Source organism: Ovis aries, chromosome 5 (assembly GCF_016772045.2).
Source record: "Ovis aries strain OAR_USU_Benz2616 breed Rambouillet chromosome 5, ARS-UI_Ramb_v3.0, whole genome shotgun sequence".
Classification (NCBI taxonomy): domain Eukaryota; kingdom Metazoa; phylum Chordata; class Mammalia; order Artiodactyla; family Bovidae; genus Ovis; species Ovis aries.
The window spans coordinates 11,982,705-12,261,440 of NC_056058.1; the positions used below are offsets into that span (position 1 = coordinate 11,982,705).

General features: G+C 40.5%; 7 protein-coding genes, 1 long non-coding RNA gene, 1 other non-coding gene and 6 pseudogenes across 48 annotated transcripts; 9 read left to right on the plus strand and 6 right to left on the minus strand.

Annotated features, from left to right (window-relative positions):
• The first annotated feature begins 20,069 nt into the window (after positions 1–20,069).
• LOC101112395 (olfactory receptor 7E178-like) lies at positions 20,070–20,972 on the plus strand. The gene has a single exon (XM_012177856.4). It carries the CDS (start codon positions 20,085–20,087, stop codon positions 20,970–20,972), a length of 888 nt encoding a protein of 295 aa, XP_012033246.2. The 5' UTR covers positions 20,070–20,084.
• A 9,015-nt stretch (positions 20,973–29,987) lies between these two features.
• Positions 29,988–30,961, plus strand: LOC101112647 (putative gustatory receptor clone PTE01; annotated as a pseudogene).
• An 11,770-nt stretch (positions 30,962–42,731) lies between these two features.
• On the plus strand, positions 42,732–46,764 carry LOC101112900 (putative gustatory receptor clone PTE01). The gene is made up of 2 exons (XM_060416103.1): positions 42,732–42,757; positions 45,690–46,764. Exons 1-2 carry the CDS (start codon positions 42,732–42,734, stop codon positions 46,762–46,764), a joined length of 1,101 nt encoding a protein of 366 aa, XP_060272086.1.
• A 4,247-nt stretch (positions 46,765–51,011) lies between these two features.
• Positions 51,012–53,010, minus strand: LOC114114822 (tropomyosin alpha-3 chain-like; annotated as a pseudogene).
• A 9,228-nt stretch (positions 53,011–62,238) lies between these two features.
• Positions 62,239–63,301, plus strand: LOC114114992 (olfactory receptor 7E178-like; annotated as a pseudogene).
• A 13,429-nt stretch (positions 63,302–76,730) lies between these two features.
• LOC101111632 (olfactory receptor 7E24-like) lies at positions 76,731–77,717 on the plus strand (annotated as a pseudogene).
• A 7,992-nt stretch (positions 77,718–85,709) lies between these two features.
• Positions 85,710–97,604, plus strand: LOC121819574 (putative gustatory receptor clone PTE01; annotated as a pseudogene).
• On the minus strand, positions 92,653–125,299 carry LOC101109964 (zinc finger protein 699). Its single transcript, XM_012177858.5, has 5 exons — positions 124,874–125,299; positions 119,635–119,687; positions 118,286–118,412; positions 110,168–110,348; positions 92,653–109,812 (listed from the first exon to the last, which is right to left on the minus strand). The coding sequence occupies exons 2-5, from the start codon at positions 119,680–119,682 to the stop codon at positions 108,354–108,356; spliced, it is 1,815 nt and encodes a 604-aa protein (XP_012033248.3). The 5' UTR covers positions 119,683–119,687; positions 124,874–125,299; the 3' UTR covers positions 92,653–108,353.
• A 33-nt stretch (positions 125,300–125,332) lies between these two features.
• On the plus strand, positions 125,333–161,220 carry LOC105615213 (zinc finger protein 561). Of its 27 annotated transcripts, none has more exons than XR_009600623.1 (10): positions 125,333–125,441; positions 129,223–130,036; positions 134,237–134,321; positions 135,935–136,017; positions 144,713–144,850; positions 148,161–148,271; positions 149,812–149,894; positions 150,376–151,216; positions 154,881–155,164; positions 157,424–161,220. XR_009600623.1 is itself a non-coding variant. In XM_060415453.1 (5 exons), exons 3-5 carry the CDS (start codon positions 134,300–134,302, stop codon positions 150,688–150,690), a joined length of 420 nt encoding a protein of 139 aa, XP_060271436.1. In that variant the 5' UTR covers positions 125,333–125,441; positions 129,693–130,036; positions 134,237–134,299; the 3' UTR covers positions 150,691–150,978. The 27 variants fall into 27 exon arrangements, 6 of the variants coding, with proteins under 6 accessions (XP_060271436.1, XP_060271437.1, XP_060271435.1 ...); XR_009600622.1 differs by lacking the exon at positions 129,223–130,036 and adding an exon at positions 140,765–143,454; XR_009600617.1 differs by lacking the exons at positions 144,713–144,850; positions 149,812–149,894 and adding an exon at positions 140,765–143,454.
• A 7,914-nt stretch (positions 161,221–169,134) lies between these two features.
• Positions 169,135–170,054, minus strand: LOC114114803 (olfactory receptor 7C2-like; annotated as a pseudogene).
• A 1,066-nt stretch (positions 170,055–171,120) lies between these two features.
• On the plus strand, positions 171,121–225,987 carry LOC114108666 (zinc finger protein 85). Of its 14 annotated transcripts, none has more exons than XM_060415447.1 (11): positions 171,121–171,210; positions 188,924–189,013; positions 189,573–189,657; positions 190,271–190,351; positions 191,159–191,241; positions 192,043–206,206; positions 214,928–215,016; positions 215,518–215,644; positions 216,268–216,348; positions 217,216–217,298; positions 221,647–225,987. In XM_060415447.1, exons 2-6 carry the CDS (start codon positions 188,981–188,983, stop codon positions 193,609–193,611), a joined length of 1,851 nt encoding a protein of 616 aa, XP_060271430.1. In that variant the 5' UTR covers positions 171,121–171,210; positions 188,924–188,980; the 3' UTR covers positions 193,612–206,206; positions 214,928–215,016; positions 215,518–215,644; positions 216,268–216,348; positions 217,216–217,298; positions 221,647–225,987. The 14 variants fall into 14 exon arrangements, with proteins under 14 accessions (XP_060271430.1, XP_060271431.1, XP_060271421.1 ...); XM_060415448.1 differs by having other exon boundaries at positions 171,121–171,175; XM_060415438.1 differs by having other exon boundaries at positions 189,531–189,657; positions 221,647–225,586.
• Positions 215,611–222,978, plus strand: LOC132657132 (zinc finger protein 266-like). The gene is made up of 4 exons (XM_060416104.1): positions 215,611–215,644; positions 216,268–216,348; positions 217,216–217,298; positions 221,647–222,978. The coding sequence occupies exons 1-4, from the start codon at positions 215,611–215,613 to the stop codon at positions 222,976–222,978; spliced, it is 1,530 nt and encodes a 509-aa protein (XP_060272087.1).
• A 17,187-nt stretch (positions 225,988–243,174) lies between the features above and the next one.
• LOC105609426 (zinc finger protein 669) lies at positions 243,175–273,332 on the minus strand. The gene is made up of 8 exons (XM_060416105.1): positions 273,183–273,332; positions 272,506–272,590; positions 266,499–266,808; positions 257,931–258,019; positions 257,239–257,442; positions 255,714–255,797; positions 254,481–254,563; positions 243,175–253,745 (listed from the first exon to the last, which is right to left on the minus strand). The coding sequence occupies exons 1-8, from the start codon at positions 273,330–273,332 to the stop codon at positions 253,455–253,457; spliced, it is 1,296 nt and encodes a 431-aa protein (XP_060272088.1). The 3' UTR covers positions 243,175–253,454.
• Positions 259,557–259,628, minus strand: TRNAE-UUC (transfer RNA glutamic acid (anticodon UUC)). Its single transcript has one exon. It is a non-coding gene; the product is annotated as a tRNA-Glu (tRNA).
• LOC132659798 (uncharacterized) lies at positions 265,249–266,164 on the minus strand. The gene is made up of 2 exons (XR_009600632.1): positions 265,930–266,164; positions 265,249–265,460 (listed from the first exon to the last, which is right to left on the minus strand). It is a non-coding gene; the product is annotated as an uncharacterized LOC132659798 (long non-coding RNA).
• Positions 273,333–278,736: the final 5,404 nt, after the last annotated feature.

The window sequence follows — 278,736 nt, forward strand, 5'->3', positions numbered from 1 at the left end:
GGCATCATTGACTCAACAGACATGAGTTTGAGCAAATTCCAGGAGATGATGAAGGACAGGGAAGCCTGGCATGCTGCAGTCCACAGGGTTGCAAAGAGTCAGATACAACTGAGTGACCAAACCACAAATGAACAAGAGGAAAGTTTACAGAGGCACATTTGCTTCTCTATTGGGAGGGATACCAGCCAGAGCCAGGCCAGTGAGGGTGAAATGAGAACTCTGAATGAAAGTCCTCACATCTCAACCAAAACTAAGAATATGAACTTTAAAGCACTCTATTCCAAACCCATGTAGATTGCTCCCAACACCTCTTTACCATCCCTGTCTCCATAGCACTTACTAGGTTGGCTGTATCTCTGCTGGAACATGACCAAGGAGCACAGACTCACTGCCTCTCTCCTGCCTGGTGTGTGATGAAGTCTCAGGGTCCCTCCTCAGGATGGACAGCTAAACAGACTTAGGCTGGACATTCTGATGTAGGTTCCTACAAAGGATGGAGACATAGGTGTGGATTCACAATGTTAGAGCAGGCAAAATAATGAGCTTGGAGGCACTGGCCAATTATTTACAATGGTATGACCTTAGAGGTCAAGGCCCAAAACTCATCATTAGCCACTTGGTCCATGTTGTCCTCAACTCTGGGGACTTGTTAATATTAAAAGAACAGGAAAAGGAGAAGAGTGAATGTCCTGGGAAGGGTCTGGGTCCCTTTTCATCTCAGGAGGAAATTACACGTACTCTTGCTTCTTACTTACAAGTTGCAGATCTTAACATAACATCAGACCTTTTTTTCTCAATTTACCACTCAATGTGTGATTTTGATATGTTGAAATCCATTGTATCAATGATGAAATCTTTGCATCATGAGGTCTAGACCAACGATGTGATACACTATACATTTTCAGAGTTTTCCATTTTTCACAGGACTGGAAAAGATCAGTTTTCATTCCAACTGCAAAGAAGGGCAATGCCAAAGATTGTCCAAACCACTGTCCAATTGTGCTCATTTCACACACTAGTAAAGTAATGCTCAAAATCCTTCAAGCTAAACGTCAACACTATGTGAACCAAGAATTTCCAGATGGATAAGCTGGACTTAGAAAAGGCAGAGGAACCAGAGATCAAGTAGTCATAGAAAAATCAAGGGAATTCCAGACACTATCTACTTCTTCTTCACTGAGTATGCTAGAGTCGTTGACTATGTGGATCACAACAAACTGAAAAATTCTGAAAGAGATGGGAATACCAGACCACCTTTCCTTCCTCCTGAGAAATCTGTATGCAGGTCAAGAAGTAACAGAACTGGACATAGGAAAAATGACTGGTTCCAAATTGGGAAAGGAGTACATCAAAGCTATATACTGTCACCCTGCTTATTTAATTTATATGAAATGCCAGGCTGGATTAAGCACAAGCTGGAATCAAGATTGCAGGGAGGAATATCAATAACCTCAGATATGCAGATGACAGTGCCTTATGGCAGAAAGCAAAGAGGAACTAAAGAGCCTCTTGATGAAAGTGAAAGAGGAGAGTGAAAAAGCTGGCTTAAACTCAACATTCAAAAAACAAAGATCATGGCTTCCAGTCCCATCACTTCATGGCAAATAGATGGGGAAAGAATGGAAATAGTGAGAGACTTTATTTTCTTGGGCTCCAAAATCACTGCAGATGGTGACTGCAGCCATGAAATTTAAAGATGCTTGCTCTTTGGAAGAAGAACTTTGACAAACCTAGACATCATATTAAAAAGTAGAGACCATCCGTATGTCTTCTTTGGAGAAATGTCTATTTAGTTCTTTGGCCCATTTTTTGATTGGGTCATTTATTTTTCTGGAGTTGAGCTGCATAAGTTGCTTGTATATTTTTGAGATTAGTTGTTTGTCAGTTGCTTCATTTGCTATTATTTTCTCCCATTCAGAAGGCTGTCTTTTCACCTTGCTTATATTTTCCTTTGTTGTGCAGAAGCTTTTAATTTTAATTAGGTCCCATTTGTTTATTTTTGCTTTTATTTCCAGAATTCTGGGAGGTGGATCATAGAGGATCCTGCTGTGATTTATTTCTGAGAGTGTTTTGCCTATATTCTCCTCTAGGAGTTTTATAGTTTCTGGTCTTACATTTAGATCTTTAATCCATTTTGAGTTTATTTTTGTGTACGGTGTTAGAAAGTGATCTAGTTGCATTCTTTTACAAGTGGTTGACCAGTTTTCCCAGCACCACTTGTTGAAGAGATTGTCTTTACTCCATTGTATATTCTTGCCTCCTTTGTCAAAGATAAGGTGTCCATATGTGTGTGGATTTATCTCTGGGCTTTCTATTTTGTTCCATTGATCTATATGTCTTTCCTTGTGCCAGTACCATACTGTCTTGATGACTGTGGCTTTGTAGTAGAGCCTGAAGTCAGGCAAGTTGATTCCTCCAGTTCCATTCTTCTTTCTCAAGATTGCTTTGGCTATTCAAGGTTTTTTGTATTTCCATACAAATCTTGAAATTATTTGTTCTAGTTCTGTGAAAAATGTGGCTGGTAGCTTGACAGGGATTGCATTGAATTTGTAAATTGCTTTGGGTGGTATACTCATTTTCACTATATTGATTCTTCTGATCCATGAACATGGTATATTTCTCCATCTATTAGTGTCCTCTTTGATTTCTTTCATCAGTGTTTTATAGTTTTCTACATATAGGTCTTTAGTTTCTTTAGGTAGATATATTCCTAAGTATTTTATTCTTTTCGTTGCAATGGTGAATGGAATTGTTTCCTTAATTTCTTTTTCTACTTTCTCATTATTCGTGTATAGGAATGCAAGGGATTTCTGTGTGTTGATTTTATATCCTGCAACTTTACTATATTCATTGATTAGCTCTAGTAATTTTCTGGTGGAGTCTTTAGGGTTTTCTATGGAGAGGATCATGTCATCTGCAAACAGTGAAAGTTTTACTTCTTCTTTTCCAATTTGGATTCCTTTTATTTCTTTTTCTGCTCTGATTGCTGTGGCCAAAACTTCCAGAACTATGTTGAATAGTAGTGGTGAAAGTGGACAGCCTTCTGAATGGGAGAAAATAATAGCAAATGAAGCAACTGACAAACAACTAATCTCAAAAATATACAAGCAACTTATGCAGCTCAATTCCAGAAAAATAAACGACCCAATCAAAAAATGGGCCAAAGAACTAAACAGACATTTTTCCAAAGAAGACATACGGATGGCTAACAAACACATGAAAAGATGCTCAACATCACTCATTATTAGAGAAATGCAAATCAAGACCACAATGAGGTACCACTTCACACCAGTCAGAATGGCTGCAATCCGAAAGTCTGCAAGCAATAAATACTGGAGAGGGTGTGAAGAAAAGGGAACCCTCTTATACTGTTGGTGGGAATGCAAACTAGTACAGCCACTATGGAGAACAGTGTGGAGATTCCTTTAAAAATTGCAAATAGAACTGCCTTATGACCCAGTAATCCCACCGCTGGGCATACACACCAAGGAAACCAGAACTGAAAGAGACACATGTACCCCAGTGTTCCTCGCAGCACTGTTTATAATAGCCAGGACATGGAAACAACCTAAATGTCCATCAGCAGATGAATGGATAAGAAAGCAGTGGTACATATACACAATGGAGTATTACTCAGCCATTAAAAAGAATACATTTGAATCAGTTCTAATGAGATGGATGAAACTGGAGCCTATTATACCGAGTGAAGTAAGCCAGAAAGAAGAACACCAATACCATATACTAACACATATATATGAAATTTAGAAAGATGGTAATGATGACCCTGTATGCGAACAGCAAAAGAGACACAGATGTGTAGAGCAGACTTTTGGACTCTGAGGGAGAGGGCAAGGGTGGGATGACTTGGGAGAATGGCGTTGAAACATGTGCAATATCATGTAAGAAACAAATCGCCAGTCTATGTTTGATGCAGGATACAGGATGCTTGGGGCTGGTGTACAGGGATGATCCAGAGAGATGATATGGGGTGGGAGGTGGGAGGGGGGGCTCATGTTTGGGAACTCATGTACACCCATGATGGATTCATGTCAATGTATGGCAAAACCAATACAGTATTGTAAACTAAAATAAAGTAAAAATAAAATTAAAAAAAAAGAGGCGGATGAAACTGGAGCTTATTATACAGAATGAAGTAAGTCAGAAAGAAAAACACCAATTCAGTATATTAATGCATATATATGGCATTTAGAGAGATGGTAACGATGAGCCTATATGTGAGACACCAGAAGAGACACAGATGTAAAGAACAGAGTTTTGGACTCTGTGGGAGAAGTCAAAGGTGGGATGATTTAGATCACCAGTCCAGGTTCAATGCATGAGACAGGGTGCTCAGGGCTGGTGCATGGGATAACCCTGAGGGATGGGATGGGGCTCAGGATGGGGAACACGTGTACACCCATGGCTGATTCATGTCAATGTATGGCTACAAATCACTACAATATTGTAAAGTAATTAGCCTCCAATTAAAATAAATTATTTTTTTTAAGATGATGTAATGGAATACTACTCAGCCATTAAAAGACTGAGATTTTGCAGTTTGCAACAACCTGGAAGGACTTGTAGGGTATTATGCTAAGTGAAATAGGTCAGACAGAGAAAGAGAAATTAAAAATAAAAAAAAGAATCTGACTACAATGCAGGAGACCTGGGATTCAATCCCTGGGTCAGGAAGATCGCCTGGAAAAAAGAATTGCAACTCACTCCAGTATTCTTGCCTGGAAAATTCCATGGACAGAGGAGCCTGGCAGGATACAGTCCATGGGGTTGCAAAGAGTAAGACATGATTGAGCAACTAATCCTTTCACTTTCAAGATGTACAATAGGATGTTTTGATACATTTATATATAGTGACATGCTTATCAAAATATTTTATTGTACGAACAACTACCACTGATTTTCACATTCCATGTCCTGGAAATTGAGTTTGTCGCTGACCCTAGTATATTATTCCTTCTATTCACTATGAAATAATTTCAGTTTAGTAACGCATTTTTGCCTGAACTAATTCGTTTATGTGCTTCAACACACAGTCTCTCCCTTTCGTATGTGCCTGTAAATATCTGCCATGTGTTCTCTCCTAAAAATACCCTCTGGTACTTATCCACACACAGGTAAATACCATTCTTCCCTCCACATCCAATTTGATTTTGGTATAAATTAAAGTTTTCTTCATATCAGTCAATGACAAACCAATCTCCATATTCCTCAGCAAAGAGGTCTCTAAGTCAGGAAGGCTGCATGGACAGGATTCAGAAGGTTACATCACACCAATCTCCACCTACATCCCACTTTATACAGTAGGAAAAAATAGGGTAAGCCCAACAACATTTTGTTTATTAAAGTCTTCAAGAGCTGAGGCCACAAAGGTATCTAAAGAAGATATATTCTGAAGTTAGCTGGTTGCTCTCTGATTAGAAAAAAAAAATCAGAACACTTGGACTATTTGTTACATTTTTCCATGGAATGGCTGTAGGTTGTGCTGATGCTGATGCAGGGGCTCTCCTAGCGTATCAGAAGCCAGGGATCTACTTGAGACTGCATGACCTGAAGCAGTAGAGTGAGGTCTACAGAAGTACCCAGTGGAAGAGGTTTGACTCAAATGGTAGTTTGTGTCCAGGGAAGCTTTGCTGAGGTTGTGGGATGAATCTGAGAATATGCTGGAAATTAGGACAGGATCTGAGTCTTGAATTGCTTGGAGCACCAAGTCTTTGTAAAGATGAGGACTGTAGTGGGTTGGGGTCGGAAGGGTGCAGGATCTGAGATATTTTCAATGATCCCAAAGGTTGGTGGTCATTATTTTGTGTATTTCCTTTCCATCGAGTCAAGACGTATAGTGACTCAATTACGATGATAAGAATGTGGAAGAAATGTTGGGAAGTCACTTCTGGGAACAGAGTAAAGTAATCTGGTTTTCCTTCTGGCTCCTCTTTCTTGCATTCTTGATGGCTCACATGGATAAAACCCAGCTGCCCCACCAGGAGGCCATGTGTCAAGAAACTGAAGGAATTCTCTGGACAATATTGTGTGAACAGGTGAGTCCCACTAACAGCATCATGAGTGTGCTTGAAAGTGGACACCTGCTGATTCAGCCTTGAGATGCCTGCAGCCCTGGCTGACACCTTGATTAAACCCTTCTTGTAGGTCTGTTGAAGTATTTAATTAAAGTATCAAATATTAAATAATAGGCAAAAAACAATATTTTTAATATGCCAATGCAATTCACTTAGAGAAAAAGCTTAGAACTGAAGATTTGTTCAAATGAAGAGAAAAGTTATCCTTTTGTTTTTTTAATTTATTTGTTTCAATTGGAGGTTAATTACTTTACAATATTGTATTGGTTTTGCCATACATCAACATGAATCCGCCACGGTGTACACGTGTTCCCCTACCACCTCCCTCCCCATACCATCCCTCTGGGTCATCCCAGTGCACCAGCCCTGAGCATCCTCTATCATGCATCAAACCTGGACTGGAGATTCGTTTCATATATGATATTATACATGTTTCAGTGTCATTCCCCCAAAACATCCCACCTTCTCCCTCTCCCACAGAGTCCAAAAACCTGTTCTATACATCTGGGTCTCTTTTGCTGTCTCACATATAGGGTTATTGTTACCATCTTTCTAAATTCATATACATGTGTTAGTATACTGTATTGGTGTTTTTCTTTCTGGCTTACTTCACTCGGTATAATAGGCTCCAGTTTCATCGACCTCATTAGAACTGATTCAAGTGTATTCTTTTTAATGGCTGAGTAATATTCCATTGTGTATATGTACCACAGCTTTCTTATCCATTCATCTGCTGATGGACATCTAGGTTGCTTCCATGTCCTGGCTATTGTAAACAGTGCTGCAATGAACATTGGGGTACAAGTGTCTCTTTCAATTCTGGTTTCCTTGGTGTGTATGCCCAGCAGTGGGATTGCTAGGTTGAATGGCAGTTCTATTTCCAGTTTTTTAAGGAATCTCCACACTGTTCTCTATACTGGCTGTACTAGTTTGCATTCCCACCAACAGTGTAAGAGGGTCCCCTTGAGAAAAGTTATCTTTACAAATATTAACTGTAAAAATGGAAAGTGTATCACATCCTTTGTACAGAACTGATCCTGCATAGATGTCATGATTGATAACAATGGATTTGCAGCTATCAAACCACATTGAATGGTCAAATTGAGGACAGAAGTCTAAATTTTATATTAAGATCCAGCTAGTTAGAGTTAATCGGAGAAAGCAATGGCAACCCACTCGAGTACTCTTGCCTGGCAAATCCCATGGACAGAGGAGCCTAGTAGGCTGCAGTCCATAGGGTCGCTAGGAGTCGGACACAACTGAGCGACTTCACTTTCACTTTTCACTTTCATGCATTGAAAAAGGAAATGGCAACCCACTCCAGTGTTCTTGCCTGAAGAATCCCAGGGACGAGGGAGCCTGGTGGGCTGCTGTCTCTGGGGTCACACAGAGTCGGACACGACTGAAGTGACTTAGCAGCAGCAGCAGTTAGAATTAATAAGTAAGAGTAGAGGAGAATTTCCTCCTGAGGATAAGAGGGACATAGACCCTTTCCAGGACATTCACTTTCTCCTTTCCCTGGTCTGTTAATATTAACAAGTCTCCAGAGACTGGGGCAACAGGGACAAACTGGATAATGATGAGGTTTCAGCACTGAATCCTAAGTTAATATCACTGTAAATACACAGTACCTCCAGCTCTTTAGTTTGCCTGTTCTAATATTGGAAATCCACACCGATGTCTCCAATCCATTGTAGGAACCTGCCTCAGAAGGTCCAGCCGGAGTCTGTCTTCCTGCCTGTCCTGAGAAAGGACTCTGAGACTTCATCACACCAGGAAGAAGAGGATCAGTGAGTCTGTGCTCCTTGGTCATGGACCAGGAGAGATGCCACCCAGCTCAGTAAGTGCTGAGGGAGACAGACATGGATGAAGGGAGTTTGGGAGCATGATGTTTTTTCCCTCAACAAGGCAAATGTGACAGTTGGTATAGTTAGGTGGGAGGGCATCAATGTACAAATTTTGGTTCAGAGCCTTATACTGTATATTTTTATTCCTGGTTGGGGTGTGAGAACTCTCATTCAGAGTTCTGCTTCCACCCTCATGGTTCTGGCTGTGACTGGCATCTCCCAGACCACAGCAGTGAATGGGTCTCTGTATACTTCCCCCTCAGCAATTTAAAGAATTCTGAAAAGAGTGATGATGAGGTGGATGACTTTCACTTCAGTTCAGTCACTCAGTCGTGTCCGACTCTTTGCAACCCCATGAATCACAGCAGGCCAGGCCTCCCTGTTCATCACCAACACCCAAAGTTCACTCAGACTCACATCCATCGAGTCAGTGATGCCATCCAGCCACCTCATGCTCTGTCGTCCCCTTCTCCTCCTGCCCCCAATCCCTCCCCAGCATCAGAGTCTTTTCCAATGAGTCAACTCTTCCCATGAGGTAGCCAAAGTACTGGAGTTTCAGCTTAAGCATCATTCCCTCCAAAGAAATCCCAGGACTGATCTCCTTCAGAATGGACTGGTTGGATCTCCTTGCACTCCAAGGGACTCTCAAGAGTCTTCTCCAACACCACACTTCAAAAGCATCAATTCTTCGGCGCTCAGCTTTCTTCACAGTCCAACTTTCAAATCCATACATGACCACTAGAAAAACCATAGCCTTGACTAGATGGACCTTTGTTGGCAAAGTAATGTCTCTCCTTTTCAATATGCTATCTAGGTTGGTCATAACTTTTCTTCCAAGGAGTAAGTGTCTTTTAATTTCACGGCTGCAGTCATCATCTGCAGTGACTTTGGAGCCCAAAAAAATAAAGTCTGACACTGTTTCCACTGTTTCCCCACCTATTTCCCATGAAGTGATGGGACCAGATGCCATGATCTTCATTTTCTGAATGTTGGGCTTTAAGCCAACATTTTCACTCTCCTCTTTCACTTTCATCAAGAGGCTTTTTAGTTCCTCTTCACTTTCAGCCATAAGCGTGGTGTCATCTGCATATCTGAGGTTATTGATATTTCTCCTGGCAGTCTTGATTCCAGCTTGTGCTTCTTCCAGCCCAGTATTTCTCATGATGTACTATGCATAGAAGTTAAATAAGCAGGGTGACAATATATAGTCTTGACATACTCTTTTCCTATTTGGATCCAGTCTGTTGTTCCATGTCTAGTTCTAACTGTTGCTTCCTGACCTGCATATAGGTTTCTCAAGAGGCTGGTCAAGTGATCTGGTATTCCCATCTCTTTCAGAATTTTCCACAGTTTATTGTGATCCACACAGTCAAAGGCTTTGGCAGAGTCAATAAAGCAGAAATAGATGTTTTTCTGGAACTCTCTTGCTTTTTACATGATCCAGTGATGTTGGCAATTTGATCTCTGGTTCCTCTGCCTTTTCTAAAACCAGCTTGATATCTGGAAGTTCATGGTTAATGTATTGCTGAAGCCTGGCTTGGAGAAATTTTAGCATTACTTTATTAGCATGTGAGATGAGTGCAATTGTGTGGTAGTTTGAGCATTCTTTGGCATTGCCTTTCTTTGGGATTGGAATGAAAACTGACCTTTTCCAGTCCTGTGGCCACTGCTGAGTTTTCCAAATTTGCTGGCGTATTGAGTGCAGCACTTTCACAGCATCATCTTTCAGGATTTGAAATAGCTCAACTGGAATGCCATCACCTCCACTAGCTTTGTTCATAGTGATGCTGTCTGAGCCCCACTTGACTTCACATTCCAGAATGTCTGTTTCTAGGTGAGTGACCACAACATTGTGATTATCTGGATTGTGAAGATATTTTTTGTACAGTTCTTCCGTGTATTCTTGCCACCTCTTCTTAATATCTTCTGCTTCTGTTAGGTCCAGACCATTTCTGTCCTTTATCGAGCCCATCTTTGCATGAAATGTTCCCTTGGTATCTCTAATTTTCTTGAAGAGATCTCTAGTCTTTCCCATTCTGTTGTTTTCCTCTATTTCTTTGCATTGATCGCTGAGGAAGGCTTTCTTATCTCTTCTTGCTATTCTTTGGAACTCTGCATTCAGATGCTTATATCTTTCCTTTTCTCCTTTGCTTTTCACTTCACTTCTTTTCACAGCTATTTGTAAGGCCTCCCCAGACAGCCATTTTGCTTTTTTGCATTTCTTTTCCATGGGGATGGTCTTGATCCCTGTCTCCTGTACAATGTCACAAACCTCCGTCCCTAGTTCATCAGGCACTCTATCTATCAGATCTAGTCCCTTAAATCTATTTCTCACTTCCACTGTATAATCATAACGGATTTGATTTAGGTCATACCTGAATGGTCTAGTGGTTTTCCCTACTATCTTCAATTTAAGCCTGAATTTGGCAATAAGGAGTTCATGATCTGAGCCACAGTCAGCTCCTGGTCTTGTTTTTGTTGACTGTATAGAGTCAACATTAGATGATATTAACCACCTGCTAAGTCACTTCAGTCATGTCTTACTCTGTGCAACCATATGGACTGTAGCCTGCCAGGCTACTCTGCCCTAGGGTTTCTCCAGGTGAGAATACTGGAGTGGGTTGTCATACCCTCCTCCAGCAGATCTTCCCTACCCAGGGATTGAACCCCCGTCTCTTATGCTTCCTGCTTTGGCAGGCAGATTCTTTACCACTAGCACTCCCTGGGAAGCCAGATATTAACCATAATGTATTGTAACTGTGGGTTTCCTAAGTGCCAGGCTTAAAAGTATGTGTTTTGTTTCTTGCTTGATTTCATCTGCATAATCTCCTGATAATAAGTGCACAGACATCATTATTTTAATAAGAGTAAATGCATACAGAATTTTATGTAATTTATATCTGATCATGAGTTAGAAAGCATTGAAGCCCATCACTCTGGGCAGACTGACTCCAGACACAAGACACATGGGCAGTCCTCCTCCTGCAAACTCAAAAAGTCCTGTCGCTTCCCTGTCAGTCCTGGCAGACTCACTGCTCACTGTGTCCTTCCCTTTAGAGTTTTCTGGAGGACATAGAGGAAGGCAGTAGGCAGCACTGGCTGCATCTACTATAAGAAGGGTGGCCGAGATCACAAGCAATGTCTTAAAGAAAAGGGACACAGGATAATTCAGGGAGATTCTCTGTTGATCCTGCTCCCAGATGTAATGTCCATTGTCCACTTTCTCCTTCATGCTTGTAATCAGCATACTCAATCACACAAAATGATATACATTCAGAGTCTTATTGTGTATTCTTGCTTAGGAAACTGAAAACAGTTTTATAAATGTATTTCATACATATTTGTGGTTAGATATCCATGGGTAGTCCAGCTAAGTTGCTTCAGTGGTGTCTGATTCTTTGAGACCCTATGGACTGTAGCCCACCAGGCTCCTCTGTCCATGGGATTCTTCAGGCAAGAATACTGGAGTGGGTTGCTATGCCCTTCTCCAGGGGATCTTCCTGACCCAGGAATCAAATCCACATTTCTTATATCTCCTGCATTGACAGGCAGGTTCTAGCACCACCTGGGAAGTCTGCTTAAACTTTCAGAATGCCTGGATACAGTGAAATTTTGTGTGAGGGACTCTGGCTGACACCTTCATTTTGAATTCTGTTTGTTCCACTTATTGTCAGTTTATTTGGGAACAAGTTCTTAATATAAATAAACTAAAGATTGTCCACTGAATTTATTACTTGTTGATGCAACTTCAGTGAATTATGATCAAATAAATAATGGATGCCCTCTATGTAATAACTGTGTGGTGGATGCATAATGAAAGGGCAAGAATGCAGAGTCCCAAAGAATAGCAAGGAGAGATAAGAAAGCCTTCCTCAGTGATCAGTGCAAAGAAATAGAGGAAAACAATAGAATGGAAAAGACTAGAAATCTCTTAAAGAATATTAGAGATACCAAGGGAACATTTCATGCAAAGATGGGCACAATAAAGGAAGGAAATGGTATGGACCTAACAGAAGCAGAAGATAGATATTTAGAAGAGGTGGCAAGAATACACAGAAGAACTACACAAAAAGGTTCTTCATGACCCAGATAATCACGATGTTGTGGTCACTCACCTAGAGCCAGACATCCTGGAATGTGAAGTCAAGTGGGCCTTAGGAAGTATCATTATGAACAAAGCTAGTGGAGGTGATGGAATTCCAGTTGAGCTATTTCAAATCCTCAAAGATGATGCTGTGACAAAAGATTTGCTGGCTCGATATGCCAGCAAATTTCAAAAACTCAAGGAAAAGGTCAGTTTTCATTCCAATCCCTAAGAAAGGCAATGCCAAAGAATGCTCAAATTACTGCACAATTGCACTCATCTCACACAATAGTAAAGAAATGCTCAAAATTCTCCAAACCAAGCTTCAACAGTATATGAACTGTGAACTTCCTGATGTTGAAGTTGGACTTAGAAAAGGCAGAGGGACCAGAGATCAAATTGGCAACATTCGTTGGATCATCAAAAAAGCAAGAGAGTTCCAGAAAACATCTATTTCTGCTTTATTGACTATGCCAAAACCTTTGACTGTGTGGATCACAACAAACTGTGGAAAATTCTTCAAGAGATGGCAACACTAGACCACCGGGCCTGCCTCCTGAGTAATCTGTATGCAGGTCAGGAAGCAACAGTTAGAACTGGACATGGAACAACAGACTGGTTCCAAATAGGAAAAGGAGTAGGTCAAGGTTGTATATTGTCACCCTGCTTATTTAACTTATATGCAGAGTACATCATGAGAAACCCTGGGCTGGAGGAAGCACAAGCTAGAATCAAGAATATCGGGAGAAATATCAGTAACCTCAGGTATGCAGATGACACCACCCTTATTGCAGAAAGCGAAAAAGAACTAAAGAGCCTCTTGATGAAAGTGAAAGAGGAGAGTGAAAATGTTGGCTTAAAGCTCAACATTCAGAAAACTAAGATCATTGTATCCGATTCCATCACTTCATGGGAAATCGATGGGAAAACAGTGGAAACAGTGGCTGACTTTATTTTCTTGGGCTCCAAAATCACTGCAGATGGTGATTGCAGCCATGAAATTAAAAGACGTTTGCTCCTTGGAAGGAAAGTTAAGACCAACCTAGACAGCATATTAAAAAGCAGAAACATTACTTGGCCAACAAAGTTCTGTCTAGTCAAGGCTATGGTTTTTCCAGTACTCATATATGGATGTGAGAGTTGGACTGTGAAGAAAGCTGAGCACCGAAGATTGATGCTTTTGAACTGTGGTGTTGGAGAAGACTCTTGAGAGTCCCTTGGGCTGCAAGGATATCCAACAGTCCATCCTAAAGGAAATCAGTCCTGAATATTCATTGGAAGCTAAAACTCCAATACTTTGGCCACCTGATGCAAAGAACTGACTCATTGAAAAAGACCCGGATACTGGGAAAGATTGAAGGCAGGAGGAGAAGTGGACTTCAGAAGGTGAGATGGTTGGATGGCATCACCAACTCAATGAACATGCTTTTGAGTAAACTCCGGAAGTTGGTGATGGACAGGGAGGCCTGGCATGCTGCAGTCCATGGGTCGCAAAGAGTCAGACATGACTGAGTGACTGAACTGAACTGAATGATAAGGCTTATCATGTGATTTAAATATCTGGTGACCTGATGGTATATTTTTCCTACATCCCTGACAGAATATTTGGTTTTGTTTATGTTTTTCATAGATGAAAGAAAACAACTGAGGCTCTTTTATTTCTGATTCCCCAGAGCCTACTGGATTTCCTTGGGTTTCCCAGGTGGTGCTAGTGATAAAGAACCTGCCTGCCAAAGCTTGAGACATAAGAGATGTGGGTTGGATCCCTGGGTCAAGAAGATCCCCTGGAGAAGGGTGTAGCAACCCATTTCAGTATTCTATCCTGGAGAATCCCATGGACAGAGGAGCCTGGCAGGCTATGGTCCATACAGTCGCACAGAGTCAGACACAACTGAAGCAACTTAGCATGCACACACCAGAGCCTACATCCTGATATCACAGGGGAGATATCAAGAATTTTTTTTGCCTGTAGTTTTCTTTTTTTGTGGCATCTTTGTCAGGTTTTGGTATTAGGGTGATGGTGGCCTCATAAAATGAGTTTGGAAGTTTACCCTCCTCTGCAAGGGGAATGGAAGAGTTTGAGTACGATAGGTGTTAGCTCTTCTCAAAATTTTTGGTAGAATTCAGCTGTGAAGCCATCTAGACCTGGGCTTTTGTTTGCCAGAAGATTTCTGATTACAGTTTCAATTTCTGTGCTTGTGATGGGTTTGTTAAGATTTTCTATTTCTTCCTGGTTCAGTTTTGGAAAGCTGTACTTTTCTAAGAATTTGTCCATTTCTTCCACGTTGTCCATTTTATTGGCATATAATTGCTAATAGTAGTCTCTTATGATCCTTTGTATTTATGTGTTGTCTGTTTCGATCTCTCCATTTTCATTTCTAATTTTATTGATTTGATTTTTCTCTCTTTGTTTCTTGATGAGTCTGGCTAATGGTTTGTCAGTTTTACTTATCCTTTCCAAGAACCAGCTTTTGGCTTTGTTGATTTTTGCTATGGTCTCTTTTGTTTCTTTTGCATTTATTTCTGCCCTAATTTTAAAGATTTCTTTCCTTTTACTAACCCTGGGGCTCTTCATTTCTTCCTTTTCTAGTTGCTTTAAGTGTAGAGTTAGGTTATTTATTTGACTTTTTTCTTGTTTCTTGAGGTATGCCTGTATTGCTATGAACTTTCCCCTTAACACTGCTTTTACAGTATCCCACAGGTTTTGGGTTGTTGGGTTTTAATTTTCATTCATTTCTATGCATATTTTGATTTCTTTTTTTATTTCTTCTGTGATTTGTTGGTTATTCAGCAGCGTGTTGTTCAGCCTCCATATGTTGGAATTTTTAATAGTTTTTTTCCTGTAATTGAGATCTAATCTTACTGCATTGTGATCAGAAAAGATGCTTGGAATGATTTCAATTTTTTGGAATTTACCAAGGCTAGATTTACACACCGAGAAAACCAGAATTGAAAGAGACATGTGTACCCCAATGTTCATCGCAGCACTGTTTACAATAGCCAGGACATGGAAGCAACCTAGATGTCCATCAGCAGATGAACGGATAAGAAAGCTGTGGTACATATACACAATGGAGTATTACTCAGCCATTCAAAAGAATACATTTGAATCAGTTCTAATGAGGTGGATGAAACTGGAGCCGATTATACAGAGTGAAGTAAGCCAGAAAGAAAAACACCAATACAGTATACTAACACATACATATGGAATTTAGAAAGATGGTAACGATAACCCTGTATGTGAGACAGCAAAAGAGACCCAGATGTATAGAACAGTCTTTTGGACTCTGTGGGAGAGGGAGAGGGTGGGACGATTTGGGGGAATGACACTAAAACATGTTTAATATCATATAAGCAACGAATCACCAGTCCAGGTTCAATAGAGGATGCTTGGGGCTAGTGCACTGAGATGACCCAGGGGGAGGGTACAGGGAGGGAGGTGGGAGGGGATTCAGGATGGGGAACATGTGTATGCCCGTGGTGGATTCATGTTGATGTGTGGCAGAACCAATACAATATTGTAAATAAATTAGCCTCCAATTAAAATAAATAAATTTAAATTAAAAAATAAATAGAGAGTTGCATTGCACTTCTTAAAAAAAATTTTTTTTTACAAAGCCCTGTTAAGATTTGAATAAAAACTTCCATTTTGCATGGAAACAGAGTGTTCAGTAAAGTCCCCACACAGTCAACCACACATACCACTGTTTTCATCCTTTTCAGAAATATCCCAAGGGACAGAGACAAGATAAAATTGTGTTTATTTCTGTGTATCTCATGAACTTTCTCCGGGGCCTATTATTTTCCTGATTGAGTAGCATCAGCAGCATTCAATGATTGGAAAGCTACTGCAGAAAGTTTCACAAATATTGGGGAGGAGGGGTGCAAGTCAGGAAAGAAGGGGACAGAACATCTTAATGCATGAGTTGAGACACATTTTAGGATTTGTTGTCATCCATGATTCAGATCACTGAAACAGGAAATGCCTGAATCTCTCTTCCATATAATCCATGAAATATCATTAAATTTGGGATCTGTGTTTCCTTGCTAAATGCAGTACCTCAAATTGAAATTCTTTTTTAAAAAATGACCAAATATCTGTTAAGCTCCAAACTTCTTTTAGGTACCATGTACATTCTATAAGTGCAGTTTAGACATTTTTCCAGAAGGAACAGAAGCACAGAGAGGTGGGGAGATTTACAGACATTTCATTAATAGAGGGTGAAAGACCCAGAACTCAATCATTGATCTACTTATTCCTGCACCAGTTCTCAACCAACTTCACTGCTAATACTGTGACTGTTTCTTTTCAAACCTACTTTGGCCTCAGGTTGGTGTTTTTTTTTTCCATTATTTTATTGGAATATAACTGCTTTACAATGTTGTGTTTGTTTCTGCTGTACAACATCGAGAATCAGCTATATGTGTGCATATATCCCCTCCCTCTTGGCCCTCCTTCCCACCCTCCCACCCCACCCTTCTAGATCATCACAGAACACTGAGCTGAGCTCCCCATGCTATACAGCAGCTTTCCACTGGCCATCTACTTTATGCGTGGTAATATATATATATTTATATATAAATTTATATATATATTTATATATATATAAATATATAAATATATATATATCAATGCTACTCTCTAATTTGGTCTCAGCTTTGAAATGAAGAGAAAATAATTGATTCACCCTCTTAGGGCTCAGAGTGTCAACCAGTGAATATGGGAATGAGGCAGTATTATAGAGGGTTCATAAAGGTACTAACATGATGGAATATAGAATTTTATATGAATAGTCATATTTTGCAGTCCAGGTGGCTCAGATGGTACAGTGACTGTCTACAATGTAAGAGACCTGGGTTCTAACCCTGGGTTGGGAAGATTCCCTGGAGAAGGAAATGGCAACCCACTCCAGTACTTCTTGCCTTGAAAATCCCATGGACAGAGGAGCTTGGTGCAGGCTACTATCCATGGGGTTGCAAAGAGTCAGGCACGACTGAGCGACTTCACTTTCACTTTAGAAATATAAGATTTATAAGATTTCCTGTAGAAGATGAAAAATCATGTGCTGCTGCTGCTGCTGCTAAGTCACTCCAGTTGTGACAAACTCTGTGCGACCCCATAGACAACAGCCCACCAGGCTCCCTGGCCCCTGGGATTCTCCAGGCAAGAATTCTGAAGTGGGTTGTCATTTCCTTCTCCAATGGATGAAGGTGAAAAGGGAAAGTGAAGTCACTCAGTCACACATATCATGAAATGATCAGAAGACAGATTTCAATAATATATTCATATGATACCTTAATAAGGGCAGATGTTAACAGTCCATGAGTTGCAGAATCAGATGTGACTGAGTGATTGAGCATGCACACATGCAGTTGATAGAAAATATTTTTTGCATTGAAATGAACATAGGCAATCAATAAGACTGGACATGCACTAATTCTTAGTTATTGAATAACTAACTGTTGAACACTCACATATCATACACAAATTCTCACTTGTATGACACAGAGAGGTACAAGAAATTTCATAGGATTGCTGTAACACAAAATTGATATAAATAATAATATAACAAAATAATATATGTGACATTAAATATTTAGTATATATATAAATGTTGTTATAGTTATTGCATTTTAATATGTTAAATATATTTTTGATAATGCTAATTTTAAAAAAATTTTTATTGAAGAATAGTTTATTTACTATGTTGTGTTCGTTTCAGGTGTACAGTGAAACAGTTATACATATACATACTTTTTTACATATACACTCTTCTTTAGATTGCTTCCCATAGAGGTTATTAGAAAATATTGAGTTGAATCCCTTGTTCTATACAGTAGGTCCTTTATTCGTTATTTATTTGATGTATGTGTTAGTCACTCAGTCATGTCTGACTCTTTGAGAGTCCATGGACTGTGGCCCGCCAGGCTCCTCTGTCCATGGCATTTTCCAAGCAAGTACACTGGAGTGAGTTGCCAAGCCCTCCTCCAGGGGATCTTCCTGACCCAGAGATCACATCTGGGTCATTTTATGTATAGTAGTGTGTATATGTCAATCCCAGGCTCCTAGGTTATTCCTCCCCCCATTTCCCCTTTGGTAACCATAAGTTTGTTTTCTTCATCTGTGACTCCATGTCTCTTGAAAATAAGATCATTCGTACCATTTTAACTGGTATCATAAGTTATCTTGTGTTTCTCTAACTTACTTCACTTAGTATGACTAATATCCCATTAGACAGCCATAAAAAAAATAATGAAATAATGCCATTTACAGCAACATGGATGAACTTAAACATTGTCATACAACACACTCCAGTATTCTTGCCTGGAGAATCCCCATAGACAGAGGAGCCTGGCTGGCTACAGTCCATGGGATCGCAAAGAGTCAGACATGACTTCGCAACTAAACCACCATCTACCTTTCTGTATATCTATCTATCTATTTGTCTATACCTAATTTTCCATCTATGTATCTGTATCTCTATCTATTCACGCATTTATCGGGACTTTCCTGGTGGCTCTGTTGGTAAAGAATCTTCCTGCCCATGAAAGAGATGTGGGTTCCATCCCTGGGTCAGGAAGTTCCCCTGGAGAAGGAAATGACTCCCCACTCCGGAATTCTTGCCTGGAAATTCCCGTGGAGAGAGGAGCCTGGCAGGCTAGCGTCCATGGGGGTCACAAAACAGTTGGGGGATCAAACCCAGGTCTCCCACATTGCAGGAAGATTCTTTACCAGCTGAGCCACCGGGGAAGCACCGAGATTATACATATTGGGTTGAAACAACTTCACGTTAAAAAAAAAAATCAAATGTTTCAAAATCTTATTATTGTTTAAACATTAACAGAGCCCTGAGGCTTCCCTGATAGCTCAGTTGGTAAAGAATCCACCTGCAATTCAGGAGCCGCCAGTTTGAATCCTCGGTCAGGAAGATCCCGCGGAGAAGGGATAGGGTACCGAGTCCAGTATTCTTGGGATTCCCTTGTAGCGCAGCTGGTAAAGAATTGGCCTGCAATATGGAAGAGCTGGGTTCGATCCCTGGGTTGGGAAGACCCCTTGAAGTAAGGGAAAGACTACCCACTCCAGTATCTGGCCTGGACAATTCCATGGACTGTGTAGTCCATGAGTTCGCAAACAGTCGGACACTACTGAGCAACTTTCATGTTCATGTGTACTAACATCATTTTTGCCGTCCTTAGCAATGTTTCATTAGGTACACTGACGAAACCATACTTCTTGTAGTTTGATTCCAGCAAAACCAATGGTATGAAGTATATACTTTATGACTTTTAAAAGCCAACTCTCAAATAAATTAATTAAAGAACAACTCTCATTTTTGAGTAAATACTTATTGTTTGAAATAGGAAATTCCAGAAATCAAAGAATGATACAAATTATGAAGATTACTATGACACAAAAACATTTTCTGACTGTTAATCTCAAATTTAGAATTCAGATGACACAATCTTATGTTTCATAGAGTGCTTACAAATTCCAAATAAAGGAAATTTCTAGACTGTATTTAAATAAAATAAGACATGTTACTATGCCTCACTTTCTTTCAATTTGATTTTTTTTAAATTTTTTTACTGGAATAAAATTGTTTTACAATGTTGTATTGGTTTCTGCCATACAACAATGGAAATCAGCCATAATTATACATATACTACTTTTTCTTAGAGGGGGCCATTATCATTCTAGTTTTTTTTTCTCAAGAGAAGACTATTTTTTTCTGAGATCATGGATTGAGTATCTCCATTATTCTTGCACTTCTTTTATCCTTCAGTCCAGGACCTACAAAATAATTGTGTATAGAGAGAGGTGGAGAAGGAGAAAGCAATGAAGAAACAGTTCTGAGCAGATAGAATTTTCACACTGAGATATATTGCTGAAGGCCCTGGGGTGAATGATCTTAGAAATGAATTCCTAGAACCCAAAATATGGACACAGTACTGCATGACCATATAATTATTTTCTTTTTTCCACTAATTCTTTTCTTTTTTAAAAGGTGTCCAATCTACATAGAACCACAAAACCTAAGAAATGTATCAGAATTCTTCCTCATGGGTCTTTCAGATGATCCAGAACTTCAGCCTTTCCTCTTTGGACTATTTCTATCCATGTACTTGGTCACCGTGCTGGGAAACCTGCTCATCATTTTGGCAGTCTCCTCTGACCCCCACCTTCACACCCCCATGTACTTCTTCCTCTCCAACCTATCCTTGGTGGACATAGGTTTCATCTCCACCACGGTCCCCAAGATGATTGTGAACATCCAGTCTCACAGCAGAGTCATCTCCTATGCAGGCTGCCTGACGCAGATGTCCATTTTTATCCTCTTTGGAGGGATGGATTGTATGCTTCTGTCTGTGATGGCCTATGACAGGTTTGTGGCCATCTGTCACCCACTGCGCTACCAGGTCATCATGAACCCATGCACCTGTTGCAAATTAATTTCAGGGTCTTTTTTTGTTAGCCTTTTGAACTCCCAAGTGCAGAATTTGATTGTGTTACAACTTACGTGCTTCAAGGATGTGAAAATATCTAATTTTTTCTGTGACCCTTCTCAACTGCTCAACTTTACCTGTTCTGACATGCTCACAAATAATATAGTCATGTATTTTGTTGGTGCCATTTTTGGTTTTATTCCTTTCTCTGGAATCTTTTTCTCTTACTGTAAAATTCTTTCCTCCATTCTGAGAGTTCACCCATCAGGTAGAAACTACAAAGCTTTCTCCACCTGTGGCTCTCACCTGGCAGTTGTTTGCTTATTTTATGGAACAGGTCTTGGTGTGTGCCTCAGTTCAGCCATCTCACAATCTCCCAGGAAGGATGCAGTGGCCTCTGTGGTGTACACTGTGGTCACCCCCATGCTGAATCCCTTCATCTACAGCCTGAGGAACCAAGACATCAAAAGGGCAATGTGGAGATTTCTCAGAAAAATAATCTAACTTCAGTCCCTGTGCCAATGCAGTAAAACTAAGCATGTTGACCTGAAATCCTACCTCTCTCATCTCATCATTTTTGTAGCTCTCATGGCCTTGATGTCTCTCCTTGCTTAACAACTGAGCGTTTCTTCTTTTGGTATTGTTTTAATGGGACTGGGGGAAACTTCTAGGATCCTTTGTCCATCTTAATCATGGCATGATTGAGTAGTTTTCACTATTGTGATTCTATTGTTTATTATCTGTGGTCCAAGGAGCCTGAAAAGATGAATAACTTTCTATATATTAAAATTTCACATCTTTTTTCACAGCTTTGACTATTTTCCATAAAATTTTCTCAAGTTTGAAGTGTATTTACACAGGCTAGATGTGACATCAACCTTGATTATTATTGAAATCATCAGGAAGTTTAAAAACACTGACACCAGCCCCAAGGGATGGGATGGGGAGGGTAATGGGATGGGGGTTCAGGATCGGGAACACATGTACACCCATGGTGGATTCATGTCAATGTATGGCAAAACCAATACAATATTGTAAAGTAAAATAAATAAATAAAACTGAGATTAAAAAATAAAATAAATTAAAAAAAAAAACACTGACAACTAGGTCTCACAACCAGAGACTTATACTTGAGTGTGTCCTGAGGATTTTTAAAAGCACTTAAAGAGATCCAGTGTGGACGAGGTTTAGAACTGATCTCAGTCATATCTTTGATTCCAAGATGACTTGTACACCTTGAATCCTAACAGCTCTTGGACAATGATCAGAACTCAAAGTGGGAAGATATGAAGAGCTTACCATGGCAACAGGCAATTTTCCCCTTTCTAATAATGATTCTTCACATGTAGTCTCTCTCACACCATACAGTCTGGTGTAAGTGCTGGTTATGAAGCTACTGTCTCTGCTCCAAACTCACACTTCTGCACTTCCTTTGGGCTGGGGCTCTTAAAATCACTGCTCTGTTTACCATTTTGTGTTCTTACGTTCATTCATGTATGCCCATTGCTCAGTTGTGTCTAACTGTTTGTTAGGCCATGGACTAGAGAAAGGATAGGCTACCCACTCCAGTATTCTTGGGCTTCCCTTGTGGTTCAGCTGGTAAAGAATCTGCCTGCAATGTGGGAGACCTGGATTTGATCTCTGGGTTGGAAAGATCCCCTGGAGAAGGGAAAGGCTACCCACTCCAGTATTCTGGCCTGGAGAATTCCTTGGAGTCACAAAGAGTTGGACATGACTGAGCAACTTCCACTTTTCACACAGGCTCCTCAGTCCTTGGGATTTTCTAGGCAAGAATACTGGAGTGAGTTGCCATTTCCTTCTCCATGGGATCTTCCCAACCCAGAGTTCAAATCCATATCTCCTGTGTCTCCTGCATTGCCAAGAGAACTCTTTACCACTGTGCCACCCAGGAAGGCATTTAATTAAGTACCAGTTACCAACAAATGTGTAAAAATTAATAGTTTTCTAATATGCCAATGTATACAATTAGAGCAAAAACTTAGAGCTGATGACACATTCTGATAAGCAAATAATAAAAACATGTAAATCTCCGTCCTATAAAATGCCAACCAAAGCAAAGACTAAGGAAAAGAAAATAAGTTATCCTTCATGGTGGCTTAGTTGCTAAGTCGTATCCAACTCTTTGCGACCCCATGGACTGTAGCCTGCCAGGCTCCTCTGTCCATGGGATTTCCCAGGCAAGCATACTGGAGTGGGTTGCCATTTCCTTCTCCATGGAATCTTTCTGACCCAGGAATCAAACCCTGGTCTCCTGCATTGTAGGCAGATTTTTTTAATGACTGAGCTACAAAGGAAGGCCCAAGTTATACTTGGAGTTAAATAATAACTGAGAAAATGGAAAAGGTATTACAACCTTGGTATAGACCTAATGCTGCATAGACTTCACATGAAATGGATTTACAGATATCAAATTTTCATGTTAAAGTGGTTAAAGAAACAAAAGCCTGAATTTTATGTTAAAATCCTGCAAATTGGAAGGAAGAAGTAAAAGTGGACGTCCACCTGAGGACAGAGGGTCCCAGACCCTCCTAAGGATATTCACTTTTCCTTTTTTTCCCTTTTCCATTAATATTAAAAGTCTCCAGAGATTGGGACAACATGGACCAATTGGCTAATTATACCCTTTGTGCATTAAGCCCTAGGTCATATCATTGTAAATAATTGGCTGCTGCCATCTACACATTAGTTTGCCAGTTCTAAGTGTGTGGATATATACCTATGTCTCCTCCATTTGGAAGTACCTGCATTGGATGTTCCCCACCTGAGTCTGTCTTCCTGCCCATCCTGAGAAGGGATCCTGAGACTTCACCACACACCAGGCAGGAGAGGGGTCATGAGTCTATGCTCCTTGGTCATGCGCCAGCAGAGATGCAGCCCAGCCCAGTAAGTGTTGAGGGGGAGACAGTGGGAGGGACCACTGGGAGCAATATTTTCTGTTCAGGAAGAACAAACATGACAATAGAGATGGAAAGATGAGAGGGCACCAATACACAAGATCTGGGATCAGAGCCCTATGAAGGTTAAGTTCTTGGTTCTGATTAGGTTGTGAGAACTCTCATTCAGAGGTCTACTTCTATCCTCATTGGTTCTGATTCTGGCTGGCATTTCTCCAACTATAGCAGCACATGGGTCTCTGTAAACTTCACATAAGCAGTTCTAATGATCCTGAAAGCAGTGATGAGGATGATAAGGAAGATAACATTAACCATAGTATCATGTACTGTTGCTGAGGTCATCCCCAGTGGCAGGCACTGAGGTCTGCGTTTTATGTACAGTTTTTTATTTCATCTGCATAACCCCTCTAAATTATAAGTACAGTCACATTATTAATACTTTTTTTAGCTGCGCTGGGTCTTCACTGCTTCACGCGGACTTTCTCTAGTTGCAGAAAGAGGGGGCTACTCTCTAGTTGCAGTGCTCAGGCTTCTCATTGCTGTGGCTTCTCTTGTGGAGCATGGGCTTGAGGAGCATGGACTCTGTAGTTGTGGTAGATGGGCTTACTTGCCCTGGGGCGTGTGGGATCCTGGAACAGGAATCAAACGCATGCCCCCTGCACTGACAGGTGGATTCTTAACCACTGAACCATCAGAGAAGCCCTCATTAGCAGTTTAAGAAAAGGAAAGGCTCGCAGCATTTTCTGTAACTTGTACCAGGTCATGAGTTAGAAAGGGTTGAAGCCAGATTTGAAGCCAGTGAATCTGGGCAGATTTCCTTCAGACAAAGGGCACCTAGACAGTGCCCCCTGCAAACCCCGAGTGACATAACTGAGCAGTCCTGGAAGAGACTTCCTACTTACCACACCCTTCCCTTTGGAGTTTTCCAGAGGACACAAAGGCTGCACTTGCTGCATTGCTCACAGGAAGGAGGAGTGGTTGAGATCACTGGCAAACTCATTGAGAGAAGGAACCCAGACACTTCAAGGCAGATTTATCTGCTTATCCTGCTCCTAGATTTTAACTGTTCACTTCCTCATCCACATTTATAATCCACCTACTCAATCACAAAAGGAAATATAAAGTCAGAGTCTTGTTGTTCATCTTCACTCAGGAAAATAAAAACATTAATAAATATACCTCAGATATATCTCTGATTAGACCTTGGTACCTTTGTCTTCCCTGGTGACTCAGACTGTAAAGAATCTGCCTTCAATGGAGGAACCTTGGGTTCAATCCCTGGGTTGGAAAGATCCCCTAGAGAAGGAAATGGCAACTCACTCCTGTTTTCTTGCCTGGAGAATTCCATGGACAGAGGCTACAGTTGGACATGACTGAGAGACTAACCTTTTCACTTTTTCATCTTTGCTTAAACCTTTCAGAAAATCTGGAAACAACAAAATTAGTATGTGGGACTCAGAGACTGACAACTTGTTTTTGAATCCTGTGTGCTCCCCTTATTCTTAGTATATTATGGGGCAATTTCATAACATCTCTGAGATGTAGAATTGTCAAATGTGTTGATTCCTTATTGATACAACACCACTGATGTAAGACTAAACAAATAATGGATGCCTTCTATGCAACAACTATGTGAAATGACTGAGGCTCATTTATTTCTGAATCCCCAGACCCTATACTTTGTTGTTACAGAGGAGGCACCAAGAATTTTTTAAAAAAATTAAATATTGAACAAATTCTTCCATTTTTGATAGGAAAAAAAAAAGTTAAGCAATTCTTCCACACTGTAGATTTGTTCCTGAAAGGTAGGGTCTGGCTGCTCACTGCTCAAAAGCTAATAAACAGGCCAGGTTTGTGGAAAGGAAAATTTGCTTTACTTCAGTTGTGGCCAACTGGTGGGTGGTGACATCTATCCAAAGGCTGACTCCCTCTCACTGAAAGTCAGTAGGGAAGAGTTTTATAGGCTGAGGGAGAGGGCTACATGTGGAAACAGTACAATCAGCTCTGACAGTCATCTTCAGATTGGTCATTGATGGTCTGAACAGCATCATCATAGTTGTTTTAGGTACAGTTAATTTTCAGTTTCAGAGTCAGTTTGTTTTCATTTCTTTGAGGCCAATTCTCGGAATTGTTGCAGCTATGTCACTGCTACAGTCTGATCCATGTAGTTAACTTCTCCACCTGGTGAGGGTTTCAGTAAGACAGTTCACAGAATAAGGCTCAGAATATCATCTATGGCCCTTGAGAGGAACTAAAGGTCCTTGACTATACTTAATGAACATTATTATTATTTGGTCTCCTTTGACTGTTTTCCTTGTTTTTGCATGTTCTCGTTTCTCTGATTACACTTATTCTTTGACTAAAGTTTTTCCACAAACAAAAGGCAGGCAGAAGATATGAAGAGAAGGACCACAGGGTCCTGCTGTGTTTCATCCTTTTCAGAATGTCCCATAGGACTAGAGACAAGATAAAATAGTGCTTGTTTGTGTCTAGGTCATGGACTTTCAATGAGACCTATTATCTTCCATTTAATAGCATCTGCAGGATCCAATGATTGAAAAACCATTGCAGAAATTTTCATAAATATGGAGAAAAAAAGAGTCAGAAAAGAAAGACAGGGTACATCTGATTGCATGAACTGAGACACATTTTATGTTTTATTTCATTCCATGCTGTGATGCTCTGATACAGGAAAGGCTTTGATCTCTTTGCCATATAAACCAGAAAACATCATTAAATCTGGTATTGCATTTCATTACTAAACACATTATCTTAATAATGCTTTAAATTCTTTATTAAATGACCAAATATGTATAAGTTCCAATGTGTCTTGGCTGTGACATATATTGCAGAGGTGGATGTTAGACTCTTTTTTTCCAGGAAGGAACAGAAGCACAGAGAGGTGGGAACACACTCCACATACTTTAATCCTGAAAGATCCAGGATTAAAACCTTGATCTAGGTTTTAGGGAAGATCCAGGACTAAAACCATGACAAATGCACCTATTGTCAGTCCCCTCCACTGTAGCTCATAAGTGTTTCTTTTCTAACCTGCTTTATTGGTCCAGGATGTGCGATGAAGGTAGAACTGATTGATTCTCTTTTGGTTTAGTGAGTCTACCTGTGAATTATGGGAATGAGGCAGTAATTTACATGAACTATATAGACACTAACATAGTAGATTATTGAGTTTTCTATGAATAGTCATGTTTTGCAGTCCAGCGTTGAAATCTAAGGTTGAAAATATTATGTATAAAAGATGAAAATGCTATGTGCACATATTAAGTAATTATCACCAGGTACTTAGTTCATAGAAAATGATTTTTATATTGCAACAAATACAGAAAGTTAACATTAATAAACCTGATTATACACCAATTGTTAGAAATTGAATAACTAATCTCCACTCACATAATATATACAAGTTCTCATCGTACAATACAAAGAAAGATACAAGAATTTTTGTAGGATTATCTGAGAATGTGTGTATGTGTTAAGTAATTCCAGGCATGTCTCTTTTCAACTCCATGGACTATAACATGCCAGGCTCCTCTGTACATGGGATTCTCCAGGCAAGAATACTGAAGTGGATTACCATACCCTCTCCATGTTATTTGAGAATAAACTAATATAAGTAATATGACAAATATGATATATATAATATAAATTAAAATTGCATTTAAATGAATGCAAAACATTATTTTAAATTTGTTAAATTTAAATCAATACATATAAACATAAATTTATGCAATAAAGGAAATATTATATATCCTTACATGATAATATGCATCAGGTAAATGTTTGAAGTAGAGTTTTATGTATTTCACAAGGAGACTTAACCTCAAAGTTGTGGTAAACAAGAGCATCTTAGAGGCCATAAGGGTAGTATTCTGTTTAAGGAAGATTTTAAGAAGCCGGTTATGGATACATAAATGAAATTGACATTATGGAAACACAGACAAGGAAATAATACTCATCAACTTCATAACACTGGTTCCTTTTGGGGATGTGTATGCAGAGGAATGAGATGGAGCTGAAATTCCAAGAAAAGTTAAACTGTATCATTAATATTTCAAATCTTTACCAAGTATGAGATTGAAGCATATATTAATTAATGTTTATATTTTAAAAATAAGTAGTGGGTATTGATGAGAATAATAATAATAGGTAATATTCATGGAGCTTTATCTAAGTTGGACAATATTTTAAGGCAGTGTTTATCAAGTCCAGCTTCACATTAGGGTGACCAAAAGCACACATGTAGAGATACTGAAATTTGTTCTAGATGAAGCTAGGGTAGTTGTGTATTTTAAAATAAGCACATTAAAATCATCAATCAAATAGACACAGAAGTATAAGATTGCAATTCCTTTATTAGGAAGCATTGATATGAAATTCTGTTAACTAGACTTAGAGGGGGCTTCCCAGGTGGCTCAGTGGTAAGAACCCACCTGCCAGTGCAGGAGACATGAGAGACTCGGGTTCAATCCCTGGGTCAGGAAGATCCCTGGAGGAGGGTATAGCAACCCACTCCAGTCTTCTCGCCTGGAGAATCACATGGACAGAGGAGCCTGGTGGGATACAGTCCATAGGGTTACAAAGAGTCAGACATGACTGAGGCAACTTAGCAGGCATGCACACACACAGAGGTCTGCATTCTCACCTGGCTGTAGGAATTTTTCTTATGCTAAGCTTTTCAATGTAAATAAGAGTTTATGATCAGGAAAACAAGACTACCAGGTATATGAAAATGTGTTCAACATTGCTAATATCGGGAAAAGTTGGTCAAAATCTACATTAAATATTGCCTCACATCTGTTAGGATAGCTACCATTAAAAAAAAAAAAAGACAACAAATGTTGGTAAGGATGTGGAGGTAAGAAAACCCTTGTAACTGGTTGGTGAGAATAAATATTTGTACAGCTCTTACAGAAAACAGAAAGGAGGTTCCTTTAAAAATTAAAAAAAAGGAGCAAACTGAAGTAGAACTACCTTAGGATCCAGCACCCCACATCATGGTAGATGCCAAAGAAATGAAGTCAGAACCTCGAAGAGATATCTACATTCCCCTGTCATTATCTTATTATTTGAAATAGTGAAAGTATGAAAACGTGTCTGTTGACAGATGAGCAGGTAGAAAAATATGGTGTGTATATAAAGACAATAGACTATTACTCAGCCATACAAAGAAGGAAATCCTGCCATTTGTGACAACATGGATGGATCTGGAGAATACTATGCTTATTGAAATATATACACCAGACACAGTCAAATCCACTATGATCTCACTTGGGTGTAGAAGTTAAGAAAATTAAACTCTTAGGACCATAGATTAGAACTGTAGCTGTGAGGACTGGTGGTGAGGAAAGTGGGAAATGTTAGTAAAAGGGTATAAGCTTTCAGTTATAAAATGAATAAATTCTGGGGATCTAATAAATAACTTGGTTACTATAGCTAATAATTCTGGTTGTGTTCATGAAATCTGCTAAGAGAGATTTGCCTAACTGTTACTACACACACACACAAATAGAAAATATGTGAGCTTCCAGATACATTATTTAACTTGACTGTGGTAATTATTCTCCATGTGTATGTGTATTAAATCATCATTTTGTACATCTTTTAAAGACTTTCAAGTGGCACAACCCAAATATATGCGGTTTTGTCAATCATTACAATAAACTGAAAAAAAAAGAAGCAGTATTTTTCTGCCAGTACAGAACAGAGTCCAAAAAATGTAAAGTGGTCTCACACATCAGACATTTAATTGAGATGGTATTGAAACAAATAACCTTGTATAAGATAAAATATTTCAAGGGGGTTTCTTAAATTTCATTATCATGTTATCATTGACAATGCTGTGCACAGGAATACCATCTTTGTAGTCACCAATGCATTAGATCATGTGCAATTAATTAAACAATATTGATTGAAATTTGACCTCCTCCAAAAGTATGATGTATATACTAAATGACTTCTGGAAGATAACCTCTAATATTTGAGTAATCCCTATTTCATGAAGGAGGGAAGACAGAAAACCAAAGATGATAAAACTCTGAATATCAAATAAACTGTGTTCTGATTATGAATATTCATTTTTAATTTAGAATCCAGATGACATAGTCCTGTATTTCATAGATATTTGTAAATATTCTAAATGAAGGAAATATCTAAAATTGTATTTGAAGGAAATGATTTATATAAATGACTTAATCTCTTTATATTTTAATTATTATATATTTTCTTAGAAGGGGAAGGGAATCTCTCATTATATGTTATTTCTAAAGAAGTAGGCTATATTTAACTAAGATCATAGATGTATTAACTCTAATGTTCTTGTTTCCTTTCCCTTTTCATGAAGTTTTATAATCTAAGAGTTTATAGACAGATGTGTATAATACAGAAATCAAGGATGAAAATTTCTAAGCAAATAGAATTTGTCACATTGAGAAATATTGCTGATGGAACAGCGGTGTATAATCTTAGAAATGAGTTGGTTGAATCCAAAATATAGACATAGTGCTACATGACAGTTTATGTATTTCCTATTTTTCCGCTCCTCTTTTTGTTTCCCAAAGATATCCAAGCTATATAGAACTGGAAATCTAACCACTGTCTCAAAATTCTTCCTCCTGGGCCTCTCAGATGATCCAGAACTTCAGCCTTTCCTCTTTGGACTCTTCCTGTCCATGTGCCTGTTCACCATGCTGGGGAACCTGCTCATCATCCTGGCCGTCACCTCTGACCCTCACCTCCACACCCCCATGTGCTTCTTCCTCTCCAACCTGTCCTTGGCTGATATTGGTTTCATCTCCAACACCATCCCTAAGATGACAGTGAACATCCAAACTAATAGCAGTGTCACCTTCTATGTGGGCTGCCTGATAACAGATCTCTACTTTTATGTTTTTGTACTCTTCTTACTGTGATGGCCTATGACAGGTTTGTGGCCACCTGTCACCCACTGCACTACATGGTTGTCATGAAGCCATGCCTCTGTTGCTCCGTAGTTTTGGTGTCTGTTTTGGTTAGCCTTTTGGATTCTCAGGTTCACAATCTGATTGTGTTACAACTTATCTGCTTCAATGATGTAGAAATTTCTAGTTTCTTCTGTGACCCTTCTCTGCTCCTCAACTTTGCCTGCTCTGACACACAAAGAGTATAGTCAGGTGTATTATTGGTGCCATCTCTGTTTTTCTCCCTACCTCAGGAATCTTTTTTTCTTACTATAACATTCTTGTCTCTTTTCTGAGAGTTCCCTCATCAGGTGGGATATATAAAGCCTTCTCCACCAGTGGTCCTCACCTGATAGTTGTTTGCTTATTTTAAGGAACAGGCCTTGGTGAGTACCTCAGCTCAGCTGTTTAACAGTCTCTCAGGAAAGATGCAGTGGCCTCAGTGGTATAAACTGTGGTCACCCGCGTGCTGAATCCCTTCATCTACAGTATAAGGAACGGAGACATCAAAAGGGCCACGTGCAGGTTCCTCAGCAAAACCTTCTCATCTTACGATCTGGCCACGCATAGAAAATGTAGCAAAACTAAACCTGGAGATCTGAAAATTTTACCTCTCTCATGATGTCATTTTGCAACTCTTATGACCTACATTCCTTTCTTTGTGTTACACCTGAATATTGCTTCTCTTTTATGGTTTAACATGACAGTAGGGAGTTTTAGGGTCCTTTGTGTATCATAATCACTCTATGCCTAAATCTCATTATATCTACAGAGATTCTATGATGTTTTTTTGGTGGTGAAGCAGCTTCAAAGAATGATTAATTCCCTTTAGCTGTGTTGAAAATTTACAAGTTTTCCACAAGTCTTATGTCTTTTCCATAGTAAATTCTATTTCTATTTTTCAAATCTCTGCATGCAGTTATATTTGAGGATGCTCATCACTGTTTCTCAACCTTGGCTTTTATCAAAAACATCTAGGAAATTTAAAACTACTGACCCTGGGTCTCACCACTAGACACTCTGGTTTAACTCGACTTGGGTGTAGCCTGAGTATGAGTATTCTTGAAAGCACTCAGATGGTTCCAGTGTTTGGCCAAGATCGAGAACTACTGATGTAAGTCTGGTTTTTCCTCCAAAAGTGACCTTTATTCTTTGAGTCTTAACTGCTCATGCACAAATGCTGAAGATATTGAAGAGTCACTGGTCAAAGGGAGAAGACAGAAGACCCTGCTGTAGTAACAATTCTCTTTCCCCATTTTTGTGATAATTTTCTTCTCACAGCTTCTCTACATCATATGCATGGGCTTTGCTCTAGGTTGGGCTTCTCGGAATCACTGCTCTACGTTGTATCTTGTGTTCATCTTACATATTCAACAGTGGTCTAAAAATGTCTCTATGCCTTAAAAGCTCAGCTGATTCCTTTACACACCCCCAAGCCCTTGGTGGAGTAGCTTCTTCCTTCACTTATGATTGCTATTTACTTCTTTGTTTTTTTTTTTTTAATTTTCAGCCCTTCAATAACTATTTAACTGACTCTCTGTGTTAAAGCTTTTCACTAAAATGATTAATTGCATTATTCCTGGCTGACTGCAACTCAGCCATAAAAAATAATGAAATAATGCCATTTGTAGCAATTTGGATAGACCTAGAGATTGTCATACTGGGTGAAGTATGTCAGAGAAGGACAAATATCATATGATATCACTTATATATGGGATCTGTAAAAGGGTACAAATGAACTTATCTACCAAACAGAAATAGACTTACAGATGTAGTAAAGAAATGTATGCTTACCAGAGGGTAAGCGGTAGGGAGAGATAAATTGGAAGGTTGGAAATGACATATAAACATAACTATATCCAAATAGATAGCTATTAAGAACTATGACAAATGAAACTCTACTCAATACCAATGTAGTATATAGAAATAATAGAAATAATGAAGTATATAGAAAACAATCTAAAAAAGAATGGATATAAGTATAACTGATTCACTGTGGTATATACCTGAAACTAACACATTGTAAATCAACTCTATTCCAATAAAAAAATTTTGCAAAACTGCTAATGGTTTTTCTTTTCTTACTGAATTTTAACTGATACTGTAGCACTGGATATAAGTTTGTTGTTATGTACCTGCAATTGGAAGATGCAAAATACGCCCAGGAAAGACACATGGTTGTCAAGGGTATATCAGCTTTGGGTATACAACTGGAGAATAGGTGGTATCATAGTCCAATTGCTATGTGGCTCATGATGCTTGTGGTACATTGAATCACCCAAATCTTCACAATAAATTTACCTTGCTTTGCATATCTTTAAGATTGCAAAGAACCTATTAGCAGCAAAGGGAGGACTTTTCCTTTTACTAGAAACAGCCTGGTTAGGACTTCACTTGATTACCCTGCTTTACTGTCCTCCATCATAATAATTATATCATAAGGCTTCTATTGAGTTGTGCAAGACAAGTATCCATCACTTTTTGAGGTGTCACATTTTTTGTATGGTAGTAATCTTGGCTGACTGAATGCTGTGCAGAACTACATTAGCTTACTTTTCATTTTACCACTTAGGAAAATCACCAACAAACTCTATTGATAAGAAACTTTGATATTAAAGAAAAGAATACACTTGACAAAAGAGATTTTCTTGTTAATTTAGGCAAAGAGATATTGCCCAATAAAAGTTATTAAAATCACTGAAATACTATACCTGCATATCCATTAATGCTAACCTAAGTGACAATGAAAGAATCTTGGAAGCGGCCAAAATAATGCTACTTTGTGCATGTGTGTGTGTGTGTGTGCATGCATGCGTGCATGTGGTTCTGTGGGTTTAATATACTGTTTATGTTCTGTTAAACTTATATCACATGGTTTCTTATTAGATCATATTAAATTCTCATAGAAAATGAATATAGGGCATTTTAACTCCATAAATATTATTATAGAAAGTATACGCTTGAATAGTAATCCTAGGTGTTCTACAATATTCATGAAATGATTTTCTGCCATGTTCACAACCGCCAAATTGTCAGAAAATACATCCTGCTTGTATGAGTTTAATATTTTACATTCCACAGAGAAGCAAAATCCTATGTTACACATCTTTCACTGCTTGACTTATTTCAGTTAGCATAATGAACTAACAGAAGCAGAAGAGATTAAGAAGAGGTGGCAATTAAGAAAACTGAAATCGTATCAAGCATTTTTTCTGACCACAATGCTATGAGACTACATATCAATTACAAGAAAATAACTAAAAAACACAAGCACATGAAGATTTAAAAATATGTTTCTAAATAACCAACAGGTTACTGATGAAACCAAAAGGAAAATTAAAAAGTTTCTAGAAACAAATGACAGTGAAAACATAACAAATCAAAACCAATAGATGCAACAAAAGCAATTCTAAGAGGGAAGTTTATAGCAATACAATCCTACCTCAAGAAATAAGAAAAACATCACCTATACAACCTAACTTTACACCTAAAACAACTGGAAAAAGAATAACCAAAAAAAAATTAGCAGAAGGAAAGAAATCATAAAGATCCAAGCAGAAATAAATGAAAGAAACAATAGTAAAGATTAATAAAACTAAAAGCTGGTTCTTTGAGAAGATAAAATTGACAAACCTTTTAGCCAGATTCATCAAGGGAAAAAGAGAGAAGAATCAAATCAACAAACTTAGAATGAAAAAGGGGAGGTTACAATAGACAATGCAGAAATATAAAGGATTGTAAGAGACTATTATGAACAACTGTATGGCAATAAAATGATAACCTGGAAGAAATGGAAAGATTCTTAGAAAAGTTCAATCTTCCAAGACTGCACCAGGAAGAAATAGAAATTATGAACAACCCAATTACAAGCATTGAAATTGAAAGCTGTGATCAAATATCTCCCAAAAAACAAAAGCCCAGGACCAGATGGCTTCATAGGAGAATTCTATTGAACATTCAAAGGAGAGCTAATGCCTATCCTTCTAAAACTGTTTCAAAAAATTGCAGAGGAAGGAACACTTCCAAACTCATTTTATGAGGCCACCACAGCCTGATACCAAAACCAGACAAAGACAACACAAAATAAAGAAAACTATAGGCTAATATCACTGACAAACATAGATGCAAAAATCCTCAACAAAATTTTAGCAAACAATTCAACAACACATTAAAAAGCTCATACACCATGATCAACTTGGGTTTATTCCAGGGGGGCAAGGATTCTTCAATATACACAAATCAATCAATGTGATATACCATATTAACAAATTGAAACATAAAAACCATATGATAATCTCAATAGATACAGAAAAAGGCTTTAACAAAGTTTAGCACCCATTTATGATTAAAACCCTTCAAAGAATCAGCATAGAAGGAACCTGCCTCAACATAGTAAGGCCATATATAATAAGCATGCAGCAAACATTATTCTCAATGGTGAAAAACTGAAAGCATTTCCCCGAAGATCAGGAGCAAGATAAGGGTGTCCAATTTCACCACTATTATTCAACATAGTTCTGGAAGTCCTAGCTACAGCAATCAGAGAAGAAAAGAAGAAAAGAAAACAAGGAATCCAGATCAGAAAAGAAGAAATAAAGCTCTCAGTGTTTGCAGATGACATGATACTGTACATAGAAAACCCTAAAGATACTATCAGAAAATTACTAGAGCTAATCAGTGAATTTAGCAAAGTTGCAAGATACAAAATCAATACACAGAAATCATTTGCATAGCTATATATTAACAATGAAAACTCAGAAAGAGAAATTAAGGAATCATTCCTCTTCACCGTTGCAACAAAAAGAATTAAATATCTAGGAATAAGCTTACCTAAGGAGACAAAAGAACTGTACACAGAAAATTATAAGACACTGATGAAAGAAATCAAAGACGACATAAATAGATGGAGAGATATCCCACGTTCCTGCATAAGAAGAATCAATGTTGTGAAAATGACTATACTACCAAATGGAATCTACAGATTCAATGCAATCCCTATCAAACTACCAATGGCATTTTCTGGTATTGTTCAGAACTAGAACATTGTATTGTTCTGGTATTTGTTCAGAACTAGAACAAAAAAAAATTCACAATTCATATGGAAACACAAATAGCCAAAGCAGAGAAAGAAGAATGGAGCTGGAGGAATCAACCTTCCTGAATTCAGATTACAGACTTCATTTTTACTTTGTATACTACAAAGCTACAGTCATCAAGACAGTATGGTACTGGCACAAAAACAGAAATATAGGCCAAAGGAATAGGACGGAAAGTCTAGAAATAAACCCATGCACCTATGGGTACCTTATTTTTGACAAAGGAGGCAAGAATATAAAATGGGGCAAAGACAGCCTCTTCAATAAATAGTGCTGGGAAAATTGGACAGCTACATGTAGAAATGAAATTAGAATACTTCCTAACACCATACACAAAGATAAACTCAAAATGGGTTAAAGACCTAAATGTAAGATCAGAAACTATAAAACTCTTAAAGGAAAACATAGGCAGAACACTCAACGACATAAATCAAAGCAAAGCAAGATCCTCTATGACCCACCTCCTGGAGTAATGGAAATAAAAATAAAAGTAAACAAGTGGGACCTGATCAAACTTAAAAGCTTTTGCACAGCAGAAGAAACTATAAGCAAGGTGAAAAGACACCCTCAGAATGGGAAAAAATAACAGCAAATGAAACAACTGACAAAGGATTAAATTTCAAAATTTACAAGTAGCTCATACAACTGAATACCAGAAAAACAAACAACCCAATCAAAAAGTGGGGGGGGGGGGGAAACCTAAACAGACATTTCTTGAAAGAAGACATACAGATGGCCAACAAATGCATGAAAAGATGCTCAACATTGCTCATTAGAGAAAGGAAAATCAAAACTACAATGAGCTATCACCTCACACCACTCAGAATGGCCATATCAAAAAGTCTACAAACAGAAAATGCTGGAGAGGGTGTGGAGAAAAGGGAATGCTCTTGCACTGTTGGTGGGAATGTAAATTGATACAGACATTATGGAAGATAATATTGAGATCCCTTTAAAACTATAGGAATAAAAGCACCACAAGTGAAGTGAAGTGAAGTCTGTCAGTCATGTCTGACTCTTTGCGACCCCATGGACTGTAGCCTACCAGGCTCCTCCCTCCATGGGATTCTCCAGGAAAGAGTACTGGAATGGGTTGCCATTTCCTTCTCCAGGGGATCTTCCTGACCCAGGGATTGAACCTGGGTCTCCCGCATTCCAAGCAGACACTTTAACCTCTGAGCCAATCCCACTCCTAGGCATATACCCTGAAGAAGCCAAAATTGAAAAGGACACGTGTATCCCATTGTTCATTGCAGCACTGTTTACAATAAGTAAAGCATGGAAACAACCTAGATGTCCATCGACAGATGAGTGGATAAAGAAGTTGTGGTACATATACAAAATGGAATATTACTCAGCCATAAAAGGAATGCATTTGAGTCAGTTCTAATGAGGTGGATGAACCTAGAACCTATTATACAGAGTGAAGTGAGTCAGAAAGAGAAAGATAAATATCGTATTCTAATGCACATATACAGAATATAGAAAAATGATACTGAAGAATTTATTTGGAGGGAAGAAATGAAGAAAATGACATAAAGAATAGAGTTATGGACCTGGGGATAGGAGAGGAGAGGGTGAGATGTATGGAGTGAGTAACATGGAAACTTACCTTACCATATGTAAAATAGATAGCCAACAGGAATTTGCTGTATGGCTCAGGAAACTCAAACAGGGGCTCTATATCAACTTAGTGGCATGGGATGGGGAAGGAGATGAAAGGGAAGATCAAAGGGGAGGGGCTGACTCATGTTAAGGCTTAAAAGAAAACAACAAAATTTGGTAAGGCAATTATCCTTCAATTAAAAATAAATAAATATTTTTTTAAAAAGAGTTTATTTTTGTGTGTGGTGTTAGAAAGTGATCTAGTTTCATTCTTTTACAAGTGGTTGACCAGTTTTCCCAGCACCACTTGTTAAAGAGATTGTCTTTACTCCATTGTATATTCTTGCCTCCTTTGTCAAAGATAAGGTGTCCATATGTGTGTGGATTTATCTCTGGGCTTTCTATTTTGTTCCATTGATCTATATTTCTGTCTTTGTGCCAGTACTATACTGACTTGATGACTGTGGCTTTGTAGTAGAGCCTGAAGTCAGGCAGGTTAATTCCTCCAGCTCCATTCTTCTTTCTCAAGATTGCTTTGGCTATTCGAGGTTTTTTGTATTTCCATACAAATCTTGAAATCATTTGTTCTAGTTCTGTGAAAAATACCGCTGGTAGCTTGATAGGGATTGCATTGAATCTGTAGATTGCTTTGGGTAATATACTCATTTTCACTATATTGATTCTTCCGATCCATGAACATGGTATATTTCTCCATCTATTAGTGTCCTCTTTGATTTCTTTCATCAGTGTTTTATAGTTTTCTATATATAGGTCTTTAGTTTCTTTAGGTAGATATATTCCTAAGTATTTTATTCTTTTCCTTGTAATGGTGAATGGAATTGTTTCCTTAATTTCTTTTTCTACTTTCTCATTATTAGTGTATAGAAACGCAAGGCATTTTTGTGTGTTGATTTTATATCCTGCAAGTTTACTATATTCATTGATGAGCTCTAGTAATTTTCTGGTGGAGTCTTTAGGCATAAGACCAGAAATTATAAAACTCCTAGAGGAGAACATAGGCAAAACATTCTCCGACATAAATCACAGCAAGATCCTCTATGATCCACCTCCCAGAATTCTGGAAATAAAAGCAAAAATAAACAAATGGGATCTAATTAAATTTAAAAGCTTCTGAACAACAAAGGAAACTATAAGCAAGGTGAAAAGACAGCCTTCTGAATGGGAGAAAATAATAGCAAATGAAGCAACTGAAAAACAACTAATCTCAAAAACTATACAAGCAACTTATGCAGCTCAATTCCAGAAAAATAAACAACCCAATCAAAAAATGGGCCAAAGAACTAAATAGACATTTCTCCAAAGAAGACATACAGATGGCTAACAAACACATGAAAAGATGCTCAACATCACTCATTATCAGAGAAATGCAAATCAAGACCACAATGAGGTACCACTTCACACCAGTCAGAATGGCTGCTATCCAAAAGTCTGCAAGAAATAAATGCTGGAGAGGGTGTGGAGAAGAGGGAACCCTCTTACACTATTGGTGGGAATGCAAACTAGTACAGCCACTATGGAGAACAGTGTGGAGATTCCTTTAAAAACTGGAAATAGAACTGCCTTATGACCCAGCAATCCCACTGCTGGGCATACACACCAAGGAAACCAGAATTGAAAGAGACACTTGTACCCCAATGTTCATCGCAGCACTGTTTATAATAGCCAGGACATGGAAGCAACCTAGATGTCCATCAGCAGATGAATGGATAAGAAAGCGGTGGTACATATACACAATGGAGTATTACTCAGCCATTAAAAAGAATACACTTGAATCAGTTCTAATGAGATGGATGAAACTGGAGCCGATTAAGCCAGAAAGAAAAACACCAATACAGTATACTAACACATATATATGGAATTTAGAAAGATGGTAAAGATGACCCTGTATGCGAGACAGCAAAGCAGACACAGATGTGTAGAGCAGACTTTTGGACTCTGAGGGAGAGGGAGAGGGTGGGATGATTTGGGAGAATGGCATTGAAACATGTATACTATCATGCAAGAAACGAATCGCCAGTCTGTGTTTGATGCAGGATACAGGATGCTTGGGGCTGGTGCATGGGGATGATCCAGAGGGATGGTGTGGGGTCGGAGGTGGGAGGGGGTGTTCATATTTGGGAACTCATGTACACCCATGGTGGATTCATGTTGATGTATGGCAAAACCAATACAGTATTGTAAAGTAAAATAAAGTAAAAATAAAAATTAAAAAAAAAGAAAAAAGAGGTGGCCCGAATACACAGAAGAATTGTATTTAAAAGGTCTTAATGACCTGGATAACCATGATGGTGTGGTCATCACCTAGAGCCAGACATCCTGGAATGTGAAGTCAAGTGAGCCTTAGGAAGCATTACAACAAAGTTAGTGGAACTGATGGAATTCCAGCTGAGCTATTTCAAATCCTAAAAGATGACACTGTTAAAGTGCTACCCTCACTCATTTGGAAAACTTAGCAATGGCCACAGGGTTGGAAAAGGTCAGTTTTCATTTCAATTGCAAAGAAGGGCAATGCCTAAGAATGTTCAAACTACTGCACAATTGTGCTCATTGCACCTGCTAGTAAGGTAATGCTCAAAATCCTTCAAGCTAGGCTTCAACAGTACATGAACAGGGAATTCCAGATGGACGAGTTGGATTTAGAAAAGACAAAGGAACCAGCTATCGAGTTGTTATAGAAAAAGCAAGGGAATTCCAGAACACTATCTACTTCTGCTTCATTGACTATGTTAGAGTCTTTACTTCATGAATCACAAGAAAACTGCTAAAAATTCTTAAAGAGATGGGAATACCAGGCCACCTTAGCTGCCTCCTGAGGAAACCTGTATGTAGGACAAGAAGAAACAGTTAGAACTGGACATGGAAGAATGGACTATTTCAAAACTGGGAAAGGAGTACGTCAAGGCTGTATATTGTCACTCTGCTTATTTAACTCATATACACCATGAACATCATGCAAAATGCCAGGCTGGATGACTCACAGGCTGGAAACAGGATTGCCAGGACAAATATCAACAACCTCAGATATGCACCTGACACCACCCTAAATGCAGAAAGCAAAGAGGAACTAAAGAGCCTCTTGATGAAGGTGAAAGAGGAACATGAAAAAGCTGGTTTAACACTCAATATGCAAAAAACTAAGATCATGGCATCTGGTCCCATCACTTCCTGGTAAATATATGGGGAAACAATGGAAACAATAACAGATTTTCTTTTCCTGGGCTCTAAAGTCATTCCTGACAGTGACTACAGTCATGAGATTAAAAGACATTTGCTCCTTGGAAGAAAAGCTATGACAGAGCAAGATAGCATATTGAAAAGCAGAGAAATCACTTTGCTAATATGGTAACCCACTCCAGTACTCTTGCCTGGAAAATCCCATGGACAGAGGAGCCTGGTAGGCTGCAGTCCATGGGGTCGCTAAGAGTCGGACACAACTGAGCAACTTCACTTTCACTTTTCACTTTCATGCATTGGAGAAGGAAATGGCAACCCACTCCAGTGTTCTTGCCTGGAGAATCCCAGGGACGGGGAGCCTGGTGGGCTGCCGTCTATGGGGTCACACAGAGTCGGACACGACTGAAGTGACTTAGCAGCAGCAGCAATAAAGGTCCATATAGTCAAAGCTATGGTTTTTCCAGTAGTCATATATGGATGTGAGAGTTGGACAGTAAAGAAGGCTGAGTGCTGAAGAATTGATGCTTTCAAACTGTGGTTTTTAGAGAAGAACTCTTGAGAGTCCTTTGAACTGCTAGCAGATCAAACCCATTAATCCTAAAGGAAATCAATCCTGAATATTGACTGAAAGGACTGATGCTGATGCTGAAGCTGAAGCGCCAATACTTGGGCCACCTGATATGAAGAGCTGACTCATTAGAAAATACCTTGATGCTGGAAAAGATTTAAGGCAGGAGAATGGGATGACAGAGGATGAGATGATTGGATGGCATCACCAACTCAACAGACATGAGTTTGAGCAAGCTTTGGGAGATGGTGAAGGACAGGGAAGCCTGGCCATGCTGCAGTCCATGGGGTCACAAACAGTCAGACACAACCAAGCGACTGAACAACAACATCAGGGCATCCCATAATCAACTCTACTGAGTTGCTATTGGGTCTTGGATACTTCCCTGGTGGCTCAGATGGTAAAAGCATCTGCCTATAGCGCGGGAGACTACAGTTTGATCCCTAGGTCAGGAAGATCCCCTGGAGAAGGAAATGGCAACCCACTCCAGTACTCTTGCCTGGAAAATCCCATGGACAGAGGATACAGTCCATGGGGTCACAAAGAGTCGGACACAACTGAGAGACATCACTTCACTACTCATCATGATAGAAGGTATTGAGAACTGGGGAAAGAACAAGACATACATCACATTTTATGGGACAAACATATCTACCTTGGTTTTCATGCCCCATGCCCTATATATTCATCTTTGTCTTTGACCCTCAAATCTTATTCCTTGCTCTCAGTATGAAAGCATTTCAGTTTAGTAATACATTTTTTTTTCCAAGAACTAAATATTTAAATGCCACAGCCCCTAGTTTCTTCCTCTCATATCTGCCTGTGCATATCCGCAATGTGATCTCCCTTAAAAATACCCTCTGTCACTTGTTCATACATGGTTGCATAACATTCTTTCCTCCATATCCAATCTGATAGAGTTTAAATTAAAGATTTCTTCATATCACTTAATGACAAACCAACCTCCACATTCCTCAAGAGAGCACACTCTGTCATGAAGATTGCTTAGACAGAACTGAGAAGGTTACATCCCACCACTCTCCACATACATACCACTTTATCCACTAGTAAAAATGGGTAAGCCAAATCCACATAGTATTAAAGTCTTCAAGAGCTGAGACCACAAAGAAACCAAGAGAAAATATATCCAGACTTGAATGGATTCTTTAGAATTAGCAGAAATTAGAAACATGAGAAACATAACATGTGGAAATTTGTTACATCTGTTCATGTGACAACTGCAGGTTGTCCTGATGCTTATGGAGGGGCTCTCATAGTGTATCAAACCAGGGGTCATTGTGAGACAGCATGACTGGAGGCTGCCGAGTCAGGTCTGCAGAAGTACCCAGTGGAGAGGAAGGCCTACCAATTTCTAGTTTGTTTCCAGGGATTTTTGTTTGTTTGTTTAGATCATGTTGGCACAGTGAATCTGGGGAATATGCAGCAAAGCAGATGGGCAAGACCTGACCCTTGAAGGGTTTGGAGCACAGATTCCTTATAGAGGATGAGGCCTGTGTGGTGGGCAGGATCTGAGATGCTCTCACTGATTCCAGCTCCTGGTTTTAATGCCGTTGTGTATTTCCTCCCATTGACTGTGAGCTGAAGTAAAGAGATGAAAGTACGTTTTCTTTAGAGACAATTATTAACTCTGAAAATGTAAAGTATATTGCATCATTGGTCTAGACCTCATGCTCCATAGATTTCATTATTGATACAATGGATTTCAACATATCAAAATTACACATTGAGTGGTAAATTGAGAAAAAAGGTCTGGTGTTATATTAAGATCCTGCATCTTGGAGGTCAGAAGCAAGAGTACGTGGAATTTCCTCCTGAGATGAAAAGGGACCCAGTCCCTTCCCAGGACATCCACTTTTCTCCTTTTCCTTTTCCATTAATATTAACAAGTCCCCAGAGTTTGGGACAACATGGACCAACTGGCTAATGATGATCTGTGAGCATTGAGCCCTAAGGTCATACCATTATAAATAACTAGCCAGTGCCTCCAGCTAATTAATTTGCCTGTTGTAGTGCTCTGGCTCCACACTTATGTCCCCATCCTTTGTAGGAACCTGCATCAGAAGGTCCAGCTTGAGTCTGTCTTCCTGCCCGTCCTGAGGAGGGACCCTGAGACTGCATCACACACCAGGCAGGAGAGTCTATGTTTCTTGGTCATGCTCCCACAGAGATGCAGTCCAGCCCAGTAAGTGCTGAGGGAGACAGTGAAAGCGAAGGGAGTCTGGGAGCATGATTTTTTCCACAAGACAAACATGACAGTTGGGATATACAGATGGCAATGAATTGATTCTTGTTATTCAGTATATCAGTTGTGTTGGATTCTTTTTGACTTCATGGACTGCAGCACACCAGGCTTCCCTGTCCTTCACCATCTCCCAGATCTTGCTCAAACTCATGTCCCCTGTGTAGGTGATGCCATCCAGCCATCTCTGCATAGATTGTCCAACCATCTCTCCATCCTCTGTTGCCCCCTTCTCCTCCTGTTTTCAATCTTTCCCAGCATCAGGGTGTTTCTAATAAGTCAGCTATTTGAATCAGGTGGCCAAAGTATTGACACTTCAGCTTTAGCATCAATGACTATTGACTAATGAATATTGAGGACTATTCAGGACTGATTTCCTTTAGGATTGACTGGTTTGGTCTCCTTATTGTCTGTCCAAGGGACTCTCAAGAATCTTCTCCAACACCACAGTTCAAAAGCATTAATTCTTTGGTGCTCGGCCTTATTGACGGTCCAGTTCCCACATCCATACATGACCACTGGAAAAACCACAGCTTTGACACTATATGGACCTATGTTGGCAAAGCAATGTCTCTTCTTTTTAACATGCTGTCTAGGTTTATCATATCTTTCCTTCCGAGGAGCAAGCATCTTTTAATTTCATGGCTGCAGTCACTGTCTGCAATGATTTTAGAGCCCAAGAAAATAAAGTCTGTCACTGTTTCTGTTGTTTTCCCATTCATTTCCCATGAAGCAACAGGACCAGATACAATGATCTTAGTTTTTTGCGTGTTGAGGTTTAAACCAGCTTTTTTATTCTCCTCTTTCACTTTCTTCAAGATGCTTTTCAGTTAGTCTTAGCTTTCTGCATTTAGGGTAGTGTCATCTGCATTCTGAGGTATTGATATTTCTGTTGGCAATCTTAATTCCAGCTTGTGCTTCATCCAGCCCTGCATTTTGCATGATGTTCATGGTGAATATAAGTTAAATAAGCAGGGTGACAATATACAGCTTTGACATACTCCTTTCCCAATTTGGAACCAGTCCATTGTTCCATGTCCGGTTCTAACTGTTGCTTCTTGACCTGCATACAGGTTTCCTAGGAGGCAGCTAAGGTGATTTGGTATTCCCATCTCTAAGAATTTTCCAGTTTGCTGTGAGCCACATAGTCAAAGGCTTTAGCATAGTCAATGAAGCAGAAGTAGATGTTTTTGGTATTCCCTTGCTTTTTCTATATTCCAACAGACATTGACAATTTGATCTCTGGTCCCTCTTTTCTAATCGCCAGTCCAGGTCCGATGCAGGATACAGTGTGCTTGGGGCTGGTGCACTGGGATGACCCAGAGGGATATGATGGGGAGGGAGTTGGGAGGGGGGTTCAGGACGGGGAACACATGTACACCCATGGTGGATTTATGCCAATGTATGGCAAAACTAATACAATATTGTAAAGTACTTAGCCTCCAATTAAAATAAATTTATATTAAAAAATAATAAATCCAGCTTGTACATCTACAAGTTCTTGGTTCACGTACTATTGAAGCCTAGCTTGAAGGATTTTGAGCACTGCCTTGCTAGCCTGTGAAATGAGTACACTTGTGTGGTAGTTTGAACATTCTTTGGCTTTTCCCTTCTTTGGGATTATGTTTCCCTGATGGCTCAGATGGTAAACAAACTGCCTACAATGCATGAGACTCAGGTTTGATCCCTGGGTTGGGAAGATCCCTGGAGAAGGGAATTGCAGCCCACTCCAGTATTCTTGCCTGGAGAATGCCAAGGACAGAGGAGCCTGGCAGGCTACAGTTCATGGGGTCACTAAGAGTTGGACACGACTGAGTAACTAACACTTTTAACATTTCTTTGGGATTGGAATGAAAACTGACCTTTTCAGTCCTGTGGCTGAGCTTTCCAAATTTGCTGGCATATTGATTGCAGCACTTTAACAGCGTCATCTTTTAGGATTTGAAACAGCTAAGTTAGAATTTAAACACCTTCACTAACTTTTTCATACTAATACTTCTTAAGCCCCACTTGACTTCACATTCCAGAATGTCTGGCTCTAGTTGAATGACTAGAGTGGTCATTTGGGTCATTAAGACCTTTTCTGTACAGTTCTTCTGTGTATTCTTGCCACCTCTTCTTAATATCTTCTGCTTCTGTTAGGCCCATACAGTTTCTGTCCTTTACTGTGCCCCCCTTTGCATAAAATGTTCCCTTGGCATCTATAATTCTTCTGAAGAGATCTCTAATCTTTCCCATTCTATTGTTTTCCCCTATTTCTTTGCATTGTTCACTTAGGAAGGCTTTCTTATCTCTCCTTGCTATTCTTTGGAACTCTGCATTCAGATGGCTATTTATTCCTTATTTCCTTTGCCTTTTGCATCTCTACTTGTCTCAGCTATTTGTAAGGCCTCCTCAGACAACCATTTGCCTTTTTGCATTTCTTTTTCTTGGGCATGCTTTTGATCACTGCCTCCTCTACAATGTTACAAACCCCCATCCAGGCACTCTATCAGATCTAATCCCTTGAATCTATTTGTCCCTTTCACTGTATAATCATAAGGGATTTGATTTAGGCCATACCTAAATGGCCTCGTGGTTTTCCATACTTTCTTCAATTTAAGTCTGAATTTTTCAATGGATACAGTGGTACATGCCATTTTCTCGTAATCTTTCTTCCAAACTCTTTTCTTTTTCAAAGGTGTCCAAGATACATACAACCACAGAATCTAACACAGAATCTAACCAGTGTCTCAGAATTCTTCCTCCTGGGCCTGTCAGATGATCCAGAACTGCAGCCTTTGCTCTGTATCCTGTTTCTGTCCATGTACCTGGTCACTGTGCTGGGAAACCTGTTCATTATCCAGGCCGTCACCTCTGACTCCCACCTCCACACCCCCATGTACTTCTTCCTCTCCAACCTGTCCTTGGTTGACATTGGTTTCATCTCCAGCACTGTCCCCAATATGATTGTGAACATCCAAACTCACAGCAGAGTCATCTCCTGTGAAGGCTGCCTGACTCAGATGTCTATTTTTATCCTTTTCAGAGGCATGGATTGCACGCTTCTGACTGCTATGGCCTATGACCGGTTTGTGGCCATCTGTCATCCACTGCACTACACGGCCATCATGAACCCCTGCCTGTGCTGCTCCTTAGTTTTGGTGTCTTTCTTGGTTAGCCTTTTGGAGTCCCAGGTGCACAATTTGATTGTGTTACAACTTACCTGCTTCAAGGATGTGGAAATTTCTAACTTCTTCTGTGACCCTTCTCTGCTCCTCGACCTGGCCTGTTCTGACACTGTCACCAATAACATAGTCATGTATTTTGTTGGTACCGTCTTCGGTTTTCTCCCTTTATCAGGAATCTTTTTCTCTTACTATAAAATTCTTTCTTCCATTCTGAGAATCCCCTCAACAGGTGGGAAATATAAAGCCTTCTCCACCTGTGGCTCCCACCTGGCAGTTGTTTGCTTATTTTATGGAACAGGCCTTGGGGTGTACCTCATCTCAGCCATCTCACAATCTCCCAGGAAGGATGTGACAGCATCAGTGGTGTACACTGTGGTCGCCCCCATGCTGAACCCCTTCATCTACAGTCTTAGGAACAGAGACATCAAAAGGGCCATGTGGAAGTTGTTCAGCAAAATAATCTCATCTTTGTACCTGTGCCACCCATTTGGAGTGTATAAGGCTGAAAAATGTAGCAAAACTAACATCTAGACCTAAAAATTCCGCCTCTCAGGACATCATTTCTGTAGCCCTTATGGCTTCACATCTCTTCCTTAACAGCATAATTGTTAATCCTTTTTTAGGTCCTTATCTGACCATTTGAGAGTTCTATCATCCTTTGTATGTCATATTCACTTTTTGACTGAATACTGTTATATCTACAGAGATCTTATAGTTTATAATTGGTAGCCCAAGCATCCTCAAAATATAAATAATTCCCTTTCATTTATATATTACCATACATAAAATAAATAGTGATAATTTGCTATGTGACACAGGAATCTCAACCCAGTGCTCTGTGACAACCAAGAGGGGTAGAATGGGATGGGAGATGGGATGGGGGCTCCAGAAGGAGGGAACATATGTATACCTATAGCTGATTCATGTTGATGAATGGCAGAAGCCGACACAATATTGTAAAGCAATTATCCTCTAAGGAAAAAAGGAAAAAGTATCTATGTCAAAGAGCCACAAGCAAAACTTAGCTTTCATATCTTTTTACATTGTTCTTCAGGTTTTAGTTCTCAACTTTGTAACTACCTTATGTATTATGGTATAGTAGCTAATAAAAATAAAGTCTTTAAAATTTTTTCTTTTAATACATTGAAAGTTTACAATTCTTCCACAGCCCTTATGTAATTTCTATGTGCATGTGCCTAGTTGCTTCATTTGCGTATGACTCTTTGGGACCCCAAAGAGTATACTGTAGCCACCAGGCTCCTCTGTCCATGGGGATTTTCCAGGCAAGAATACTGGAGTGGGTTTCCATGCCTTTCTCCAGGGAATTTTCCCAAGATAGCAATTGAACCCAGGTCTCCTGTACTGTAGGCAGATTCTTTATGATCTAAGCCACCAGGGAAGCCCATGTATTTTCCATAGTAAATTCTATTTTTCACATCTCTGCATGCAGTTATGTGTGAGTATACCTGTCACAGCTTCTCAACCTTGGCTGTTTTTGAAATCATCTGGAAAGTTTAAAAATTCTGACCCCTGGGTCTTATGACCAGATATTCTGATTTAACCGACTTGGGTGTGGTCTGAGTATGAGGATTTTAAAAAGTACTCAGGTGTTTCTAGTATATGGCCAAGGTAGAAAACTACTGATGTAAGTTAGATCTTTCACTCAAAGGTGACCTCTAAACATTGGGTCCTAACTGCTCATGCACAAATGTTCAAGATCTGAAAGAGATCAGAGGTCAGAGGGGGAAGATACAAAGTGTCTAGTGTCTACTTTAACACTAGACAATGTGTTTACACATTGTTTCTGATAATTTTCTTCATTTAGCTTCTCTACATCATACACCTGGGTTTGCTTTCAATTCAGTTCAGTCGCTCAGTCGTGTGCGACTCCCTGCGACCCCATGAACCACAGCAGGCCAGGCATCCCCATCCAACACCAACCCCCGGAGTCCACCCAAACTCATGTCGATTGAGTCAGTGATGTCATCCAATAATCTCATCCTTTGTCGTCCCCCTCTCCTCCCGCCCTCAATCTTTCCCAGCATCAAGGTCTTTTCAAATGAGTCAGCTCTTCACATCAGGTGGCCAAAGTGTTGGAGTTTCAGCTTCAACATCAGTCCCTCCAATGAACACCCAGGGCTGATCTCCTTTAGAATGGACTGGTTGGATCTCGTTGTAGTCCAGGGGACTCTCAAGAGTCTTCCACAGCACCACACTTCAAAAGCATCAATTCTTCGGTGCTCAGCTTTCTTTATAGTCCAACTCTCACATCCATACATGACTACTGGAAAAACCATAGCCTTGACTAGATGGACCTTTGTTGACAAAGTAGTGTCTCTGCTTTTTTCTTTTATTAAGCATTTTTTTTTTTTTTTACTTCACAATATTGTATTGGTTTTGCCATACATCATGCTGTCTAGGTTGGTCATAACTTTCCTTCCAAGGAGTAAGCATCTTTTAATTTTGTGGCTGCAGTCACCATCTGCAGTGATTTTGGAGCCCCAAAAAATAAAGTCTGACACTGTTTCCACTGTTTGCCCATCTACCTGCCATGAACTGATGGGACCAGATGCCATGATCTTAATTTTCTGAATGCTGAGTTTTAAGCCAACTTTTTCACTCTCCCCTTTCACTTTTATCAAGAGGCTCTTTGTTCTTCTTCACTTTCTGCCATAAGGGTGGTGTTATCTGCATATCTGAGCTTATTGATATTTCTCCCAGCAATCTTGATTCCAGCTTGTGCTTCATCTAGCCCAGCGTTTCTTTGGATTAGGGGGCTTGAAATCACTGCTCTATTCTCCATCTTGTTGTCATCTTACATACTTTCAATAGTGGTCAGTAAAACCTCTGTGTCCTTAAAGCTCAACTGGTCCAGTCATACTCTTCAAGCCCTTGGGGTAGTAACTTCATCCTTCACTTAGGATTGCTACAGTAGCTTTGTTCTTTTTGGCTTTCAGTCCTTCAGTAACTCTTTAACCAACTTGCTTTATTAAATTTTCTCACTCAAAGGACTAATTGCATTATTCCTGGCAGAGGACTACACAGCACATGAAATAACTAAATAATGCCATTTTCAGCAACGTGGGTGGACCTAGAGATTGTCACACTGGGTGAAGTATGTCAGAGAAAGACAAATGTCATATGATATTGCTTATACATGGAATTTTTTAAAGTAGTACAAATAAACCTATCTACAAAACAGAAATAGCAGAGTTCAGAAGGGAGGGAACACTTGAATGCCAGTGGCCGGTTCATGTTGATGTAGGTCAAAGGCCATCACAATATTGTAAACTAATTATCCTCCAATTAAATAAGCTTAGAAAAGAAAAGGTTAAGACTCACAGAATATAGACTGGGGTTTGAACAGTACTACAAATAACAAAGGGAGAAAAAGTGAGGATAGAAATTTCTCAGTTTCACGTGACATGATGAAAAGATTACCATTTCCTGAAAAGAAACACATCATGTGAAGAGAAATTGAGAAAATCTAATCATTAATTTTATTACATACCCACAAATATCTGTGTTTTTCATACACCATGTCCTATACCCACATCTCTGGCAGTCTCTCTGATAGTGTATCCCCTGTACACTATATGCCATGAGTCCAGGTTAATATTATTTTTGCTACTGTCTGAATATTTTAAACAATCCTAGCAATCACTTCCACGTTGTCTAATCCACCTCTGCTCACTTCAGTTTGGTTCATTCGCTCAGTCGTGTCCAGCTCTTTGCAACCCCATGGACTGCAGCACACCAGGCTTCCCTGTCCATCATCAACCCAAGTTTATTCAAACTCATGTCCATTGAGTCGGTGATGCCATCCAACCATCTCATCCTCTGTCACCCCCTTCTCTCCCACCTTCAATCTTTCCCAGCATCAGGGTCTCTTCCAATGAGTCAGTTCTTCGCATCAGGTGGCCAAAGTATTTGAGTTTCAGCTTCAACATCAGTCCTTGCAATGAATATTTAGAACTGATTTCCTTTAGGATGGACTGGCTGGATCTCCTTGGAGTCCAAGGGACTCTCAAGAGTCTTCTCCAACACCACAGTTCAAAAGCATCAATTCCTCGGCACTCAGCTTTCTTTATAGTCCAATTCTCACATCCATACATGACTACTGTCAAGAATTGAAATAAATAAAGTTATATTTTAAAAAAAACCATAGCTTTGACTAGACAGACCTTTGTTGGCAAAGTAATGTCTCTGCTTTTTAATATGCTGTCTAGGTTGGTCATAACTTTTATTCCAAGGAGCAATTATCTTTTAATCTCATGGCTGCAGTCACCATCTGCAGTGATTTTGGAGCTCTAGAAAATAAAGTATATCACTGTTTCCATTGTTTCCTCATCTATTTGCCATGAACTGATGGGACCGGATGCCATGATCATAGTTTTCTGAAAAGGGGCTTCCCTGATAGCTCCATTGGTACATGGACAGGAAGAGGATAAAGAGAAAAGACTGAAGTTCTGGATCATCTGAGAGATCCCGGAGGAAGAATTCTGAGACACTTGTTAGATTTACAGATCTGTGCTGCTTGGACACCACTGGAAAAAGAGAGAGAGAGCTGGAAACAAAGGAAATAAGTAAATGGGTGTTGAGCACTGTGTCCATATTTTGGATCTGAGCAATTCATTTCTAAGATTGTACACCCCACTTCCTTCACCAATATTTCTCACTGTAAAAAATTCTGTCTATTTAGAATTGTTCCCTTAGTGGTTTCTGTGTTATTCACCTGTGTCTATACACTCTTACTTTCTTTTTTGGGGGGGCGGGGGGGAGGGACTGGTTCTTTATTTCAAAAAGACATTTATCAATTTTCAGTATCAAAACAGTTACATTATTGGGTTTTTTTTCCTCCCAGTTGGTCCCCGAAGAGACCACACAGAAGGAGAGAACATTTTAAGCCAATTACGCTGCAGGATGCACACCTAACAGACCTCACTGAAACCTCATCAAAAAAGGGGGACTGGGTAGGGAAAGAAACTTGAAAAGCTCAGCACACTGCTAGCCCACAGACTGTACAGAACTCTCATAGGCAGAGGGGTGACCAGTGTGCCTCAACCCCAAAGAAGCAAAGTTCCAAAGTAATAGAAAAATTTTAAAGTTTTGTACATTCGCTTTTCAAGATTTCTCCAGCACTAACCGATACAAAGCACAATGAGATGGCACTTTTTAGAGACAGCAGCTTCAGACCCAGAAAAGGGTAATGAGATGAGTTTCATACGGCTAAATCAGTGGCAAAACATAATTTTCTTTCCTTTCTTTCAAGGAGGCAGAAGAGCAAATAAGTGGTCACTTCAACATAAGGGGCACATGGTCCATTCTGTGAGCAGTTGGGAACAGGGTAGAGCTGGGACAAGGATTTGGTCTCAGAGGTTTCACCATCTTAATTGTTTGGTCACTTCTGATGCAAAAAGAAAAAAATGGTTGTCCAAAGATGCCGTAAAGCTGAAAACCTGAACAGCACCTTTTTTTTTTTTTTTTTTTTTTGGCTAACTCCTCTTGGAATCATCTTTCTGGTTTGGCAGGTACTTTTTACAGAGCAATGAGGTTTCCCCAAATGGAGCCTTTCTCTGGGCTGCTAGGCTCTCAGTAAGGCAGGCCCAAACCTTTTCCCTTTCTCTCTGGAGAAGGCAATATGTACTAAGCTGAAATGTTACCTTCCAAAAGTGAGAAAGGGATTAGACTGCTGCTTCAGAACTACAGAATTATCTGGAATGTTTTTTACAAATGGTTGTTACATCAACAACAAAAAAGGTAATTACAAAGTGTGTACATCACAACATGCTTTTAAAGACACTTTGCATTGTGCTCACATTCCCTTAATCGTTGTTCCCGAAGGTGCTCAGCCTCTAGCCCAACTGGAATCTCTGGGGAGAGGCAGAGACAGTTTGGCAAAAAGGACACAGGAGTAGGCGGGTGGAAGAGGTGGCAAAAGGAGAAAGCAGCCTTCCAGTTAAAGATCAGCCCTCAGTTTAAAGGTCAGCTTCGGGCAGGCTGGCCTCAGCGGAGTCGGGGTGAGAGGGAGGAGCAGCGGCAGGGTGGGACTGGGGTGCTCTACATCTCATTCAGGTCAAGCAGAGTCTGGTCCAGCATCCTTTGTGTACAGAGGTGCTCCTCTTTGGTGCATTTGTTTATCTTCCAAATCATCAATTGTCTTTTCCAGCTTGGCTACTGATCTCTCAGCAAACTCAGCACGGGTCTCTGCCTCCTTGAGTTTATCGGTAAGAATCTTTATCTCTTCCTCATATTTGTCTTCTTTTTGAGAGTACTTTTCTTCAGCAGCACTCAGACATTTCAGGTTCTGGTCCATCAGTCTGATTTGCTCATCCATCTATCGGCAACGGGACTCTGCCAGCTCGGCTCGCTCCTCTGTGCCCTCCAAGTCTCCCTCAATAATCACCAACTTGCGAGCCACCTCTTCATACTTCCTGTCTGCCTCTTCTGCAATGTGCTTAGCTTCTTTGAGTTGGATTTCCTGGAGTTCCATTTTTCCTTCATCTTTTAAGGCTTGGTTTTCAATAACCTTCATACCTCTCTCGCTCTCATCAGCAGCTTTCTCAGCTTCCTCCAGCTTTTGCAGGGCAGTGGCCAGGCGCTCTTGAGCTCGGTCCAGCTCCTCTTCAACCAGCTGGATCCTACGGTTCAAGGAGGCCACCTCAGCCTCAGCCTGTTCTCGGCCCGTCTTTCTCCCTCCACTTCCCGCTGGAGGCGCTCGGCCCTCTCCTCTGCATCATCGGCCTGCTGCTGCAGAACCTGGATCTTGCGCTTCACCGCCTCTATGGTGGTGATCCCGGCTATGGTCCCCACCCAGCTTCGGCTTGCCTTCGGGTTCCTGCCACACTCTTACTTTCTAAAACTTCATAGAAAAGTGAAACGGAGCAAGAATGTTAGAGGTAATACATCCATGATCTCAGTAAAATACCACCTACCTCTTTAGAGATAATATAGAATGAGAAATTCCCTTACCCTCTAAGAAAATATATGATTCAAAGTTAAAGAATTTAAGATATATATATTTATTTTATTCAAATACAATTCTAGATATTTCCTTCATTTAGAATATTTACAGATCTCTATGAAATGCAGGACTGTAGGAGGGCAGGAGGGCCTAGAAGAGCCATCCCACATTGAAGGTCAGGAAGGGCGGCGGGAGGAGATACCCTTCATCCAAGGTAAGGAGCAGCGGCTGTGCTTTGCTGGAGCAGCCGTGAAGAGATACCCCACGCCCAAGGTAAGAGAAACCCAAGTAAGATGGTAGGTGTTGCAAGAGGGCATCAGAGGGCAGACACACTGAAACCATACTCACAGAAAACTAGTCATTCTAATCACACTAGGAACACAGCCTTGTCTAACTCAATGAAACTAAGCCATGCCCGCGGGGCAACCCAAGACGGGCAGGTCATGGTGGAGAGAGCTGACAGAATGTGGTCCACTGGAGAAAGGAATGGCAAACCACTTCAGTATTCTTGCCTTGAGAACCCCATGAACAGTATGAAAAGGCAAAATGGTAGGATACTGAAAGAGGTACTCCTCAGGTCAGTAGGTGCCCAATATGCGAATGGAGATCAGTGGAGAAATAACTCCAGAAAGAATGAAGAGATGAAGCCAAAGCAAAAACAATACCCAGCTGTGGATGTGACTGGTGATAGAAGCAAAGTCCACTGCGGTAATGAGCAATATCGCATAGGAACCTGGAATGTCAGGTCCATGAATCAAGGCAAATTGGAAGTGGTCAAACAGGAGATGGCAAGAGTGAACGTCGACATTCTAGGAATCAGCGAACTAAAATGCACTGGAATGGGTGGATTTAACTCAGATGACCATTATATCTACTACTGCAGGCAGGAATCCCTCAGAAGAAATGGAGTAGCCATCATGGTCAACAAAAGAGTATGAAATGCAGTACTTGGATGCAGTCTCAAAAACAATACAATGATTGATCTCTGTTCGTTTCCAAGGCAAACCATTCAATATCACAGTAATCCAAGTCTATGCCCCAACCAGTAATGCTGAAGAAGCTGAAGTTGAACGGTTCTATGAAGACCTACAAGACCTTTTAGAACTAACACCCAAAAAAGATGTCCTTTTCATTATAGGGGACTGGAATGCAAAAGTAGGAAGTCAAGAAACATCTGGAGTAACAGGCAAATTTGGCCTTGGAATGTGGAATGAAGCAGGGCAAAGACTAATAGAGTTTTGCCAAGAAAATGCACTGGTCATAGCAAACACCCTCTTCCAACAACACAAAAGAAGACTCTACACCAGATGGTCAACACTGAAATCAGATTGGTTATATTCTCTGCAGCAAAAAATGGAGAAGCTCTGTACAGTCAACAAAAACAAGACCGGGAGCAGACTGTGGCTCAGATCATGAACTCTTTATTACCAAATTCAGACTGAAATTGAAGAAAGTAGGGAAAACTGCTAGACCATTCAGGTATGACCTAAATCAAATCCCTTAGGATTATACAGTGGAAGTGAGAAATATATTTAAGGGCCTACATCTGATAAATAGAGTGCCTGATGAACTATGGAATGAGGTTCATGACATTGTACAGGAGACAGGGATCAAGACCATCCCCATGGAAAAGAAATGCAAAAGAGCAAAATGGCTGCCTGGGGACGCCTTACAAATAGCTGTGAAAAGAAGAGAGGTGAAAAGCAAAGGAGAAAAGGAAAGATATAAGCATCTGAATGCAGAGTTTCAAAGAATAGCAAGAAGAGATAAAAAAGCCTTCTTCAGCAATCAATGCAAAGAAATAGAGGAAAAGAACATAATGGGAAAGACTAGAGATCTCTTCAAGAAAATTAGAGATACCAAGGGAACATTTCAGGCAAAGATGGGCTCAATAAAGGACAGAAATGGTATGGACCTAACAGAAGAAGAAGATATTAAGAAGAGATGGCAAGAATACACAGAAGAACTGACAAAAAAGATCTTCACGACCTGGATAATCACGATGGTCTGATCACTCATCTAGAGCCAGACATCCTGGAATGTGAAGTCAAGTGGGCCTTAGAAAGCATCACTATGAACAAAGCTAGTGGAGGTGATGGTACTCCAGTTGAGCTATTTCAAATCCTGAAAGATGATGCTGTGAAAGTGCTGCACTCAATATGTCAGCAAATTTGAAAAACTCAGCAGTGGCCACAGGACTGGAAAAGTCAGTTTTCATTCCAATCCCAAAGAAAGGCAATGCAAAAGAATGCTCAAACTACCGCACAATAGCACTCATCTCACATGCTAGTAAAATAATGCTCAAAATTCTCCAAGCCAGGCTTCAGCAATATGTGAACCATCAACTTCCTGATGTTCAAGCTGGTGTTAAAAAAGGCAGAGGAACCAGAGATCAAATTGCCAACATCTGCTGGATCATGGAAAAAGCAAGAGAGTTCCAGAAAAACATCTATTTCTGCTTTATTGACTATGCTAAAGCCTTGACTGTGTGGATCACAATAAACTGTGGAAAATTCTGAAAGAGACGGGAATACCAGACCACCTGACCTGCCTCTTGAGAAATCTGTATGCAGGTCAGGAAGCAATAGTTAGAACTGGACATGGAACAACAGACTGGTTCCAAATAGGAAAAGGAGTACATCGAGGCTGTATATTGTCACCCTGCTTATTTAACTTCTATGCAGAGTACCTCATGAGAAACGCTGGGCTGGAAGAAACACAAGCTGGAATCAAGATTGCTGGGAGAAATATCAATAACCTCAGATATGCAGATGACACCACCCTTATGGCAGAAAGTGAAGAGGAACTAAAAAGCCTCTTGATGAAAGTAAAAGAGGAGAGCGAAAAAGTAGGCTTAAAGCTCAACATTCAGAAAGCAAAGATCATGGCATCCGGTCTCATCACTTCATGGGAAATAGATGGGGAAACAGTGGAAACAGTGTCAGACTTTATTTTCTTGGGCTCCAAAATCACTGCAGATGGTGATTGCAGCCATGAAATTAAAAGACGTTTGCTCCTTGGAAGAAAAGTTATGACCAACCTAGATAGTATATTCAAAAGCAGAGACATTACTTTGCCGACTAAGGTCCGTCTAGTCGAGGCCATGGTTTTCCCAGTGGTCATGTATGGATGTGAGAGTTGGACTGTGAAGAAGGCTGAGCGCTGAAGAATTGATGCTTTTGAACTGTGGTGTTGCAGAAGACTCTTGAGAGTCCCTTGGACTGCAAGGAGATCCAACCAGTCCATTCTGAAGAAGATCAGCCCTGGGATTTGTTTGGAAGGAATGATGCTAAAGCTGAAACTCCAGTCCTTTGGCCACCTCATGCGAAGAGTTGACTTATTGGAAAAGACTTTGATGCTGGGAGGGATTGAGGGCAGGAGAAGAAGGGGATGACAGAGGATGAGATGGCTGAATGGCATCACTGACTCGATGGACGTGAGTCAGTGAACTCCAGGAGTTGGTGATGGACAGGGAGGCCTGGCTTGCTGCGATTCATGGGGTTGCAAAGAGTCAGACATGACTGAGCGACTGAACTGAACTGATAATCTGAATTCTAAATTTAAAATGAATGTTCCTAACCAGGACACACTCTAATATGACATTCAGAGTTTTAGATAATCCTTTGTTTCTCTGTCTTCATTACTTCATGAAATAAGTGATTCCTCAAATATTAGGTTTATCTTTTTAAAATATTTTTTATTTATTTACTTATTTGTGACTGGTCTTAGTTGTGTGCACACAGGATCTTTGATCTCCCTTGCAGATAACGAATCTTTATTTGGGGGATGTGGGATCTAGTTCTTGGAGCAGGGATCGAACCAGTGTGCCCTGCATGAAGATTGCAGAGTCTTAGCTACTGGAACACTAGGGAAGTCCCCAGGGTTGTTTTCTTAAAAGTCATTTAGTATAGACTTCATATCTTTGACTTTGCTAAGTAGCTTCAGTTGAGTCCGACTCTTTGTGGCCCTATGGACTGTAGCCCACCAGGCTTCCCTGTCCATAGGTTTCTCCAGGCAAGAGTACTGGAGTGGGTTGCCATGCTGTCATCCAGGGGATCTTCCTGACCCAGGGATGGGACCCACATGTCTTATGCTTCCTGCGTTGGCAGGCAGGTTCTTTTACCACTAATGCCAGCTGGGAAACCACATCTTTGACTATGGTGGGCTTCAAATTTTGATCAGTATGGTTTAACTAAGCACTTATGATCGTACAGCATTGGTGACTACAAATATGGTGTTAGTGTACAGAGCACTCTCAATTTTTAAACAATAACAAAATTTAAGAATCCTTTCAAGTTTTTAAATTATATATAGGATTATTTGTTTCACTACTGTCTCAGTTAAATGTCTAATGTGAGAAACCAATGTACTATTTTTGGACTTTATTCTGTGCTGGCAGATGTAAATACAACTTCATTGTCTTTTGATCAGTTTGCTGAAGTGATTGACAAAATTGCATATATTTGAGTTGCGCCACATGAAGTTTTCTAAAGGTGTACGAAGTGATGATTTAATACAGAGACCTTGGGGATGGTTACAGTCAAGTTAATTAGCATACCTGTCACCTCACAGAGTTCCTATTTGTGTGTATAGAAACAGTTAAGTAGATCTCTCTTAGCAGATTTTAAGAAAACAACCAGAGTTATTAGCTGGGTTTTTTAAAACTTATTCATCTATCAATAGACACTTATCTGTATTTTCACGATTTCAAATGACAGCACAATGCAAGGAAATGCACATATCTCTTTGAGGTTCTGATTGATCTTGTTGGCATCTACCTTGAAGTGGGGTTGCTGCAGCCTATGGTAGATCTAGGTCAATTAGTTTCAGTTTTTAATTTTTAAGGAACCTCCATTCTGTTTTCTGTAATGACTGTACCAATATTCATTCTCACGGATCAGGTACAAGTTTTCCCTCAATTCCACAACCTCACCAACATTTGTTTTAAGTTTTTCTTTTAAAAGTCACCCAAAGAGATATGAGTTGAACTTTAATTTAGCTATGGACTTGCATTTGCAATATTAACTCCTGGCAGGCTGCCGTCTATGGGTCGCACAGAGTCAGACACGACTGAAGTGACTTAGCATTAGCAGTGTGCCTTTTGGTATACCTGATGGTCTGGTTCTCCTGATCATAAACCCACCTGTTTGCAGATGAGGAGTTCAGCACCAGAGAAGGTCCCACAACGAGGTCAGGACCCAGTCTTCTTAGATCGATTAACAGATTTTCATGTGAACCCTTCCTGGTAAAGGAATCACAAGTCTCTCATTCTGCTGCCTGAAAGTAACTCAGCTTCATTATTTTAACAGGTTACATTCTGATTTAACTGAGAAAAATTTCTAAATAATATAATGTAAACACCTCTGGGCTATTTCCTGATCTCTAAAATTGTGATAATAATTGAATCTTCCTAATAGGATTATTGAAAGAAAGTCTTAAAAATCATTTATACTTCTTAAACAAGTGGTTTTCAGTTCCAGTTGGTCAATAATTTATGTGTTGCTTTTGCTGTTGTTCAGTCGCTAAGTCAGCTCCCACTCTTTGCAACCCCATGGACTGTAGCCTGCAAGGCTCCTTAGTCTATAGGGTTTTCCAGGCAAGAATACTGGAGTGGGTTGCCTTTTCCTTCTCCAAATTTACATGTGCCTTTTAAAAAATATTCAGTTACCCCAGCCTCAGCCTAGAACCAATTTCAGGATCTACGTGTGAGTTAACTGGTCACCCTAATGTGAAGCTGGGCTAAACACTGCCAAAGAACATTGCCCAACACTTAGTAAAAGCTCCATTAGTATTATGAATTAATGCTATCATCAGTAACCCCTACCTATTTTTTAAATATAAACTTTTAATAACATTTGATTCAGATCTCATATTTCATAGAGATTTGAAATATTAACAATAAAATTTAACTTTTCTTTATCTCAACTCCATCTCTTTCCTCAGCATACAGGTCCCCAAAAGTAACCAGTGTCATGGAGTTGATGGGTATGTTTCCTTGTCAATGTTTTCATATCAGTATTCATTTATGTATCCATAATTAGCTTTTGTAAAATTTTCTCTAAACAGAATACTATCCATATTGCCCCTGAAATAGACTTGTTTACCACAATATTATGGTCAAGTCTATTTGCAAAGAACATTCAACTACTTCAAACATTTTCCTGACACACTTTATTACATAAGAAAAGACAACATTTTCACCAGTTCATAAATTTACCATTATAAAAATCATTATAAATTTGATAAATTTAAAATATGTATTTTAAATGCAATAATATATACTTTAATAGTTTATATATTAAATAAATATTTAACTTACATTATATATATTATATTTTTATTCATATCAGTTTATGCTTATAACAATCCTATGAAAATTCTTGGACCTCTCTCTATATTATAAAAATGGGAATTTGCATATAATATGTGAGTGGGAATTGTTCAAGTTCTAACAATCACTTTCACTAATTAATGTCAGTAATAGCTTATATTTGTATCAGGGCTTTCCTGGTGGCTCAGATGGTAAAAGAATCCACCTGCAATGTGAGAGACCTATGTTCAATCCCTGGGTGGGGAAGATTCCCTGGAGAAGAGCGTGGTAACCCACTCCAGTTTTCTTGCCTGGAGAATCCCATGAAATAGGAGCCTGGTGGGCAACAGTTCATGGAGTCACAAAGGGTCTGACACAACTGAGCAACTAAGTAAAGCAGCACAGCATATTTGTTTCAAGGCAAAAGTCATTTCTGTCAACTGCATCCTGTTTTATTAAGTACAATTTAAAAAAAATCCTTGATGTCTGATTTTAATTTCATAATAGCTTCACATGGCATTTTTCTCTTGCATAGGAAATATTGTCAAACATAGATTCAAAACTGGACTGCAAAATGCATGACTATGCAATCAGTTCAGTTCAGTCACAGTCTTTTCTGACACTTTGCAACCTCATGGACTGCAGCACGCCAGGCCTCCCTGTGCATTACCAACACCCGGATCTTGCTCAAACTCATGTCCATCGAGTCAGTGATGACATCCAACCATCTCATCCTCTGTCGTCCCCTTCTCCTACCTTCAATCTTTCCCAGCATCAGGGTCTTTCCCAATGAGTCAGTTCTTCTTTGCATCAGGTGGCCAAAGTATTGGAGTTTCAGCTTCAGCATCAGTCCTTCCAAGGAATATTCAGGACTGATTTCCTTTAGGATTGACTAGTTGAATATCTTTGCAGTCCAAGGGACTCTCAAGAGTCCTCCCCAACACAGCAGTTCAAAAGCATCAATTCTTCAGTACAAAGCTTTCCTTATGGCCCAAATCTCACATCCAACATGACTACTGGAAAAACCATAGCTTTGACCAGATGGACCTTTGTGACTACATGGACTGAGTGACTAAGCACAGCACAGTACCCATCCCAGCTCCTCAGCAATCACTGTGGGAGGTGGCATATCACAGTTTTGGGAGCCCTCATTCACATTTGTGAGGTTCCCTGGTGGTCTAGTGCTAGGACTTGGCACTTTCACCACCACAGCCTGGGTTCGATTCCTGGTCTGGGAAGTCTTTTGGGGCATCCCAGGTGGCTCAGTGGTAAAGAATTCACCTGCCAGTGCAGGAGCCACAGAAGACATAGGTTCAACCCTTCAGTCAGGAAGATCCCCTGGAGAAGGAAATGGCAGCCCACTCCAGTATTCTTGCCTGGGAAATCCCATGAACAGAGGAGCCTGGCAGGCTACATTCCATGAGGTTGCAAAGAGTCAGACACAATTTAGAGACTAAACAACAGCATTCACATTTTGGGGCCCGAAATCACTGATGGCTATGACATTTCTTATTTATTGATATGGCAGGAGATATTTTCATTACATGTGGGGAAGTCAATTTCTTATTCAATATATTTCATTAAATGTTTGTGCTTAGTCACTCAGTCGTGTCCAACTCTTTGCAAACCCATGGATTGCAGCCCACCAGGCTCCTTCGTCCTTGGGGATTCTCCAGGCAAGGATACTGGAGTAGGTTGCCATGCTCTTCTCCAGGGGATCTTCCTGACCCAAGGATCAAATCCATGTCTCCCACATTTCAGGTGGATTATTTACCATCTGAGCCACCAGAGAAGCCCATTTCTGTGATCATAGATTGTCATCACCAAAGTTCCTTGCTCTCCTAACATTCTTCAGACCAGTGTAATGAAAAAGGTAACACAGAAACCAGTGGGGGGGGGGGGGTGGAAAAACAGTATAAAAACAAAGATGAACAAACAAAAATACTGGATTTGAGACACTCAGAAATATTGCTGAAGGTACCAGGGCCTATGACCCCAATACTCAGCTATAAAATGGGACACATTGTTAGGGTCCACAAGGGGCTCATAGTGTATGGTTTAAAAAGGGCCCATTGTGGTGACCTGGCAAGCAAAGGATGAAGTCACAGTGGCTACATTGCCCTGGTGACACCCTGTTTTTTCCTTAAGACAGTATCCTGTTTTTCCCTCCTTGTGCCAGTTTCTCAAGACTACGTGACCACCCGACCATAAGGGCCCTCTGACTACATGAACACAAGACCCCAGCTGCATGCTAAAGATAAACTAAGCCCCTCCCCTTTCAGGGCACAATTTCCTGTCGATAGGGTATAAGAAGCGTTGGCTGTAAAGCGAGAGCACTGGTTTCTCTCTAAAGCCGGTCACTTTCTTTCTTCCTATAATAAATCTCTTTCTGCCTGAATGCCCAGCTAGCTCTCTTTAGATCTGACTCACCTTACACATTTAGGTCAGTTCTAATGACGTTGATGAACCCGAGCCTATCATACAGTTAAAGCAAGAGAAAGGCAAAACTGTATATTAATGCATATATATGAAATTTAGAAAGATGGTACTGACAATTCTACTTGAAGGTCAGCAAAGGAGACACAGACGTAAAGAACAGACTTTTGGATCAAATGTGAATATTTTATTTGTGAATTGCTAGAATCCAAAATATGGACACAGTGTTGCATGCCCATTTATTTGTTTCCTTTCTTTCAATCTTCTCTTCTTTTTCAAATGGTGTCAAAGCTATATGGAGCCACAGAATCTAACAAATGACTCAGAATTCTTCCTCATGGGACTCTCAGATGATCTAGAACTGCAGCCTTTGCTCTTTATCCTCTTCCTATCCATGTACCTTGTGACCATGCTTAGGAACCTGCTCATCTTCCTGGCTGTCACCTCTGACCCCCACCTCCACACTCCCATGACTTCTTCCTCTCCAACCTATCCTTGAATGACATCAGTTTCACCTCCACCACAATCCTGAAAATGATTCTGGACATTCAGACTCACAGCAGGGTCATCTCCTATGCAGGATGCCTGACACAGATGTCCTTTTTTATGTTTTTTGGGTGTTTGGATAGTCTCCCCCTGACTGTGAAGGCCTATGACCAGTTTGTAGCCATCTGTCACCCTCTGCATTACTTGGTCATTATGAACACACGTCTCCGTGGTTCATTGGTTTGGTGTCACTTTGTCTCTTGGTTTCCCAGATGCACAATTCGATTGTGTTAAAACTCACCTGATTCAAAGATGTGGAAATTTCTCATTTCTTCTGTGACCCTTCTCAACTCTTCAACTTTGCATGTTCTGACACTTTCACCAATAACACAGTCATGTATTTTGGTGCCATCTCTGGATTTCTCCCTATCTCAGGGATCTTTTTCTTATTATAAAATTGTTTCCTCTATCTTAAGGGTCCCTTCATCAGATAGGAGGAATAAATCTTTCTCCACCTGTGGCTCTCACCTGGCAGTTGTTTGCTTATTTTATGAAACAGGTCTTGGTGTGTACCTCAGCTCAGCCATCTCACAGTCTTGCAGGAAGGATACAGCAGCCTCAATGATGTACACTGTGGTTACCCCCATGCTGAACCCCTTCATCTACAACGTGAAGAACAGAGATGTCAAAAGGGTCATGTGGAGGTTTGTCAGCAAAACAATCTGTTTCTAAAAAATGTTTTGTCTTGGTTTTTTTTAGTGTATGGGATATGGAATACTGATCTTTATTTTTTAAATTAATTTATTTATTTTAATTGGAGGCTAATTACTTTACAATATTGTAGTGGTTTCTTCATACCTTGACATGAATCAGCCATGGGTGTACATGTGTCCCCCATTCTGAGCCCCCCTGCCACTTCTCTCCCCATCCCATCCCTCAGAGTCATCCCAGTGCACTGGCCCTGAGCACCCTGTCTCATGCATCGAACCTGGACTGGTGATCTATTTCACATATGATAATATATATGTTTCAATGCTATTCTCTCAAATCATCCCACCCTTGCCTTCTCCCACAGAGTTCAAAAGTCTATTTTTTACATCTGTGTCTCTTTCACTGTCTCACATATAGGGTCATTGTCACCATCTTTCTAAATTCCATATATATGCATTAGTATACTGTCTTGGTGTTTTTCTTTCTGAGTTACTTCACTCTGTTTAATAGTTACTTCACTCTGTTCAATTTCATCCACCTCATTAGAACTGATTCAAATGTATTCTTTTTAATAGCTGAGTAATATTCCATTGTGGATATGTACCACAGTTTTCTTACCATTGATCGGCTGATGAACATCTAGGTTGCTTCCATGTCCTGGCTATTATAAACAGTGCTGTGATGAACAATGGGGTACATGTGTCTCTTTCAATTCTGGTTTCTTCAGTGAGTATGCCCAGCAGTGGGATTGCTGGGTCGAATGGCAGTTCTATTTCCAGTATTTGAAGGAGTCTCCACACTGTTCTCCATAGTGGTTGTACTAGTTTGTATTCCCACCAACAGCGTAAGAGGGTTCCCTTTTCTCCACACCCTCTCCAGCATTTATTGTTTGTAGACTTTTGGATCTCAGCCATTCTGACTGGCGTGAAATGGTATCTCATTGTGGTTTTGATTTGCATTTCTCTGATAATGAGTGATGTTGAGCATCTTTTCATGTGTTTGTTAGCCATCTGTATGTCTTCTTTGAAGAAATGTCTATTTAGTTCTTTGGCCCATTTTTTGATTGGGTGGTTTATTTTTCTGGAAGTGAGCTGCAGGAGTTGCTTGTATATTTTTGAGATTAGTTGTTTGTCAGTTGCTTCATTTGCTATTATTTTCTCCCATTCTGAAGGCTGTCTTTTCACCTTGCTAATAGTTTTCTTCGTTGTACAAAAGCCTTTAAGTTTAACTAGGTCCCATTTGCTTATTTTTGCTTTTATTTCCGTTACTCTTGGAGGTGGGTCATAGAGGATCCTGCTGTGATTTATGTCAGAGAGTGTTTTGCCTATGTTCTCCTCGAGGAGTTTTATAGTTTCTGGTTTTACATTTAGATCTTTAATCCATTTTGAGTTTATTTTTGTGTGTGGTGTTAAAAAGTGATCTAGTTTCATTCTTTTACAAGTGGTTGACCAGTTTTCCCAGCACCACTTGTGAAAGAGATTGTCTTTTCTCTATTGTATATTCTTGCCTCCTTTGTCGAAGATAAGGTGTCCATAGGTGTATGGATTTATCTCTGGGCTTTCTATTTTGTTCCATTGATGTATATTTCTGTCTTTGTGCCAGTACCATACTGTCTTGATGACTGTTGCTTTGTAGTATAGACTGAAGATAGGCAGCTTGATTCCTCTAGTTTCATTCTTCTTTCTAGAGATTGCTTTGGCTATTCGAGGTTATTTGTGTTTCCATACTAATTGTGAAATTATTGGGTCTAGTTGTCTGAGAAATACCACTGATAGCTTGATAGGGATGGCATTGAATCTATAGATTGCTTTGGGTAGTATACTTGTTTGACCTCAAGAAACAAGAGAAAAATTAAATAAATAACCTAACTTTACACCTACAGCAACTAGAAAAAGAAGAAATGAAGAACACCAGGGTTAATGGAAGGAAAGAAATCATAAAAATTAAGGCAGAAATAAACAAAAAAGAAATAAGAAGACTATAGCAGAAATCAACAAAACTAAAAGCTGGTTCTTTGAGAAGACAAATAAAATAGACAAACCATTATCCAGACTCATCAAGAAAAAAAGGGAGAAGAATCAAATCAACAAAATTAGAAATGAAAATGGAGAAATGACAACAGATAACACAGAAATACAAAGGATCATAAGAGACTACTATCAGCAACTATATGCCAATAAAATGGATAACTTGGAAGAAATGGATGAATTCTTTAAAAAGTATAACTTTCCAAAAAGGAACCAGGATGAAATAGAAAATCTTAACAGACCCATCACAAGCACAGAAATTGAAACTGTAATCAGAAATCTTCCAACAAACAAAAGCCCAGGACCAGACAGCTTCACAGCTGAATTCTACCAAAAATTTCGAGAAGAGCTAACACCTGTCCTACTCAAACTCTTCCAGAAAATTGCAGAGGAAGGTAAACTGCCAAACTCATTCTATGAGGTCAACATCACCAAAACCAGACAAAGATGCCACAAAGAAAATCTACAGGCCAATATCACTGATGAACGTAGATGAAAAAAAAATCCTTTACAAAATTCTAGCAAACAGAACCCAACAACATATTAAAAGGATCACATATCATGACCAATTGGGCTTTATCCCGGGGATGCAAGGATTCTTCAATATTTGCAAATCAGTCAATGCGATATACCATATTAACAAACTGAAAGATAAAAAACATATGATTATCTCAATAGATGCAGAGAAAGTCTTCGACAAAATTAAACATCAATTTATGATAAAGAAATATCCTCCAGAAAGCAGGCATAGAAGGTACATACCTCAACATAATAAAAGCCGTATATGATAAACCCACAACAAATATTATCCTCTATGATGAAAAATTAAAAGCATTTCCCCTAAAGTCAGGAACAAGAAAAGGTGCCCCCTCTCACCACTACTATTCAAGATAGTTTTGGAAGTTTTGGCCACAGCAATCAGAGAAGAAAAAGAAATAAAAGTAATCCAAATTGTAAAAGAAGAAGTAAAACTCTCATTGTTTGCAGATGACATGATCTTTTACATAGAAAACCAGAAAGACTCCACCAGAAAATTACTAGAGCTAATCAATGAATAAAGTAAAGTTGCAAGATATAAAATCAACACACAGAAATCCCTTGCATTCCTATACACTAACAATGAGAAAACAGAAAGAGAAATTAAGGAAACAATTCCATTCACCATTGTGATGAAAAGAATAAAATACTTAGGAATAAATCTACCTAAAGAAACAAAAGACCTATATATAGAAAACTATAAAACACTGATGAAAGAAATCAAAGATGACACAAATAGATGGAGAAATATACCATGTTCATGGATCGGAAGAATCAATACAGTGAAAATGAGTATACTACCTTAAAAAAAAAGTTTTTAAATATTTCTCATGCATTCTAATTTTCCTTTGTTAACCACAGAGAGATTAAAGCACTCAAAGATTTTTATAAATTAATTTTTGTTGGAGTATATTTGCTTTACACTGTTATGTTAGTTTCTGCTGTACAGCAAAGTGAATCAGTTTTATATATGCATATATCCATTCTTTTTTGGATATCCTCCCCATTCAGGTCACCACAGAGCACTGAGTAGTGGTCCCTGTGCTGTGGAGTATTTTCCCTAGTTATGCATTTTATACATAGTATCCATAGTGAAAGAAAGAAAGAAGAAAGAAAGAAATCCACTCAGTTGTGTCCAACTCTTTGCGACCCCATGGACTGTAGCCTACCAGACTCTTCTGTCCATGGGATTTTCCAGGCAAGAATACTGGAGTGGGTTGCCATTTCCTCCTCCAGGAGATCTTCCCAACCCAGGGATTGAACCCAGGTCTCCCACATTGTGGGAAGATGCTTTAACCTCTGAGCCACCTGGGTTAGTTATCCATAGTGTATATATGTCACTCCCAATCTACAAATTCATCCCACTTCCCTTCCCCCTTTAGTATCAATACGTTTGTTCTCTACCTCTGAAAGCATTCTAAGATTTAAAAGATACTGTGTACATATGGTAAGAAAACACTAAATGTAGCTATCATTTTTGTCAGCTCTTCTGAGATTGATATGTTTCAAATAAATGAATTGAATACCATTAGTGTTTAATCTGGGATGCCTCATGACCATTTTTCTGCTGACACAGTGAAACCTTGACCAGGTTGAAGACAGAAACTGAAATCCATCTATTTGTACTCTGATGTGGCACAGAGAGGGCAGAGATTAGGCACAGCTCTACTTTGTACAACATTGAATAAATTACCCCACTACCTCACAAGAAAGAGTAAAGACAATTTAATATTTATACATCCAGTATTTTTCCTCTGTCCTGTAACTCTTCTATCGACGTCCCTAAGACCACTTGTGAAAGAGAGGGAAAAAATATGGTTTGCTTTAAAATCATAAAAATATGGTATCTTCATATGATAATCTTGATACAGAAAAAGCCTTTGACAAAATCCAGCACCCATTTATGATTAAAACTCTTCAAAAAAAGTGGTCATAGAAAGAACCTACCTCAATATAGAAAAGACCATACATAATACACCTACAGCAAACATTATTCTCAATGGTGAAAAGCTGAAAGCATTCCCTCTAAGATCAGGAACAAGACAAGGGTGTCCACTTTCACCACTATTATTCAACATAGTTCTGGAAGTCCTAGCTACAGCAAACAGAGAAGAAGAAAAAAAAATAAAAGAAATCCAGATTGGAAAAGAAGAAGTAAAAATCTCACTGTTTGCAGGTGACATGATACAGTACACAGAAAACCCTAAAGATAGTATTAGAAAATTACTAGGACTAACCAGTGAATTTAGCAAAGTTGCAAGATACAAAATCAATACACAGAAATCACTTGCATTTTTGTATACTAACAATGAAAAATCAGAGAAATTAAGGAATCAATCCCATTCACCACTGAAACAAAAAGAATTAAATATCTAGGAATAAGCTTACCTAAGGAGACAAAAGAACTGTACACAGAAAATTATAAGACACTGATGAAAGAAATCAAAGATGACATAAACAGATGGAGATATTCCATGTTTCTGGATAGGAAGAATCAATGTTGTGAAAATGACTATACTACCAAATGGAATCTACAGATTCAATGTGATCCCTATCAAACCACCAATGACGTTTTTCACAGAACTAGAACAAAAAAAGTCACAATTCGTATGAAAAAACAAAAGACCCTGAATAGCAAAACAGTCTTGAGAAAGAAGAATGGAGCTAGAGAAATCAACCTTCCTGACTTCAGATTATACTACAAAGCTACAGTCATCAAGACAGTATGGTACTGGCACAAAAACAGAAGTATAGACCAATGGAACAAGATAGAAATCCCAGAAATAAACCCATGCACCTATGGGTACCTTATTTTTGACAAAGGAGGCAAGAATATACAATGGGGCAAAGATAGCCTCTTCAATAAATGCTGCTGGGAAAACTGGACCACTACATGTAAAAGAGTGAAATTAGAACACTTTCTAACACCGTACACAAAGATAAACTCAAAATGGATTAAAGACCTAAATGTAAGATAAGGAGCTATAAAACTATAAAGCAAGATCTACAAAACTATAAAGCAAGATCCTCTGTGACCCACCTCCTAGAGTAATGGAAATAAAAACAAAAATAAAGTGAGACCTGATTAAACTTAAAATCTTTTGCACAGCAAAGGAAACTATAGCAAGGTGAAAAGACAACCCTCAGAATGGGAGAAAATAATAGCAAATGAAGCAACTGACAAAGGATTAATTTCCAAAATATACAAGCAGCTAATACAACTCAATGCCAGAAAAACAAAAAACCCAATCAATAGGTGGGGAAAAGACCTAAACAGGCATTTCTCCAAAGAAGACATAAAGATGGCTAACAAACACATGAAAAGATACTCAACATCACTCATTATTAGAGATGCAAATCAAAATTATAATGAGATATCACCTCACACCACTCAGAATGACCATCATCAAAAATGTCTACAAACAATAAATTCTGGAGAGGGTGTGGCGAAAAGGGAATGCTCTTGCCCTATTGGTGGGAATCTAAATTGATACAGCCACTATGGAAGATGGTATGGAGATTCCTTAAAAAACTAGGAATAAAGCTACCAATATGACCCAGAAATCCCACTCCTAGGCACATACCCTGAGGAAACCGAAATTGAAAAAGACACATGTATCCCATTGTTCATTGCAGCACTATTTACAATAGCTACAACATGGAAGCAATCTAGATGTTCATCAATGGACGAATGGATATAAAAGTTGTGGTACATATACACAATGGACGTAAAAGGAGCACATTTGAGTCATAAAAGGAGCCATAAAAGGAGCACATTTGAGTCAGTTTTAATGAGGTGGATGAACCTAGAATCTATTATACAGGGTGAAGTGAGTCAGAAAGAGGAAGATAAATATCATATTCTAATGGATATATATGGAATCTAGAAAAATGGTACTGAATAAGTTATTTTCAGGGCAGCAATGGAGAAGCAGACATAGAGAGTAGATTTATGGACATGGAGAGAGGGGAGGAGAGGGTGAGATGTATGGAGAGAGTAACATGAAAGCTTACATTACCATATGTAAAATAGATAGCCAATAGGAATTTTTTGTATGTCTCAGGAAACCCAAACAGGGGCTTTGTATCAACCTAGAGGTATGGGATGGGGAGGAAGATGGGAGGGAGGTTCAAAAGAGAGATGATATATATATACCTATGGCTGATTCATGTTGAGGTTTGACAGAAAACCACAAAGTTCTGTGAAGCAATTATTCTTCAATAAAAAATAAATTAATTTTTAAAAATATTGTTTGAGTTTATTATCAGGACATTCAATAGGATCTATTTTTTCTCTAAAGGTAACTGCAAGACTGAGACTCATAGAACAAAGTGTGGGATTTGAATATTTCTGCACAGAATAAAGGGATAAAAAGTGAGGACAGAAATTTCTCAGTGATGCATCAAATACTGAATGTGAGAAGATTCTTGTTATCTCTACAGATACTCATTATGTAAAGAAAACTGAGTCAAGCACAAAGCAAATCGCTAATTTACTACATAAAGACCAATATCTATCTTTTATATACACCGTGTCTTCTACACTCATCCTTAGCACTGACTCTAATGCCTGATGCCTTCTCCCCACAATGCTATGACTTCAGTTTAACAATTTTACCATTGCCCACATATTTTAAAGAGGCCCAATACTCTCCCCATCTCTCTATAATTAACCCTACTCAGTTGCCATTTGATCAAGAATACTCAGGGCTTCCTGGGTAGCTCAGCTGGTAAAGAATCTGCCTGCAATGCAGGAGACTCCAGTTCTATACCTGGGTTGGGAAGATCCCCTGGAGAAAGGATAAGCTACCCACTCCAGTATTCTTGGGCTTCCTGGTGGCTCAGCTGGTAAAGAATCTGCCTGCAATGCAGGAGACCTGGGTTCGACCCCTGGGTTGGGAAGATCGCCTGGAGGAGGGCATGGCAACCCACTCCAGTGTTCTTGCCTGGAGAACCCACATGTATAGGAGAGCCTGGTGGGCTACAATACACAGGGTCACAAAGAGTCTGACTTGACTGAGTGACTAAGCACAGTTTAGCACCAGGATACTCATCATAAAAGAGGGAATTGGGAAAAGAAGCAGTACATGTCACATTTATGGTATAAGCATAATGAACCTTGGTTTTCATGCGTCATGTTCTTTTTTTTTCTTTTTTTCTCCAATGGTTTCTTTTTTTTAATTTTTATTTTTGCTTTATTTTACTTTAAAATACTGTATTGGTTTTGCCATACATTGACATGAATCCACCACGGGTGTACATGAGTTCCCAATCCTGAACCCCCCTCCCACCTCCCACCTCATATCATCTCTCTTGGATCATCCCCATGCACCAGCCCCAAGCATCCTGAATCCTGCATCTAACATAGACTGGTGATTCATTTCTTACATGATAGTATGCATGTTTCAGTACCATTCTCCCAAATCATCCCACCCTCTCCCTCTCCCTCAGAGTCCAAAAGTCCGTTCTATACATCTGTGTCTCTTTTGCTGTCTCATATGCCTCGTGTTCTATAGATTCATCTTTGTCATTTATCCTAGAATCTTATCTCATCTACTCACTATGAAATAACTTCAGTTTAGTAATACATTTTTGGGCTTCCTGGGTGGTACTAGTGGTAAAGAACCTGGCTGCTAATGCAGGAGACATAAGGGACGCGGGTTCAATCCCTGAGTCTGGAAGATCCCCTGAAAGAGGGCATGGAAACCCACTCCGGTACTCTTGCCCAGGGAATCCCATGGACAGAGGAGCCTGGCGGGATACAGCCCAAAAGGTCAATAAGAGTCGAACACGACTGAAGTGACTTAGCACACATGCACAGTTATACATTTTGCTGTGGATGAATTATTTTTGATGCCCCAAAACCCAGTGTCTTCCTCTCATTGAGGATGAGGTTTCTGTGTGGTGGGCAGTATCTGAGATTCTCTCACTGATCCAAACTCCTGGTTTTCCTACCCCTGTGTATTTCCCTGCCATTGAGTGCAAGATGTACATAAAGACCCACTTCCAACAACAAGAATGTGAAAGAAATGTCGGGAAGTCACTTCTGGGAACAGAGCAAAATAATCTGGCTCTCTTCTTGGTGTTTCTCTCTGGCATTCTTGGTGGCTTGCATTAATAAAACCCAACTGCCTCACCAGGAGGTCACATGTCAAGGAACTGAAGGAATTCTCTGGACAATATTCCATGAAGAAGTGACTCCTACCAACAGCCTCATGAGTGAGCTTGAGAGTGGATATCTGCTGATCTAACTCTGTGATACCTGAAGCCTGACTGACATCTTGATTGCAACATTCTGGGAGATGCACTGAAATAATTAAAGTATCAGTGAGTAAATTATAAGTAAAGATCAATAGTTTTCTAATATGCCAATGTCAATAGAGAAAAAAACTTAAAACTGAAGACTCATTGGTTTGGCAGTGGTTTAGTTGCTAAATCATGTCTGATTCTTGTGACCCCAAGTGAAGATTCATTAAAATTAGCCAAAAAAAAAAGAGAGAAGCTATCCTTTGAGACAAATACTAACTGTGAAAATGGAAAGTATATCACATTCTTGGTAGAGACCTAATACTACATAGATTTCATGATTGATACTACTGATTTGTAGATATCAAAATAATACATTGAGTGGCTAAATTGGAGGAGGGAGGGTCTGAATTTTATGTTAAGTACCTGCAAGTTAGAAGCAATAAGTAAAAGTACAAGGTTAATTTCCTCCTGAGGAGAAGAGGGGCCCAGATCATTCCTAGGACATTCATTTTTCTCCTTTCCTGTTCTGTTAATATTATCAAGTCTCCAGAGATTGGGATAATGTGGACCAGCTTGCTAATGATGAGTTTTGGAAGTTGAGCCCTAAGGTCATACCATTGTAAATAACTGGGCAGTGCCTCTGGCTAATTAATTTGCCTGTTCTAATACTGTGAGTCCACACCTGTGTCTCCTCTTCATAGGAATCTGCATCAGAAGGTCCAGCCTGAGTCTGTCTTCCTGCTCAACCTGAGGAGAGACCCTGAGACTTTATCACACACCAGGCAGGAGAGGGTGAGTGAGTCTGTGCTCCTTGGTCATGCTCCAGCAGAGATGCAGCCCAGCCCCGTAAGTACTGAGGGAGACAGTGATCGAAGGACAAACTGTTGGGAGCATTATTCCCTCCACAAGAGGAACAAACATGATATTTTACTTGGTAGAGAAATCTGGAGGGCACCGATCTGCTCAGTTTTCAAATAGAGCACTTAAAATCTACATTCGAGGATCTGGCTGGGGTGTGAGAACTCTCATTCAGAGTTCTACTTCCACCACCACTGGTTCTGACTCTGGCTGGAATCCCTTCCACCAGAGGAGCTAATGGACTCTGTAACCTTCCCCCTGAACACTTCAGTTCATTATGAGAGAAGTGATGAGGATGAAGCTGAGGACAAGGATGAAGAATGTGACATCAACCATAACATCATGTACTGTTATGACCATAGAACATCACAGCATCATAGATATCTGGCTCTGAAGTGTTTACAGTCTGGAGGACAAGACTAACAGGTATATAAAAAGGCACTCAACATCAGTTAATATCAGAAACACAGGTCCAAACCAGATCAAAGATCACCTCATAACTGTTAGGATGGCTATTAAAAACAATCAAAAGAAAACAAATGCTGGTGAGGAAGTGGAGATAAGGGAACTGTTGTACATTGTTGGTGGGAATGAATATTGGTACCGTCGTTGGAGAAAACAGAATGGATGTTCTTTAAAACGGTATTTTTCACAGAGCTAGAACAAATAATTTCACAATTTGTATGGAAATACCGAAAAACTCAAATAGCCAAAGCAATCTTAAGAAAGAAGAATGGAACTGGAGGAATCAACCTGCCTGACTTCAGGCTCTACTACAAAGCCACAGTCATCAAGACAGTATGGTACTGGCACAAAGACAGAAATATACATCAATGGAACAAAATAGAAAGCCCAGAGATAAATCCATACACATATGGACACCTTATCTTCGACAAAGGAGGCAAGAATATACAATGGAGAAAAGACAATCTCCTTCACAAGTGGTGCTGGGAAAACTGGTCAACCACTTGTAAAAGAATGAAACTAGAATACTTTCTGACACCATACACAAAAATAAACTCAAAATGGATTAAAAATCTAAACGGAAGACCAGAAACTATAAAACTCCTAGAGGAGAACATAGGCAAAACACTCTCTGACATAAATCACAGCAGGATCCTCTATGACCCACCTCCAAGAATATTGGAAATAAAAGCAAAAATAAACAAATGGGACCTGATTAAACTTATAACCTTCTGCACAACAAAGGAAACTATAAGCAAGGTGAAAAGACAGCCTTCTGAATGGGAGAAAATAATACCAAATGAAGCAACTGACAAACAACTAATCTCAAAAATATACAAGCAACCCCTGCAGCTCAATTCCAGAAAAATAAATGACCCAATCAAAAAATGGGCCAAAGAACTAAATAGACATTTCTCCAAAGAAGACATACGGATGGCTAACAAATGCATGAAAAGATGCTCAACATCACTCATTATCAGAGAAATGCAAATCAAAACCACAATGAGGTACCATTTCACGCCAGTCAGAACGGCTGAAATCCAAGAGTCTACTGGCAATAAATGCTGGAGAGGGTGTGGAGAAAAGGGAACCCTCTTACACTGTTGGTGGGAATGCAAACTAGTACAACTATGGAGAACAGTGTGGAGATTCCTTTAAAAACTGGAAATAGAACTGCCTTATGACCCAGCAATCCCACCGCTGGGCATACACACTGAGGAAACCAGAACTGAAGGAGACACGTGTACCCCAATGTTCATCGCAGCACTGTTTATAATAGCCAGGACATGGAAGCAACCTAGATGTTCATCAGCAGATGAATAGATAAGAAAGCTGTGATACAGATACACAATGGAGTATTACTCAGCCATTAAAAAGAATACATTTGAATCAGTTCTAATGAGGTGGATGAAACTGGAGCCTATTATACCAAGTGAAGTAAGCCAGAAAGAACACCAATACAGTATACTAACACATATATATATGGAATTTAGAAAGATGGTAATGATAACCCTGTATGCGAGACAGCAAAAGAGACACAGATGTATAGAACAGTCTTTTGAATTCTGTGGGAGAAGGCGAGGATGGGATGATTTGGGAGAATGGTGTTGAAACATGTATAATATCTATTGGATGAATCGCCAGTCCAGCTTCGATGCATGATACTGGATGCTTTGGGCTGGTACACTGAGACGACCCAGAGGGATGGTATGGGGAGGGAGGAGGGCGGGGGGTTCAGGATGGGGAACACGTATATACCTGAGGCAGATTCATGTTGATGTATGGCAAAACCAATACAATATTGTAAAGTAATTAACCTCCAATTAAAATAAATAATTTTTTTAAAAAAATTTTTAACTGCAACAAATTGAAATAGAACTAGAAACCAGAAACCCCACTTCAGAGTATTGGCCAAAGAAATAAAATCAGACCCTCAAAAGTGAGTATTTGCATTCCCTGTCTTTGCAATATTATTTGAAATAGTGAAAATATGGATCTGTTGACAGATAAATAGGTAAAGAAAATGAGATGTGTATATATAAACAATGGGATATTATCTAGCCACAGAAAGAAGAAAATCCTGCCATTTTTGACAACATGGATGGACCTGGAAAATACTGTGCTTATTAAACTATATATACCAGTCATAGAAAGTCAAATCCACTATGATCTCAGTTCTGTGTGGAAGCTAAGAAAATCAAACTGTTGTTATGAGGATTGGTGGTAGAAAAGGTGAGGAAATGGTGGTCAAAATGCACAAACTTGTGTTACAAAATGAGTAAGTTTGGGGATCTAATAGGCAGCCTGATAACTATAGCTAATAATTCTGGTTGTGTTCTTGAAATCTGCTGAGAGAGATCTGCTTAACTGTTACTACACACACGCGCACACACACACACACATTCACAGAAGCTATGTGAGGTACCACATACATTATTTAACTTGACTGTGGTAATCATTCCCAATGTGTATTGTATTAAATCATCATTTTGTACATCTTTTAATGATCTCCATGCGGCACAATTCAAATATATGAAATTTTGTCAATCACTTCAGTAAACTTAAGGAAATAAAATCAGTGAAGTATTATTTTTCTGCCAGTACAGAATAGAGCCCCCAAAGGTAAAGGGTCTCATCCATCAAACATTTAAATGAGATGGTATTGAAACAAGTAACCCTGTTTAAGATTAAAAATTTCAAGAGGATTTCTTTTTTGTTTTTTTAAGAGGATTTCTTAAATTTCATTATTGTGTTATCTTTAGCAGTGCTGTGTACATGAACACCATCTTTGTAGTCAACAACACATTAGATCAGGTACACTTAAACAATATTGATCGAAATTTGAAGTCCACCAAAGTCAAAGATATGAAATATATATATACTAAATGACTTCTAAAAAAAGCTCTGATACTTGAATAATCCCTTATTTCATAAAGGAGAGAAGACAGAAAAACAAAGGATGATAAAACTCTGAGTATCATATAAAATGAGTTCTGATTATGAACATCACCTTTAATTTAGAACCCAGATGACATATCTCTGCATTTCATAGAGATTTATAAATATTCCAAGTGGAGGAAATATCTAGAATTGTATTTGAATAAAATAAGATTTATATAAATGACTTAATTTCTTTATATTTGCATTTTTACATGCTTTCTTAGAAGGGAAAGGGACTCTCATTCTGTATTATGTCTAAAGAAGTAGGCTGTCTTTAACTGAGGCCATGGATGTATTACCTCTAATATCCTTCCTCCCTTTCACTTTTCATGAAGCTTTATAACGAATGTAAGAGAGTATAGACAGAAGTGAAAAACACAGAAACCAACAGGAAACAATTCTAAGAAAATAGAATTTGTCACACTGAGAAATATTGCTGAAGGAACTGGGATGTATAATCTGAGAAATGAATTACCTGAGTCCAAAATATGGACACAGTACTGCATGACCATTTATGTATTTATATTTTTCCAGTCCTCTTTTCTTCTTCCAAAGGTGTCCAAGCTACACAGAACTGGAAATCTAACAAGTGTCTCAGAATTCTTCCTCCTGGGACTCTCAGATGATCCAGAACTGCAGCCTTTGCTCTTTATCCTCTTCCTGTCCGTGTACCTGGTCACCATGCTGGGGAACCTGCTCATCATCCTGGCCATCACCTCTGACCCCCACCCCCGACCCCCACCCCCACACTCCCTTGTACTTCTTCCTCTCCAACCTCTCCTTGGCTGACATTGGCTTCAGCTCCACCACGGTCCCCAAGATGACTGAGAACATTCAAACTCACAGCAGAGTCATCTCCTATGCAGGCTGCCTGACACACATGTCTATTTTTATACTTTTTGGATGTATGGATGGTATGCTGCTGTCTGTGATGTCCTATGACAGGTTTGTGACCATCTGTCACCCACTGCACTACCTGGTTATCATGAACCCACACCTCTGTTGCTCCTTAGTTTTGGTGTCTTTTTTTTGGTAGCCTTATGGACTCCCAGGTACACAATCTGATTGTGCTGCAACTTACCTGCTTCAAATTTCTAATTTCTTCTGTGACCCTTCTCTGCTCCTCAAGCTTGCCTGTTCTGACATTTTCACCAAAAATATAGTCATATATTTTATCGGTGCCATTTTTGCTTTTCTCCCTTTCTCAGGGATCTTTTACTCTTCCTATAAAATTATCTCCTCCATTTTGAGAGTCCCATCATCAGGTGGGAGGTACAAAGCCTTCTCTACCTGTGGCTCTCACCTGGCAGTTGTTTGCTTATTTTATGGAACAGGTCTTGGTGTGTACCTCAGTTCAGCCATCTCACAATCTCCCAGGAAGGATTCACTGGCCTCAGTTATGTACACTGTGGTCACCCCCATGCTGAACCCCTTCATCTACAGCCTGAGGAACAAAGACTTCAAAAGGGCCTTGTGCAGGTTCCTCAACAAAACAATCTAACTTCCATTTGGAGTGTAGATTGGAAAACATAGTAAAATTAACATCTAGATCTGAAAATTCTACCTCCCTCATGACATCAGTTGTAGCTCTTAGGGCCTTCTTGCCTTTCCTTGTTTTACACCTGAATATTGCTTCTTTGGATATGTTTTTGATGGGGCTAGGAGGGTCTTCTGGGATTCTGCAGATGTCAGAACTACTGTGACTGAATCTTATTATACCCAAGAAGGAGTCTCTAGTTTATTATTATTATTTATTATTGTGGTGACCCACATACTAGAAAGATGAACAACTCCATTTTTTACAGATTTAAATAGTATATTTTTTTCTAAAGCGGTTGTCTATTTTCCAGCTAATTACTATGTTTTAAGTCTGTGTATGCAGTCTACGTGTGAGGATACATGTTATGGCTTCTCAGCCTTGGCTTTTAACAAAATAATCTGGGTGGGGCGGGGGGCTTACAAATATTGACTATTTGGCAACATTGTAATTCAACTATCCTACAATAAAATAAATTTTAAAAAAGACTGTCAACTGAGACTCACTGCCAAAGAGTCTATTTATTCTATTCTTATTTATTTTTAAATGTATTACTTATTTTAAAGGAGGAAAAATACTTCACAATGTTAGGTTGTCTTGAACTGGGGATTTTTTTAAATTCCTTATATTTGTTAATTTTTGGTCATAACATGCAGCTTGTGGGGTCTTAATTCCAAGACCGGGGATTGAATTCATGCCTCCTGCATTCAAAGACAGAATCTAAGCCTCTGGGCCACCAGGGAAGTCCCAGCATGAGGATTTTTAAACACACTGAGGCTGGTTCTACCGTGTAGCCAAGGTTGAGAACTTCTGATCTAAGTCAGATCTTTCAGTCAAATGTGACCTTTATGTCATGTGTCCTAACTGCTCTTGGACAAATGTCCCAGATCCTAAAGAGATCTGAGCTCATGGGGGAAGATATAAAGAGCCTGCTATAGTAACAGGCAACATGCCTGTGTGCGTATTCAGTCAGTAAGTTGCACCTGACTCTCTACTGATCCCATGGACTGTAGCCTGCCAGGCTATTCAGTCCATGATATTTTTCAGGCAAGAATACTGGAGTTGCCCTTTCCTTCTCCAGGGGATCTTCCCGACCCAAGGATGGAACCCCACATCTCTTGAATTGGAAGGCATATTCTTTACCACTGCACAACTTGAGAAGCCAAACAGGCAACATGGTTTCCCCATTATTGTCAATAATGATTCTTCACATATAGCCTCTCTACACCATAGAGTTTGGTCTCTATGGCTTATGTGCTGTTTCTGAAGCTATTATCTCTGCTCCAAACTCATGCTTGTATACATTGCTTTGGAGTGTGACTCTGGCTTTGGAGTGTGACTCTGGAAATAACCGCTCTATTTTCTATCTTGTGTTCATTTTACATACATTCCATAGTGGTCAGTAAAATTCTCTTTGCCCTAAATTCTCAACTGTTCCTTTCATATTCCTCAAGCCCTTGGTGGAGTACAATCTTTCTTCACCCACAAATGCTATGCTATTGCTTTGTTCTTTTTTTTGCCTGTTAGTCTTTCAGTATCTTTTAAACCAACTCCATTTCAGTTCCATTTAGTTCAGTTACTCAGTCGTGTCTGACTCTTTGCAACCCCAAGGACTGCAGCACGCCAGGATTCCCTGTCCATCACCAACATCCAGAGCTTGCTCAAACTCATGTCCATTGAGTCAGTGATGCCATCCAACCATCTCATCCTCTGCCATCCCCTTCTCCTCCTGCCTTCACTGTTTCCCAGCATCAGGGTCTTTTTCAATGAGTCAGTTCTTCACATCAGGTGGCCAAAGTATTGGAGTTTCAGCTTCAGCATCAGTCCTTCCAATGAATAGTTAAGACTGATTTCCTTTAGGATTGACTGGTTTGATATCCTTGCTGTCCAAGGGACTCTCAAGAATCTTCTCCAACGCCACATTTCAAAGGTATCAATTCTTTGGTGCTCAGCTTTCTTTATGGTCCAACTCTCACATCCATACATGGCTACTGGAAAAACCATAGCTTTTGGACTATATGGACCCTTGTCAGCAAAGTATGTCTCTGCTTTTTAATATGCTGTCTAGGTTTGTCACAGCTCTTCTTCCAAAGAGCAAGCATCTTTTATCATGGCTGCAGTCACCATCTGCAGTGATTTTGGAGCCCAAGAAAATAGTTTATCACTGTTTCCATTGTTTCCCCATCTGCTTGCCATGAAGTGATGGGACTGGATGCCATAACCTTCATTTTTTGAATGTTGAGTTTTAAGCCAACCTCTTCACTCTCCTCTGTCATTTTCATCAAGAGGCTCTTTATCCTCTTCACTTTCTGCTCTAAGAGCAATGTCATCTGTATATCTGTGGTTATTGATACTCCTCCCAGCAATCTTGATTCCAGCTTGTGCTTCATCCAGCCCAGCATTTCACATAGTATACTTTGCATAGAAGTTAAAGAATCAGGGTGACAATATACAGCCTTAACATACTCCTTTACCAATTTGGAACCAGTCTGTTGTTCCATGTCCAGTTCTAACTGTTGCTTCTTGATCTGCATACAGATTTCTCAGGAGGCTGGTCAGGTGTTCTGGTATTCCCATCTCTCTATGAATTTTCCACAGTTTGTTGTCATCCACACAGTCAAAGGCTTTGGTGTAGCCAATAAAGCAGTAGTAGATGTTTTCTGGAACTCTCTTGCTTTTTCTATGATCCAACAGATGTTGGCAATTTGATCTCTGGTTCCTCTCTGCCTTTTCTAAATCCAGCTTGAACATCAGGAAGTTCATGATTCATGTACTTTTGAAGCCTGGCTAGGAGAATTTTGAGCATTATTTTGCTAGTGTGTGAGATAAGTGCAATTGTGCAGTAGTTTGAACATTCTTTGGCATTGCCTTTCTTTGGGATTGGAATGAAAACTGACCTTTTCCAGTCCTGTGGCCACTGCTCAGGTTTCCAAATTTGCTGCATATTGAGTGCAGCACTTTCATGGCATCATCTTTTAGGATTTGAAATAGCTCAACTGATATTCCATCACCTCCACTAGCTTTGTTCATAGTGAACTCCCAGTTTAAATTGCCTTAATTAAAATGACTAACTGGTTTTTCCTTTCTTGGCTGAATCTCAGCTAAGTAGCAAGAGACATAAAGGTATGCTGTGAGGTACCTCCAATTGGAAGATTGCAAAATGTGCCCAGGGAATAAAGCATATGTCAAGTGTATGTCTTAGTTTGGGGTATGCACCTGAAAAATAGGCAGTGATGTCCTAGTCCAGTTGCTGTGTGTCTCTAATGATGCCTGAGGTACATTGTCACCCAAGTTTTCACACTTAATTTATCTTTTTTCACATAATTTTAGGATTGCAAAGAACTGTATTGTCAAAGAGATTTTCCCCTTTACTAGAAATAGCCTGATTAGGACTTCATTACTATGCTTTCCTGTCTTCTGTCACAGGAACCCTACATCCTAGGGTTCCTATTGTGTTCTACAAGATTAGTATCCATCGCGTCTCAGATGTGTCACACCTGGGTTTTGTGGAAGTAATCTTGGCCATCCAAAAGCTGTGAAAAACTAGTTTAATTTACTTTGCATTTTGCCACTTAGGAAAATCACTGACTAACTTTCTTGTTGAGAAACTTTTATATTAAAGAAAACACTTGACACAGACTAAATTTTAATTAGTTTGGAGGAAGAGATATCACCCAGTAAAATTCATGAAAATTACTTGAATACTACATCTGCATATCCATTTAGGCAAGCCTAAGTGATAGTGAAAGAATATTGGAAAAAGGCAAAGGATTGCTGCTTTTGTGTGTGGGTGGGTGGGTGGGTGGTTTGGTTTCCAGTTCATGTTCTGTTAAATTTACACCTCCTATTTTCTTATAGCATGCATGCATGTTAAGTCTCCTCAGTTGTGTCTGGATCTTTGCAACCCGATGGACTGTAGCCCACCAGGTTCCTCTGTCCATGGGATTTTCCAGGCAAGAATACTGAAGTGGGTTGTCATGCCTTTCTCCAGGGGATCTTCCTCACCCAGAAATCGAACCCGCATCTCATGTCTCCTATTTTGGCAGGCAGGTTATTTACCACTAGAGCCTCAGAAGCCCCATTTTCTTATTAAATCATATTAAATTCTCACAGCAAAAGGAAATTTTAAACCCAAAGTTATAATAGAAAGCACACACCTGGATACTAATCCTAGATGTTCTGCAACATTCATGAAATATTTTTCACAATATACACAATTGGTCAAAGGCGAGAAAATACATTCTGTTTCTATGAGACCAATAATTTATATTCTATATATAACAAATAATACATTATACGTCTTTCACAGTATGACTTATTTGTTACCATGATGCCCTCAAATTTCACCCATATTGTACCAAATGACAGGACCTGCTTCTTTCTCATAACTGAATAATATTGTATGTACTGAATGTATATCACATTTTCTTTATCCCTTATGCATCCATGGACACTAGGTTGGTTTCATCTTTTGCTCTCGTGACTGATGCTGGAATGAACATGGCCATGCAGTCATTTCTTTGAGAGAGTTATGTCATGCCCTATGGACACACCCAGAAGTGGGATCATTGTAGCATATGGCAGTTCTATTTAACATTTTTGAGGAACCTCCGCACTACTGTCCATAGTGCTTATACAGTCCCATCAGCAGTGCATGAGGATTCCATTTTCTACACATTTTTGCCAGCATGTTACTTTTTGTCTTTGTAATAATAAGCAGTCTAACAGGTGTGAGGTGGAGATTTGTCTTCCTAGTGTTGGGCGTCAGGCTGAGGTGTCCAATATATGGTGCAAATCTCTCATCCCTACTTCTCATAGAGGTTAACCCAGCCCAGTCCCTCCTCTTCTGTGTCCCCTCCTGAGGGTATCAAGTCACTCTCCTTTCCTACCCAATTTCATGTGGATCGTTCTGTTTTCTTTTAATCTTTTTTTAAAAATTATTAAAGTATAGTTGATTTATAATGTTGTGCAAATCTCTACTGTACAGCAAAGTGACTGAGTTATACACACATACACATTTCTTTCTACATTTTTTACCATGTGGTTCACTCTTTACAGTCTTGGTAAAAGAGTGTCTCTGACAGTTTCCAGTTGTTTTCAGTGAGAATGACTCCCCATGTAGATGCATTTGTGTTGTTTTCCTGCAGGGAGCTGATCTCAGTGTCCTTTTATTCCCCCATCTTCACCTCCTCATAGCAATGTATTTAAATTTATGCATGTGTGCGTGTGCTCAGTCATATCCAACTCTTTGCGACCCCATGGACGGTAGCCCACCATGCTCCGTTATCCATGGGATTCTCCAGGCAAGAATACTGGAGTGGGTTGCCATTTCCTACTCCAAAATACATGTGAGCATCTTGCAACTCACGTGTTCCCTTATATTACCAACTGTGACTGTGCGTGTGATACAAAACATCTTTTCAACTTCCTCATCTATAGGAGAATTTCAACAAAATTTCTTAACTGAGACAGTGGTTGAGACGAGACAATCACAGGTACTTATCAGAACAGTGTTTGGACACAGTAGTGGATCAAGAAGTGTACACTATCATATTCACCTTGTTAATAAGCCAGTATTTTGTTTCAGCTAAAAGGTTTTTCAGGTAATATATTTCATCTGAAGCATCAACTCCTGGAAGTCATTAGCTTGTGAACCAGCAAAACACAAACAAACTCTTATGCTTTCCAACTATTTTTAACCACATGGAGGTTAAAGCACTCTAGTTTAAAAGATGGCCTTGGGGAGAGTAGCATGGAAGCAGATACACTACCATACGCAATATAGATCCCTAATGGAAATGTGCTCTATGACTCAGGGAACTCAAACTTGGGCTCTATAACAACCTAGAGGGTGGAAAAGGAAGGGAGGTGGGAGGAAGGTTCACAATGGAGGGGATATATGTACACCTATGGCTAATTCATGTAGATGTATGGCAGAAATCGAAACAATATTGTAAAGCAATCATCAAGCAATTAAAAATAAATAAATGTAATTAATCTTAAAAAGATGGGCTTCCCCAATGGTTCAGTGATAAGAAACCGCCTGCCAGTGCAGGAGACAAAGGTTTGATTTCTGGGTTGAGAAGATCCCCTGGATAAGGGAATGGCAACCCACTCTAGTATTCTTGCCTGGGGAATCCTATGGAAAGAGGAGCCTGATAGGCTACAGCCCTTGGTGTTGCAGAGTTGGACATGACTTAGTGAATAAACAACAATAACCACAAAGTATTTAAATGCCCCAACACCCAGTCTCTTCCTCTCATATCCACCTGTGCATATCGGCTATGTGATCTCTCTTAAAAATACCCTGTCACTTATTCACATACAGTTAAATAACATTCTTCTCTCCATATCCAATTTGACTTGGTTTAAAGTTTTTTCATGTCACTGGTGGCTCAGAGGGTAAAGCATCTGCCTGCAGTGTGGGAGACCTGGGTTCGATCCCTGGGTCAGGAAGATCCTCTGAAGAAGGAAATGGCAACCCACTCCAGTACTCTTGCCTGGAAAATCCCATGGACGGAGGAGCGTAGTAGGCTACAGTCCATGGGGTCGCAAAGAGTCGGACATGACTGAGAGACTTCAGTAATGACAAATCAACCTCTGCATTCATCAGGAGAGCACTCTCCGTCAGGAAGACTGCATGGCAGGACTGAGAAAGTTACATCCCACCACTCTCCACACACATCCCACTTTATCCACTAGCAAAAAATGGGTAAGCCAAATCCACATTTTATTAAAGTCTTCAAGAGCTGAGACCACAAGGAAACCAAGAGAAAACATACCCAGGTTTGAGTGGATATCATTCGAATCAGCAGAAATCAGAAACATGTGGAACATATCATGCGGAAACTTGTTACATCTGTTCACGGAGCAGCTACAGGTTGTCCTGATGCTAATGGAGGGGCTCTCCTAGTATACCATAAACCAGCAGTCTACTTGAGACTACATGGCCTGAAGCTATAGAGCAGGGTCTGCAGAAGTACCCAGTGGAGAGGAAGGTCAACCCATTTCTAGTTTGTTTCCAGGGAATTTTTGCTGAGATCATGTTGGTGCAGTGAATCTAGGAATATGCTGCAAAGCAGATGGGCAAGACATGACTATTGAAGGGTTTGGAGCACAAAGTCCTTATAGAGGATGAGGCCTGTGTGGTGAGCAGGACCTTAGATGCTTTCACTGATCTCAACTCCTGGTTTTCATTCCACTGTGTATTTCCTCCCATCAACTGTGAGCTATAGTAAGGAGATGAAAGTACGTTATCTGTAGAGACATTTATTAACTCTGAAAATGGAAAGTGTATCACATCATTGGTTTACATCTCTTGCCACACAGATTTCATGATTGATACGATGGGTTTTCAGCTATCAAAACCACACTTTGAGTGGCAAAATTGAGGGGGGAAATGTGTAATTTTATGTTAAGATCCTGCAACTTTGAAGTAAGGAACAAGAGTACATGGAATTACCTACTAAAGAGAAGAGGGAACCAGACCTTTCCAAGGACATTCACTTTTCTCCTTTTCCTGTTCTGTTAATATTAACAAGTCCCCAGAGATGAGGACAACATGGACCTAATGATGAGCTTTGTGCCTCGAGCTGTAAGGTTATACTATTTTAAATAAGTGGCCAGTGCCTAGAGCTCTTTAGTTTGCCAGTTTTGATACCATGAATCCACACCTATGTGCCCATCCTTTATAGCAATCTGCATCAGAAGGTCCAGCCTGAGTCTGTCTTCCTGCTCAACCTGAGGAGAGACTCTGAGACTTCATCACACACCAGGCAGGAGAGGGTGAGTGAGTCTGTGCTCCTTGGTCATGCTCCAGCAGAGATGCAGCCCAGCCCAGTAAGTGCTAGGGAGAGAGGGATGGTGCAGGGAATGTTGGAAGCAATCTATGCAGGTTTGGAATAAAGCACCTTGAAGTTCATATTCTTGGTTCTGGTTGAGATGTGAGAACTCTCATTCAGAGTTCTACTTTCACCCTCAATGGCCTGGCTCTGGCTGGCATCCCTCCCACTAGAGAAGCAAATGCACCTCTGTAAACATTCCCCTTGTTCAGTTGTGGTTCAGCCACTCAGTTGTGTCCAACTCTTTGTGGACTGCAGCACGCCAGTCTTCCCTGTCCTTCACCATCTCCCAGACTTTGCTCAAACTCATGTCCATTGAGTTGATGATGCCATCCAACCATCTCATCCTCTGTCCCCCTTCCCACTAACACTTCAGTTCATTACGGGATCAGTGATGAGGATGAGGACAAGCATGATGAGGATGATATGAACCATACCATCCTGTCCTGTTATTGAAGGCTTCCTAGGTGTCGGGCTCTGAAGTATAAGTTTTATATTTCCTTCTTGAGTACATCTGCATAATTTCTCTCCAATCATATGTATACACATTACTATTATTTTAATAAGAGGAAAGAAGTGAAATATTTTATGTAACATGTACCAGTTTATGGGGCTTTCCCGGTGGCTTAGTGGTAAAAAGGATCTGCCTGCCAGTGCAGGAGACTCAGGATCAAGTCCTGGGTCATGAAGATCCCCTGGAGAAGGAAATAGCAACCGACCCCAGTGTTCTTGCCTGGGAAATCACATGGACAGAGGAGCCTGGCGGGCTACAGTCCTTGGTGTCTCAAAGAGTCAGACACAACTTAGGGACTAAACAATAGCAACCAGATCAGGAGTTAAAGAATGATAAAATCATGTTTGAAGTCAGTCATTTTGGACAGAGTGATTCCAGATGCAAGGTATGTGGGCAATCCTCTGCCACCCCAAACCATCATGTCACTCACGTCCCTGTCAGTCCTGGCAGAGACTCCCTGCTCCCTGCTCACTGTTACCAGGAACACTTGTACTTGGTTGGTGGGAATGAATAATGATACAGCCATTGCAGAAAACAGAATGGAGGTTCCTTAAAAAAATTAAAAGCTGCAACTAATTGAAATAGAACTACCATAGGATCTAGCAACCCACTTCAGGGTAGGTGCCAAAGAAATAAAATCAGAACCTCTAAGGGATATTTGCATTCCCTTGTAATCATCATATTACTTGAATAGTGAAAGTGTGTTTATTGAAGATGAATAGGTAAAAGATGTTGGGTGTATATATAAACAATGGGATATTACTCAGCCATAAAAAGAAGGATATCCTGCGATTTCTGACAACATGGAATGACCTGGAGAATATTATGCCTATTTTTTAACTCATTTACTATAATTGGAGGATAATTACTTTACAATGTTACAATGGTTCTTGCCAAACATCACCAAGAATCAAAATTTCAAGAGAGTTCTTAAATTATATTATCGTTTACTCATTGACAGATGATTAATAAAGGACAAAAATGGTATGGACCTAACAGAAGCAGAAAATATAATGAGGCGGCAAGAATACACAGAACTATACAAAAAAGATCTTCATGACCCAGATAATCAGATAATCACCCAGATAATCACCCAAATAATCATGACCCAGATAATCTTCATGACTCAGATGATATAATCACTCATCTAGAGCCAGACATCCTGGAATGTAAAATCAAATGGGCCTTAGGAAGCATCACTATGAACAAAGCTAGTAGAAGTGATGGAATTCCAATTGAGCTACTTCAAATCCTAAAAGATGATGCTGTGAAAGTGCTGCACTCAATATGCCAGCAAATTTGGAAAACTCAGCAGTGGCCACAGGACTGAAAAAGGTCAGTTTTCATTCCAATCCCAAAGAAAGGTAATGCCAAAGAACACTCAAACTACTGCACAGTTGCACTCATCTCATGCTGGCAAAATAATGCTCAAAATTCTCCAAACCAGGCTTCAACAGTACATGAACCATGAACTTCCAGATGTTCAAGCTGAATTTAGAAAAGGCAAAGAGGAACCAGAGATCAAATTGCCAACATCTGTTGGATCATAGAAAAAGCAAGAGAGTTCCAGAAAAAAATATCTACTTCTGCTTTGTTGACTACACCAAAGCCTTTGACTGTGTGGATGACAACAAACTGTGGAAAATTCTTCAAGAGATGGGAATACCAGAATGCCTGACCTTCCTCTTGAGAAACATGTATGCAGGTCAGGAAGCAACAGTTAGAACTGGACAAGGTACAACAGACTGGTTCCAAATAGGAAAAGGAGTACATCAAGGCTGTATATTGTCACCCTACTTATTTAACTTCTATGCAGAGTACATCATGAGAAACGCTGGGCTGGATGAAGCACAAACTGGAATCAAGATTGCCAAGAGAAATATCAATAAGCTCAGATATGCAGATGACATCACCCTTATGGCAGAAAGGGAAGAAGAACTAAAGAGTCTCTTGATGAAAGTGAAAGAGGAGAGGGAGAAAGTGGGCTTAAAGCTCAACATTCAGAAAACTAAGATCATGGCATCCAGTCCCATCACTTCATGGCAAATAGATGGAAAAACAATGGAAACTGTGAGATTTTATTTTCAGGGGCTCCAAAATCAACGCAGATGGTGACTGCAGCCATGAAATTAAAAGATGCTTGCCCCTGGAAAAAAAAAAAGCTAAGACCAACCTAGACAGCATATTAAAAAGCAGAGACATTACTTTGCCAACAAAGGTCCGTCTAGTCAAGGCTACGGTTTTTCCAGTAGTCATGTATGGATGTGAGAGTTAGACTATCAAGCAAGCTAATCACCAAAGAATTGATGATTTTGAACTGTGGTGTTGAAGAAGACTCTTGAGAGTCCCTTGGACTCCAAGGAGATCCAACCAGTCCATCCTAAAGGAGATCAGTCCTGAGTGTTCATTGGAAGGACTGATGCTGAAGCTGAAATTCCAATACTTTGGCCATCTGATGCAAAGAGCTGACTCTTTTGAAAAGACCCTGATGCTGGAAAAGATTGAAGGTGGGAGAAGTAGGAGACAACAGAGGATGAGATTGTTGGATGGAATCACCAACTCAATGGACATGGGTTTAGGTAAACTCCAGGAGTTGGTGATGGACAGGGAGGCCTGGCATGCTGCAGTCCATGGGGTCGCAAAGAGTCGGACACGACTGAACTGAACTGAACTGAACTGTATAGCACAGTGAACCCTTCTCAATATTCTGTGAGACTAATTTGGGGAAAAAATCTAAAAACCAGTGGATATGTATGATGTATAACTGATTCACTTTCTTGTACACCTGAAACTAAAATACCAGTAAATCAACTGTATTCCAATAATTTTTAATAATATTCTTTAATATGGCAATGTAATTCCATTAGATAAAAACTCAAAAACAAAGATTCATTCAAATTAGAGATAAAAAATGTAAATCTTCATGATATAAAATGCCATTCTAAGCAAGGAGTAAAGCAATGAAAACAATAATTTATACCTAGAGGCAACTAACTGAGAAAATGGAAAGTGTATCACACCCTGGTAAAAAGTCCTAAAATGCCTAGATTTAATGATAAATAAAGAGACTTACAAATATCAAAAATCACACATTGTGTGATACCAGTCTGAATAAAATGTTATAAAAGTCTGAATAAAAGTCTGAATTTTATGTTATCCTCCTGCAACTTGGAAGTAAGAAGTAAAGCGGAGAGGTGCACAACCACCTGAGGAGAGGAGGGACATTTCCAGGACATTCACTTTTCTCCTTTTCCTTTCTGTATTAACAAATCTCCAGAGATTGGGATAACATGGACCAACTGACTAATGATGAGCTTTGGGCATTGAGCCCTAAGGTCATACCATTAAAAATAATTGGCCAGTGCCTCCAGCTCTTTAGTTTGCCTGTTCTAATATTGTGAGTCCACACCTATGTCTCCATCCTTTGTAGGAACCTGCATCAGAAGGTCCAGTCTGAATATGTCTTCCTGCCCATCCTGAGGAGGGACCCTGAGACTTCATCACACACCAGGCAGGAGAGGGACAGTGAGTCTGTGCTCCTTGGTCATGCTCCAGCAGAAATGCAGCCTAGCCCAGTAAGTGCAGAGGGAGACAGTGGTTGACAGCGGGACTATTTCAGCATTATTTCCTCCTCAAGAGCAACAAATATGATAGTTTTCATAGAAAGGTAGGAAGACACCCATCTACATGGTTTTGGAATAGTGACTTTTGAAATATATGTATTTGGTTCTGGTTGGCATATGAGAACTCTCATTCAGAGTTCTGCATACACCTTACTGGTTCTGGTTCTGACTGGCATCCTTCCCATCAGAGCACCTAATGGGTCTCTGTAAACTTTCTTTCACACATTTAAATAAAATGAAATGGTGATGAACAGATGATGAAAATGAGGAGGATAAAGCTCATCATAACATCATGTACTGTTATTCAAGGCTTCCTAAGTATCAGGCTCTGAGGCACGTTTTATGTTTCTTGCTTGATTCTGTCTGCATAATCTTTCCCAAATTATTAGTGCACACATTATTATTACTTAAATAAGAGGAAAGAAGCAGAGCATTTTATGTCATATCTACCACTTCATGTTAAAGTGTTAAAGCCAAGTCTGAAGCCTGTCAATCTGGGCAGACTGACTCCAGACACAGAGCATCAGGGCAGACTTCCCCTTTTCACCCAAACAGTCCTGTCACTTCCTGGCAGAGACTCCCTGCTTACTGTGCCCTTCCCCTTGGAGTTGTCTGGAGGGCACAGTGTTGGGCAGGTATCACTTGCCACATATACTATAGGAAGAATGTCTGAGATCACAGATGAAGCCATAGAAATAACTGGCACCTGATACTTTAGGGTAGATCTCTGTTGATGCTGTTCTTTGATTTCACTTCACCTGTCCACTTTCTCCTCTATAGTTAGAATGAGCTAAGTCAATCATGAAGGAGACAGAAAATCAGTCTTAGGGCCCAGTCCTATTAAGGAAAATGAAAACATTTAAAATAATGTACTCCAGATGTATCCATAGTTATACCTCTCTACCTCTGCTGAAAACTTTCAGAAAGTCTATAAACAATGAAATTTAGGGCATGGGACTCAGAGAAGAAAAACATTTAGTTTTGAATCCTGTTTGCTTCACTCATTCTTAGTGTACTGTGGGGTAATTTCTTAGAATCTTTGAGATTTAGGATTATCAACTGAGGGATTCCTCACTAATACAGAACCACTGGATTGGGACTAAGCAAACAGGCTCACCCTCAATGCAATAACTATGTGATGGATGCAAAAGAAAGGGAAAAATACATATTTGATTTTGTTACTAATAATGATAAGGCTATTTGTCATATCATCAGGTTTAAATATCTCTAGATCTGATGTTGTGGTTTCCTTACATCCCTGACAGGACATTTTAGTTTCTACAAGTACATTCTTCCTAGACTAAGAGAACTGAGTGAGGCTCATTTATTTCTGATTCCCCAAAACCTGTATCTTGTTGGTGCAGAAGAGACACCAAGGATAAAAATGCCCAGTTAAGTGTTGAATAAACTCTTTTTTTCATGGAAACAACATGTGAGCAATATGGTCCACAGAGTGGACCAATTATGTCAGTGTTTTCATCCTTTTCAGAAAGTCCCACAGGTCTAGAGAAAAGTTAAAACACTGGTTGTTTCTGTTTCATGGGCTTCCTTTGAGACTTGTTATTTTCCATTTAAGAGCATCTGCAACATTCAATCATTGAGAAGTCATTGAAGAAATTTTGGTAAATATGGGGGGAAAGAGTTAGAAAAGAAGAGGACATGCACATTTTATTTCACGTGGCTAGCCATATTTTAGGATTTGATGTTTTCTGTGCTCCACCTCTGAGATAGGAAAGGCTTTGATCTCTCTGTCATATACTCCATGATACATCATTACATTTTGGGCTTTGCACTTAATTAATAAACATGCATGTGTACTAAGTCACTTCAGTTGTGTCCAGCTATTTGCTACCCCATGGACTGTCTCCTGCCAGGCCCCTCTGTCAATGGAGTTTTCCAGGCAAGAATACTGGAGTGGGTTGCCAAGCCCTCATCCAGGGGATCTTTCTGACCTGCATCTTTTATGTCTCCTGCATTGGCAGGCAGGATTTTTACCACTAGCACCTCATGGAAAGCCCTATTATAAACACATTATCCCAATAATGATTAAAATTCTGTATACAACTGACCAAATATTTATTGCTTCCAACTACCCTCTGGTGCCACATGTATTCTAGAGTAGGTGTTAGATCTTCATGTCCAAGAAGAGAAGCACAGAGAGCGTGAGATAATTGCACATATTTCACTTACAAGGATGAAAGACCCAGGACTCTTATCACTGATCTGCTTTTTTCTGCACCAGCTCTCAGTCATCTCCACTGTAGCTAATGTGTTTCTTTTCAAACCTACTTGGCTCCCATAGGTGATAGGAAGGTAGATAATTACTTCATCCTCTTTTGGTTCAGTGAGAATCTGTGAATCATGGGACTGAGGTCGCAGTTTACAGAGGTCATAATGGCACTAACATGGATGACTGTAAGGTTTTCAGTGAATAGTCATGCAAACTGCAGTCCAGCTTTGAAATTTAAGGTTGAGAAGATTTCCTATACAAGGCGAAAATGGCATTGGATGCAGTTGACAGAATATTATATTTGCACTGAAACGAGTACAGGGAATTAGCTTTCCTGGTGGCTCAGACAACAAAGAATCTACCTGTGATGCAGGAGGCCCAGGTTTGATCCCTGGGTTGGGAAGATTCCCTGCAGAAGGAAGCGGCAACCCACTCCAGTATTCTTACGTGGAGCCTGGCTCCTCTGTATCCTTACAGAGGAGCCTGGCGGGCTCCAGTCCATGGGGTCGCATGGAGTCAGACACAACTGAGCACACACATACCAAACTGGTAATGCACCCACTGAGAGAACTTAACTAATTACCACTCACATGTTATGTACTAATTTCCATTTGTCTGAAACAGAGAAATGTACGAGAATGTTCATTGGATTGTTGGAAGCAGGAACTGATATAAATAAAAATAACATATGCAATGTAAACTAAATATTTATTTAATATATCAGTTCAGTTCAGTTCAGTCGCTCAGTCATGTCCGACTCTTTGTGACCCCATGAATTGCAGCATGCCAGGCCTCCCTGTCCCTCACCAACTCCTGGAGTTCACTCAGACTCACGTCCATTGAGTCAGTCATGCCATCCAGCCATCTCATCCTCTGTCATCCCCTTCTCCTCCTGCCCCCAATCCCTCCCAGCATCACAGTCTTTTCCAATGAGTCAACTCTTCGCATGAGGTGGCCAAAGTACTGGAGTTTCAGCTTCAGCATCATTCCTTCCAAAGAAATCCCAGGGCTGATCTCCTTCAGAATGGACTGGTTGGATCTCCTTGCAGTCCAAGGGACTCTCAAGAGTCTTCTCCAACACCACAGTTCAAAAGCATCAATTCTTCAGCGCTCAGCCTTCTTTACAGTCCAACTCTCACATCCATACATGACCACAGGAAAAACCATAGCCTTGACTAGATGGACCTTAGTCGGCAAAGTAATGTCTCTGCTTTTGAATATGCTATCTAGGTTGGTCATAACTTTTCTTCCAAAGAGTAAGTGTCTTTTAATTTCATGGCTGCAGTCACCATCTGCAGTGATTTTGGAGCCCAAAAAAATAAAGTCTGACACTGTTTCCATTGTTTCCCCATCTATTTCCCATGAAGTGATGGGACCAGATGCCATGATCTTTGTTTTCTGAATGTTGAGCTTTAAGCCAACTTTTTCACTCTCCTGTTTCACTTTCATCAAGAGGATTTTTAGTTCCTCTTCACTTTCTGCCATAAGGGTGGTGTCATCTGCATATCTGAGGTTATTGATTATTTCTCCCAGCAATCTTGATTCCAGCTTGTGTTTCTTCCAGTCCAGCGTTTCTCATGATGTACTCTGCATAGAAGTTAAATAAGCAGGGTGACAATATACAGCCTTGACATACTCCTTTTCCTATTTGGAACCAGTCTGTTGTTCCATGTCCAGTTCTAACTGTTGCTTCCTGACCTGCATACAGATTTCTCAAGAGGCAGATCAGGTGGTCTGGTATTCCCATCTCTCTCAGAATTTTCCACAGTTTATTGTGATCCACACAGTCAAAGGCTTTGGCATAGTCAATACAGCAGAAATAGATGTTTTTCTGGAACTCTCTTGCTTTTTCAAAATATATCAAATTATATATTACTGCACTTAAATGTGTTAAATTTGTTAAAGTGAAATTAATTTATATAAATTTACAAACTGAAGAAAATGCTGTCTCTCCTTATATAATAATGTGTGTCAGAAAATTGTTTGATGTAGTTGTATGTACTTCACAAGAGACTTAACCAAATGGTGTGGTAACGAAGTGCATTCAGAGGCAGTATGGATATTATTTTTTTAGGGAAGATTTTTTAAAAGCTGGTTGTATGTGTGTTAGTCACTCCATCTTGTCCAACTCTTTGCACCCCCATGGACTGTAGTCCATGAGGCTCCTCTATCCATGGAATTCTCCAGGCAAAAATACTGGAGTGGGTTGCCATTTCCTTCTCCAGGGCATCTACCTTACCCAGGGATTGAACCCAGGTCTCCTGCTTTGCAGGTGGATTCTTTACTGTCTGAGCTACTACAGAAACCCTAGAAGCTGGTTATGGGTATGTAAATGAATATTGACATTATGAAAACATTTACAAGAAAACATATGTCAAGTTCATCACACTGGTTGCTTTGGGGACGTGTATGCAGGGAAGTGGGATTGAACTGAGGTTCCAAGAGAAGTTAAATTTTATCATTAATGTTTCAAATTTCTACAATATGTGGGATCTGAAGAAATATTATTACATGTTTATATTTTAAGAATAAGTGTGGTATTCATGACAGTATTAATCAATAATATTCATGGAGACTTTTCTAAGTGTTGGGCAATATTCATTCTGAGGCAGTGTTGATCAAGCCCTGGTTCACAGAAGGGAGACAGACACTCATCTATAGAGGTGCTGAAATAGGTTCTAGGCTGAGGTCAGGGTAACTAAGCATTTTTAAATAAGCACATGTAAATAATTGGTGAAATGGAACTGAAAATCACTGCTTTAATCAATATAAATGATTTTTTAAAACTTTCTTGCAATGGTCCTATTGGTAGGTTCAATTACTATCACAATTTCATAGATAAGGAAACTGCTCAGATGTGTTTGCATTATTCTATTTAAATCTTTTTCACAACACACTCCCTTGTCATTGCAATATTTTTTGAAATAGAATATGGATATATGTCTGTTGACAGATGAACAGGTAAAGAAAATGTGGAGTGTATATAAACAATGGGATATTACTCAGGCATGAGGGGAGATAGAGAGGAATCAACATGAACCCTGTTATTTTTTTTTGTTCTGTTACATTTATGTTTTTAATTAATTTACTTATTTTAATGGAAGATAATTTAAAAATTGTGATAGTTTTTGCCATACATCGACATGAATTGGCCAAAGGTACACATGTACAACCAACAAGGACTTTTTGTATAGTACAGGGAACTCTGCTCAATGTTATGTGGTAGTGTGAACGGAAGGGGATTTTGAGGGAGAATGGGTACATTTATATGTATGGCTGAGTTCCTTTGCTGTCCGCCTGAAACTATCACAACATTGTTAACTGACTACAACCCAATATAAAATAAGATTTTTTTTTAATAAGAAGTTTTTAAAAAGAGCTGTAGTTGTGAGGCCTAGTGGTGGAGAAGGTAGAGAAATGTTGGTCAAAGGATATAACTTTTGCTAAAAAATGAATATATTCTGGGGATCTAATATGCAGTCTGATGACTATAATTAATAATTTCATATTGTGTTCTTGAAATCTGCTATGAGAGGTTTGTTTACCTTACACCACAAACACGTGAGCACAAATAGAAGTTATGTAAGGTGACATATACATTAATTACTTTGATTGTGGTAGTCACAATTTGTATTGTAGTAAATCATCATTTTGTACAAGTTTTCATAAACTTCATGTGGCAAAACCCAAATATAAGCAATTTTGTCAATCACTTCAATAAACTGGAAAAAAAAAGAAAAACAATAAAGGAGTATTAGTTCACCAGCAAAGAATGGACTCCAAAAAATGTAAAGTGGTCTCACACATTAGACATTTAACTGAGCTGGTATGAAAACAAACACTGTATACGATTAAAAAAAAAAATTTCAAGAACGTTTCTAAAATTTCATTATCATTCAATCATTGACAATGCTCTGTATGCTAATGTCATAATTATAGTCATTAATTCTGTATGATCACGTGCGCTGAATTAAACCATACAGATCAAATTTTTAAGTCCACCAAAGTCAAATGAAGTATATACTAAATGATTTTTTAAATGCAACCCTGATAAGTGAGTAATCACTTATTTCATGAAGGAGGGAAGACAGGAAAACCAATAATAAAACTCTGAATATCACTTAAATATGTTTTCTGATTGTAAACATTCATTTTTAGTTTAGAATCCAGATGAACAATTTCTTCATTTCATAGAGATGTAAAAATATTCCAAATAAAGGAAATAACTAGAATTTAATTTAAATAAGATTTATACAAATATGTTTAATTTCTTTGAATTATATTTTTTCTTAAAGGAGGAAGGGAATTTCTCTTTCTGTATTATTTCTAAAGAAGTAGGCTGTATTTAACTGAGATCATAGATATTAATTCCAATGTTCTTGTCCCCTTTCACTTTTATGTGGAGTTTTATAATCTAAGAGTTTGTAGACAGATGTGTCTAACAGAAACCAAGGAGGAAAAATTCTAAGCAAATAGAATTTGTCATAGTGAGAAATATTGCTGGAGGAACAAGAGTGTATAATCTTAGAAATAAATTGCTTGAATCCAAAATATGGACACAGTCTCAACGCCCGTTTACTTATTTCCTTTGTTTCCAGCCCTGTTTCCTTTTTCCAAAGGTGTCTGAGATACACAGAACTGGAAATTTAACAAGTGTCTCAGAATTCTTCCTCCTGGGCCTCTCAGATGATGCAGAACTGCAGCCTTTGCTCTGTGTCCTCTTCCTGTCCATGTACCTGGTCACCGTGTTGGGGAACCTGTTCATCATATTAGCCGTCACCTCTGACCCCTGCCTCCACACCCCCATGTACTTCTTCCTCTCCAACCTGTCCTCGGTTGACATAGGTTTCATCTCCACCACAGTCCCCAAAATGATTGTGGACATCCAATCTCAAAGCAGAGTCATCTCCTATTCAGGTTGCCTGACTCAGATGTCTATTTTTATCCTTTTTGCACGTACGGATTGTATGCTTCTTACTGTGATGCCTATGACAGATTTGTGGCCATCTGTCACCCACTGCACTACATTGTCATCATGAACCCATGCCTGTTTTGCTCCTTAGTTTTGGTGTCCTTTTGTGTTAGCCTTTTGGACTCCCAGGTGCACAATGTGACTGTGTTACAACTTACCTGTTTCAAGGATGTAGAAATTTCTAGTTTCTTCTGTGACCCTTCTCAACCGCTCAACCTTGCTTGTTCTGACACTTTCACCAATAACATAGTCAGCTATACTATCCGTGCCTTGACTGGTTTTCTATCTCAGGAATCATTTTCTCTTACTATAAAATTCTTGTCTCCATTCTGAGAGTCCCCTCATCAGGTGGGATGTACAAAGCCTTTGCCACCTGTGGTTCTCATCTGGCAGTTGTTTGCTTATTTTATGGAACAGGTCTTGGTGTGTACCTCAGCTCAGCCATCTCACAATCTCCCAGGAAGGATGCAGCAGCCTCGGTGGTGTACACTGTGGTCACCCCCATGCTGAACCCCTTCATCTACAGCCTGAGGAACAAAGACATCCAAAGGGCCCTGTGGAGGTTCCTGGTAGCACAAACTCAACTTAGGACCTCGCAACCGATTTGCATGTATACTAAAAAATGTAGCAAAACTAAACCTGGAGATCTAAAAATTCCACCTCTCTCATGACACCATTTTTATAGCTCTTATGGACTTCATGTCTCTCCTCACTTTCTACCTGAATATTACTTCTCTTTACGGTTTATCCCCCTGCCAGTGCAGGAGACACAAGAAACACAGGTCCAATCCCTGTGTCTGGAAGATCCCTGGAGGAGGAAATGGCAACCCACTCCAGTATTCTTGCCTTTGAAATCCCATGGACAGAGAAGGCTGGTGGTCTACAGTCTGCAGGGTTGCAAAGAGTCAAACAAGACTGAGCACATGCAAACACACATGGTTTAACATGACAGTGGGGAATTCTAAGAGTCTTTTGTATCAAAATCACTCCTTGAATGAATCTCATTAATATCTATGGAGATTCTATATTTTATCTTTGGTAGCCCACGCATCCTCAAAAGATGAATAATTCTCCAGGCAAGAACACTGGACTGGGTTGCCATTTCCTTCTCCAAGGCATGAAAGTGAAAAGTGAAAGTGAAGTCGCTCAGTCATGTCTGACTCTTCATGACCCCATGGACTGCAGCCCACCAGGCTCTGCCATCCATGGGATTTTCCAGGCAAGAGTACTGGAGTGGGGTGCCATTGCCTTCTCCGGTGGAGAAGTTTAGAAGACTTAAATCTGTTCCAGAGAAGGCTTTGAAGAGAAGGGGCTTATTTGGTTTTATGATAAGAGGGAAGAGGTAAGAGAAAAATAATATTCAATATTTCATGAGTTTCACTCTGTGTCATTCACAGAATTGTGGAGCCATACATTGCTTCATCAGTTCAGTTCAGTTCAGTTCAGTCGCTCAGTAGTGTCCAACTCTTTGCAACCCCATGAACTGCAGCACGCCAGAGGTACCCAAATCTGAAGTCCGTAAAAAACATGGTTATGGAAAAATCAGCAAGAAGCAAATTTCCCTGACAGGTAACGTGTTGATTGCTCGATCTCTTGGGAATGTATGGCTCCACAACTCTCAGCATGTTAACTGAAGCCTTGCTGAGCTTCACAAAGGTGCTATTGAAGATCTGCCGGAGGTGAAGGAGCTGTAGCACCTTTTGAACCTTTGGGCCACGCTGTTGACACCTCTGATCCTGACGACAAATGCCAATTTGGGTTCTGCAGGTACATAGAAGTTGCCAGCTTTTTGTTCCATCCTAGCCATTCGAATTTCAGTTGTGTACATCTGCATGTATTCCTTGCGGTAATGCTTAGCTTTTTCATAGACAAGCTTCCTCCTTGCCTTTCAAAGCATCTTTTGGGCAAACTTCTTTCTCAGGTGCTTAATCTTAAGCTCTGTGTAATTCTTTTGCTTTTTCTTAGGGGTTTCAGGCACAGTAGGAACCTCCTTTTTTTTTCTCTTCTGCACATTTCATGGTTCCAGCTGGAAAAGAGGTATCTCAAAATTTGTGTGTGTGAAGAGTAAATACGTTGGAGCTATAAAGTTTCAAAGAGTTCCCTGCACAGAGTAACAAACAGTTCAATAAACCATAACTATTTCAGTGGAATCAAACTATTAATATGCGTATATTGCTAACAATGAGCTGTACGTATTGGTCTCATATTTTATTTTTTTTATCTTTATTGGAGTATAGTTACTTTACAATGCTGTATTAGTTTCTACTATACAGAAAAATGAATCAGTTATACGTGTACATACTTCCTTCCCATTCAGGTCACCACAGTGCATTAAGTAGAGTTCCCTGTGCTATACAGTAGGTTATCTATTTTATACACAGTATAAGTAGTATATATGTGTCAATATCAGTCTCCCAATTCCTCCCACCCCATGGTTTCCCCTTGGTATCCATATATTTGTTCTCTACACCTGTGTCTCTATTTCTGCTTTGCAAATATCTATACTATTTTTCTAGATTTCATATATATGAATTAATATACAATATTTGCTTTTCTCTGACTTACTTCACTTTGTATGACATTCTCTAGGTCCATCAATGAACACTGGGGTGCATGTGTCTTTTTCAATTAGGTCTTATACTTTATTAAATGGATTCTTTCCTTCCCTGTAACCACACTCCTTCCGTAAGATAAGGAGTTCATATTCTGTGGATAATTGGAAAGATATCTGGAGCTTGCCTAGAAGATGGCAAGTGAAGGTCACTCCAAAATGCTGTCTCAGTCTCAGCTGACCCTAGCAGTTCCCTGTCTAACCACAAATAAGCCTGCTTTCTCTAACTGGTTCTTCAGAATTCTTTGGTCACTGGAGGCAATATAGTATAGTTATAAAAATCATGCACTCTGAATTCAGACGTAGTTTCACTACATGTATAACACCGGCCAATTATTTGAGCTCATGTGTGCTGTTTCACTATTTGTGTCAAGTGGATAAGTATCTGCCTCATAAACTTTTTGTGACAATCAAAAAGATTAATATATAGAAATATCTTGAGTATTAAGATAGTGAATGATACAGAGTGAAACTCATGAAATATTAAATATTATTTTTCTCTTACCTCTTCCCTCTTATCATAAAACCAAATAAGCCCCTTCTCTTCAAAGCCTTCTCTGAAACAATTTAAGTCTTCTAAACTTCTCCACCAGAGAAGGCAATGGCACCCCACTCCAGTACTCTTGCCTGGAAAATCCCATGGATGGCAGAGCCTGGTGGGCTGCAGTCCATGGGGTTGTGAAGAGTCAGACACAACTGAGCGACTTCACTTTCACTTTTCACTTTCATGCCTTGGAGAAGGAAATGGCAACCCAGTCCAGTGTTCTTGCCTGGAGAATCCCAGGGATGGGGGAGCCGGGCGGGCTGCTATCTATGGGGTCACACAGAGTCGGACACGACTGAAGTGACTTAGCAGCAGCAGCAGCAATAGCAAACTTCTCAACGGTATGGGACATGGGTATGGCCCCATGGCATGTGACATCTTAGTTCCAATGGTATTAGTTCCCTGACCAGGGATCAAACCTACACCCCCATCATTGGAGGCACAGAGTCTTAACCACTGGACCACCAGGGAAGTCCTTGAGAAGGAAGTGTTTCTGATAGCACAGAAAGGATGCAGTCCCACCCCGGCCACTGCAGTAGCACTTCCTATGTGCATTTCTGATACACTAAACTAAGGACCAGAAAGCTTAAATGACTTTTTTCTAAGGTCACAGAGGTAATAAGTTGAAAAGTGAAGACTAGAAATCAGGTGTCTTGGTTCCCAGACCAGTTTTCTTTCCATTCCAACAAGAAAACCCTGTGACCTTATGACAATAGGCAACATAAAGGTGTTTCTCTGCATACATCTCAAATGCATCGCAACTGATAATAGTAGAATATTCTGATGGGATGGTTCTATAAGCAAACTACACAAAACATAAGACAAGCAGTGACATAAGCATCTATCACAACTAGCTAGGAAAATATGAGAAAATTAAACCCAAATTCAGTAGAAGGAATAAGACCAAAAATTAAAGAATTATAAGTAGAATAAAACTGAGAGTTTGTTCTTCAAAAACAATTAAAATATCTAAATCCCTACCAAGATGAAGAAAAGGGGGACTACATAAATTACCAAGATCAGGAATGAAAAAGGAGATATTATTATCATTACAGCTTTTAGACATTAAAAATAAATTATAGGACTTTATTAATAACTTTAGACCGACAAATTTGGAAAGTTATGGAATGGACAGATACAATATAGCAAAACAAACACAAATTTTATATAATCTTTGTCTATTTATACATTCAATATAAATCACCACTGGAGTAGGAAATGGCAACCCACTCCAGAATCCTTGCCTGGAAAACTCCATGAACAGTGCCACCTGGCAGGCTACAGTCCATGGGGTTGCAAAGAGTTGGACAAAACTGAGCATTACACACACACACACAAATTTACCAGTAAAACTATTTTACAAAAGCTTCCTGTCAAGAAAACCCAAATATAGATTCCCTGGTGAACTTTTCCAAACATATAAGTAATAGATATAGATAGTTCAGATTTCATATAAAGTCTTCAGAACAGTTTCCAACTTTTATGAGGCAGCATGAACCTGATACAAAGCATACTGACATAAAAGAAATTACAAGACAAACCTCATTAACACAGACACAGAAATATTTTTTCAAATAGCATTTTGAATCTAGCAAAATGAATAGGTTAATAAGCTAATCTATAACATTCCCAAGTATGGTCTATTCCAGGACTACATGTTGTCTTACCACTTGAAAACCAAGGAATGTAGTAATTCTCCACGTTAAGAGACCAAGGAATTATTTTTAAAGACCTTGACATAGACAGAAAAGGCACTAGATAAAATCCATTATCCATTAATGATTTTTAAAACTCTTCCCATATATATATATATATATATATATATATATATATATCCTTATGATTGATTATGGATGATTTATGTTATTGTACAGCAGAAACCAACACAACGTTATAACGCAATTATCCTCCAATAAAGATTTTTTTAAGTTACAAGGTATTTTTTAAAAAACATCTTCACAATTGAGGAATAGATAGTAGAACAGAATTCCTTTCCTTTTTAAAAGTTATCTATGAAAAACTTATAACTATTATTATACTTAATGGCAAAATATGGAACATTTTCCCCTAAGATCAGGAAGAATGCAAAGATGTTCACTTTCATCATTTCTATTTATTACTATAAAGAAGAAAAAGAAAGGGTAAAATTTAGAAATCAAGACTTTCTTTTATTGGTCTTGATAAGATTGTATACAATGAAAATCCAAAATAACTCATAAACCATTTAAATAAATAATTGAATTTATAAATGTCATGGATAAAAGATCAATGTACAAAAGGAAACTGCAATTCTATGTGCTAGCCTCCAAAATCAAAAATTAAATTAAAATATTTACAAAGGAAGACATACCACAAGCCTAGAAATAAAGTTATTCAAGACCTCTACAATAGAAACTACAAAAAAAACTGTTAAGAGGAATTAAAGCTGACCTAGATAAATTAACAATTATATTGGGCTCATCATAGTGTTGTAAAAACGTTAATTTTATTCATGTTATTCTATAAAGTCAATGCAATTCCAAGCAGAGTCCCAAAAGATTTGTGAAAATTGCTAAGGAGATCCTAAAATTAATATAGAATCAAGTGGGAAATAGAGAAGGCATGACAATCTTGATGAATAAAAAGGTTGGAAGGCTCTTGCTACCAAGTATCTAAAAATATTGCAAAATTATGTAAAGACTGAGAAATCATCTTCAGCAATCAAAAGAGATGGTAACATAATCAAACCTTTCTGAAAGATTTCTTGAACTATGGCTGGCTGGGAATTCCCAGACTTCATAGTTCCCTCCCACTGCTAAGATCAGAGTAAGCATATTGTGTTGGCTAATGTTATTATTACATCTATTACTATACCCTATCTGCCCCTGCTGCCTTCTCCCTTCACCATATACATCATGAAATCAACCCTGAATATTCATTGGAAGGACCATTACTGAAACTGAAGTTCCAATACTTTGACCACCTGATGCAGAGGGCCAATTCATTGGAAAACACCCTGATGATGGGAAAGATTGAGAGCAGAAGGAGACGGGGGTGACAGAGAATGAGATGGTTGGATGGCATCACCAACTCAATGGACATGAGTTTGAGCAAACTCCAGGAGATAGTGAAGGACAGGGAAGGCTGGTGTGCTTCAGTCCATTGGGTCACAAAGATTCTGACATGACTTAGCAACGGAATAACAAGATTCAGTGAGAAGCCAGTCCTAAACCAACCAAAGAATTGTATTTCTCTGGCCACAATGAATTGGTAACAGTTGGCAAGTAAGCCAATCAGATTGAACTGTAACAGGTATATTGGAATTGGTCAGAATGATAATCACTCTCTTCTCCCTGACACATCAACCTGGAAAGAAAGCAGCTAGGATCTTCTGAGGGCCACTGTGGAGAGAAAGAGCCCACCAGGAAGAATAGTTAGTGCAGAAAGATGTACAGTCAAGGAATGGAGACAGAATTTATCCAGATAACATCTTTTTAGCTCCAGGATCCAGCCATCCCTGCGATTAGTTATAACCAAGGATTTTTCTGTAATCAAACTATTTAATTCTCTTTATAGTTTACAAAAATGCAAAGAATGAAGACAAGCCAGAGACTGGGAAAAATTATCTGCAATACAGTTTATATATAGTATATACCTGCAATACAGGTATATATAGTATACATAATTTACATATATATAATATACAACAGATGTTTTATGTATATGTATGTAACTAGATAGAGACATATACATACATTTAAAAAGGATAAGTAACCAGAGGAAGGGCTTCCCAGGTGGTATAGTGCAAAAGAATCCTCCTGCCAATGCAGGAGACACAGGAGACATGGGTTCAATCCCTGGCTCAGAAGATCCCCTGGAGAAGGAAATGGCAACCCACTTCAGTATTCTTGCCTGGGAAATCCCATGGACAGAGGAGCCTGGTGGATTACAGTCCATGGGATCATAAAGAGTTGGACATGACTGAGTGACTGATCATGCACAAAAGTGGCAGTTTTAAGACATGGCTCCCAAATTCTTTTATAGTCCTCTCATGAAAGTGAAGTTCATATTTCCTCTTTTGAATCAACTTATAATTCTAAGTATGAATTGTAGCTGAAACTATTAATACCTGTTTCTAAAAACTTTGTTACCCAGCCTATTGAAATGTCAGTTTCAAAATGGGGCCAATAAAAATTACAATTTTCTATAACATTTTTAGATCTTAGCTATGCATTCTCACATGCTCCTACATTCACTGCCACAGGTATAGAACTCTTTTCTTATCTCTGTGGACTCTACACAATTTAATCTTGATTTCACGCAACCAGTTTCTCCAGGGACTAGGGGTGGGGAAAATGGGGAGATAGTGATCAAAGGATGCAAACTGCCAGATAAAAGATGAATAAATTCTCGAGATCTAACTATAGTCAGGGCTTACCTGACTTCCCTGGTAGCTCAGACAGCAAAGAATCCACCTACATTGTAGGAGACCTGGGGTTTATCTCTGGTCAGTAAGATCCCCTGGAGAAGGGAACAGCTAACTCACTCCAGTATTCTTGCCTGGAGAACTCCATGGACAGAGGGGACTAGAGGTTACAGTCCCTGGCATTGCAAAGAACTGGACGTGACTGATCAACTGAGCACACACACACACACACACACACACACACACACACACACACACAACCATAGGAAACCTTTCAAACAGAAAAGGAACCAAAAATGGGTGAAATGCTTCAACAGGTATCCCCCAGAAAGAAGACATCCAGGGAGTTGCCTGGTTGCCTAGTGGTTAGGTGCTGGGAGCCGCCACGGGAGGTCCCACCCATGACAGGGTCATGTGGAAGAGAACTGTTAAGCAAGGCTTCAGAACTTAAGGGGCTCCCTAGGCTTTCTCGAGCATCTACCCCAAAACCAGAATCTGTCTGTTTTACTGTTTCATGACTTTCACCAACTCCTCTGACATTAACAGGGGGCTAACCCTGACCACCTTTCTCTGGAAAAAATCAACTTAGGGTTATAGCTAATAAGTTTCCTGGACATGAGAGGAATATTTCAAATCAAACTCCCTCTGTTAGCATTCTAGCTTGCTTGGCAGGTATATCCAGACTCTTATAGCTACGCATGTGATTATGTACAGCCTCCCAACTGTGAGAGGCACAGAAAGCCTAAAACATAGAGCCTTTAAAAGAGTTAGAAGTTATTAGAGTAATGCTAGTGCTGATGTAGGATTTCATTTTTGGGCCAATGCTTGTTGCTAAGTTCCCATATCTCTTATCCACTGTGCACCTGGGAATGCATTAGTTAACATAGTGAGAATGCAAGAAAAACAAGTGTAGCCTTGAATTTAACCATATCGGACTTTTGAGCTAATTGGTTCTTTCTTGTAACTCACTGCACCTTTGCTCTATGAAAAATGTAACTCTGTTTGGCATTTTCTGAAGCTGACATAGATTTAAAATATAAAGAAAAAACACTTTGAGGGAAAATAAGTTTTCTGGTTGAGCAGCCTTTATCAAAAGAGGGTCATAAAATGTTCACAGGCCTCCAAGGCCAGAAGATACTGTATACAACATCTTTTGTGGAAAAGGTATACAGAAAAATCCTGGTTTTGATAAGGGCAAAACTGCTGGAATGTTTGGGCTGACTCTGTATGACCTTGCCTCTTTCATTTCCCTCTATGTAAAGGCAAGGTATAAAAGTACCTTTTGAAAAATAAAACTTTTGGGGCCTCGCAGAAGCTTGGTCACCCCGTGTTTTTTCTTCTCTTTATCTTTCTCTCTCTCTCTCTCTCTCTCCCTCTCCCTCTCTTTTTCAGGCTGATCCCTTGGAGCATGGGGGCTCCCTGCATTCACTTATCTGCCCAGGTTTCTAAGACCTGAACCGGAAGACGTTCTGCGTCTTCACTCCCTCGGGAGACTGGGAGGGCACCTGTGGCCTCTGTGAACAGGGCAAACTTCTTGTCTTGAAGTTTTATTGGTTCTCTCTGTAAACCAAGGAATATCAGCCTCTTTCTCTCCTCTATTTTCTTATCTACAACATTCTTTCCTTATCTCTCTCTAAATCAATCGCCGACGCTGTTTCTCCTTCGGGTTTCCCTGGATCCTGCGGGGGCTGGACCCCAGCAGTTAGGATTCCAAGCTTTCACTATCATGGCCCAGGTTCAATCTCTGGTCAGGGAACTAAAAACCTGCAAGTCACACAGCCCAAAAACAAAAACAAAAAAAAAAACAGATATCCAAATAATCAATAAGCATATAAAAGAAGTATTCACCATTGTTACATATCAGGTAAATGCAAATTAAAACCAGAAACAAGATAATAGTACATTCTGTGTTGAACAGCTAAAATTAGAAAGTGCTAATCAGGCATGTGGAACAGTTAGGACCTTCATTCATTGCTTTTAGGATTATAAGTGGAATTGCTTTTGAAAAACTGGAATACCTACCTAGACATAAAGTCTATCCTATGATTCAGTAATTTCATTCTTATATTCAAAGTATGTAACAAGAGACATAAGTTCATAGTCTGCCAAAACAGCAATTAAGAGGCAAATTAGACATTGAAAAAAGAAGCCAAATATGTAACTGTACATATTGTATCTTAACATTTACATGAAGATCAAAAACAAGCAAACTTAATAAATTATAATCAAAGCCAAAATTGTGGAGCAACATTTTTTTTTTTTTTTTTTTTTTTTTTTTTGCTGCACTAAGTCTTAGTTGCAGTATGCAGGATCTTTAGTTGTGGCATGTGAGATCTAGTTCCCTGACCAGGGATCAAACCCCAGCTCCCTGCAGTGGCAGGCAGATTATTAGCTACTGGACCACCAGGAAAGTCCCCAGAGCAATTATTGAGAAAGCAGATAAATGAACTTTCTGAAATCCTGGAAAAGTTCTGTTTGTCACAGTATTTAGTGTAAAATTTCATCAAGCTGTACACTTAAGATTAGCGCACTTTGGACCATGTAGATGACAACAACCCTGATCCAAACTGGAGCCAACTCTATGCAGTCAACAGATGTGCCAAAGGACCTGTAATATCAGCAAAATTACAATGCAAGAACTTGCCAGAAAAATCCAAGAAGCTGTGTATGGTCATGATGGAGAAATTTATGGAGGGGTCTATGGAGTGGCTGCCTCTGAGATAATGAAAGTCAAGCACTTTGTGTTCTGCTTTGAGCCAGTATTGATCAGTGAGTCCAATAATTAGGCAAAAAGCTGGAAACTGAAGCTTGGCAGGCCCCCATGCATCTGTTTCCCTGTCTCATTGCCCCCAAACTCAGAATAATGGTTTCTTCCCTCTGCCTTCCAATTCTCACACAAACTCTTACTTTAGACAACTCAAACCTGGAACTAGATAAAGAACTGACTCTGGGAAATGCAGTCCCAGCCACGTCCAAAGTACTACAACATAAGACAGCCCAACCAACTTTACTTGTAGCTTTCCTGTTGCAAGGTCTCTTTTATAAAAGTTCAAAATACTGGGTCCAATTCCCAGTCATAAGCAAGGATAAAGAACAAAATACAAAAATAACATAACAGATGAGACTCTTCTATCAAGGCTTTTGCACTTATTGATTTCCACTGGATTACTTATTAGACAGGGAAAGCTTTTAATGGTAAAAACTAATAATGTTTTTGTGTGAAAAAAAAAAAAAGAGAGAGAGGCGGGGGGCGGGGAATAGTGGGTAGGCAATTTCCAGTTTCCACCATACTAGATCAAAATGAAATTACCATTTACCAAAGAAACTACAAATACTTGAATGTCGATACCACAATGACTGCACACTTAGAGAACAAAGAGAATTAACTGGTAGCTAGTAATAATAATAAAAGATCACTCATGCCTATATATTAAAAAAATACTTTAAATGCCTGATGGGTCCAGAAAACTCCGTAATAGAAACAACATTTACATCTGAACCCTAATAAAAGCACCCCATAATAAAACATAAGTGGCTAGAGCTGAAAGGTATTAGAGGAAATTTATCACCTTAAACATTCATACCAGAAAATTAAACTGGAAATCAATGATCAAGCAGTAGCCCACTTTAAGGATGAGGCACTAATCTTTGCTTTGAGTATGAATTTTCTTAGAACACAATAAATGATGGTCATGGAGGTATTATCACATGATTTACATACACAGAGTTTCTCTCAGTTATGGGTTTTTCCAAAAGATGAGTGACAATTTCTTACATTCATAGGGTGTCTTCACAGTGTGAGATCTCACATGCTCCCTAAGATTTGAAAAAGCATTAAAGACATTCCCTCATTCCTTACTTTATATATTTTCTCTGGTGTGAGTTTTCACATGTCTTCGAAAGTAAGCAGGACAAACAAAGGCTTTCCCACATTCCTTACATTCATAGGGCTTCTCACCAGTGTGGCTTCTTACATGTCTTCGAAAGGATGAAGGACAACTGAAAGCTTTCCCACATTCCAGACATTCAAAGGGTTTCTCTCCAGTGTGCATCCTTGTATGGACAGTCAGGTATGAAGAATGGCGAAAGGCTTTCCCACATTCCTTACATTCATAGGGTTTCTCCCCAGTGTGTGTTCTCATGTGGATCCTAAGGGCTGAGGGGTAAATGAAGGCTTTTCCACATTTCTTACATTCATAAGGTTTCTCTCCAGTGTGAGTTCTTATATGTACCGTCAGGTGGGATGAGCTGATGAAGGCTTTCCCACATTCCTTACATTCATAAGGCTTTTCTCCACTGTGAGTTCTTAAGTGTTCAGTGAGGGATGAGGAACGACTGAAGGCTTTCCCACATTCCTTACATTCATACTGCGCCTTTCCAATGTGATCTTTCACGTGTGCTCGAAAGGACGAAGGGCAACTGAAGGCTTTTCCACATTCTTTACATTCATACGGTTTCTCTCTACTCTGATTTTTCACATGTGTATTCAGGGAAGTGGGAAGATAGAAGGCTTTCCCACATTCTAGGCATTCATAGGGTTTTTCCCCTGTGTGTTTTCTCATGTGGATGCTCAAGGAGGATGGACAATTGTAGGCTTTCCCACATTCCTTACATTTATAGGGTTTCTCGCCTGTATGTGTTCTAACGTGTACAGTGAGCTTCGAGGACTCACTGAAGGCTTTCCCACACTCTTGACATTCATAAGGCTTTTCTCCAGTATGGATTCTTATATGTATGATAAGATGAGAGGAGGAACTGAAGGCCTTCCCACACTCCTTACACTCATATGGCTTATCTCCACTGTGAATTCTTTTGTGTTTGGAGAGTGAGGAGGAACAGCTAAAGGCTTTCCCACACTCCTTACATTCATAAGGCTTATCTCCACTGTGAATTCTTTTGTGTTCTGTGAGGGATGAAGAACAGCTAAAGGTTTTCCCACATTCCCTGCATTCGCAACTTGTCTTTCCTGCATGAATCTTCATATGTGCCCGAAAGAAGGAAGAACAACTGAAGGCTTTGGTACATTCCTTACATTCATAGGGTTTCTCTTCAGTGGGAGTTTTCATATGCTTCTTAAAACAAGCAAAAAAATGGAAACCTTTCCCACATTCGTTACACTGATAGGGTTTGCTACCAGTGTGAGACCTAATGTGATTCTTCAGGGATAAATGATCTATGAAGGCCTTTTTACACACACGGCACTCATAGGCTCTTACTCCGGTAGTACTCTTGAGTATATTAAGGTGTGAAATTTGGCTGAAGGTTAGGCCACACTGATTTTCTTCATTATGTTCGTAGATGTTCTCAACCCCATGAATTCTTTCAAAAATAAAAAGCACATTATTAGTGGCAAGTAAATTTTTACCATTTTCAGTGCCTATGTGTATTTTTCTGGCCTGTCCAATGATAAGATGAAAGTACTCACATTGTGCTCTAAGATAGACAATATTATGACTGAGTTTTTGAGTTATGAGATTTTTCTGATGGTTGCTCAATGATTTATGTGTTAAACATGGAAGGGCTCAAGTCTCACTTGTGAAAAAAATATCTTATGAAAAGTCTTTAGGAAATTACAATTTTTGACTAAGTTTTAGATTTTTCTTTTTTTTAATTCTGTGATATTTTAAGATTCTTTCCTGAGACACTACTTTTCTCTTATATGAATGGCACTTACCTCAAACGTTTCTTGTGGTTTTTGTTCTGATAATCAATATCATGGTATTCCCAGATTTTATGCAAAATGGACAGTGAGGAATCACTCCTTTTGAATCCTACTACATCCTGTTCATTGGATATTTTTCCATAAGTATCTTGTGGAGCAACTGATTCATTAATTTTAAGTTGAATCTCGAAACCTGAAACAAAGTAGCAAAGGCACCCATGAGCAAAGGACTTTGGCAGTACAGCTGGTTCAGGACTTTGGTAATAAGCACACGGCCGAAATAGTGAAGTGATTAGGAATAATCCCAGAAGATGGAAACTGATGGTAGCATAGATAAGATATTACTAGGAGACTAAAACAAAAAGAAATGGAATGAAACACTCATGACCAAATACTACATTACGAAGACAAAATGTGGTCTTTCCCAAGAACAAGGAACAGGTGAGAGGACTGAAGAAAAGTCAAAATAGTAATCAAGGACTTCCCTGGTGGCACAGTGGATAAGAATCCACTTGCCAATGTAGGGGACACTGGTTCAATCCCTGGTCCAGGAAGATTCCACATGCCACAGAGCAACTAAGCCAGTGTGCAGTAACTACTAAGCCCACAAGCTGCAAATACTAAGCCCAAGCACTGCAACTAGAGGGCAGTCCTCACTCTCTGCAACTAGAGAAAAGCCCATGCAAAGCAATGAAGATCCAGCACAATAAAAAATAAAATTTTTTTAAATAAATAAAATAGTAATTTAAGATATCTGTGGAAGCTCAGCTTCCTCAGACAAAACAAAGCTTCATTTTGATTTTATGTTATTTTTCCCAAATGTAATATCCCCCAACCACATCAGGTATTCTTGCTTTACTGATGCTCCCCCTGGAGAGACAGTCTTCTCTCCACTGTCTCTAGGTCCTCCTCTTGTTTCCACTGTAAGATCAGATACGGTTTGTGTAGTGGATACCCTGTTCACATAGAAAGGTATATCGTGAGGGAAAACAGTGAGTTACCACATATATTTCTATGAAACAGAGCAAAAACTGCTCTTCTGATACTCTAAAGCAAGTGATAGGGATAGAATAGGATAGTTATACAGGATAGGATAGTTATGCAGAAGTCCCAGTAGTGGATTAGAGATAACGAGGGAAACCTAGAGAACTTTGAGAGACCAGTGGAAGTTCAGTTCAGTTCAGTTCAGTTCAGTCGCTCAGCTGTGTCCGACTCTTTGCAACCTCTGAATCACAACACGCCAGGCCTCCCTGTCCATCACCAACTCCTGGAGTTCACTCAAACTCATGTCCATCAAGTTGGTGATGCCATCCAGCCATCTCATCCTCTGTCGTCCCCTTCTCCTCCTGCCCCCAATCCCTCCCAGCATCACAGTCTTTTCCAATGTAGTCAACTCTTCGCATGAGGTGGCCAAAATACTGGAGCTTCAGCTTTAGCATCATTCCTTCCAAAGAAATCCCAGGGCTGATCTCCTTCAGAATGGACTGGTTGGATCTCCTTGCAGTCCAAGGGACTCTCAAGAGTCTTCTCCAACACCACAGTTCAAAAGCATCAATTCTTTCTTTCACTCAGCTTTCTTTATAGCCCAACTCTCACGTCCATACATGACCACTGGAAAAATCATAGCCTTGACTAGATGGACCTTTGTTGACAAACTAATATCTCTGCTTTTCAATATACTATCTAGGTTGGTCATAATTTCCTTCCAAGGAGTAAGCGTCTTTTAATTTCATGGCTGCAATCACCATCTGCAGTGATTTTGGAGCCAAAAAAAAATAAAGTCTGACACTGTTTCCACTGTTTCCCCATCTATTTCCCATAAAGTGATGGGAGCAGATGCCATGATCTTCGTTTTCTGAATGTTGAGCTTTAAGCCAACCTTTTCACTCTCCTCTTTCACTTTCATCAAGAGGCTTTTTAGTTCCTCTTCACTTTCTGCCATACAGGTGGTATCATACAGGTTTGACCACACAGGGTCAGACATTCTTGTGCCTGATACAAAGGAGGAACTAGTGATGTAAGCCTGAAATCAACTCAAAGAAGGCAGTCCTTTCCCCCCCCACACACTTTCCTTTGACAATAAAATTATAGCCCACTTAATCCTCAGTGCAGGGCTCCCTCATCTATCCACTTACATCTCTTGCAAGCATCTTATACTAATAAATCTACCTTTTGCCTATCAGTTTGCTTCTTGCTGTTCCTTTCACACTGAGATACAAAGACTCTGACCATCATTAAGTCCAGAAACCAGGTATGTGATCTCAGTTGGAAGACCATGGGTTTTGGCCAGGCTGAAGTTGCAGCTTCATGAGTTCAAGTCCCAGACTGGATTTTGGCCAAGTTCGAGTCCTGGCACATGAGCTCAAACTCTGGCACACGGGTTCAAGTCCCAATCTGAAGTGAACTTTTTCACCGGTGTGAGTTTAACTGCAACAAAATATCTAATTTATCTTTTAAGGGGATGGGGCAGTCTGATGAATAGAACTGATCTGATATTCACACATAGACCTCGATATTATTAGAAGCTGGTCCAGTACTCACAGACAGGATATGTTGTTCTCCTGTTGAAGATAAATAATCTCCGAATACCAATCTTAGGCAAGGTTACTCTAATACCATGTTAAAATGAAACAAAATAAGGCTACTTCATGATTTAGCCTAGGGGCAAAGTATTATTAGAATTTCCCCTGCTTTCTGTCAGCATCCAATCTAAAATGAACACCTGTGAACTAGGGTGACAGTGGCCCTCAAAGATTCCTATCTAAATAGACCAATGGAACAGAATAGAGAGTCTAGAAATAGACCCACATAAATATAGTCAACTTACCTTTGACAAAGGTTCAAAGGCAATACAGAAATACAGCAATTCAGAAATACAGTAGAGAAAAAAATAAGTCTTTCCAACAAATGGTGCTAAAACAACTACTAGACATTAAGGTACATTTAAAAAAAAAATCTTGACATAGACTTGCAAAAAATTAACTCAAAATTCACAGGGAGGCATACAGAGCTTTGGGATAACTGGGGTCCATCAATAGAGAGTAAAAAATTAGCTCAAAATGGATCACAAATCTAAATGTAAAACGTAAAACTATGGAATTCCTAAGAGACAACAGGGAAAAAAAGTAGATGCCCTAAGATCTAGTGATTTGTTAGATATGTGAAAAATAATCAAGGAAAACTTCACTAAATGGAGTTGAGAGGCCAGAAGAGGAAGTTTTCATCTAATTCTTTACAACATTAATTACAGGGAGAATTGTCCATCAGAGACCTCAACAAGAATCACGAATTATAATCCTAACAGGAAAAGATGTACATCACATCTCCTATCAGAAATCACTACTCCAGCAACTCAGCCACCATCACCATGAACTCTCACCTTTATCCAGTGGACTTTCATCCAAAACAACCTCTCCCAATTTCCTCCTTTTTCTCTACAAAATTACATTCTTCTCCATTGTTCTGTGGACTTGCCTATGGCTTTTGTTATAGCTTTCTTATCTCAAATTGCAATTCCCTTGCTATTCCCAAGTAAACTATTTTTTTGTTGGTAAAATTACTTTTTATTTTTAAAGCCAATAAGTAACCTGAAAAGCACAATTCATGAAAGAAAGAACTGATAAGTTGGTCTTCATTAATATTAAAAATTTTTGCTCTGAGTAAAACACTGTCAAGAAAATGAAAAGACATGCCACATACTTGGAGAAAATATTTGCAAAAGACATGTGTGATAAAGAACTATTATCCAAAATATATACAGAAGTCTTAAAACTCAACAATAAGAAAATAACTTGATTTTTTTTAAATAGGCCAAAGTAAGAATATACAATGGAGAAAAAGTCTCTTCAGCAAGTGGTGTTGGGAACACTAGACAGTTTCATGTGTATCAAGGAAACAACAACACACCCTCACATCATACACAAAACTATACTTGGCCAGAAGCCAGCATGGGAGATCCCATCCATGACAAGGTCATGCGAAGGAGACCTGACAAGCAAGGCTTCAGGACTCGAGGGACCCCCTGGACCTGCTAGAGCATCTACCCCAAAACCAAAATCTGTCTTACTATTTAATGCCTTTCACCAACTCTTTTGACATTAACAGGGGGTTATCCCTGACCACCTTTTTCTGGAAAAAGTCAACTTTGGGCTCTAGTTGATAAATCTCCTGGGCATAAAAGGAGTATTTCAATTTAAACCCCCTGTTAGCATTCTAGCTTACTTGGCAGGTTTATCCAGACTCTTGCAATAATGTTGAGCCAATGCTTGCTGCCAAATTCCCACATCCCTTATCCATTGTGTTCCTGGGAGTGCATACAGTTAAGATGGAGAAAAAACAAGTAGTAGCCTTAGCATTAGCAACATTAGACTTTGAGTTAATAAGTTCTTTCTTTGCTGTAACCTATTGAATCTTTGCTCCATAAAAATGTAACTCTGTACTTTAAGGGTGACGCGGGCTAAGGAATTTAACGAAAAACATTTCAAGGGAAAGTAAGTGTTTTAGCCGACCAACCTTTATCAAAAAGGGGTCATAAAATGTCAACAGGCCTCCGGGCAAGAAGATAATGTACAAAAAATAAGACCCTTGTTTATGAAATGGTATGCAGGAAGAAACCTGGTATCGATAAAAGTTAAAACTGATGGAATGTTGAGCTGACTCTGCATTTTTCACTTTGCTCAATGTATAACTCAGGGTATAAAAGTTCCCTCTGAAAACAAAGTGATGGGCCTTGCTCACCAAAGCTTGGTCTCCCCGTGTCATTCTTTCTCTCTCTTTCCCTTTCCTTTTCAGGTTGATCCCCTGGAGCGCAGGGGCCCTCTGAGTTCACTTTCTTGCCTGGGCTTCTAAGACCCACTCGAGAAGGTGCCCAAGGTGGGGCACCTTCAGCTACTTGAGAGGCCGCCTGTGGCTTCTGTGAACAGAGCAAGTCCCGTGCTGGGGCTTTATTGGCTTTCTGCGTAAACCAAGGAATATCAACCTCTTTCTCTCCTCTATTTTCAGGACTAGAAAAGGTCAGTTTTCATGCCAATTCCAAAGAAAGGCAATGCAAAAGAATGTTCAAACTACTGCACAATTGCACTCATCTCACATGCTAGTAAAGTCATGCTCAAAATTCTCCAAGCCAGGGTTCAGCAGTACATGAACCGTGAACTCCCTGACGTTCAAGCTGGTTTTAGAAAAGGCAGAGGAACCAGAGATCAAATTGCCAACATCCGCTGGATCATGGAAAAAGCAAGAGAGTTCCAGAAACACATCTATTTCTGCTTTATTGACTATGCCAAAGCCTTTGACTGTGTGGATCACAATAAACTGTGGAAAATTCTGAGAGAGATGGGAACAAGACCACCTGACCAGCCTCTTGAGAAATCTGTATGCAGGCCAGGAAGCAACAGTTAGAACTGGACATGGAACAACAGACTGGTTCCAAATAGGAAAAGGAGTACGTCAAGGCTGTATATTGTCACCCTGCTTATTTAACTTCTATGCAGAGTACATCATGAGAAACGCTAGACTGGAAGAAGCACAAGCTGGAATCAGGATTGCCGGGAGAAATCTCAATAACCTCAGATATGCAGATGACACCACCCTTATGGCAGAAAGTGAAGAGGAACTAAAAAGCCTCTTGATGAAAGTGAAAGTGGAGAGTGAACAAGTTGGCTTAAAGCTCAACATTCAGAAAACGAAGATCATGGCATCCGGTCCCATCATTTTATGGGAAATAGATGGGGAAACAGCGGAAACAGTGTCAGACTTTACTTTTGGGGGCTCCAAAATCACTGCAAATGGTGACTGCAGCCATGAAATTAAAAGACGCTTACTCTTTGGAAGAAAAGTTATGACCATCCTAGACAGTATATTCAAAAGCAGAGAAATTACTTTGCCGACTAAGCTCCATCTAGTCAAGGCTATGGTTTTTCCAGTGGTCATGTATGGATGTGAGAGTTGGACTGTGAAGAAGGCTGAGCACCGAAGAATTGATGCTTTTGAACTGTGGTGTTGGAGAAGACTCTTGAGAGTCCCTTGGACTGCAAGGAGATCCAACCAGTCCATTCTGAAGGAGATCAGCCCTGGGATTTCTTTGGAAGGAATGATGCTAAAGCTGAAACTCCAGTACTTTGGCCACCTCATGCGAAGAGTTGACTCACTGGAAAAGACTGTGATGCTGGGAGGGATTGGGGGCAAGAGAAGAAGGGGACGACCGAGGATGAGATGGCTGGATGGCATCACGGACTCGATGGACTTGAGTCTGAGTGAACTCCGGGAGTTGGTGATGGACAGGGATGCCTGGCGTGCTGCGATTCATGGGGTCACAAAGAGTCAGACATGACTGAGCGACTGAACTGAACTGAACTGAACTGAATATAAACTTGAGATTTACCTTAATAATGATGTGTCAATATAGGTTCATCAACTGTAATGAATATACTACTCTGGCAGAGGGCAGTGCATTTATGGGAAATCTTTGTACTTGCCAGTTAATTTTGCTGTGAGCATACAAACTGCTCTAAAAAAAAATAGAGTGTACTGGAAAAAAAAATCCATGTCTACTGAGAATTCAGAACATTACTTTATTTGGAAATAGATATTTGCAGAAGTAATCAAGTTAACATGAAGTTATACTCGATTTGGGTAAGCCCTAAATGCAATGGCTCATGTCCTTACAAGGACAGAAAGATGTAGAGACAAAGGACAAAGGCCCTATGAAGATGGAGGCAGAGATTAGAGTGATATGGCTACCAACCAAGGACTGCCAGCAACAACCAAAAGCTAGGAAGAGGCAAGGAGGGGTTTTCTCCTGAGCCTTCAGAAGGATCATGACACCTTGATTTCAGACTTTCTATCTCTTGAAATTTAGAAGAGTAAATTTCACACTTCCTTGGCAGTACAGGTGGTACAGAAGACGCCTGCCAAGGCAGGAGACACAGGTTCGATCCCTGGTGCAGGAAGATTCCACATGCCATGGAGCAATTAAGCCCATGCACCACAACTACTGAAGCCCTCGCACCCTACAACTACCAAAGCCCTCGCACCTAAAGCGTGGGCTCCCCAACAACAGAACCCACCACTGTGAGAAGCCCATGCACCCCAACAAAGAGTAGCCCCACTCACTGCAACTAGAGAAAGCCCAAGTGCAGCAAAGACCTAGCACAGCCTAAATAAATAAAATAGTTGTCTAGCTACAGAATAAAACTGAGGAGTAGAGGTAGAGGAAGTTTTTTTTTAAAGTAAAAGAATAAGTTTCTGTTGTTCCTAGCTACCCAGTTTGTGGCACTTTGTTATGAAAGGCCTAGGAAAATAGAACAGCCTGTTGTCATGGACCTACCCCTAAATCATTCAACCTAAGTATATAAATCCTATAATATTTACTTTCTAACACACTGCATTGTTCCCCATGACATGTGTTTCTCCCTCACTGCCCCAAGGAATAAACCCAACTTGTTAAACTGGTGGTCTTTGGGTACAGGGAATTAAGAGCAGTAAAATTCTCAAAAGGTCTCAAACCACCAATTTTCTCCCTGTCCCCCAAAGTGACCCCTGAAGCCTGTGCCCACACCATACACACTTAATAAGCCTCCTTGAGGATTCTGACCACAAAAAAAAAAGGAAAAGCAGGTTCAATATATATGTTTATTTTCTTTCTTTTCCTCATGTTAATTTCATATTTATCTTCTCCATTACTGAAGCGTTTTGAATACAATGACATCTTATTGTCTATAGTATATATTCAAAAGGGTTTGATACAAATTCATCCTCAAAAAAAAAATGCTTAAACAATGAAAGAATGACTGAATAAAGAAAAATAATGCTTTCAGTACCCTGAGAGAAAGTGAATACTTTACAACCCTGAGAAAATGAAAACTCTGCATTTAGTGCCAGTGGCAAAATGGGTAAGGAAACTTTCACTAATTCTTTTGCTTGTTTTATATTGGTGAAATACTTTAACAATACACATGTTTATTTTCATGGTGAAGCCACTAGATTCCACTAGCTCCTTGGGATCAGTGACCATGTCTGTCTTATTTAACAATTTATTCCAGTTTCTCAACCCAAATCCTAGAACACGGGCAATTTATAAGATAAACCTGTTTTCTAAATAACATAACATTGGAGGAATGTTACCATCCTTACCTAATGAGGCCAGGTTCCGAAAGTTTTCCAGCATCACATCTCTGTAGAGGTTTCTCTGAGAGAGATTCAGCAGAGCCCACTCCTCTTGGGTAAAGTCCACAGCCACATCCTCAAAGACCACTGTGTCCTAAAACATTCCACATACTTTTTTCAGAAAGGTACCAACTCCCCCAGCATGTGCAGGAGGGTGAATGAGGCTGACAGTACTGGGGAACTGAGAATCAACTCACAGGAAGTTCAAAAGATTCTTTTCTCCCAAATATCTACCCTAGGATTCAGTCATCAGATCTTTCTCATTCTATCTAAGCATCCTGACTGATCAAATTCTGTCTCATAGATTTAACAACAATTTTTAAACACTAAATTTATCTTTCCACTGTTTGATGGTGACCAGTTCCACTCTTACAATAATCAAAAACATCCAGAACATATTGCAGAAACGAGAGAAATGCTCTAAAAATGAAATAATTTCCACATTGAAAGAAGCAAAAATCCCTTGTTAGAGGGACTTCCCTGGAGGTTCAGGGCTTAAGACTGTGCTTTCCAACGCAGGGGATGTGGGTTCAATCCTTGGTTGAGGGCCTAAAATCCCACATGCCTTGGGGCCAAAAAACCAAAACAGAAAACAGAAAAAACAACTGTAACAAAACATTATACTGTAAAATAGAAAAACTATTGTAACAAAAAAAAACTATTTAAAAAAAATATCCTTGTTACAGAAACAAGTTCACCTGCTGCCTTATTCCCCACCACAGCAATCAGCACAACACAAAACACTAATATAAAATTTGGATGAGGTTTAAATCCCCAAGAGACAAGGACCTTTTCTTTTTCTTTTTTCCCTCCATACACCTGGAGCCCAGAAGTCAGTGAGAAGCACAATATTCAACCCAGGCCCACAGTCAGTCATATTTTCTTACACTCTAGGCCCAGGAGCTGTAAATTATAGAACATGAACTAAAATCAGCCTATCACCTGTTTATATTAATTAAAGTTTTACTGGAACACAATAAAACATTTATTTATACACTGTATATGGCTGCTTTCACACTAAAATGGCAGAACTGATGGGAAATCCCTGTCAGTCCAGTGGTTAGGACTCCACGTTTTCACTGCTGAGGGCACAGGTTCAATTCCTGGTCAGGGAAATAAGATCCCACAAGCTGCCCAAAACAAACAAACAAAAAACAATAAAATGCCAGAACTGAGTAAAATAGAAACTAAGGCCTAAAATGCTTACTATGTGACCCAATGTAGGAATAGGTTGTTGATCTCTGCTCTAAATTTAGGATATAAATAACCTGATGGAATTTAAATATTCTTTTGGAGAATTATTAGCTCTTACTTACCTGTATCACATTTCTCTGTAACTCAGCAGCTATTCTCTCTTCCTCCATGTTACCTTCATGAAGAAAGACAGAGTATTGAGATGTTACAGCTGAGACAGGAGAAAGAAGACATGAGAATCTGGGTGTCCCCACAGTCTCCACAATCAAGACTGGTTCAGCAGCACATCTGTTATGAGTGATCATTCTCCTCAAAACACACACACACACACGCAAAGCCCCTGCATACCCAAGCAAACACACACTGATCTTGTGAGAAAATGGAGCAAGAAAAAAAAAATAATAATAGTAACTTACTTACAAAACAGAGACTCACAGACATAGAGAAGGACATTATGGTTGCCAGGGGGAAGGACAGGGGAAAGGGATAATTAGGGAGTTTAGAATGGACATGTACACACTCCTATATTTAAAGTGGATAACCAACAAGGGCCTACTGTGTAGCACATGGAACTCTGTTCAATGTTATGTGGAGGCCTGGATGGGAGGAGAGTTTAGGGAAGAATGGATACATGTATATGTATGGCTGAGTGTCTTAGTTGCTCACCTGAAACTATCACAACACTGTTAATTAGCTACATCCCAATCCAAAATAAAAAGTTTTTTTTCTTTAAAGTTGGAGCAATTTTATCTCCTCCAGAGCTAGAAACAGTCCTCTCACTCTTGTAGATCATTAAGGAAAAAAAAAAGGTTTAAGAGTCCATTTTGTAAGTGAGTCAGCCGGAGTCTAAAAAATTTGGCTGTCAATCTGCCCATGATAATGAAAACATTAAAGATATAAGAGCATGCCTTCAGTAGTAAGAATATACATTCCATCTCAAAGGAAAGTGTGACTTGTACACCAGATCTCCAGGGGTTCCAGACCCAATATTTATTTCTGCACTGCCTGGCCAGCCAACATGCATTACTACTCAATCTCTAACTATGAGATCTTCCTCCTCCGAGGGCTGCAAGGTCTCCAAAACCTGGTTTTTGAGAAACAGCACAACTGACTGAATTTTACATGCAGGTGGCAGAGATGACATCTCATGTTAAATTTTGCCTGTACAGGAGATATAGTCACAGCATAACAAGAACACCTGAAATGAAGTTGGCATATGTGTCATCTCTGACAGTAGCATCCACAGCACTAGTGCATGAATTTCAAATAGTGAAAACACAGCAGTCTCTCTCACTTCAGTGGACCATATATGTATTGTAGAGCCAATAGAAACTTCAGTCACTTAGACATGTGCTCAGTGTTATCCAATTAGAAAGCTAAGGGAGGGTGTGTATTTACCTTCAAAGCTAAATGCCCAAAGAGTGTGTTTCTGAACATATACCTTATAATATAGTTGTCAGTGAGGCCCCTACGCCCTAACATTACTGGGGTCTAGCCTAGAATGCTGTTGGGCACACTATGGAGAGTAAACAAATAAAGTATTCCCTTCAACTGTTTTATCTTTGAGCTCCTTCTCTTTTTTTATTAACTTATTTTTAATTGGAGGGAAGACTTTTCAGAGTCCCTTGGACAGGAAGGAGATCAAACCAGTCAATCCTAAAGGAAATCAACCCTGAATACTCATTGGAAGGATTGAGGCTGAACCTTCGATACTTTGGCCATCTGATGCAAAGAACCAACTCATTGGAAAAGACTCTGAGGCTGAGAAAGATTCAGAGCAAGAGGAGAAGGGGATGAGAGAAGATGGATGTCAGCTGGATGGCATCATTGACTCAATGGACATGAGTTTGAGCAAACTCTGGGAGACAGTGAGGGTCAGGGAAGCCTGGCATGCTGCAGTTGGACACAACTTAGCAACTGAATGCTTCCCTGGTAGCTCAGCTGGTAACGATCTGCCTGCAATGCAGGGGAGACCTGGGTTCGATCCCTGGGATGGGAAGATGCGCTGGAGAAGGAAATGGCTACCCACTCCAGTATTCTGGCCTGGAGGATTCCATGGACTGTACAGTCCATGGGGTCACAAAGAGCTGGACACGACTGAGCGACTTTCACTTTCACTAGTGACTGAACAACAAATGCTTTACAATGTTATGTTGGTTTATTCTATATATCAATGTGAATCAGCTACGAATTACATATATTCCCTCCCTCTTGAGTCTCCCTCTCACCCATGTCCATCCCACCCTCTAGGTTGTAACACAGCAGCAAGCTGAGCTCCCTGTGCTATACAGCACTTTCTACTATCCGTTGTACACATGGTAGCATATATATGTCAATGCTACTCTCGCAATTCATCCCACCGTCTCCTTCCTCCACTGTATCCACAAGTCCATTCTCTACATCTGCATCTCTATTCCTGCCCTTGAGCTCCTTCTCTTGACTAAGCCCTATGTCTTCAACAAGGATGCTCCCCTTAAGGTCCCTACCTCCTGCTCCTTCATCTCATATTTATTTAGGTAATATTTGCCCTGTCCAACTATGTGCAGTCATAGGAGACACAGCACTAAACAAAACAGAAAAACCCTAAAGTACTTGAGTCTTATAATTGTTTTAAGGAGGACCAGTAAATTACCAAAATATTATCAGGTGATGGTATATGCTATATAAAAATATATCACGTTATAGAGATAAGGAGATACACGCACATTTATCTTTAGCAAGTCAGAACCACTTATGTGACAGGGTAGAAGCAGGAAATTAAAACAACTGTTTTAGGATTTCCCTGGTGGTCCAGTGGTTAAGAATCTGCAGGGGACAGGGGTTTGATCCCTAGTCCAGAAAGATTTTACATGCCACAGGGCAACTAAGCTGTGCACCACAACTACTGAGCCAGCACTCTAGGGCCCTCATACCGCAACTACTAAGCTCACACGCTGCAACTACTGAAGTCCACACACCTAGAGTGTGTGCTCTGCAATAAGAAGCCAACGCCATGAGAAGCCCACGCACTGCAAAGAAGAGTAGCCCCCACTCGCTACAACTAAAGAAAACCCATGCTTGGCAATGGAGACCCAGTGCAGCCAAAAATAACTTTTTAAGAATAAATAAATAGAACAACTGTTTCAAATAACACAAAAAATCAATGGCTGGTGTGGCACATACATTTATGCACAACTGACCCTCAAACAATTGCAGGGGTTGGGGTACCAAGCCTCCAGCAATGGAAAATCTGAGTTTAACTCATAGTCAGCCCTCAGTATCCAAGGATTCAATCAATGGCCCATCCTGTATTTAATAGTGAAAAAAAAAAATCTGCATATAAGTGGACACATGCATTTCAAACCTATGTTGTTCAAGGGTTAATTGTATTTATAAATATCATCAGTTCCTATAGAAGAAATATTAGTAATTATAGGTTAACCATTGATGTATAATGGCAGAAAAAGAACCACATAAAGGTGTAAATATATATATATGACAAAATTAATGATATTTTTTGGAGAAGGAAATGGAAACCCACTCCAGTACTCTTGCCTGGAGAATCCCATGGACAGAGGAGCCTGGCAGGCTACAGTCCACAGGGTCGCAAGAGTCAGACACTACTTAGTGACTAAACCACCACCCATGATATTTTTAAAAACTTAGAAAAACTAAAATGGCAATACTACCCAAAGCAACCTACAGATTTATTGCCATCCCTATCAAATTACCCATGACATTTTTCACAGAACTAGAATACTAAAATTTTTATGAAATCATAAAAGACCCAGAATTGCCAAAGCAATCCTGAGGAAAAAGAATGAAGCAAAAGGCATAACCATCCCAGGCTTCAGACTACTACAGAACTACAGTAATCAAAACAGTGTGGTATTTGCACACACACACACACACACACAAAAAAAAAAAAAAAAACAGGCACACAGATCAATGGAACAGAATAGAGAGCCCAGAAACAAATCCATACTCCTGTGGTCAATTAATCGTCAACAAAGGAGGCAAGAATATACAATGGGTAAAAGATAATCTCTTCAGCAAGTGGGTGCTGGGAAAGCTGGACAGCTGCATGTAAATCAAAGAAATTAGAACACACTCTCTCCCATGGGAAAAAGGGAATCCTACTACCTGTTGGTAGGAATGTAAACTGGTACAACCATTGTGGAGAACAGTATGTAAGGTTCCTTAAAAAACTAAACACAGAACTACCGTATGATGCAAAAATCCCACTCCCGGGCATATATCTGGAGAAAAGCAATTCAAAAAGATACACGCATCCCTATGTTCAAAGCAGCACTATTCACCACAGCACAACAGTGAAGTCAGGTAAACAACCTAAATATCCATCAGTGGAGGAATGAATAAAGATGTGATACATATATAAAATGGAACACTACTCAGCCATTTAAAAAAAGAAAGGAATAATGCTATTTGCAGCAAAACGGGTACATCCAGAAATTATCACACTAAGTGAAGTAAGCCAGAAAGTGAAAGACAAATACCATATGATATCACTTATATATGGAATCTAAAATGTGGTGCGAACAAGCCAATCTACAAAATGGAAAAAGACTCAACGGATATAGAGAACAGATTTGTGGTTACCAAAGGGGAGAGGAGACAGGACAGGGATGGACTAGGAGTATGGAATTAGTAGATGCAAACTATAGAATGGATAAACAACAAAGTCCTATTGCATAGCAATGGGAATTATATTCAATATCCTGGGATAGACTATAATGAAAAAGAATATACTACATAAAAAAAGACTAAATATTACATGTGATAAATATAATTCACATCAATAGAAAAAGATCATATGACTTATCCCCTTCAATAGAAAATAGTGACTTATGTCTATCAATACCCATTGATGATAATAATTTAACCCACTAGGACTAGAAGGAAATAGGCTTTAATTAGAAAATATATATATTATCTACAAACACCTATAGCAAACATCCTATTTAATAATGAAATGACAGAATTCCCTCTGGGATCAGGAACAAGGCAAGGATGCAATTTATATGCTTTTCTACATTGAACTGAAAGTCCTGGGAAATGCACTAAATAAACAAAAATGTAAGACACAAGGAATAAAAAAGAAAACGCTAAAACTGGCATATGATCACACTTCCGGTGTGAAAATTTTTAAAAATCTATGGATAATTGATCAACATTCAGAGCAGCAACTGGCAAACAGGGGTTAAAAAGATACTAAGTAATCAGTTCACTAGTATGTACCTGAATATAATGTAGCAAACTAACTCCCACAATCAAAGAAAAAGAAAAAACAGGTTAAAATCTATCTCTTGCACCTAGAAAGGAGATGCAGACGGAGTTAAGCAAACGTCACCCCGCACTCACCGAACAAACCGAAATCCACAGACAGGCGCAGAAACGAGGTGGAGGCTCAGGTCCTCGTGACCCGAATGGCAAGGATGCTTGTCCTTTCCGAAAGGAGAGCAGAGGATGCTTTTGGAGGCCGATTAAGCACGAGAATGGCCCTTCAACTCTTGCCTGCAGCCGATTCACCGCGACTGCTGGACCCTCACAGAGTTCCTGATTCAGTGAGTTTGGGACCAGCCGCGGCTGCTACAGACCCCGGGAGGGGCGGGGAGCCCAAGCGGCAGCCTTTTGACCACAGATCCCAAGGCCGAGTTCCCCACCTCCCGAGCACCAGACTTTGGGCCGCCTGGGTCGAACTGGATGGGAAAATTTCTATCAGATTTAGACAGAGATGCAAGAAGACAAGGCCGCCCGCTCGCGCACGCGCAGAAGCGTGCTGCTGCTTCCGGTTTCCGAGCCACGTACAGCGTAAGGGGCGGGGTCTCGGGAGCTGGGAAATTTGGGATGGCGGTTGCAGCTTCCGCCATTGCAAGCGGAGAAGTGCTAGTTTCCTCCAGGGAAAGACGCGTCGGGGTCTTGGAGCCGGGTAAGCCGAGGACTTGGCGTTGGATGACGCTGGAGCAGGACCAGGCCTGTGGCGGGGCTTGGTTGACTAGGCCTGTGGGGCGGAGCTGGGACGCGACCAGGCCTAGGGGCGTGGCTTAGTTGAATATTCCCATGTGGGATCTTAGTTTCCCAATCAGGGATTGAACCTCTGTTGCCTGCATTGCAAGACAGAAATTAACCACATGCTTAACCACTGGACCACCAGAGAAGTCCCGAGGTGGTAGGTTTTTGCTGAGCCCGTGTATAACTTTCCTCCCTGCCACCGTGGCTACTTTGTTCAGGAGCCCACTGGGGAGACGAGCAGCTGGAAAAGGAGGCTTACTGGTATCCACAGAACCAGTTATTCTATTGTCATAGTCACTCTGCAGATACAGAATGGAACCCCCACCCCAAACTTTATTTGCATGTCAAGATATTATGCCACACACATACACCAAGAGGGTGTGAATATGTTTAAAACTTACATTACAAATGGCCCTTGGGTCAGCAAGGTAAAATAACTCTGCTTGTGAGTTGCCATCAAACATCCAGTTTTTTAAGACACTTGAGACATATTCTCCACCATTAATTTCTCTCAGTCTTCCATGGACCTTTCTTGAAGCAATAAAAAGTTCTCAATGGTGGGATTTACCAACCATATGTTTCCACCTTCTCTCCCACTCCGTCTTTTTCTCCCAACCTTGCCTGTCTCTCTGCTGCTGCTGCTAAGTCACTTCAGTCGTGTCCGACTCTGTGCGACCCCAGAGATGGCAGCCCACCAGGCTCCCCCGTCCCTGGGATTCTCCAAGCAAGAACACTGGACTGGGTTGCCATTTCCTTCTCCAATGCATGAAAGTGAAAAGTGAAAGAGAAGTCGCTCAGTCGTGTCCGACTATTTGTGACCCCATGGACTGCAGCCTACCAGGCTCCCCCGTCCATGGGATTTTCCAGGCAAGAGTACTGGAGTGGGGTGCCATTGCCTTCTCCGGCCTGTCTCTCTGGGACCGTTAATACTCAACACATCTTTCTCAGTTCTTCATCCCCACTAATCTATTTAGATGGGAACTTTTGACTCAATGAAGAGCCACTATTAGGTTCACACCTGAAAGATTTTTTTTCCCTTTTTTAATCTCTCAGGCTCTGATGTCCTAATATACTAATTTATATTGGCTTCCCTTAAAGACCCTCCACTCATGTTTCTCCGACTCACTAATTAGTTCAGTTTTCTGATTTACTTTTCTCAATAACTGACTTCTCATCTACAGATGTGGGGGAAAGAAAGATTATAGACCCATATGAATCAGTATAAACCCCACAATGCCTCTGCAATTGCACAGTTCTGGCAACCCACTCCAGAATTCTTGCCTGGGAAATCGCATGGTCAGAAGGGCCTGGTGGGCTATATACCATGGGATCGCAAAAGAGTCAGACGTGACTTATCAACTAAACAACAACAATCTCAAAGAACTAGAGGCACTATGATCTATTGTTGGAGATTTCATAGTCAAGAGCTTACTCATTCCTTGTACTAATCTCTGAAACACTCCTATCCTCTTAAAAAAATATAAGGGGAATTATTTTGTGGGGAAAAAAAAGGGTTATAAATTCTATCATGTGCCCACATTTCCTGTGGCCCCCCAACCCAACTGCCATTCTGGCTTCTTTTCTTCTGAAATCAGCATACTTTACAGTAGTAGGTCTCTGTTCAGCTTTCTCTAGTATTCCTCTACATCCTGACTCCAAATACCTTTTCACTTTAGTATGACAAAACAATACACCTGGAAGTATGATGTCACAAGGCTTCACTAACATCCCCTCCTACTTCTTCCAGTTTCTCAACCATAATCTCCAAGCCTTTCAACCTCCCTATTCTTCTACTTTGAGTCTAGGTGGTGGTGTTGTTGTCCAGTTGCTCAGTCCTGTCCAACCCCATGAACTGCAGCATGCCAGGCTTCCCTGTCCTTCACCAGCTCCCAGAGCTTGGTCAAACTCATGCCCATTGAGTTGGTAATGCCATCCAACCATCTCATCCTCTGCTGAACTTTTATATTCACCTGATCTAACCTCCCCTCAAGAGAAATATTTTTATCTCTGGAAAACTTTGTTATCTAAAGATATACAGTTTCTGGGAATTCCCTGGTGATCCAGTGGTTAGGGATAAGTGCTTTCATTGCAGGGGGCCTGGATTCAATCCCTGGTCATGGAACTAAGATCTTGCAAGCCTCCCAGCCAAAAATAAAGAAATAAGACACAAAGTTTCTGAGGATAAATTATAATTAAATCAGATTTAGTAGGTTAATTGTATAGTTCATGATGTAACACTGAGAAACAAGTCCTCACACCAAACTGAGTAACAGCTATTAAAAATTCCCTTTCCTGGGGACTTCCCCAGTGGTCCAGTGGTTAAGAATCTCCCTTCCAATGCAGGGGATGCTGGCTCATCCCTGGTGAGGGAACTAAGATCACACATGCTGCAGGGCAGCTAAGCCTGTGCGCCAATACTAAGATCCAATGCAGCAAAGTAAATACATCAATATAAAGTAAAATAAATTTTTAAAAATTCCGTTTCCTTTTGCTGAAAGACAACTTAGTTCAGTTCAGTTCAGTTCAGTTCATTTGCTCAGTTGTGTCCAACTCTTTGCGACCCCATGAATTGCAGCATGCCAGGCCACCCTGTCCATCACCGACAACTCCTGAAGTCCACCCAAACCCATGTCCATCGAGTCAGTGATGCCATCCAACCATCTCATCCTCTGTCGTCCCCTTCTCCTCCTGACTTCAATCTTTCCCAGCATCAGGGTCTTTTACAGTGAGTCAGCTCTTTGCATCAGGTGGCCAAAATATTGGAGTTTCAGCTTCAACATCAGTCCTTCCAATGAACACCCAGGACTGATGTCCTTTAGGATGGACTGGTTGGATCTCCTTGCAGTTCAAGGGGCTCTCAAGAGTCTTCTCCAACACCACAGTTTAAAAGCATCAATTCTTCGGCGCTCAGCTTTCTTTATAGTCTCACTGTCGCATCCATACATGACCACAGAAAAAGCCATAGCCTTGACTAGACAGACTTTTGTTGGCAAAGTAATGTCTCTGCTTTTTAATATGCTGTCTAGATTGGTCATAACTTTCCTTCCAAAGAGTAAGCGTCTTTTAATTTCATGGCTGCAGTCACCATCTGCACTGATTTTGGAGCCCAAAAAAATAAAGTCAGCCACTGTTTCCCCATCTATTTCCCCATGAAGTGATGGGACCGGATGCCATGATCTTCGTTTTCTGAATGTTGAGCTTTAAGCCAACTTTTTCACTCTCCCCTTTTACTTTCATCAAGAGGCTTTTTAGTTCCTCATCACTTTCTGCCATAAGGGTGGTGTCATCTGCATATCTGAGGTTATTGATATTTCTCCCAGTAATCTTGATTCCAGCTTGTGTTTCTTCCAGCCCAGAGTTTCTCATGATGTACTCTGCATATAAGTTAAATAAGCAGGGTGACAATATACATCCTTGATGTACTCCTTTTCCTATTTGGAACCAGTCTGTTGTTCCATGTCCAGTTCTAACTGTTGCTTCCTGACCTGCATACAGGTTTCTCAAGAGGTAGATCACGTGGTCTGGTATCCCCATCTCTTTCAGAATTTTCCACAGTTTATTGTGATCCACATAGTCAAAGGCTTTGGCATAGTCGATAAAGCAGAAATAGATGTTTTTCTGGAACTCTCTTGCTTTTTCCATGATCCAGCGGATGTTGGCAATTTGATCTCTGGTTCCTCTGCCTTTTCTAAATCCAGCTTGAACATCTGGAAGTTCACGGTACACGTATTTAGGATTCCTAAAGCTTATTGTGAACTGTGCACTGTCGCCTTAATTATCTGCCTCCATGATATGACTATTCAATTATGCACCCAAATTTGAAAGCAATTGTCATTTATGTAAGATGCATGAACTACTGAGGAAAGCAAACCTCCGAGCCAATCTTGGGCCACAGCCCCGCCATGCGGGTCCGGATCCTGCGCCTCAGTGCCTCTCAGCGGAAGGAAAAGGGTATAACTCCCGGATCCGGGACTTTAGAAGCAGTGGCCTCTAGGGCCCGCCCAACCTCCGAGGCCCCAGCCCTTAGGCTGCACGCGGGCACTGGAAGTGCGCCTGCGCGTTTGTATTTGCGCGTGGGCAACGCGGAAGGTCTGTTATTTGTGTGCCCCGGCTCCGGTGTGAGGTGAAATTTTCGTTTCTCTCGTCTCGTCTCTGTGTGGTCAAGCAGGAGGGGAACAGACCCAAGAGGAGGCTTGAAGTCCAAGGACAGTGGCCTCGAGGGCTGACCTGGCCGCCCTGGCTTCCCGCCGGTGCTGCGGGGCGGCGGCCCCTCCTCCGAGAGCTCGGACCCACTCGGCCCGCAGGAGTCCCGGCGGCAGTCCCGGGAGGAGGCGGGCCGGGCCGGCCTACTCTCCATCCGCGTGGCTCCCGATTTCACAAGCCTCCAGAGCAGCCTTTGGGTCCTTCCTCCGCAGGGAAAAGAAATAGCATCTCTGTCCTTCTCGACTCCCCGGGTCCCGGTGGGCTCTCGGTGGCTTTACTCCGGCCGTGGTTGTCGATCATTGAAGTTTGGTAAGTCATATTCCGTTGGAAAGAGAAGAAACCTTTGTAGGTTATTAGGGAGCACGTGTGTTTGATCTTAATAAGAGTAGGAGTGAAGGCATTCATATAAATAATAAATTTACCATATGAGAGCCCCGTAAAGCCCCAAACCTTCAAAATATAGAAGCCTCTGGGAAGGAAGCCAATCGAGGCTGTTTTCCGTTAGTAGCTGCCGTTGGAATTGAATTTACGTAAGAAGAGTTTTGACGGGTAGATTTTTATTCTAGGTATTCATATAGAATTTCTCTTTCTTTTTTTTTCGCCCGTGCTGCACGGCTGGAGGGATCTTAGTTCCCCCACCAGGAGGTGAACCCTGGCCCACGGGATTGACAGTGCGGAGTCCTAACCACTGGACCACCAAGAAATTCCCTCATCTTGAAATTTTTATCTTAAGAAAATTTGTGGTCAATAAAAGGAATATCCATGAATCTAAGTTCACTAATTTAAGATTTTGTCTGTCATTTTATATATATATAAAATGATGAACCATTTAATGGTAAATTGCAGACATTGACTTCTAAGAATGAGGACAGTTTCCTACTAAGAACAAAACTCCGTTGTACATCCAAGAAAATCAAAATTTCTCCAGTTTTCCAAAAGTATATTTTATAGTTGTCTGGTTTTGGAGGGAGCTGGATTCAAATAAGGTTTGCACCTTGCATTTAGGTTTTACATCTGTTTTACCGAAAACATTTGCCAGTATTTTTGGTTCCTGCAGTCCAGGAGATTTATATGGAAAAATGTTGGCATTCCCATATGGTGATGTTTTCCTTTAATTTCATGTAATTGTGTATCTCATAAAGTGGACATTGAGTCTAGGGTGTGTGTGCTGTCGTGTCTGTGTCTTTTGCGTCCTCATGGACTGTAGCCCACCAGGCTCCTCTGTCCATAGGATTTTCCAGGCAAGACTACTGGAGTGGGTTGCCATTCCCTCCTCCAGGGGATCCTCTTGACCCAGGGGTCAAACCCAGGTCACCTGCCTTTGCAGGCAGGTTCTTTACCACTGAGTCACCTGGTACAGCCAGTAGTATCTAATACAAATGTAATGTGATTTAAAAAATTTTAGTAGTCAAATTAGGAGAAAATATACATGTGAAGTTATTTTTAATAATATGTCATAGCTAACCCAATTTACCCAGTTATTAATATATAACTGTTGGTGAAATTAATGACCAATGTAGCTTATAGAAAGTTATTAGTGAGAAATTTTACATTTCTTTTGTACCAAGTTGTTGGACTCTGATATGTATTTTACACCTAAGCTCACCTCAGTATGGATGCTAAATTTTTATTAGAAATTCCTGATCTGTATTTAGCTTTCAGAAAATTGACTGTTGAAAAAAAATATTTGGGGAAACCCAGATTGCTCCAAACATACTGAAAGATTTTTTTAGTAACTGAACAGTTTTATTTCTAAAATTTAATTAAAAGTGAGTAAAATGACAAATTCAGCCCCTCAGTCTCACTAGCCATATTTCGTACTCACAATAGCCGCATAGAGCAAGACAATGACTACTGCGTTAGACTGCAGGTTTAAAGACTTGAAAATTTCCCAGGTGATGTGTACTTCATGTTCTATCACCTCAGGAGGCACATAAATGCAAGTCGTCCACTGTGTATTAGGAGTGCAACGCGTTTAGTTAAGGTACCCATCTCTGTCTCGCACAGTCACATCTTTCTTGGTGGTAATCTGTAGGTGATAAGCTTCCCAGGTGGCTCGGTGGTAAAGAATCTGTCCACAGTGCAGGAATGCTGGTTTGATCCCTTTGTCAGGAAGATCCCCTGGAGAAGAAAATGACAACCCACTCCAGGATTCTTGTCTGGGAAATCCCATGAACAGAAGAGCCTGATGGGCTAATCTGTGGGGTCACAAAAGAGTTGGACATGACTCAGCAACTAAACCACAACAATCTGAGGGTGATAACTTGGCAACAGGGGAGTAATCTGTTGCCCAGCCCTTTCACCCAGTGGTTTTAGCATCACTTGTTGCTCTTTACTTCTACCTATTTTTACACTGGGGTCTTGAAAAGTGCTTGTTGTTGTTGTTGTTTCTAATTCTCTTTCTTTTTTTCCAAATTTTTCCATTCTCTTGCTGTCAGTCTTTTGTAAACAAGAGCTTTCTCTCCCCACGTACCCTGCCTTCTCTATTTGTTTTTTCCCTTTCACGGTTTCACAACATATTCCCCTGTTTCTCTTTCATTTATCATATTATAAACAGATGCTGTTATTTGATGCTCAGGCTCTCCCAAACTTGGTCAAGAGTAGTCCTTTTAATTTGATTCATGTGTCCTTTCAACACATCCCTATAAGTCTTTGAGCGTCAATTCCCAGGTCACTTTGAACTTGACTGTTGCTGCTTAGTCACTTGAGTCATATCCAACTCTGTGTGACCCTATGGACTGTAGCCTGCCAGGCTCCTCTGTCCATGGAATTCTGCAGGCAAGAGTACTGGAGTGGGTTGCCATGCCCTCCTCCAGGGTATCTTCCCAACCCAGGGATCAAACCCAGGTCTCCTGGCTGCATTGCAGGCAGATTCTTTACTGCTGAGGCACCAGAGAAGCCCCAAACTTGACTGTTAAGAGACCATAATCAGTGATTTCTCCAAGAAGCCTGTTTCCTTGTAGACACCAAGGTCTGTATGATACATGGATTCAGTGTTCCTGGGGTTTAATTGTGTCTAGGCCTTTCAGTGGATATCTAAAATCGATATTTTCAGGACTTTTCTGGTGGTCCAGTGCTTAAGACGCCATGCTGCCACTGCAGGGGGCACAAGTTCGATCCCTGGTTGGGGAGCTAAGATCCTACATGCCACACAAAGTGGCCAAAAATGTAAATAAGTAAGTTTTTTAAAAAATATTTTTAAAAAACTTACTTATTTACATTGGATTCGTGTCAATGATGGCAAAACCAATACAGTATTGTAAAAGTAAAATAAAGTAAAAATAAAAATTGTTTTTAAATAAATAAATAGGCAGTCCAAGAGAAAAAGAAAGAAGAAAAGAAAAAAAATATTTATAACTTTATATCCTCCTTTCCATATAAATTATATTGTGAACGTACTCTTATATTATTATTCTTCAAAAACCCAATTAAAATATATCTTTTCTTACATCATATGTTCATACTCATATTCCTAGTAAAAATTTTGGGCAACCCAGACCTGCTAAGTTAATCGTTTCCTGCACACTATTTCGTGATCACTGTCCAGTCATATTGGAGAATTAACAATAATCTTAGGAGTTCAGGCTTTTGAGACAGAGTAACCTCGAATCAGGCTCTGGCTCACCACTTCCTAAGCGGTGATCTTGGACCAATTACTACTGCTGTTTGCGCATGAATTGCCTCAACTATTGAATGACAGTAAGAATAACTTGATAATCATATGAGCTTTCAGTGTTTCCAGTACATAATGGGTCCTCAGTAAATGACAATTATTTATATTCATGTCGTCTACAGTTTCTAATGACTTTCACATAATATATAATGGCCGTCTTCTACAGAGCGATGACTAATAAATGATGCTTGATGACAAATCAGTAATGCCTACTGCTTAAAGATTGATGGCATGAGGCAAGACTCCCACTACTACTTAATCGGAATTGAACTGTCTTGAAGAGACTTCGGGAATAACATGTATAAGGCAGATTTCACTGTCAGATTCACAGATGCCAGCCCTTGATTTTTTCCCTTGTGGCAAGTACTTGCTGATGCTCCTTTCAGAGACAGTTCTTTACTGGCCTGTGAGCAGAATGTCTTTGTGGTCTGGGTCTACATAGTCCTGCTTCTGGGCTGTCTAGGAGGGTGCTTAAGTATATAACAATATCCTGTTGTGTAAATCCTGGGACTTGGGGAGAGAAGGGTAAGTCTGCCCATTTTTGTGAGAGAAGTTCTGCTTAATTACATGATGAATTATCACTGTTAGCCAAAAAAAAAATAAAAAATAAACAATTTTACCTGTCTAGACTTTATCTGTAAAATGAAATTACATTATTAAACTTTTTTTCCTTTTTAGCAAAATCCATTTCTAATTTCAGGTGAGGCAGATTGTAGGGCATTTTATGGCAGCAGTGTGTATGTGTTTACTTAGAATTAGTGTGGGGTGTTTCCAGGCTTGTGAGTATGGAAACTGTGGGCAGCCTGAATTCTCAGGTTTTGTTTCTTCTCCTTAAGGCTTTCTCGGGAATTTTTCTGTCTTTATGAAGAGAAGTCAGAAGGGGAAAGGACTCTGACTGGATGTCTGACAAATTATTTTCAAGTGAGTAGGAAATTTATTCTATTCTTTTAGAAAAGCACGTTTCTTCCTTCCAGGTAGATGTGTTTCCTTCTAGTGAAACAGAGTTTTTTATTCCAACAGAACCTGCTTAGGGACTGAGTCCAAGTTAAATTTCCTCAGATCTTAGGGCCTTTCATTTACATAAGAGAATGATACCATCATCCCAGTATTTACTAATTCAATCCGATCATCCATGCTGGTTCTGTGCCCTCATTTTGCTATAATAGACAGAGAGCTGACATGTGATTCTGAGAATTTGTGCTGTCACTGGAGGAGTGATGCATTTCCAGCATTTATTGTCTATAATGTGCTCAGAACTATTGCTAATCCTATCACTAGAGAAAATTAAGACCAGAAGAGGTCACAATCTAGTTGTGGTGAGATACATCGTTAGGAGAGAGAGAGGTACTCTTAAGCTACACAATTGGATGAGATCACTATGAATATGTCCAGGTAGAGGGGAGAAGGGGCTTGAGGACTATCAAGCCCCAGGGTTGATGGTGGGAGAACACGAAACCTGTCTAGGCTTTGGGTCTCCCTTCCTCTTTTTCAAGTGCACAACTGATGGAGATGGCAACTGCCTGATGCCAGGATGTTTGTGATGGTGTAGGATCTCGTGACCTTTGAGGTCACAGACTTTACAGTACAATGGCTTCCTCTTGAAAAATGAAGATCTGTCCGTTGTACTGACTTTATTTTTTCTAGGATAAAAGGCTTAGGACTTAATTGTGTATATAAGCTTGAGCTTGGGTTTTAGGCAAAAGATAGGGAGTCTATTTTGTGAGAGAGAGAGAGAGAGAATGTGAATATGTGTGCGTTTTAGTTTTATTTTGAAGTTTACTGGTTTGATAAAGTTGACATGAACATTTTGTTGTTTCTCAAGTTATACCTGAGAGTATTTGGTATCCCTGAAGAGCAGACTCTCGGCCCCTTATTTATGGAAGTATTTGTCATCCCTTACATGTTAGTCTTATATCAGGCATCTTCCTCTCAGAGCAGGGCACCAGTTATGCAGACCTCGTCTGATCTTTCAGGTAGAACTAAGAGGAAAGCTGAAGAAAATGGAAAGTTTTCCAAGAGGGGGGAAAAGGCTAATTATTTATTTATTTGGCTGTGCTGGGTCTTCATTGCTGTTCGCAGCTTTCTCTAGTTGTGACAAGTGGGGACTGCTCCTTGTTGTGGCGCACAGGCTTCTCATTTTGGTAGCCTCTCTTGTTGTAGAGCACAGGCTCTAGGCTTTCGGGCTCAGCAGTTGTGGCACGTGGGCTAAGTTTTTCCACAGCAAGTGGGATCTTCTCGGACCAGGGACCGAACCCACATCCCCTGCATTGGCAGGTGGATTCTTATCTACTGTACCACCAGGGAAGTCCAAACTTTTCTTCTCTTTAACTTTTCCCTCACCTTTGGAAACTTTCTTTCGGCCTGACAGTAGAATCTGTCCCATTTTTGAATTTTAATTTTGTGTTTAAGTCAGTGTTTGAAAGTAAATACACATTGGCCTTCATTTTTAACACCTTCCTTCCATTTATTTTCCAATAACATAATTTTTGGACATAACATAATCTGTAATAACATAATCTGTAATCTTATTTCAGATTGGGAGATTTGTCTCAATACCAGAAGGTCAGCACCTCAGTGGAATATTTTGAATGGGAAAAAATCCAACGTGGTAGACATGGTAAGATTCACAAGGTATAATTCCTTCCCTTCCACTAGTGGAAGTTTAACAGTTCCATAAAATAGAAAAGCAGCACGATAACCTTGACAGATATCTGAGGCTTGTGTCATTCACCTGTTTTTCAGTCTCTGAGCATTGTGAATTTGGCAGATACTTGAAATACCCCTCATAATATATTTCTTTACATAGAATTCACTTGGCTAAATATTCCCATATATGTCATTCTGATGAAGTTTTGGATAAACTATTTCATTTTGGTCAACTATCAGCTCAACTCTATAAGAATCCTTATGAAAGTAAAGAATACAACAGAGCTTTGTTGCAGAATGATCACTTCATTTTGCTTGAAAGCAGTGAGGCCTGGAACCATGCACTGCAGTGAAAATGAAAGGAAAAAAAAAAGTTCAATCATACCAATTTGTTTCTTGTATATACTCTCATTTTTAAAGACTAATGTTAAGCATAAATATGGTCAGCTGATCTTTGACAAAGGAGTGAAGGAAATGGAATGTAGAAATATAATTCTTTTCAACAGATGATGCTGGAACAGCCAGACATCCACATGCAAAAGAATAAATCTAGACACTGACCTTAACACTCTGAACAAAAGTTAATTCAAAATGCATTGCAGCCCTAGGTATTAAATACAAAACTGTAAAACTCCTTGAAGATAACAGGTGAAAACTTAGAAGCCCTTGGGGAATGGCAATACTTTTTTAAATATAACATGGAAGACATGATCCATAAAAGAAATAATTGATAAACAGACATTGTTAAAATTAAAAATTTCTGCTCTGCTGAAGGTATTGTCCAGAGAGTAAGAAGGCAAACACAGATTTAGAGAAAATATTTGCAAAAGACAACTGATAAAAGACTCTTAAGACTCAACAATAAGAAAACAAATAGCTGGTTTAAAATGGACTGAGTCCTTAATAGACACAGCAGCAAAGAAGACATACAAATAGCAAATAAGTGTGTGAAAAGATGGTCCACACCATATATCACCAGAAAAAAGAGAGAGGGCCTTCCTGAGCTCTACTGTAAATACAAGCACACACACCTTTTGCCAGTAACTCTGCCCTGGCCATCCATACCATGCACCTCACTAGAAACCCAGAGCTTCTTGTTCCTAGAGGAAATGACAAGGCTGCACCCAACAGAAACACGGAGGGCAGGCTGCTTATTCATTGGGATACAGCCTAGAAAGGAGAATTCACTGAAGAGGTCTATTCCATTGTTTTAATTTGGGAGGGAGGAGGTAGAAGGAAGTTCCAGAAGGGGTCAGACAGCCCAGAAATTCAGACAAGTGGCATGTCTCTTCTCACCAAACTTTGCTCTGCTCCCTGCTATAATCATTAAAAATCTTTGGCCCTGACCTCAAGGTTCTTCCACTTCAGGACCACCAAACACTGCTCCTACTTCTGATGGATAAAAATATTTAGGACAGGGGTGGGGGACACTAATTTGATGTAATAGTAAGTCCTGAGGGTACCCACATAGATGGCTTCCAGGTGCCAAGCAGAACCTGAGGCCAGGAATGGTGAAGCTGGCATAAAACTATTGAACCAGATGTGAATTTCTCAATTGAATGAATCTCATTTGAGAACTGCAGTTGAATGCTGAACACATGGGGTCTAAGGACCCTGACCCTCTTCAAAGTCAAAAACCCCAGTACAACTCACCAGTCAGCCTTCTGGGTTCTGCACCTGTGAATACAACCATCCATGAACTGTGTAGTACTCTAGTATGTACTCATTGAAAAAAAAAAATCTACATATAAGTGGACCTGTTCAGATCAACCCTTGTTGTTCAAGGGTCAACTGTAATGGTATATATTCATTATAGTATCATACAGGGTATTTTCACTGCCCTAAAAATCCTCTGTGCCCTGCTTATGTATTCTACCAATCACTTTCACTAATCGCTGGCAATCACTGATCTCCAATTTTGTCTTTTCCAGAGTGTCTTACAGTTGGAATCATACAGTATTTAATCTTTCCAGAATGGCTTCTTTCACTTAATATATATGCATTTAAGTTCTTTTCATGGCCTGATAGTTCATTCAATTTAGCTCTGGTAATCTGTTGTTTCTTACCTGTTCACCTTCTGAAGGACATCTTGACCGCTTCTAAGTTTTGGCAGTTATGAGTAAAACTGCTATAAACGTTCATGTGCAAAGAAACAACCCCCCCCCCCCCCCCCCCCCCCCCGGCCAAAAAAACCCAGAGCATGCATGTGCTGGTTTTTGTGTGGACATACGTTTTCAGATTACTTGAGTAAATATCAAAGAGTGTGACTACTGTATTACTTGGTAGGATTATGTTTAGTTTTGTAAGCAACCACCAAATTGTATCCCAAAGTGGCTGTACAATTTTGTATTTCCACCAGCACTGAATGAGCTTTCCTGTTCTATAACTTTACCAGTGTTTGTCATTATTGGTATCAGATTTTGGCCATTCTCAGATTTGTAGTGGCCTGCCTGTCTCTGTCTGTCTGTCTCAGCAGGTAGCTTAAAGTCTGATCTAGACTCTCTGGTTATTTGTTTTTAATACCAGGATGATCATTGTTTAAATCAGAATTGGGACAGAAAGGTCTCTGACTTCTGGGGGGCTTATTTTGGTTAGGAAGAAGGGAGAGGCATTGACTACACAAGAGAATCCATAATGGCTGAGGAAGTGAAGTTTGGACTCCTTTTGACTGCTCTGTCTCCTTTTCAAACTCTTGGGGACCTCTACGTTTTCCCTTGGGGAGAGCAGATGGAGTCAAAGACCTGGGCTCATGTACCTGGGCATCATTTTATATTTTAATGTGACATCAAGAGTAAGTTACTTTACTTGATAAGCCTCTTTTGCTTGAAATAAAATGTCCTGCATGGGTTCTCGGGCTGTCCAACTTCTGTGACCCCATGGACTTCAGGCCGCCAGGCTGCTCTGCCCATGGCATTTTCCAGGCAAGAATACTAGAGTGGGTTGCCATTTCCTACTCCAGGGGATCTTCTCGATCTAGGGATAAAACCTGCCATCTCCTGCATTGCCAGGTGGATTCTTTAACACGACACACCTGGCAAGCCCCCAAACTTTACTGGGCTTGTCCTCAGCTTGTGGCCCAGCAGCCTCACTGGGCCTTAGCCACTCTCTGCTTTGCCGCATCCTAGCCCCGCCCACCGGAGAAGGCAATGGCACCCCTCTCCAGTACTATTGCCTCGAAAATCCCATGGACAGAGGAGCCTGGTGGGCTGCAGTCCATGGGATCGCGAACAGTCGGAAACGACGGAGCCACTTCACTTTCACTTTTCACTTTCATGCATTGGAGAAGGAAACGGCAACCCACTCCAGTGTTCTTGCCTGGAGAATCCCAGGGACGGGGGAGCTTGGTGGGCTGCTGTCTGTGGGGTCGCAGAGAGTCGGACACGACTGAAGTGACACGACAGCAGCAGCAGCCCTGCCCACTCTTCGGAGTTAAGGTCGAGACCAGAAGCAGAAGTGCGCCTCCGGGAACGGGAACGGGAACGGCGTGATCCGTTGGCATCCGATCCGGCCAGACCCAAGCCCAGGTTCTGACTCGAGTCTGGGGTGGCCTTTGGAGAACGGGGAAGGATCATGGGTATGATAGAAGGTGCGAGCTGTCGTGGACTGCAGCGTCTATTGCCAAGCTTCTCGCACGACTGCTAGCCTTAGCTGCGTGCATGGGGCTGCAAGAGCCGCCGCTTTTACTCCCAGCAGCGACCGACTCCATCCCCACCTGTTGGGGCCCGCGCTTTTCCCATCTCCAGAAAGACTGCTCAATCGATCGGTCTGTACCGAGGAGGAGATGCGGACAGGGTACGTGTGCGGGGTCTTTTCTCCATTTCCTATCCACCCTCTTTAAAAAGCCTCGCCGAAGTCAGACTGCATTTCCGTAAGATGTCCATTCTTGTGTCTCATTTTCTTACGTTAATGACGTGTCTTGAAGTTCTCATTAGTTCACGGAGATCTGCCTTTTTAAAAAAAAAAAAACCTTCTACAGTTCTGTTGTGTGGAATCATCCTGTTGGTGGACGATTGAGTTGTTCCCATCTGAATGGGTTTGTTCATGTTTCTTCATATTTATGGACTTAGTATTTTAAATTTTAAGGTCGATTTTTAGAACTTGAGTTTTGGGGTCATAGGTGCTGTTCCTATAGACTGCAAACTGCCCCCTTGTTCTGTTTTGAGTCCTCAGAGCTATATTCTGTATCCAGCAAGCTGCATATCTCTTAGTTTTCAATTAATCTTAACCTGTGGATGCTTTTGGATGTTTACACACTGTCATATCATCCAGGAATGGCAGGATGATATTCTTCCTTTATTATCTTCTAGCCTATCATGTCTCCCCATCCTTGTCCACTCTCCCCAGTTTACTGTGCTGTCTGTGACATGCTTCGTAGAAGGAGCCACTGTTTTTCTGTGTTTCAAAGGCCTTCAGCTTTTACCTAGTAAATTGAAACACTTGCTGTATATTTTTGACATGTTTTCAGGTTTAAAGACATTTCCTTTTGTGCTGCTTTTTTTTGTTGTTTATTAACATTATTTTTTGTAATAGTTTTTATTGTTGTTATTGTTCAGTCATGCTAAGTCATGCCTGACTCTTTGTGACCCCATGAACTATAGCTCTCCAGCCTTCTCTGTCCTCCATTACCTCCCAGAGTTTGCTCAGATTCATGTCCATTGAGTCAGTGATGCTATCTAACCATTTCATCCTCTACTGCCCTCTTCTCCTTTTGCCTTCAGTCTTTACCAACAAAAATGATCTTCACGACCAGATAATCACAATGGTGTGATCACTCACCTAGAGCCAGACATCCTGGAATGTGAAGTCAAGCGGGCCTTAGAAAGCATCACTACGAACAAAGCTGGTGGAGGTAATGGCATTCCAGTTGAGCTATTTCAAATCCTGAAGGATGATGCTGTGAAAGTGCTGCACTCAATATGCCAGCAAATTTGGAAAACTCAGCAGTGGCCACAGGACTGGAAAAGGTCAGTTTTCATTCCAATCCCAAAGAAAGGCAATGCCAAACAATGCTCAAAGTACCGCACAATTGCACTCATCTCACATGCTAGTAAAGTCATGCTCAAAATTCTCCAAGCCAGCCTTCAGCAATACGTGAACCGTGAACTTCCTGATGTTAATTTAAAGCTGGTTTTAGAAAAGGCAGAGGAACCAGAGATCAAATTGCCAGCATCTGCTGGATCATGGAAAAAGCAAGAGAGTTCCAGAAAAACATCCATTTCTGCTTTATATGACTCTGCCAAAGCCTTTGACTGTGTGGATCACAATAAACTGTGGAAAATTCTGAAAGAGATGGGAATACCAGACCACCTGAGCTGCCTCTTAAGAAACCTATATGCAGGTCAGGAAGCAACAGTTAGAACTGGACATGGAACAACAGACTGGTTCCAAATAGGAAAAGGAGTACGTCAAGGCTGTATATTGTCACCCTGCTTATTTAACTTCTATGCAGAGTACATCATAAGAAACTCTGGGCTGGAAGAAACACAAGCTGGAATCAAGATTGCCAGGAGAAATATCAATAACCTCAGATATGCAGATGACACCACCCTTATGGCAGAAAGTGATGAGGAACTAAAAAGCCTCTTGATGAAAGTGAAAGAGGAGAGTGAAAAAGTTGGCTTAAAGCTCAACATTCAGAAAACGAAGATCATGGCATCCGGTCCCATCACTTCATGGGGAAACAGTGGAAACAGTGTCAGACTTTATTTTCTTGGGCTCCAAAATCACTGCAGATGGTGACTGCAGCCATGAAATTAAAAGACGTTTACTCCTTGGAAGAAAAGTTATGACCAACCTAGATAGTATATTCAAAAGCAGAGACATTACTTTGCCGACTAAGGTCCATCTAGTCAAGGCTATGGTTTTTCCTGTGGTCATGTATGGATGTGAGAGTTGGACTGTGAAGAAGGCTGAGTGCCAAAGAATTGATGCTTTTGAACTGTGGTGTTATAGAAGACTCTTGAGAGTCCCTTGGACTGCAAGGAGATCCAACCAGTCCATTCTGAAGGAGATCAGCCCTGGGATTTCTTTGGAAGGAATGGTGCTAAAGCTGAAACTCCAATACTTTGGCCACCTCATGCGAGGATTTGACTCATTGGAAGAGACTCTGATGCTGGGAGGGGTTGGGGGCAGGAGGAGAAGGGGATGACCGAGGATGAGATGGCTGGATGGCATCACTGACTCGATGGATGTGAGTCTGAGTGAACTCCAAGAGTTGGTGATGGACAGGGACGCCTGGCATGCTGCGATTCATGGGGTCACAAAGAGTCGGACGTGACTGAGTGACTGAACTGAACTAAAGTGTATCATCCAGTGTAATTTACTGTATTCCCAGAGATGTGCCACCCTCACCGCAGTCTAGTTTTAGAAGTTTTTCATCCTCCCAGAAAGAAATCCCGTACACATTAGCACTCACTCCCCATGCCTCACTACCCACCAGGCCCACGCTACCACTAATCTGTTTCTTGTCTTTATAGACTTGTCCATCCTGGACATTTCGTATACATGTAATCATATAATATTTTGTCTTTTGTGAATGGCTTCTTTCACTTAGTATAATGTTTTCAAGGTTCATCCACATTGTAGGAAGTATCAGTACTTAATTCCTGTTAATGGCCAAGTAATATTCTTTTGTATGGATATATCACATTTATCCACTCACAATTTAATGGGCATTTGGGTTATTTTCCACATTTTGGCTATTGTAAATAATGCTGCTGTGAGCTCTCCTGCTAAAGTTTTTGTGTGGACTTCTTTTTATCTCTCTTGGGTTTATACCTAGGAGTGGAATGCTGATTCTTATGATAATCGTATATGTAACCTTTTGATAAAATGCAAATATTTCTAAAGCAGCTGCACCATTATTCTTTCCCATCAGCAAATAAGAGTTCTGATTTCTCCACATCCTCACCAGTTGTTAGTCTTTTTGATAATAATTATCAAAATGAGTGTCAAGTAGTATCTTGTGGTTTTAATTTGCATGTCCCTGGTGGTTAATAATAAGCATATTTTCATATGCTTAATGGCCATTGTATTTTTCTTTAGAAAAACATATTTTGCCCATTTTAAAAGTTGAGGGGTTTTTTTTAATAGGGTTAGCTAAAAGTATCTTTAAATCATTAGGCAGTGTTGGGTACTGTCAGACGTTTTTAGTGTGTTATTGAGTTGATCATACTATTTTCTACTTTGATCTATTGGGCTCTGTTCAGTCACTCAGTCATGTCCAACTCTTTGTGACCCTATGGACGATAGCCTGCCAGGCTCCTCTGTTCGTGGAATTTTGCAGGCCAAAATACTGGAGTGGGCCACCATTTCCTTCTCCAGGGGATCTTCCCAGCCTAGGGATCGAACCTTCATCTCCTGCGCTGGCATGTGGATTCTTTACCATGGAGCCACCAGGGAAGCCCATGTATGTATATGTATAATATATAGTTATAAATGTGTGTGTCTGTGTATATATATATATGCACATGTATACATACATATATGTATACAATAGATATAAGTAAATCACTTTGCTGTACACCTGAAACTAACATGACATATATATTAATATGCTTCAGTTAAAAAATTTTAAACAAACTTTTAACAGAAGTTTTTAGCATTATCACAACACCATTACCACACACCCCCAAGTTAAGTTTTTCTTGATATTATCAGTGGTCTTTAGCCAAAGGTTACCAGGAACACACGGAGTTAAGCAAGTTGGATTTATTACTTACTGCAGCAAGGCAGAATGCACACTATAGTGAACTGTGGGATGTCTTAATAAAAGAGTGTTAGAAAAGACTTCAGAGAAGGCGATGGCACCCCACTCCAGTACTCTTGACTGGAAAATCCCATGGACAGAGGAGGCTGGTGGGCTGCAGTCCATGGGGTCGCTAAAAGTCAGACATGACTGAGCGACTTCACTTTCACTTTTCACTTTCATGCACTGGAGAAGGAAATGGCAACCCACTCCAGTGTTCTTGCCTGGAGAATCCCAGGTATGGGGGAGCCTGGTGAGCTGCCATCTATGGGGTTGCACAGAGTCGGACACGACTGAAGGGACTTAGCAGCAGCAGCAGCCTTCTTTATGCTCCAAGTCTTATATCCGCACATGACTACTGGAAAAACCACATTTTTTACTATATGAACCTTTGTTGGCAAAGTGATGTCTCTGATTTTTACTACGCTGTCTAGGTTTGGAAGCTTTTCTTCTGATGAGCAAATGTCTTGTTCCAGTCACCGTCTGCCATGATTTTAGAGCCCCCCAAAATAAAATCTGCCACTGTTTCCACTTTTTCATACCTGAATGGCCTAGTGGTTTTTCCTACTTTTTTCAATGTAACCCTGAAATTTAAAAAAAAAAAGAGCTCATAATCTGAGCCACAGTCAACTCCATATTTTCATCAAATACATTTTTTGATCCCTTTCTCTCTTCTCCTTCTGGTAACCCTATAATGAGAATGTTAGATGCTTCTTATTATCCCAGAGGTTCCTTAAACTGTTGCTGTTATTGTTCTTTCCGCCAAATAGCATAACCTGCAGGATCTTTGTTCCTCAACAAGAAAGCCAACCCAGGACCACAGCAGTGAAAGCAATGATTCTTAAACTGTCCTTATTTTTTTATTTGTTTTTTCTTTCTCTCTTTCTGATTGAGTAATTTCTTTTATTCTATCTTCCAGATCAGTTGTGCTTTCTCCTATGTCACCTGCTGCTGCTGCTGCTAAGTTGCTTCAGTCGTGTCCAACTCTGTGCAACCCCATAGATGGCAGCACACCATGCTCCTCTGTCCCTGGGATTCTCCAGGCAAGAATACTGGAGTGGGTTGCCATTTCCTTCTCTACCTATGTCACCTAGTGCGCTGTTAATAATTTCTAGTCTTTTTTTTCACTTCAGTTACTATATTCTTCACTTTTGACTGGTTCCTTTTTATGTTTATGTTGCTTGTTACATTCTTACTATGTTCTTTCATTCTTTTCCCAAGTTCCATTAGCAGTATTAGTTGTTTAGTCACTAAGTCATATCCAAGTCTTTTTCAACCCCATGGACTGCCTCCTGCCAGGCTTCTTTTTCTGTGGGGTTTCCCAGGTAAGAGTACTGGAGTGGGTTGCCATTTATTTATTTATTTTAGTTTTATTGCTTTACAGTTTTGTGTTGGTTGCTGCCATACAACACTGCAAACAGTCCTAGTTGTGTGTGTGTGTGTATGCCTATCTCTTCCCTCCTGAGTCTCTCTGCCCTCCCCCCATCCTGCCCCTCTAGGTCATCACAGAACACTAGGCAGGTCTCCCTGTATTATTTAGCACCTTCCCACTAACTGTTTTGGGCTTCCCTTGTGGCTCAGCTGGTAAAGAATCAGCCTACGATGCGGGAGACCTGGGTTGATCCCTGGGTTAGGAAGATCCCCTAGAGAAGGGAAATGCTACTCACTCCAGTATTCTGGCCTAGAGAATTCCATGGACTATATAGTCCATGGGGTCACAAAGAGTCAGACATGACTGAATGACTTTCACTGTTTTACGCATGATACTGTATATATGTCAGTGCTACTTTCTCAATTTGTCCTACCCTCATGTTCCCCTACTGTGTCCACAAGTTCATTCTCTACTAAGTTCATAAGTACCATTCTTATAGATTCCATATACGATACTTGCTTTCCCTTTCTGACTTACTCCACTGTGTATAAGATGCTCTAGGTTCATTTACCTCACTACACAACTGACTCAGATTCATTCCTGTTTATGGCTGAGTAATATTTCATTGTATAAATGTCTTAATAGCACAGTTTCTTTATCCATTCACCTGTCAGTGGACATTTTGATTGTTTCCATGTCCTGGCTGATAGGGCCTACATAGGGGCTCATTGTTAAAATGGCTTATTATGTTTACCTCACAAACAAAGAATAAAATCACAGTGACCGTTGAGACCCTTGAGGCTCTTCTGTCCATGAGATTTCCCAAGCAAAAATAATGTAGTGTGTTGCCATTTCCTTCTCCAGGGGATATTCTTGATCCAGGGATTGAACCTATGTCTCCTGCATTGGTAGGTGGATTTTTTACCACTGAGCAATCTTGAAAGCCCTAGAATTCTTTTGCTTTACAATTTTGTGTTGGTTTCTGTCATATAATTGCATGAAAGGCTCATGACTTTATACCTCCGTGTGTGTGTCTGTGTGTATGTGTGTGTGTGTATCACTTCCCTCCTGAATCTCCCTCCTCTCCCCCTGCCCCACCCTGTAGGTCATCAGAGAGCACCAGGCTGGCCTCCCTGTGTTTTTTAGCAACTTCCCACTATTTTCTACCTGATAGTGTATAATGTCAGTGCTGCTTTCTGAGTACATCCCACCCTCACCTTCCCCTGCTATGTCCACAGGCTTCTCCTATGCCAGGTTCATTGGTACCATTTTTCTAGATTCCATATATATGCGTTAACATGTGATACTTGTTTTTCTGACTTACTTCACTATATAAGACCATCTAGATTCATCTACTACAATTGACTCAAATTCATCCCTATTTGTGGCCAGATAAAATTCACTGTATAAACACACCACGATTGCTTTATCCATTCACCTGTCAGTGAATATCTAGATTTTTTCCATATCCTGGCTATTGTAAATATTGCTGCAATGAACATGGGGGTACATGTGTAATTTAATAGTGATTGCTGGGTCATATAGTAGGTTTAGTCCTAATTTTTTAAGAAATCTCCATACTGTTATCCATATCTCTAAAACAAAGACTATAATGAAATCAGTATCCATTATGTCTTTTCTCGGGGTGTCCTTGTTGGGAAGATGTACTGGTGATAGACGGACAAGAGCCAGAACCCTGTGTGAGCTGCTTTTTCTCCTGTGCACTGTGGCTATTGCTGCCCTGTCAGTGGCAGCAGGAGCCAGATCTAGTTCCAAGATGCTGGAAGAAAAAGCCCTGAGTGTTGAGTCTGAGTTGGATCTGTTCCCTCCATGTATGTTCTCACTCTCCTCTCAACAATGGTATCTTTGACTTAGAGGGAGCAACACTGGAACAGGAGAGTTTCTGTGGACCAGACACACGCTGAGACTGTCCAGGAAACCAGTCAGGTTACAGACAGCTCCTGATCCACCACCTCCACAAGTGCCAGCACTGGCCTAACTCACCTTATTCAGATGCAGTGCTGGGTTGACATCTGCCGCATACCCTCAAGTGTGCACTCTTGCTTGGCAGCAACACAAAAACCAGAACAGTCCCCCTCCTTTTGTACCTTACTCTGTGGATCTTTTTATAGCCTTGGTTTTGAACATCACTCTGACCATCTCCAGTTTATTTTCAGTGAGAAGGGGTCCATATAGATGTATTTTTGATATGTTCCTGAGTGGGAGGTGCACTCAGGGTCCTACTTCACCAACTTTCTTCTCAGTGTGAGATTTCATGAGTATGCAGGGATGTTTTGGAATTTCGAATGACTCTCAGGCAGTGATTGTGGGAATTATGATCATCTCTGGATCCCCATGCCTTCTTTCTTTTCTCCTAGATCTTCTTTCTAAGGACCCTTTATGCCATCCTGAGGAAAAGAGAGAGGCATACTGGATGGTGTCTGAGTGTTTGAGTGATTGTTCTCAGGTTAGAAGATAAGGTATCCTTATACAAAGTGACCTACTGCAAGCGCCATATGGAAAATTTCCTTCTGGGCAGACCTGTGTCCAAAGCTTCTTAAAGGAATAAAGCCAGTCTGAGTCCCTCTTAAATTTCCACCCTATATGGAAGCTCTCCTATTGATGAGGAATTACTCTAAATGATCTTAGTATTTCAGTAATTACCTTCTGATATTGTCTGTTGATTGCTACTACATGGTTTTTTATTTTGACTGTTCTGACATGGTAAGGAGTGAGAGTGAATATTTCTCAGTGAACTTATTTATCTATCAGCTTGCACAAGTGTGTGTAATTTGCTTAGGATTGTGTTATTGGTTCCATATCCATCACGAGTGAGTGTGGCTAGAAAGAAGAGGACCTAAGATTATTGTGTCCTCTGACAGATGATGACAGACCTTGAATCCCTCTGTTGAAATTGACACTGCCTTCCTCATTCTCCACTGTACATTGTTGGAGATCTTACTTTACTGAAACTACTTTGTGTGTGATGGTTTAGGACTCAGTGACCTTTGCTGATGTGGCTGTGTACTTCACCCAGGAAGGGTGGACTTTACTGAACCCCATAGAAATGTGATGCTGGAAAACTACAAGAACCTGACCACAACAGGTAAGGCTGCCATCATTCCAGTACACTCTTAGGGAACGGACATATATGTGCTATACCTTCTGTGTTCCAAGATGGGTGATGCCAATCTGAACACAATGGAAACTAGTAGACACTCGTATCTAAGGAATGAGTTTTACTCCAGTATACTTTCTGTAACAATGTGCTTTGAGAACTAACAACATTATCATGACTCTTGTTTGAAATACGCATTCTCAAGAGTTCACCTGTGGCACAGTGAATGAAACTTTGAAATTTGGGCCTAGTTATTTCTGTTTTAACAAGCAATGGACATTATTCTCTTGGACACTGTCATTTGGCAACCACTAGTTTAGCGGCTTCTCCATGAGACCAAACATCTCTTTTACGTTTACTTCATTTCCTATTTTAATAACATTCTCAGTACTTTGTAAATGTTCGTATACGTCTGAACATGTTTTCATGGGCCAGAGATACTATCTCTTTTTAGACACAGAAAGAGGGGTGGTTTGCCTTTTTATCTATTTAAAAAATAGGACCACATTCATTCTAGAGACTTGATTAGATATAGGACCTGATCCATGGGAAGTTTTGTCGTGTTTGGCAGGTACTTTTTCATTAATGTATCTTTCCTTATGAACAAGATATCAGGCATTCAAACCCAATCTGATATCTTGGTTAAAAAAAAGAAAAGTTGAAGACTGGAGAGACGAATCCTCCAAGGTGAGAGATTATAAAGAACTTCCCACGTCCGTTAAATTTCAGTGTGTTTTGGGTTTATAAGAAGGAAACTTAGTGAGATGTTTTCCTTCAGAAGGCTGAGGACATTGGTTTCTAATGCTCTGTAACTTCCTCAACATCTCATACATACTTACTTTTCATTTTATCAGAGTTTCCTATGATCTCAAAAAATAGCCTTCTGTTTCTTTATTTGTCATGTCTTTTTTTTTCCTTTGGGCTATGTTGGTCTTCATCGTTGTATATAGGCTCTTAGTTGCTGTGTGCAGGCTTTCCGTAGTTGCAGCGGTCAGGGGTTCCTCTACTTTTGGTGTGCAGGCTTCCATTGGGTAGTTTCTCTTGTTGCAGAGAATGAGCTCCAGGGCCTCAGACTCACTAGTTGCATCACTCGGGCTCGACAGTGCAGGCTCATTAGTCGTGGCACACAGGCTTGGCTGTTCCAGAGCACATGCATTTTTAGTTTCAGGACCAGGGATCTCACATGTGACCTCTGCACTGTAGATGAGTTCTTAACTACTGGACCACCAGGAAAGTCCCTTAGTTTTATCATGTTGATGTATACTTTTTATCCAGAACTTTCCCTAATAGTATTCTCTTTTCCTCATTTTCACTTTTTCATAAGACTCATCGTTTAAATCAAGTACTGAATTTTGACTACATATATATATTCTTAATTTTTGTCATAATCAAGCTCCTCTTTTCTGTCTTGCCTTTTTAAAAGGTATGTTTAGTTTAGAAACTTATTCACATGAGCCTTATTGTTTTTAACTGCTTTAACATCCACTTCTTTTTGCAGTCTTAAATTTATTATTCTCTTTTACTTTAGAATGGGAAATGCAAATTAAATCCAATGACTTGAAAATTCAGCAGGATACTTTGTGGGAAAAAATATCAAATAGGGTACAAATGGTAAGATCAGTAAGTTCATAAGAAATATTTCTTATTTTCCTTTCAGTTAACGTTGGGATTTCATTACAAGATGAACACTAGTGGTAGATATTTGAGTGGCATTTATTCCAAAGATAGCAGTGTCTGTCAACAAATTTTGATTATGTTCAATTTGGGGATATCCTAACCTGAGGTTCAAAATAGATGCATCAGAATTCCTCAAGAAATCATTCTCACGTATATAATTAGACTTTGAATTTTGAGAACAGTTCAATGAAATTGCAGTGAACTGTTTTACCATTAGAGTATATGGCATTTCATTGTGTCAGAAGGATTTCATCATTTAACTTGAAAGAAATCAACAGAATAGGAACTGTATGAATGTAATGAAGATGTTAAAAATCATCATCATCATTGTAATGATGTTTCTGTTTGGAGATGGATAGGATCGGTTAATGAGTCTGAGAAAGCTTTGAATCATCATCCATTCGTTTTTCCACAGACACGAAGCCGCAATGGACAGGAACTGTATGACTGTGAGCGAAGCAAGAAAGACATCAGTGACCACTTTTACCTTAGGACACACAGGAGCACTGAAAATGGAACGAATTTTTATGAAGATAATCAGTATGGAAAGAGCTTCCATACTCTACACAACAAACCCTTTACTGGGGAAAAATCCCCCATGTTTAATCAGTGTGGAAAAGCTGTCAGGCTGACTCCAGATATGAAAACACACACTGGAGAGAAACCTTTTAAGTGTGACACATGTGAAAAAGCCTTTAGGTTGTTCTCATTGATTCATGTTCACTGTTGATTTCATGCTGGAATAAAACCTTACAAATGTAAGGAATGTGGGAAGAACTTTGCTGTATTCTCAAACCTCACTGGACATATGAAAACTCATACTAGAAAGCAACCCTATAAACGTAAAGAATGTGGGAAAGACTTCCATCGATCCTCAGACCTCACTGGACATCTGAAAACTCACACTGGAGAGAAACCCTATGAATATAAGGAATGTGGGGAAGCTTTTGGGTCATTGTCATACCTTCATGTTCACAGTAGAATTCATGCTGGAATAAAACCTTATAAATGTCAAGAATGTGGGAAAACCTTTACTTTCCCCTCTTGCCTTATTGAACATATGAAAACGCACACTGGAGAGAAGCCTTTTAAGTGTGATGCATGTGGGAAAGTCTTTGCATCTTCTCGTAATCTTCTTAGACATTTACGATCTCATACAGGGCAGAAGACTGCTAAATGTGCCAGATGTGGGAAAGCATTTGCTTGATCCTCACAAGTTACTCAACATATGAGAACACACACTGGAGAGAAGCCTTGTAAGTAACACATGTGGGAAAGCCTTTCAGTTTTCCAGTAATCTTCTTAGTCATTTACGATCTCATACTGGACAGAAGACTGCTAAATGTGACAGATGTGGGAAAGCCTTCACTCAAGTCTCAGTTCTTACTAGATATATGAAAACACACATGGGAGAGAAGCCTTTTAAGTATGACACGTGGGAAAACCTTCACTCTACCCTCATACCCTCATACCTCATACCTACCTCATACCTCATACCTCAACATATGAAAACACACACTGGAGAGAAGGTTTATAAGTGTGACATATGTGGGAAGGTCTTCACTCGATGCTCATACCTTACTAAACATATGAAAAGACACACTGGAGAGAAGCTTTGTAAGTGTGACACATGTGGAAAGGCCTTCACTGAATGCTCAGCCCTTACTCGACGTGACAACACACATGGGAGAGAAGCCTTTTAACTGTGACAAATGTGGGAAGGCCTATACTGATTCCTCAAGTCTTACTAAACAGTTTAGAATTCACACTGGAGAGAAGCCTTTTAAGTGTGACAAATATGGGAAAGCCTTTGCTGTTTCCTCACATCTTACTGAGCATTTTAGAACTCACACTGGAGAGAAGCCTTTTGAATGATATACGTGGGAAAATATTTACCACTTCTTCGCCTGTTGGGCTTCCCTGGTGGCTCAGACGGTAAAGCATCTGCCTGCAAAGCAGGAGACCTGGGTTCAATTCCTGGGTTGGGAAGATCCCCTGGAGAAGGAAATGGCAGTCCACTCCAGCACTCTTGCCTGGAAAATCCCATGGATGGACGAGCCTGATAGGCTACAGTCCATGGGGTCGCAAAGAGTCGGACATGACTGAGCGACTTCACTTTCACTTTTCGCCTGTTACTGCACACAAGCGAAGTCACACTGGAGAGAAACCATATTTGTGTAAGGAACGTAGGTAAACCTTTTTTGCTCCTCAATGCTTACTTGCTATATACAATGACATTGGAAAAGAAGTTACTGAAATGTGACAAATGTGGTAAAGCCCTTGTTGATTCCTCCTATCATACTTAGCATTTTATTTTTAATATTTGACTGCATCTGCAGCAAATGAGACCTCAGTTCTCTGACAAAGGATAAAACCCATCCCCCCTGCATTGGAATGCAGAGTCTTGACCTCTGAACAACCAGAGAAGTCCCATACTAAACATTTTTGAACTCAACATAAAAGAGAATCCTTTTGAGTGTAATAAATTTCAGGTAAGACTCGCCAATTCTTCACCTTTTATCTTTCACAAGTGTATCTACACTGGATAGAAACCCCATAAGCTTCAGGAATTTGAAAATCAATTTTATCATTCTTATCTCAAAGGTAATGGGAAAAGTAAGGGGAATAGTTAAGGATTGCCTTCTGCCTGTATCTATCATGTCTTATCTCTAGAGCAAAGCTCAGAGTTGTTGATCACAGAACATATTTAGACACACACACAGTCCAGTCCATGGTGACACCTGGGGCACTAGGTCCCTTGCAGTGTGGGGAATGTAGGTCTGTTCCCTGGGCGAGAAACAAGCATCTCACACGCTGTGGGGCAAATAAGCTATCACCTTAGTTCTCACCACCTCTGCGGAGCCCAGGGTAGCTTTCACAGTGACAGGTAAGCTGACCTCTTTTTCTCATCAACATGGGGGCCACTTACTCTATGCCTGCCTACTCTGGAAAAACCAACCCTCAGGTCTCTTATAGGGGTTGACAGTATCTATGCCATGAATAACTGAGCCTCTACCTTACACACTTCAAGATACCCCATTTTCCCATTCTTTTCTCATACTCCCAAAGTGCCCCACTCCTATTCTTGGGAGAGACCTTCTGTCAAAATTCAAAGCCTCTTTTACTATCCCAAGCCCACCCTCTGGTCTAAACTGGCTACTGCTCCTCAACCCCACCTCCTCTTCCTCTTCCCAGTTGCCCTCTTTGTCCATAAACTCCATAGATTGGGATACAACTTCTCACCATCCTCCCAATTCATATCCATCTCAAAGACCCCTCTAAATTTCCCCAATCAACCACAATACCCCATCTCCCAAAAATATCAACAAGGGTTTAAGCCTGTTGTCACTAAATTCCTATGTCAGGGCCTCTTGTGCCCAACCCACTCTCCCTATGACACCCCTATCTTACCTGTCAAAAAGCCAAATGACTCCTATCACCTGGTCCAGGGCCCGAGACTTATCACTGTGGCTGTTGTCCCCGTATACCCAGTAGTTCCAAATCCCTATGCTCTTCTCTTTCATTCTCTCCTCCAATACCCACTTCACTGGTCTAGATCTCAAGAATGCCTTCTTTACCATCCATTTACACAGAGACTCTCAAGACCTCTTTGCCTTTATATGGACCAATCCAGACAATCATTGCTCCCAACAACTGACATGGACAGTCTTCCCACAAGGCTTTCATGATAGTCCTTATTTCTTTGGCCAAGCTCCAGCATCAACCCAAACCTCTCTTGATCTTGCTCTGTGAGTACTATCCTCCAATATGTGGATGATCTCCTTTGTAGTCCTTCACTTACACACTCTCAACAACTACTATACAACTCCTCAATTTTTAGCCAGTTAGGGCTACTGAGTATCTCCCACCCAGGTTCAGTTCTCTCTTCCTAGAATCACCTATCTCGGAGTCCTTTTATCATCAACCAAAAGATATATTAACTATTGATAGAAAGTCCCTTATATCCACCCTACCATTCCCTTTATCAGAAACAGATTTTGTCCTACTTGGGGTTAGCTGGATATCTATGCTTCTGGATTTCTAATTTTGCCCTCATATATCAAGCCACCTGAGGGGGTCTTCCAGAAACCTTAGAGCTAAAATCAAATATTCGTTCAGCCTTTAACACCCTTAAGCAAGTCATTTTCAGCCCCAGCACTAACACTTCCTGACCTTTCTCACTCCTTTACACTACCAAGAGAGACAAAATTGCACTAGGAGTTTTGGGATAATCAGGGCCCCTCCATCACCCCTGTCGCTTATCTATCAAAGCAATTAGATACCACAATTCAAGGATGGCCAGCCTGCCTATGTGCTTTGGCAGCAGCAGCACTCCTTGCTCAGGAAAGTAAGAAAATTTCTTTTAAACCACCAGTAACACATGACTTTAAGGACTTACTCTCTCACAAATCCATGACCCTTCTGTCTGCTTCACATGTCCAATTAATTCATGTTATCCTTCTCGAATCTCTCCATTTCTCCTTTGAACACTGTCCTACTCTCAACCTTGCCACCCTTATCCCTAATTCTTCTGTGCCCCCCCCATCCATACTTGCAAAGAGGCAAAAAAAAAATGCCCATTTCTCCCACATTTCTTCAACCCCTTTAAATAACCCTGACTTTACTTGGTATATTGATGGCAGCTTATCTACAAAATCAAAAGGAAAAATGTACCTGGATATGCAATTGTCTCTAACACTGAAATTATTGACTTCCAAGCTCTCCCCTCAGGAACCTCTTCCCAAAGGCAAAACTTACTGCACTAACTAGAGCACTTACCCTAGCAGCTAACAAGAAAGCAAACAAACACTGACTCTAAATATACTTTCCACATCATACACTCATGCTGCTATCTGAAAAGAATGAGGGCTCCTATATACTAAAGGCTCTCCTATAACTAACACCCTGCTTATATTCCAGCTTTTAAAGGCAGCTAAGCACCTAAGAATGAACTGTGGTGTTGGAGAAGACTCTTGAGAGTCCCTTGGACTGCAAGGAGATCCAACCAGTTCATTCTGAAGGAGATCAGCCCTGGGATTTCTTTGGAGGGAATGATGCTGAAGCTGAAACTCCAGTACTTTGGCCACCACATGCGAAGAGTTGACTCATTGGAAAAGACTGTGATGCTGGGAGGGATTGGGGGCAGGAGGAGAAGGGGACGACAGAGGATGAGATTGCTGGATGGCATCACCGACTCGATGGATGTGAGTTTGAATGAATTCCGGGAATTGGTGATGGACAGAAAGGCCTGGCATGCTGCGATTAATGGGGTCGCAAAGAGTCGGACACGACTAAGAGACTGAACTGAACTGAACTGATCATACCAACAGAAGAAGTGAAGTAAAGTGAAGTGAAGTCACTCAGTCGTGTCCGACTCTTTGCGACCCTGTGGACTTTAGCCCACCAGGCTCCTCCGTCCATGGGATTCTCCAGGCAAGAATACTGGAGTGGGTTGTCATTTCCTTCTCCAGGGGATCTTCCCGACCCAGGGATCGAACCCAGGTCTCCTGCATTGCAGGCAGACGCTTTAACCTCTGAGCCACCAGGGAACTGAACTGAACATGCCAACTGAAGTAGGCATCATACATTGCCGAGGTGACCAGGCGGCCTCAAACCACATTTCACAGGACAACAATGCTGCAGACAGGGAAGCAAGACTAGCCTCACTCCTATCACTGGCTCAACAATTCATAGTAATCCCCAACATAAAGCTACTTTACCTTCCTGAAGGAAAAAAAAAAAACGTGATTATTATATGAGGGAGGCCAACCACAAGGAGATTGGTTACAAAAACAGGGCCACTATGTCCTTCCCTGATCTCAGTCCACGCAGATTCTTACAAACATTCATCAGTCCCTACACATAGGCACTAAACCTCTTTATCATCTCTTAAGACTTCTTATCACCTAACCTTCTCACTCTTACAACCACCCACTCACTCACTCTTGCATTATCTGCTCTTCAGTCTCACCTCAGGGAGCCCTAAGGCCTGTTCCCTCATTCCCAACACATCATGCATGAGGGTATATGCCAGGAGAGGGCTGGAAAATTGATTTCACTCACAACCTCTTTAAATTACTACCAAATCCTTTCTGAAGACCTCACTGAGAACCTAGAAGAAATAACTACTAGCCTTATCACTGTCCCAAACCAGCCAGATTCCCTGGCAGCAGTGGTCCTCCAAAACAGAAGAAGGTTATACCTCACGGCAGAAAAAGGAGGCCTATGTCTATTTTTGGAGGAAGCTTGCTGCTACTATGCCAATAAATCAGGTGTTGTAAAGGAAGCAGGAAGGAATCTGATAAACAGGGCCCCAAGAATATATCAACACCTCAGTAATTCATGGGAAAACTGGCTAAGCAATTGGAATTGGATACCCTGGATCCTAACTTCTAGGCCCTCTCCTTAGCCTTATTCTAACTTTTGGACCATGTTTAATAAATCTTTTTCAAAATTTCTTCAGGACCACTTACAAGCTTTCACCAACCAAACTATCCATGAGTTACTTCTAACTCACTCAAATTATCAAAAATTTCAACCCCACACAAATCCCCTTGACTCACATTCCAGCCTTTTCTTCTCTTACCCCCATGACAGCCTTGTCCCACAGGAAGCAGTTATGGAAGATTGACCTTTGGCCCTTATCCCAAATCAGGCTGGAATGAAAGGGCCTCCATGGGGGCTAATGGTTGAAATGGCTCATTATGTTGACCTCACAAAGAATAAAACCACAGTGACCCTTAAGACTGAACAAATTACCCAAATGACATTCTGTTTGCCCACTGGCCCCTACCTTCTTAAAGCTATAAGACCACCAGATTCCACACCTCTGGCTATGTGACCACAGGTCTCAGCTACAGGCTAAAACTTAATCATCCCTTTAGTGAATTTCTCATTGGCAAGGTATAAGAAAGACTCCATCAGAAAGGGAGGACACTGGTTCTCCTTAAGAGCCAGTCTCCCTCTCGTTTCCCTCTAATTTTTGTTTTCTTGCCTGATTGCCAGGGTCACTCTCTTTTTCTCTGTACTCGCCTTATACCATCTTAATGCTAGCTTTATTATTTTTTCTTTTTATGAAAATAATTTTGATACATAACTCTCCTGAAGAACAGTATAGAGTTGTGGTTTAGACAATGGGACCTTGAGCCAGGCTTTCTAGAAGAATTTTGGTCTATCTGTGTGACCTTGACAAAATTATTTAATCTCTTTAGTTGCAGACATCTCAACAATGGGAGTAATAAACTGTAAAGTGTAAAATTGATGAGAGAATTAAATATATCTGACATGAAAAAGTTAAAGCTACAATTTAGTGAATTTATGGGGTCACATCTAATTTCAAGTGAATGATGGTATTTAGTGCAAGCATTTGAATTCAACAGGAATTTCTGGGTGTGTAATTCACAGAATGCATTATACACTCTAAACCAATGACAGTCATAATATGCTGTATCTCCTGTTTATAGGACATGGATCCAGGAATCAAGGGTTGGCAGAAGAAGTGAACCCTTGTAAGGTCACTCCCAGGAGCCATATGAGGAATTTGTGCTTCAGATCTCCACATATCTGGCCTCTGTAGGTTTGAAAGCCTTGACATCTAAAATGACAATACTTCCAGAGACATGAAAAATGTCCCACTGAACTTCAGTCTATGCTACTGCATGACATTTCAGGTTCTTCATGCTAAGAACAGGAATCATCCTCCAGACAAGGGTAACTGACCCTGGTGATCAGTGTCATTGTGTGACCATGACAATGAGCACTGGTTCCCTGATGTGCTCAGTCAGTGACTGGGAGCAGTAGCAGCCTCGGGGCAAGTACAGTGGTGGATTCAGATGGTGGTCAGTTATGGTCCCACGGCAAGAGATCCAAATGATGTGATCTTGTGTGAGGCGACTTCCTTAGCTGAGCACAGCACTTAAAGAGAAGGCTCAGGGCTGCTGTTTGACTACACCTGGAAAAATAAGCCTTCACTTCTGAAGGGAGAAGTGGGAGACAGCCCAGGATTGGCTACAGTCCATACCATAGGCTATTTGGATTGCAGTTTGCAACAACATGGACTGTGTCCCCTGAGAGCTTACCTGTGAAGCATGGGTGTCAGAAGTTGGGAAGGACTTTTCTATGGAGGTGAGAGCCAAACCAAGAACTGAAGCATCATGTGTAAGACTCAGCCGGGTGTAATCTACTTACCACCACTGCTACCACGAAACAGAACACCAGACCAACCCATGCCACTCTGAAATCGAAGTTCTCAGTGGGGTATTTCACAGACACAGAAAACCACACCTTAATAAGGTTAAACTGACATTTTTTTCTTCCTTTTAACTCCAAACATTTTTCAGAGTAACACCACTGGGAAAGTAAACAGATCCACACATGGAATTGTTCTAGATGGTTGTGTAATAATAACCTTATGTTAAAATAATTTTCCTAACTAGACATATACTCTTCTTGGCACTTATCTGAAAGTCTAGTTTTACCATGTACTTACATGTTATTTTATTTTCTGCCAATAGAATGTATGTTCTATGAAACTCAGGACTTTGTTGTTTTCTAAATCATTTACCAGTAACATGTATTTACATGTTATTTTATTTTCTGGCCAATAGAATGTATGTTCTATGAAACTTGGGACTTTATTGTCTTCTAAATCATTTACCAGTAACTAGAAGTGAATAGTTGCTGCTGTGAGCTGTGTGCTATGCCAGGATTCTTGACCTCCAGAGGAGAGGATTTTGATCTGGCTCCAGAGACAGGCTTGACCACTTGGAGATTTTGTGTAATAGAATTTTATTAAAGTGTAAGAGAAATAGAGAGAAAGCTTCTGACATAGACATCAGAAGGGGGCAAAAAGAATGTCCCCTTGCTAGTTTTTCGGTGCAAAGATAAAAGAATGGAAATTTTTCAGCCAGTGTGGTGTCCTTGCATGTAGCCTTGGAGGGAGATGAATTTATTTCCTCCAAGGAGAATTTTTTCTTTCTTTGTCTTGACTTAAAATTACAAGGTGTCCCCCAGAGAAACTTTAATTTCTACAGGAACCAACTTTCTATAATGCTCTTCCCTTGATGAATCTTTGGAGGTTTCATGGATTATTTGGTGTCCACAAAATCACGGAGAAAAAATGTCCTTTCTGAAGAAAAATAAACTGGTTAATAGTTTTGGTTTTCTTGAAATAACTATCAAAATGAAGACTGAAAAATATCCCCTGGTAATGGCTGATGTCAGGAGACCTTTGTTGCTGTTAGAGAGGGCTCCATGTATTAAAGAGAGGGACAGAAATAACCCAGGTAAAGTGGGTTGAAAAATATTAAGGACATATATGTGGCAAATATAAAATAACTATAAAGAGAAGGAAAGAGGAATGTTTAGTCTGAAAGGAGCATAAAATATAGGAAAGATTAAAAATTCTAATAGAAGACATGGGAAGAGGTTTAATTTCATAAAGAATGATCATGTTTAGTGTAGGCATTTGAACACACAGGGTATTCTAATTTGCAAAATGCAGTATACACTCTAAGTCAATGACAAGCATTATGTGCTGTATCTCCAACAGAGTACATGGGTCTCTAAATGAAGAATTTGATGTGGGGAAACAGGCTCATGGAACATAACTCCTGTTGGAAAAAACTGCACAACATGACAGTTACGAGTTAAGTTGTTTTGTTACTGCTTTTTGTTGTTATTGATGTTTTTTTGGCCGCATCTCATGGTATGTGGGATCTTAGTTGCCCAACCAGGGCTCAAATCTGCATCCCTTGCATTGGAAAGCAAAGTCTTAACCACTGGACCACCAAGAAGGTCCCCAGCAAGTTAAGTCTTAGTGGAGGCCAAATGAGAAGTGTATCCTGGGAAACAGCATTTCAGATATTCTGAGAAACTGTTCCAAGGTCAGAGGTGAGCTAGGACATAGAGGAGCTTTTACAACAAAGACAAGGTAACCTGAAAGTCAAAAGATTATAGTTAATTAAAGAAGTCAGATATGTCAAGGGAAGGAATTTAGCGATTTTTCATGTACAGGGAGATGCAAGAGTCTGGGCTCACTGAAATAATTTCTGTGATATTCTCTTTCATAGTTTCCATGGGTTGTTTTTAGGGGTGAGGGTGAGTAAGATAAACTACTACTTAAAAGAGGGTCAGTGGGTCAATCTATAGCCTCTGCTACTATAGGCGGCCTCAGGGCCACAGTTGATTCTCATTGTCTCCCTCCTGTGCTATCCATTCTCAACTCTCACTCCTGGATAATACTCTGCTAGACCAGATGGCTTAGTTGGTAGGGGGACCCTGAACCTCATCCCTAAATGTTGTCAGCCCTGGTCATCATTTCTTTCTTATGTTGTATTTTACCATTTACTGTCAAAACTGGGAAAGGCAATTCCAAGAAATGCCCATTTTCCAATTTTTAAATCTTTTTCCTAGAGACATTTTTGGCTTCTCTGGTAGCTCAGCTGGTAAAGAATCCACCTGCACTGCAGGAGAACCTGGTTCAATTCCTGGGTCAGGAAAATCTGCTGGAAAGGGGATAGGTTACCCATTCTATTATTCTTGGGCTTCCTGGTGGCTCAGCTGGTAAAGAATCAGCCTGCAATGCAGAAGACTGCTGGAGTCCAACTCCAGCAGCCAGGTATTCAACCTGAAGAGGTGAACGGTGTTGGCAAATGAGACAGCTTCTCATTTTTCTTTTGGACTGCCTGTTTATTTCAAGTTTAAGATTCTCTTTTACACTTCTACAAAAGCATTAGGCCAGAGGTTTGACATTTTCAGATCCCCCTCTCCCAGATTTATTATCTCCATAAATCACTGTTGCTCTTCAAACCGAGTTCCTGCTTCAGTGATTCTCTCGGAATCAGCCTTATCATCTATTACCTTCCTCTTCTAATGTGTCCTATAGTTAACTTGTGATTACGTTGTAACTCATGCTACATTCCTCAGTTTACTACTTATCTTCCTAAGCCCTGTTTGCCCCCAACATCCTGAGCTCACTATCTCTTAAAAAGGCTTCTAGCTATAGTGTCTCTAAAAATTCCTAACTTCTATAAGCTATAGTAAAATATGCTAATTTTACAACATTCTTTAAATCTTTAACTTCAAACTATTTTAATTATTTCTAAGCCCTAAATTCAGTAAACTCCTTTGCCATAAACATTCTTCTCACAAATAGGCTTCAGATATCAATCCCTCCCATGGCCTCAAGCTGTGGCCTATGTGCTCATCCTGGAACACTCTTTTGTAAAAGACCTTGAATAAATGTCAATGATTAACTTTATGAATTATTTTTTGAGTAATGCTGCAGAAGGCTTTGTGCCTTCTCATGCTCCTCTCAAGAACAATAAGCACCTTAATATTCCTTTTCAGTCAACTCAGCCAAGGAGAGGAAAAACAAGTCAGAATTACAAGGCCTAACTCCTTCATCCCGGGATCTGTGCCTGCGGAATGAGGAGAGGGGGCCTGGGGCCATGCCTCCATTTTATCAGAAATGCCTAACGCAGCTCCCGACAGAAGACCTGGGTTATTTTTATCACCCCAATAGGAAACTCTGTACCCATTCAGCAATTATTATTTTGCTCTCTCTACCAGGCCCTGGAGGCCACCAATCTGCTTTCTTTCTCTATGGATTTACTTATTCTGGATATTTCAGATAAAAGGAGTCATACAATATGAGACCTTTGTATCTGGCATCTTTCACTGAGCACGTTCATGAAATTAGTATTTCATTCCTTAGGGAAAATTTCTGGCTGTGTTCAGTTCAGTTCAGTCACTCAGTGTGTCCAACTCTTTGTGACCCCATGAACCGCAGCACCCCAGGCCTCCCTGTTCATCACCAACTCCCGGAGTCCACCCAAACCCATGTCCATTGAGTCACTGATGCCATCCAATCATCTCATCCTCTGTCGTCCCCTTCTCCTCCTGCCCTCTAGCTGTGTAATTGATATTTAATTGCTCCATTCTTTTTTATGACTGAATAATGTTCCACTGTATATGTGTACCACAGTTTGTGTATCCTTTCATCCAGTGATGAGCATTTGGGTTATTTCCATGATTTTTAACTGGGAGTAGTGCGGTACATATTGGATTGCATGCACATATTGGTTTGGCTGAAAAGTAACATATTATGGGAAAACTTAGACTTTTTTGCCAACCCAATATATTTGTTTGAGTGTTTTCAATGATTCGGGAGTAGAATTGCTGAGTCATATAGTAATTCTGTTTATCCCCAAAACACATCCCAAAAAGCTTCCTAAAAGTCTGTCCTTGTCTCAGAATCAGCTTTTCAGGGAGCGTGACCTACAGTAGTATGAACAGTGTCTGATGAGAACTTATTTGTGCTACATGGAGTTCCATAGTTGGGAAAGGCTTCTCTTAAGAAGTGACATCTAAACTGAGAACAAATTCAATGTTTTATCCTTCTTTCCTTCATTCTCCCTTCCTTTCTTCAGAGCGATGGCATAGATTTTTTACACAGTATGTACTTTCAAAACTTTTGCATTTGAACCCTGAACTCATTGATAAGACAAAAAATATAAGCAGGGTATTAAGGCTCAAATTATTAATATCACAAAAGCATTATAGTGAGAACTTGGATTGGAAACAATATATTAGTAAAAACTATGGGAATTTTTTTAAATAACAATTTTGAAAGGAAACTTGACAAATGAGAGTGTGTAGAGAGAATATTGGTTATTTGGAAAATTGGAAGCACTTCCCTAGTGGTTCAGTGGTAAAGAATCTGCCTGCAGTGCTCGAAAGGCAGATTCAACCCCTGGGTCAGGAGGATCCCTGGAGAAGTCAATGGCAACCCACTCCAGTTTTCCTGCCTGGGAAATCCCATGGACAGATGAGCCTGGTGGGCCAGAGTCCATGAGGTCATAGAATAGTTGAACAAGACTTAGCAACTAAACAACAATATCATAATATTGATGGGTTACACAAATTCTTCCATTTACTTGAAAAAAAGGAGTGTTAAGTCAGCTTGGGTTGCTGTAAAAAAATATATATATATATATCATAAGTGGGGGTGGGGTGGGGGTTGAAAACAATGAAAATGTATTTCTCACAGTTCTACAGGCTGGAACTCTGAGATCTAAGTACCAGTGAAACTGTGAACCTCAGACTGGGACTCGAACCCATTACAATCACTCACCTGGTGTCTGAACTTATAGAGGCTCAGACTCTTTGTGTCTCTGCACAGATGGAATTCAGCAAGAGGGAAAGTAGTAGGCATGAAGTTGATCTGTTAATATAGGACACTTGTGAGAGATGCAAGCAGGCCATGTGGAGGGGACTCCACCCCAGGGATTGGTGGTGGTGGTGGTTTAGTTGCTAAGTCGTATCTGACTCTTGCCACCCCAAGGACTGTAAACTGACAGGCTCCTCTGTCCATGGGATTCTCCAGGCAAGAATACTGGAGTGGGTTGCCATTTCCTTCTCCAGAGGATCTTCCTGACCCAGGAATTGGACCCGTGTCTCCTGTGGCTCTTGCATTACAGGCGAATTCTTTACCTCTGAGCCACTAGGAAAGCCCTCCCAAGGATTAAATAGACTATATTTTTATAATCAAAAGAGAGTGGAGGAGAAGGAAAACACCTCTTTCTTCCTTTTTGTTCAAGTAGATGTTAGGCTTTTGTTACCAGCTCCCCCTTTGTATGGGGCAGAAGAGTGTCTGACTCTATGAGGTCAAACTAGGCCTGTCATAGCGCTTATTCACATCATCAGAAGATTGATAACATTTTTTTCTTTCACTTCATGACCTGGGGCATGTCTCATACTTTATACTTAAGCGAGCCTACTTCATTTCATGAGGTTCTGATAGCCTTCTTAAGCGATCATTAACTAACAAAGTTCGCTAGGTTTCTTTCCCTCTGTATCTGTAATCCCCTACCAGGATTTCAACAACTATCTGTATAACTATCCTGTTTCATCTCTTTAACCAGGATCATCAAGTTATCTTCCGGTTTGCAGGTTGTTTCCTTCTCATTGAGTCCTCACAGGGCAGAGGGCAGAGAGAAAAAGCAAGCTCTCTCGTGATTAACAAGGGTAAGAATCACGTCGTAAAGGCTTCATCTTCGATAGAAATGAGAGCTTCTATCGAGGATGTGAAGCACTGCTACAAAGATCAATAGACCATGTGTTTACAGAGAGAACTACTGGACTGGCTGAAAAGATCACTTGTGTTTTTCTGTAAGATATTATGGAAACAGTACAATATATAAGTTGCTCACAGAATAGACTCATCTGTCTTCCCCAAAACAGTCTCTGACATCAGTGGTCCATTCCTGGAAATTTAGTCTTCCTCAAGGAAATCTGTACACTCATTTAAAAAAAAAAAAAAAAGAACAACTAATGAAGCTACGTGAAAGACACAAAGGACTTTTCCGGCTCTAAGATTTGTTGATTAAACCTGTTAGTCCAAACTTAGTTCCAAAAGGTATCTCAAATATGGTTTTATTCACTTAACAATATTTGAGAGGCTCACTATGGTATAGACTTGCTATTTAAGACTAAGTTGGCCAAATATATATCTTGACTTCCAGTGAGCATACAGGGAAGGAAGTGAGTCGGGGAGAAGCAGGACTAGAAGAAACCTAAACAGGAGGCTTCAGATAATTTATCAATATAACCAAAGGTATTTAGGCAAATTAGCTTAATTTTATTTCATCCCTGCAGACCATATACACTTCCTTAGATTCTGAGAGTGTTAGCCTATGCAGTTCACACCCCTTTAAGGAGGAGGTGAACATTCTCAGTCTTGCTTTCCTTAAGCCTTGTGCAACAATGTGTTTTGCCTGAGATCTGGCCTTTCTTTAGGAGCTAATGATTACACAGCATAATGCCTTACTCATGGAAATGTTTTTCTTAGGCTCTAGGTTAATCATTATAATTGTAACAAATCTTGCCTAGGAACCTGTGTCTCAAGACTTGTAGCCCTGATAACACAGCAACAGTATATCTTGCCCAGAGAGGTTGCCCAGAACCCATTGTCTCTGGCTAATCTTGTGCCAAAGTTATCTCAGGATGTATGCCTTGGGAAAGGGTCTGATGGAACTCTTTCAACCTTGTGGTATTTTTATTGATTCCCAACAGCCAGTTGAAAAGTATATAATGCCCCACTTAAACTAGCGATGCGGGCACTTTTGTGCCCCTTCCAGTGATTTTGTTGGAAGCTTTCTCTATCACTGTTACTTTAATAAACTTTACTGCACAAAGCTCTGAGTGACTAGGACTGTGTCTTTTGGTCCCGGACTGAAATCATCTCTTCTGGGGCCACGAACCTGTTTGACACTGGTCTCAATGCTAAGCTATTAATTCTAAATTTCCTGTAGTAAATAAAACAAAATTTGAATGACATATTAATTTTGAAGAGAGTTTTCAGTGAACACAATGTCACTGCTTTATATAATTGGCATTATCTCATTTTTATTTTCTTAAATTAAAAAATGTATTTGTTTATTTATTTGACTCCATCATGTCATAGCTGTGACTAACAGGATCTTGCATTGTGGCCTATGGGCTTCTCCCTAGTTGTGGCTTAGCTGTTCCATGGCATGTGGGATCTAGCTCCCTGACCAGGGATTGAACCCATGACCCATGTCCTCTGCATTGGAAGGTAGATTCTTAACCACTGGACCACCAGGGAAGTCCTATCTCTTTTTTATTTTAATTGAGGCATAATATAATAACATAATAACATGAAAAAATCTTAAACACATGAAGAGCTTTTACTAATATATATCTTCATAGCTACTCACCTCGACGAAGATATAAAACACTTCCATCACCCAGAATGTGTCTTTGTGACCTTTCTCAGTCAACATTTCCCACATCCAAACTACCCACTACTCTGACTCCTACGTCCGTCAGTGAATTTCCCTGCTCCTAGATTTCATAAAAATGGCATCATATAATGTATACACTTTCATGAAAATCTAACTTATGTCTGAGGTTTGTCAATGTTGTTGTGCATAGGAGCATTTGTTCTTTTCATATTAATGTGGAATTTTCTGTATTTTGGTGTGCTGTATTTTGTTTATCCATCTAGCACTGATGGGCATTTGAATTATTTCCACTGTGGTGCTATCTTTCATATGCTGCTGTAAACATTTTCAGACATGTTTTGTGAATATAAGCACTCATTTCAGTCAGGTATATACCTAAGAGCAGGAGGGCTATGATGTAGAGTAGGAGTATAATTAGATTTAGTGCATGTGCCAGTTTCCAAAGTAACTGAATCCATTTATGCTCCAGTATAAATATCCTAGTACACTAGTAGTATATGAAAGTCCCCATTGCTCCATGTCTTTGCCAGCCCTTGGTATTTTTAATCTTTTGAACTTTAGCCATTCTGATGGGTGAATTGATGATTTTTTTCCAGGAGGGAGAGGGGCACATAGTGTGCCAGGCGGGATCTTATTTCCTCAACCAGGAATCCAATCCAGGGCCCCTGCAGTGGAAGTAGAGAGTCTTAACCACTGGACAACTAGGGAAGTCCCAGTGATTATCTTGATATGCCTAATGGTATATGAAAGAGACTGACAATGAACATCTTTGCATGAAATGTTCTGTTGGTGTCCCTAATTTTCTTGAAGAGATCTCTAGTCTTTCCCATTCTATTGTTTTCCTCTATTTCTTTGCACTGATCACTGAGGAAGGCTTTTCTATCTCTCCTTGCTATTCTTTGGAACTCTGCATTCAAATGGGTATATCTTTCCTTTTCAGAAAGTGCCTCCTCAGACAGCCATTTTGCTTTTTTGCATTTCTTTTTCTTGGGGATGGTCTTGCTCCCTGTCTCCTGTACAATGTCACAAACCTCCATCCATAGTTCATCAGGCACTCTGTCTATCAGATCTAATCCCTTAAATCTATTTCTCACTTTCACTGTATAATCCTAAGGGATTTGATTTAGGTCATACCTGAACGGTCTAGTGGTTTTCCCTAACTTCTTCAATTTAAGTCTGAAACTATACAAAAAATGTCTGAAGCTATACAAAAACTATACAAAAAAGATCTTCATCACCCAGTTAATCACAATGGTATAATCACTCACCTAGAGCCAGACATCCTGGAATGCGAAGTCAAGTGGGCCTTAGGAAGCATCACTATGAACAAAATTAGTGGAGGTGATGGAATTCCAGTTGAGCTATTTCAAATCCTGAAAGATGATGCTGTGAAAGTGCTGCACTCAATATGCCAGCAAATTTGGAAAACTCAGCAGTGGCCACAGGACTAGAAAAGTTCAGTTTTCATTCCAATTCCAAAGAAAGGCAATGCCAAAGAATGCTCAAACTACCACACAATGGCACTCATCTTACACACACTAGCAAAGTAATGCTCAAAATTCCCAAGCCAGGCTTCAACAGTAGGGAACCATGAACTTCCAGATGTTCAAGCTGGTTTTAGAAAAGGCAGAGGAACCAGAGATCAATTTGCCAACATCTGTTGAATCATAGAAAAAGCAAGAGAGTTCCAGAAAAACATTGATTTATGCTTTATTGACTATACCAAAGCCTTTGACTGTGTGGATTACCACAAACTATCGAAAATTCTTAAAGAGATGGGAATACCAGACCACCTGGCCTGCCTCCTGAGAAATCTGTATGCAGGTCAGGAAGCAACAGTTAGAACTGGACATGGAATAACAGACTGGTTCCAAATAGGAAAAGGAGTACATCAAGGCTGTATATTGTCACCCTGCTTATTTAACTTATATGCAGAGTACATTATGAGAAGCGCTGGGCTGGATGAAGCACAAGCTGGAATCAAGGTTGCCAAGAGAAATATCAATAACCTCAGATATGCAGATGACACCACCCTTATGGCAGAAAGGGAAGAAGAACTAAAGAGCCTCTTGAAGAAAGTGAAAGAGGAGAGTGAAAAGGTTGGCTTAAAGCTCAAAATTCAGAAAACAAAGATGATGGCATCTGGTCCCATCACTTCATGGGAAATAGATGGAGAAACAGTGGAAACATTGTCAGACTTTATTTTCCTGGGCTCCAAAGTCACTGATGATGGTGACTGCAACCATGAAATTAAAAGACGCTTACTCCTTGGAAGAAAAGTTATGACCAACCTACACAGCATATTAAAAAGCAGAGACATTACTTTGCCAACAAAGGTCCACCTAGTCAAGGCTATGGTTTTTCCAGTGGTCATGTATGGATGTGAGAGTTGGACTATAAAGAAAGCTGAGAACTGATGAATAGATGCTTTTGAACTGTGGTGTTGGAGAAGACTCTTGAGAGTCCCTTGGACTGCAAGGAAATCCAACCAGTCCATCCTAAAGTAAATCAGTCCTGAATATTCATTGGAAGGACTGATGCTGAAGCTGAAACTCCAATACTTTGGCCACCTGATGTGAAGAACTGACTCATCTGAAAAAACCCTGATGCTGGGAAAGATTGACGGAGGGAAAAGGGGTCAACAGAGGATGAGATTGTTGAATGGCATCACTGACTCAATGGACATGAGTTTGAGTAAACTCCAGGAGTTGGTGATGAACAGGGAGGCCTGGCATGCTGCAGTCCATGGGGTCGCAAAGAGTTGAACACAACTGAGCGACTGAACTGCACTGAACTGAACTGTAGAATGAACATTTCTGCACAGGAAAGAGATCATAAATTTCACTAAAGGAAGTTCTTGAGAATCAGTTGCTTTTGTCTTATTTTTTATTACTTATTTTTTATCTTATTTTTCATTATACTGGGTATTCACTGTTACAGGCTGGCTTTCTCTAGTTGTAGCTAGCAGGGGCTGCTTTCTAACTGTCATTGGATGGCTTCCCATTTCAATGGCTTCTTTTGTTTTGGAGCATAGACTCGAGGTGCACTGACATCATTGGTTGCAGCACATGGCCTCAGTCGCTGCGGCTCATGAGCTCTAGATCATGGCCTCAGTCGTTGTGGTGCTCAAGCTTAGTTGCTCCTCAGTATGTGGAATCTCCTTGGACCAGGGATCAAACACACATCCCCTGCATTGGCAGGCATATTCTTATCCACTAAGCCATCAGAGAAGTCCAAGAATCAGTTGCTTTAGAAAGTGAAAACTTAGAAAAAGCTCAAGCTATGGTATTTCAGAAAAACAGGGACAAAGCATACACTCAATGAAATTGAAGATTAGGTATTTCTGATTGCCAGTATATTTATATAGGTTATTACAGTGATTCTCCCATCCCAACATCCATGTCTCCTCACAAGGACAAGAAAGACCTGCTGGCAAGTTTCCTCAGGGCCCCATTCATATCCCTGTTCCTCAAGCTGTAGATGAAGAGGTTCAGCATGGGGATGACCACGGTGTACCTCATTGAGGCAATTTCCTGCTCTGAGAAGGAAGGGGAGAACTGAGATGCACTCCTAATCCTGTCCCATAGAATAAGGAAATGACTGTTAGGTGAGACCCACAGTACACAGAAAGCTTTGTACTTCCCCTCCACCAAAGAGATGTTCAATATGGAGGAAATAATCTTAGTGTAAGAGAAAAGGATCCCAGCAAGTGGAGGAATTCCCAGCAATCCAGTCACAGAATACAGCATGATGTAATTGCTGAGAGCATCCAAACAGGCAGACTTGAGCACTGCAGCAAATTCACAGAAGTTCAGAATTTCCATGTGCGGGGAGAATGAGAGATGCAATATCATCAGACTGTGCAAGAGGCTGACTAGGACACTGAGAGACCTAGAGACTAGAGCCAGCAGGGCACACAGGTGGGGACTCATGGTGACTGTGTAGTGCAAGGGGTGGCATATGGCCACATAGTGGTCATCAGCCATCACAGTCAGGAGGAAGTTGTCCAAATACCCAAAAACCAAGAAAAAATACATCTGGATGATACAGCCTTCATAGGTGATAACTTTGCTCTGTGTCTGGATATTTGCTAGCATTTTTGGAATTACAGTGGAATTGAAACAAATATCAGAAAGAGACAGGTGGGAGATGAAAAAGTACATTGGGGGTAGAGGTGGGGGTCAGAGCTGACAGTGAGGATGATGAGGTTCCCAAGCACCAGGACCAGGTACATAGACAGGAAAAGCCTGAAGAGGAGGGGCTGCTGGTCTGGATCTTCTGAGTCCCAAGAAGAGGAATTTTGAGACAACCTTTTGGTTTTCTGCATCCATGTAGCTGATCACTGTGCCAGGTAACCAACAAAGCAAAGCTAATTCAAACAAACAGGAGTCCCCAAATATAAAGAAACTTTATCCTATTAATGAACACCCCCCAAAAATGGACATGAGTTTGAGCAAACCCTGGGAAACAGTGAAGGATAGGGAAGCCTGGTACGCTGACGTCCATGAGGTTGCAAGGAGACACGACTGAGTGACCAAACAATCAGAAAAACGAGGAAAAAACCCCACACATTTTGACTGACAATCTAATATTCCTTCCCTGAGAGCATGATAAACACCATTATCTTGTACAGCTATTATTTTAGGGAAAATGTCTTCCTTTCTTCTTTTTCACAAATGAGTCGCTGCCTTCAAGACCATCAACCTTTGTGGTGTCCAGCTCAGCTTCAGCCTATTTCAGGTGTAGCATGTCAATGGCTTGAACGTTCTTCCTTCTTTGAGGTGGAGTTTTCCCCTTGGATAATTCTGCTTTTTCCAAAATTTCTGTAGTAGTCGAGCAGCTCCATGTGTGTTGATAGTGCACTTACCCCACTTTGCTCTGTGGCCCTACCCCTGACAACAACGAATTTGATCAGAAAGTGGTGTCTGGCCGAATCTGGCCATCTCAAGGATTGCCAGGTTTGTCAATATGGGAGAATCTAATTTTAAGCGTTCCAGGAATCTGAGAACAGGCAGGCAGAAAAGTTTTTGAGTACCATCGTTTTGAGTGGGTAACCATCGCCAGCCTCTCCCTTCTGCCCTCCAAATCCAGAACTATCACTTGCCCCAAAACTCGCCTCCAAAACTATATCCGGCTATAGGCTCCGCCTTCTGCTCGCAGTTCTGGCCTCAGCCGCTTAAGCTGGGCCTGCTTCTGCCTGCAGTCCACGTTCTGAGCTGACCTAGGGGTCCCGCCCCAACGCGACTAAAACTACCGTATCGCTGCTAACAGGGGAACTTGCCAATCAATCGAACTTGAATGGCAGCCAGCGTCCTGGAACCCCGCCCCTCTACAGCCACGGCACTAGGCGGAAGTGGCGTCACTGGCTCGCGACAGCATTAGGCGGACGTGGCGTCACTGGCTCGCGACAGCATTTTGGTCGGGCTGGTCTATGCCTGGTGGGAAGAGGTAGGCTAGTCGTCCTGTGTTTCACATTGTTGTGGGTGAGTCTTGCCTGGAGGCAGGGTTCTTGGATGCACCGAGGTCGTTATACAGCATGTTGGGCCTGGCTTCCTAGGGGACTCCTGAGAGAGCCCTGGCCCCTTTCGCGTCCGCGGGATCTGAGTCACCGTCGGGTGTTAAGTGCTGTGAGGGCGCGTCTGCGGGGTGTCGACATTCACTGTGCTTCCCTATTCAAAAGCCTCCAATGAGTTCTTTGTGACTTTCGTCCACGAGGAAAAGAATTTCCGCTGTTCTAGTGTGCGTTGCTCCGTCCCCCACGTCCTCTGGTTGTTAAGAACCTGGCTACACTGCCCTATTGCTCAGAGTATTGGGGAGAGTTGGTTTAAACGCCTGCTTCTTTTGTATGAAAAATAATGTTTCGCCAAACAATTTGGCTTTCTCTTTGCACGTTGTTTTTTAATATTTCATAGAGGTACAGATTCTTCGGATATCAAGGCTGCGCGTATTACTCTGTTTAAATGTATGTAGATTACAGAACTTGTTTTCAAAACACACACACCCCGAGAGCAGTTAACTCATCTGAAATACCTAGGGTCGTAAGATCCCACAGTCAGACTCGGGTCTCCAGGAGATACGGTGGAGGCTTTTTGATACAAGTTCAAGAATAAGAAACCATAAATAACTTGTTTGGATTAAATGTATATTTCCCCACATTATGTGATTGTGTAACGCCTAGAACCTCAATAAAATGTGACCTTCCAGTACAGTGAATGTTCGTTGTCGTAGATTCATTTAGTTTTAGTATTTTCCATGCTTATTCTCTCCTCGATTTACAAATACACTGTGGTGAGCTGTTTGAGAATAAGTTGAAAATAAGTCGCATACATGATGACTTGCCTTTTAAATACCTTCTTCTAAAGGTCTGGGCATTATCCTACTAAATATCAGAATTCCATCATTTCACATAAGAAAGGTAAAAATAATATTTTGAAGTATCTACTATAATAAATTAGCCTCTCCACATGGTTCCAAAATGTGTTTTTGGTACTTTGGGGATCTAGAACCCAATCAGGGCTTATATGTGACAACTGTTAATGCCTTTTAGTCTTTTTTTTAACCGAAATCACCTGCCATTGTTTGTCTATTAAGTTCATTATATTGACACTTTGAGGAGTCACACATTGTTTAAAAAGTCACAGTTTTTTATTTGTGGTTTTATATTCACAGTATGTTTAAGTTTTCCTTCATGTCGTGTAGTTTCTGTTAGTTGGTAATTGGTTGAGAGCCATGGCTGGCCAACTTATTGTCTGAAGAGGCCCAGATAGTTAGTGCTTGATGTGTCCGAGCAATAAGGTATGGGATTACTCAACTCTGCCTTAGTAGCAGAATAATACTGTCGACTTAGGGAAACAAATGGGCATATCTGTGATCCAAAGAACTTTATTTACAAAAATACACCTATGACCAAAATGTGCCAACTCCTGGTATATTCTACTGGTTATTTCTTACGCATATTTTGAAGGTGATGTTGTGTACATCAAGTTGGATTCCATCAGGAAATGTAAATTTAGGACATCCCTTGGTTGTGTTGCTAAGTAGGACTACTAGCTTAAGCTAGGAATCATCAGAGTTTTCTATTTTAAAGGTAGACTTTCCTATAGAGTAAAGTCCTATGTGTGGTGATATTCTGATCCTCAGAATAACTTGTTTCCCAGCACCTTCCTATAATTTCTTTTAGCATCTGTTATTGTGTGAATAAACTTCTCCGTATATTGTTGCATCTTTCACACTGGAACAAAACCATATAAATGTGAGGAATGTGGTAAAGCCTTCATCTTGTTTTCTTTACTTACTTTACATATCGAAACCCATGATAGAAAGTTTTCATGTGAACACTGTGGTGACATTTTTGTTAGAGCTGAGATTAGGACGCATTGAAAATCTCACATTGGAGAGAGTCGTTTTTTATGTAAGCAATGTGGAAAATACTTTAAATGTTCCTTATGCCTTCAGTGTCACAAAAATTTCACTCTGGATTAAAACCCTACAAACGTGAAAAATGTGGGAAAGCCACATTTGTTGATTGGGTTGTTTGATTTTCTTTTTTGATAGTGAGCTCCATAACCTGTCTGTATATTTCGGAGTCTAACCCTTCTGTATTGCTTTCTTACAAAATTTTTTGCTCCCAGTTGGAGGGTTGCCTTTTTATCTTCTATATAGTTTCCTTTGCTTTGAAAAGTCTTTTAAGTTTAACTAGGTCCCATTCAATTTCTTAAATTTTCAGTAATTTACTAGGTAGGTCAAAAAAGATCTTATCATGACTTATATCGAAGAGTGTTTCTCCTTTGTTTTCCTCTAAAAATTTTATAGTGTCTTGGCCTATGTTTAGGGCTTTAATCCATTTTGACTTTATTTTTGTGTAGAGTGTTAGGAAGTGTTCTAATTTCATTCTTAAAGAACAGAAATGGTATGGACCTAACAGAAGCAGAAGATATTAAGGAGAGGTGGCAAGAATACACGGAAGAACTGTACAAAAAAGATCTTCATGACCCAGATAATCATGATGATGTGATCACTAATCTAGAGCCAGACATCTTGGAATGTGAAGTCAAGTGGGCCTTAGGAAGCATCACTATGAACAAAGCTAGTGGAGGTGATGGAATTCCAGTTGAGCTGTTTCAAATCCTGAAAGATGATGCTGTGAAAGTACTGCACTCAATATGCCAGCAAATTTGGAAAACTCAGCAGTGGCCACAGGACTGGAAAAGATCAGTTTTCATTCCAATCCCAAAGAAAGGCAATGCCAAAGAATGCTCAGACTACCGCACAATTGCATTCATCTCACATGCTAGTAAAGTAGTGCTCAAAATTCTCCAAGCCAGGCTTCAGCAATATGTGAACCGTGAACTCCCTGATGTTCAAGCTGGTTTTAGACAAGGCAGAGGAACCAGAGATCAAATTGCCAACATCCGCTGGATCATGGAAAAAGCAAGAGAGTTCCAGAAAAACATCTATTTCTGCTTTATTGACTATGCCAAAGCCTTTGACTGTCTGGATCACAATAAACTGTGGCAAATTCTGAAAGAGATGGGAATACCGGACCACCTAACCTCCCTCTTGAGAAATCTGTATGCAGATCAGGAAGCAACAGTTAGAACTGGACATGGAACAACAGACTGGTTCCAAATAGGAAAAGGAGTACATCAAGGCTGTATATTGTCACCCTGCTTATTTAACTTCTATGCAGAGTACATCATGAGAAACTCTAGACTGGAAGAAACACAAGCTGGAATCAAGATTGCCGGGAGAAATATCAATAACCTCAGATATGCAGATGACACCACCCTTATGGCAGAAAGTGAAAAGGAGCTGAAAAGCCTCTTGAAGAAAGTGAAAGAGGAGAGTGAACAAGTTAGCTTAAAGCTCAACATTCAGAAAACGAAGATCATGGCATCCGGTCCCATCACTTCATGGGAAATAGATGGGGAAACAGTGGAAACAGTGTCAGGCTTTATTTTTTTGGGCTCCAAAATCACTGCAGATGGTGACTGCAGCCAGGAAATTAAAAGACGCTTACTCCTTGGAAGAAAAGTTATGACCAACCTAGATAGCATATTCAAAAGCAGACACATTACTTTGCCAACTAAGGTCTTTCTAGTCAAGGCTATGGTTTTCCCAGTGGTCATGTATGGATGTGAGAGTTGGACTGTGAAGAAGGCTGAGCACCGAAGAATTGCTGCTTTTGAACTGTGGTGTTGGAGAAGACTCTTGAGAGTCCCTTGGACTGCAAGGAGATCCAACCAGTCCATTCTGAAGGAGATCAACCCTGGGATTTCTTTGGAAGGAATGATGCTAAAGCTGAAGCTCCATTACTTTGGCCACCTCATGAGAAGAGTTGACTCATTGGAAAAGACTCTGATGCTGGGAGGGATTGAGGGCAGGAGGAGAAGGGGGCAACTGAGGATGAGATGGCTGGATGGCATCATGGACTCGATGGACGTGAGTCTGAGTGAACTCTGGGAGTTGGTGATGGACAGGGAGGCCTGGTGTGCTGGGATTCCTGGGGTCACAAAAAGTTGGACACGACTGAGCGACTGAACTGAACTGAACTGATCCAGATTTCTCAGCACCACTAATTGAAGAGTCTGGTTTTTATTCGTCAGATATTCTTCCCTTTGTCACAGATTAGGTAACCAAAGGTGGGTGTGTTTATCTCTGGGCAAGAATACAAAGAAGAACTATACAAAAAAGGTCTTAATAACCCAGATAACCATGATGGTGTGGTCACTCATCTAGAGCCAGATATCCTGGAATGTGAGGTCAAGTGGGTCTTAGGAAGCATTACTACACAGCTAGTGGAGGTGATGAAATTCCAGCTGAGCTGTTTAAAATTCTAAAAGATGATGCTATTAAAGATGATGATGCTCCATTCAATATACCAGCAAACTTAGAAAACTCAGCTGTGGCCACAGGACTGGAAAAGGTCAGTTTTCATTCCAATCCTAAAAAAAGACAATGCAGAAAATGTTCAAAGTGCAGCACAATTGCACTCATCTCACACACTAGTAAAGTAATGCTCAAAATTCTCCAAGCTAGGCTTCAATAGTACCTGAACTGAGAACTTCCAGATGTTCAAGCTGATTGAGAAAACGCACAGGAACCAGAGATCAAGTTGCCAACATCCATTGGATCATAGAAAAATCAGGGGGATTCAAGAAAAACATCTAATTCTGCTTTATTGACTACGCGAAAGCGTTTGCCTGTGTAGGTCCCAACAAACTGTGAAAAGTTCTTAAGGAGACGGGAATACCTTACCTGCCTCCTGAGAAATCTGTATGCAAGTCAAGAAGCAACAGTTAGAACCGGACATGGAATAACAGACTGGTTCCAAATTGGGAAAAGGCTGTATATTGTCACCTTGCTTATTTAACTTATATGCAGAGTACTTCATGTGAAATGCTGGACTGGATGAAGCACAAGCTGGAATCAAGATTGCTGGGAGAAATATCAGTAATCTCAGATATGCAGATGACACCACCCTTATGGCAGAAAGTGAAGAGAAACTAAAGAGCCTGTTAATGAAAGTGGAAAAGGAGTGTGAAGAAGCTTGCTTAAAACTCAACATTCAGAAAACAAAGATCATGGCATCCGGTCCCATCATTTCATGGCAAATAGATGGGGAAACAGTGACAGACTTTATTTTCTTGGGCTCCAAAATCACTGTAGATGTGACTGCGGCTGTGAAATTAAAAGACACTTGCTCCTTGGAAGAAAAGCTATGACCAACCTAGACAGCATATTAAAAAGCAGACTTTACTGACAAAAGTCCGTGTCATCAAAGCTATGGTTTTTCCAGTAGTCATTATGGATGGATGTGAGAGCTGGACCATAAGGAAAGCTGAGCACTGAAGAATTGATGCTTTTGAACTGTGGTGTTGGTGAAGACTCTTGAGAGTCCCTTGGACAGCAAGGAGATCAAACCAGTCGATCCTAAAGGAAATCAACACTGAATATTCATTGGAAGGACTGATGCTGAAACCCCCATACTTTGACCACCTGATGCAAAGAACTGACTCAGTGGAAAAGACCCTGATGCTGGGAAAGATTGAAGGCAAGAGGATAAGGGTTCGACAGAGGATGAGATGGTTGGATAGCATCACTGACTCGATGGACATGAGTTTGAGCAAGCTCCAAGAGTTGGTGCTGGACAGGGAGGCCTGGCATGCTGCAATCCATGAGGTCACAAACAGTTGGACAGGACTGAGCAACTGGACTGAATTGTCCATGAAACATTAATCTAAGAAATTTTTGGAATTGTATTTGAGCCATATTGGAGGATTAGCCCTGGAAGAACATCACAGAAAGCCTTTGTTTAGTGTGTATTTGTGTGTTTATTTATTTATTTGGGGCTTTTCTGGTAACTCAGTAGTAAAGAATCCTCCAAGGCAGGAGACTGGGTTCAATCCCTGGGTCGGGAAGATCCCCTGGAAAAGGAATTTGCAGCTCATTCCAGGAGTCTTGGTTGGAGAATCCCATAAACAGAGGAGCCTGGTGGGCTACAGTCCATGGCGCTGCAAGTGTCAGACATGACTTAGCCACTAAACTACCACCATCATTTATTTATGTATATTTTTGTCCCCACCATGGTGGGACATTATGTGGGATATTATCTCCCGGAGGCATGCACGATCTTATTACCCCAACAGGAATTGAACCCCTGACCTCTGCAGTGGAAGCTTCCCTGTGCTTCCCTATCTGTTTGAGTTTGCTCAAACTTGCGTCCATTGAGTCAGTTATACCATCCAACCATCTCATCCTCTGTTGTCCCCTTCTCCTCTTGCCCTCAATCTTTCCCAGCATCAGAATCTTTTCCAGTGCCTCTGAATAATATTTCATTTTTGAATATTTTCCTTCCATTCATGTGTTGATGGACACTTAGGTTGCTTCCATAACTTGCCTGCTGTAAATAACGTTGCTATGAACATTGGGGTGCATGTATATTTTTAAATTACTGTTTTCGTTTTCTTTGGATATACACCCAAAGAAATGGAATTGCTAGGTCATGGTGTAGTTTCTTGAGGAATCCCCATACTATTTTCCGTAGTGGCTGCACCAATTTACATTCCCACCAGCAGAATACCAGTGTTCCCCTTTCTTCACAGTCTGGCCAAATTTGTTATTTGTGATCTTTTTGATGACCATTCTCCATGAAGCGATAGCTCACTGCAGTTTTGATTTGCATTTCTCTAACGATAAGTGACCTTGAGAATCGTCTCATGAACCTGTTGGCCATCTGTGTGTGTTCCTTGGAAAAATGTCTTCAAGTCTTCTGTTCATTTTTTTAATAGGATTATTTGGGTTTTTTTTTTAATCTTAAGTTGTATGAGCTATTTACATATTTTGTACTTTATTATTGGTCATATCATTTGCAGATATTTTCTGCCATTCAGTAGATGGTCTTTACGTTTTTTTTTTCTTTACATTTTTTGATTGTTTATTTTGCTTTACAAAAGCTTTTACATTTACTTAAATTCCATTTGTTTATCTTTGCCTCTGTTTTCTTTGCCTTAGGAGACAGAGCCAAAAGCATTCTGCTAATATGTATGTCAAAGAGCGTTCTGTGTATGTTTTCTTCTAGGAGTTTTATGGTTTCTGGTGGTGGTTTAGTCACTATGTCATGTCCGACTCGTGTGACCCCATAGACTGTAGCCTGCCAGGCTCCTCTGTCCATGGAATTCTCCAAGCAAGAACACTGGAGTGGGTTGCCATTTCCTTATCCAGATTATCTTCCCAACGCAGAAATCAAACCCAGGTCTCCTGCCTTGCAGGCAGATTCTTTACTGACTGAGCTACAAGGGAAGCCCAAGTTTCTAGTCTTGTATTTAGGTCTTTAATCCGTTTTGAGCTTTTTTTCATACATGGTATGTGAAAATATTCCAATTTTATTCTTTTACATGAGCTGTCCAGTGTTTTCAGCACCATTTGTTAGCCATACTGTCTTTTCTACATTGTGTATTTTTGACTGCATTGTAGGAGATTAGTTGACTCTAAGTGTGTGTGTTTATTTTTTGGCTCTTTATACTATTCCGTTCATCTATGAGTCTGTTTTCGTATCAGTTTTATATGGTTTTCATTGCTGTAGCTTTGTAGTGTACTGTAGAACCTGCCTGCCAGTGAGGGAGACATCAAAGACACAGGTTTGCTTCCAGGGTTGGGAAGATCCCCTGGGAAAGGAAATGGCAACCCGCTCCAATATTCTTGCCTGGGATATCCCATGGACAGAGGAGCCCATGGGGTCGCAGAGTTGAACACTACTGTGCACACACACACAAACAAACTTGTGTAGTTCGAAGTCAATGACTGTGATACCCCTAGCTTTGTTCTTTGTTGTCTATACTGCCTTGGCTCTTCAGAGTAATTTAAAATAATTTAAGAATTTTTTTTCTAGTTCTGTGAAAAATATCATGAGTGCTTTCCTACGGGTTACATTAAATTTCTGGTTGCTTTGGGTAGTATGGAATTTTAACTGTATTGATTCTTTCAGTCCATGAGCACAGGATATCTTTCCACTTCTTTGAATATCATCTTCAATTTCCTACACTGTTATATAGTTTTCAGAGTATAGGTCTTTTTTTGGTTAAATTTATTTCTAGTAACTGAATTCTTTTTTTCAAAGGAACTTCTTTTTTCTGCTTTCTTTCTCTGGTAATTCATTATTAAGGTATAGAAAAGAAACAGATTTCTTTAGATTAATCCTGTATACTGCCACTTTACTGAATCCATTTATTAGTTCTAATAGTTTTTTGATGGTGACTTTAGGGTTTTTTTTTGTATATAATACCATGTAATCTTCAAAGAGTGGCAATTGTACTTCTTCCTTTCCAATCTGGATGCCTTTGTTTCTTTCTCTCATCTGATAGCTGTGGCTGGGACATCCAATACTGCATTAAAGAGAAGGGATGAGAGTGGGCATTCTTGTCTTACTTCTGATTTTCAATGAAAAACTTTCTGTATTCCATTGAGTTTGATGTTAGCTGGGGCTTGTCATAAATGGCCTTCATTATGTTGAGATGTGTACCCTCTATACCAACTTTGATGAGAGTCTTTATCGTGAAAAGATGGTGAATTTATTCAGTGTTTTTCCTGCATTAATTGAAATTATCTGTGATTTTTAGTATCCTTTTATTAATGTAGTATATGACATTGCTTGATGATCAGATTTGGAACCATTCTTTCATCCCTGGAATAAATCTCACTTGATCATTGTGAATAATCCATTTTGTAGACTGTTGAATTCTGTTTGCTAATATTTTGCAGAGAATTTTTGTATCTCTATACATAAGAAATATTGGCCTATAATCTTTTTTTTTAAATATACACTGCCCCTTTCAGGTTTTAGCATCAGGGTAATCATGGTCTCATAGAAAGAATTTGGGAGTATTTCCACCTCTTTGGTTTTTGGGAATAGACATTAAGGGACTTCCCTGGTGGGCCAGTGTTTAAGACTATTTCAGTGCAGAGGGCACTGATTCAATCCCTGGTGGTCAGAGAACTGGGATCCCATATGCTGTGTGGCACGAGCTTATGTATTCAGCCTTCTTTATATGTGGGATAGAATTCTCCTGTGCAGCTGCCTTGCCTGCACTTTTAATTTGGGGGAATTTTGATTGCTGATTCAGTTTCAACATTAGTAATCAGTCTACTTAGATTATCCATGCATTCCTATTCAGTTTTCAAAGGTTTTGTAATTCTAGATACATATTTCTTCTAGTTGTTCAATTTATTGACGTATAACTTTACAGTATACTTTCTTTTTTCTCATAGTATTCCCTTTTGATTATTTCTCTGTGTGTGGAATCAGTTATAATTTCTCCTCTTTCATTATTTATTTTGCTTATTTGGGTCTTCTTTTTTCCTTAATGAGACAGGCTAAAGCCTTATGAACACTAATGATCTTTTCAAAAGACCTGCTTTGGGGTTCACTGATCTTTTCTAATGTAGGGGGAGTGGGGTTCTCTATTTTATTTTCTCTCTGATGTTTATTACTTCTTTCCTTCTGCTAACTTAAGGCTTTGTTCTTTTTCTAATTCCTTTGAATGGTAAATTAGGTTGTTTACTTGAGATTTTTCTTAACATCTTGAGATAGGCCTGTATCATTATAAAATCCCCTCATCATGACTACTTCTGCTGCATCCCATCAATTTAGGGACGTTTTGTTTCTATTTTCATGTGTCTTGAGGTATTTTCCAATTTCTTCGTTGACCTGTTCATTTTGTAGTAACATGTTGTTTGGTCTCCACATATATGTTGTTTGGTCTCCACATATTTGTTCTTTTCCCATTTTTTTTCTGTAATTGATTTCTTTGTTTCACAGCATTGTAGTCAAAAAATTTTTTTGATATTATCTCTGTCCATTAAATTTGTTGAGCAGACATGTCATCTGTCTTGGAGAACATTCCATGTGCACTTGTGATGAATGTTTATGTCTCTGTTTTGGGTTGGAATATGCTGTAGGTATCTATTAAGTCCAAGTGGCCAAATGCGTCTTAAGACTACTGTTTTATTCTGGATTTTCTGTCTGGATGATCTGTCCACTGCTACTGCTGCTGCTGCTAAGCCACTTCAGTCGTGTCTGACTCTGTGCGACCCCAGAGATGGCAGCCCACCAGGCTCCCCCGTCCCTGGGATTTTCCAGGCAAGAACACTGGAGTGAGTTGCCATTTCCTTCTCCAATGCATGAAAGTGAAAAGTGAAAGTGAAGTCGCTCAGTCGTGTCTGACTCCCAGCAACCCCATGGACTGCAGCCTACCAGGCTCCTCCATCCATGGGATTTTCCAGGCAAGAGTACTGGAGTGGGGTGCCACTGCCTTCTCTAGTCCACTGATGCTGCTGCTGCTAAGTCGCTTCAGTCGTGTCCGACTCTGTGCGACCCCATAGACGGCAGCCCACCAGGCTCCGCTGTCCCTGGGATTCTCCAGGCAAGAACACTGGAGTGGGTTGCCATTTCCTTCTCCAAGGCATGAAAGTGAAAAGTGAAAGTGAAGTCGCTCAGTTGTGTCCGACTGTTCGCGACCCCATGGACTGCAGCTTACCAGGCTCCTCCATCCATGGGATTTTCCAGGCACGAGTACTGGAGTGGGTTGCCATTGCCTTCTCCACCACTGATGGTAATTGGATATTAAAATTCCCTATTATTATTGTATTACTCTCAATGTCTCCCTTTCTGTCTGTAAATACGTACTTTATTTATTTAGCTTCTCCTGTATTAATACACATATGTTAACAGCTGTTACATTCTCTTGTGTTAATGCCTTTATCATTACATAATGTCCTTTGTCTTTTATTCAGACTTTGTCTTAAAGTCTACTTTGTCTACTCTGAGTATTGCTACTCCAAATTCCTGTTTGTTTGCCTTTGCATGGACTATCTTTTTTCTGTCCTTTCACTTTCAGTCTGTATGTGTGTCTTTAGCTTTTCTAATTTGTGATTACTCTGGGATTCATATGTTGACCTGTAACTAGATCTGCTTGTTTTAAACTAATAGTGATTTAATTTCAAGCACATTCTATGTTATTTCTCCCTTATTGCACGTTTTTTTGTCTTTAATGTCATATTTCTTGTTTAACACTTAATTGATTGTTGTAGTTATAGTTTCTTTTAATCTTTGTACTTGCTTACTTAAATGGTTGTTGCACAGGCTTTACTATATATTTACTTTACTAATGGGACTTTTCTTTCCTATACATTCTTCTGCTTGTAGCCTTTTCTTTTCCACTTAAGAGAAGACCCTTTACTATGTCTCTTAGAGTTGTTTTAGATTTGATGAACTCCTCTAGTTTTTGCTTACCTGAAAGTTCTTTGTCTTGCCTTCGATTTTGAATGATAACCTTGCTGGGTAGAGTATCTTTAATTTGTAGGTTTTTCCCTTTTAGCACTTTCAAAGTATATGCCCCTCTGTCCTGCAAGGTTTCTGCAGAAAAATCAGTTGGTAGCCTTAAGTGGGTCCCTTGTATATGACTCCTTGTTTTTTCTTACTGCCTTTAGAAGTCTCTGTTTACTTTTTGAATTTTAATTATGATATATTTTGGTGTGTGTCTCTGGGTTCATCTTGTTTGAGACTCTGTGCTTTCTGTAGCTGGATATCTGTTTCATTCTTCCATTTTGGGAAATTATCAGTCATTCTTGTTGTTGTTGTTCAGTTGCTAAGACGTGTCTGACTTTGTGATCTGTGGACTGCAGCGCGTCAGTCTTCACTGTCTTTAAGTATCTCCCAGAGTTGTCTCTGGGAAATTCATGTCTTTGAGTCAGTGATGCTATCTAACCATCTTATCTCTGACACCCCCTTCTGCTTTTGCCTTCAGTCTTTCCCAGCATCACGGTTTTTTCTAGTGAGTCAGCTCTTTGCATCAGGTGGCCAAGGTATTGGAACTTCAGCTTCAGCATCAGTCTTTCCAATGAGTATTCAGGGTTGATTCCTTTAGGATCCACTGGTTTGATATCCTTGTATTCCAAGGGACTCTCAAAAATCTCCAGAACCACAATTAAAGGCATGAATACTTTGGCAGTGAGTCTTCTTTGTGATCCAACTCACACATCCATACATGACTACTGGAAAACAACTTTGAATAAACAGACCTTTGTTGGCAAGTGATGTCTCTGCTGTTTAATATGCTGTCTAGGTCTGTCATAGGTTGTTTTTTTCCAAGGAGCAAACGTCTTTTAACTTCATGGCTGCAGTCACCATCCACAGTGATTTTGGAGATAATAAAAATATGGTTTCTGCTTCTACTTTTCCGCCCTTCTTTTTGCCATAAAGTGATGGGAACAGATGCCATGATTGACTTAGTTTTTTTAATGTTGAGTTTTAAGCCAGCTTTTTTACTCTCCTCTTTCACCCTCATCAAGAAGCTCGTTAGTTTCTCTTCACGTTCTGTCGTTAGAGTGGTATCATCTGCATTTTTGAGGTTGTTGATAATGTCTCCTGGCAGTCTTGATTCCCACTTGTGATTCATCCCATCTTGCATTTTAAATTATGTACTCTGCATTGAAATTAAATAAGCAAGGTGACAATATACAGCCTTCTTGTACTCCTTTCTCAACTTTGAACCAGTCACCCTTCCCTGTCCATTTCACTTGCTTTTTGATCTACATACAGCTTTCTCAAGGAACAGTTAAGGTGGTCTGGTATTCACACTCATTAAGAATTTTCCACAGTTTGTTGTGATCCACCCAGTCAAAGGCTTTAGCATACTTAATGAAGCAGAAGTAGATGATTTTCTGAAACTCCCTTGCCTTCCTATGGTCCATAAATGTTGGCAATTTGATCTCTGGTTCCTCTGCATTTTCTAAACCCAGGTTGTACATCAGGAAGTTCTCGGTTCATGTATTGTTGAAGCCTAGCTTGAAAGATTTTTTATCATAGCCTTACTAGCATATGTGCTGCTGCTGCTAAGTCACTGCAGTCATGTCCAACTCTGTGCGACCCCATGGACAGCAGCCCACCAGGCTCCTCCATCCACAGGATTGTCTAGGCAAGAATACTGGAGTGGGTTGCCATTTTCTTCTCCAGCATATGTGAAAAGGGTGCAATTGTACAGAAGTTTGAACATTTTTTGGCATTGCCCTTCTTTGAGATTGGAAGGAAAACTGTCCTTTTTCAGGCCTGTGGCCACTGCTGAGTTTTCCAAATTTGCAGATGTATTGAGTGCAGCACTTAAACAGCATCATCTTTTAGGATTTTAAATAGCTCAGCTGGAATTCCATCACCTCCACTAGCTCTGTTTGTAGTATTGCATCCTAAGGCCTACTTGATTTCACACTCCAGGATGTCTGTCTCTAGGTGAGTGAGCACACCATCATGGTTATCCGTGTCATTAATACTTTTTTTTAAATAGGTCTTTGTATATTTGCCACCTTTTCTTAATCTTCCCTGGTTCTGTTTGATGATACCGTTTCTGTCTTTTATCATGCCTGTGCTTGCATGAACATGCTTCATATGTCTAATTTTCTTGAAGATATGTCTAGTCTTTCCCATTCTGTTGTTTTCCTCTATTAACTTTGCTTTATTCATTTAAGCAGGCCTTCTTATCTCTCCTTGCAGTTTTCTAGAATTGTGCGTTCATTTGGGTATATATCTTTCCTCTTCTTTGCCTTTTGTTTCTGTTCTTTGTGCAGCTATCTGTAAAGCTTTGGCTTCAGACAATCACGTTGGCTTTTTGCATTTTTTTCTTTGGGATGGTTTCGGTCACTGCCTCCTGTACAGTATTATGAACCTCCATCCATAGTTCTTCAGGCACTCTGTCTACCAGATATAATCCCTTGAATTTGTTTGTCACCCTCTCTTATAATGGGTTTGATTTAGGTCATACCTGAATGGCCTAGTGGTTTTCCCTGCTTTATTCAATTTAAGCCTAAATTTTGCAATCAGGAACTCATGATCTGAGTTCATATTTTTATCAAATACATTTTTTCCCCTCTTTTTCTCTCTTTTTCTGAGACCCAATTATGAGAATGTTAGAATCATATTAGACCAGAGATTCCTTAACCTGTCCCTTTTTCTTCCACCACAACACACAGTTTGCAGGATCTTAATTTCTCGATGGGGAATCAAACCCAGGACCCCCTTAGTGAAAGCACTGAGTCCTAACCACTAGTCTGCCAGGGTATTGCCATACTGTTCTCATTTTTAAATTTTGTTTTCTCTTTTTCTGATTGGGTGATTTTTGTTATTCTATCTTCCATATCAGTTGTGCACTCTCCTGTGCCCCTTGATCTGATGTTAGTACTTTCAAGCATGTTTTTTCGGAGAAGGCAATGACACCCCACTCCAGTACTCTTGCCTGGAAAATCCCATTGATGGAGGAGCCTGGTAGGCTGCAGTCCATGGGTTCGCGAACAGTCGGACACGACTGAGTGACTTCACTTTCACTTTTCACTTTCATGCATTGGAGAAGGAAATGGCAACCCACTCCAGTGTTCTTGCCTGGAGAATCCCAGGGATGGGGAAGCCTGCTGGGCTGCCGTCTACGGGGTTACACAGAGTCGGACACTACTGAAGCGACGCAGCAGCAGCAACAGCATGTTTTTTATTTCAGTTATTTTATTCTTCACATCTGACTGGTTCTTTTTTATTGTTTATGTTCCTTGTTACAACTTTAACTATGATCATTCATTCTTTTCTCCAGTTCAGTTACCATTCTTTTTGTTGTTGTTCGTTAGTCACCAAGTCATGTCCAACTCTTTGCGACCCTATGGACTAACAGGCTCTTCGGTCCATGACATTTCCCAGGCAGGAATGCTGGCGTGGGTTGGCATTTCCTTTTCCAGGGAATATTCCTGATCAAGGGCTCGAACCCATGTCTCCTGCATTGGCAGATGGATTCTTTACCACTGAATGACCTGGAAAGCCCTAGCATTCTTGTGCTTTACATTTTGTGTTGGTTTCTGCCATATAACTGAGAATCAGTCACAAGTTTACATATATGTATGTATGTATATATATACACACATATATATGCATAGGTATGTATGTATGTATCACCTCCCTCCTGAGTCTCCCTCTTCTTCCCACATCCCACCCCTGTTGGTCATCACAGAGCACCAGACTGGACTCCCTTTGTTATTAAGCAACTTCCCACTAATATTTTACACATGATAGTGTATATATGTCAGTGCTGCTTTCTGAATACAGCCCACCCTCACCTTCCCCTTCTGTGTCCACAAGTTTCTTCTCTGCCAGGTTCATAAGTACCATTTTGCTACATTCCATGTATATGCCTTAATATATGATTCTTGTGTTTTTTTTTTTTTTTCTCTCTCTCTCTTTCTGACTTCACTCTGTATAAGATGGTCTAGGTTCATCCACTATAACTGACTCAGACTTGCTCCTGTTTATAGCTGGGTAAAATCCACTGTATTAATGTACCATAATTGCTATATACGTTCATCTGTCACTGGACATCTAGATTGCTTCCATTTTCTAGCTATTGTAAATATTGCTGCAATAAATACTATAGTAGTGAGATTTCTGAGTCATATAGTAGATTTATTCTTAATTTTTAAAGGAATCTCCGTATTGTTTTCCATTTGGCTGTATCAGTTTCCTTTTCCACCAGCATTCCCTTGCTGCTTTTAATTGTTTTTCTTTGTGTTTAATTGTTGTTAGCTTGAATAATATGTATATTGGTGTGGTTCTTTTGGGGTTTTTCTTTATGAGAGACTCTGGGCTTCCTGGACTTGGGTGACTATTTCCTTTCCCGTCACCCTAAGGAAGTTTCCAACTGTAATCTCCTCAAATATTTTCTCATACCCTTTTCCTCTTCTTCTTCTGAAACCCCTGTCATTTGAATATTGGAGCATTTAATTTTGTCCCAGAGTCTTTAAGACTGTCCTCATTTCTTTTTCCTTCTGTTTTCTCTGTTCTTCTCTGCTTTGGTTATTTCCACCATTCTATCTTCCAGCTCATTTATCCATTCTTCTGCCTCAGTTATTCCGCTGTTGGTTCCCTCCAGTGTATTTTTATTTCAGTTCTTATGTTTTTCATTGTTGATTGTCTGTTCTTTGTCTCTTATAGGTCCTTGTCAAATGTTTCTTGTACATTTTCAGTTTGTGCCTCCGTTCTTTATCCGTGCCCACATATTATTTCTGAGGTCTTGTATCATCTTTAATATCATTACGCTGAATTCTTTTTCAGGTAGACTGCCTATTTCATCTTCATTTGCTTCATCTGGTGAAGCCCTGGAGTTCTTTTACTAATGCTTTAGACTGTTTGGTATATTATTTATCTGTGTTAAATTAGTTGTGTCATCTATGTTTTATCCTTGTTCTTTTGTTTGAAACAAACTCCTTTATCTTCTCATTTTGTTTTACTTTCTCTGTCTCTGAAATTAAGTGAAACATTTACCTATCTCATCTTTGAAGGTATATCCTTTTGTAGGTCCCTATGCAGTCTTTGTGTGCAGTAGCTTTGGTGGGAGAGCTGGATCTAAGCAGAGAAGAATATTCCTTGCAGTCCCTTGATTGAGGCTCCGCATTCCACTACAGTGCTTGATCCCTGGTAGTGGAGCTCGGATCCCACAAGCTGTGTGGTGTGGGCAAAATTTAAGAAGTAAGACTTTAAAAATTAAAATAAAGAGGCTTCCTTGGTGGCTCAGTGGTGAAGAGCCCACCTGGCAATGCAGTGGACATGGGTTTGATCTCTGGTCCAGGAAGATCCCACATGCCACAGAGCAACTAAGACTGTGTGCCATAACTATTGAGCCAGTGCTCTAGAGCCTGGGTACTGCAATTACTGAGCCCACATGCTGCAACTACTACTAAGTCCTTTCACCCTAGAGCCTGTGCTACAGAAGAAGAGAAGCCAACCCAATGAAAAGCCCATGCACAATTACAGAGTAGCCCCAGTTCACTGTAACTGAGTATGGCAAAGAAGATCCAGCATAGCCAAAAATAAGTAAATAAATCTTTAAAACAAAAAATAAAATGTGGTCAGCACAGATATGTCTTTCCTCAGGGTGTCCTTGTTAGGAAGTTGTGCTGGTGATACAATGGCTAGAGCCAGAGCCCTGTGTGAGCTGTTTTTCTCCTGTGCACAGTGGCTATCACTACCCTGTCATCAGGAGCAGGAGCCAGGTCTGGTTCCAAGGTCCTGGAAGCAGAAGCCCTGAGCGTTGCCTCTCAGTCAGTTCTGTTCTCTCCATGTTTGCACTCTCTCTGCTCCCAGCAACTGTACCTTTGCCTTGGAGGAAGCAACGCTGGAACAGGAGGGTTTTTACAGGCCAGACACACACTGAGACTGTCTAGGAAGCCAGTCAGGTATACAGACGGCTCCTGATCCACAACCTCCACAAGTGCCAGCACTGGCCTAACTCACCTTATTCAGATGCAGTACTGGGTCCAGATCTGCTGCATACCCTCAAGTGTGCACTCTACTTGGCAGCAAACACTAAAACCGTATCAATTCCCCTCCTTTCCTACCTGACTCTGTGGATCATTTTTACAGCCTTGGTTTTGGACATCATTCTGTCTCCATTTTGTTTTCAGTGGGAAGGGGCTCCATATAGATGTATTTTTGTTATGTTCCTGAGGGGGAGGTGAGCTCAGGGTCCTACTTCACCTGCTTTCCTCTCAGTGTGACATTTTCTGAGTGTACAGGGATATTCAGGAATTTTGAACTAGAATGGAATGACTTTCATACAGTGATTGTGGGAATTATGATCATCTCTAAATGCCCATGCCTTCTTTCTTTTCTCATAGGTCTTCTTTCTAAGGACCCTTTATGCGATCCTGAGGAAAAGATAGAGGCAAGACAGAATGGTAGCTGAGTGTTTGAGGGATTGTTCTCAGGTAAGAAGACAGAGCATCGTTATACAGAGTGAGCTACTGCATGCATCACATGGAAACATTTCTTTCTGGTTAGACCTATGTACACAGCTTATTAAATAAAGCCAGTCTGAGTCCCTTTTGAATTTCCTCCCCATGTGAAAGGTCTCATATTGATGAGGGATTACTCTGAATAAACTTAGTATTTCAGTAATTACTTTCTGATATTATGTCATGATTGCTGCTGTGTGTGTTTTATTTTGACTGTTCTGACATGGTACAGAATGAGGGTAGATATTTCCTAGTGACCTTATTTATTAGCTTGCCCAAGTATGTGTAATTTGTTTAGGATTGTGTTATTGGTTCCATATCAATCACGAGTGGGTGTAGCTAAAAAGGAAAGCTAAGACCATTGTGTCCTGGGAGAGATGAAGAGAGACCTTGAGGCCCTCTGTTGATATTGGGGCTCCCTTCCTCATTCTCCACTGTACATTGTTGGAGATCTTACTTTACTGAAACTACTTTGTGTGTGATGGTTTAGGACTCAGTGACCTTTGCTGATGTGGCTGTGTACTTCACCCAGGAAGAGTGGACTTTACTGAACCCCTTTCAAAGAAAGCTATATAGAAATGTGATGCTGGAAAACTACAAGAACCTGACCACAGCAGGTAAGGCTGCCATCATTCCAGTACACTCTTAGGGAGTAGACATATATGTGCTGTACCTTCTGTGTTCCAAGATGGGTGATGCCAATCTGAACACAATGGAAACTAGTAGACACTCGTATCTAAGGAATGAGTTTTACTCCAGTATCCTTTCTGTAACAATGTGCTTTGAGAACTAACAGCATTATCATGACTCTTGTTTGAAATACGCATTCTCAAGAGTTCACCTTTGGCATAGTGAATGAAACTTTGAAATTTGGGCCCAGTTGTCTGTTTTAACAGGCAGTGGGCATGATTCTTGAAACCAGCATTTGGCAACCACTAGTTTAGCAGCTTCTCCATGAGGCCAGACATCTCTTTTACATTTACTTCATTTCCCATTTAACAACATTCTCAATACTTTGTAAATGTTCACATAGGTCTGAATATGTTTTTCCCTGACCACAGATACAATCTCTTTGACCCACAGAAACAGGAGCTGTTTGCCTTTTTCTCTCTTTAAAAATTATTACCACATTCATTCTAATGATTTAATTAGATATAGGACCTGATTCATGGGAAGGTTTGTCATGTTTGACAGGGACTTTTTCATTAATATATCTTTCTTCATGAACAGGATATCAGGCATTCAAACCCACTTTAGTCTCTTGGTTGGAACAAGATGTATTAAAAACTGTGGAGAGAGGAATCCTCCAAGGTGAGCAATTATAAAGAACTTCCCATGTCAATTCAGTTTCAGTGTGTTTTGAATTTATAAGAAGGAAGCTTATTGAAATGGGCTTTCTCTCAGAAGGCTGAGGACATTGGTTTCTAATGTTCTGTGACTTCTTGAACTTCTCATACAAACATACATTTAGTCAGACTTTCCTGTGATCTCACAAAATAGTCTTTTCTTTCTGTATTAGTTATATATTTTTTTGGAGGAGTGGGGGTGCTGAATATAGGCTCTTTGTTGCTGCGTGCAGGCTTTCTCCAGTTGCAGCAATCAGGGGCTACTCTACTTTTGGTGTGCAGGCTTCTCATTGGGTAGTTTCTCTTGTTGCAGACAATGAGCTCTAGGGCGTTGAGACTCACTAGTTGTGTCACTTGGGCTCTACAGCACAGGCTCAGTTGTAGCACATAGCCTTGGCTCTTCCACAGCACATGCCAGGACCAGAGCTCTCATATGTGTCCTCTGCATTGGTAGGCAAATTCTTAATCACTGGCCCACCAGCGAAGTCCCTTAGTTTTATCATGTTGATGTATATTCTTTGTCCAGAACTTTCCCTAATAATATTCTTTTCTTCCTTTTTACTCTCCATAAACTCGTCTTTTAAATCAAGTACTCAATACATATATATATTCTTGCTTAATTTTTGTCATAGTAAAATTCCTCACATCTGTCTGCCTTATTAAAAGATATGTCAAATTGGAAACTTATACAGATGAGCCTTACTGTTTTTAACCCCTTTAACATCCACTTCTTTGTGCAAAGTCTTAAATTTGTTATTCTCTTTTCCTTTAGAATGGGAAATGCAACCTATATCCAATGACTTGGGAATTCAGCAGGATATTTTGCCAGAAAAAACATCAAATAGGGTACAAATGGTAAGATCAGTAAGTTTCATTCATAAAAAAATACTTATTTTCCTTTTAGTTAATATTGGGATTTCCATACAGCATGAACATTAGTGATAGATATTTGAGTGGCATTCACCCCAGATAGCAGTGTCTGTCAACAAATTCTAATTATGATCAACTTGGGAATATCCTAACCCAAGGTTCAAAATAGTTGCTGCAGACTTCCCATGAGGAATCATTCCCATGTATATAATTAGACAATTAACTTTGAGAATAATTAATGAAATTGTAGTGAACTGTTTTATGATTAGAATATATGGCACCTCATTGTGTCAAAAGGATTTCATCATTTAACTTTAAAGAAATCAACAGGGCAGGAAGTGTATGAATATAACAGAGGTGGTAAAAATCATCATCCTCTCTGTAATGGTGTTTCTGTTTTGAGATGGGTAGGATCAGTTAATGAATCTGAGAGATCTTTGAATCATCATCCATCCATTTCTCCACAGACACAAAGCCACAATGGGCAGGAACTGTATGACTGTGAGCACAGCCGGAAAGACTTCAGTGACAGTGACTACTTGTACCATAGTACACACAGGAGAACTGAAAATAGAGGCAATTCTCACGAATATAATCATTATGGAAAAAGCTTCCTTATTCTGCACAATGAATCCTTTACTGGAGAAAAAATGTTCCATGTTTAATCAGTGTGGAAAAGCCATCAGGCTGACTCCAGATACTGTGTACTGGCAATCTAGCATACAAGAGAAAGCCTTAGAACACAGAGATTGTGGGCAATCCTTTGCTAATGGGTTTTTTCTTCAGGCACGAGTGAGAGCTCAGAAGAAAAAAAGACATGACAACTGGAATGAATGTGGGAGAGCTTCCGTTCAGTCAACAAGCCTCCATGGACGTGTACCAACTCACACAGCTAACAAACGTTACATATATGAGGATTCTGGAAAAGTCTCCGATGCAACCCTAAGCCGTAGACGACATATAAAAACACACACTGGAGAGAAGCCTTTTCAGTGTGACACGTGTGGAAAAGCCTTTGGATCATCCTCATACCTACGCATTCACATACGAATTCACACTGGAATAAAACCCTACAAATGTAAGAGATGTGGGAAAGCATTTGTATCTTCCTCATACCTTCAAGTTCACAGTCGAATTCACACTGGAATAAAACCCTACAAATGTAAGGAATGTGGGAAAGACTTCTCTCAATCCTCAAACCTCACTGGACATATGAAAACTCACACTAGAGACCAGCCCTATAAGTGTAAGGTATGTGGGAAAGACTTCCATCGATCCTCAGACCTCACTGGACATACGAAAACTCACACTGGAGAGCAACTGTATAAATGTAAGGAATGTGGGAAAGCCTTTGGGTCATCCTCACACCTTCGTGTTCATGGTCAAATTCACACTGGAATAAAACTATACAAATGTCAAGAATGTGGGAAAACCTTCACTGGTTCCTCTCGCCTTATTGAACACATGAACACTCACACTGGAGAGAAGCCTTTTAAGTGTGACACATGTGGGAAAACCTTCACTCAATCCTCATGCCTTACTAAACATATGAAAATACACACTGGAGAAAAGCCTCTTAAGTGTGACATATGTGGGACAACTTTTACTCAAACCTCATACCTTACTCAGCATATGAGAACACACACTGGAGAGAAGCCTTTTAAGTGTGACAAATGTGGGAAGGCCTTTGCTGCTTACTCATATCTTAGTAACCATTTCAGAACTCACACTGGAGAGAAGCCTTTTAAGTGTGACACATGTGGGAAAACCTTTGTTCAATCCTCAGGCCTTTCTCAGCATAAGAAAACTCACACTGGAGAAAAGCCATTTAAATGTGACACATGTGGGAAAACCTTCAGTCAATCCTCATACCTTTCTCGGCATATGAGAACACACACTGGAGAGAAGCCTTATAAGTGTGACACATGTGGGAAAGGCTTTGGGTTTTCTTCTATTCTTCGTAGACATTTACAGTCTCATACTGGGGAGAAGACTGCTAAATGTGAAAAATGTGAGAAAACCTTCACTCGAGCCTCAGGTCTTACTCAACATATGACAACACACACTGGAGAGAAGCCTTATAAGTGTGACAAATGTGGGAAGGCCTTTGCTGACTCCTCATGTCTTACTAAACATTTTAGAACTCACACTGGAGAGAAGCCTTTTAAGTGTGACAAGTGTGGGAAGGCCTTTGCTGTTTCTTCTCGTCTTACTAAACATTTTAGAACTCACACTGGAGAGAAGCCTTTTGAGTGCAATATATGTGGGAAAACATTTACCACTTCTTTGTCTGTTACCATGCACAAGCGAAGACACACTGGAGAGAAACCATATTCTTGTAAGGAACGTGGGTAAACCTTTTTATGTTCCTCAATACTGACTTCCTATGTACAATGACGTTGGGAGAGAAGCCATTGGAACATGATATGTGGGAAAGCCCCTACTGATTGCTCCTTGCCGGAGTCCAGCTCTAGCAGCCAGGGATTCAACCTGAAGGGGTAGGCAGTGTCGGCGAGAGAAACTGAGGCAGCCTCTCAGTTTGCTTGGACTGCCTGTTTATTTCAAGCTTATGATTCTCTTTTATACTTTTACAAAAGCATTAGGTCAGAGGTTTGATATTTTTAGTTCCCATTGACCCAGATTTATTTTTCTCCAAAAATCAATGTTGCCCCTCAAAAGGAGTTCCTTCCTCAGCAATTCTCTTATCTACTTTTTCTCATGTGTCCTTGTGAATACACTGTAACTCATGCTAATGTCTGGGCTGCATACCACATTCCTCAGTTTATTTCTTATGTTTCTAAGTCCTGTTTGCCCCTAGTATCCTAAGTTTACTATTTCTTAGAAAGGGCTTCTAGCTAATATCTCTAAAGTCCCTAATTTCTATAAGCTATAGTAGAATATTGTAATATTACAGCAATCCTTAAATCTTTCGCTTCTAACTATTTTAATTATTCCTAAGCCTTAAATTCAGCAAACTCCTTTGCCATAAACACTTTTCTCACAAATAGGCTTCAGATAGGAATCCCTCCCATGGTCTCAAGCTGTGGTCTCTGCTCACCCTGGAACACTTTTTTGTAAAAGTCCTTGAACAAATGTCAGTGATTAACTTTATGAATTATTCTTTGAGCACAGCTGCAGAAGGCTTTATGCCTTCTCCTGCTCCTCTCAAAAACAGTAAGCACTTTAATAGTCTCTCAGTCAACTCAGCCGAGGAAAGGAAAAAACAAGTCAGAATCACAAAACCTAACTCCTTCATTCTGGGTCCATGCCTACAGAAAAAAGGGAGGGGGTTTAGGGCCATGCCTCTATTTTGTCAGTAATGCCTAACGCAGCTCCTGACAACTCCTGTCTTAACATTTTGTTTTTAATATTTGACTGCACTGTGCAGCATATGAAACCTTAGTTCTCTGACTGGAGATGTGACACATGCCCCCTGTATTGGAAGGTAGAGCCTTAACCGCTGGAGAACCAAGGAGGTCCCCTACTAAATATTTTCAAAATCAACACAGGAGAGAATCCTTTTGAGGGTAATAAACATGGGAAAGGATTTATTCACCAATTCTTCACCCTTTAGCATTCGCTAATGTATGCACACTGGATATCTCAGTAGTAATGGAAAAAGTAAGGAGACTAGTTCAGGATTTCCTTCTGCCTGAATCTATCATGTCTTGTCGCTAGAGCAAAGCCTAGAGTTCCTGATCACAACACAAACACACAGTTCAACCCATGGTGACTCCTGCACACCAGGTCCCTGCAGTGGCATGAAAGGCGAGGTGATGCCTTTGCACAAGCCAGGTAGATTGGAACCCAGATATCTACAAGGGCAGTTCCAGGAGCTACTGGGCTCCCCTGAGCTGGGAATGCAGAGCACTGTCTTGTGGGGGCTTCTTCCTTGAAATACTTCTTGCAGGCTGATGCGTGTCAAGACTCACCTTTCTTTTTGTAGATGACATAACCTATACATATAAAACTCTAAAGATGCCACCAGAAAATCATTAGAGCTAATCAATTAATTTAGCAAAGTTGGAAGGAATAAAGTTAATATGTGGAAATCCCTTGCATTCTTGTACACTAACATTGAAAAATAAGAGATACTAAGGAAACAATTCCATCACCATCACAACACAAAGAATGAAATACCAAGGAATAAACCTACCTAAGCAGACAAAAGATCTCTGTACAGAAAATTATAAGATACTGATGAAAGAAATCAAAGAACACAAAGAGTTGGAGACATGTATCATGTTGTTATTAGAAGAATCCATATTCTGAAAATGACTGTACTATCCAGTGATATCTACAGATTCAGTGCAATACTGATGGCATTTTTCACAGAACTAGAAAAAAAAAATTTGTTTTAATTTTTCTGGAAACACAAAAGACCCCAAATAGCCAAAGCAGTCTTGAGAAAGAGTGGAGGTGGAGCAATCAACCTTCATGACTTCAGACTGTACTACAAAGCTACAGTCATTAAGAGAGTATGGTCCTGGCACAGAAACATAGACCAATGGTAAAAGATATAAAGCCCAAAGGTAAACCCACACACCTGTGGGCACCTTTTCTTGGACAAAGGATGCAATAATATACAATGGAGAAAAGACAGCTTCTTTTAAAAGTGGTACTGGAAAAACTGGACAGCCTCATGTAAAAGAATGAAATTAGAACACTTCCTAACACCATACACAAAAGAAATTTAAAATGGATTAAAGACCTAAATGTAAGACCAGAAACTATAATATTCTTAGAGGAAAATATAGGCAGAACACTCTTTGACATAAATGACAGCATTCTCTCTTTGACCCACCTCCTAGCGTAATAGAAATAAAAATAAACAAGTGGGACCTAATTAAATGTTCTAGCACATGAAAGGAAGCTATAAACAAGATGAAAAGACAACCCTCAGAATGGGAGAAAATAATTGCAGTGAAACAACTGAAAAAGGATTAATCTACAGAATATATAAGCAGCTTAGGCAGATCAAATACCAGAGGAACAACCCAGTCAAAAAATCAGCAGAAGACCTACACAGACATTTCTCTAAAGAAGACATAGAGGTGGCCCCCAAACACATGAAAAGATGCTCCGCATCACTCATGAGTGAAATACAGATGAAGTCTACAATGAGGTATCACCTCTCATTGGTCAGAATGCCCATCATTAAAAGATCTAAAAACAGTAAATGCTGGAGAATGTGTGGAGAAAAGCGAACCTTCTTATATTGTTGGTGGGAATGTAAGTTGATACATCCACTATGAAGAACAGTATGGAGATTTCTTTAAAAACTAGGACTAAAACTAACATGACCCAGCATCCCACTGCTGGGCATATACCATGAGAAAACCATAATTGAAAATGACACATGTACCCCAGTGTTCATTGCAGCACAATTTGCAGTGGATAGGACAGGGAAGCAAGCTTTATGTTCATTGACAGATGAATGAATAAAGGAGTTGTGGTACATATGTACAACTGAATATTACTCACCAATACAAGCAATGTCCGTGAGTCAGTTCTGGTGAGTTTGATGAACCTAGAGCTTATTACACAGAGTGAAATAAGTCAAAAAGAGAAAAACAAAGATTGCGTACTAATACTTATGTATGTGGTTTAGTTGCTAAGTCATGTCTGACTCTTGTGACCCCATGGACTGTAGCCTGTCCGGCTCTTGTCCATAGGATTTTCCACGCAGGAATACTGGAATGGGTTGCCATTTCCTTCTCCAAACACATACATATGGAACCTAAAAAAATTATATTTGTGAACCTATTTGCAGGGAAGCCATAGAAATGCAGACCTGGAGAACAGACTTGGGCTGAGGCTGAAAGGGAGGAAGTGGGACAAATTAAGAGAGCGGTATTTGAATCTTCTTATAACATGGGAGACCTGGGTTTGATCCCTGAGTTGGGAAAATCTCCTGGAGAAGGGAAGAACTACCCACTCCAGTATCCTTGCCCAGAGAATTCCAGGGCCAGAAGAGCCTGATGGGTTACAGTCCATGGGGTCCCAACTGAGCAACTTGGAAAATCACTTAGTCAGACACTACTGAGCAACTCACTCACTGACGTATATACAACAGATAGCTAATGGGAAGTTGCTATACAACACAAGGAGCTCAACCTGGTTCTGAGCGGTAGGATGGTGTGTATGTTGGGAGGAAGGTTCAAGAAGGAGGGTACATAGGTATTCTTATGGCTGATTCATGTTGTATGGCAGAATCCAACACAACATTGTAAATCAATTACTCTCCAATTTAAAAAAACATTTTTTAAATAATGTTCATCTTTCCCCACCAGCACTGACTGTCAGTGATGTCTGTCCGCTACTGTCCTTGCATGACCCACTGCATTTGATTCACCCTCTGGTACCTGCCTGTGAACAGGGAGTTCCTGTTTTTGTATGACTGAGGCAGCTGTACTTGTGAGACTACTGACCTCCCCAGCAGGCTGCCTACAGAAGTGACCCTGCATGTGGGTATTTTAAAATACTGTTTTGTGGGACTACCCTGGTGGTCCAATTGTTAAGAATCCACCTTGCAATGCAGGAGATTCAGGAGACACAGATCCATTCTCTGGGTAGGAAACAAGCATCTCACATGCAGTGGGGCAACTAAGCTATTGCACCACAAATGGAGAAAAGCCCCTTACAACCTTGAAGTCCCAGTGCATCACACACAAAGAATAATGTTTTATGTGAGATGTTTTGTTCAGTGTACTAAGTCTTGGAAATAACCAGCTAACCAGTTTCTTTATATTCTCTTTTATCATACGCTACATTTCTCCATTTACAATCTGACTTTAGTAGTTTTGTAAAACTAACATTTTCTAAGAATCTGAGTTTGGTTTACTAATTCATTTAAAATACCCGTTTTAAATAAACAGCTGAAGGTCAGTTTTCATTCCAATCCCAAAGAAAGGCAATGCCAAAGAATGTTCAAACAACCTCACAATTGCACTCATCTCACATGCTAGGAAAGTAATGCTCAAAATTCTCCAAGCCAGGCTGCAGCGATATGTGAACCGTGAACTTCCAGATGTTCAAGCTGGTTTTAGAAAAGGCAGAGGAACCAGAGATCAAATTGCCAACATCCGCTGGATCATGGAAAAAGCAAGAGTTCCAGAAACACATCTATTTATGCTTTATTGACTATGCCAAAGCTTTTGACTGTGTGGATCACAATAAACTGGAAAATTCTGAAAGAGATGGGAATACCAGACCACCTGACCTGCCTCTTAAGAAACCTATATGCAGGTCAGGAAGCAACAGTTAGAACTGGACATGGAACAACAGACTGGTTCCAAACAGGAAAAGGAGTACATCAAGGCTGTATATTGTCACCCTGCTTATTTAACTTCTATGCAGAGTACATCATGAGAAACGCTGGGCTGGAAGAAGCACAAGCTGGAATCAAGATTGCCAGGAGAAATATCAATAACCTCAGATATGCAGATGACACCGCCCTTATGGCAGAACGTGAAGAGGAACTAAAAAGCCTCTTGATGAAAGTGCAAGAGGAGAGTGAACAAGTTGGCTTAAAGCTCAACATTCAGAAAACGGAGATCATGGCATCTGGTCCCATCACTTCATGGGAAATAGATGGGGAAACAGTGGAAACAGTGTCAGACTTTGTTTCTTTGGGCTCCAAAATCACTGCAGATGGTGATTGCAGCCATGAAATTAAAAGACACTTACTCCTTGGAAGGAAAGTTATGACCAACCTAGATAGCATATTAAAAAGCAAAGACATTACTTTGCCAACAAAGGTCCGTCTAGCCAAACCTATGGTTTTTCCAGTGGTCATGTATGGATGTGAGAGTTGGACTGTAAAGAAAGCTGAATGCCAAAGAATTGATGCTTTTGAACTGTGGTATTGGAGAAGACTCTTGAGAGTCCCTTGGACTGCAAGGAGATCCAACCAGTTCATCCTAAAGGAGATCAGTCCTGGGTGTTCATTGGAAGGACTGATGTTGAAGCTGAAACTCTGATACTTTGGCCACCTCATGTGAAGAGATGACTCATTTGAAAAGACCCTGATGCTGGGAGGGATTTGAGGGCAGGAGGAGAAGGGAACGACAGAGGATGAGATGGCTGGATGACATCACCAACTCAATGGACATGAGTTTGGGTAAACTCCGGGAGTTGGTGATGGACAGGGAGGCCTGGCATGCTGCGATTCATGGAAAGACTCAGACATGACTGAGTGACTGAACTGAACTGAAAGAAACCTCTAGCACTTTAGGGTCTTCTGCACAGATATTTTATACAGCTGAATTTCTAAGAGAGGCACTGCCGATCAACTAGTTTTAAAACTGTTTTCGCCAGATGTATTTCTGGAAGATCCACTAAATACTACTGTTAGTAATTCTCTACTCACAATTTTCTACTATTTTAAGATGTACATCATGTAAAATTTACTGTTAACTATTGTTTGGTTCAGTTCAATTGCTCAGTCGTGTCCGACTCTTTGCAGCCCTATGAATTGCAGCACGCCAGGCCTCCCTGTCCATCACCAGCTCGCGGAGTTTACACAAACTCATGTCCATCGAGTCGGTGATGCCATCCAGCCATCTCATCCTCTGTCATCCCTTTCTCCTCCTGCCCCTAATCCCTCCCAGCATCAGAGTCTTTTCCAATGAGTCAGCTCTTCGCATGAGGTGGCTAAAGTATTGGAGTTTCAGCTTTAGCATCAGTCCTTCCAAAGAACACCCAGGACTGATCTTTAGAATAGACTGGTTGGATCTCCTTGCAGTTCAAGGGACTCTCATGAGTCTTCTCCAACACCATAGTTCAAAAACAGCATAAATTCTTTGGCACTCAGCTTTCTTCCAAGTCTTATACCAGTACCTAGAAGATAAAATGTAATAAATGTTTAAAGGCATGAGTCAATCAAACCATTGCTATTAGCATCAGAAAGAAACTGGTTTCATCTTTTGTGGGGAAAAAAGGACAAAATAGAAAAAAATGAACTTGGGAGCAGAGAAATGTTTCAATTTTTTTCTTTTCTAGTTTTTGAAAGTGAAATCCTGAAAGTGAAAGTGAAATCACTCAGTCGTGTCTGACTCTTTGCAACCCCATGGACTGTAGCCTACAAGACTCCTCCATCCATGAAATTTTTCAGGCAAGAGAACTGGAGTGGGTTGCCATTTCTTTCTCCAGGGGAACTTCCCAACCCAGGGATCGAACCCGTGTCTCCTGCATTGCAAGCAGATGCTTTTATCACCTGAGCCACCAGGGAAGTTTTTCTAGTTTTTGCCAGATACTAAACTTTGGAGAAGGGGATGACAGAGGATGAGATGGCTGGATGGCATCACCAGCTCGATGGACGTGAGTTTGAGTGAACTCTGGGAATTGGTGATGGACAGGGAGGCCTGGCGTGCTGCAATTCATGGGGTCGCAAAGAGTCGGACATGACTGAGTGACTGAACTGAACTGAAACATCACCTACACAAATTGAACATTTGTAACTATCAAAAATTTGTATAATGGCTGCAGTCCATCTGTTAATCTCAGAATGTCTTGTTTTCCATATATCTTTTAATGACATGCAGCTGTTAGGTAATTTTTGTCTGTTAAGGGAAAATTCCAAATCTAATAACAGTGTAAAGAAATATAAAAACACTGCAGTCAAGATAGCATCAGGTTCCTCTTTTTCAGCGTTTTTCCATATGACTAACAATAATATTACACTTATTTGGGTACTATTATGGACTGAACTGTGTTCACTCAAAATTTTATGTTGATATCCTTATTCCCAAGGCCTCAGAATGTGCCTGTATTTGGAGAAAGCGCCTTTCAAAAGGGAGTTAATTTTAACATGAGGTCACCAGGGTGAACCTTAATTCAATCACCCTGGTGTTCTTATAAGAAGAGGAAGTCAGAACACCCAGAGGCCAGGGAAACCTGCACGAAGGGAGGACCAGGTTCAGAATCAGCGTGACGGTGGCCATCTGCAATCTAAGTGAAATGGAGCAGGACATTATGGTCTATGTTCCCCCGTGTCCTCAACCTACCTTTTGTCTGTGGAACAACTTTAGCCAAAGAATAAGCTTAATCAGAGAAATGAAAAAAATGCAGAAACGAAAACTGTCAAAGGAGGCCAAGTAATAATAGTTAATAGTCATCTTAAGCAGAGTCAAGGACATTTAGTTCCTGCTCAAGGGCTGTTATAGATGATATCCTGTGAGGTGTCTTGTAGATACTGAACTGCACATCAGGTGGGGGAAGTTAACTACCTGATGACCAGACTGTAGTCATGATATGAACTGTCACAGTTCCAAGAACTGCCATCAAGGAAATGGGAACAAACCGATCCTCAACTGAAGATTAACTACTTAAACAAGATGAATCTGATTAGGACACCACATGACCAATTTCAAGGAGACTATCAGAGCTGACTGTACTATATCTGCATGTAGGCCCCTCCCTCTGTCTATAAAAGCTCTTGCCCACAGATTGTCAGTGCAGGGAGTCAGCCTTCTGCTAGGCATCTGCCCTCCCCCTGGCACCCTGCTGGTTGCCAGCATCCAAAGTAAAGCAAACTTTCCTTTCCACCAATCTCACTTGTCTATTGGCTTTTGAGAGGTCAGCTGCTGGACCCCACAAGGAGACAGGCCTCAGAGGAAACCAACTCTGGTGGGACCTTGTTGCTGAACTTCCAGACTCTAAGATTGTTAGAAAATATATTTCTGTTGTGTAAGTCACCCAGTCTAGCATTATTAGGATAAGGCAAGCACCATTTCAAAATCCTCTTGCTACAGCTGTTACTTGAGCCATGTCTCCTGTAATTATTTCAGTGGAAGTTGTGACAAAGTTTTTTGCTCAGCCCCAACTAGACACCTTGCCAGTCAGTTCAGGTCAGTTGCTCAGTCATGTCCAACTCTGTGACTCCCTGAACCGCAGCACGCCAGGCCTCCCTGTCCATCACCAACTCCCAGAGTCCACCCAAACCCACGTCCATCGAGTCAGTGATGCCATCCAACCATCTCATCCTCTGTCGTCCCCTTCTCCTCCTGCCCTCAATCTTTCCCAGCATCAGGGTCTTTTCAAATGAGTCAGTTCTTTGCATCAGGTGGCCAAAGTAGTGGAGTTTCAGCTTCAAAATCAGTCCTACCAATGAACAACCAGGACTGATCTCCGCACATGCCAAACACCTCGTTTTCTGCCCTGAAACTTCTGATACCAAATTATGGGACATTTGAGGGAATCTGCTCTGTATTCAGAAGTGTGCAACTCAGACATAAAGGGATGCTAATCTCTCTAGGACCATCTCTGGCCCATAGAAAGCATGAGCTGAGGTCTTTCCATCTATTGAGTGGAAAGTTCTGGGACACATATCATGTTGTACCTCAGGAAGGTTTGGTGGGATTTAGTAGTAGTCATCAATAAAAGCAGTCATTATTATTTTGATTCCTTAATTGATTTGGTTTTCCTTCCTCCCCTGCTGCTGCTGCTGCTGCTACTGCTAAGTCACTTCAGTCATGTCTGACTCTGTGTGACCCCAGAGACAGCAGCCCACCAGGCTCCCCGTCCCTGGGATTCTCCAGGCAAGAACACTGGAGTGGGTTGCCATTTCCTTCTCCAATGCCTGAAAGTGAAAAGTGAAAGTGAAGTCGCTCAGTCGTGCCCAACTCTTAGTGACCCCATGGACTGCAGCCTTCCAGGCTCCTCCGTCCATGGGATTTTCCAGGCAAGAGTACTGGAGTGGGTTACTATTGCCTTCTCCCCTTCCTTCCCTAGTAGATAATCATAGGAGATATATACAACAAATATATACATATTTGTTCTGTTTCTCTGGATAACCCTAATAACAAGGCCCAAGAGAAATGAAAATATGTTTGAATTACATGGCTTTTTCATAGCACCATTATTCATAATATGCACAAAGTGGAAACAATCCAAATATTCATCAATTGATAAGTAAATAAAACAATATATTCATACTATGGAATATCATTCTGAAATACAAAGAAATTATATTTGCTATAACACGTATGAATCTTGAAAAATATACTAAGTGAAAAAATTACTGATGAAAGCTTCATGATCTTATTTACATGAAATGTCTAGAAAAGGCAAATGGATAGAGACAGAAGGTGGAATCATGGCAGCATGGATGTTAAGTGTCTAGGAATATGGGGGTGTAACAACCAAGGGTACTTTATAATGGAACCGAAATTCCATTATATTTTTACAACTAGGTTTTTTTATTATAAATTTATTTTAATTGGAGGTTAATTACTTAACCAATACAATATTGTAAAGTACAACTAGGAGTTCAGTTCAGTTCAGTTCAGTGCAGTCGCTCAGTTGTGTCCGACTCTTTGCGACCCCATGAATCGCAGCACGCCAGGCCTCCCTGTCCATCATCATCTCCCGGAGTTCACTCAGACTCATGTCCATTGAGTCCATGATGCCATCCAGCCATCCCATCCTCGGTCGTCCCCTTCTCCTCCTGCCCTCAATCCCTCCCAGCATCAGAGTCTTTTCCAATGAGTCAACTATTTGCATGAGGTGGCCAAAGTACTGGAGTTTCAGCTTCAGCATCATTCCCCCCAAAGAAATCCCAGAGTTGATCTCCTTCAGAATGGACTGGTTGGATCTCCTTGCAGACTCTGGGACTCTCGAGAGTCTTCTCCAACACCACAGTTCAAAAGCATCAATTCTTTGGCGCTCAGCCTTCTTCACAGTCCAACTCTCACATCCATACATGACCACAGGAAAAACCATAGCCTTGACTAGACGGACCTTAGTTGGCAAAAGTAATGTCCCTGCTTTTGAATATGCTATCTAGGTTGGTCATAACTTTCCTTCCAAGGAGTAAGCGTCTTTTAATTTCATGGCTGCAGTCACCATCTGCACTGATTTTGGAGCCCCCCAAGATAAAGTCTGACACTGTTTCCCCATCTATTTCCCATGAAGTGATGGGACGGGATGCCATGATCTTCATTTTCTGAATGTTGAGCTTTAAGCCAACTTGTTCACTCTCTTTCACTTTCATCGAGAGGCTTTTTAGCTCCTCTTCACCTTCTGCCATAAGGGTGGTGTCATCTGCATATCTGAGGTTATTGATATTTCTCCCAGCAATCTTGATTCCAGCTTGTGTTTCTTCCAGTCCAGCATTTCTCATGACGTACTCTGCGTATAAGTTAAATAAGCAGGGTGACAGTATACAGCCTAGACGTACACCTTTTCCTATTTGGAGCCAGTCTGTTGTTCCATGTCCAGTTCTAACTGTTGCTTCCTGACCTGCATACAGATTTCTCAGGAGGCAGGTTAGGTGGTCTGGTATTGCCATCTCTTTCTAGGTTTTAAAATAACATAAATCTGTTGTTGTCAAGAGTCTGATACAGGTATAAGTAAATATTACTGACACAGAAGAGTCTAAACCCTGAATTAAATATATATAGGAATTTATTGAATAAAGGTGGAATTTCAAATTAGTATGTCAAGGATAATTTATCAGTAACAACTGATCCTCTCTCTGGAGGAAAAACATAATTGTATCCACTACCGTGTGTGTGTGTGTGTGTGTTACTCAGCTGTGTCTCTCTGTGACCCCATGGACTGCAACCCACCAGGCTCCTCCGTCCATGGAATTCTCCAGACAAGAATACCGCAGTGGGTTGCCATTTCCTTCTCCAATGCGAATTTTAGTAGTAATTAGTCACTAAGTTGTATCTCACTCTTGCGACCCCACGGACTGTAGCCTGCCAGGTCCCTCTGTCCATGGGATTCTCCAGGCAAGAACAGTGGAGTGGGTTGCCATTTCCTTCACTACTACCCCATAACACATGACAAAACACATTCTTTGAAGATTAAAATGTCAGTAAAAATATAAATTTTAGAAGAAAATTAGAAAATCTGTACGTAACCTAGAGTTGGAAGAGAATTTTTAAGGAAGGCTAGGAGAAAACCCAGAATTTTTTTTTTTTAAAGGAGAGTCCTCTGGGTATGTAAAAAGTGAATATCTCATTTGCAACTGATGAAACATTAACATGGCAAAACAATTATCAGTTTAACAGACGCATAAAACACATTTGATAAGGCACATAAGCAATTTTCGTAAATGTGCTAACAAGTAGGATTTCAAAATACCTTTATAAACTCCTGCGGCCACACACTAAAATATACAGAAAACATGATTAAGGAGAAAACAGAACTATTTCTGAATGAAGTAGGCCTGGTTATCAGAGCTGTTTCTCAATACGGGAGGCCCTAGAAGGTATGCTAAGATCGAAAAAATAAAAAACCGAAATACATACTTGAACACAATATATACAACGGTTACAGGAAATTTTCACTACTTAGAATACTCAAAGGAGTCAATAATTTAAGTTTAGCACGGTGTCCTAACTTCATACAAAGAAGGCAAAAAACGTCAAATATGAGATTGAATCGAAGAGATAGACCATATCTCGGATTGGCAGGTTTATCAATATAGGAGACTCTTACTCTAAGGACTCCAGGGAGCTGAGAACAGACAGATAAAAAAGCTTTCGAAGACCATCCATTTGGACGCGTCTCGCTTCTGACCCCTAAACCCGGGACTGCGCCTCGTCTCGCCTCCCCATCATTTCCGGTCATGGGTCCCGCCCTCCACTCGCAGCTCCGCCCACGAGCCTAGTTTTAGCCTCGGAATCATCCGCTGGGAGTGTTTCTGCTTCCAGCTCCCTCCACTGAATCGACTGCGAGACCCCTCACCCGCAACGTGGGGAGAAACTGCAAGTTTTCTCTGCAATGGCTGAATGTGACTGACAACCCCAATCTCAGAACTCCACCCCGCCACGGCCGAAGTAGGAAGCGGAAGTGGCGTCACTGTCTGTGTCGGTCTTCCATCCGGCGGCTCCGTTCTTCTAGGAGGGAGTGGTTTTGGTCGTCCTGTGTTTCAGCGTGTCCTTTGTGAGGCCCGCGTTCAGGAAGGGCTGTGGGATACAAGGAGCGCGTTAAAGGACAGGTTTGGTCCGAGTTTTCGAGAGGTCTCCTTGGGCAGACCTCGCCCCTTTCTCTTAACATCCTTCGGGACCTAAGGCCCCGCTTTCGTCCAGGTCGTACGGGCGCTAAGGGGAGTTTTCGGGGTGTTGTCGTTCACTGTGCTTCCCTATTCGAAACCCTTTGTGACTTTAGTTCTTGAGATCATGAATATCCACTGTTTGATTCAGGTTACTGAGGCCCCTGCACCTTCTGGTTATCCTGAAGTTAGTGATCCTGCTTGAGTATGAAGATGTTCACTTGAAAATGAAAGAGTTGAGTTTATTCAGTGTTTTACCTGGCGACTGTTGCCCAGGAGTCAGCCTCTGAGATAGCCCTGAGAAATTATTTTGAAGACATGAGGTGTGATGTTAGTATATATGTGATTCGGGAGAAGGATATGGGTAATTTTCCACGAAAAATTAATCCAAAAAAGGGCTGGACCACTTTATTTGAGCCAGATTTGAGGATTCCAACCCTAGAAGAACCTCTCAGAAGGCTCTATATGTGTGACTGAATCTTCTTTGAGTACATCTGAAAGGAACACTTCATTGTATTTCAAGTCATATCCGACTCTTGAGACTCCCATGGACTGTAGCCTGCCAGGATCCTCTGTCCATGGGGTTCTCCAAGCAAAAATACTTGCTTGGAGAGTGGCTACTCATGCCCCTCCCTTCTCCAGAGGATATTCCTGGCTCAGGGATCTGCATTGCAGGCATATACCATGTGAGCCACCAAGGAAGCCCAATATGTACTATAGTATTACTTAAGCATGTAATCTATTTAAAATGAGATATTTTTTTATGCTGCTTTCTTCATTTAAAGTGTCCAAAATTAGCTGCACCCTAAATTTTTATCAGATATACTTCATTAGTGTGCATTTAGGATCTTATTTTCCCAACCAGGGATTGAACGCATGACCCTGCAGTGGAAGTGCAGAGTTTTAATCACTCAACCAGCAGGGAAATCCCTTGATTAGTGTTTTAAGTGAAAGTCGCTTAGTCATGTTGGACTCTTTGCGACCCCATGGACAATACAGTCAATGAAATTCCCCAGGCCAGAATACTGGAGTGGGTAGCCCATTCCCTTCTCCAAGGGATCTTCCCAACCCAGGGATCGAACCCAGGTCTCCAGCATTGCACGCGGATTCTTTATCAGCTGAGCCACCAAGGAAGCCCAGATTAGTGTTTAGACCATATGCAACTTACAATTGAAAGAGCAGATTCAAATACTGAAGTTGTTCCAAATATAAACCAGACTTATAAGGTCTTATAAGTTGGTACATAATGGTTGTCAATAAATGGCAGTTGATGATACTGATACTCTTGTTGTAGAGCATACAGTTTTAGTAGCTTTCATATATGTCCTCTGCACAGAAGGAGCTAATTTATCATGTTGATGACTGATAATTAGTATTTGTTGATTTGTGCTTGATAGGAAGCTGAGCTCCAGATAACCATATCTTCAGAGGGATGGAGATGGCCCTATCCACTTGCATTCTTAAGCTACCCTGAAATGATCATGATTCAGGGATGAGTATTTATGCAAATTTCACTATCAGTCTTGCAGCATAGCAGCCTATCATATGCCTCATGGTAATTTGTCATTAATGCTTTTTTTTCCCCAGAGGCTCAGCTTTGGATTCTGTTTTTAAAATACAGATTTCTTTGGTGTGGTTCTGAGCAGTTGTGCTGCTTGTTATCTAAGAGGAGCTGAAATGAGCCAGAGAATGCTGTTCTCTAAGACAGCTTCCTAGTATGTATGCATGAGGTAGAGTTGCTGCATAGTCCTATTCGTGTATTTTATTGCCTCGATAAGTAAAAAGTCACATTACTCAGCGTTTATGTTTCCTTGCCTGTGAAATGACCCATTACTCTTTGCCTGGTGGGTAACATGGCACACCGTTTATCTCTCTGGCTCCAGATGGGACAGGACTTACTTGGTACTTCATGGCAGTAGTGTATATTTGTGAGTTTTTTAGTTTTTGGTTTTGAGTGTGTGTTTATCTCAGAGTTGCAATGTCGATTTTATTTTTTTAACTTTTTGTTAAAGTGTAATTTATTTACAGTAGTGTATTGGTTTCAGGTATGCAACATAATGAATGTATTTTGATCAGTTATACTCCATTTAAAGTTATTATAAAATATCACCTACATTCCATGTGCTGTACAGTATATCCTCATAGCTTTTTTATTTTATACATACTAGTTCATACCTCTTAATTCCCTGCTCCAGTCTTACTGGCCCTCCCACTGGTAGCCACTAGTTTGTTTTTTGTATCTCTGAGTCTGTTTCATTCTATTCGTTTCCTTCATTTTTTAGATTTCACATGTAAGTGATAACATACAGTATTTGTCCTTGTCAGACTTGTTTCACTAAGCATAATAGCCTCCAGGTCTATCAGTGTTGTTGCAAATGGCAAAATTTCATTCTATTTTATGACTGAATGATATTTTGTTAAATTTCTTTATCCATTCATATGTCGATGGATACTTAGGTTGCTTCTATATCTTGACTTCTGTATGTGTGTAATGTGGCTATGAACATTGGGGTGCATGTATCTTTTCAAATTACTGTTTTCATTTTCTTTGGATATGTACCCAAAGGAATGTAATTGCTGGATCATATTATAGTTTCCTGAGGAATCTCCATATTGTTTTCCCTACTGGCTACACCAATTTAAATTCACATCAACAGAATACAAGGGTTCCGTTTTCTTCACATCTTCGCCAAATTTGTCATTTGTGGTCTTTTTGATGACAGCCATTCTGACAGGTGTGTGGTAATATCTCATTGTGGTTTTGATTTACATTTGTCTGATGGTGAATGATGTTTAGTATCTTTTCACGTAACTCTTGGCTGTCTGTATATGTTCTTGGGAAAATGTCTTTTCAAGACTTCCCTTCATTTTTTAATAGAACTTTTTTTTAGTTGTACAGCTGTTTATATATTTTGTATATTAACCTATTATTGGTCATATCATTTGCAGATGTTTTTCTCCCATTCAGTAAATTGTCTCTACATTTTCTTGATGGTTTATTTTGCTGTACAAAAGCTTTTAATTAAATCCCATTTATTTTTGCTTTTGTTTTCTTTGCTTTTGGAGACAGATCCAAAAGTCATCCAAATTTATTATTTATCCACATCATAAATTGATTATGATTTATGTCACAGACTGTTCTGCCTGTGTTTTCTTCTAGGAGTTTTATGGCTCTGGTCTTACCTTTAGATCGTTAATCCATTTTGAGTTTTTTTGTACATAGTATGAGAAAATGTTCTAGTTTCATTCTTTTACATGAGCTGTCCAGTTTTCTGAGCACCATTTATTGAAGAGACTGTCTTTTCTCCATTGTGTATTCTTGCCTCCATTGTGTATTTTGTCCTAGATTAATTGACTATAAGTGTGTGGGTTTATTTCTGGGCTCTGTATTCTGTTGTTCTATGTGTCTTTTTTTGTATCAGTGCTATACCGTTTGATTAATGCGTTGTAGTATTGTCTGAAGTCAAGGAATGTGATATCTACAGCTTTGTTCTTTTTTCTCAAGATTGCCTTGGACATTTAGCGTCTTTTCTGGTTCCATATAAATTTTAGGATTATTTGTTCTAGTTTTGTGAAAACTGTCATGAGTACTTTTCTGGGGATTGCATTAAATCTGTAGTTGCTTTGGGTAATATGGACATTTTAGCCGTATTAATTCTTCGAATCCATGAACATGGGATATCTTTCCACTTCTTTGTAATATCTTCAATTTCCTTCAGTGTTTTATTGTTTTTAGAGTATAGTTCTTTTTTGTCAAGTTTTTTCATTCTAAATTAGTAATTTAATTCTTTTTAATGCATTTTAATGGAATTTTTTTCTTGCTTTTTGTCTCTGATAGTTATTATTATATAGAAAAGCAATGGATTTCTGTATATTAATCCTGTATACTGCTATATTACTGAATTCATTTATTTTTAGTTTTTTGGTGGAGACTTTAAGGTATTATATGTATATATGTACCATGTCATCTGCAAATAGTGACAGTTTGATTTCTTCCTTTCCTATTTGAAAAAGTGAAAGTGTTAGTTGCTCAGTCATGTCTGACTCTTCACAACCTTTCCTATCTGAAGGCCTTTTATTTCTTTTTCTCATCTGATAGCTGTGGCTAAGACTTCCAATACAAGTGGTAAGAGTGGGTATCCTTGTCTTACTTCTGATTTTAGATGAAAAGCTTTCTGTATTCCACTGAGTATGGTGTTAGCTGTGGGCTTGTATAAATGGCCTTTGTTATGTTGAGATATGTTCTCTACATACCAGCTTTGATGAGAGTCTTTATCATGAGTAGATACTAAGTTTTGTAAAATATTTTTCCTGCATTTATTGAAATGATCTTGTGATTTTTATTCGTCCTTTTGTTAATGTGGTGTATCACATCACTTGATTTTTCAGATGTTGAATCATACTTGAATCCCTGGAGTAAATCCCACTTGATCATTGTGAATGATTCTTTTAATAGATTTTTTAAATTCAGTTTGCTAATACTTTGTTGAGAATTTTTGCGTCTATATTCATGAGAGATATTTGCATGTAATTTAATTTTTTATATTACCTTTTTCTGATTTTGGCATCAGGTAATGATGGTCTCATAAAATGAATTTGGGAGTGTTCCTACCTCTTCAGTTTTTCAGAATAGTTTGATAAGAGTAGGCATTAAAGGGACTTCCCTGGCATGCCAGTGGTTAAGACTCTGCTCCTCCAGTGCAGTGTGTGGGTTCAGTTCCTGGTCAGGGAAATGGGATCCTACATGCTATGTGGCATGGCAAAAAAGAATAAGTATTAAACTTTCTTTTTGTGTTTGGTAGGATTCCCCTGTGAAACTGTCACCCTGAACTTTTGGTTTTTAAGGGCTTTGATTACTATTTCAGTTTCAGCAGTGGTAATTGATCTGTTTAGATTATTTATTCCTGATTTAGTTTTGGAAGATTGTGTGACACTGGAAATATATTTCTTCTAGATTGTCCAATTTGTTGGCATATAACTGTTCATAGAATTCTTTTTTTCATAATATTTTATGATTATTTGCCTCTCTGATATCAGTTGCAGTTTCTCCTCTCCCATTTTTTTATTACTTTTGTTTGGTACCCTCTTTCCTCTTGTTTCTTGATGAGACAGATTAAAGCCTTATCAACATTATCTATCTTTTCAAAAGACCTGCTCTTGGTTTCACTGATATTTTCTCAGATTATTTCCTGCGATGTTTTTTATTTCTTTCCTTCTGATAACTTTGGGCTTTGGTTGTTCTTCTACTTCCTTTCAGTATTAAATTAGGTTGTTTATTTGAGTTTTTTATTATTTCTTGAGATACGATATGATAGATAAATATGATAGATATTTACTATCATAGAATTTTCTCTTCTAACTGCTTTTGCTGCATCCATAAATTTGGTGAAGTTTTGTTTCTATTTTCATTTGTCTTGACGTATTTTCCAGTTTCCTCTTTGATTTCATCGTTGACCTATTGGTTTTGTAGTAGCGTGTTGCTTTGTTTCCACATGCTTATTCTTTTCCCATTTTTGTTTCTGTAATTGATTTTTTATTTCATACCATTGTGGTCAGAAAAAAAGCCTTAATATAATTTCTATCCTTTTAAATTTGTCAAGTTTACATGTTATCTCTCTTGGAGAACATTCTATGTGTACTTGAAAAGAATATTTATTTTACTATTTGGGGATGGAATGTCTTGTAGTTTTCTATTAAGTCCAACTAGCCTAAATGTGTCTTTTAGTACCATTGTTTTCTTACTTATTTTCTGTCTTGATGTGTCCACTGATATAGTTGGGCATTAAAATTTCCTATTTTTATTGTATTGTAGTCAGTGTCTCACTTTATGACTGTAAGTAATTGCTTTATTTATTTAGGTGCTCCTGTATTAAGCCATGTATGTTAACAAATATATCCTCTTGTATTGATGCTTCTATCATTACCAAATGCCTTTCTTTGTCCTTTGGACTTTGTTTTAAAGTCTTCTTTGTCTGCCATGAGTAATGCTACTTCAGATTTTTGTTTGTTTGCATTTGTGTGGAGTATCTTTTTCCATCCTTTCACTTTCAATCTGTGTATGTCTTTAGCTTTACTAATTTGTGGTTACCATGGGGCTCATATGTTGACCTGTAACTAGATCTACTTGTTTTAAACTAATAGTCATTTAACTTCAAGCACATTCTAAATTATTTGCTCCCTTCTTCCACATTTTTTGTTTTCAATGTCGTGTTTTATGTTTATCCCTTAACTGATTATTGTAGTTACAGTTTCTTTTAATCTTCATGCTAGCTTACTTAAACCCTTGGTCTACAGCCTTTACTATATGTTTACCTTTACTAGTGGGATTATCCTTTCCTGTACATTCTTTCTTCTTGTTGTAGCCTTTTTGTTTCTACTTAGAGAAGACCCTTTAATGTTTCTCTTTGGGTTCTTTTAGTATTGATGAACTCTTCTAGTTTTTGCTTGATTGAGAAGTTCTTTATCTCTCCTTCAGTTTTGAATGATAACCGTGTTGGGTAGAGCATCTGAAGTTGTAGGTTTTTCCCTTGCAGCCCCTTAAATGTATTATGTCCTTCTGTTCTGCAAAGTTTCCGCAGAAAACAGCTGATAGCCTTAAAGGTGTCCCTTGTATGTGATTCTTTTTCTCTTGGCTGCCTTTAGAATTTTCTCTTTAGCTTTTGCATTTTATTATCATATATTTTTTGTACGGATCTCTTCGGATTCATCTTGTTAGGGACTCTGTACTTTCTGTGTCCTTCTTCAGATTCAGGAAATTTTCAACCATCATTTCATCAAATACATTTTGACCCTTTCCTCTCTACTCATTCTGGGACCCTTCCAGTGTTGTCCCAGAATCTCCTTAAACTTTTGGGTCTTTGTTTTTGTTTGTTTGTTTGTTTGTTTTTTTTGCCCCACCATGTGGCTTTGAAGATACTTAGTTCCTTGACCAGGAATCAAACCCAGGCCCACAGTAGTAAAAGTGCTCAGTCCCAATCGCTGGACCACCAAGGAATTCCTAAACTGTCCTAATTTTTTTAATTTGTTTTTTCTTCTGATTTTTCTGATTGAGTGATTTCTGTTATTCTATTTTCCAGATCACTTATCCTTTCTATGTCACCCCATCTACTGTTAATCCTTTCTAGTGTGTTTTTCATTTCAGTTATTGTATTCTCCACTTCTGACTGGTTCCTTTTTATATTTTCTAGTTATAATTCTCATTGTGTTCTTTCTTTCTTTTCCCGAGTTCAATTAGCATTCTTATTACTACGGCTTTAACATCTTGTTATATTTATCTTCATTGAATTAGTTGTTTGTCAGGGTTTTGTGTGTGTCCTTTCATTTGAAACAAATTCTTTTGTCTTCTCCTTTTGTTTAACTTTCTCTGTCACTATGAAATTAAGTAAAACAGTTGCCTATCCCATCTTTGAAGGTGTGTCGTTTTGTGGGACGACCCTTATGCATTCTTCGTGTACCCCATAGCTTTGATTGGTGGCTGGATCTAAAGTAAGCACAGGACAACTTCCCTGGTTGTCCAGTGATGGAGAGACTGTGCTTCCACTGCAAGGGGATGGGTTCAATCCCTGGTCAGGGAGCTAGAACCCAACAACTTGTGTGGCGTGGCCATAAATAAATAACATGTTAAAAAACAAAGTGAGCACATGTTTTGTTTTTCCTCGGGGTGTTTTGGCAGCTGTCACCTTGTTGGGTGATAGCTGGAGATAAAATTGGAGTTGGGCTGGAGATAGAAGGGCTAGAGCCAGAACCCTGTGTGGGCTGGTTCTTTTCCTATGCCCAGTGGCTATCAGTGTCCTGTCAGCAGGGACAGGGGCAGGTCCCAATGTGCTGGAAGCAGAAGCCTTGACTGTTGAGTCTGAGTTGGTTCTGTTCCCGCCAAGTATGCACTCTCTTTTCTCTCAGCAGCTAGAGCAGGAGGTTTGTTGTGTGTCAGACACACACTGAAACTGTCTAAGAAGCCAGTCAAGGATCCAGACAACTTGCGATCCACCACCTCCGCAAGTGCCAGCAGTATGCTCCCTCACCCCATTCAGATGAGGTGTTGGGTCCAAATCTGGTACATGCCCCAAGTGTACACTCTTCCTTGGCAGCAAACACTTTTCCCTAGTTAGAAACTGACCTGAGCTTCAGGCAGGTTCAGCCTGCTTCCTCCACCTTGTTCCTGGGAATAAGCAAGCTGTGCACTCTCATCAGGAGTGGAGTCTTGGATTCTTACAGCCTTCCTGTAAGTCCCACTTGTTTTCAAACCAGCTAAAGGAACTTGTCTTCCTGATGTCAGACCACAGGTTTGCAGTGTCCAATTTGTGGTTCAGACCTCCAGGCTCATGATATTCCTCTTCTGTGTCCCCTTCCTGGTAGACCCCAACCACTTCCCTCCTTTCCTACCTGACTCCATGGGGACCTTTTTTACAGACTTGGTTTTGGAAGCATCTTTCTGCTGATGTCCAGTTTGTTTTCAGTGAGACTTGCTCCACACATGGATGTACTTTTTATTTGTTCCTGAGAGGGATGTGAGCTCAGTGGCCTCCTACTTCACCAACTTTCCTCTCTGAGATTTTCTGAATGTGCAGGGATATTCGGAAATTTTGAACTAAAGTGGAATGATTTCCAGGCAAGGACTGTGGGAATTATGATCAATTCTGGGTGCTCATGCCTTCTTTCTTCTCCTAGGTGTTCTTACTAAGGACTCTTCCTGCCTTCCTGAGGAAAAGATAGAAGCAAACAGGATGGTAACTGAGTGTTTGAGAAATTGTTCTCAGGTAAGAAGAAAGTGTATCCTTGTACAAAATGATCTGCTGCATTTACCAGATGGACACATTTGAGCTACTTAAATAAAGTCTGTCTGAATCCCTGTTGAATTGCCTCACAAAGTGAAAGCTCTCATATTGATTATTCAGAGGGATTGCTCTGAATAATCATAATATTTCAATAATTACCTTCTGATATTGTCTCATGATTGCAACTCCCCATTTTGTTTTGTTTTTGCCTGTTCTGACATGATAAGGAATGATAGTGTGTATTTCTCAGTGAATTTATTTATTCATCAGCTTGTAAAAATATTTGTAATTTGCTTAGAATTGTGTTACTGGTTCCATATTGATCAGAAATGAGTGTAGATAGAAAGAAGACCATTGTGTCGTGGGGGAGATGATGAGAGAACTTGAAGCCCTCTATTGATATTGAGTCTTCCTACTCCATTCCCCACTGAACACTGTTGAAGATCTTACTTTACTGAAGCTAGTATGTGTATGATGGTTCAGGACTCAGTGACCTTTGCTGATGTGGCTGTGAACTTCACCCAGGAAGAATAGACTTTACTGAACTGCTTTCAGAGAAAGCTATACAGAGATGTGATGCTGGAGAACTACAAGAACCTGACCACAGCAGGTACAGCCGCCATCATTCCTGTAGCCTCTTAGGAGACAGACATATATGTGCTGTACCGTCTGTGTTCTGAGATGGGTGATGTCAACCTGAACACAATGGAAACTAGTAGACATTTGTCTCTACATGAATGAGTTTTAACCCAGTGTGGTTTCTGTAGCAATATGGTTTTAGAACTAACAGTGTTACTATCATTCTTTTAGAAATGTGCATTCTCAATTGTTCGCCTAAGGCATAGTAAATGAAACACTGGAATTTGGGCCCAGTCATCTGTGTTTTAACAAGCACTGGACATGATTTTCATAGACACCAAAATTTGGGAACCACTAGTTTAGTGCCTTCTCCATGAGAATGGATATTTTCTTTTTGCACTTATTTCATTTCCCACTTTAGTAAAAGTCTTAGTGCTTTGTAAATGTACATATAGGTCTGAAAGTGTATTTCAGGAGCCAGAGAGATGATCTGTCTGAGACACAGAAAGAGAAGCTGTTCACCTTTATATCTCTTTTGGAATATTATTAATACCACATTCATTCTAATGACCTGACTAGATACTGGACCTTATTCATGGGAAGATTTGTCGTTTGGAGGGCTGTTTCTATCAATAGATCTTTCCTCATGAACAGGATATCAGGTGTTCAAACCCACTCTGATCTCTTGGTTGGAAGAAGAAGAGTTGAGTACTGTGGAGAAAGGAGTCCTCCAAGGTGAGTGATTGTAAAAACTTTGCATGTTAATAAAATTTCAGTGTGTTTTTAGTTTATAAGGAGGCAACTTGTTAAGATGTGCTTTTCTCTCAGAAGGCTGAGGTCGTTGGTTTCTGATGCTCTGCACCTTCCTCAACTTCTCACATGTGCTTGTATGTGAGTGCTAAGTCGCTTCACTCATGTCCAAGTCTTTGTGACTCTGGATTGTAGTCCACCAGGATCCTCTGTCCATGGGACTCTCCAGGCAAGAATACTGGAGTGCCCTCCTCCAGAGGATCTTCCCGACCAGGGATCGAACCCATGTCTCTTGTGTCTCCTGCATTGCCAGGCCAGTTCTTTACCACTAGCACCACCTGGGAAGCCCCTCATGTACTTACTTTCCATTTAATTAGAATTTCCAACGATCTCAGAAAATAACCTTTTGTTTCTTCTTTAGTTTTAACATTTTGATGTATACTCTTTGTCCAGAACGTTCCCTGATAATACTCTGTCTCTTTCCTTCATATTAATTTTCAAAGACTTGTCTTTTAAATCAAATGCTGAACCCGTGGTGGATTCATGTCAATGTATGGCAAAACCAATACAGTATTGTAAAGTAAAATAAAGTAAAAATAAAAGTTAAAAAAAAATAAATAAAATAAAAACATGTATTTCTGTAAAAATAAATAAATAAATAAAATGCTGAATTTTAACTACATATACATATATTACTACTTAATTTTTGACATAATCAAACTCCCCAAATCTATCTTGCCTTTTTAAAAGATATGCTTAATGTGGAAAAACATACAACTGAGCCTTATTGTTTTTACTTCTTTTAACATCCACTTCTTTTTGCAAAGTCTTAAATTTGTCATTCTCTTTTAGAGTGGGGAATCCAACTTAAAGCCAAAGACTCAAGAATTGGGCAGAATATTTTTGGGAAAAAAATGTCAAATGGGATAGAAAAGGTAAGGTCACTAAGTTTCAAAAAAATATTTCTTATTTTCCACATAGACAATTTTAGGATTTTTGTAGAATTTGAGCACAAGTGATATTTGAGATCAAAGGCATTCACCCTGGAGATAGCAATGTCTCTCAAAGAATTCTGATTATGACTAGGTTGGGGATATCCTATCCCTAGGTTGATACTTGTTGCTTCAAAATTCCCGCAAGGAATCATTCCCACTTATATAAATTAGACATAGAGTTTTCAAAACAATTCAATGAAGCTGTGTAGAAGCCTTTTTTTCTTTTTTAAGAAACAGGTTTATTTTTTTGTCCTTTTTTTTTAAAATTATGAAAGTATGATAACACATTTACAGGAGACTTGGAAAATACAGAACAAAGTTACATATATATATACTGCATTTATACACTATATATACTACAATTATTGTTTCAGGTATAAAAATTAAGGTTTTTAGTAGAGTTGCAGTATCAACTCTCAGAAATTAATAGAATGAACAGAGGAAAAGTAGAAGGGTATAGCAGACCTTAAAGACACTATGAACCAATTCAACGTAATTAAGATTTATACAATTTTCACACAACTGCAGGATATAAGTTCTATTCAGTTTCCCATAGGCTATAATCCAGGAGACACTAGAACATATCCAGGGACATAAAACAAGGTGCAGAAATTTCATGCTCTAAGAGTATTGAAATCATAGTGTCTGTTCTCTTGTCACTGTAGGAAATTATGTTAGAAAATAACCCTCATATTTTCAAGTGTAATGTGACATTTACCAAGAGAGATCTTTAACTTAGCCATTGAAAGCCTCAATAAAGTTGAAAGACTGAAAAAACACAGAAGGTGATGGCAGAGAAAAAAGCATTTAAATGAGAAATTATTATCAAGGATACTTTAGAAACCCCATGTATTTGGAAATTAAATGTCCACTTTTAAATGATAAGTGTAGCTAAGAAGTCATAAGAAGGAAAATTAGAAAATATTAGTAACAATAAAAATGAAAAGAAAATTTATCAGAACTTATTGCATGCAGCTGAAGTTGCTCAATGCAACTAAATACAATGTGGAATCTTGAATAACAAATAATGGACACTAACATAAAATTTTGTGAAATTTGAACAAAATCTGTACTTTAATTAATAATATTGTATCATATGTTAATTTTTTTAGCAACATAGTATTTCTTTATATTCTCAGAATTGGATTAAACGTTTCAAGCCTCATTCAATTTTTTTAAAAAAACAACTAAAATAGTAAGCTTTCTTGGCTTTTACCAGTGATACTAGATGCTAGAATAAATAGATCTATATCAGAGTTTCTGAGTGACTATAAATTAAATCTAGCATTGTATTATACTTAAACATGTAGAACCAAAATGTCATAAATTTTGTAGCTAATCAAAAATTTGTAAGTTTTCTAAAATATATATTATACATACTATTTACGTATATATATGTATACAAAAGCTTTTCGTCTACACTTCATAAAGGCTTAAGAAAGAACAACAACAAAAAAACTGGAAAACAAACTAAGTGAAATGGGAGCATTGAAGATGAAAAAGAAAAGGTGAAATTATATAAAAGTAAAAGCTCATCATATAGTTTAGTTATTTTTAAACATGACCGCTCATTAGAATCACATTTGGAGCTTTGGAGGAAAAAACAATACCTGGGCATTTGTATTTTTCAAAAAATTCCAAGATAATTCATGGATAAGTCATCTGGATTTTAAAAAGTGATTACAGGTTTTTCTGTTAAGTGGTAATTTTAGTAATATAGAATTCTATTATTTTCTGTTGACCAATTATGATACAATGGTGTTAAAATGAATAATAGTTACATAATCACAATAGTAAAGGATGTTTATCAATTTTCACAACCAATAGCCAGACAAAAAATAAAAGATAGTTATTATTGCAAGCTATAATGGACACATGATTAACCTAACAATATAAAAGAATTACATACAATTTAGGTGGTTAAGTAGAGTGATATGGTAAGTGGAAGTGCATATATGTGCATGTTTTCATCCACCCAGCCAATTTGCTTTGGTTGGTGCATTTAACCAATTTACAGTTAAGGTAATTATTGATATGTATGATCCTATTTCCATTTTATTAATTGTTTCAGGTTTATTTTTTGTAGGTATTTTCCTTTGCTTGTGTTTCCTGCCTGGAGAAGTTCCTTTAGCGTTTGTTGTAAAGCTTGTTTAGTGGTGCTGAATTCTCATTAACTTTTGCTTGTCTAAAATGTTTCTTTGTCAAATCTGAATGAGAGTCCTGCTGGGTAGAATATACTTGGTTATACATTCTTCTCTTTCATCACTTTAAATATTAATATATCATCCCATTCCTTTCTGGCTTATAGAATTTCTTTTGAGAAATCAGGTGATAACATTATAGGAGTTCCCCTGTGTATTATTTTATATAAAAGCAACGTTTTTCCCTTGTTGCTTTTAATATTTTATTAATATCTTTGTCTTTAATTTTTGTCAGTTTGATTACTATGTGTGTCAGTGTGTTCCTCCATGGGTTTATCCTGCCTGAGATTCTCTGCACTTCTTGGACTTGGTTGACTATTTCCTTTCCCACATTAGGGAAGTTTTCGGCTATTATCTCTTCAAATGTTTTCTCAGATCCCTCCTTCTGGGACCCCTATCATGTGAATTTTGCTGCATTTAATGTTATCCCAGAAGTCTCTTAGGCTGTCTTCATTTTTTTTTTTTTTTCCCTATATTCTGTTTTGTGCCAGTGATTTCTGTCATTTTGTCTTACAGGTCATTTATCCTATCTAGTTATTCTGCTGTGTCTTCTAGTCTTGTTCATCTCTGTTTGTTCTTTAGTTCTTCTAAGTCTTTGGTAAACATTTCTTGTATTTTCCCCATTCTCTTTCTGAGATCCTGGACCATCTTCACTATTACTATTCTGAATTCTCTTTGTGGAAGGTTGCATATCTCTAATTCATGTAGTTGTTTTCCTAGGGCTTTATCTTGTCCCTTCATCTCAGACATAATCCTTTGCCTTTTCATTTTAAATAACTTACTGTGATGTGGTTTCTTTTCTGACAGCTGAAGAATTGATGTTTTTCTTGTTGCTTTTGTCTGCCTTCTGGTGGATAAGGCTATGAGGCTTGTGTAAGCTTTCTAATGGGAGAGACTAGCAGTTGGAAAAACTGGGTCTTGCTATGGTAGGCAGGGCCTTGTTCAGTAAAACTTTAATCCAATTGTCAGCTGATGGGTGGGGCTGTACTCCCTCCCTGTTAGTTGTTTGGCCTGAGGCAGCCCAGTCCTAGAGTCTACAGGCTCTATGGTAAGGTTAATGGTTATCTCCAAGAGGGCTTACACCAAGGGGCACCTCCCAGGACTGCTGCTGCCAGTGCCCCCATTTCAAGGTGAGCCACTGGTGCTCCACGCTTCTGATGGAGACCCTCCAACACTAGCAGGTAGGTTTGGTTCAGTCTCCTGTGGGGTCACTGCTCCTTTCTCCTGGGTCCTGGTGCATGCAAGATTTTGTTTATGACTTCCAATAGTGCAGTCTCTGTTTCTACCAGTCCTATGGAAGTCCTGCAGTCAAATCCCACTGGCTTTCAAAGTCAGATTGCATGATGATTCTAGTCCCTTTGCTGGATCTGGAAGCTGAGAAGCCTTGCATGGGGCTCAGAACCTTCACAACAGTGCAAGAACTTACTTGGTGGTATTGTTTTCCAGTTTGTGGGACACCCATGCAGTGGGTATGTGATTTGATTTTATTGTGATAGCACTCCTCCCACCATCTTGTTGCCACTTCTCCTTTGTGTTTGGACGTGGGGTATACTTTTTTTGGTCAGTTCCAGCATCTTTCTGTCTATGGTTATTCAACAGCTAGTTGCAATTTCAGTGCTCTCACAAGAGAAGAGTGCACATCCTTCTATTCCACCATCTTGAATCAATCCGCTACTTTATTTTGATGGCTTATTTATTTGACTACTGTGGGTCTTAATTGCAGTGTGTTGGCTTTCTCTCTAGTTGTAGCACACAGACTCAGTTGCCCCATGGCATATGGGTTCTTAGTTCCATGACCAAGTATTGGACCCACATCCTCTGCATAGGAAGGTGAATTCTTAACCATTGAACCACCAGGGAGTCCCCTGTAGAACTCTTTTAAGATGAGAGTATATGGCACATCATTCTTGCAGAAGGATTTCATCATTTAAATTGAAATAAATCAACAGGGCAAGAATAGTATGAATGTAATGGAGATGGTATAAATCATTCATCCTCATTATAATAATGTTTCTGTTTTGAGATGGAGAGGAGGAGTTAATGAGTCTGAGAAATCTTTGAATCATCATCCTTCCATTTCTCCACAGGCAAGAGGCCTTAATGTACAGGAACTCTATGACAGTGAGCAATGTGGGAAAGACTTCAATGACCACTCATGCCTTAGGACACACAGGAGTACTCAAAATGGAGGGAACCCTTATGAAGATAATCAGGATGGGAAAAACTTCCTTACTCTGTACAACAAATCCTTTACTGGAGAAAAATGTTCCATGTTTAATCAGTGTCGAAAAACTGTCATGCTGTCTCCACATATTGTACCCTGGAAATCTTACATACAAGAAAAAGCCTTAGAACGCAGAGATGTTGGGAGAGCCTTTGTTAATCAGTCTTACCTTTGGATACAAGTGAGAGCTCACAATAAAGAAAAGCTCTACAAATGGAAGGAATGTGGAAAAACTTCTGGTCACTCAACAAGCCTTCGTGCACATGGGCCAGCTCACACTGCTAACAAATGCTACAGATGTGAGGACTCTGGAAAAGTCTCCACTGCATCCCTAAGCCATAGACAACATATAAAAACACACACTGGAGAGAAGCCTTTTCAGTGTGACACATGTGGGAAAGCCTTTAGGTTTTCCTCATACCTTCTTGTTCACAGTCGAATTCACACTGGAATAAAACCCTACAAATGTAAGGAATGTGGGAAAACCTTTAGATTGTCCTCATACCTTCGTGTTCACAGTCAAATTCACACTGGAATAAAACCCTACAAATGCAGGGATTGTGGGAAAGCCTTTAGATTATCCTCATACCTTCGTGTTCACAGTCAAATTCACACAGTAATAAAACCTTACAAATGTGAGGAATGTGGGAAAGACTTCAAACATTCTCTGCCCTTTAACATTCACATGGGAACTCACACTGGAGATCAGCCCTATAAATGTAAGGAATGTGGGAAAACCTTCACTCGATCCTCAGGCCTTATTGAACATATGAAAACTCATACTGGAGAGAAGCCTTTTAAGTGTGACACATGTGGAAAAACCTTCACTCGATCCTCAGGCCTTACTGAACATATGAAAACACACACTGGAGAGAAGCCTTTTAAGTGTGACACATGTGGAAAAACCTTCACTCGATCTTCAGGCCTTACTCGACATATGAAAATTCACACTGGTGAGAAGCCTTTTAAATGTGATACATGTGGGAAAGCCTTTGCTTCTTCATCCCACCTTATTAGACATCTGCAGTCTCATACTGCACAGAAGACTATTAAATGTGACAAATGTGGGAAGGCCTTTGCTAATTCCTCATATCTTACTATACATTTTAGAACTCACACTGGAGAGAAGCCTTTTGAGTGTAATGTGTGTGGGAAAACATTTACCACTTCTTCATATCTTATCATACACAAATGAACTCACACCGGAGAGAAACCATATGAATGTAAGGAATGTGGAAAAACCTTTTCTCACTTCTCAAGCCTTTCTTACCATATAAAACGACATTGAAGAAAGGCCATTGAAATGTGACAGATGTGGAAAACCCCTTGCTGCTTTCTCATATCTTATGAAACATTTTCTTAAAAATTTTGGCTGCACCCACAGCATGTAGGACCTTAGTTCCCAGTGATTGAACCCAAGTCCCCTGCATTGGAAGGCAGAGTTTTAACCACTGGACCACCAGGGAAGTCCCTTACTAAATATTTTTGAACTCAGAATGGAAAGATGCCTTTAGAGTGTAATAAGTGTGGGAAAAGATTTGCAAATTCTTCACCCTTTGCCATTCACAAGTGTATTCACACTGGTAAGATACCGTATAAATGTTCAGAATGAGGGGAGGCATTTGCTGCTTCTAAGCAGTTTTGAAATGTTATTTATTCATTTTGGCTGTACCATGCAGCTTGTAGGGTGTTAGTTTCCCAACCAAGGATTAAACCTGGGCCCTTGGGAGTGAGAGCATGGAGCTGTAACCACCACTGGACTGCCAGGGAATTCTCTTAAGTATTTTAGAGCTTATACAGGGCAAAAGACTTTCGAGTGTAATATATGTGGGGAAACACACACCGGTTCATCCCTTACCACACACAAAGCTATTCACACTGGAGATAAACCCTATAAATGTAAGGCACAGAGGAAAGCTTTTTGTCTTTCTGATTCACTTCAACAACATGAAAGGTCAACACTTGGGAGCTGCTCTACAAGTGGATCTGCCTTGCAATGCAGTGGACATGAGTTCAATCCCTGCCTGGGGAACTAAGATCCCACATGCCACAGAGCAACTAAGGTCGCACACTACAAGTACTGAGTCTGCACACTGCAACTAGTGAGTCCACGCACAGCAACAAAGGATCTGGCATGAGGCAACAAACTTCTTACATGCTACAAATACAACTCAAAGCAGCCAAATAAATAAACTTTAAAAAAAAAATACACACAGTGAAGCCATATTATAATATTAAGAGGCACGGACAGCCCTTCACTCTTTCCTCAGTGAAATTAATATTTTTTTAATATGGGAGATCTTGCAGTAGACAGAAATCCTACTGATTTAAGCTATGTGAGTAAGTTTTATTATTTTTTTAAGTTTATACCTTTAGGAAAAAGAAAGTTATTTTAACTTGTTCTTAGAGATTTACATGGTTATTTATTGAAGACATCCAATGTATCTTTTCCTGTATAAATTCTAGTTCTGCTAAATACTTTAATGTTTACTTATAATCTCACTGTGGAGAAAAACTTCATGAATGTAAGAAGTTAGTTGTAGAGTCATCATTTTCCATTAGATTGTTCCTCATTCTTAATAAACATGAGGTGTTTCACAGCCAAGAGAAACTGGAGTATTTGGAAAATACTACCCTGAGTCTGAAATCTTAGAGTTGCTGAAAGGTGTAGAGTTCTGGGGGTTCTGTAGATCTATTTTAAGCATTTGTGATTTGGCTCTGACCTTGGGAAGAGTCTGACACAACTGAGGAACTAAACAACAAGAACAAATTCGTGCACACGGTGTGTCTTTTCACTCTCATAGCTAGACCAGGCCAGTATAGTGACTACACTTTCAGTTTGCAACTGGGTCTAAAGTGGACCTATAGGATACACACTTTATCCTTGTCTAACCTGCTGGATTCTCTTGTTGGATTGACATTGTCTTTACATTGTGAAAACAGTGAGTGCTTAAATGTGTACAGTGCTCACCAACTTCATTTATGGTGTGGACTTCCCTAGCGGCTCAGACGGTAGAGAATCTACCTGCAGTGCAGGAGACCTGGGTCCAATCCCTGGGTCGGGAATATCCCCTGGAGAAGGGAATGGCTACCCATTCCAGTATTCTTGCCTGGAGAATTCCATGGACAGAGGAGCCTGGTGGTCTACAGTCCATGGGGTCACAAAGAATTGGACATGACTGGTCGACTAACTCTTTTCATGCTGTCCAAGGTGAGGGATATGATATGTCTATAAATTTTGTAAAATTATCCTGTCGTTCTTACCCTGATCCTGGCAAGGCATGAGTGGAGATTACATCTAATGTGAGTCACCCTGATTTCATGACTTTTGTAGGTGAACACCCCAGCATCTGAGGGAGAATCTTTAATCTCAAGCTGTGCAGAAAGTAATTGAGAATAATGTTCTCTTTCACCCCTAAACCCAACACCACAGTCTGACAAAACAACTATTTTTCTTGGTCAGACAACAGTTGTCACTGATGATATAACTTGCTTCTGTATTTTTTATTCCATTCATCTGCTGTGAGAACAGAAAAACTCATGTGAATAGAGCTGGTCCTGATCATCTGTTGTGCTTGATGCCATCAGTGGCAGTTCCTGAGTGTGGGTCTTGGGTGCAGATACAGACCTGCAGAAACTCATTTTAGCCTTGACAAAGTTCTCATGCTTGAGCAGCCTTGGCTTATGTTGAGTTTGGCTATCATGCCTGCAGCTGCTTGATGATGCTTTATTGAGGTTTAATCAAACCATTGTAATGATAATGATAATCCAGATCAACCTTAACAATAAATCCTGAACAAGAATTTCATGTGCACTTTTGTGTTACACATTTGTATGTATGGAGGGATATGTCATATTGTAGTTTAATTTGGGGTGTGTACATTGTGACTCAGCCCATCTGTTGCCCCCTTTAATTATTTGCAATGACTAAGGGTTACAGATTGGCTTTAGATGTAGCCTAATTGTCTGAAATAAGACCTGAGTATCCTATAGATTTTTGCAGTGGTCCAGAGATTAAGCATCGCCTTAACCCCTGGGGTTAAGTAATGCAGGGGACTCGTGTTTGATCCCTAGTCTGGGAACTAAGATCCCACATGCTGTAACTAAACCTGCGCACTACTAGAGTCCATACACCACAATGAAAGATGCCATGTGCTGCAACTAAGATCCAATACAGTAAAATAAATATCTTTTTAAAGACCTACCCACTGAATTTCTTACAGTTGCCTGAGTCTGAGACCTTGTGGGCAATGTTGAGATCACTACTGCAGATTGACCTCATTCTGCTTGGCCTCCTGGTGACAGTGTCGTCAAGTGCTGAGCAAGATAAATCAAGTAAATATGGTCCCAGCTCTTGTTATTCAGTGAGTTACAAAGTGGCATATTCACATGGAAATTCTCCAAAGCCAAGATGATGTGAGCTATGTATGCTACAACGTGGATAAACCTTTAAAACATTTTAAGTAAAAATAGTTATCTATATGCAAAATCTAGAAAGTGCAAGTCTACATATAGAGAAAGTATATTTGTGGTTGTTTAGATATTGAGAGAAATGAAGTGGGTGAATTGACAGCCAGAAGCTGCTTTTGAAGTGAAAAGATTATAAAATTGTGACAACATTGAGTCGTATAAATTAAATAGGTGTATTGTATGGTAGGCAAATTATGTCTCAATAAAGTAGTCCCAAGAAACAAAATTAAAAATCTTGATTACACCTACACTGACTGGGTAGTTACCAGCAGTGCCAGCCAGGCCGTCCAAAGGAGGCCCGTTGAAGCCTCCTACTAGGAACTCGTCCTTGGACGCCCTCCTTCCAGCATGGTACACTCGGGTTCACTGAGGGGCTCACCTAGCCAGGATGCAGCTAACCACCACAAAGCTAATCACACAGGGAGAAGCACAGACAACGCGAATCTCATGCATCATTTCCATTCTGCATCTTGAAAAAGAAGCATGGGGCTTTGGGTGTCAGCCATATTAGGTGGCTTCACACAGTTGTAAGTAGTTCCCTCAAGACTGGATGCAGGTAGGACTTTGGCTCTGCCCAGAGAGGCAAGTGGGGACAGCATTGGACCGAAGGAAAGAGGTTGAGGCTAGAAACACGTTTGTGACCCAGGCTCTGGGCAGAAGGCGGCGCGCACATCCAGGGTTGGGCCTGGAGGTGGGACCAGGTCTAGCGTGGGATTTAGAGGCTGGAAGGGCAACGCAGGTTGAAGGCTCACCCCACAGGATATTCATCAAGATTTTCCATCACTTATCCAGTTTCCTAGAGCTTTTGTAGGAATTCTCCCCATACTGATGAGCCTGCTCATCTTCGAAGTCGTGGTCCATTCAGTCAATCCTGTTGTTAGGCCTTTGTTTCCTCTTACTGCTTTTTATTTACACGGATACCATGCTAAAGTCTAATAATAACACTGGGTTCTGTTGGAATTTTAAGTGTAGAAATTGAAATATATTTTTCAATATAGATATGTAAATTTGAAAAAAAAATTTCTTTTCAAATATGTATTTCTGGGTTTTTCATATCTGACAAAACAGGGTAGGACTTCCCCTACTATGTTAAAATAGCACTGATATCAGGCATTTTTTGTCTGCTCAGGAGCAGTATGACCGTTTCTCTGGTAGCCTTGTTTGCTGTGGGTTTCAGGGATGGCCATTGAGAATTGAATTTTTTTAAAACCCTCATGTACTAACATGTTTTGTCAGAGGGTTCACATTAATTATCAAATGTGTTTACATTTACCGAATGGTTATTCTACTACGATAATTTATCATATTTTGCTGTAATTTTTTTATATAACTAAGGATTCTGCTTTTAAAAATAATTTCTGGATTTGCTACTTGGCTTTCAGTTCAGTTCAGTTCAGTTCAGTCGCTCAGTCGTGTCCGACTCTTTGCAACCTCATGAATTGCAGACGCCAGGCCTCCCTGTCTATCACCAACTCCCGGAGTTCACTCAAACTCATGTCCACCAAGTCGGTGATGCCATCCAGCCATCTCATCCTCTGTCATCCCCTTTTCCTCCTGCCCTCAATCCCTCCCAGCCTCAGAGTCTTTTCCAATGAGTCAACTCTTCACATGAGGTGGCCAAAGTACTGGAGTTTCAGCTTTAGCATCAATCCTTCCAAAGAACACCCAGGACTGATCTTCTTTAGAATGGACCAATTGAATCTCCTTGCAGTCCGAGGGACTCTAAAAAGTCTTCTCCAACACCACAGTTCAAAAGCATCAATTCTTCAGCACTTAGCTTTCTTCACAGTCCAACTCTCACATCCATACATGACCACTGGGAAAACCATAGCCTTGACTAGATGGACCTTTGTTGGCAAAGTAATGTCTCTGCTTTTCAATATGCTATCTAGGTTGGTCATAACTTTCCTTCCAAACAGTAAGCGTCTTTTAATTTCATGGCTGCAGTCACCATCTGCAGTGATTTTGAAGCCCAAAGAAATAAAGTCTGACACTGTTTCCCATCTATTTCCCATGAAGTGATGGGACCGGATCCCATGATCTTCGTTTTCTGAATGTTGAGCTTTAAGCCAACTTTTTCACTCTCCTCTTTCACTTTCATCAAGAGGCCTTTTAGTTCCTCTTCACGTTCTGCCATAAGGGTGGTATCATCTGCATATCTGAGGTTATTGATATTTCTCCCTGCAATCTTGATTCCAGCTTGTGCTTCTTCCAACCCAGTGTTTCTCATGATGTACTCTGCATAGAAGTTAAATAAGCAGGATGACAATATACAGTCTTCACGTACTCCTTTTCCTATTTGGAACCAGTCTGTTGTTCCATGTCCAGTTCTAACTATTGCTTCCAAACCTGCGTATAGGTTTCTCAAGAGGCAGGTCAGGTGATCTGGTATTCCCATCTCTTTCAGAATTTTCCACAGTTGATTATGATCCACACAGTCAAAGGCTTTGGCATAGTCAATAAAGCAGAAATAGATGTTTTTCTGGACCTCTTGCTTTTTTGATGATCCAGCAGATGTTGGCAATTTGATCTCTGGTTCCTCTGCCTTTTCTAAAACCAGCTTGAACATCTGAAAGTTCACAGTTCATGTACTGCTGAAGCCTGGCTTGGAGAATTTTGAGCATTACTTTACTAGCGTGTGAGATGAGTGCAATTGTGCAGTAGTTTGAGCATTCCTTGGCATTGCCTTTCTTTAGGATTGGAATGAAAACTGACCTTTTCCAGTCGTGTAGCCACTGCTGAGTTTTCCAAATTTGCTGGCATATTGAGTGCAGCACTTTCACAGCATCATCTTTCAGGATTTGAAATAGCTCAACTGGAATTCCATCACCTCCACTAGCTTTGTTCGTAGTGATGCTTCCTAAGGCCCATTTGACTTCACATTCCAAGATGTCTGGCTCTAGATGAGTGATCACACCATCGTGATTATCTGGGTCGTGAAGATCTTTTTTGTACAGTTCTTCTGTGTATTCTTGCCACCTCTTCTTAATGTCTTCTGCTTCTGTTAGGTCCATACCATTTCTGTCCTTTATTGAGCCCATCTTTGCATGAAATGTTCCCTTGGTATCTCTAATTTTCTTGAAGAGATCTCTAGTCTTTCCCATTCTGTTGTTTTTCTCTATTTCTTTGCATTGATCACTGAGGAAGGCTTTCTTATCTCTTCTTGCTGTTTTTTGGAACTCTGCATTCAGATGCTTATATCTTTCCTTTTTTCCTTGGCTTTTCGCTTCTCTTCTTTTCACAGCTATTTATGGCTGCCTCCCCAGACAGCCATTTTGCTTTTTTGCATTTCTTTTCCATGGGGATGTTCTTGATCCCTGTCTCCTGCACAATGTCACGAACTTCATTCCATAGTTCATCAGGCACTCTATCTATCAGATCAAGGCCCTTAAATCTATTTCTCACTTCCACTGTATAAATCATAAGGGATTTGATTTAGGTCATACCTGAACAGTATAGTGGTTTTCCGTACTTTCTTCAGTTTAAGTCTGAATTTGGCAATAAGGAGTTCATGATCTGAGCCACAGTCAGCTCCCGGTCTTGTTTTTGCTGACTGTATAGAGCTTCTCCATCTTTGGTTGCAGAGAATATAATCAATCTGATTTCGGTGTTGACCATCTGGTGATGTTCATGTGTAGAGTCTTCTCTTGTGTTGTTGGAAGAGGGTGTTTGCTATGACCAGTGCGTTCTCTTGGCAAAACTCTATTAGTCGTTGCCCTGCCTCATTCCGTATTCCAAGGCCAAATTTGCCTGTTACTCCAGGTGTTTCTTGACTTCCTACTTTTGCGTTGCAGTCCCTTATAATGAAAAGGACATCTTTTTTGGGTGTCAGTTCTAAAAGGTCTTGTAGGTCTTCATAGAACTGTTCAGCTTCTTCAGCGTTACTGGTCAGGGCATAGGCTTGGATTACTGTGATATTGAATGGTTTGCCTTGGAAACGAACAGAGATCATTCTGTCATTTTTGAGATTGCATCCAAGTACTGCATTTTGGACTCTTTTGTTGACCATAATGGCTACTCCATTTCTTCTAAGGAATTCCTGCCCACAGTAGTAGATATAACGGTCATCTGAGTTAAGTTCACCCATTCCAGTCCATTTTAGTTTGCTGATTCCTAGAATGTTGACGTTCACTCTTGCCATCTCCTCTTTGACCACTTCCAATTTGCCTTGATTCATGGACCTAACATTCCAGGTTCCTATGCAATATTGCTCTTTACAGCATCGGACCTTGCTTCTATCACCAGTCACATCCACAGCTGGGTATTGTTTTTGCTTTGGCTCCATCCCTTCATTCTTTCTGGAGTTATTTCTTCACTGATCTCCGGTCGCATATTGGGCACCTACTGACCTGGGGAGTTCCTCTTTTGGTATCCTATCATTTTGCCTTTTCATACTGTTCATGGGATTCTCAAGGCAAGAATACTGAAGTGCTTTGCCATTCCCATCTCCAGTGCACCACATCCTGAAAGATGATGCTGTGAAAGTGCTGCACTCAATATGCCAGCAAATTTGGAAAACTCAGCAGTGGCCACACGACTGGAAAAGGTCAGTTTTCATTCCAATCCTAAAGAAAGGCAATGCCAAAGAATGCTCAAACTACCGCACAGTTGCACTCATCTCACACACTAGTAAAGTAATGCTCAAAATTCTCCAAGCCAGGCTTCAGCAGTACGTGAACTGTGAACTTCCAGATGCTCAAGCTGGTTTTAGAAAAGGCAGAGGAACCAGAGATCAAATTGCCAACATCCGCTGGATCATGGAAAAAGCAAGCAAGTTCCAGAAAAGGATCTATTTCTGCTTTATTGACTCTGCCAAAGCCTTTGACTGTGTGGATCATAATCAACTGTGGAAAATTCTGAAAGAGATGGGAATACAGATCACCTGACCTGCCTCTTGAGAAACTTATATGCAGGTCAGGAAGCAACAGTTAGAACTGGACATGGAACAACAGACTGGTTCCAAATAGGAAAAGGAGTATGTCAAGGCTATATATTGTCACCCTGCTTATTTAACTTCTATGCAGAGTACATCATGAGAAACGCTGGGCTGGAAGAAGCACAAGCTGGAATCAAGATTGCAGGGAGAAATATCAATATCCTCAGATATGCAGATGATACCACCCTTATGGCAGAAAGTGAAGAGGAACTAAAAGGCCTCTTGATGAAAGTGAAAGAGGAGAGTGAAAAAGTTGGCTTAAAGCTCAACATTCAGAAAACGAAGATGATGGCATCTGGTCCCATCACTTCATGGGAAATAGATGGGGAAACAGTGGAAACAGTGTCAGACTTTATTCTTTGGGGCTCCAAAATCACTGCAGATGGTGATTGCAGCCATGAAATTAAAAGACACTTACTCCTTGGAAGGAAAGTTATGACCAACCTAGATAGCATATTAAAAAGCAGAGACATTACTTTGCCAACAAAGGTCCGTCTAGTCAAGGCTATGGTTTTCCCAGTGGTCATGTATGGATGTGAGAGTTGGACTGTGAAGAAAGCTGAGTGTTGAAGAACTGATGCTTTTGAACTGTGGTGTTGGAGAAGACTCTTTAGAGTCCCTTGGACTGCGAGGAGATCCAACTGGTCCATTTTAAAGGAGATCAGTCCTGGGTGTTCTTTGGAAGGACTGATGCTAAAGCTGAAACTCTGATACTTTGGCCACCTCATGTGAAGAGCTGACTCATTTGAAAAGACCCTAATGCTGGGAGGGATTTGGGGGCAGGAGGAGAAGGGGACGACAGAGGATGAGATGGCTGGATGGCATCACCGACTCAATGGACATGAGTTTGAGTGAACTCCAGGAGTTTGTGATGGACAGGGAGGCCTGGTATGCTGCAATTCATGGGGTCACAGAGTCAGACACGACTGAGCGACTGAACTGAACTGAACTGATGCTGGGTCTTCAGTTGCTACATGCAGGCTTTCTCTAGTTGTAGGGAGAGGGACTACTCTGCAGTTGCTGTTCATGGGCTTCTCTCATTGCAGTGGCTTCTCTTGTTGTGGAGTACAGGCTGTAGGGCAGTCAGGCTTCAGTAGTTGTGATGTACAGGCTTAAGTTGTCCTGAGGCATGTGCAGTTTTCCTGGGCCAAGGATTGAACCCATGTCCCCTGCATTAACAAGCAGATTCTTAACCCCTGATCCACCAGGAAAGTCCTGAACTGCACAGTTTAAATGGTTGAGAGTAAATAATATGTGATGTATATTTTATCATAGTAAAAAATTGTGGAAGGAGATTATGTATATTATTTATAGGAATCTTGTAAATTACCATTTCCAGGGAAAAAGAAATTCTAAATAGGCTTGGCTGACAGTGCCTTTCATAGAGTCCCAGGTCAACAAAATACCCATCAAATATAGAAGGCTCTTACGTGCTTGAGGTTTCATTAATTTATATATCTGAGGCATGTGTTTAGAACAGGCATTTTAAACCAACTAAACAATAAAAAATCAGATTTTTTAATTGCTACTAAAACCAGACCCTGAACTGAGAGTTATATTGAGTTAAAAAATGAAAATAATAAAGCAACTTGCTCAGACAGTATTTCACAGAAAAGGAAAAACCAAACAAAACAACACCTGAATAGAACATCCAACAGAAAATGGAATTTTAAAACACCCACGTGTAGGGTCAGTCCTTCAGGTTTCCTGAATAGAGATGTTAGTAGGCTCACAAATTCAGCTGCCTCAGCCTCTCAAGAACAGGAATGTCCCAATCCCCCAGGAATCACAAGCCATTCTTTATGTGACAAGTGACTGAGCAGTCAGGAGGAAGACAGCTGCCTGTGAGTGTGGCAGCTCTAGGTGAAGAGTAAAGAAAGGACTGGAGCTGCATTGACTGCAGGATCCCAAAACGCCTAGGGGATAAAGCCAATGGGATAAACGCAACGGATGGCCCCACTGGAGGCTGATGGAGACAGCCAGGTCCAGAATAGAATGGGTTAGAAAAGACCAACATGAATCCGTCATGACCCAGTCAAAGCTGGTGAACAGTCACACCTGTTCCCATCATCAATACTGTAATGTCCACTTGGGGCAATCATGCACTCAGTCTACATGACTGTGTCCCCTGTTCTGTATTGTTTAGTCACTAAGCCATGTCCAACTCTGCGACCCCATGGACTGCAGCATGCCAGGCTCCTCTGTCCTCCACTGTCTCCCAGGGTTTGCTCAGATTCATGCCCATTGAGTTGGTGATGCTATCTAACCACCTCATTCTCTGCCACCCTCTTCTCCTTTTGCCTTCAATCTTTCCCGGCATCAGGGTCTTTGTAAGGCTCGGAGAACCGCACTCTGAAAAGGACATTCAGGGACAGCCTCTAGTGGACTGACAAAGTTTATTATCCAATTGTGTAGTTTTATAATTTTCAGGGAATAGAGCATAAGACAGACTTGCATGTAGCCATTTCAGATAAACATCAAAGCATTTAAGCATAAAATACAGTTCCCACCGCCCAAGCCAAAACATAGCTTTGGCGAAACTCTAAAGGGAGACTTATCATGAAACAACAGTCCTTGCTCTCAGAAACAGGTGGTCAGAAGGAAGCCTTCGAACACCTCAAGGCCGGGCATATAAAACTTCATTATCCGTTCCCAGCCTCAGGCACTCGGTGAACGCTCATAACCCTTTGTTATGCTCGTTCCAGCTTCCAACCTTCATCATGAGTGGAGCAAATACATTTTCAGTATTTGCTCAAAGCCTTCCAGCTCCTCCACAGTCTTTTTCTAGTGAGTCAGCTCTTTGCATCAAGTGGCCAAAGTATTGGAGCTTCAGCTTTAGCATCAGTCTTTTCTGTGAATATTCAGGGTTGATTTTCTTAAGGGTTGACTGATTTGATCTTGCAGTCCAAGGGACTGCCTAGAGTCTTCTCCAGCACCACAATTCGAAACTATCAATTCTTTGGTATTCAGCATTCTTTATGGGCCAACTCTCACATCTGTACGTGACTACTGATGTAGTCATGATGTACTGTGCATGTAAGTTAAATAAGCAGAGTGACAATATACAGCCTTGACATACTTCTTCCCCAATTTGGAACCAGTCTGTTGTTCCATGTCCAGTTCTAACTGTTGCTTCCTGACCTGCATACAAATTTCTAAGCAAGCAGGTTAGGTGGTCTGGTATTCCCATCTCTTGAAGAATTTTCCTCAGTTTGTTGTGATCCACACAGGCAAATGCTTTTGCATAGTCAATGAAGCAGAAGTAGATGTTTTTCTGGAACTCTCTTGCTTTTTCTATGATTCAACGGATGTTAGCCATTTGATCTCTGGTTCCTCTGCCTTTACTAAGTCCAGCTTGAACATCCATGGTTCACGTACTGTAGAAGCCTCACTTGAAGAATTTTGAGCATTACTTTGCTAGCGTGTGAGATGAATGCAGTTGTGCTGTAGTTTGAGCACTCTTTGGCATTGCCCTTCTTTGGGATTGGAATGAAACTGACCTTTTCCAGTCGTGTGGCCACTGCTGAGTTTTCCAAATTTGTTGGCATATTGAGTGCAGCACTTTCACAGCATCATCTTTTAGGACGTGAAATAGCTCAACTGGAATTCCATCACCTCTACTAGCTTTGTTCATAGTGATGCTTCCTAAGGCCCACTTGACTTCACATTCCAGGATGTCTGGCTCTAGGTGAGTGGTCACACCATCATGGTTATCTGGGTCATGAAGATCTTTTTTGTATCGTTCTTCTGTGTATTCTTGCCACCTCTTAATATCTTCTGCTTCTATTGGGTCCATACCATTTCTGTCCTTTATTGTGCCCATCTTTGCATGAAATGTTCCCTTGGTATCTCTAATTTTCTTGAAGAGATCTGTATTCTTTCCCATTCTATTGTTTTCCTCTATTTCTTTGCATTGATCACCAAGGAAGTCTTATCTCTCCTTGCTCTTCTTTGGAACTCTGCATTCACATGAATATATTTTTCCTTTTCTCCTTTGCCTTTTGCTTCTCTTTTCTCAGCTATTTGTAAGGCCTCCTCAGACAACTGTTTTTACCTTTTTGCATTTCTCTTTTTGGGGATGGTCTTGATCCTGTACAATGTCACAAACCTTCATCCGTAGCTCTTCAGGCACTCTGTCAGATCTAATCCCTTGAATCTGTTTGTCACTTCCACTACATAATCGTAAGGGATTTGATTGAGGTCATATCTGAATGATCTAGTGGTTTTCCCTACTTTCTTCAATTTAAGTCTGAATTTGGTAATAAAGGGTTCATGATCTGAGCCACAGTCAGCTCCCAGTCTTATTTTTGCTGACTGTATACAGCTTCTCCATCTTTGGTTGCAAAGAATATAATCAATCTGATTTCAAAATTGACTATCTGGTCCCTTGTGTTGTTGAGTAGGAGGAGAATCCTGAAATCCTGCAAGCCACGCAAGATGCTGCTTGAAAAAAAAAAAAAAAAAAAAAAACAAGATAGATTGTACAGGAGCTTATACCACAAAAGAGCAGCAAGTTCAGAGGAATTGGTTTTGGACTTGGAGGACAGGATTTTGGTAACAACTTTATTGAGACATTATTCACATAGAATTCACCCACTTAAAGTGGAAACAGTGTCAGACTTTATTTTTGGGGGCTCCAAAATCACCGCAGATGGTGACTGCAGCCAGGAAATTAAAAGACGCTTACTCCTTGGAAGAAAAGTTATAACCAACCTAGATAGTATATTCAAAAGCAGAGACATTACTTTGCCGACTAAGGTCCGTCTAGTCAAGGCTATGGTTTTTCCAGTGGTCATGTATAGATGTGAGAGTTGGACTGTGAAGAAGGCTGAGTGCCGAAGAATTGATGCTTTTGAACTGTAGTGTTGGAGAAGACTCTTGAGAGTCCCTTGGACTGCAAGGAGATCCAACCAGTCCATTCTGAAGGAGATCAGTCCTGGGTGCTCTTTGGAAGGACTGATGCTAAAGCTGAAACTCCAGTACTTTGGCCACCTCATGAGAAGAGTTGACTCATTGGAAGACTCTGATGCTGGGAGGGGTTGGGGGCAGGAGGAAAAGGGGACAACCGAGGATGAGATGGCTGGATGGCATGACTGACTCGATGGACGTGAGTCTGAGTGAACTCCGGGAGATGGTGATGGACAGGGAGGCCTGGCGTGCTGCAATTCATGGGGTCGCAAAGAGTCAGACACGACTGAGCTACTGAACTGAACTGAATGTGTACATTCAATGGTTTTTTACAAATTCTGAAACCATTACTATAATCAATTTTAGAATGATTTCATCACCCTAAATACAGCATCCCATCCACAACCCTAAGCAGCTCCTAGTCTATTGATTATCTCTACAGATTTGCCTGTTCTGACAATTTCAGATCAGTTTAAAAAAAAAAAAAAATACTGTATGGGGGCTTCCCTGGTGGTCTGGTGGCTAAGACTCTCACTCCCAGTGCAGGAGGCCCTGGTTTGATCCCTTGTCTGAGAACTAGACCCCACATGCCCCAAACTAAGACCGAGCACAGCCAAATAGATATTTTTTAAATAAATTAAAATACTATATGACTTCTTGTGACATTTCTTTCACATAGCATAAACATCTATGCTGTAACATTTATCAATATTTTATTTTTTTAGATGATGAGTAGTATTTCTGTTAGTTGATGGACATTTGTGTTGTTTCCACTCTTTAGCCATTGGAAATAATGCTGTGAAATATTGTTATACAAATTTTTGTGTGGAAATGTATTTTCATTTCTTTTGGGTATATGCCTAGGAGTGGAATTGCTGAGTCATATTGTAACATTATGTTTAACCTGTGTGTCACCTGCAGCATCTGGGGATTCCAGTTTCTCTTCATCCTTACCAATCTTTGTATTGTCTTTTTAAAGAATTATTATGATAACCATCCTAATTGGTATGACGTGGTATTTCATTATAGGTTGTTTTTTTTTAAGGCTACAGCAAGATCGGTTCATTCTGCCTTGGGAGAGAAGTCTTAAGAGTGGCAGATACCACACTGTCCCTAGTGGAGGAAGGGCCTATCAGTGTAGTTTTTCATTTTCCCAATGACTAGTGTCTATTGAGCATCTTTGTATGTGCTTTTCAGTGATTTTATGTATTGTTTGGAAAAATGTCTATCCAGATCCTTTATGTTTTGTGTTATTTATCATTTTATTATTTCATTCTAAGGGTTCTTTATGTATTCTAGATGCCAGTCCCTTATTAGGTATATAATTTCCATACATTTTCTCCCATTCTATGGGTTGTTCCTTCTAATTCTTTATGGTATCCTCCAAAGTATAACAAATTTCAATTTTGATGAAGTTTAACTTGTCTTTTTTTTTTTTTTTTTTTTGGTTGCTTATGCTTTTGGTGTCAAATTTAAGAAACCTTTGGTAAATCCAAGATCACTAAAGAGTTACCACTGTGTTTTCTTCTGAGTTCTACATTTTTAGCTCTTACATTTAGTTCTTTGATCCATTTTGAATTAATTTTTTGTCTATGGTATGAGGTAGGCATCAAACTTCATTCTTTTGCATGTACATATCCAGTTGCCTCAGCACCATTTGTTGAAAAGACTATTGTTTTTGTATTGAATTGGCTTTTGGCCCCCTTGTCAAGCATCAGTAGACCATAAGTGTGAGCTCAGATGTTTTGGTAGGGGAATTATACCAAATCTTCAAAATTCAGATCTTTTCATAGTTCATAAGTTGTTGAAGAGCAATGAGAATAAAGAAAATTTTCCTATCACCTTTTATGAAGCAAGATAACATTAGTGTAAAACCTAGTAGAATACAAAAAGGAAAATTACAGCCATATCACTTTTGAATATTAATTCATATGAGCTATGGTAAGTATTAGCAAGTAGAATATAAAGCCACATTAAGAAAATAATAAGCCTTGACCAAGTGGAATTTAATCTAGGAAGTCAAGGTTTGTTCAGTTATTAGGAAATCCATTAAATAACACATGCTATAGGATATCTAAGAAGATTAATTATATGATTATCTACATTGATGCTGAAGAAGCCTTTGACAAAATTCAATAGCCATTATTTATATAAACACTCAAGAAAATTAAAATTGGCAAATACTTTGTTGGTTGATTATCTATATCTATAGCTATGTGTGTGTCTGTACTGGTGACATTAGCTAATGCAATTAGATAAGAGAAATTAATTGCGAGAGAAGTAAGACCACCTTTTTTTGCAGATGATATGTTATTACACATGGAAAGGTCTAGAGTATCAATTATAAAATTAATATAAGCAGGGAAGTTTCTGGTGGTCCAGTGGTTAGGACTCTGAGCTTCCACTGTTGGGGGCACAGGTTTGACCTCTGGTTGAGGAGCTAACCAGTTTTCATCTGAAAGTTGCTCAGTCGTGTCCGACTCTTTGCAACGCCATGGACTATACAGTCCATGGAATTCTCCAGGCCAGACTAAGAGTGGATAGCCTTTCCATTCTCCAGGGGATCTTCCCAACCCAGAGATCAAACCCAGGTCTCCTGCATTGCAGGTAGATTATTTACCAGCTGCACCACGAGGGAAGGTCTCACATGCTGCACGGCAAAAAAAAAAAAAAAAGCAATTAAAGAATTCAGTATCTTTGCAAGATATGGACTTGCCATTTAGAGGTCAAAAGCCTCCATCTACTAAGCCAGTAACCAGTAAGGTGATACAATGGTAAAGAAAAACTCAATTACAATAGCAAAAATAAAAAAGAAACTTTGGGTCAAACTTCATAAGATATGGATAAAACCCAAATGAAGAACTTTAAATCACTGTTGAAAGACAAAAAATAGACTTGAACAAAAGGAAAAACATCCTTTGTTCTTTAATAAAATGGCTTGACATAATAAAGATATAAATTTCCCAGGATTAATTCAGAAGTATAATATAATCCTGGGCTGCCCTTGTGGCTCAGCTGGTAAAGAATCTGCCTGCAATGCAGGAGACCTAGGTTTGATCTCTCCATTGGGAAGATCCCGTGGAGAAGGGCAAGGCTACCCACTCCAGTATTCTGGCCTGGAGAATTCCATGGACTACAGTCCATGGGGTCACAAAGAGTTGGACACAAGTGAGCGACTTTCACTTTCATAACATAATGCTAATATGAGTGCCAACAATCTTTTTTTATTAGGCAAATTGATGCTAAAGTTTATATGGAAGAACAAACATCCGATGATACCCAAGAAAGCACTGAAAAACAAGCAATGATGGCCTACTGATGTTAAAACATAGCACAAAGCCACTATAAAACTGTAGTATTATCACATAAATAGGAATCAAATAGAATAAAGTAGAATATCTCAAAATAGGTCCAAGAACATATGGAATTTTAGTTTGTAAAGGTGGTATTTCAGATCACTGAGACAAACATGGAGTTTTAATGAAAAGTGCAAAGACAACTAACTAGTTAGCCGTCTGGGAAAAGATAAAATTACATATGTACCTCACACCACTCACAAAAATAAAACTCCAAATGGATCAATTATCTAAATGTGTGTGTTGGGGAAGCTGGGAGGCCATACACATAAGTATTCAAGTGACTGCTGGACTAATTAAGGAAAAAGATATGACCATGAGGTGGAATCAAGATTGCCGGGAGAAATATCAATAATCTCAGATATGCAGATGACACCACCCTTATGGCAGAAAGTGAAGAGGAACTAAAAAGCCTCTTGATGAAAGTGCAAGAGGAGAGTGAACAAGTTGGCTTAAAGCTCAACATTCAGAAAACGAAGATCATGGGATCCGGTCCCATCACTTCATGGGAAATAGATGGGAAACAGTGGAAACTGTGTCAGACTTTATTTCTTTGGGCTCCAAAATCACTGCAGATGGTGACTGCAGCCAGGAAATTAAAAGATGCTTACTCCTTGGAAGAAAAGTTATGACCAACCTAGATAGCATATTTGAAAGCAGAGACATTACTTTGCTGACTAAGGTCCGTCTAGTCAAGGCTATGGTTTTTCCAGTGGTCATGTATGGATGTGAGAGTTGGACTGTGAAGAAGGCTGAGCACCGAAGAATTGATGCTTTTGAGCTGTGGTGTTGGAGAAGACTCTTGAGAGTCCCCTTGGACTGCAAGGAGATCCAACCAGTCCATTCTGAAGGAGATCAACCCTGGGATTTCTTTGGAAGGAATGATGCTAAAGCTGAAACTCCAGTACTTTGGCCACCTCATGAGAAGAGTTGACTCATTGGAAAAGACTCTGATGCTGGGAGGGATTGGGGGCAGGAGGAGAAGGGGACGACAGAGGATGAGATGGCTGGATGGCATGACTGACTCGATGGATGTGAGTCTGAGTGAACTCCGGGAGATGGTGGTGGACAGGGAGGCCTGGCATGCTGCAATTCATGGGGTCGCAGAGTCGGACACGACTGAGCGACTGAACTGAACTGATGAGGTGGCAGTACAGACACCTTATTTGGGTAGAACTTTGACAAGTTTCTTGGTCTTCTTGGTAGCTCAGCTGGTAGAATCCACCTGCAATGCAGGAGACCCTGGTTCAATTCCTGAGTCAGAAAGTTCCCCTGGAGAAGGATAGATTGACTCAGATGGTAAAGAATCCACCTGCAGTGTGGGAGATCTGGGTTAGATTCCTGGGTTGGGACGATCCCCTGGAGGAGGGCATGGCAAGTCACTCCAGTACTCTTGCCTGGAGAATCCCCATGAACAGAGCCTGGTGGGCTACAGTCCATGGGATCACAGAGTTGGACACAACTGAGCACACAGTTGACAGGTTTGCATATGAGGAAAGTACCAGGAAATACCAGTTATAGCATCAGGTTTACTACTGAAGGGGGGAGTAGCCAAACTTCTATTCCAGGAGGAAAAGGCAGTTGCAGAGGTGATTTATGTATCTAGGTGATGTTCAGAAGCCTCGTGGGGAGTCTCTAGGTCAGAAAGCTCTGAAGGGCAACAGCACTTTGGGGTCTTTATAGACCCAGGATTTATCTTCTCATGGTGGGCAGATTTTATTTCTGGGGTATGCTAAGCAGCTGTGCTCTCAGTGACTGAAAATCTCCATCTCCTTGTTTGGGCTTTGTTTAAACAATGAATTTATCTGTTTATAACTGAATCACTTCTCTGTACACCTGAAACTAACACAATATTGTTGATCAACTATATTCCAATATAAAATAAAAATTAAAAAAAATAATTAGGACTTCCCTGATGGTCCAGTGGTTAACACTCTGTTCTTCCATTGCAGGGAGCACAGGTTGATCCCTGGTTGGAGAACTAAGATCCTGCAGGCCACACAGCGAGGTTTACAAAAAAAATTGTTTTTAATATTTTAAAAATTTGTTTAACTTATATAAGGAAAGATAAAAAAATTAAAACTCAAAAAAAAATAACCAACTGAATTTGTAAACTTTTGAGTTTGGCATCAGTAGGCTACTGTGAATAATGCTGCTGTGAATATTGTCATGCAAATATTTGAGTCCATGCTCCCAGTTCTTTTGGATTTATACCCAGAACCAAAAATCCCATGGATGGAAGAGCCTAGTAGGCTACAGTCCATGGGGTTGCAAATAGTTGGACATGACTGAGTGACTTCACTTTCACTTTTCTTTCCCAGTTCTTTTAGATTTATACTCAGAGTGAAACATAATAATTGTTTCATTATTTGAGGAACTTCCAGACTGATTTCCACAGCAGTTGCATCATTTCATATTCCCACCAGTAGTGTATAAGAGTTTCAGTTTCTCCACGTGCTCACCAGTATATTCTTTCAACTTCATGGCAAGTTTGAAATATTTAAAAATAAGAAGTTGATCACCTGAAACTGTCACAACATTGCTAATTGGCCATACCCCAATACAAAATAAAAAGTTTAAAGAAAAAAAAGTTGTTAAGGGAATTCCTTGGTGGTCTGGTGGTTAGGACTCTACACTTTTATTGCTGAGGGCATAGGTTCAATCTCATGATTGAAGTAGGCTGGGGAACTAGGATCCTCCAAGCAATGCAGTGCGGAGAGGGAAAAAAAAAGTTGATAGGGCAAAAGGGGAATCCAGTTTTGGTCAAAAAGACACTTCATGCTATGATAAATTCTAAATTCTCAAGTGACATTTTTTCCAAAGAAACTAGCATGTCATGACATATCTTTGTAGTGACCCTGGCAAGCAGCAGCCAGATGAAATGTCATTAACACCACTGAGTCTAAAATTATTTCAAAATAAAAGGTTTTTCTAAATTCTATGTTGATTAATTTGGGGTACTGTTTAATTCTTGGAGTGTGCCTGAGGAGATGCCTGCTTGACATCTCCACTGCTGGGTGTGATAGTCATGTTAATTTCAAGATGCCCAAAACTAAGGCATGATTTTCCTCAACATCTGTTCCTGCTCAGTCTGACCCCATTTCAGTAAATGACCCTTCCATTATTGGGCAGTTGCTCAAGCCAAAATCCTTGAAGTCACCTTTTATTCTTTTTTCTTTTTTAATTAATTTTTAATTGAAGGATAATTGCTTTACAGAATTTTGTTTTCTGTCAACATGAACTAGTATAGAGTAGTACTTATGTAATCTACCACAAAATCTTGTCACTTCTACATTCAGCACATATAAAGAATATACAAAATATATCTTTAATGCTGCATTGGACTTCAGGACTTACCTGTTTCAACAGCCAGCATTACCTTAACTAATATGATTGACTGATTGATTAAAAGATTGATAGGAAGAAAGAAGAAAGAGATAATGTTAGGTAATAAAAAAGCATTTTGTATTTTTATACAATATTCTTCTACTTATTTTATTTGTGAATTTTATTATTTATCAATTGATTCTTAGACATACAATCTTATTTTGATCTCTTTACCTATTCTTTTGAAATAAGTTTCTCTCATTTCTGTAAAAGATTGTAAGGCTCTGCGGAAATCTTAAACAATGTCAAATTTCAAGAATAATGTTAAAACTGGGTTTTTAAAAAAATTACTCAAAAAACATTATTACTCATCTGTTAAAAATAAGTCATTACATGTGAACATAAATAAATAGTACTTTATTTTTTAAGTATATTTTCCAAAACAAAAAATTAAAAGAGTGGCATTATTTTACATTTTTGCATTATCTCTTTAACATCCACTTAACAGAAACAGTTGTATTCTCATACTTGCTTTTACACTCATTCTGCTGTGATATGTTGTTTTGGTTGAAGTAGGTGAAGAAATTCAGCTACATACAGACACACAGATGGAAAGGGGGGGAGTATTTTTATAGCCTCTTCAGATAATTGAAAAGTCTTCTTTGATACAGTACCAGTAATTAACAAGTGGTCATTTATTTATTAAAGATTAGTTGCACTGTGGAATCTGAAACCATTATCAATAACTTGTCATACTCTGTCACAAACAAAAGTCAATTTCAGGTTGACTGAGAATTTAAATGTGAAACCAAGCATGAAACGCTGAAGAAGACAATGAAGCTGAACATATTTAGAAGTGAGTTTGGGAAAGGATCTCTCAAATGAGACACAAAAACTAACACATTAAAGTTCAGAATCACCGTTCAAGACACCATAAAGAAAGAGGGACATTTACAATGAAAGAAGAATTGGTATCAGAAATATCACACTCCTAAACATCATAGAGACATGACAAAGATAGACAGAAATTAGCAAAAACATGTAAAGGTCATTTCCAAAGGGAAACTCACAAGAGCCAATAAATATAAAAAGATGCCCATTCTCATTACTAATCAGCAATGAGATACAAAGAAATCTGAACATAAATATTCTACACCCAGTGAGTTCATGGGAGGTGTACAAGAATGTTTATGGCAACTTTATTAATAACGGATAAAAGCTACAAACTACCCAGAGAGGCCCATCCACTGTAGACTGGATAAGTAAGTTGTGTACATTCATACAAAAGATCTCTATGTAGCAATTAAATAAATCATACTTTCATGTGACTTAAATAAATCTCAAAAATGAGTGAGCAAAAGTAGGAATGTATTAACATGCTATTCATTTAGGTACTGTTGTTCCCTTCTCAATTTTTAGTCATGTTTTATTTTTAATTAAGAATCACAAGAAGTTACAAAAATAGTACTGAGGTCCCATGGACTCTTTGTCCAGCATCTCCTGATGACAATGTCTTACATAACTGTAATTCATTATCGAGATAATACTGACATTGCCACAATATGATTAACATACATCTGTATTTCACCTGTTGTTTACTTGCATTCTTTTTTCTTCTTTTGGCAAGAGATACATAATATTACCCTGGGGAAGGAAATGGCAACCCACTCCAGCATTCTTGCCTGGAGAGTCCTATGGACAGAGGAGCCTAGAGGACTGTAGTCCATGGGGTCGGACACGACCTAGCGACTAAACCACCACAAGTTTATTGTTTGTTTGTTTGTTTAACTGTACCTATACATTTTCATCCGGAGAAGGCGATGGCACCCCACTCCAGTACTCTTGCCTGGAAACTCCCAGGGATGGAGGAGCCTGGTAGGCTTCAGTCCATGGGGTCACTATGAGTGACTGAGCGACTTCACTTTCACTTTTCACTTTCACGCATTGGAGAAGGAAATGACAACCCACTCCAGTGTTCTTGCCTGGAGAATCCCAGGGACAGTGGAGACTGATGGGCTGCCGTCTATGGGGTCGCAAAGAGTCGGACACGACTGAAGCGACTTAGCAGCAGCAGCAGCATATATTTTCATCAAATCTTCTCTATTGCCATTTTTTAAAAGAAATCTGGATAGAAATCATAACTATGAGGTGGTAGAAGTTAATCTATTAGAAATCACAATAAAAAACTAGACAGGTTTACAGATAGAAAGATATTTTCAGAGTGGACTGACATGGGAGTTGGGATCCAGCGACATCCTTTTTACAAGAGACGCATCTAAAGTACACAGAAGGCTTAAATGAGAAGGAGGGAGAACCACCTGACAGAAAACTGGCATGGCTTTATTAATAATGCTGAACAAAATAGACCTAAAAAAATCTTTCTCCTTGCTGTCTCCAATTTTTCTCCTAGTTTCTTCTGAACCCATTTCAGTCAGGCTTTTGTGAACAGCAAGTCACAGAATCAGCTTTGACAAGTTTATCAATGACTCCCATTGATATGCTGTTATCTGTTGTCAAGTCCAGTCAGAAAGAACAGAGAGGGTGGAGGAAGGCTGGGTCAGGGCAGTCCCAGACAGAGGAACAGTCTAGCCAAGTCTGGGCCAGATCAGTGGGGGTTCTTGAACCGTGGCCATCAGTGAAAAAGCCCTGTGACCCACAGGGATGGGCTGGTACTATTACTCCTGCCAGGCTTAGTCACTGCCAGGAGCAGTCTTAGCACAACCCCAGAGGTAGGTTCTGGGCATAGCAGCAACCAGGGCTACTCGCAAACTAAGCCCACTAGGTGGATACCCAAGATGAGGGTTCTCATGGCTACCATACCAGCAGACACTATACTCAGCTGGGAGTAATAAACATTTCTGGAAGGGAGGACTTCCCTGGTGGTCCAGGGGTTAGAATCCATGTTGCAGCACAGGGGAATGCGGGTTCAATCCCTGGTCGGGGAACTAAGATCCCACACGCTGTGAAGCAATTAAGCCTGTGAGCCACAACTAGAGAGAAGCCTGTGTGCCGTAACAAAAGACCCCACATGACGAAACAAAGATCCGGTGTGCTGCAACTAAGACCAATGCAGTCAAATAAAAAAAGTTTTTCAACTCCTAAGAGAAATAAAAAATTCTTGATAGCTCTCCCATCATGAAACTACAGTGGAGACTTAAAAAAAAAAAAAAGAATATTTCTTTTTCTCATGTACCATGAGTCTAGCAATAAGCAGTTCAGTGTGAGTACAGCTACTCAGAGAAATTACTGAGAAGCAAGGAAGCCTTGCATTCTGGCAACACCATCTTTGCCTACTGGTTACCTTCTTCCAACCCCTGGCATTGCATTTACTTTCCAGGCAGAAAGAGGGAAGAAGGGCCAAGGAGAATGAGAGTAAGCTAACAAAAATGGGATTGTCCCCTTTTCAACGGCTTTCTTAGAAATCACACCAGTGGCTCTGCCTCTCTGCCATGTGCCAGGGCTGTGAGGCATTCCTTCAAGAAAGATGGGGAGGGAATTTCCTGGTGGCTCAGTGGATAAGAATCTGCCTGCCAATGCAGGAGACATGGGTTCGATTTTTAAAAATTTTTAAATTTTAAAAATTTTTAAAAAGAAAAGAAAGAGAAACAGAGAGAGCAAACTGGGTTTTCTGTTTTTTGTTTTATTAACGTTTAACAAGTTGAGCAAAATCCAGGTTGTGATAGTAGGAAGTGGGAAGAGCGGACACAGAGCAATGTGTGCTACACTGGGCCCAGAAAGTCCCAACAGCTGCCAGAGACTCCACATCCTACAGGTCACTGACTCCAATCACAAACAACTGGAATGGAAATGAAAAACAAGGCGACCGAGAACCCCCAGCACTGCCTAGAAGACATATTCCTGAATAACCCATGTGTCTAAAGGGCTGTTAAAATGGAAATAAGATGATATTTAGAACTGAGTCACAATAAGTAAAAAGATCACCTATCACCACTTGTTGAATAACTTGGAGAGCATTTAGAGTGATATATGTGGTCTTGTGTATTTATATTATGCAAGAAAAAGCCAAGAAGCTAATGAACTCGGGGTCCATGTAAAAAATGCAGCATTGGCAACTATGTCTAGAAGGGAAAAGAATCTGGAAACAATATATACAGGCACATATAACTGAATCACTTCGCTGTATACCTGAAACTAACAAAACACTGTAAATCATCTTTTACTTCAATGATTTTTTTTAAAAAAAGAATGTAGCATAAAGTCAAACCCACATTCATAACATTGACAGAGCCCCTCTCTCAAAATGAGTTCTCTTGTGAATAACAAGTAAAGATCCCATCTGAAGGCCCATATATAGTCATACTAACACGACCGTTCTCTATTTGTCCTTCCGTGTGACAGAAGGGTGGGTGCTCATGAGGGCTTTCACAACTTCTATGGGGAGAAAAAAAAAAAAAATGACAGTTTTCTGTGCGGGCATCCAGTTCCTGTCTTACTCAATTCTTCTGGGTTGAATAAAGTCACTTTTGTCAGAAGGCTATATTTAAGTGTCTATTTTCCCAGGACTTGTTATGTAAGTTTTTTGCTTTTTTTCGGCTGCATCTCACAACGTGTGGAATCTTAGTTCCCAGACCAGGGATTGAACCCAGCAGGCCCCTTGGCAGAGAGTGCAGAGCCCTAGACAGTGGACCACCAAAGAATTCCCAAGGTTTTTTTAAAAAATAACTTAAAAATTAAATTATATTTTGAATCCTCAAGAAAGGATATTTGTGGGGAGAAATTTTGATTAGAGGTTGTGTGCGCTAACATTTTATCCACGTTAAATTTCATATGTGCATTCATTATATTTTGATTATAGAGGAAATGTCCATTGGGAGATAGTTCTCCATGGGATAACTCACATTTCCACATGTCTTGCTCTGTTCTGCACTGTGTCCTTGAGGATGTTTATAGACCAGACATCCTCAGAGCAGAGGGGAGGTATGTTTGCAGTCCATTGTCATAACGTTAAAGTCTCCCTCCCAGGCAAAGATGGGGCAGATTTGTTTACAGCTCATTAGAAAACCCTGGGGTTCCTGAGCTGTGACACAAACTGATTTCATGTGTAGCAGCCACGTGGGCCAGTTCACATCATCCCTGTGCAACTTGAGAGTCAAGGAGAATCAACAGGAACGTGAAGCATCTGTTGCCCCCTGCACTGTTAATAATGCCCTTGGTCTCTGACCCAGAAATCTGGTGTCTCTGGCCAACGTCCATGAAACTGTGGCAGGCTAACCATCAGCCTGGAAATAGGGAAAATCATTCTATTTTTGACAATATCCTGGTTCTTAGGATGAATGCTAAAGAAGTCTTATGTTTGTAATAGCTCACCCATTAAAAAAAGAAAGGGGGCTTCCCTGGTGGCTCAGATGGTAAATAATCTACCTGTAACACAGGAGACCCGGGTTCAATCCCTGGGTGGGGAAGATCCCCTGGAGAAGGGAATGGCTACCCACTCACTCCAGTATTCTTGCCTGGAAAATCCCACAGACAGAGGAGCCTGACAGGCTATACAGCCCATAGGGTCCAACAAGTTGGACATACATGAGGAGGGAAAACATAAAACAGTTGTCCAAAAAAAAAAGTTGATAATTGGTGAGTGAAGGCATGGACTTTCCCCAACTAACTTTATGAGGCTGGCATATCCCAACAACAAAAGAACAGCATGACAAAGGAAATTTTGCAATTTGGGGTCACTCAAAGATGCAAAAATCCTAGCTAGCAAACTAGGAACAGTGCTGTGTAGTAGATATGAGAGGGCAGAGTTACCCAGGAATGCAAGGTTAATAGCACAGTAAAAGAGTCAATTCAAGTCATCTACCACACAGACATGTTAAAAAAAAAAAAAGCTACCTGTATTCATTCATTCATTCAACAAATACTTATTGAGTGCCTGCTATGAGTTCTACCCTTGTTCCAGAGGTTTTGAAATACATCAATGAGCAAATACTATCATCTCACAAGATGCAGAACAGACATTTGATTTTGTAAAAAAAAAAAAAAAAAATGCAATGCCTGTTCATCAGAAAGAACACTAATGCCCTAGGAAGAGAAGGCAACTTTCTCATCCTGATAAAGTCATCCACCAAAATGTAACAGCAGACAACACTTTGATACGATAGAACACAGTGACCTTTAAGATCAGGAAGAAGATCAGGGTGCAGAAGGCCCCTTCTAATCAATATGATTCAAAATCCCCTGCCAGAGATAGGCAACAAGAGCATAAGAAAGTGGTAAGAATTTAAAAGGAGCAAATGAAATCTGTCTGTATATGTAGATATGATTATCTGTAGAAATCCCCCCAACGATCTACCCATCAGTTATTAGACAGGAAGGAGTATATTAAATTTGCTATGAATAGATTCAACAAAGAGAACTCTCTATGAGGACCAGCAAGATACGTATACCTCTAGGTCTTCTCCAAAAATACAGGGTGAAGTATTCAGATTCTAGGAAAGAAAACCATGCCATTTCTCACAAAAAGTCCGAAAAAAGACTTCTAAATAACACAAGGAAAAGAACCAAATTAAAAAGTGCAGCATGGAAACTATGGGTTAAAAGGAAGAAGACCCTGAAAGAGAAGATGACACTGCCAGGATAAATACCACCAACGGAACCCCAGTAAATGAGTTAAAGAGTGTTGCACTCTTTAGATCAGTCATTCAGTCTAAAAAAGACTCATTAACAACTGAATACCAGCATTTGAGAAAACAGATGGTGACTGTCCTCTCCAAGGAATGCCACAATTACAAGGATGACTTCAAAGCTGAGTATTATGGGTCTATCCTGCCATGATGAAGATGGTACCTATGTTTACCAAAATGAATGCACAATGGAAGAACCTTTTAAAACAACTTTAGTGGGGTATCACTTACATACTATAAAACACACATTTGAAACGTACATCTCAAATTATTTTTAGTGGTCTGTCTACAATGTGGGAGACCCGGGTTCGATCCCTGGGTTGGGAAGATCCCTTGGAGAAGGAAATGGCAATCCACTTCAGTACTATTGCCTGGAAAATCCCATGGACAGAGGAGCCTGGTAGGCTACAGTCCATGGGGTCGCAAAGAGTCGGACACGACTGAGTGACTTCACTTTACGTTCATCACATTGTGCAACTATCAGCATGAACCAGTTTTAGAACATTTCCATTACCCCAGTAAGATCCCTCATGCCTGCACAGTTAATTGGGTTCTCCCCACCAGCCCAGGCAAAAATGGACCTACTTTATGTTTCTATGACTTCTCTGCCTAATCTGCATATGTCACATAAATGGGACAGTACAGTCTGTGGTCCTTTGTGACCGGTTTCATTCACTGAGCATGTTTTGCAAGGTTCATTCCTTTCTGTGACTTCCCTGGTTGTCAAGTGGTTAAGACACCAAGCTTCCACTGCACAAGTTCTATCCCCAGCTGGGGAACTAAGATCCCACATGCTTCATGGCACAGTTAAAAAAATGAAAAGAAAAAAAAAAAAAACTTCATTTATTTGTATGGCCAAATAATATTTCATTGTATAGTGAACTATATTTTATTTATCCATTCTCCAGTTCCCCAAAGGGAAATTTGGGGTTTTCTCTTTTTGGCTATCATGACACATGTTATAAACACTTGTGTACAAGTCTTTGGACAGCTTTTGATTTCTCTTGGGGGTCAAGTAGTTTTCTGTTACGACCAACACCATTTTAGGTTCCCACCAGCAATGTGTGTTCTCTGAACTTTGGAAGCTGCATTTCCTAGTTCCCCTTTTCCCTCAAGATCACATTTGTCAATCGAAATTTTTTTTTTTTTTTTTTTTTTGTATTTTTAACTTTTGGCCAGGCCTTTCAGCTTGTGGTATCTTAGTTCCCCAACCAGGGACTGAACGCGGAATCACTGCAGTGAAACCACCAAGTCCTAACGACTGGACCATCAGGAAATTCCCAATTTCTTACATATTGAGGATCCAGTGTCCACACTTCAGAGTTCTGATGTGTTGTTTTTTTTCTTAATAAATAAGCCAATAAGGTGCAGTGCTTTTCGAAAGCATGAGTCTCCTTTTCCTCTTTCTTAATGCAACCTCTGCCTTAAGATAAGGATAAGCCAGCCTGGCTTCTGTTTTTGTATAGTTTTGATGGTACACAGCCACACCTGTTTATTTATGTATTTTCTGTGGCCACTTTTGTGCCACATGGTAGAGCTGAGTAGTTGTAACAGAGATCATCTGGCCCACCAAATCAAAAATATTTAATATCTCCCTATTTATCAAAAAAGTTTGCAGACCTCTGTCTTAAAGTGTAGGTTTAGAAATATGCACAAAATACAAAGAGTTTCACTAGTGTGTGTGTGTGTGGGGTGGGGGGAGACTACCCTGATGATCCAGGGGTTAAGACTCTGTGCTCCCTAGGCAGGCAGCCTGGGTTTGATCCCTGGTTGGGGAACTAGATCACACATATCACAATGAAGACGTGGCACAGCCAGATAAATAAATTTAAATAAACAATTTTTTTAAACCCTATTGTTTTGAAGGGCTGAGAAAGAAATACATCAGACTGGCCTAATCTAGAACAGTAAATCTGCCCTGCAAATTAACCCCCAACGCAACTGCTTTAAGGTGTTTAGAGTTGTATACAAAGCTCTTGATTAGGGCACTGAGAAGGACACTGGCCTATCACGCCATGTGATGCGGGCATGAGTGATGAGGCAATCAGCTTCTAGGCTGTCTGCTCAGGTTAAACTGACAGGCTTAAAGTCATGTTGTTTTTTGAGGGTTTTTGTTGTTTTTTTGCTGCTAGGCAGCTTGCAGGATCTTAAGTTCCCTAAATAGGGATAGAACATGCACCTCCTGCAGTAAAGCATGGAGTCCTACCCACTGGAAACTTCCACCAGGGAATTTTTTTTTCCCTGTCAAATTGCTGTTTTTATTAATGGAACACAAAAGCATTTTAATTTCCACAGTTTACAGCTTTGTTAATGATGGGCAAAATCAATGTTATTCTTTCTGGGAAGATGGTAATGTTTTATATCCTAATTCGGGTGGTGATTATAGGGGTTTACACACTGGTCAAATTTCATCAACCTGTACCTTTAAAATGGTGCATTTTACATGCAAGGTAAGTTTTCAGACAGAATTATAAAATTAAACATCATTCTCCAGAGAGAGATTCAGAGAAACAGGTGCCTGCATGAAAAATACATTTAAAGATTTCTTTTCTTGGTCTTGGAAACAGGGGATATAAAATGAACAGAGATGTTTAAAAAACTAGGGTTCAACAATCAGCATAAAATTCCATTTCCTGGAGTTCATCTCCCAACTTTGAACAGAAATTGTGTTCGACTTAGCGACTGAACAACAAAACCTGATACCATAAATAAAAATCAACAATGGATAGGAAAATATCTTAGAAGACATTTTAGAAGGGCATTTTAGGAACATTTTAGTAGAAGACGAGAATCTAAATATATTCTCATTACTAGTAGAGTGTATTCGTGACTACACATTATTGTCCCAACACAAATCAGCCAAAGACCACCAGGGACAAAACCTATAGTCTGACAAAGTCAGATTTACCAACTTGTTACAAAGGAAACGACATACCTGAGGAACCACCGGGTGTCCTACCAAACCACAGAAGACACAGGGATATTAGAGGATTGGGGGGCAGCAGAGAGTTTGGATGAAATTCAAGTGAAGTAGTATTTTGATAGGCTTAAAAAGTAAAGCGACACTGTGAGTTAAAACAGGTCTAATAGATATATCAGATGATACTTAGAACCAAAGTTTTAAAAACCTTAGCTCAAAACCCATGTGCGGGTTCAACTGGTGGCTCAGTGGTGAAGACTCTACCTGCCAATCCAGGAGACGCAGGTTTGATCCCTGGGTCAGGAAGATCCCCTGGAGGAGGAAATAGCAATCCACTCCAGTATTTTTGTCTGGAAAATCCCATGAACAGAGGAACCTGGAGGGCTACAGTCCTAGGGTGGCAAAGAGTCAGACACAGCTTCATGACTGAGCACACACACATGTAATGTAGCCAAATGGGGTATTTAGCAGGATATCTATGGCCTTAACTGCTTAAATTCAAAAACACAGACTGAAAATTAATGAGCTCAATTTCCAGCTTCAAGATAGGACCTAATAAAAGCCAGCCCACATTCTTCACGTTTATATATTTTCTCTGCCACTCTGAATTTCCTGGTGCAGTAGTTTAAGCCCCAGCAGGCTTCCCCCCACACTAAAGCTATTCACAGAGTTGCTCTCCTGTGGGATCGATGAGCCTTTCTCTGCTTCCACTCCCAGACTTGTCTTCAGCATGCATCCTCACATGTTTCCTACATGATGAATGATGATTGGAGAGCTTCCGACACTGCTACATCTTCCCTCTTGCATGTAGCCTCTTGTGGGCAGTCGCCTTAGAGCTCCTATGGAAGGCTTTTCTGCAGTCACTGAATGGGTAGGGCTTCTCCCCAGTATGGGTCCTCATGTGTGCCATCAAAAAGAACTTTCTGCTAGAGGTTTTGCCGCAGTCACTGCCCTGGTGGCGTTTCTCCCCCGTGTGTACTCTCTTACACACTTACTCACATCACTGCTCCTGACGAAGGCCTTCCCACAGTCACTGCATTCATATAGCTTCTCCCAAGTGTGCGTCCTCTTGGGTACAGCGAGGCTCGAGGTAGAGCTGAAGATCTGCCCACACTAGCTACACTTACACAGTTCCTCTCCAGGATGAGCTCGCGCGTGTGGCCCGAGAGAGGAGTTGCAACTGAAAGCCTTCTCACACTGAGAACATTTGCAGGTTTTCTCACCAGCATGGGATCGCACATGGACGCCAAGGAAGGAAGGATAACTAAATGCTTCCCCACATTCTTTACGTTCATCGCGTTTCACGCCTGTGTAATTCCTCTTAGTACTCAGGTCAGGATTCCTTCTGATGGCTTTTCCACACAGACTGTGTTCATGGGACTTCTTTCTAGGTTGAGTTGGTGCCTGTCAATGAAGAGATAAGCAGTAACTAAAGACTTTCTCGCTTTCATTGCACTCATGGGAATTCTTCCCCATAGGAAGTGTGTGGTGTAAAGAAAGCAAATTCCTACCTTAGAAATTGCTACCATTTTCAGAGCACCTGCAGTGCTTCTGCCCTGTCTGAGTTCAAATTGAGTAGAGAATGAAGTGAAAGTGTTTAGTTGCTCGGTTGCGTCCAACTCTTTGTGACCCCATGGACTGTAGCCCTGCCAGGCTCCTCTGTCCATGGAATTCTCCAGGCAAGAATACTGGAGTGGGAGCCATTCCCTTCTCCAGGGGATGTTCCCAACCCAGGTATTGAACCTGGGTCACCTGCATTGCAGGAAGATTCTTTACCATCTGAGCCACCAGGTAAATACAGGGAATGCTCTACCATAAGGTTCCATCATGGCTGCATTCATAAGACTTCTTATATATAGGCTTTTTTTTTTTCTGATAGTTATGTAAAAGAAAAATTCAATTCTAAGCCATATATATGGACCTGCTTACTTGTGGGATCTCTCTCTATATGAATCACTATTGAAATCAGTTTAGGATATTACCCAAATTCATGGCACTCCAAGACTCTCTCCTGAGACATGACTTATCTTAGGTGAAGGCTACTGGCCCCTCGTGTCTCCCCAGGTTGTTGTGCTGTTTGTCTGTCTCATGGCAATTTCCTCCTGCAGAGAACTAGCAATGAGCCCTCAGGAGCCTTACCCCTTTCCTGCCGGTAAATGGTTTTTCCCAAACTTTATTCCTCTCAGCCGTGGTCTCTTTGGTTTTAAGCTGAGAATTCTGGTCTGAAATGATCAGAATAAAAAACGTTTAAGTTCATGGAGAAATAAATGGTTAGATAACACAAAATAACAAACAGAGACCCATGGAGTTTTTCTTTCATATACTGACTCTTCTCAGTCAATGTGACAGGGAAGAAAGCACCAGCAGTTAAAGACAGACTTAGGATTTCAGCAAGGTATAGAATTTGACAAGGACGCAAACAAGGGGTGAAAATGGCAAGTGATAGGCCAGGGAACAATTCTGTTAAGAATGAGACAACTGCTAATAGTCTAAAAGAGGGCAAGCAAACTTTGAGGACAGTGGGAAAATGGGCAAATAGCATACCTGGGAATGTTCTGGAAAGAGGAAGCAGTACTCAGTACTCTGTAATGGCCTATATGGGAAAAGAACTTAAGAAAGGATGGATATATGTGTATGCATAACTAGTGCCTAACTAGTTAGGTATTGCTGAATACCTAAAACTAACACAGCATTGTAAATCACCTAGACTCCAATAAAAACAAATTTAAAAAAAAAAAAAGAGAGAGAAAGCAGGACAGAGCTTATTCTTAGAGCAAAAGTGGTAGAAACAGCAAGGATTATGTTCAAATCTTGTAATAACCTACAATGGAAAAGAATCAAACAAAAAAAAAAGAATATATACAGAAATGTCATTGTTTAGTCGCTAAATCATGTCCAGTTCTTTGCGACCCCATGGACTATGTAGCCCAGCAGGCTCCTCTGTCCATGAGATTTCCCAGGCAAGAATACTGGACTGGGTTGTCATTTCCTTCTCCAGGGGATCTTCCCAACCCAGGGATAGAACTCTACCACTGAGCCCCCAGGACACCCTATATACATATATATTAATACACATATGGCTGGTGGACTAAGTCCATGGGTCACAAAGAGGTGGCCATGATTTAGCTACTAAAACAATATATATGCATGACCGAATCACTCTGCTGTATATCTGAAATGTATCCACCATTGTAAATCAGCTATACTTTAATTAAAAAAAAAAAAAGTGGGAGAGAAAAGAGAGAAGGGAAGGAGAGGAAGGAAAGCAGAAGTTTCGAGAGGAAATTCACCCCAAGTGGCTGGACACAATTTCTCAGACAAAAATGACCTTTGAGAAACTTTGTAAAGGGGCTCCTTTTCCCCAGGGCTCACCTGCACAGGTGTCTTGGAGAAGTCTCCTCTTCCGGGTTCTCAGCTCCTCCTGGGTGAGCAGGCGGGGCTTGCGGAGATGATACCCTGGCACATGGGGAAAGACACATGAGGTGAGGGAGTGTGCAGGGTCAACATGGAAACTCCTCCCAGGCTAGGGCCAACAGTTTCAGCACGTGTGGCCCCATGAGCAGTAACACAATGATGGTTGTTGTTCAGTCGCTCAGTCATGTCCCACTCCTTGTGACCCCATGGATTGTAGCCCATCACGCTTCTCAGTCCATGGGATTTCCCAGTCAGGAATACTGGAGTGGGTTTCCATTTCCTTCTCCAGGGATCTTCCCAGACCAGGGATCAAACCTGCATCTCCTGCAGTGGCAGGCGGATTCTTCACCACTGAGGCACCTGGAAAGCCTAACGTGATAACCCAAGACCCAAAACTCTGTCTCACATCATGCCCTCCAGGGATCAGGGATCCTCAGACCCAAGCTCAGAGACACACATAAGGGGCATGAAAGCTTCCGATCATGAAGAAAATCAGGTTGCTATAATGAATAAATGTTCACTCTCAAAAGGAAGACAGGAGACTAGGGGCTAGTGACTGCAGCCCAGGCATTAGCCACCTGCTTCTGTAAGTCAAGTTGTATTGGAACACAGCCCTGCCTATTTGTTTATATGTCATCTGCGGTGGCTTCAGCACCATAGTGACAGCATTCAGCAGTTGCAACAGAGACCCAGGGTCCACTGAGCTGAAAATATTTACTCCCTGGCCCCTTAACAAAAAGAGTACTCACCCCCATTCTACACAGTCACTTTTTTTTTTTTTTTTTTTTTGGCTATGCTGCAAAGCTTGCAGGAGCTTAGTTCCCCAACCAAGGATCAAACCTATTTCCCTTCCAGAGGGGAAGTGTCCAGCCCTAATTACTGGACTGCCAGTGAAGTCCCTATAATATCACCTCTTAAGGATGGGCCACATGCTCCTCCCAAGAGCAAGAATAGTTCCTGCAACACAGCAGGTGCTTGAGAAAGGTTTGCAGCAAAAACCTATGAATGGCACTTCCCTGGTGGTACAGTGGATAAGAAGCCACCTGCCAATGCATGGGACATGGGTTTGATCCCTGCTCCAGGAAGATTCTACATGCTGAGGGGCAACTAAGCCTGTGCGGTACAACTACTGAGTCCTTGCGCCCTAGAGCCTGTGCTCTACAACAAAAGACGCCATCACAATAAGAAGCCTGTGAACTGCAATGAAGAGTAGCCCCCGCTCGCTGAAACTAGAGAAAACCCACACGTAGCAACAAAGACCCAGTGCAGCCAAAAAAATAAAATAAATAATTTTAAAAAATAGTAAATCTGCTTTAAAAAAAAAACTATGAATGACATCCTGCCCATTGTGTACATATGGTAGGGTGTTGCTCCAGGACCTCGCTTCAGACGTGTAAACTCCCCCATCGTTAAACCACTGATAGCTCTGAAAACAAAAACAAACAAAATCTACTAACAAAGAGAGGTGGCCAACCACACTCACCCACAGAAGTCAGGTCCCTGTAGTTCTCCAGCATCACATCTTGGTATAGGATTTTTTGAGCGGGGGCCAGCTGGGCCCACTCATCCTGGGAGAAGTCCACCGACACTTCCTCAAAAGTTACTGGGTCCTGAAACATTACAGGCTCATCTCCATCAGTGTCCCAGGAGGCCAGGGCATCAGGAAGATGCAGCCAGATGACTGAGGCTTGGGAAGTTCAGACAGAAAGGTGAACTTGACCTCAGCAGCCCCATGTAGCCCCATCGATATGTTAATTCTTCAACACACAGTTGAACTTCTCTCCAGCTAGTCTGTGAACCCATTCTGCCTGGATCCCCTCAGTCAAGTAACACCCAGCCCTGAGCTCCCCAAGGTCCTGGAAGAGTACTTGGTAAACGAATGAGTTAAAGCAACTATACTCCAATATAAATTATTTTTAAATAAATAAAGTGACAAAGTTTAATTTTTTTTTCATTTAGATAAATGAATGAGTGATGTTCCCAAGAGTTCCCGAAACAAAGTGGTCTCATAGATTTTCTTGGTTTTCTGTCACAGCGCAGAAGTGACTATACCGAGAAAAATTCATAAATACTGAGGCAAGAGTAGGGACAAATCCCGGTGGGGTTTAAGGCTCCAGACCACCCACCCTCAAGGAAGGGAGATGCCATGTTGGATGGAAGGGGATTTCCAGTTACCTCTGACTAGGCTGTTGGCAGCTCTGCAGCCATTGCCTCTTCCTCCAGGTTCCCCTCCTGGTGACAGGTGGGGTCCTGAGCAGGCACAGCTGGAGGACAAGGGAGATGCCGTGAGAAAGAGGCCAAGCCTAGATTCCACTCCACCCAAGCCTGGACACTGCTTCACACGACCCTGAATGAAGCAAAGGCAAGCCCACCCACCTGCCTTCAGGCGGGTTTCCTAAAAGGCCAGGGAGGCCCTGTCTCTCTCACAATTAGAAAAGAGGCCTGTGGACCTTGCCACCCGGGGGAAGCCTAGTAATCTCCCGTGACTACTGTGGGTAATCAAGTTTCAGAACAGTTTTGCAAGTCAATTGTCCAAGTTTACAAAGTGAAAAGAAGGAGGGCAATGCCCTGGCGATCCAGTGGCTAGGACTCCAGGCTTTTACTGCCAAGGGCCCAGGTTGAATCCCTGGTGGGGGAACAAAGATTCCACAAGCCACTTGGCAAGGGGGAAAAAAAAGAAAGATAAAGGAACAGGATGTCCCTGGGAGTCCAGGGGTTAAGACCCTGCACTCCCAGTGCAGGGGGCCAGGGTTCTATCCTTGGTCAGGCACAGCCAAAAAAAAAAAAAAAAAAAAGGATGAGGGGGAAGGAAGGAAGCAAGCAATAATACAATATTATCCTCCAAATATCCAAAACCTTAAAAAGCACTGATCCTGGGACCCAGGGGCTCCTGGGGCTCCACTCTCACCTTGTCCTGGCCTTTGGAAGCCCTGGAGGAAGAGGGTCTCAAAATATTGGCTAGGGCACGATCTAGCTCTGGGAGGGGGCTCAAGGGGGAAGAAAGCCCGTGTGGGAGTGGCTAGAGCTTGGTGATTGGAGTGTCTGGGGAGGAAAACTGAAGGAGCAGAGGGACCAGGAGCTGAGTCAAGACCAGGGCAAAGGATGGACCTCCTTGGTGGTCCAGTGGTTAAGACTCCTCCTGCCACCGCAGGGGACACGGGTTTGATCCCTGGTCCAGGAAGATTCCACATGCTGCAGGGCAACTAAGCCCATGCTCCACAAGAGAAGCCATGGCAATTAGATGTCCATGCAACGTTAACTGAGAGTAGCCACCCTGCGCCCCCCTGCCCCGCCACTCACCTCCAACTAGAGAAAAGCACCTCAGCAACAGAGACCCAGTGCAGCCAAAAGTAAATAAATAATAATAAAAGACCAGGGCAAAGGGACATATGGATTTATACCCCATGACTAGCTTAGCAGAAGAATTTGGCACCAAGAGTGTTCTGTTCCTATTTTTATTTTTTTAAGATCATATTGACCACTGTTCACAGGACAGAACTAGGGAGGGCAGAAATAGAAGCAGTGGGCTGGTAAGCAGCAGTGGCAGGGCCCAGAACGCCTTGGAAGACGCCAGGAGCAGCAGAGACTATTCTAAGTCACTAGTATGGTATACATATCAGAAGAAACACCAAAGGATTTGCTAAGGAATTCAACTGGGGTGGAAGCGGGGCTGGGGGAGACCCTCGGCCAATGGGAGAAGGTAAAGAAACCAAGGAAGGATCACAGGATTCTTTATACTCATCACAATGTTGAACTTTTGGAGGTGAGGAAGGGAGGAAGGCACAGCTTGCAGGATCTTAGTTCCCCGACCAGGGATTGAACCTGGGCCTCAGCAGTGAAAGCGCTGAGTCCTAACCACTGGACAACCAGAGAATTACCAACAACTGAACTTTATACCTGAGCCCTGTGGCCCTAGAAAACAGTGATGGGTAAGAACCACCCCTCCAACTCTTTGTGCCCTGCAATGAAACACCCTTCCCCACACAACTCAGGTAAGACCCAAGGATGACCCCTCTGTTTACCTAGGACAAGGCCAGGCAGAGGCTATCCCAGTTCCCAATATCTGTCTTGTGAATGAGTAGCTGAACTGTCTGTCCCCCTTGAACAGCCTGGACAAAACTTCACCAAGCTTCAATCAGGCTTCTCCCCATCCCTCAACCACAACTCTCCTGGGTCATTGAACTTTGACCCACCCATGAACCTGGAAACCAGCTGTCCACCCTGACAAACTACCCTACCACCCCACCAGTCATCCCACTTCTCAGCCTTGTTTATTCTTTCCTATCAAAGAAAGCCTGACCTGGGATTTCCCTGGCAGCCTTGTGGTTAAGACTCCAAACTTCCAATGCAAGGGGCACAAGTTCAACCCTGTCTGGGAACATAAATCCCACATGCTGCCTTGTGCAGCCAAAAAGAAAAAAAAAAATGCCTGACCCTAGGATGGGAGGTTTTAGCCTATAGCAAGTCTCTCCTTACAATATTAGTACACTGGCTAAGAGATGACCACTACTTGAGAGGGAAAGATGGAGAAGCAAGTTTGTTCAAGGTGAGGTTTGGCAGAGGCAAAAATATATGCATGTATAACATGTGAAAATTAATATGTATATATCACATATACTTTACACACACATATGCATAGTGTATTTAACAAATAGCATATTTTCCCATCAAATTTAAAAGGGTTATCCCAGGTGGCGCAGTGGTAAAGAATCCAGAGATGCAAGAGACTTGGGTTCAATCTCTGGGTTGGGAAGATCCCCTGGAGGGGGTAATGGGAACCCACTCCAAGGTTCTTGCCTGAAGAATCCCATGGACAGGGGAGCCTGGCAGGCTACAGTCCATGGGGTCGCAGAGTCAAACACAACTGAGCATACACCCCACACATACACCCCAGAAAGCTCAGGCACTAGTGAACTTGGGAGGACAGAGGGTGAGGGGCATTTATTCATTCTGACTTGCTCTCCCCGCTCCTTGGCAAAAGAGGCGGGGGCTGTTGTCAGCTGGAGGTTTCAGGAAGGTAAAGGAAATTTCTTCTTGGGGCAGGGCCACCCCTACAAGGCAGACTCCCTCGGAGAGAGGCTTGATACAGCAGAGGGGTTTTTTTTGTTGTTTTTTGTTTTTGCAAGAGGGATATCAAGGCCTGTTCTTAGGCTTGTGGGAGTGACAGGGGTTGGGGAGAATAATATGAAAATATGGTGGACCAGCAGACTGAGAGAGGGCTTCAGGGGATGTCTCTTTTTGGGGGGGAGTGGGGGAGGGCCTACACTGGCTCTAAGTTGCAGCATGTGGGGTCTAATTCCCTGACCAGGGATCAAACCCAGACCCCCTGGGTTGGAAGCATGGAGTCTTAGCCACTGGACCACCAGGATAGTGCTCCAGGGATGTCTTATCTGGGCTCCAGGTTCAGGCAGCCACCTGCCCTCAGTACCCAGTAGAAAAAATTGTCTTTGCCACAAATGACAAAGATGACCAGGGACCCGTGGCAGTTGGGACTGTGCTGGGGATAATTTGAATTTATGTGTATAAAAATTTTAAATGTCCCCATGCCTTCAACTAGCAACTTGCAGGACTGTAGCTAAGAGAACCTTGGCAACTGTGCAGATATAGACAGATAAACAGATGTGTGTGTATTCAAGCTTGTTTACTACTGTACAAACTGTTTATAATGGGTAAAAACCAGAACTAACCAAAATATCCATTAGAGTATAGCAAGGGGCTAAAGAATGACCAGATATTTGTATGTGGGATATGATTATGGCTTTTAAAACCAAAAAACTGACACAGATCTTGAAGTATTAACTACGTTTACATAATCTATAATATATGTGTATGCTCAGTGGCTCAGCCACGTCCAACTCCTTGCAACCCCAAGGACTGTAGCCCGCCAGGCTCCTCTGTCCATGGAATTCTTCAGGCAGGAATACTGAAGTGGGTTGCCATCCCCTCCTCCAGGGGATCTTCCCAATCCAGGGATCAAACCCAAGTCTCCTGCACTGCAAACCTTCAACCCCTGCACTGCAGGTGTATTCTTTACCCCTGCGCCATCTGGGAAGCTTATAAAATATATGTACGTGTTAAAAATGACGGTCAGGAAAAAGCCTTCAATGAATACTTCTCCAAAGAAAATACATAAATGGCCAATAAGCACCTGAAAAGATGCTTGACATCACTAATCATTAGAGAAATGCAAACATGAACCATATTGAGGGACTTTCCTGGCAATCCGGTGGTTATGACTCCACGCTTCCAGGGGGCATGGGTTCAATCCCAGGTCAGGGAACTAAGATCCCACAGGCTGGTGGGGCAAAAATAAATAAATAACGAGACATCACTTCATACACAGTAGGATGGCTCTTATCAAAAGAAAAAAAAACTAACAATTGTTGGAGAGGATGTGGAGAAACTGGAACATTTATGCATTGCTGGTAGGAATGTGAAATGTGCAGCTACTGTTGAAAAGTGTGATGGTTCCTCAAAAACCAAACTATAGAACTACCTTAACACAGACCCAGCAATTCGAGTTTTTCCATTCTTTTGGATCTGTATCCCCAGCAATAGTATACACATCCAAAAGAACTGAAAGCAGAGACTCAAACAGATATGTGCACATGAATATTCATAGCTGCATCATTCACAATAGAGGAAAGATAGAAAAAGCCCCCATGTCCATCAACAGATGAATGGCAAAGCAACATGTGTATACTTACAAAGAAATATTATTCAGCCTTGTGTGTTAGTCGCTCAGTCGTGTCCAACTCTTTGCGACCCCATGGACTGTAGCCCGCCGGGCTTCTCTGTCCATGGAATATGAAAAGTAAAAGTCGCTCAGTCGTGTCCAACTCTTTGCAACCCCATGGAATTCTCTAAGCCAGAATACTGGAGTAGGAAGCTTTTCCCTTCTCCAGGGAATCTTCCCAACCCAGGGACTGAACCCAGGTCTCCCACATTACAAGCAGATTCTTTACCAGATGAGCTACAAGGAAAGCCCAACAATACTGGAGTAGGTAGCCTATCCCTTCTCCAGTGGATCTTCCCTACCCAGGAATTGAACTGGGGTCTCCTGCATTACAGGTGGATTCTTTACCAGCTGAGCTACCCGGGAAGCCATTCAGCCTTATAAAGGAATGAAATTCTGACACGTGCTACAACATGGAAGAATTTTGAAAATATTAAGTGAAATAAGCTGGACATAAAAGGACGGATATCATATGATGCCACTTATCTGAGGTACATAGGTAAGGGTCAACTTTACAGAGAAAGAAAGCAGAACAGAGGGTGCCAGGGTCTGGAAGTTAGGGTTCTGGGGAGTTAGTTTAATGGGTACAGTTTCCATTTGGGAAAATGAAAAAGTTCTGGAGATGGATGGTGGTGCTGACTGCACAACAATGTGAATACACTTAATGCTACTGAAAAGTACCCTCAAAGAAGGTTAAAAACTGGGATTTCCCTGCTGGTCCAGTGATTAAGACTTCACCTTCCCATGCAGGGGGTGAGGGCTGGATCCCTGGGTGAGAGCTAATAACATCCCATATGCCTTGGGGCCAAAAAACCAAAAGACAGAAGCAATATTGTAACAAATTCAATAAATTTTTTTAAAGTGGTTTACATTAAAAAAAAAGTTAAAAGGAAAATTTTATGTTATATATCATTTACTACAATTTGTAAAAAAAAAAAAAAACTGCAAAGGCCTACTGAGATAGGTAACACTGGGACCCTCTGGAGAAGAGCACAACACTGTTTCATGGGCATTTGGCAGGGGAAATATGAAGGGAAATGTTGATATTTTTACTCTACAGTTTCCTGAATTACTTAAATTTTTTCATATTCAGTTTATTTCAATAATATAAATATTCCCTCCACTATTCCTACTTCATAGAAGTTGTGAAAAGTGAAAGTGTTAGTCCCTCAGTTGTGTCCAACTCTTTGCGACCCCATGGACTGTAGCCCGCCAGGCTCCTCTGTCTATGGAATTCTCCAGGCAGGAATACTGGGGTGGGTTGCCATTCCCTCCTGCAGGGGATCTTCCCAATCCAGGGATCAAACCCGCATGTCCTGCATTGCTGGCAGATTCTTTACCATCTGAGCCACCAGGCAAGCTTAGCTGAAATAAAATGTGTTTTGACTAATTGTTTAAAGAAAATAATACTAGGGACTTTCCTGGTGGTCCAGTGGCTAAGATTCGGTGTTATCAGTGAAGTGAAGTGGCTCAGTCATGTCCAACTCTGCGACCCCATGGACTGTAGCCTACCAGGCTCCTCCCATGAGATTTTCCAGGTAAGAATGAATACTGGAGTGGGTTGCCATTTCCTTCTCCAGAGGATCTTCCCCACCCAGGGATCGAACCCGGGTCTCCCACACTGTAGGCAGACTCTACCGTCTGAGCCACTAGGGAACTCTGAATTCTGCTCCTGGTCGGGGGACCTAGATCCCGTATACTGCAACTAAGACCTGGTGCAGCCAAATAATACATAAATAAACTATTAAAAATAAATAGCTTTTCATCTTTATTTTTTAAAAAGTAACACTACCATGCAAAATGATGTTTCAGCTCGGCATAGAACAAAAGATACACGGCATGTAACATTTTCAGTTTGTTTCTGTTTTAAACTGCAATATTTACTTTGACAAGCAGAGCACTGTTTCTTTTAGAAATATTCACTTCCCCTTTCTACATATACCAAAAATTATTCCTTCTCACCTCTCTCTACAGTTAGAACTCTTATCCAGAAAGTAGCAGGCATGAGATTGCAGCCACAAACAACTACAGATGGAAGATAACTAGTGTTAAAAATTGCATAAGGACAAATCGCAGCCTCTACCCAATTCCATACTGAATTCTTCTGCTCAACCCCTTTCATGAGTATGAATGTACCTTCACAGTTTTGCTGTTCAAGGAGTCATTGCTTTGGGAAAGATCCCAGTGTCCTCCTTACTTGCTGCAGGTAATAAATCCTTACCTCTCCTGCTCTTTGGTTTGGTTATGTCATTTGGCTAGACACCCACCAAGAGGTGAACCCACAATTCAGGTAACACTGCCTCCTTTTCTCATCACTCTCTGCCCTTCCAGGTCAGGTCTCTCTTTCCTTCATTCAAGGAATACACCAGGCTTTGTCCTGCTTCTGGGATTCTGAACTTTCTTCCACCTCTCAGACCCCCTTCTTCCACAGCCTCTGCCCAGCTCTGTCCTACTTATCTTTCAGTTCTTAAACATCAGTGCCTCCTAATACCAAGCCTTCTTCCCTGCTTGTCCATATAATTAAGCTCATCTGTCCATTTCAGGCCTTCATATCAGTTTCACATCTGTTTATCCTCTAAATAGCCTACTCGGTGGAGACAGCACTGTGCATTTTTTATTTCTCTGGTGCCTATGCATTGACTTAGGTTTGGGTCACACTCAGCACCCAGTGAGTTTTGTTGAGTACCCTGGACAATGTTCAGTTACAGCTAGACTGAGAAGGTGCACACATCCAATAACAGATAGAGTACAAATATCAACACTGGAATTAATTTATATGCCTAATCGCAATATAAACCACTCATGTTATTTAAGAAAAGGTAAGGCAGGCAATGGGGTCACAGAGTCAGACACAACTTAGCGACTGAACAAGGTGTGAGAAGTATTTTCAGAAACAAGGAACCGGTGTTGCTCAATTTCCTCCAGAATCATTTTTCCTTTAATTTCTCACCCATGAGTTTTTAACTTCACTGAAAAGAAAAAAAAAAAAAAAAACTCACTTGGTCAAAACACATCTCCTTTAAGGCTACTAAATTCGATTTTCTTCTACTAATATTAGGAAAGCTGCTTCCTCCCTTTTACTGAAGAACCCTTTTGTTTTTATGAAATACAATTTCATGTATTTCACTTTGGGTTCTTGTCACGCTTTCACTGCAAATATACGACACCAAAATCCCTTTTAATAATATCAATATTAAGAGATCCCTATATTTTTAAACTCAGCAGCAATCACAGACACTGGAGGAAAGTTGGAGCTGACTGGATGTAAAGACCTGAATAATCTTACTTTAAGACCTGTATTTACGTTTTCACTTTTTCTCCTTCGTTTTCTTTATTACACTTGCTTACTTACACTCACCCTAGAATCCTGAAATTATTTTCCCAAACGAATTTGTCAAACATAAATAAAAGTTGAAAAAGAGTTTATCTTAACCTCACCTCAATGCCGCTCACGAAAGCGAAAGTCTCTTGTACAAGTAAAATTCTCTTGTACAAGGAAGGCAGAAAGGGACTCGATTAAATTTCAGTGGCACACACAAAAAATTTTTTTCACCGGCGCCTCTCGCTGGAAAAACGGACGAAACGGCCAGATCACGAGAACCGAATGACACGAGGACGGAAGGTCAAAGCCAGCGGGATTCCCAGTCGCTCGAATCCCCACCTCCGGAGGCATAAGGCCACACCCTCTTTCAGACCCCGCCCCTTGGAGTCCCACGCCCCGCCCCCTATGCCCCGCCTCCCAGAAGTCCACGTCCACGCCGAGACCCCGCCCCCCTGATCCTGGTCTCCGCGCCCAGACCCTGCCCCTTGGATCCTGCGCCCCTGCCCCTGCCTAGATCCCGCCCCCACGGCCTATCTTCCCGCCCTTCTCAAGACCTTGCTCCGCGAGCACCGTCACCTGCCTCCCGAGCCCCATCTCCAGGCCCTTACCAAGACCCCACCCCACAAGCACCTTCTCCCCGCCCTCGCCGAGTCCCCGCCCCCAAAAGGCGGGGCCTCACACGGACCTACTCCTCGGGGCTGGAGGCAGATCGCTGGGAAAGCAGTGGCGCGGTTTCGTTAAGGATGGCGGCTCTAGAGACGCCCACTGCATTTCCTTAGAAGGGGAAGACTCGGGGGCCGACCTAGTAGCCCCTGAGGCGGCGAGAGTGGCGGCCACAGCATCTCCTAGCCTCGGGGCCGGGGAGTCCCAGTATCCTCTCACTGGAGCCGCTGGGCCCCGCGGGGCAGACTCCAATAGGCATCTTGGGGGCGGGGCCAGGCGGGAGGCTCGGGCGGGGCGGGGGACCAGGGTGTTGGACCGGTCCTCGAGCACACCTGGGAGCCGCCAGGCTGTGGGAGTCTCTGAGAATGCTTTTCTCCCAGCTCTAGCAACTCCTTAGTACCTCCTTTCACAAAGGGATACTAAGTTTGCCAGTGGTTTGTTATGCCGCAGTGGATAACTAATACAACCCTCTTGAGTTTTTTATTTCTATTCTTATCTTTGAACCTATGTGTTAAATAACTTCAGTAGTGTCCGATTCGTTGCGACCCTATGGACTGTAGCCCGTCAGGCTCCTCTCTCCATGAGATTCTCCAGGCAAGAATACTGGAGTGGATTGCCATGCCTTCAGCCAGGGAATCGTCCCCACTCAGGGATCGAACCCGCAACTCTTAAGTCTCCTGCATTGGCAGCTGGTTTCTTTACCACTAGCGGCACGTGGGAAGAATTTGTCTTACATTTGTATATTAATCTTGAGACTTGTTCAGTCGCTCAGTCGTATCTGACTCTTTGCAACCCTGTGGACTTGCAGCACACCAGGCTTCCCTTTCCTTCACTATCTCACTGGAGTTTGTCCACTGACTTGGTGATGCCATCCATCCCTCTCACCCTCTCATCCTCTGTTGCCCCCTTCTCCTCCTGCCCTCAATCTTTCCCAGTACCGGGGTCTTTTCCAATGAGTTAGCTCTTTGCATCAGGTGGCCAAAATATTGGAGCTTCAGCAATCAGTCCTTCCCATGAATATTCAGGGTTGATTTCCTTTAGGACTGACTGGTTTGAATTGATCTCCTTGTTGTCCAAGGGACTCTCAAGAGTCTTCTCCAGCACCACAGTTCAAAAGCATCAGTTCTTCAGTGCTCAGCCTTCTTTATGGTCCACCTGTCACATCTGTACCATAGCTTTGATGATATCTTTATAGGCAAAGTGACATATCTGCTTTTTACACTATCTAGCTTCATCATAGCTTTTCTTTCAAGGAGCAAGTGTCTTTTAGTTTTATAGCTGCAGTCACTGTCCACAGTGATTTTGGAGTCAAAGAAAATAAAATCTAACACTGTTTCCACTTTTTCCCCATCTTATTTGCCATGAAGTGATGGAACTGGTTGCCATGATCTTAGTTTTTTGAATATTGAGTTTCAAGCCAGCATTTTCACTGTCCTCTTTCACCATCATCAAGAGGCTCTTAAGTTTCTCTTCACTTTCTGCTATTAGAGTGGTGTCATCTGCATATCTGGGGTTATTGATATTTCTCCCAGCAGTCTTGATCCTAGCTTGTGATTTATCCAGCCCAGCATTTTGCATAATGTACTCTGCATATAAGTTTAAAAAGTAGATGACAATATACAGCTTTGTCATACTCCTTTTCCGATTTTGAACCAGACTGTTGTTCTATGTTCAATTCCAACTGTTGCTTCTTGACCTGCATACAGGTTTCTCAGGAGGCAGGTAAGGTGGTATGGTATTCCCATCTCTTTAAGAATCTCCCCAGTTTGTTGTGATCCATGCAATCAGAGGCTTTAGTGTCGTCAATGAAGCAGAAGTAGATGTTTTTCTGGAATTCCATTGCTTTTTATATGATCCAACAGATGTTGGCAATTTGATCTCTGGTCCCTCTGCCCTTTCTGAATCCAGCTCGTACATCTGGAATTTCTCAGTTCACGTACTGCTGAAGCCTAGCTTGAAGGATTTTGAGCATTACATTGCTAGCATGTGAAATAAGCACAATTGTACAGTAGTTTGAGTATCATTTGGCATGGCCTTTTTTTTGGGTTTGGAATGAAAACTGACCTTTTCCAGTCCTGTGGCACCTGCTGAGTTTTCCAAATTGTAGACACTATAGTTATATACATCTAAGTTTTAATTTCCCATTTGATTGCTTGGGGGGAGTTCTGAGAGTTGAGGGACCTGGTCTGATTTAAATCAAAGATGTATATCAGTGCTGCTAAGTCACTTCCGTCGTTTCTGACTCTGTGTGACCCCATAGATGGCAGTCCACCAGGCTCCCCCGTCCCTGGGATTCTCCAGGCAAGAACACTGGAGTGGGTTGCCATTTCCTTCTCAGTATTCACCTGATAAAGTAGATGCCCAACAAATATGCATTCCTTTATTTTTCCCCTTATGAGGGATGAAGAGAAATACAAATGTTAGAGCTTTCCTAACTCCTATGTTATAAAGTTATATTTATAATTTACATGGCAGATTTGATGATGTGTTGCCGTCTGCTGGGGATCAAGGATATCATGTGCTGTCTCAAGCAGCTGCTCTTGAAACCAACCACAAAAGAATCCTTTCTGTATTGGATAGTTCTCATTTTAAAAATAAATAAATAAAAGCATTTTCCTGGCAAAGCCTCCTTGCCTGCCCACTTGCATCTCTCACAAGCATCCTGGATTCCTTCTGCACTGAGACATAAAAATACCTGAGTCTCAGGAAGTCCAGACACAAGATACTGACACCCACTACAGGTAGAAAAGTTAATGATTAACGATGGTAGGCTGCCCACAAGCATGTAGACCCCAGACCATTTGGACCTGAGGGTTGATGATGCTGACTCCTACTTACCACACCACCAATGCTCCAGAAGAACTCAAGCCCATCACTCCCTTGATCCTTATCACCTACCCCTCTCCCTATTCCCTAAGGAGTGGGGCACAGTTCATGAGGCATTGCTGCTGCTGCTGCTGCTGCTAAGTCGCTTCAGTCGTGTCCGACTCTGTGAGACCCCAGAGAGGGCAGCCCACTAGGCTCCCCCGTCCCTGGGATTCTCATGAGGCACTAGCCTGCTGTATTCCCTCTTTGCCCAGAAAAGGAATAAAGCCACTCTTTTCTTCTCCTCCATAAGTAAATTTTCCCTTCCCAGGATAACTTTGGGTTCTAACAATGCTTACTGCTTGGAGTTTGGCAGGGAAGGAGTGACAGTTTGGCAAATGAGAAAACTAAGATTCAGAGTTATCCAGACACAGTATTTCCACATTACCCACCCGCCTCTATCCCCAGCAATCAGGCTGAAGGATTTTAGGGACTGTCTTAGAATTTCTGGAGGAAGAATGAACAGCAAGTGCAAAGATCCTGAGGCAGGAAATGTTTGGCCTCTTTGACCAACAGCAGAAGCTCAGTACCTAAGATGATGGAAGTGAATTGGGCAGGATGGAAACCAGCAGGAAATAAAATCAGAGAAGTAACAGTGTCAGAGTATATGGGGGTTATCTGGGCAACTATAAGAATATTGGGTTTAACTCTGAGTGCAGTGGGGAGGCCCTGAAGGGCTTTGAGCTACAAGAGGAGCATTATTTGATACACATTTTTAAAAGATGTGTGGAACTTCCCAGGTGGTGTGAGTGGTAAAGAACCCACCTGCCAATGCAGGAGACACAATAGACGAGAGTTCAATCCCTGGGTAGGGAAGATCCTCCTGGAGGAGGGCATGGCAACCCACTCCAGTATTCTTGCCTGGAGAATCCCATGGAAAGAGGAGCCTGGAGGTCTACAGTCCATGGGGTTGCAAAGAACTGTACACAGTTGAAGCGACTGAGCACGCATGTCTTTTGTTTGACTCCTAGGAAGCAAAAATAGAATTGGGGAGGACAATTTTAAAAGTTAAGGCAGGAGCTTCCCTAGTGGTCCCATGACTAAGACTCCCACCCCCAATGCAGGGAGCCCAAGTTCGATCCCTGGTCAGGGAAACTAGATCCCACATGCTGCAATGAAAATCAAAGATCCTGAGTGCTGTAACTAAGAACTGGAGCAGCCAAATAGATAAAATAAATAATTTTTTAAAAAAGAAAGTTAAGTCAATAATCCTGATTACAGATGGAAAAGTCTGAACAAGCATGTCAGGGGAGAATAGAAGGAGTGGGACACCATTTGCAAAAAGTATGTGTTTGATGGCATGTACTCCCCCTTCACCAAAATCACATCTATACTGACATTTCCCCCTCCTCTCTGGAGCAGTTTCTCAGAGCTATCTGAGGAGCTGTCTCCCAGGCTGCGGTCCTCATTTTGCTCCAGATACAATTCAACTCACAAGTCTCACTCTGTGCTTTTTTTATTTTAAGCCAGCACTCTGTCTCCTTCTCTCTGAGACCTCAAGCATGCCCCTGTACCCTTTAGGACCTGTGACTAATGAACCTGTTTTTTCAAGTCCCCTGATGATCGTTGATGAAGTGCTTCTTGGAATTGTCAACAAAAAAAAATTAATTAGTGATCAATCCAAGAACGAAATATAGAATTTTGTTCTAGCCAACCTGAGGGTTATCCACATAACCTGGGAGATAGTCTTTTGGAAAGCCCTGAGGACTTTTCCATTGGTTAGAGATCAAAGCACAGTTATATTTTTTTTTCCAGGAAAAAAAAAAAAAAGAAAAAAACATCAAAGTGACATGCTGAGAGTTTACAAAGTACAGATTGCATATATAGGGCAAGTAATGGGTCACTGTGGTTTTAACAGGGTTGTGAAAGGAATGTTTTCTCTCAAGGAGTTACCTTGCAAATTTCCAGGAGAAATTTGCTCTTTATAATTGGGCAGGTATTCCTGTGTCTTCTAAGGAGGTCTGATTTATGTATAATACAGATGCACGTTGCACACAAAGGGGAGGAGGTAGTGGCCCAAATGGGCAAAGAGAGAATCCTATGTTTACATTTTTTCCTCATCCTGCCTTAAAATAAGTTTATTTCATCACAGTCATAATAAGAAACCATAAAGGCCAGTCCAGCCACATAGTGTTGGCGCACGTTGGGGGAATGTCCACGGGGGCTCATCCCAATGAGTCTGGGACCAGGTGAGTGTCCCAGGCACCCCTAGATGATAGCAACTCTATCAGTATGCTGTTGTTCAGTTACTAAGTCATGTCAGACTCTCTGCGACGCCACGGACTGCAGCATACCATGCACCAGGCTTCCCTGTTCACCATCTCCAGGAGCTTGCTCAAACTCTTGTCCGTTGAGTCAGTGATGCTATTCAACCATCTCATCCCCTGCTGCCTCCTTGTCCTCCTGCCTTCAGTCTTTCCCAGCATCAGGGTCTTTTCCAATGAGTCAGCTCTTCGAATCAGATGGCCAAATTATTAGAGCTTCAGCTTCAGCATCAGTCCTTCCAATGAATATCCAGGGTTGATTTCCTTTAGGATTGACTGGTGTGACCTCTTTGCTGTTCACGGGACTCTCAAGAGTCTTCTCCAGCACCACAATTCAAAAGCATCAGTTCTTCATCACTCAGCCTTCTTTATGGTCCAACTTTCACATCAAAACAGGTATGCCTCTAAGTTAGTCTGCATTAGCGAAGAGATCCCATTTCTCTGGCTTCCTAGGTCCAAGTAGGGGAAATTTCAGCTGAAGTGACAGTCCTGGTTCTTTTCTGCACATGAAACACCCACACACTTTCTCTGACTAGTGGATTTGGAAGAAGGAGCTGAGTTTGAATGGTTCATGCCCTTTATCTCTGGCTTTTGGAGTCAGCTCGACCCCAGAGAGAGGGTGTTGCCCTAAAGGTCCAGGAGCAAATGACGAGAATGAAAACAACATGAAATCTAGTGCAATGGATCAGGGGGCCTACAGCCTCTGACTGAGGTGCAGAGTCCACTCTGAGTCCAGCTTTTATTCCTGATTGCAGACTACAAAACTTGCTTTGATCTGTCTTTCCCAAGATACTACATTGACATAGTCCAGATCTTGTTTGTACCCCAGGCTGTTCCCTTCTGGAATAGTCTCAGGAACAATCAGCAAATGTGTAGGCAGTGTTCATACCTAACGCAAACCTGGTGTTCCAAGGTCCATGCTTTCATGATCCCAGTCATACTCCCTTCTGGGTCTGGCCTTGGGGTCTGTAACAAGGCTATTATTCTAAGAAAAACATGATGAAAAAAGTGTTTTTCATCATTGTTGACATATCATCAACACAGCTTCTTGATATACGCTGTTTTTCCAGATGCTATTTCTATGAAATTTCTCAAGGCTATGAAAGTACATTATTAGAAATTCCCACTGCAAGAGAGTGTTTTGGTCAGGTTGGGACCAGGTAGCTGATATCCAGCGGAGCCTTGTGGTTGACTAGCTGTGCCATGCCTGAGTAGGTTGGGCACATTAAGGGGTGAAATATCAGAAAACCCACCAAGTTGCATAATGAAACCTCGTGTTCCAGTCCTGCCTTTATGGGCCATGAAGCTGATGTTAGTTCCTGTGACTGGTCTTGACCCCAGAAGTGAAACAAAGATTGATTTTTGTCGAAAGTCACAGTAATAGAATGCCAACTGAAAACTGTCGCTTGCCGTCTGATTCTATAAGAATGAAGTCACTAGCGGGAATTCTGTGGTGGTCTAGTGGTTAGGACTAGGTGCTTTTAGTGCGGGAGCCCTGGTTTGATCCCTGGTTGAGGAAGATCCCACAAGCTACATTGAGTAACCGAAAAAAAAAAAAAAAAAAAGAATAAAGTCACCTGCCACTGTAGTGACTTCAACACAGCCTGGAAGAGGAGTTCAGGATCGCGATCAGGAATGAGGCGCTCTGTGCACAGAGAAAAACTTGCAGAACAGGTCTTCCAAGGGTTAGATTTTTCAGGAGATTTTCTGAGTCTAATTTCTTGCATCTTCTCATATTTAGAAAAGCACTAAATTACTAAGAGAGACATCTGCTCCCTGAGACTAACAAAAACCTTCTACCAAAATGTATGCTTGACTGCACTTAACTCCCTTCACTAAAATCGTAAATCTATTCACCTCCTCCCCTCTTTGAGAGCAATTCCTCAGAGCTGTCTGAGAGACTGTCTCCTGAGCTATAGTCCTCATTTGGTCCCAAACAAAAATTAAATCACAACTCTTACATTGTGCTTTTCTGTTTTAGTCAACAAGACAACATTTTAGAAGATGATAAGCCAGACTTCTTACAATGATTCTCTGGGGGGTCTAGGATTAGAAATAGATTCACCTTCTGTAATGTTAATGTAATTTACAAGGGACTTCCCTGGCAGTCCAGTGGTTAAGACTGCAATGGTTAAGACTTCCCTGCAGGGTCCACAGGTTCAACCCTGGTTTGAGAGCTAAGATCCCACATCCCGTGGGGTGGCAAAAAAAAAAAAAAAATATATATATATATATATATATATATATATATATTTACAACATCAGGACAATTTCTGTTTAACCAGAAATGATGTTGTCAAGGCTTGTATGTGTATGTATGTGCTCTGTGTCTCAGGTGCGTAAAACTCTTTGCAATCCTATGGACTATAGCCTGCCAGGCTCCTCTGCCCATGGAATTTTCCAGGCAAGAATACTGGAACAGTTTACCATTTCCTACTTTAGCGGAGCTTCCGGACCCGGAGATTGAACCCGAGTCTCTTATGTCTCCTGCACTGATAATTCCCTGTGCCAGCTGGGAAACCCTATCTCCAAGGCTTTTATTTCTTTTTATATTTACTTACGTACTTGGCTGCTCTTGGTCTTAGTTTTGGCATGCAGGATCTTTAGTTGCGGCATGTGAAATCTAGTTCTCTGACCAGGAATCAAACCCAGGTCCCCTGCATTTGAAAACATGGAGTCTTAGCCACTAGACAACCACGGAAGTCCCACAAGGCTTATTTTACACTTTTTTAAATTGAATTATAGTTGATTTACAGCGTTGTGTTAATTCCCACTCAAAAATTCTATGTTTAAACACAAATAACCATCCATAGGTGAATGGATAACAAATTACTGTCTCTAGTCATATGATGGAATACTACTCAGGAAGAAATGTTTTTTACTTATTTTTTTTCTGTTTGTTTGTTTTTTAGGGGGCAATTTGTTCATGTTTGGGATTTTGGTGGGGGTTTTTTTTGTTCGTTTTTGCCAAACTGCACTGCTTCCTGGATGTTATTTCTCCCACCAGGGTTGGAAGCTGGGCCTCCTGTGGTGGAAGCGAGGATTCCTAATCACCTGATCACCCAGGAATTACTTTGAACAAATTTTTGATCCTTGAAACAAAAGGATCCTGATAAATCTCAAAAATTTTAGGCTGGGTAAAAGGAACAAGACCTCTCCTCCTAAATACACACACACACACACACACACACACACACACACACACACACCCCATATGATTCTATTTCCACAAAATTCTTGGAAAAGCAAAATAATTTCTAGTGACAGAAAGGAGATCAGTGGTTGCCTAGAGGCTGTGCTCTGCAACAAGAGAAGCCAGCCCAATGAGAAGCCCAGGCACCACAACTAGAAAGTACCTCCTGCAAAGCCACAACTAAAGAATGCCTGCATGCAGCAACCAAGACCCAGCACAGCCAAAAATAAACAAATGAATAAATAAAATCTAAAAACAAATAAATAAAAGACAGTTGTTGGAGGATGGAGGGAATGAAAAGTGACCATTGAAATGAGGAGCCATCTGGAGACTGAAAAACAAGGCAAGCAGCTTCATATAGTCAATGGATTGATTTATTAAAGGATAACTTGCTCATGGGTTTTGCAGGTGGTGCTAGCAGTAAAGAACCTGTCTACCAGTGCAAGAGACATAAGGGATGCAGGTTCAATCCCTAGGTCGGGAAGATCCCCTGGAAAAGGGCAGGGCAACCCACTCCAGTATTTATGCCTGGAAAAATCCCATGGACAGAGGAGCCTGGCAGGTTCTGGTTCATAGAGTCTCAAAGAGTCAGACATGACTGAAGCAACTTAACACACTCACAACGTGCTCACAGGGTAGGATCAGGTGTATGACAACTGAGAAGAATTCATGGCCTCACTCCTCACCCCTGAGGGACCTTTGGACAATTTATAGTTAACCTAGGGTCTGGGGGAAGGTGCTGGGAAACAGAATGTACATTACTAAGTCAAGATTTATAAATGAGTAACTAGTCTCATGGGCACTGGGAATACATCAGCAGTGAAAGTTTTCATCACCATTTGGGGACTATCAGAGCATAGAGGCCAACCAATCCTAACGAGTGTTAAACAATATCTCTTAACTACAAAGCCCTTGATGACAGAGAAGTGGGTTACTGTACAGTACATTTCTGCATGGGCTCAGCAGAAGGACAGGAGGAACTATAAGGGCCCAAGATAGCGTCAGTTATGCTAACAGCCATACTACCAATGTCTCCACGTCTGTCACCTTACTATACATGATTCAACAAGCTCCAGGTACATTTTGTTTTATTTGTATTTTTTAGTGGAGATGTGAAGTAGAAAAGAGTAGCCTTATTGCTTTGCCAGGCAAAGGGGGCCACAGAGGGCTAATGCCCTTAAAACTGTGTGTCCCGATGTGGAAGGGGTAGTGAGGCGTTTTTATAGTAATATTTCAAAGAGGAAGGCATGATCAGCTCATGGATATTGAGCTGATTGGTTGGTGGTGAGGTAACCGGGAGTCAACATCATCAACTTTCTGGTTCCAACCTTCTGGGGTCTCTGTGCTTATGGAGAGCATGCAGTTACTTTCTCCCACCTGGTGGGGGTTTCATTACAGTAAATCCCCTACATAGGAACCTTCAAGTTGAGAACTTTTGAAGATCCAAACATACATCTGGTTCCGGCCAGAAACCAGAACCTATGCCATCAATATCATGCGTTAATGGAACTGCAGCTTTCCCTGCATCTCCCATTGCTGATGATCCTTCAGCTCTAACTGTTTTCCACCTCCTCTCCCTCCTCCAGTCAGTAACTCATCTTGCCTGTTCACTAGATGCCAGCCTCTGTTTGCCAGCCACTGTACTGTACTCCTGAATTTTCAGTAAATTTTCTTAAATTGAAGAGAGTAGGGAAAACCACTAGACCATTCAGGTATGATCTCAATCAAATCCCTTATGATTATATAGTGGAAGTGAGAAATAGATTCAAGGGATTAGATCTGAGTGCCTGAAGAACTATGGATAGAGTCCTGACATTGTACAGGAGGCCATGATCAAGACCATGCCCAAGAAAAAGAAATGCAAAAAGGCAAAATGGTTGCCTGAGGAGGCCTTACAAATAGCTGAGAAAAGAAGAGAAGCAAAAGGCCAAGGAGAAAAGGAAAGACATACCCATTTGAATGCAGAGGTCCAAAGAATAGCAAGGAGAGTAAGCCTTTCTCAGTGAACAATGCAAAGAAATAGAGGAAAACAACAGAATGGGAAAGACTAGAGATCTCTTCAAGAAGATAAGAGATACCAAGGGAACATTTCATGCAAGAATGGGCACAATAAAGGACAGAAATGGTAGGGACCTAACAGAAGCAGAAGATATTAAGAAGAGGTGGCAAGAATACACAGAAGAACTGTAAAAAAAAGATCTTCACGACCCAGATAACCACAATGATGTGACCACTCACCTTGAGCCAGACATCCTGGAATGCAAAGTCAAGTGGGCCTTAGGAAGCATCACTATGAACAAAGCTAGTGGAGGTGATGGAATTCCAGTTGAGCTATTTCAAATCCTAAAAGATGATACTTTGAAAGTGCTGCACTTAATATGCCAAGAAATTTGGGAAACTCACCAGTGGCCACAGAACTGGAAAAGGTCAGTTTTCATTCCAATCCCAAAGAAAGGCAATGCCAAAGAATGCTCAAACTACCGCACAATTGCAGTTATTTCACATGCTAGCAAAGCAATGCTCAAAATTCTCCAAGCCAGGCTTAAATAGTACACGAATTGTGAACTTCCAGATGTTCAAGCTGGATTTAGAAAAGGCAGAGATCAAACTGTCAACATCTGTTGAATCATAGAAAAAGCAAAAGAATTCCAGAAAAATAGCTACTTCTGCTTTATTGATTACACCGAAGCCTTTGACTGTGTAGATCACAGCAAACTGTGGAAAATTCTTCAAGAGATGGGAATACCAGACCACATCACCTGCCTTCTGAGAAATCTGTATGCAGTTCAAGGGGCAAATGTTAGAACTGGACATAAAACAATGGACTGGTTCCAAACTGGGAAAGGAGTACGTCAAGGCTGTATATTGTCACCCTGCTTATTTAACTTATATGCAGAGTACATTATGCAAAATGCTGGGCTGGATGAAGCACAAGCTGGAATCAAGATTGCAGGGAGAAATATCAGTAACCTCAGATATGTAGATGACACCACTCTTATGGAAGAAAGTGAAGAGGAACTAAAAAGCCTCTTGATGAAAGTGAAAGAGGAGACTGAAATAGCTGGTTTAAAACTCAGCATTCAGAAAGCTAAGATCATGGCATCCAGTCCCATCACTTCATGGCAAATAGATGGTGAAACAATGGAAACAGTGGCAGACTTTATTTTCTTGGGCTCCAAAATCACTGCAGAAGGTGACTGCAGCCATTAAATTAAAAGACACTTATTCCTTGAAAGAAAAGCTATGACCAACATAGACAGCATATAAATAGCAGAGACATTACTTTGCCAACAAAGGGCCATCTAGTCAAGGCTATGGTTTTTCCAGTCATCATGTATGGATGTGAGAGTTAGACTATTAAGAAAACTTAGCTCCAAAGAATTAATGCTTTTGAACTGTGGTGTTGAAGAAGATTCTTGAGAGTCCCTTGGACTGCAAGGAGATCCAACCAGTCCATCCTAAAGGAGATCAGTCCTGAATATTCATTGGAAGAACTGATGCTGCAGCTTAAGCTCTAATAATACTTTGGCCACCTGATATGAAGAACTGACTCATTGGAAAAGACCCTGAGGCTGAGAAAGATTGAAGGCAGGAGAAGAAGGGGACAACAGAGAATGAGATGGTTGGATGGTATCATCAACTCGAAGGACATGAATTTGAGCAAGTTCCGGGAGATGGTGAAGGACAGGGAAGCCTGGTGTGCTGCAGTCCATGGGGTTGCAAAGAGTTGGACATGACTGAGTGACTGAACTGAACTGGACTTTCAAGGTACTGTACTATAAGATTTAAAATGTTTTCCATATTTTTGTGTCTTTTTTATGCATTATTTGTGTGAAAATTATTATCAACCTGTTACAGTATAGTACTATACAGTAATTGTGTTACTTGAATACCTAGGCTAACAAATTGGACTTGTGAACATGCTCTTAGAACAAAAC

Bases quoted from the DNA above. Each gene is read 5' to 3' on its own strand.
- LOC101112395 (XM_012177856.4), top strand. From the start codon at position 20,085: ATGGGTCTTTCAGATGATCCAGAACTTCAGCCTTTCCTCTTTGGACTA.
- LOC101112900 (XM_060416103.1), top strand. From the start codon at position 42,732: ATGGACCAACTGGCTAATGATGATCT. The intron at 42,758-45,689 runs GTGAGCATTGAG...CAATGGATACAG, and splicing joins CAACTGGCTAATGATGATCT to TGGTACATGCCATTTTCTCG.
- LOC101109964 (XM_012177858.5), bottom strand. From the start codon at position 119,682: ATGGAGGAAGAGAGAATAGCTGCTGAGTTACAGAGAAATGTGATACAG. The intron at 110,349-118,285 runs GTAAGGATGGTA...ACTTTGTTTCAG, and splicing joins TCGGAACCTGGCCTCATTAG to GTTTCGAGATTCAACTTAAA. The intron at 109,813-110,167 runs GTAAGTGCCATT...TATTTTTGAAAG, and splicing joins AACCACAAGAAACGTTTGAG to AATTCATGGGGTTGAGAACA.
- LOC105615213 (XM_060415449.1), top strand. From the start codon at position 125,360: ATGGCGGTTGCAGCTTCCGCCATTGCAAGCGGAGAAGTGCTAGTTTCC. The intron at 125,442-135,934 runs GTAAGCCGAGGA...ATCTTATTTCAG, and splicing joins CGTCGGGGTCTTGGAGCCGG to ATTGGGAGATTTGTCTCAAT. The intron at 136,018-150,375 runs GTAAGATTCACA...GTTTTTCCACAG, and splicing joins AATCCAACGTGGTAGACATG to ACACGAAGCCGCAATGGACA.
- LOC114108666 (XM_060415438.1), top strand. From the start codon at position 188,981: ATGGTAGCTGAGTGTTTGAGGGATTGTTCTCAG. The intron at 189,658-190,270 runs GTAAGGCTGCCA...CTTCATGAACAG, and splicing joins CAAGAACCTGACCACAGCAG to GATATCAGGCATTCAAACCC. The intron at 191,242-192,042 runs GTAAGATCAGTA...TTTTTTCTTCAG, and splicing joins CATCAAATAGGGTACAAATG to GCACGAGTGAGAGCTCAGAA.
- LOC132657132 (XM_060416104.1), top strand. From the start codon at position 215,611: ATGCTGGAGAACTACAAGAACCTGACCACAGCAG. The intron at 215,645-216,267 runs GTACAGCCGCCA...CCTCATGAACAG, and splicing joins CAAGAACCTGACCACAGCAG to GATATCAGGTGTTCAAACCC. The intron at 217,299-221,646 runs GTAAGGTCACTA...ATTTCTCCACAG, and splicing joins TGTCAAATGGGATAGAAAAG to GCAAGAGGCCTTAATGTACA.
- LOC105609426 (XM_060416105.1), bottom strand. From the start codon at position 273,332: ATGCAAGAAATTAGACTCAGAAAATCTCCTGAAAAATCTAACCCTTGG. The intron at 272,591-273,182 runs GTGACTTTATTC...TGTTTTTCTTAG, and splicing joins TGAAGTCACTACAGTGGCAG to AATAATAGCCTTGTTACAGA. The intron at 266,809-272,505 runs GTTTGCGTTAGG...GGCGGCTCCCAG, and splicing joins CATGGACCTTGGAACACCAG to GTGTGCTCGAGGACCGGTCC.